This window comes from Schistocerca nitens, chromosome 4 (genome assembly GCF_023898315.1).
Source record: "Schistocerca nitens isolate TAMUIC-IGC-003100 chromosome 4, iqSchNite1.1, whole genome shotgun sequence".
In the NCBI taxonomy this organism is placed as follows: Eukaryota; Metazoa; Arthropoda; class Insecta; order Orthoptera; family Acrididae; genus Schistocerca; species Schistocerca nitens.
Window position 1 is genome coordinate 783,840,739 of NC_064617.1, and position 288,358 is coordinate 784,129,096.

The window sequence follows — 288,358 nt, forward strand, 5'->3', positions numbered from 1 at the left end:
CACACCATGATGCCGGGTGTTGGCCCTGTGTGCCTCGGTCGTATGCAGTCCTGACTGTGGCGCTCACCTGCACGGTGCCAAACACGCATATGACCATCATTGGCACCTAGGCAGAAGCGACTCTCATCGCTGAAGACGACACGTCTCCATTCGTCCCTCCATTCACGCCTGTCGCGACACAACTGGAGGCGGGCTGCACGATGTTGGGGCGTGAGCGGAAGACGGCCTAACGGTGTGCGGGACCGTAGCCCAGCTTCATGGAGACGGTTGCGAATGGTCCTCGCCGATACCCCAGGAGCAACAGTGTCCCTAATTTGCTGGGAAGTGGCGGTCCGGTCCCCTACGGCACTGCGTAGGATCCTACGGTCTTGGCGTGCATCCGTGCGTCGCTGCGGTCCGTTTCCAGGTCGACGGGCACGTGCACCTTCCGCCGACCACTGGCGACAACATCGATGTACTGTGGAGACCTCACGCCCCACGTGTTGAGCAATTTGGCGGTACGTCCACCCGGCCTCCCGCATGCCCACTATACGCCCTCGCTCAAAGTCCGTCAACTGCACATACGGTTCACGTCCACGCTGTCGCGGCATGCTACCAGTGTTAAAGACTGCGATGGAGCTCCGTATGCCACGGCAAACTGGCTGACACTGACGGCGGCGGTGCACAAATGCTGCGCAGCTAGCGCCATTCGACGGCCAACACCGCGGTTCCTGGTGTGTCCGCTGTGCCGTGCGTGTGATCATTGCTTGTACAGCCCTCTCGCAGTGTCCGGAGCACGTATGGTGGGTCTGACACACCGGTGTCAATGTGTTCTTTTTTCCATTTCCAGGAGTGTACATACAGAAACAGAATGAATGATGAACGTTTTTACAAGTATGACTGGTGTTCTGTGAATGGTTTCAGCCTCAATTTTAAAATGTTACAACTTATTCAGTTCTACACGTATAGAGGTACCACACCAACGGTAAGCGTAAGACGGGTGGGGACTTCAACATTCTTAGGTGTCCATATTGACGAGAAGTTAAAGTGGAAAAAGCACATTTTAGAACACCTAAAACATACGTAGTTCATCCACATTTGCCCTTAGAATCATTGCAAACTTTTGAGAGAAGCAAATTAGCAATTTGACGTATTTGGAATATTCTCGTTTAGTGATGGCATATGGAATAATATTCTGTGGTAACTCCTCTTTAAGAAATAAAATCTTCAGTGCTCAAAAATGTGCTGTAAGAATAATATGCAGTGTACACCTTCAGTCACCTAGTAGACCTCTTCTTAAGGAGTTGGCAATTCTGAGTACTGCTTCCGAATATGTTTATTCCGTTATGAAGTCCGTTGTAAATAATTCACTGCAGTTCAAAAGGAACGATTACGTACGTAACCACTACACCAGAAGTAAAAATGTCATCCATTACTCCGCATTATGGCTATCTTTAGCAGAAAAAGAGGTGCACGGTGCTGTAACATGTTTGGTTACTTACCTATCGACATAAAATGTCTGACAGAAAGCAAAGTAAAATTTGATAACGAACAGAAAAGGTTTCTTCTTGACAAATCCTTATATTTCGCGGAAGAATTTCTGTCATTTTGATGTGTAAAAGGTCTTGGGTGGGAATTACTGACTCACATCTGTTTATTAAAAAGTTATGAATGTTCAGCAACTAGCCGTATTTACTAATGAATTTGCGATGTGAATGTAAAATGAATCGTTTCAGATCATCATCGCGCAAAATGATCCTTGGAACATGAAAGGGACTGACTAACGTTTCTGGGAATCTGGAATAGAAAAAGACGTACAATCCTGAATTTCTATGTGGGCAACATTCCTCATTATATGAGTTAATTATCAAACTTTTCCCCTTTGCCCCTTGTAGCTTCCTCTTTGCAAGTGGGCAATGAATCCGTGCTACGAATCATAATCGTACCTCGAATAGCTCGCGAATGTCATGACACCAATGTACCTCTTGCGTATGCCGTCCTATGAAATATTCGGAAGGCTGTTGACGCCAACGGGGTCGCTGTCACGCACCGATCGCGTCCTCTGATTAGCTCGTTCTTCTGCCTCCTAATCGCGCAGTGAAGATCGCTGAGGGGGCCACCGGAATGTTGCCAACACGTTACCACCTCCTGCACGAAAATATTGGACCGGTTTTTAAACGGCTGAGGTTGAGACGTTTTGTGGCTTAGATCTTTCCATTCCTTTTGTTTATCGACTCTAGATAGACTCGTCACAAAATCGTAACTGATGCCAATGTAAATCAGACTACTGTTCTTTGTTCTAGTGGTTCCCGAAGTGGAAGATTTCTCTCAAGCAGGAAGGAATTCGGAGTAAAGCATTTGTTTCACACTTTCGGAGCTTTAAAAGTGGAGCAATCGCTGCACAAAATTAAGAAATACTGGCAACCCATAATCATTTTAATTGGGGCGGCGTTTGGAGGTCAGAATCGTGGTGCAGCGTAGTAGATACACGTTTCCTGCATTAATCTTGCGCTGTCTGAAATTCTTTTTACAACTTGCAGTGACAATGTAGAGTTGATACCTAATTGCCATAGAACTTTACTGGGTTATAACAGCTTGGTATGTTCGTGATGAGCAGTAGAAATTCTGAAAATACGGTATTGCTTAAATAAATACTTATGTAAGCACTGAAAGGATTATTTTTGCTTTATGTTGCCTAGATACATAAAACTGGTTTAGAATATTCTGATTCATAAAAATTACGAAGAAATTTATACAAGGTAGCCGCATATTTCATTTCATCGGCTTCTTAGTCTAGCAGTGTGTTCTTTCTCTCAAAATATTCAAGAAGATGCAGAACCGTACATAGATGGAAGGGGCATTCTCTCTCGATCCAAGATACCGTATCGGAAAGTTATATGTTATCCAACAGAATTAAAAGATCAGTTTTTCGAAACCCTGTTATTCTTTCCCATTCCGACGCAGAAGTTTGAAATTTGGCTGACAGATGCGTACAAACTTCCTCTGTAGCGGTGTTTTAAGGCTGGAACCTGTGATATCACCGTCGAGCTCGATGACACTTCGTACACCAAGGAGTCGACACGTGCAGAAAAAAAGCCAGAAGTCCGAAGTTCACGTGTCGTTAAAGATGCTTTAACGGCGTCACATTGGTATCAAAGTTGACCAAAGTTTTGCCCAACGCCACTTTGTACGTGTTACACAATTGGAAGGTCGTCACACTCCGTCTTAGCAAATTTTCACTTCACTTCTGTGCAATGGAGGTCGGAACGGCGACACCCACAATTACAATCACGTGATTTTCTTGAGGGTGGACGAGGAAAAGCTTTCAGGCACACCGTCGCTCAGAATCCACACGAAGAGGCATGACATGGTGGCATGAAGCCACCGCTTTCCTTGGGGCATTAATTCCCCTCACATTTCGCAGTCCAAAACGACCACGTTCAGGATTAGAAAGTATCAAACATCAACAAATGGAAGGGAGACCAATCAGATAGTTCGTAGTTTTCACCAAATTAACATTTAGTTAAGAAAAACATAATGATCAATTAAGTTCCAGATTATTAACAATCATGAAAACCATCAGAACTATAGTGGCATATAAGGCGACAAATTATTTAAATTTTCCAATATAAGCAAAAGGAAACAGTATTCAATAAACACAAAGAATCTGAGTAAGAATGAAATTTGAATCGTAATTTACAATATTCGTGAGTTAATCCCACCAAACTCCGCTGCCTACATCCCTGCCGGCAGTCGCTCAAACCAGGTATAACTCCAAGAAACAAGACAACTACTCATCTTTTGCTAGGTATGACAGGCAACGCGGCAAAGCGCTCCCGCGGCATTAACTTGACCTCAGGCGTTGGGGGAGGGGTGGGGGGGGGGGCGAAAGGGGGATGCCGCCAAGATAGCGGATCGGAAGTCACGGCTGCAAACACCATGGAAGACTCGCGTGTTCTGCAGTGAAATGTGAACATAGACCACACGCGAGGCAGTACTCTCAGACAATAACAGAATATACACTCACAAATGATGAGACTCGCTTTAGCAAGGTAAACACAAGTCCTAAACTTAGATAAATAGTTAAGTCTAAAGATAAATAAACTATGTATATATTCGTTACCACGCCTTTTCATCAGAACAGAAGATTGATAGAGATGATTGGAAAGGATATTCTCGTGCACAAATACTTACGCCTCTGTCTAGGTAAGATGATAAGCAAGTACATGTAACTGACAAGGTGCAGGTACAAACAAAGATGTTGCAGTTTAACCTTTAAGCAAGGGAGAAAATTTCTCTTAATAGTAGCCCTACGTAATTCAATTATGACCGAAACACATCAAAGCCGGTTAGAATAAACACGCTTTACTAAAACACGATTAGATCTCAAATTTATACACAGTACATGGTATAGTACCATGACATCGTCACCGGGTACAGTGCTACTTACAAGGTGTTACCACTTCATTATCCACAAAATCGCGCCCCAAGCGGGTGCACACAAGCGGTTTAACAATTAACAGAATCACATGGCTACAAAGAAGACACACTAACAACCATTGGACACTCTCAAGCTAAGGCACACTGTAGAACAAACAAATACATATTATTCACTGAAAACGACAAAATAATATTACGCCAGTTTTTGCTTTAAACCATAAAATCACAGAGACAGAACGTCCGTTGACAGTACGTTAGGGTGCAATCTGCCCGCCATGAATTATCCTTTTAAGTCCTATGCAAACAACAGAAGAAGGCCCTCGTCACCAGAGCTCCAAAGCACGACCTTCGTCACTTTATTGAGTTACTGCTCAACATTCGACAAGTCGCTACTCTATCCGGCTGGGTACTGGCGTTGTCGATCCCAAATCCGCTCAACCAAAGCCCGCTGGCAGGCACTGCTGCTGCAACCCTCCCCCTTCCGTCACGTGCGATTCACAACTCAAACGCCGCTCTGAGCCTCCACACCTGAGCCAGGAAAACCAAAAATAAGTCACAAGGGAGGTGACTATCGATACTGGTGCCAGCTGTAGTTAGGCCAGCAAACCGAGCAGTCATGGCATACGGATGACATTCTTGACAACCTTTGACACTGCTAACACCTCAGGACGTTTTAAACGTGTTCTAAGGATGTCTTGGGGATAAATTCCCATTGAACGTCATCGTACCCGTTTGGTGTGCAGAGCGACCGCAATTCTTGCTAGCTTTTACAGGCTGGATGAACTGCTGACCGTTATTTGTAAGTGATCCGAAGCAGTTAAGTGTGCTTAGGCTTCATCAGCCCTCCCGTTTCATTCTGACAAGACGTCTGAGAAAGGATAACTATCCCTTGCTGCATAGGATCACGCTCACATTTTGTCGAATGGTTATGAATGGTCTGTAGTAGCTACAAATTGTGCACAGAGCAAAAATTGCGGGAGCAACGCACTGCTCTTCAAAGGGAAGTGATCAGGTTCGCAGCAGCTCCGCAGTGTCCTTTAGAGAAGGGTTTAAACGGCCGAGGATGTCAGCAGTACCAAACACCGTCAAGAACGTCGTCCTGTTCATCAACGAACTTCGAATTGCCGTTTTCGACCACGAAATGCGCGCGAATCACCGACCCGTGGTAAGAGATAGTCTGAACGACGCCCTTTATGTCACCCTATGACACCGATTCGAATCGATTGTGAGCGATGTGTGTCTGAAAACCGCGTAACATTATCGCTGCGTGCCGCCATAACTCCATCGCAGAGACTTCAAAAGAAGGGGTGAGTTGTTGCTCACAGTGAATGTAGTGACCTTCCCATTTAGTGACACGCCCACTGTGGTGATCGACAGAACTGTGATGATATGTGGTGACAGTGTGACACTGTCTCACCTTACACTTCAGATGAGCTCTAGAGCTGTGGCATTTTTCTTTCACGTGTGTCGACTCCTTACTGTTTCAAGCGTCGTCGAGCCGAGGGATGGCGTCCCAGCGAGATCAGGCTTTTGGAACACTACAAAGGAAGGTTGCACGCACCTTTGAGCCAAATTTCAAATCTCTGATTTGCATTGGAAGACATTTATGGAGTTCTAAAGTAGTGATCTTTTATTTCTGTTGTGCATCGTATAACGATCAGATTTAGATATTGTAAGAAATTAAGCCCGCTGAAGAAAAATGACGCTGGAATGAGACTTACGGTTCAACAGTGATACTAACCTAGCGTCATTCGGTGATATATCAAAGGGAGTGTTTAAGAAAGCCTTCTTAGCTTTCATCCCTTCTGTCATAGGTTCTATGTATTCAGGCTTGGGTAAATTCTTTTATCTAATGTTTGTTACCGGATGCCCTTCTCAGCACAGTCATCACTTACCTGCAGGAGGTAAGTCGTGTGATCCACCTGTCTGTGAACAGTGTAACTTCGGCCTGTGTGTGTATCGTATTTTTTGAGGCGGAAAATGGGGACCCAACCAGCTTTTGCCGAAACGAGTGTGGGCATCCGCATAAAAATCAAATTCAGTTTGGCCAGTGCTACAATCGCGATCGTAAATCAACCGTGCATATTCGATCGTGGTCTGGATATACGAGTAGGTCGTAGGAACAAAAAAATGGTTCAAATGGCTCTGAGCACTATGGGACTTAACATCTATGGTCATCAGCCCCCTAGAACTTAGAACTACTTAAACCTAACTAACCTAAGGACATCACACAATACCCAGTCATCACGAGGCAGAGAAAATCCCTGACCCTGCCGGGAATCGAACCCGGGAACCCGGGCGTGGGAAGCGAAAACGCTACCGCACGACCACGATCTCCGGACTCGTAAGAACAGCCACAGTTATATTACTTCATTGCATCTGGTCGGAAACCGTGACATTTCCATGTTTCCTGTTGCAATTACATCATATATCACTTAGAACATGGCTAGTGCCGTCTATTACAATTTTCTCCCCGTTTTGTTTATAAAGAATGTCGATAACGCTTCTTGCAACGCACCATCATGTTCATGTTCATTATAGCGGAATTACTCCAACCTTAAGCCTTAGTTTGTCCTTAACAAGACAACTGTCGAAGCCATGACTGTGCTTCAAGACTTACACTTCCACACCACGTCGTGTACGGGAATAAAATATTGTTTGTTTTTCGAACACACACACTCATATTTATTGGTAATCAATATTTGTACTAATTCACAAAAACACCAGCGCAGAAACCACTTCGAATCTTAACCTCGTTAAGCCATGTTGGTTCATTTTACACCACAAATTGTAACTGTTCTTTTTGCTATCAGTTCCGCGTATTGGTGGTGCCTAGCCATTCGGTAGTTATCTGCCCCCGTGTCATCTTCTGCCGATGCAGTGATTTTGATGCGGTATTGTTACGGTGTAACAACTAAAACGGCTTCTGATACCAAATGTAACAGTTGTGATACTAAATGTGGCACTTCTGTCACTAAATGTAACTGGGTTTTCTCTTTTGATGCAAGTCAATTGTCAGGATGAGCATTCTAAAGCATTCTGTCAGGGTGAAAATATTAAATAAATTAACTTTTCTCTCTTAACAACATGTGGGCAGGGTGGGTTCTTCCTTGGCTCGGGTATGAGGTAGAATGAAACATCATTTTTACATAAGATAACTTTTATTGAAGATTTGTACAACTGTATCTTACGGGATGTTCTGGTTCGGAGAGCGGCAGCTGTGTCGTTTGTGAAGTCTTCTGCTGCGGCAGCGGCGGCGGCGGCGGCGGCGGCGTCTGATTACGCGTAGCGGTGTGTATCTCGTGTCGCTGTCTCGCCCAGTTGACTGGAGACGCGCAGCGCGAGGTGGCCCGTTTAATTATTGCGAGCGAAATCGTGCATCGGATGATATCTTGGGTGTCGCGTCCCAGTGTTTCTCTTCTCTAAGCGGCTGCGTGTGTTCTGCGTCGGCCAGCGGAGCGGTGCGGCGGGGGAAGGCCAGTGTGGCGGACTCGAACCACGGACTCCCGCTTGCCAGTCTTCGGCTGTCAGGTCTTCATCCCAGCTCACAGGTGACTACTGATGTGAGGCCGTCTCCTTCCCGTCCTCACGAGTCACCCGGGTATGTAAAAACCAGACTTCAAATACCTTTTAACTTCTGTCTTCTGGCGCCGCGGCTGCTGCTTGCTATTCCATTACAGCGGCGGACTTGGTGCGTCTGTGCATGATGCAGTCTCTTCTTGCATGACGGTCTTCAGCACCGAAACTGACGGAAAACTTCTTCGTCTTCTTCGTCTCTTCTCTCCGTCTCCGTCTTCGTCTCCGTCTCCGTCTTCATCTGACTTCATCTGTCTGGCCCACTGCGTCTCGCGTATTTATTCACTTCAGTTTACTGGAGGTGAACGACTTCACGGTCATTGCCTCGTCTGTCACGTTGAAAAGCTTCTCGAAGAATCTTCTTAACGTCGGTCGTTGGCTCTGGGAATGTAGGTGAGGGCTTTTGATCCCATGTGACGACTGAGAAACACGTGAGCCGGTCATTGCCTCTTCTGTCACGTTGAATAGCTTCTCGAAGAATCTTCTTTACGTCGGTCATTGGCTCTTGGGATGTAGGCGAGGGCCTTTGCTCACATACGACAACTGAGAAACACGTGAGCCGGTCGGGCGATGCCCTGACGGCTGAATCGACAGCGCCCGCTTATGTGGAAGTTGCTGACTTTATGGTCATTGTCTCTTCTGTTCTGCTGTTTTGCCCGCTGAATGCCAGTATGTAACTCTCTAAACTAAACCAAGTTTTTCATTTATATTCTAATTTCTAGTTCACTTTGATTTCACTGATTTATTTACTTAAGTACCACTCAACATTCCTCCACCCTTCGGAGAAATTCGCCCTCGAATTTACCACTCAACATTCCTCCACTCTTCACACGGCAAAAGCACTAACACAAGCAATGAAAACTCTCGACTTAGAATATTACACTCGCTTCACATTAAGTATGTGGAAAATACTTTATCACTTTACAAAAGCGCTGTACGGTCATGAATCACATAGTTCTTACATAAATCGTTGTAATAAGTGTAACAAATCTTGATGACAATGAATAAACAAGAATAGATTATTCACTTAGAAAATTACATAGCAACACCTGTTTAATCAACCCTATATGAATGCAAGAATATCTATTCTACAGTATTGTTTATTTTAACATGAGACTGTTTAATAAAGAATGAAGTACAATATACAAAATTAATACACTAGTGCTGAAAAGTAACTACTGAAGTACACCAGTTAAGAGTGTGGTATCCAGGTAACAGGGATTTGATGAAGTGGTATATTATTATTGGGCTTCTTTTTTCGTCTTAGATAAAAGAAAACTGTACAAAGTAGAAACACCAACACAAAGGTTCCAGATATACCCGTTCCTAGCATTATAATTTTAGTTTTGTGTTCACCTTTTAATTTTAAAACATGTTGCATCATAACATTGGCATCAATTTTGCCTTGCTGTGAGTTTATGAACATATCTAATGACTTCAGAAGGGAACTGTCAAGGGAGTCATTGAGGTAGGACAGGTTTTGTGTAGGAAATGCTTGCATGGCGTTTTCTGGCCAATAAATTAGAGGGAAGGATGAATTAACATTAGTTGTACCAGTGATTGTTGCGGGTAAATGAAAATTCGCTCCTGAGATGGAACATAACGTGCCGTTAATTATTAGCCCGCTTCCATGAAGTTCAAAATGTTGTAATGTTGTAGCTACACCGTTCTCGTAACATTGTGCAAAAATATCAGTTGGATTGCTGACTGCATATAACCAGTGATTTTCTACTTGCTCGAAAAAACATGATGTGGAAGTTAATATATCGCGTGGGCAATTGATGGCGTCAGATTGTTCGAAAAATAATTGAGATTCACAACTGTTGGCATGTAATTGGATTGCGCGAGATGGACATATAATAACTTGTTCGAATGTGCAACTATTTAATTCAGAAGTTGTCATTACCGTGCTCGTATTGGTGGTTTGGGAGATTAAAAATACTTGGTGTGTCCGGAACTGTACAAATTTATTTATTTTGCCCCACTTTACCGGAAATGAGTGTACTCTGTAACAGTCATATATACCCATTTTATCTGTAACCGGGAAAGATATACGAACTCGTATTCTTGCATTATCTGTGTCAACTAGTACTGTAGCTAAGTGGTAATACTGTGGTAAATGTTTCTTATCTGCAGGAAATATTAACTTTAGTGAATCTGGCAATTGTTTTTAAATTTTAACTAATAATGAGATGAATTTAACCGGCGATAGTAATGTGGGTGACAAATGTCCCTGTACTGCATAGTGGATGGCTTCCTTTAATTCCTCCGCTGCTAGCCGTGCATCTATCACTTGATCAGTGAGTAGCCTAAGCGATCTTGCTACTGCAAGTTTCTTATCCACAATATCGAGCCTTGTTTGTATGACCTTTAGGTCTTTATTCAGCGTAGCAGTAGTACCTAGAAGATAATCGTTTAATTCTTGGGTGAGGTTCCTGATGACCTTGGTATTAGTAAAAACTGTTTGCTCCAATCCGTTTAATCTTGTCGTGTGCCATTCTATAGTGCCTTTATTTAATTCCGCGGTACTCTCTATATTCTGTAATGAATTATTTAACTGATTAATATCTTCGTTATCCGCTGTACCGAAAATGGTCTTTAGTAGTTTACCTCCTGCGTCCACCCATCCACGTTTAGCTCGTTTAACGGTCTGCGGAAGTATATCTTGTAACTGACGCAACTGTCCTCTCAACTGTTCGTATGAGTAGTGTAATGTTTTAAATTCACTGGATATTTCTTCAAAAATCTCTGGTGAACTTGTCCTTTCATGTAGCGTATCAAATTCTAATTCAAGGTTCTTAAGTTCATTACGTAAGGCCCATAAATTATACTCTAATGAAATAGTCCACTTGTGATTGGTCAGAATTACAGTACCCTGTTTTACAAAACTTACACCACTCATCAACTGATTGATCTGTAGTCCGTTATTCGTATTAGTCAATAATGCAATTATGATGAGCAGTACAGTCACAATGTAGTTGTCCATTATGCTAGAGGCGTTACCTGAAAAAGCAAACAACATGGTTATGGACCTACCAACCTAGTGAAAACAAAAACAAAGAAAAGAAGGAATACATTGTTAACTACAAGATCTTCATGTTTCTACGTTCAAATTTTCTTTCTTAGAAAATAAACCATTATCATGTATTAATTATTTACATTTGTATATTATCCACAGTCTACTAAGATTCAACTAGGACATTCGCACCCTTGATCGAAGATTGTATGGTGCCATGTCTGTATGTTGTGCTGGCGTGGCCACTCTTTTTCCTTTACGGGAACTTCCTCCACCCTTCGGAAAGGCAGACACTATTGTGGAAGGAATTACATCTGGAGCGCCCTTAAAAGGTTTTAAACGACTTGCATGGACAATGGTAGTTCGGGTGGGCAGTTGAAATTTAACGTTGACTGGTGACGTGATCTCAATAATTTGATAAGGACCTCTGTAGTTTGTTACAAATTTCTTCGTTTTTCCTCTCGCAATATAAGGAGTTGAAAGCATAACCCACTGACCGATTTTGTAATTTGGATATTTACCTTGGGCATTACCTAATCTTTCCTGTCGTTCCAAAGCCTTTGTATTAGATTTTTGAACCTTTTTCCATACATCCTTCATCATTCGACTGAAATCTCTTACTGTTTCTCCGTCTTTTCCGTTTTTCTGCCTGATTACATCAAAAGGGGACGGCATTTTTCTCCCATAGACCACTTCATAAGGTGACATGCCAGTTGCTTCATGCGTTTTGGCGTTGTATACCGACACGATTATTGGTAAATACGTATCCCAATTAGAATGTTGTTCGTTAATATAATAACTAAGCATCTTGCCAATTGTCCGATGAACTCTTTCTGTGCGCCCGTTGCACTGAGGGTGTAACGGAGTTGTGCGTAATTTACGTATTTTTAGTAAGTGGCATAGCTGTTTCATTAGTTCAGACATAAAATTAGATCCCTGATCTGTGATAATAGCTTCAGGTACGCCAAATTTAAGTATCCAGTTGTTAACTAAAGCTTGGGCAACTGTATTTGCTTGCTGATCTGGGAGACTCACCATAGCTAGATAGCGTGAAAAGTGATCTATAATTGTAAGGACATACTTATTACCAGCAGGTGTTTTATGAAATGGCCCGTAGAGATCCACTCCGCAGATTTGATATGGACATGAAGCCTCGGGGAGCCTCTGTAAGGGTATTTTTGAACGAGAAAGTTCAGCTCGTTGTGCGCACGCAATGCAATTACGAACGTACTGCGCAACATCCTGCTTTCTGGTTTGCCACCAAAATCGCTCTGCTACACGTCTTTCGGTTGTCCGCTGTCCACCGTGTCCTGCAAGGATATGATCGTGGGCCTCTGCCATTATTTCTTGTCTAAGGTGTTGGGGAACAACAATTCGCGGTCCAAGTTTTGTTTTACGGCATAACACACCATCTTCAAAGCAAAATTGTTTTTGAGTTGCGTATTTTTTGCATTCTGTATCCTCATCTTGTGCCTTTCTCCAGTCCTCAGTATCTCGGCCTGTTGCTTCCAAAAGCGCTATTTTCCGACTTAGGCAATCTGCATTCGTGTGTTTTTTGCCTGGTTTATGGATAACTTCGAAATCCATTTCGGAAAGACATAGGGCCCAACGCGTGAGACGACTACATGGATCCTTTAATCCAAGCAACCATTTTAAAGCTGCGTGGTCTGTAATAACCTGGAATTTCCTACCATACAAGTAGCATTTAAAGTATTTGATACCATAAATAACACTTAACAATTCTTTCTCCGTTGTGGAATAATTTCTTTCTGCCGTTGTTAGTTGTCTCGAAGCGTAGGCTATGGGATGTTCCGCGCCATTAATATTCTGACTCAAAACAACTCCTACTGAATGACCACTTGCGTCACAGGATAAAATAAATTCCTTATTATAATCTGGGTAGGCTAATACTGGACTGTGTGTTAACTTATCTTTAAGGGTTTGAAATGCTGATTCACAATCTTCAGACCAATGAAATTTTGCACCCTTTTTTAATAATTGGGTTAAGGGTCGGGCAATTTCAGCAAAATTTTGAACATATTTCCGGTAATACGATGCGAGACCAATGAAACTTTGTACCTCCTTAACGCGTTGTGGTGTTGGGAAGTCCTTAACTGATGAAATTAATCGAGGATCTGTTTTAATTCCTTTTTCACTAATGACATGCCCTAGGTATGTAACCTCTGTCAATGCAAAAGTACATTTTTCCATATTTAATGTTAATTTAGCTTTTCTAAGTCTCTGAAAAACATTACGCAGACGCACAGCATGTTCATTAATGTCTTTGGAAAATACAATAATATCGTCTAGATATACACAACATTGCTGAGTTTTGAGTCCTCGCAATACTCCATCGAGCAGTCTTTGAAAAGTTGCTGGTGCATTTTTTAAACCGAAAGGCATTCTTTTAAATTGCCAATGGCCTCCAGGGGTAGAAAATGCTGTTTTATGCCTATCTTCAGGGGCAACTTCCAATTGATGATATCCGCTACGTAGATCGATTGTTGAAAAGTATTTACTGTTACCCAAACTGTCAATGATGTCTGTAATGTTTGGAAGAGGATAAACATCTGAGATAGTTTGTTTGTTAAGGTGTCTGCAGTCACAACAAAATCTATATCGTTTCGTACCGTCGGGAGACTTCTTTGGAATAATTACAATATTTGAATTATAAGGCGAATCAGAATATTCTATAATTCCATCTTTTAGATGCTGTTCTATAAATTCATCCAGTACTGGCTGTAAGTGATGCGCAACTCTATAAGGCTTCCTATAAACTGGGGGGGCTATTTCCTGTTGGGATCCTATGCTGTGTGATATCTGTTGCTGGCAGTGGACCTTCTGCATTAAATAAATCTTGAAACTCAACTAAAACTGCTTCTATCGTGTCTCTATCATTTCCTTTCAAATGCTCAATCTTCTGGCGTAATGCGGTTTTATAGGCGTCTGGTTTCTGACCATCGTTAATATCTGACCAAATGAAATCTTCTTCTTCAAAAGTACTGACTGTAGCTACTAATATTCCCTTATGCAACTCTTTGTCCTCCACTCCGAAATTGTCAATATGTAGCGGTACTTTTCTTTCTCCTTCAACGTCTTGAACCCGTACAACACTTCTACGTACAAAACAATGTGATACATCTAATTCCTCATTTTCCTCTAATGGCTCTATTAGACACACTGTATCTGTAGGTACTTCGGGGTCAACGGTCATCCAGACAAGTTTTCCTGAGCCAGATGGTATCTGATCCCGCGAATCAACCTTCAAGGACGTTGCACGCAGTGTAGTTGATTTCGCCTTCCGGTTAGGGAAATCTTGCGGCAGAGGGCCCTTTGCAGCGGTGTCACCTAGCTGAAACACTATTCCGCTAAGTTCTACAGTTTGCTGTCTGAGGTCGATTTTAGCGTGATGTTTATCCAGGAAATCCAACCCTAGGATCGCGTCGTACCCGTCAGTTACCTTTGTTACCACTTCTACATCTTCTTGAAATTGTACACCGTGAATATAGAAAATCAGTGATGTACATCCTAATGACTTCACTGTACCTCCTCCTACTCCACTCAATCTATACCTTGGAGGGTCATATTTCTTTTCTCCAATACATTCATTACTTACTATTGATACGTTTGCACCTGTATCCACTAGTATCCTTGCCTCCTTATCCTGTATGGTAGCAGATAACCAGCATTCCGCCTTCACATTCGCCTTAATGGCATGAAATTTTATTGGGAACGCCTGGCGGCGGCTCCGACATTCCCGTTTGAGTTTAACTGATTTCTATTTCCAAAAACTTTCTTAGACCTGCATTCCTTGAATGTGTGACCTATTCTTTGACAATTAGTACATTGAGGTTGTCTGCAGTTTTTTGCTATATGGCCCTGTCGATCGCACCTAAAACATCGTACTCCTGCTGAAAATACATTTCGCTTCTCCTTGTATCTGGTGGCAATGTCTATTTCTTCGAAAGCTGTCGCCACAGATACAGCTTCCGCTAAATTTTTAGGAAACTCTGCCCTGACACGACGGGACGTTTCAGGAGGCAACCCACGTAAAAATGTATCCAGAGCTCTATTTTCTGCCTCTTGTAAAATAACTTTATTTGCTTCATCACTAGTTGTCAACTGATAGGTGTTAATATTAACTTTTCTAATCCTATCTACAAAACTTTCTAACGACTTGTTTTGCCTCTGAGTGATAGTGTTTAACTGTTCCCTATAAAATCTACAGCTGTTCTGTTTTTGAAAATGTTTAAAGCAATCCTTTCTTCAATTCCTCAAATGTTGGAGCATTCCGTAATTCTTCATGGTATAAGATGTGTGCTTTAGCCTCTCCTAGCAATCTTAACTTTGTCATTTGTAAGAGCTGTTCATCTGACCATGATCCTAACTTTGCAGCCGCTACTAAATCATCAAAAAAGGCTGTTATGTCTTCGCCAGGGTTACCTGAAAAAGGAGTTACTAAGGCTGCTGCTGAGGAATCTAGGGTGGGAGGGATTGAACTGGTTTGCCTAACCTCACTCAACTGTTTAAATAATGCATTATTATCACTTTTAAGCTGTGCTATCTGATTAACTAAGCTCTGAATAGCTTCCTCAGTAGAAACCGCTTGTGGTGCTGACTCTGACTTTGTACGATTTCGTGTCATCATTTTACAACTATTAGTTACACAATCTTACCACACTGAATAAAAAAGATGTTTAAATATTTTCGACAAACCCTTAAAATCATGAGAGAAAATACACTTCTAAATAAAGAAAATATTACTACTGCTATGCAAACCTCTATCCTTTCACACATTAAACAATACTAACTGTGGACCTTCAGTGACTGTCATTCACACCTCATATTGAGCCAAGGGTTTTTTCTCTGACACCAAATGTAACAACTAAAACGGCTTCTGATACCAAATGTAACAGTTGTGATACTAAATGTGGCACTTTTGTCACTAAATGTAACTGGGTTTTCTCTTTTGATGCAAGTCAATTGTCAGGATGAGCATTCTAAAGCATTCTGTCAGGGTGAAAATATTAAATAAATTAACTTTTCTCTCTTAACAACATGTGGGCAGGGTGGGTTCTTCCTTGGCTCGGGTATGAGGTAGAATGAAACATCATTTTTACATAAGATAACTTTTATTGAAGATTTGTACAACTGTATCTTACGGGATGTTCTGGTTCGGAGAGCGGCAGCTGTGTCGTTTGTGAAGTCTTCTGCTGCGGCAGCGGCGGCGGCGGCGGCGGCGGCGTCTGATTACGCGTAGCGGTGTGTATCTCGTGTCGCTGTCTCGCCCAGTTGACTGGAGACGCGCAGCGCGAGGTGGCCCGTTTAATTATTGCGAGCGAAATCGTGCATCGGATGATATCTTGGGTGTCGCGTCCCAGTGTTTCTCTTCTCTAAGCGGCTGCGTGTGTTCTGCGTCGGCCAGCGGAGCGGTGCGGCGGGGGAAGGCCAGTGTGGCGGACTCGAACCACGGACTCCCGCTTGCCAGTCTTCGGCTGTCAGGTCTTCATCCCAGCTCACAGGTGACTACTGATGTGAGGCCGTCTCCTTCCCGTCCTCACGAGTCACCCGGGTATGTAAAAACCAGACTTCAAATACCTTTTAACTTCTGTCTTCTGGCGCCGCGGCTGCTGCTTGCTATTCCATTACAGCGGCGGACTTGGTGCGTCTGTGCATGATGCAGTCTCTTCTTGCATGACGGTCTTCAGCACCGAAACTGACGGAAAACTTCTTCGTCTTCTTCGTCTCTTCTCTCCGTCTCCGTCTTCGTCTCCGTCTCCGTCTTCATCTGACTTCATCTGTCTGGCCCACTGCGTCTCGCGTATTTATTCACTTCAGTTTACTGGAGGTGAACGACTTCACGGTCATTGCCTCGTCTGTCACGTTGAAAAGCTTCTCGAAGAATCTTCTTTACGTCGGTCATTGGCTCTTGGGATGTAGGCGAGGGCCTTTGCTCACATACGACAACTGAGAAACACGTGAGCCGGTCGGGCGATGCCCTGACGGCTGAATCGACAGCGCCCGCTTATGTGGAAGTTGCTGACTTCATGGTCATTGTCTCTTCTGTTCTGCTGTTTTGCCCGCTGAATGCCAGTATGTAACTCTCTAAACTAAACCAAGTTTTTCATTTATATTCTAATTTCTAGTTCACTTTGATTTCACTGATTTATTTACTTAAGTACCACTCAACAACGGCCTATGGATTTCTCCTACAGAACGTTACCTCAATACGTCTGCGCTAGTGTACTCTTTGAGACAACTACACAAATACGTAGTCCATTAGCATAGTTGAATTTATTAGAACACTTAAATAGAACACAGAACTCTGGTATGTAACTGAACACAAAATAACTTCCTGGAACAGGAAATTTCCGGCAACTAAGTCCGGCACTTGAAAATCTAATCCAAGTCTGATACATCCTCTTACACGTCCGGTCCGTATCCACCACAGTGTATACCGAGATAACCTCCTAGAGGTGCTCTACACTGGCCGTGGTTCCACGACAGCCACAGGAGGGAGCTCACTGCCTTCTTGGAGTGGGCTCAAACGGTGGACTTTCATCTACTCGCTGTAATTGCTGTGGGCTGAAAGTAGATTGACTATGGAGGCCAGACGGCACTGCTGATTCTATCACACAGACGACGACATTCAGCCTACATGACTGTGTGCCCCCAGCGTGATGAAAAGCTGCTTGCTCATTGGCTCTCGGGGTAACGTGATGCCCTCCGGCGGTTAATAAATGTCTACTGAAGGCGTGGCAGTGTAGTTCTGTCAGCTGTGGTGTCCTCCCAATATAACCGTTACTGTCAGTCTTGTCGAACGGCTGCAACTGCTCTTTATGCAACCGGTGGCACAGCGCCACACCCTGGATTGTGGCTCGACAGTCGCCGGAGGACGTAACAGGTATGGAGGTGAAACGGGTTATCATGCTGCTCTTTCGGCTATTGTGTGCTTCCCAAATATTGCAGCCGACGTCTCATTTGTAATCATGAGGCTGCGTACATACTGATACAGTCCTCTCTCTAAGGATTAACCACTTGCAATACCAAGCACCGAACCCGGATCCTCCTCATAGTTCCAAGCACGCTGAGCGTTTCGCTACTGAGATGGACCAGTCTTTTCAGATCACTTTCTTTTCATTAACACATCATTACCAACATACAGATGGTGATCCAAGAGGTGACACCATCTATAGACAATTGAAGTGTGTTATTCATTGAGAACATAAAATCTGAGGGCGGATCCATGACAGCACTCAACATTTGGCACGCTTTTAGCAACCATTGAAGCAACCAAGGATGCAAACCGCCCTAATTCATATTCCTTTCTGAGTAATTTCATCTTACTAATTTGATGCAGAACGCCATGAATTCGTCTCTTCTACCAGCCTCTTCACCCGAGAGTAGCCATTCAGCCGTAAGTCCTCAGTTACTTTTCTGTTATTTTCCATTCTTCCCTTACGATTTTTATGGCGCACAGCTCCCTGAGGTACCACGGAACTTGTTCTCTAATGTCTTAAAACATGTCTTGTCGTTGCTATTATCCTTTCACTTTCTCGTGTAGATGTTTCCCACACATCCTTCTTTTCCCGGTTGTGCGAAGAACTTTCTCATTTCTTATCTTATTAGTCTAATAAATTTTCAACGGTCGTACGTCTCAAATGCCACGAATTCTCGATCCAGGGTTTTTCACAATTCATGAATCACTGCTGTACAATGCTGTTCTCCAAATGTACATACGTAGTAGTTTCTTCTTCGTATTACCGCCGAAGTTTGATTTTAGGAGGATTCTCTTGTCCAGGAATGCTATCTTTGCCTGTGATAATCTGCTTTTTATGTCCTCGTTGCTTTGCCCATTCTGTCCCCTCCCTCCTTTTATGAAAACAGACTTCTTTAAATTCGGCTGCCTCTAGGTACACAATTTTGAAGCTGTCTTTTCTTCTGCTCCTCCTCGTTACCTTCTTCTCTTTGCGTTTCGCCGGCCGTGGTGGCCGAGCGGTTCTAGGCGCTCAGTCCGGAACCGCGCGACTGCTACGGTCGCAGGTTCGAATCCTGCCTCGGGCATGGATGTGTGTGATGTCCTTAGGTTAGTTAGGTTTAAGTAGTTCTAAGTTCTAGGGGACTGATGACCTTAGAAGTTAAGTCCCATAGCGCTCAGAGCCATTGAACCATTCTTTGCGTTCACTTTCAATCCATATTTTGTACTCATTAGACTGCCCGCCCGGCTAGCTGCTCTGTTTAACGCGCTGCTTTCCGAACTGGAAGGCGTGCCGGTCCCCGCCCGGTGGATCAGTGTAGAGGTCCGGTGTGCCGGCCAGCCTATGGATGGTTTTTTAAGGGAGTTTTCCATCTACCTCGGCGAATGCGGGCTGGTTCCCTTTATTCCGCCTCAGTTACACCATGTCGGCGATTGCTGCGCAAACACTATTTCCACATACGCGTCCACCCTAATTTCTCTACGACGCAAACATTGGATATTACACTCGTCTGGTATGAAACGTTCCCGGTGGGGGTGGGGGGTTCCACTGGGGGCCGAACCGCACAATAACCCTGGATTCGGTGTGAGGCGGCGGTGGGGTGGGTGGACCGCGGCGGCGACGAAGCCTCTGCGTCGTTTCTCAGTGCCCGGTTCAATACACGATACAATACACACACTCATTAGAATGTTCATTCCCTTCAAGGTGTCACGTAATTCTCCTTCACTCTCTCTGAGGATAGCAACGATATCGGTGGATCTTATTATTGACGACTTTTCATTTTTAAACTTGATCCCACTCTTGAACCTTTCTGTTACTTCAGTCATCACTTCTTCGAACTGTCTTAACACTCTTTAAAAAGAGCATTTCAGTCTTGGTCTTCGAGTCTTATTGCTCCATCCTCCTTCTTGTACACATAGTGTATTATCTGTCTTTCCCTATAGCTTGCTTCTTTTTCTCAGAATTTCAAACATCTTACATCTTTCTATGTTGTCGAACGCTTTTTGAGGTCGACAAATTGTATGAACGGCTATGGTGCCTTTCCGAAAGCCAAAGAGATCTGAATATTCTTTTACATTCCTTTTTATATTACTCTTGGTGGGAAATTGGATTCACGACCCCTTAAGCTTCTTGTGGCATAGTTCTTGCACTTATCTGACCCTGACATCATCGAGATTGCAATCGTTTCCAGACGCATTGCCCATTGCCCACAATGGTTTCGGAAACTACAAAGAAATCCCTAGAGCCTTACACGATCGCAAGTCTTCCAAAGCCCTATTAAACGCATAGTCTGATTCCCCTATGACTTTTACTCCCACTCCAATTTTGTTCCAGGTCAAGTCATTAGAAAATCAGTAGTTCATATCATACACAAATATTGGTCATGTTATCAAACGCTTAACTTAGCGTTATGTGGCTGGCAAAGTGCTGAACACTGGCAGGGAATACCCGTAAGCAAGACTTGTCGCAAAGTTGGTGGCACTTCAGTTAGAGGGGGAAGTCCTAACTGACTATTCCTGTGTCATCTTATATAGTATTTCACATTTATTTCTGGTTTGCAATTTATTCAGTAATTCTTCCGAGTGATTCTCTTTAACTTCAGACTACTCTTCATCATTATTAAATTACGGTTGGAGTCTATATCTGTTGTTTGATACTCTTTGCAATTGTATGTCTGATTTTGGCATTTTTGATCATGATGTAATCGAGCAGGAATCATCTTGTACTTACGTGCCTTGTGAATTTTTAATGTTGTATTTGCTATTAGTAGCCGAAATTTATTGGCGAAAAGTACTCTCCTCTTTGATTTCTAATACCTAGGCCATTTTTCCCCGTAATTATCCCTTCTATTCCTTCCCCTTCAACCGCATTCAAATCCACCATGGACATTAGATTTTCATCTACCTGTACATACTTTCAATAAAGTCATGTATCTTTTCTATATCGATTGTCCTGATTGGAGGTTTGAGGGACTTCTGCCGTTCACTTACGTAATAAAATGGGCCACCTACAGCCGTTCTTACGATGTTATTTATTATATGGCTACCAATTTCGGTGCTTCAGTGCACCATCGTCAGCCCTTAACTGACGCTGAGGGGTTAGCTAGAGTCGTGTATACGATTGGAGTTAACCCCCTCAACGTGTAAACGATTGGAGGTAACACATTCAGCGTCATTTAAGGCCTGGAGATGGTGCACTGAACCACAGAAACTGGTAGCCATATAATAAATAGCATCTTAAGGACCGCTGTAGGCGTTCCATTTTCCTAGATATACTGTTTGGTTCTCTTCATCTTCTGCTTGTGAAGTCTGCATACATAACTGAACTATTGTTGGCGCTGGCTTGTTCAATTGTGATGATAACAACCCTATCACCTGACCGCTCACAGTAACACACTCTCTGCCCTGATTTCCTATTCATAACGAATCCTACTGTCGCTATACCATTTTCTGATGCTGCTCGGCTTCTATGTGCCCCTTTATTGGCAGCTAGCAAATTCATGCCAACATTCATGCCAACTGTTCGCCTTGATTGTTCGCCATCTCCATTATAACGCTGGCGAGTGTCAATTAAGTCTCTGCTAGAGGATCTTAATCCACGGTGCAGTGTTTCCCACTGAGTTCTACAATTTTTCGGTCTCGTTGCCCTTAACTCAGTTGACAGTTCAATATAGTGAAGAGGGTTGGTTTTGTTCGAGTAGTCTGGAATACAATAAAAGCTTTGTCTCGTCTTAATGTATAGACACCTTTACTTCATTTTAACAACGACGCTACTGAAGAACAGAAACATCATCTTACTTCCGAGGCATGTTCGGTTAGTCACTAAGGGAAATTTTTCCGAACCGTTAACAAAATGAACTTGTAATGAGATTCATCTTAATATAAATTACACTCGATTTATCCTTATTTATTCTAAAAACGACTTTCCACGAGGATGTGACTAAACGTTAACCAGAAACGATGTGTGCCGCTTTAGGTAGTGCATATATGTTCTTTGTCCATGCTGACATACTTGTTGACAAAGTTAAGCTGGAAGGAAAAGTTGTATGTCACTAGTAGCGTTGTGCGTCGTTGTGCAATGACGCCTGCTATTCTGACGGACAAAGGGCCTCTTAAACTGTAAACAGCGTGTAACATTGTCGACATGGTAAACACGACCGCTGAAATGCCCAGCAGGACTTGTGTAGTAAAGAAGGATTTGCGTGGTCAGTGGCATCAAAGAACTTTTGTCATATACTGCCTTTGTTTTCAACACCAAAATTAAGTATAATCTCCAAGCGAATGCTTGCTAAACAAAGACAGGACTGCTAAAGGATTATCCGAAGTTGGTCATTTTAATATTATAAATGTAAGCTAATCACAGAGGAGCATTAAGTTAAATAATCTCAGACACTCGTGGAGTGTATTGCCTAACTGCCACATTTATTTTAGAAAGATTTGAGCTAAAATAAGAGGCTATATCTATCTGATAAAAGAATTACATCTACAAATACACGATCCAAACACAATGAAGAGGGACAACAGGACTTACATGGAGGCAGTGTGACTCTTTCCTGTTAGAGCAAAGTGGCGCTTAACGTCGGAAAGAAAATTTGTTTACAGTAGCGACTGCTAAATCCATGCAGAGGAAATTCTAGTTGGCTTAAAAGCCACTAACTAACAAATTTGGGATTACACCCAAGGAGGAAGTACATATTTTATATGGCTCAGAAACAATCTTTCATTAGATAGGCAAAAACAGTTACGTTATTAGAGTAATAGCGAAACTTTCTTAGCCATAGGGAAACGAAAGAAGTGAAGATTTGGGTTCATTCCCGTCAACGCAGAGGCAATTTGAAATGAGACAGAAACTCATCTTCAGGAAGGATGGTCTGAAATGGGACACGTCGATTTCAAAGTAGCCATCCCGGATTCACCTTGTAACGAACCAGCCGATTCTTCTTGTGATTGATTCTCCTTTGTATTTTACATGTCCCAATAGCGTGTAATCGAACGTTTTTAAAGTTACGTAACAGGGAAGGGAAGGCTTTAGTATAAGGAACATGACAATATTTAGCTGTACGACTCTCTAACATTGCTTAATATGTAAGTAATAATGTTCAAAATAATTTTTGTATCGTTCTGTTGTGTAGCGTTGACCGCGCTGCGAAAAGTGAATCCGTTTCACGGTCGGGTTTACCCCACCCCTCACAGGTATCGCTACCTGCCGGGACTGCGTTTCAAAAAATGAACCTTTGTCCCTTCCGCGATGACTACGTATCGCTTGTTAAAAAAATACAGCTTTTCTTCGTCCAGTAGAGCATTTTCTTTAGAAAAGCACTACATTGCACTGTTTTTACTGACAACAGTCTCTAACAACAGCTTTGACACGTGTTACCTAACATAATACTATTGTTGTCAAGGCTCCTATCCATGTTTTAAACTTCTCTCCAAAGCGAGCTGTGGATAATGGGGTTCGATTTTCAGGATTTGTACGCCGCACGAGTTATTACACACAACGCTTTACATGGTCTACCTGTATTTGGTTTTATCTGCACCTCTGTAGCAAACATCTTGCAGCTATGTAGCCTTACCTTATGATAGAGCCACTGAAATCAAACTATCTCTACGAAGACTTTTTTGGTCGACAGCTCTGAAGGAGCAATTTCAATGCTTTATTTATGTTCCTTTAAATGTGCCAGAAGTAAATTTACGTTCATGACTTTCATGGCAACAGTTTTACTTAGAAACAAGGTGGATGCACTGTAATATTCTTACATGACTTCATGGCTCCCATCTCTAATTTGAATAATTATGTAAATTTAATATTCTGATGAAGCAAATTTAAAGGTAAGAAATGTTATCAAATTGAACTTTACATGGACACATCAAAGCGATCACACTTGTTGTTTTTCAAATTACAAGTAAGCATTTTTTCTTGGAAGTTACTTAACACTGCAAGATTGTCGTATCATCAAAATTAATTATCCGCTGTCTTTAGCCCATATAGAGTGACAAGAACCTTACGTTTAACAAAATGACAGGGAACTTTGTATCGGTACATAACTTTCGGATAATGATTCTAACAAATACTTTTAACAAAACTGTATTAGAACTTTGGCAGACCATGGGGTTGAGAGTAACATTCGGATACACTGCTAAAAAGTGTTAATACGAAAATATCTTACCTATTTTGTTGGAGTCGTATCAGTGATGAAGCTGGTGCTTGCTGTATGAAAATTTGGATAGGATAATCAGGTCTCCAGTGATGAAATTAATTAATAACTACCACCCACTTGCAGTAGCCAAGTTAACTTCCCGCATCATCAGCTCCATATTCCATCATACAATACGAAATACTGAGACGATTTCAGAAACCGTATACCACTGCCACACCAAATATTAAGTACTTTCACTCCGAATTGTTATTTCTTAAGGATCACTTCATCAGACATGGTACGCCACGATACGTACACTGTCAATGCTCAACTGCATCTGCACTCGTTTTCCTTTCATTCCTCCCTTGCGGTGCTCGCACCAAGATCGACAAGGGGCTGGCGGTCGAAAACCCATAGTGAATTTTGTTCAAATGAATAACATATTCTAATACCTTTAGAATGTTTAATACCTTTATAGCTTACATTCATTTCCAGATTTTATTTTTCATAAAATTATTAACTGTTTAAAATGTACTCTTTCCTTTTAATGAACATTTATCACATTTTAGATTTTGACTTAGTTATAAATGTTTCCTTAACACTAACGTCTGATATCACGTCCATCATTTTAATCGGTCGATCTTCACTTTATTTTGTTTAAATAAATAAAATAAGCCGGCTGCTGGTGGCCGAGCGGTTCTGGCGCTACAGTCTGGAACCGCGCGACCGCTACGGTCGCAGGTTCGAATCCTGCCTCGGGCATGGATGTGTGTGTTGTCCTTAGGTTAGTTAGGTTTAAGTAGTTCTAAGTTCTAGGGGACTTATGACCTCAGCAGTTGAGTCCCATAGTGCTCAGAGCCATTTGAAATAAAATAATTTAGACATTTCAATTTGAATTTAGATGTGTCATCACAACCTGAAACGATTTAGAGAAACCACATTACTGACGACCGGGGGGAAAACTAATGTTTGTCAGGATGAAGGCCGAGGAACCTTTGGGGCGTCGCCGGACACAGTAAAAAAGACTTTGTTTTCTTTAGTTATTAGACTGTTCTGATGCTGGCCAGCACTAATTCCTGTCTTGTTTCTACTTCTTTCTCTCAAGATAGCACTTGCAGTTTATGTCCTCAATTTATTTGCTGTATACATCCAATTCCCTGTCTTCGAACACAGTTTTTAACCTCTACAGGTCCTTCTAGTAATGCGGATGTCATTTCCTGATGTCGTTACACATGTCCCTTCGTCTTATCTATATCATCTATTCCTTTCTTCACCGAATCTGCGGAGATTCCACGCATTGCTTACCTTATCAGTCCACCTAATTTGTAACATTGTTCTGTAGCACCTGTTCTCAAACGTTCCTATTATCTTCTGTTCCAGTAAACCCTAAGTCTGTGCTTCACTACCATTGAAGGCTGTGCTCCAACCGTATATTCTCATAGATTTCGTCCTAAAATTAAGGACTATGTTTTACACGAGTAGACTTCTCTTGGCGCGGAATGTTTTTTTTTTTTTTTCTTTTACAGTGCTAGTCTGATTCTCATGTCCTCCTTGCTACGTCCATCATTGGTTATTTTAATGCCTAGGTAGCAGGAATTCCTTAATTTCAGCTACTTCGTGACCATCAGGCGTGATATAAAGTATCTCGCTGTTCTCATTTATGCAACTTCGCATTACTTTCGCCTTTCTTAGATTTACTCTCAGTCTGTATTCTGTACTCATTAGACTGTTCATTCTATTCAACAGATCCTGCGATTAGTCCTCACTTTCAACGAGGGCAGTTATATCGTCAATGTATCTTATCAGATGGCATGCTATCACTTCGAATTTTAATCCCACACTTGACCCTTTCCTTTAAGTCTGTAGTGTGACGCAAAAATATAATTTCTGACTGCTACTACTCACATTGACTGCAAGTGGTTGGACTGACACACGTACTGGAAAGCAAAGGACGAGGTAGGTGTGGATTATTCACCAGTTTATTACGATTCTGCTCTTTACTGTGCCAGAGTCGCCAAAGAATGGTGAAAGTAAAAAGTTAAACGGATTTGTGAAACAGGGAACTGAAATGTAACCATTATCAACCAGACTCACTGACTGGAATTCTGTATATTAATATTTAGTGTGTATTAGCTGCCATAGAAGTATTTTTCCTCAAAGGGAACCTCAAGTACACATCTGTGGATGTTCAACCTTTTCATCACCCACAAGTGCCCCCACCTGTTGGACATCACTGTAAAATCAGCAACAAGTGAATGTATCTATGCCCAGCACCTTGTAACCGCCGGAATTTACGGAAGTTGTTACTTTGTTATACTCCACTATATAATTGAATGTTGTTATTGTTATTTTGCTTAGTAATTATTGATGTACCTAAGTATTTATTACAACGATGAATATTCCAAAATTACTCATTTTATTCCACAAAAAGAAACCAAATGTTCAAAGTGTATACCAAAAATCGCTACATGTATTTGTATAAATCATGCATCTGACATCATCAAAAAATCATCTAAGAGCATTAGAGCATAAAAATTTCCTGCGTCCAGAAAATAAACAGATGTGAAACGGTTAAATAACAGCTTCATGTCACAAGTTCCATTTCAAGATTCACACTGAAAAATAATATCGTCAACAGTAACTGAACGGCAACTACGAAAGAATGTGGTCATAAGCACTTCTTAAAGTAACATTTATGTCATCAAGTTCTCGAAATGCCCAGGGTCTACTGCAAAACACAATTTGCAATAGGTGACGCTAGGACTTCTGGACAGAGTCAAGAAATTCGTGTGAAATATCATTGTACATGCTACAAAAATGCCATCGCTTCTTTGGATCTTCTGCATACACTTTATATTTGAGTTCACCCCAAAGTATGGGATATAAAACAGAAGAACGTGCAGACTAACAGGTAACAGTTTCGCGTCCTATCCAGTGACCAGGATATTTCTTAGGGAACGGTTTTCTAGCCACAAGCAAATATTGAGCCAGGCACATATCGCACTGGTACCATATACAGCAATGTACATGAAGTCGTACTTCCTCTGGAAGAGCAGGTAGCACTTTCACCCGAAAACTTGAATAATGGAGCAGTAAGGTAGTTTCCATTATTCTTGTACTTAAAGTCCACAGCCTACTGGCTCCGATATTCAGTCCGCTTCAGACAGTGCGGATTCTGAGCGGATCGATAATACACCTTACTTACTTTCAGCTTTCCCTGATTTGTAAAGATAGCTTCATCGGTGAACATAATTATTTGAAGAAAGAACCTTTTGTCCTGATGCAGCATCAGAAGCGAGATACTGAAATCAAAGCGTCACCTGCTTTCCCGACAATTAATCATGGTTTCAGATTAAATTGATGGAAGATGTTTGCAGTCTAAGGCGCTGCAGTCATGGACTGTGCGGCTGGTCCCGGCGGAGGTTCGAGTCCTCCCTCGGGCTATGGTGTGTGTGTTTGTCCTTAAGGTAGTTTAGGTTAAGTAGTGTGTAAGCTTAGGGACTGTTGACCTTAGCATTTAAGTCCCGTAAGATTTCACACACATTTGAACATTGAAGATGTTTGCACACAACATACCACAATGCTTGGCTGTCTTTTTCCCGAGGCAGTAGCAGTTTCACTGGAGCTAACTTGCGCATCAAGTGGCATTTTTTTTTCATGCTGTATTGTGACTAGTTGCGCGTGCCATCTTATTACTTTACACAGGTCACATTGCTCTGCCGGCCGAAGTGGCCGTGCGGTTAAAGGCGCTGCAGCCTGGAACCGCAAGACCGCTACGGTCGCAGGTTCGAGTCCTGCCTTGGGCATGGATGTTTGTGATGTCCTTAGGTTAGTTAGGTTTAACTAGTTCTAAGTTCTAGGGGACTAATGACCTCAGCAGTTGAGTCCCATAGTGCTCAGAGCCATCTGAACCATTTGAACCACATTGCTCCATAGTACTCCACACATATCTCTTAACCAGTGATAACCACAGCGCAGTAAAATTGTGCTACGCAGTTGAGGCTATGGGCACTGTTATTCATGCAGCACCATGCGGATATCAGGTGGCGTGGAGTTCTTTTGTCAGCACCTTGGTGTTATCTTTTATTTACTTCCAGCAGTTACACTTATTTCTCAAAGAAAAATACAGGAGTTTGGAAGCAGGAAATTATTAATTTATGGTCTAATTTAAGAAGATAACAAAAGAAGACAGGAAAGAGTGGATATAGGTATATCTTCACCAACACAGCCAGGGCAAGGGGACTTGGTATTGAACTTCAAGTCCAGCGTCCCCATGTGGTGCTACCCATTTTAGTAACCATCGACATGAACATCCCTCTTGGGAAAACTCGTATTTTATGGTCCATCCGGGTCTAATCTATGTCGGTGTTGCTTGTTAGAGCGCAACGTGAGTTGACAATTACTACTATAGTATTTAGTAAACAAAGTGTGCATAGCTTTGGAACAATGTACTGCCTCAATATAATCTAATTTACTTATTTACTATTCCTACACGGTTGTAGGAGAAATAAGAAGCCACCACTTACCTAGTATTAATCTTGTAAAACCTTTTTTGTAGAATAAATCTAGAAATTCTTTAAGTAGTAGACCTAGTAATTTTGTATGATTCCATAATATGCATGATCTATTTCTGTTTTGTATTTCCACCGTTTGATTTTGCTTGCTTATTTTATAAAAAATTACGTTACTTTCATATTATTGCATTTACAATGTGTTCATTGGTTTAACTGCTAAACAATGTTGGGTACTGGTTTAAGGTGGATTGAAGTACAATATATATCCACTGCGTAGTATCTCAGTGACCTTACAATAACTATTTTTTAATGTTCCTTATTCCACGTCAGCGTGCAATAACCACAGACAGACGGAAGGTGGTAGCACCAGTGGTGGTTTTATACATATCAAATAAACTGAAATCAAAGAAACGAACACTCAGTGGAACTGCACGCCATCCCAAATTGAAAACTGTCTACTCGTCATTACTTCTACTTGTAAAATATTCATCGTATGTATTTGTCATCTTACCAATTTTACTGTCGCTGTAAAGTTACTCTGCAGTTATTAGATGAATCAGCCACATTGATGTGACAACAACTTACATTCGATATCAATGTGCAATAACCACTCACAGCGGGCAGGTAGCAGAACTAGCATATTCTGTCAGGGGGACGAGTAAAAGATTGTAGTCATTGGCTTTCGGGCCGTGATTGGAAGCATATCCGAAACGGCTAAGTTTGTAAACTGTTCGCGTTCCGCCATGCTTAAAGTATACCATGCACAGGTTAAAATCAACAGTCGACATCGCTACAACATCTGTTTATTGATCGTTTTCGGCTTGTGTTAATGCCATCCTCAGAATGTATGGGCCTCCTATGGCTGGTGTTTGCACTCCTCGATTTTTCACGTGATGCCACAATCGTACACCGCACCGTGTACTATCGTGGTACCAAGTGAAAAACCGAAAAACCGCCAACACCAGCCATAGGAGGCCCAGAAATTCTGATGATGGTTTTAACATAAGCCGAAACCGGTCAATAAAAAGATGTTGTTGTTATCTCGACTGTTGATTTTAACCTAAGTATAGCGCCAAATCGCAGCGCTCCGCATACAGTGTTGTCCAAGATTATGCCATGCATGGCAAAGTGGCGCTATCCAAAATCGCCGCTAAGGCAAATGTGTAGCACTATGGACCAAATATGACGGGGGTGACAGACGGCTGCGGAGATTTGTACAGGCGAATAGACGTACAACCGATCAACAACTGACCGCCCAGACGAACCAATGGACTATCAAGGGTATCTCCTCAACGACCGTTTAGCGAACGCAGCTGCATATAAGCCTTTGCAGCTGGCGCTCCAATGTGCGGGAATTGCGCCTGGTAAAATGTTGACGCGCAATCTCAACCGAGTGCAAGAGGAAATCGAGAAAGAAATAAACATAGATGCAGGAAATCGCTAACAATTCGTGGAAAGGCGCAGTGTATCTCAGTCTAAGGTCCCAGAAGATAAGAGGTTATTTGATACATTCTATGAACAATTCTGGAAACAATCGATTTGGTAAATTGGCTTTCCAGCACTATAATATTATAACGATCATAGGAATATTTTCTAGATAAGCTCATACATAATTACAGATATCATCAACACACGACAAACGAGGGTACCGTACACATTACTGTTAATGAAAATTATACTTGACGGTCGTACTCTTCCACAACTCGTAACTCGTTACTCAGATTATAGCTAGGTTGCACTTGGCACTAAAATAATTCAGTAAATTTATTTTATTCTTAATTAATTCTTAATTAATGTATAAAACATTTCTACATTTAATTATTCTTATAAAGCGGTAGACTTCTGAAGCCAACTATGTATTTGCTACTATGGAAATAAACAACACTTATTGACATCCTATAATTAGCGATACACCTGCTAACAAAGTTTAAACGTAGCCTTCCCTATTAAATTCTTTCGTAAGTAAATCTTTGCGTATTGGTTTATAATTGCAGACTGAAATTTTTTGACTGTCATTCCAATATTACTCCTCAAGTAATTATTCAAATAGTTAAGTTTGCGTCGTTAAACTTTGATAAAATACTTATTTGCTTTCTTCTTAAAGATTCGTCATTCATTTACATGTCGTTGACTTGAGCGTGCATTCTCCACTAAACTTTCAACCTCCATTTTTTCTACTTCCCTTTTGGAAGTTCAAAAATGAATTATTCCCCTTCACTTTACTTAAAATAGTGGGCAAAATGATAACGCGGAGACTTGGTTTTAATTTTAACGAAACAGAGTTTATTTTAGGTCTTTAAAATGGATGTTTACACAAGTTAATGTTGGTGTGAGCAAGTGACCACAAATCTATTCCCCACACTGACCGAAAGAGAAATTAAAAAAGGTACACACAACATAAAGCGCACGCGCCCCCACCACTTTTTCAGGGGACGAGAGAAAGCGCATTACCTGTTACAACGTGGCCAGAGTAGGTGTGGAATTAAGTGACCAGCTGTCTCAAAAAAAGACGTGGTTAAATATACAAGGCACTGACCTATCGTAGGGATTTACAATTAGCATACTTCGCTGCAAGAAATGCATTTAGCATGTATAAATTAAAAAAAAGGTAAAGCGCTGAACATAACTGGTTTCCTAACAAAACCTGTGTGGGAACTTATAAAGTTCGTAACAGAAGGAAGGTGTCAAGCAGCACAGGGTTCGAAAGAGGTCTGCTTGGAATGGAAGAGACTGTATGCAGGTTGCAAGAAGATAAAAAGGGAAAAAGAGGAAGATGTGACGGGTGCAGTAGACTACGGGATACATAACTAGGAAGTGGTGTGTTAGGAGCGATTAGTGGTCCTGCGATGATAATTTAAAGGAAATTGTGTCAATTGCTTGGACAGAGCGAACTGAAATAACACATCTGCTGAGAAAGTCGTTTTGGAAATATTGTTTTAAACGTTGTATTAGTGAGGCCCATGTTGAGGTTCTGCAGTATATGGTTCACAGTCTACAGTTATTATTCATTTTTAACGGCAGTATAAGTCCTATTTTGAGTCATCGTTGTTAAAATAACTTTGAAAGCAACAATGGAGACAGCTGTCACCCAGTCAACAATGCAACAAAATTTCGCGTGACTACTGCAGAGCTAATGGAATCCCTCAGCAGGAACGGAATCTTACCTCCATAACTGAAAGCAGACGACTTCATTAACAGACTGGATGTTAGGCATGAGAACAGTCTCGGAATGCGATAGGAATGCCATAGGAATCGGTACTAGGTCCACTCTTGTAACTTGCATAAATGATCTTCCAACACCTTTAAAGGAAATTAAAATTTTTTAATGTTTATCGCTGACGTAATCATACTAATCAAAGGTCCGATCTCAACATTAGCACGCACATCCCAGTTTCTGGCTCAAAAGCTCTACAAATTGGTCACACGTAGCAGTTAAAGTCTTTAATCTCACACTCACATTACGTGGTTTCAGACAGCCAATAATAACATATTAAGACCAGAAGTAGACCTTAATGGTTGCACACTTGATGATGCACAGTATTCCAACTAGACAGCAAGAATTGTAATCTACACGAGAATAAACTAAACAAAAAGCTCAGTTCAAACATATCCCTTTCTGTGCTGGCGACGATAAAATCCGCTATAATTGTAAAAATTATTTGTTATTAAAAAGGAAAGCACTATCCGGTTTCAGAGCAGATGTCTCATTTTCAGGTGTACACTAAAATGTGAGTCCACAAACGATGCATAACTAAGGTTATAACAGTTTAAAATACGTTAAAATAGTTCATCCCTGGAACATGGCATGCAAGAGAGTATGCTCTTCAATCCCAGGGCTGCCAGAAAGCGTCTCACAGAGGAAGACAACGATCCATGCTTAGGAACCGCCGCAGTTAGATCCGCTTGAAGACACATAGGCGGTCACATTTTAATATGCAGCTGAAGGTTGGAATATGTCTCGAAACTGGATAGTGCATTCCTTTTTGGTAATAATTTTTACAACTGTAGGGGATTTTATCATTGACAATGAATAACAGAAGTGGACGTCTCGTCTGAAAAAACCTGTGTCTTCTTGTGTTAAACTAAAGTCTAGAGTGTTGGCTTATTTTGGATATTTTCACTCCCTTTTGCCTTCTGAAATTTTTTGCGGTAGTGCGTGTAAAGCACGTAAAGTGTTTGTTCAACAGAAGCTAGTCGTAAAGATGTCATATAAAGTAGATTACCGTACATTCTACAGAAACCTTTTTGAAGATCATGAAATTGTATACTCTTTTCCCATTACATTTACTACTGAATTATTTTTGTTGCTTATACCTTAAAAATCAGTTCTAGTTAGTGATATAGAGAGTTACGATACAAGGCACAAAACATAACCTTTAGACTTTTCGTGCTTGTCCAAGTTTAGAATGAAGTTATATTCTCAGGCTGTATGGACTTCAACAAGCTCCTGCCTAACATGAAACAAGAAACTGGAAAAAATTTTCAGTTCAAAAGAAAATGAGTAAAATACCTAATTAGACCTCGTTCTATAAAATACGTGAATACCAGAATCAGAGACCACATAAACATAAGCGAGAACAGTAATTCTTCATATAGTGCACATCTACGAAACTACAGTCATAACATTTGCAGTAACGATGAATCTTTAAAGATACTGCATACAAGCAGAGTGGTGGACGCCTTAGAACAAATTGAAATTTATAGCGGCTTCGAAGAGTACCCACAATACATACTCAATGAACAAATCGGCCTCAGAAATAAAAGGGTTTTCGATTGTTCCAGACATTTGCTCTAATGTATTGTAAGGGCATACTTTTAGATGTACCAGCCTGTCATCATAAACACAGTTCACTCTAAACTGCAGTACATAAAAAGGAATAGTGACTAGCATCGATGACCAGTTTTTGTGTGATGTGCATATTACGTTGTTATATCTGCTTAACGTAAATCTATACGTCAAAGTCTTGTAAGCATATGGATGTCAACAAACTGATCAAAAATTGCATTTATGTATTGTAATTGTATTTACACTATTCTCATTATGTTGTACTGTGTTCGTAGACGCTTGAAAATGGCAAAATGACGAAAATGCAGTAGTTAAATAAAACTGTAACACTACGTTGACCTTGTATTCATGACGATTAACGTGTGAGGTTTATGCATTCGCATTGGTCAGGTCGCTTCTCAGACCTAAATCGGAATATCTGAGAAGCACTTACGGCCAGAGACATCGGCCCTTACTTCGTCGGCAACGTCTAATGCTGACCTATACAGTACATTAATGGGCGCATTTGCGTTGAGCCGCGGTGAATTGCTGTTTGGAAATATGGGAACCTCCATTATCGGATGGGCGCCACACACGGTAAGTGCTGGGGCATAAGTGGACGATTATTCGGTATACTTATGATTCATAAAACGTTCGTGTCAATGCTGCCATGTCTCATTCTGGTGTAAAAATTACTGACGTGCTTCATGTCATTTCATGGATTTGTAAGATCTTTGAACTGTATATCTACACGGAGGTCGTGTTAGGTAAGCTATTTACCTTAGATTTTCCCGGGACCGTTTAAAATATCAAAATTCTGTTTTCGCTGAGATGATTTTTGAGCACGTCATGACTCAACGATGCATAGCTTCCTTCAAAGCCATTTTAAATACAAAGATACCGATATAAAGTTCAATTGCAACTATAGTACTTTCTACTCCTTGTGTTGTAGGTCTCAAAGGGATGAGTTAGACGTCATTTCAATTTGATTAATAGTGCCGCAGTAATTACAATATTTGTGACTACAGATTCGAATCTTCTGAACACGAGCCCGACTGCTGCCTTACGCGGAAGTTTACGATCTCAAACACAACTAACAGAATACATCAATTAGGGTAAGGAAGAAAAGGAGTGCTACACAGTTGCATTGCCGGATTGCAAGTAGCACAGTGGAAATTGAATTTTCATTCAGTCCGTACCATTCACCAATGTCGAGTGCTCGTTGGTTTGAATAGTGAATGTCTTGCGCAAACCAAAGAGAAAAAAATATTCTGCTTCACTACGTAGAATCTTGAACCAACGTGAAAAGAACTGTTGAGGTTTTTGCGCAAATACACTGTCCAGTTACATTTAAGTGACCACATTTTGTAGATTGAACCGCTGCATAGTGTGCTGAAAGAGTCAGTGAGTTTCAGGAAGGTACCAACAGGAACGTGGCTCTACGTAGACTCCAGTGCCGTCACTATATACGCAAAGTTTTTCGGTTGAGGGTCCTCTGTGCGAAGAGCGCTATTGAGGAGGTTCCACAAACCTTCGATTGTGTTTTAATCCCTAGAGAATGGTGATCAGGGGAGTGCGATGAACTCGCCATGATGTTATTCGAACCACGCCCGTACTCTGCGAACTGTGTGACATTGCATTGTCCTGCTAATGGATGCCATCGTCCAAAGCAAGAAAAACTGCATGTGATGTGGACATAGACCCCAAGGAGAGATGCATACTTTCAGAACACCGAGACCACTCAGGGAATGCCGTGAAAAGATTCTACAGACCATAACGTTTCTCCTCTCCTCCACTGATGCAGGATGTTTGCTATCTGATATTTCAGACCGTACATGTGGATCATAAAACTGTGAAGAAGTAATTGAATTTGAAAACTATTACTTAAAAGTATGACCATTTATACGAGACGTATTTTGTGGGGTCTTTAATTAATTTTTGTGGCTTGTTTCGTTTGTTTATTGTTTAATAGCGTTCCAAGGAGTTTTATCCTACTCTTAGAAAGTTTTATGTTTTGATCGTAGTTCATGAGCATTGCTTTTCTCGACAATATGGTAGTAACAGAGTCAGTAATCCTAATTACTGCTTGTTCTTTGAATTAAATAGAGCTGTGTCTTCATAGAATGAGAAACTTTATTCTCAGGACTATCGACCCCTTTTCCTTGCTTATGTTTAATTCTGCTATTACTTGTTTTAGGAAGAAACGAGCTTCAAAGTGCTTTATGAGTATGTTTACGAAAGAACTAAATTTCCTATCTACACTGTTCATTTCACAAATTTCTCGGAAGCGGTTTTCCCGTAATGTCTCCCTAACAATTGTGATAGAGTCATTCTATGTGATTCTGGGGCACAATACGTTACTTATGTGATCTGCTTCTATGTGGTTAACAAATTTTATTATTAACATTCACCATCTGACCATCATGGTCGAATAAGCCTTCGATTATTGGTTTTATCTGAATCACCGCAGGTTGTTTTGCCTGAAACAACAGCTGTTCTGCTATGTCCTTAAACGATCGTGAGTAAGTTTAATGTAGAAAAGACCCAAAACTGGATTCTGAGAACTCTAGATGCCATCTGCCAGTACTACATGACACAAAATCAATGTTAAGGTCTCCACAAACGATAACTTACCTGTTCCATAAAAAAATGCCTTATTGAAACTGTTTGCAGCTTATTTATGAAGTTTAAGACCAGTCTGAGAGAAATAAAATTCGTCATGAAGCATAACAGGAGCAATTATGAGGTGCTGAAATTCACGAAATATTCGTTGCAAAAACCAGATCAAATGGAATTTGCGAGTAAAAGTCATCCGGCCTCATCAGGCGTTATTCTTACCATTAATATCTTCTACTATAAAAAAATGTCGATGTATTATTTAACAATATTTTTCAATCAAACCTCTATCTCATGGCGAGTGGAAAGCCCGCTCCGTTAGCAAGGAAGGGAGTGAAATGTTTAATGAATTGGGCTCACTTACGAAAGAAACTCGATTCATATCACCGTTTTTCATACTCACCTATCGTCTCCACTGTACCCTAAATCAAAAAGACGAATTACGAGACGCTTCTAACTAGAGCGTTTTTATCATCTACATTGACCTGTTAACGGACAGAGAGTTAAACCCTGAAGCCTGTTTCTCCTTTAAATTGGACAGCGCATATTCTGCAGACAACTGACATTAGAAATTACCAAACCAGTCGGAACTTCGGAAGTTACTAAGACGAAACCCATCGCATTTACTTGAAAACTACGTAGCGAATGTATTTTAACTAACGTAGGATGTAAATTGTTATATTATTCATATCACTAAGTTAAGTCTCGGTGAATGGATCAGGTGACAATGCCATATCACTATTATGTGCATTATGTTGCACTGGTTTTCTGACTTACAGCTAAATATAGGCTCTGTTAAACAAGAGATAAACGCGCATTTCGTAGCGACCAGAAAATAGGGACTGGCTGAAAGAGGTACTCATTCCAGAAGCCTTCGCGACGGCCTCTCTAACTTTGGAGCTCTGCGGCTCGGTGGAGGTGTTCATCATGTCACACGTCCCTCCTGTCCTCCGCGTCACCCACCAACGAACAATGCTCAAACACGCAACGAAATACCGAGCGCCGGCTGACATCCACAAAATCGTTAACTCTCCTGCGGTCGTTTCTCAGCAGTTCTCTCTTGGGTCGCAGGATTCATTTCCTCAGGTGTCAAACACTGTTTACTGTCTGAAATTGCCATGTCAGTCTCGTCGTTATGATTTACGTCATGACTGTCGCTCATCAATATGCAAGTGAGACTACAAGATTACCTTATAGGGCAGGAGGTTCTCTTTTATTCAGAAAGATTCATCGTTATTGTTCTCATACGACATGCTCTGTGAGGAAAATTCTGAAGAGGCAATACTTTCCGATGTTCGAAAATCACGTGTGCTTCTATTAACTTACTGTGAGAACTATGCTGAGCGTCGAAACGTGAGTTGAACAGCAAATACTGCCTTTATGCGGAAGTCTTCTTAATGACCTAGTATCAGGGCATCACATACGACCTTGTTTTAGTAAATACTAATAACGTTTGCGGATACCATACAATATTTTTTCGGAAAATCATTCGGCATGTCTGGGATCGGAATTTAGAATGTAAAACATCCGTAACAAAGATTTGTGTCTTTTAGTGTCAACGGAAAACTTTTTTCTTAAACACTTGTTATGCATACACATTACGGATTCATGGAATAAAACATAATTATTCAAAACAGTGACTGGTTGCAGTTTGTATAACTTATATACATTAAATACTTGTAATCTGATTTCATTCTATATCTTGTAAAATTTTCATTACGTATCGAAAATATTTTATATGTATACTGTGAAAGTCATCTGAACGCGCTCAAAGAAGGTTTTGTCAATATCTTACGCAATCTGAATTTTTATTGGGCAGTGTGACGGCATAACGGGAAAGAAAAAAAGTGCATTAGACACTAATACCTCTCTCCTTTACGGAATGGTCTTAAATATTGCCTGGAATTTCAGAAGATACGAGAATTTTCCCCTAAAGGAACGGTACCGGGTACGGGTTCCGCTAAACGTTGTGAACGATTCATTCTGGCAATACAAAGCTCGTCACGTTTGGCCACCACATGCGGCCGACAGACGGATCCACAGAACCTAAACTACGTCTGATTCCTGTAAACATGAAATGTAGGAAAGCGAAAGGTTGAATGGGAAATCGTGACGGCTAGCCGCACGGTGCATTATACTAATGCAATAGCGAAAGCTGAAGAGTTGTGTTCCACCGGCTCTCGGATTTAACTGCCTTCCATGAACGGTTGCCTTAGCCACTGCGGCCATCCGGACACGGCCTACCCCTGACTCATAGTTCCAACTTGTGGCACTGTGCAACGCGGCATCCCTCTCAAATTCTCGTTCCCGTAGAAGTTCGGACGATGTTTGTGCTTCCGCAATGAAAAAGTCGTCGAAGAGCTCTCTCTCGCAATTACTCAATCACAAAAAGTAATGTTCAAATGTGTGTGAATTTCTAAGGGACAAACTGCTTAGGTCATCGGTCCCCAGACTTAAACACTACTTAAATTAACCTGTGCTAAGAACAACACACACACCAATGCCCGAGGGAGGACTCGAACCGCCGGCGTGAGGGACCGCACAGTCCATGACATGACGCCTCAAACGGCGCGGCCAATCCACGCGGCACTACTCCATCTTACATTTCATGTTTACACGTATGTACCAGCCGTGTCATCACCTGTGATGCGTGTTCTGTCGGACTGTCATGCGATACTTAATCCACAAAACAGTTATTTCGCGATATACTCTAGTTACATGAATACCGACCATCATGAATGTCGACCTCCGGTCAGTCAATTACGACACTTATTCGAACATGAGTCGACTCTATCAAAAAACACCGATAACTCTTAGATTTCCAATATTGGGTGATTGCCGCATCATGTTGACATACCTGGGAAAACAGACTAGATTTTCTCTCCGGTCTGCTGTATTACTCAGCAGTTACACGATCGTTTCAGACACACTGTAATGTTCATGTATGAATTTATTACGTCAAAGTGACCTAATTACCACTGAAACGTCCCCTTAGAAAAATTATACAAGACTGTGCTTAAACTGCCACGTAGCGCTCTGTATGAAAATCACTGGCTGTGCTATGTGCAGTCTGTGGCTAGTTTGCATTGTTGTCTGCCATTGTAGTGTTGGGCAGCTGGATGTTATCAGCGCGTAGCGTTGCGCAGTTGGAGGTGAGCCGCCAGCAGTGGTGGATGTGGGGAGAGAAATGGCGGAGTTTGAAAATTGGTAAGACTGGATGTCATGAACTGCTATATATATTATGACTTTTGAACACTATTAAGGTAAATACATTGTTTGTTCTCTATCGAAATCTTTCATTTGCTAACTATGCCTATCAGTAGTTAGTACCTTCGGTAGTTTGAATCTTTTATTTAGCTGGCAGTAGTGGCGTTCGCTGTATTGCAGTAGTTTGAGTAACGAAGATTTTTGTGAGGTAAGTGATTTGTGAAACGTATAGGTTAATGTTAGCCAGGGCCATTGTTTAGCAGGGATTTTTGAAAGTCAGATTGCGTTGCGCTAAAAATATTGTGTGTCAGTTTAAGCACAGTCTTGTATAATTTTTCTAAGGAGACGTTTCATATGGCGACCCTGCAACAGCCTACTTACACCACTAATATTCACATTTCCGGTTTCATCGTATTATTGTTATTTTCAGATGTGTTAGTCTATATTTAAACAATTTTGCTATGACGTACAAATTAGTTATATAAGCACTGACCATCAAGAAAAATGTACATAATATATCAATATCGCAACGTACCATCTTGTGCTAAATGCAACTGAATTATTTTTAGGACGTACACTACAAAATTTTGATGACACTCGGTATGCATATAACCAGAGTCCATACAAAATCAAAAACTCTTCATGGATAAATTATCAAACCTGAAGATGGAAATAATATGCTGAAAGCGGCAACATAGTATTTATAGTTAATAGGTTGTCTCGACATTGTAAACTCTAATTGAAACGTCTATAAGGTCACATCCCCGTATTTGACACCATGTGAGTTCTTAAAATATAACGTTGTTCCAAAAATTTATAAAGGTGTTTGGCTGTTTTGTGTTCATGCATTCTCTTTATTTTGTCAAAACTATAGCATACGTTCTGTCTTAAGAGCCTGATGCAGATTGCGACATATTCAGTCTTGCTTGTATCACAAGATTATTTATAAAGCCATCTAGTTCAACATCTTTATTAGTGTACCATCATTCACTGATGATATTTTAAATTGCAAGTCGTCTGAGAAAAATGATGCCAACGTTCATACTACTCATTAAACTGACACGGAGGAACTGATTTCATTTTGAACAGTATTATGCCGAGGCAGTAAACAATTTTTAGTATCGGTGCACTGTGCTTCTCATATGCCTGATCGTTCTGTGTACTTGTCTTAGTGTTCAGTTCTTTCAAAACTCATCGTACCTTGTAAAATTTATTGCGGATTACAGATTCTCTATTGCTATGAAAACATTAGTCGGCAATCATGTAACATTACCAACAACAGCGTAGACTCTAGCGCTACCGCCGTAATTTAATTCAGGATTATTAACCTGTAAGTATATAGATGTTTCAGAAGACCGTCCGCAAATTTGCAGCGCCCAGGGTGACATAGTCGCAGATGGTAAGGATTATGGAAGGCCCGCCTTATTCATGAATTATGAAGCGCGGGGCTAGGAATTATGGTAATGTCCTATGAATAATTTAATGCAGCGTCTAAAGGAGGCGAGTCTGATGTTTTAAAGATGCCACCCTCAGGTGCCCGCGAAAGTGGGGCCAAACTCAATTTCTAGGGGATTGGGCGTCGGGCGAGTTGATCGGTGTTGTGGCATCTTGTCGAGGCCCTAATTGCCGCAGAAATTTCTGGCGCTATCGAGAGTTCTGCGGGATGCCCCAAGTCGGTTTGTCCTCGACTAGAGTTGGAGATTAAGTACGGCATATTGGTCTACTGTTATAATAAACACCGCTATGTGTACATTCGTAAATATATTGCCTGAAAAAGAAAAGTGAATCACCAGAGGACGAGGAGGAAACGAAATGAAACTTGGTGTATTGAAATGGTATGTGGAGTTATTTCAGTCTTTACGATATCGAGTCAAACTTACAAAAAACTCAGCACCCGGCCAGCATGCACGCGCTGTACGGACGGGAAAGGTGGCATAAAGCCTTGTACTCCTGTGGCAAGCTGGCCCGCAATCCTGGATAGTGGCACTGGGAAGGACTTCCGAGGTGATTCTACAAATGGTCTGCGGGGACAGATCCAGCGACTCTGTTTGCGATCGGAGTGCCTCAACATCACACAGTTATTTCACAGGTACACGTGCCATTTGTGGACGATCATTACCATGTTGAAAAATGGCACCACGATATTATCACATGAGACGTAATACATTTGAGCGTAGGATGTCGGTAACGTACGATTGTGTCGTCGGAGACCTCTCAATCGCTATCACCTGTGACGTAAACTCATACCCAATGGATCCTCACATCATGACGCCTGGAATACCACCGCTATACCTCTCCAAAACGTTAGAAGTGTAGGAACTTCCCCGAATCGACAAAATGTGACCTACAATTATCATCCCGGATAACGTGTGCTGTCAGTCTTCCATTATAATGCTGCCCATACCTACGCTTCTCAGACAGTTTTACTGTTGCAATGGATTATGCGTTACTAGTGGAAGGAGAAAGAGCCCTCTTATCTTGTAGAGTTCCTAAATTTAAATCGGACAGTAAATTAGCAGTTTTTAAACTATAGGAAAAGTGATACACTGTTACTAGGAAATATTTAGATACAGGGATTGACTGCAAAGTACTGCCTTCACCTTCGTAACTCTTCAACAGTTGTCAGCATTGGTATGCGGCAGGTATTGGCTTGTTCCGTAGCCCCTTCTGTACAGCTCCGGTTGGCGAGAAGCCTTAGCATTGAACGGTTGTGTTGTTACAGCATAAAGTACGGAACCCTGCACGGACGGTCGGTCAATGCGCTTTAAGCAACGTGCAGTCGTTGAATTATTGACAGCAGAAGGTGTCACCCCAAAGGACATTCAACAGAGAATGAAAGCAGTTTATAGTGATTGTATTGATGTGAGTGGTCTGCGTCGTCGGGGGAGTACGTTTAAAAGATGTTGAGGCAGGAACATCTGACCTGCGTGACAAAGAGTTGGACGTCCTGTGACAGCAGCCACCGAGTTTCACAAGCAAAATGTTCACAGATTTATTCAGGACAATCGTCGTATCACTCAAATAGAAGCTGCAAGCACAATCGGCATTTCACAAGAACGTCTGGGTGACATAATAGCTTTGTTTGGCTATCGGAAGATGTGTGCATGATAGGTACCCGGATGCTGACTCCTGAATTGAAAGCGCACAGACTTGAAATTTGCCAGGAACCCCTCTTGCGTACGAGAATGAAGGTGACGCCTTTCTCCATTCAATTGTGACAGGAGACGAAACGTGGGTACACAATTAAGACCAGGGGCCGAAACGTCAGCCTATAGAATATCGACACAAGGATTCGCCTCAGAAAAAGGAATTCAGGAAGAAGACCTCAGCTGGAAAAATCATGGCCACAGTGTTCTGGGACACAGATGGTGTTATCCATGTTGATTTCCTCTTCTTTGGGACCAAACTACTTAGGTCATCAGTCCATAAGCCAACGCACTACTTAAGCTAACTTAAACTTACTGACGTTATGGACAACACACACACCCATGCCCGAGAGAGGACTCGAACCTCCGACGGGGCGAGCCGCACGTTGATTTCCTTGATCGTAGAACAACAATAAATTCATCATTACATCACAACGCTGCGAACTCTGAAACGACATCTAACAAGGGTCGGAAAGGAAAAGGAAAATGTTTTCCTGCAGCATGACAATGCCAAACCACACACTTCACAGCAGACCTTCAGAGACTGAATCTTACCACCATACGGTACCCTCCGTACAGTCCAGCTTTAGCACCGTCTGACCTCCATCTGTTCCCGATAGTGAAAGACGATCTGCTGTGGCACCATTATGCTCCTGATAAAGACGTTGAGAGAAATGTGAGACTGATTGCAGATACCGATTGTCGACTTCCTCGGTGACGGCTTCAGAAAATTTGTTCATCGTTGGCAGAAATGTATCCAATTGGCTGGTGATTATGTGGAAAAGTGAACATTGGTAGATAACGATCACATTTCAAGGATTATTTCTGCGTTTGATGTATTAAAATATTCCCAGCCAAACCCAATTACCGAAGGTGGAGCCGTTACTTTTCCTTCAACCCTCGTACTACTCTTGCAAAAAGATCTTCCAGATATTTTGTCGTTCTGTAGTAGCAGATCAAAGAATTAGAAGGTTTAATTTTTAGCTCCAGAAAATATGTTTCCTAATTTCGCGTTTTCAGATTTCATAATTACGGGCTGTAAATAAACATTAAAATTTACTAATTTATTGACACAACATTTCTTCGCACCCAATGTTTGTTACAAAAGTAAGGAGTGCTGCATTACTCTTGGTCTCTGCAGACGTTTGAGCCGTGATGAAAAAAATGCTGTCTTCTTGATACAGAATTCGTATTTGAAAACTTTCCATGCGTTGTCATCGACAAATGTCTAAAGCTTATAATATCAGCGGAAGTAACCGAAGAACTTAATATAGACCTGTTTAGAGATATCCCGTCGTCTTCATATCAGATACTGAGTCTTTTAAGACGGTTTCATTAAGACTTGAATCGGCTGTCTGGTTCTTTCTTAGGAACAGCTTCCCTTTGGTAGTCCCAGATGTTGCAGTATGTCGGATGTATTAAATGAAGCTCATCCTGCAGTAAGTTTTCTTGAGGTCTATGGTCTATCTTTTACCTCTTAGCCGAGGACTGCTCCAAAGCCTTTTTTAAAATGAGATAGCCTCATCGCTACTGCTTTACATACTTCTTGTATTGGGTTTGAAGGTGGAAGTACAGGGGGTGGTCTGATTTCTAAAGTACAAAGCACTGTTTGTTGCATTCAGTTAACTGCAATCGATAATGGTCCCACTATGGCTTGTGGGGACTTATCATCATTTGCTGCAGAATGCCAAGGAAAAAAATTCGTAGATGACGAAACAAGGGGTAACAAGGATAGATCAACGTTTTGAAAGCATTTGCAGCCACTTAGATAGTTGCAGCATGCCTAACCCATCAATGGCCCAAACGCCTTTGTTTCTCAAACACTGGAAAGATGGTGTTTGGAACAAAATTAAGAATATCTGTTTGTACAAACTGACGCCAAAGTTCGAGTACCTAAAATAGTGCAACATATTACTATCTATTATTCGGGACCATTCCTTTCTTCTATTTAGGCACAACGTAACCCTTAAGTGAACTGTGGACGATGTGTTTTATTTATGAGATAATTAAGAGGATGCTTCAGACTACTGTCTCATATGAAATACATTGAAAGTATCTAACCAGGCTTGAGGAAGGACTTCAACTGAGGTCAGTAGAGAATGTTTATCTTGACCACAATGCAAAAATGTTTACAGAGAATGAAACGTTAACAGCACCAGCACCAAACTCACAAAGACGTATCTGAATGACTTCCGCGACCGCTTGTCCGAGCATGCTACGGAGTGCAGCACCAAGAAACGGTGATTTTCAGCTTTCCGGAATTAGAAAACCACTCAAAATACGGCCACTTTACCGTGTTCATACTAGTGAAAAACCGTGATTCGTCGCTGAAAAGATGACGAAATTCATCAGCTCTTCATGCATCCCGGGCACTCCAAATGATGGTATAGTACGACACACAATGATACATGGAGTGTATTACTTGTTTTCAGATGACAGGCGCACATGTGTGTGACTTAAGATGTGTTTCATGTACAGTAGGGCGACCGTTCCTTGTGGTAATCAGACGTGGTCGAGAAGAACCTTGACGAACAGTACGTCTGCCCTCTCGTTCCCCTGCAGTTTACCGTTGGGCCACGGTCACATACGAAAGTCCCATAAATGTGGATAATGCATGATTAAACTGGCCAGCCTAACGGACACTCACGGGTCACTTTCAAACTCTGTAAGTTGCTGAAACTCTGCCCTCCAGACGAGTACGCAGCATCTGTGTTTATTTCGCAGTGATTTCACACGATCTGACGCTGCTCACGGCTCTTGTGCACCCTACCAGCTCTATTAACAACACTAAAAACGACTACGAATAACATTAATGCACTCTGGTGGCTTTTCTGCCTGCCACAAAAAATTGTGACTGATCATTCACGGTTCGATACTGCAGTGCCTGTGTTATTCTGAATTACAACGCAAAGTTCCTTTGGACATGCAAGCATGTTCAAAACAACCGACATGATCGCAATTGCAAGTATGGACAACCATCAGCTCCATAATGGATCGACGACAGTGATAATTTGTGCCTGACCGGAACTCGAACCAGGATTTCCCGGTTATCGCGAGCAGTCGCCTTACCATTTGGCTATCTCTGCATGAATCACGGCCTGACCCAAACATCTTAAAGCCGTCAACCATGCATCCACAACCTGTATTGCCGGCCGCGGTGGTCTCGCGGTTCTAGGCGCTCAGTCCGGTACCGCGCCACTGCTACGGTCGCAGGTTCGAATCCTGCCTCGGGCATGGATGTGTGTGATGTCCTTAGGTTAGTTAGGTTTAAGTAGTTCTAAGTTCTAGGGGACTGATGACCACAGATGTTAAGTCCCATAGTGCTCCGAGCCATTTGAACCATTTGAACAACTTGTACTCGTACGTCCATTATGTTTATTCCCATACAGTTGAGACCTTTTTTACTTGAAAGTCACTTGCCCGGTGTCAGTGGATATATAAGGTACTCTCCCTGTGTTATTCTGAAACAGGATGCAAAGTTCCTCTGTACAGGCACGCTTGTCCATCATTTTAGCTCATTGTCCACAGATATATCGACTGTAAGGACATCATGCAAACAGGTTTGCTGTGACTGAATCAGAGAATTCTTATTCATTTCTCTGGCATAATATAAACACTATCAGCGGAAACAGACGGTTCTTGATCAGTGTTGGAGTAGAGGTGAATTCAACATACCGTTTGTCAACGTAAACCTAGTTGATACTTCCCGGAGTCGGCTGTGGAATTGTGCCTTCGTCATTCCACTCCCTCCTGCAGCCTGTTACAACCAAACGTATATTTCAGTTCCAACGATCTGGTTTAGGAGATATTGTCTATCATTACTTTCACACCTTTAAAGACTAAAACGCAAGTACGCATTTACTAGCTGCTCGTGAGAATGTTATTGTATGTTGTCCAGCCACAATAATGGGAACACTTGTCAAAACCCTGAATAATCGCCTTTGCAATCATGGACCACAGCGAGACGTGCAGGAAGAGAGCTAGCTACCGACAGGGATGTGGATCATTGCCAGCTCCACTGCCTTGGCCAGCTGCGGTAGGTTTCTCGATTGAGGATTCATGACGGCATCAAACCGATTAAGGTGACTCCGCAGATCACTGATTGGGTTCAAATCTGTGTGTCTGCTGGCCAGGGGCGTTCTGTAATCTCATCCAGGTTCTCCTCGAACCCCACACATGCAGGATATGTGTGACACTTTGCACTATCCTCCTGGTAGATACCATCATGTCGAAGAAAAACAAGCTGCATATACGGGTGGGCTTGGTCCCCAAGGAAAGATACACACTTGCGTTGATCCACTGCGGCTTTCAGAAATGCCGAAAACACACAGCCAATACCAGAAAACGATTCCACAATGACGTAGGCAGGGTGTTTGCTTGCAGATGTTTCACTACTTTCACGCCAAAAGCCTTCTCTCCAATGGAGCATAAAAAGAGATTCATCTTAAAAGGCCACTGTCGCCAGTCAGTTCACGTCAAGTTGCGGTACTGGCGTGCAGTTTCCAGCCTTCGTCGCCGATGAGCAGCAGTCAGCATGGATGCATGGACCAGGCGCTTGCTGCGGAGGCCGATACGTAGCAACGTTCGCTGATTGATCGTTTAAGAGACATAGTTCGTAGCCCCTCGGTTCATTTGGATGGTCAGTCACTTCAAATAGGCAGGTCTATTGGCCCTTACACATCTCCGCATCCGCCGTTAACTCACGTCATCTGTGGCCCATGGTGTACCCAGCTTGCCACGGCGCCAGTTTTTGATGGCGCCATTTTGCCATGCACGGTATGCTTCCGCTCTTGTCTCAATGGCCAATGATCACCCTCCCTTGGACGTCAGATAATTCTTTCCGTTTCCGCATTACAACAACGACTGCAATGTTTCCCTCGTCCCACGACACGCTTTATATTCCCTGCACTGCTTGAACTGCTACCTGTCAACTGTGAATGGCTATTGCACGTTGACGTCGAACACAGGTGGTGGTCACATTAAAGTAACTGGATGATGTTGTAACTACATAATAGCTTTATAGCGACAATGAAACCGCTAATATAAGTCTTCGGACATCCATATTTAAACTGGATGATGGTGGACATCAGCTAGTATAATTTTTTTATTGAAAATTAAACTCCACCAGCTCTATTTAAGATTTCATATTTATTTGGCTACTAGTTTCGACGTTGCGTCAACGTCATCTTCAGGCCCTATATAACACACCATACATAAAACAAACAATGTGAGACATGAGTAGTCTACGTGCTATTGAACTAATTAAATCCATTATAAACATATTATATAAAGGATGACTTCATTAAAAATAGTTACATTTCGTTCATTTTCATTAAGATTCAATTTATCTTGACATGAGCAATTTATATGGCATAAACAAGTAGAACTGCGGTTATATATATATATATATATATATATATATATATATATATATATATATATATATATATATATATATACCATACATTTGAATAAAGTGGGGACATATATAAGTCTTAGTCACAAACCGTTGCTCTTAGAGAGACAGTAATACAGGCACAGAACAGTTCTAAAATTGGTTGCAAGCGAATAATGATACCCGAAACACTTCTTTGTGTGCACACTTTAACTAATAGGAAGGAAAAAATGCATTGCCAATCAGACATATGTAAGGCATGATTCCATTGTTTATAAATAGTGAAAGGTGGGTGGGAAAACCAGTGCTATTTACACAAAACACGATGAATATTGTACAAAATAAGAAGCTGAAACTTTTCAAGTTGGGTTGACGTGCTGTTTCATTGTGTTTGTTTCTTTGATTTACAACGAATTATCAGCAATCTACATGTACAAAGAATAGACGTATTTTCAGTGACGTCAACTGTGTGTAGTCATTACAGTTTCGTAGACGTATAGGCTAACTGCTGTAATAATAGACAATTTTTCCACAGGCGCAGGCATGCTTATCTTCTTTCCCTGTGACTTCCAGGAAAAAAAGTAGACGGTACTATTAGCTCAGTAGTGACACAGAAGCAGTAGGCTACTCAGAGCAGTACTCGGCATCGAAGAGGCGTTTATACCGATTAGTTTGTGATAATTCCTTACACTTCTTCCATACATTATTTCTTACGTTCTTGAGCAGTGGCTTACACAAAATTTGAGTGCTGTTCCTGCAAACGGTTGCGAAGTTTCACTACCAATACTCAAAATGTTAAGTCATTGGCTTCTGTAGCGGTATTCCTAGTCGACTTTTTAATGTACGACAAAGAGTAAAATTGTACACTTAACTATCCCGTCACAAAAGCTCGAAAGGCGTGGATTGAATGATGCGAGTTCATTTTTTTATAATGACATGTTTTTACTTTTTTCTTTCTGTTTTCAAAGGCAAGCCAAACTGTAGCAGGACGTGGACTGTGAACCAGCGTCCCCCGCGTTCGGCACGTGACTGTAGGTTGGGCGACGTGCGGTTTGATTGCCTTCGCCCACCGCCAAATTGCGGTCACTTCTTCTGCCCGAAAGTCCGTAGCCGTCACGTAGTATCGATCCACGCTGTCACCGCCAGGTAGCACAGAACCGAAAATACCATGACGTTTCGCCACACCTGCAGTTACGACATCTCTTCATCAACATCAGAAGTTAGACAGTGATAAAATAATTCAACGTTCCAGCCAAGTTTTTATTGAAATTTACACTAATATTTATTGGTGCGGCATATTTTCTACTGCGTGCTGTCATCGTGAGGCTCCTAACTGTAATTTATACATAAATAATTTTTGTATTACTCACATCCGAGGACTGCGAAGGACTGTTTTTACTGGGTGTGTGTGCAGTGAGATTATGTTCCAAGACACGCTGTCCATGTCTGGAGAAGTTTGCTTATGTCAGTTTGCAGTATTTCGTGTGCTTAATGTTTAAATAATTTCAAAGATATTTTTATTTATATGTAGACGGAATATATACTTACGTGGCATACAGAGTAAAGAGCAAACGCACTATCAGTTCAAAATTTCGTTGTTTACAATGAGTGGCTAGCTCAGGGTAAAGATTCTGAGAGTGGAAGTGAGAAACACAGGTACAAAAAGATTTACGTTGCTTGAAACTTACTTCGGAAGTTATATAGCATATCATGGCATATTATGTAACGCCACCCTGGCTTAGGATGTGAATATTTCTGCCACTGAGTATGTGTCCATTGTGTCATGACTAAGCCACGTCCGTATATCAGTAATCTCACATCAACGTCGGCCTGTTCCTTGTACATGCCGGCTTTGAATATAGAGAATCAACTGGATAACGACTCAAAATATGGATAATGTTGTAGACCTTAGTGTAATCATGCCTTATTAATTTGGAAGCAAAATAAAACACAGAATTATCAGTTCCTTGTAGCAATGCTGTTAATAATAACTTTGGTTTCGTGTTGCTAAAGTGACAAGCTTGCGTTTACATTGGGAGAATTACATGGTTATAATCACAGACCAAAAGCTTAAATCCCTTTCTGAATACTGATTACTTCACTATGAACTTGAAAGATCGCCACTGCAAGGCGTTTTTATTTACCAGATCATTAAAACCTACTGAAATTTATCTATCGACAAAATGGAAGAAGCGATTTATATTTAACCTGATGGTTCAAATGGCTCTGAGCACTATGGGACTCAACTGCTGAGGTTATTAGTCCCCTAGAACTTAGAACTAGTTAAACCTAACTAACCTAAGGACATCACAAACATCCATGCCCGAGGCAGGATTCGAACCTGCGACCGTAGCGGTCTTGCGGTTCCAGACTGCAGCGCCTTTAACCGCACGGCCACTTCGGCCGGCATTTAACCTGAAAAATAACTTTTATAGCCAAGGCCGTATTAAATACTCTTTATTATTGACGACCTGTGTAGACAGTCGACACTGTCATCTTTCTATACTCAGAAACTTTTTCTTGTAAATCGCTTTTCATTGTGAGTTTATCACTTTGCTATTTCGTCACTATGGTGGAGAATATACAGCACGTTATACACAGATTTGTCAAAAGTAAAGTGGTACACAGATAAAATGGACCTTGAGCTAATGTGCGTGTTCACACATGTAGCGCTCCATTGAGGCTTGCTAGTGGAGTGCTTTGTCTGTGAACAGCCCCCGGCGGCATAAGGTCCTTTTTACCTGTGTACTATTTTACATTTGACAAACGTATAGTTAACGTGCTGTATATTTTCCACCACAATGAAAATATGGCACGAGTGAATAACTCATAATAGAACACAATTTACAACAAAAAAATTTGTAATCAAAAGATAAATTTCGACTACCGAAATCGGTGGCACTAATAAATATTAATTAAATTAGTTTTGGCTATAAAAAGTATTGTTGACAGTAAAAGGTAATTTTGTTATGTAAAGTAAACATATTTAAAGTCTTTCCTGCATTAGCGGAGAGTGGAGGAACTTTGCGCAGCGGGTAGAATGACGCACGGTAATATGTCTAACCGTGAGAGCTAGTATTATCTGATCGCCGCTGCCATCTCGTGCTCAGTTATACAAATAAGCACACAGAACGTGGGAATAGTTACTGTTTGTCAAATGGTTCAAATGGCTCTGAGCACTATGGGACTTAAAATCTGTGGTCATCAGTCCCCTAGAACTTAGAACTACTTAAACCTAACTAACCTAAGGACATCACACACATCCATGCCCGAGGCAGGATTCGAACCTGCGACCGTAGCGGTCGCGCGGTTCCAGAATGAAGCGCCTAGAACCGCTCGGCCACACCGGCCGGCGTTCTGTTTGTCCACAATAAGTTAACGATTAGCGCGGTGGCCGCCGGGAACAGCCCCGCTGGCACCACTGCCCGCTTCTCGCACTTACCACGAAGTCAGAGGGGACACTCGCGAAAATGTTGCCCACGGAAGTGACACTTCCGTTGGGTAAGAAACCACCTTATTTGTTGGCATATTCAGGCTCGAGAGTTTTACCTACAATTTTTATACTATTTATCTATGGGAAACAACGAAAAATGAAACTACATGAATTGGAATTTACAACTTACGACACTATGAATCGAAAGACAAGAACTCATTTTGGGAAACTGTTTGCACTTTGCCTTTATTTAACACAAAAAACAACTCCGCCCGAACAGGCCATGAAGGTCTAACAGAACCGACCGGCCGTCGTATCATTCTCAGACCACAGGCCTCACTGGATGCGGGTATGGAGGGACGTGTGGTCAGCACGCCGCTGTCGCGGAGGTATGTCAATTTACGAGACCGGAGCCGCTACTTCTCAATCAAATAGCGCCTCAGTCTGCCTCACGAGCGCTGAGTGCAACCCGCTTGCCAACAGCGTTCGCCAGACCGAATATTCACCCATCCAAGTGCTTGCTGAGCCCGAGAGCGCTTAACTTCGCTGATCTGATGGGAACCGGTTATACCACTGAGGCAAGGCCATTGTCATTTAGCCGGCCGAAGTGGCCGAGCGGTTCTAGGCGCTACAGTCTGGAACCGCGCGACCGCTACGGTCGCAGGTTCAAATCCTGCCTCGGGCATGGATGTGTGTGATGTCCTACGGTTAGTTAGGTTTAAGTAGTTCTAAGTTCTAGGGGACTGATGACCTCAGAAGTTAAGTCCCATAGTGCACAGAGCCATTTTTTTTATTTGTTTGGTCCCTTAAGAATTCACACCACATTTGTAATTTGATTCAAGATCAGCATCATCATCATATCATCATCATCATCATTACCACCACTATAGTTTGAGGGCGTCGCATTGATAACTTAATCCACGACCATATCCATTATTCCATCTCGTGCCCAATACTCTTGTTCCAGCTGCTGCACTTACCTGCAGTAACCTTGGCAGTCCTCTGGAGTAACTGAAATTAAGACAGCATTAACAATATTCTGCAGAGTCTTTTCTTCTAAGTGTTCAAATGGTTCAAATGGCTCTGAGAACTATGGGACTAAATTTCTGAGGTCATCAGTCCCCTAGAACTTAGAACTACTTAAACCTAACTAACCTAAAGACATCACACACATCCATGCCCGAGCAGGATTCGAACCTGCGACCGTAGCGGTTTCGCGGTTCTAGACTGTAGCGCCTAGAACCGCTCGGCCACTCCGGCCGGCTTTCTAAGTGTCGGCAATAACTTTCTGCCCTTGACAGTTGTATCGAATTTTGATCTCAGTTGTAGGGCGGTAAACGGACTGTTTTGTGGCCCCTGCTCCCAGCGATTTTATCCACGACGTACACTTTTACCGCTAATTTATTTTGCTATTTAGACAACAGCTCAGTCTTTGTCACGGAATCGTTGCAGTTTATTTGTCTCTCTCGTAACCAGTCTAACATCGTAATCCTGCGATCATATTTATTAGGCATTCTGTCGAACTTCCTGCTGTGGTATGGCGCATCGTCCATACAATCACAGAATTGGGTGGAATATAGGAACCACCGTATCTGCAAGCACCCCTTTGCTCTTCCGTCGACGTCCGGTAGTTTCTTGTACTTCAAGAAATTCGCAAGTTGATAGAGACAATTTCTTGCACCAATCTTCATGACAAACTAAAACTGTGTGCCACACTGGGTGGCCAGGTTCGACTCCCGGTCTGACACAAAGTTTTAATTTGTCGGGAAGTTTCAGATCGGCGCACAATCCGCTGTAGGATGAAAGTAAGTTCTACTTTCTTGCATCTTGCTGTAAGTACTTGCCGAATTTGTCATTTTCAGGAAGATTTTCTCAAACTTCTAGAAGTTGCATTCAGTACCGATTCAGTAATGTTAGTGTCGAAAATGAGAATGGCACAATGACATATGGGAAGAAACAAATCTACCATTGGAGCCCTTAAACACACAACTGGCACCACCAGTCAAGGAAATACGAAATGAGTTTTCCAACCAATGCGTTTCACCATAAAGAAAAGCAGAAAGGCCGTACATTGAGTGTTTAAATTTTACCTGATTTTTTAATGTTAGCGTACACATAAATGCATTATCTTAATGATAAAAGTAATAAATATTGCTTGCAAAAATCGAAGAGTAATTAAAAGGCGGACTCTAGGTGAGATACAGAGGCTCATTTTTCTTACCCATTATCGAATATCTGGTTATACAATAGACAAGAGACGTCGAAATTTGCAAATGACATCCTCAAAGTATTTAGTCTAAGTGAACTGCTCAGATTTTAGTTTATTGAACAGTGTTCCTTGGTAAAATAAGTATGTACTCCACTAACTTTCTTTTCTATTTTTTAATTTTTGTGTTTCGTCAAGATTTTTATTCATTAGTAACAATGCAACAACAGCAAAAAGGAACAACTGAACTTTTGCATAAAGTACTTGCAGAAAGTTCCTGCAATCAACTTCCCCAAGTGATTTGAACATGTAAATTTGAGTAAGATTTTGTTCTAACGTAAACACCTCATCGAGTGCTTACAGAAGTTACTTGACAGTAAACACAAGCCTTTCGCAATACTTCACGTCTACGGGCAACATGACGTTGGCAGCGCTCGGAGACAAATGAATATCTTTCAAGTGGTGCCGGTTCTCTCCTCTTCTGGCAGCACTAGCGCAATCCTCAAATTATCACGGCCAAACAGTACTTGCTAGTTGTCGGGGCAAGAAGTAAGAGCATATTTTGTTTTTGTTTTTTCTAATATTTTACCTCTACTTTCTAAATGGTTCCAATGGCTCTGAGCACTATGGGACTTAACATCTGAGGTCATCAGTCCCCTAGAACTTAGAACTATTTAAACCTAACCAACCTAAGGACATCACACACATCCATGCCCGAGGCAGGGTTCGAACCTGTGATCGTAGCGGTCGCGCGGTTCCAGACTGAAACACCTAGAACCGCTCGGCCACACCGGCAGGCCTACTTTCTAAGAGGGTAGCCATTTCTTGTCATGTTAACATACAGTTTTTGTTTCATGCCTATCTCTACACATTAACACCCACTGTTATACAGATATTATTTCTCCTAAGCAAAGCTCGAGTGTGGAACGGCATTAACCACGGTTGTTGAGGTAATTTGATGCACAGAGGCTGAGTGTGTCATTTTATCCCACTTCAGTTTCACACTAATTAAACTAGGTAGCTAAATAATATACGATAATGAATATTTAATGAAAGTCAATATACCGTACTGCATCACTTTTATAAGAATGGGTTAATATATTCTGATAGCGAGGACGTACACCGCTAAAACAGAGAGTACTTCTTGGACAGCGGGTGAATTTGGAAATGACAACCGTGCTGTTCATAATGGGACGCACAACGTACCAGACGCAATGATCTGTGCGTAATATGTGATGAATTCGGCAAAGTTGGTGCGGTACGGTACCGATGCATTTCTTATACTTTTCCGTGTCATTCTGAATGCAGTAGGTGGGACCGTCCTCAAAACAATAACTATGACTCCTGTCTGAAGAAGCGTTAGTTATTCCACATATATTCAAGGAACCAACTACTGAATATGCTTATACTCGACTCTTCTTCATTTTTGTCGCTATTTTATAAGGAAACTTTTGTTTTATATCTATTCTATGATTTGTAACGTTTATGTCTAAAGTAAGGTGTGATGTTTATGTCTAACTAAGAACAGTTATATCAAATTGTGGGCTGACTGCGTCCCTGATTACGTGTATCAGTATATTTAACTGCCCCTGTTTTGAACAATCTATCTACTAGCAAGAAAGCAATACCAGTAAGCTAATTAAAACCTGTGCGCAATAATGACAAATTAGGGGTAAGTACATTCAGATCTACGTGATTTTACTTCAGCTGGCCGTTGTGGAAGAGCGGTTCTAGGCGCTTGAGTCTGGAACCACGCGACCGCTACGGTCGCAGGTTCGAATCCTGCCTCGAGCATGGATGCGTGTGATTTCCTTAGGTTAGTTAGGTTTAAGTAGTTCTAAGTTCTAGGGGACTGATGACCTCAGCTGTTAAGTCCCATAGTGCTCAGAACCATTTGAACCATTTGATCTTACTTTGGCCCTGTGAATCTGAATAAGTACAAAGGTGGTTCCTGTGTGAAAACCCGTAAACTATGTAAAATAAATTTCTTACCCCGTATTGGTGTCGCCTTGGTATATTGTGTTAAGCTACATCATAAGGTCCCGAGTTCGAGTCTCCGTCCGTCACACAGTTTTAATTTGCCAGGAAGGTTTACATCATAAAAGTTATATCCACGCAAGCAAATGAACTTTACAAAAAAATACAATAAAAAATTTAGCGTTACACACATAAATGATCCCATTCAGATTCGTTCTACAGAAATATCGCATAAATACATGAATACTGATTACCATATTGTAGATAGATGTAACAATGTGTAGAGATATTCTTCATGAAAATTTCATAATAATATTTCTAAGATTTGGTTAATTAATGTTACTTCAAATCTTATTTCTTCCATAAACCATTAATACACAACACTGACATTATTACGCTAAATATTTGATACTAAGCGACTGCCCACTCCGGAGCATCGCAACAGGCAATGCCCGCCTCTGGGACTCTACCCCTGCAACTCGTGACCAAATGCTTACCACCGCGCGACCTAACATAAGCTCTTCGTTACACAAATGGTTCAAATGGCTCTTAGCACTATGGGACTTAACTTCTAAGGTCATCAGTCCCCTAGAACTTAGAACTAATTAAACCTAACTAACCTAAGGACATCACACACATCCATGCCCGAGGCAGGATTCGAACCTGCGACCGCAGCGGTCGCGCGGTTCCAGACTGAAACGCCTAGAACCGCTCGGCCACGCCGGGCGGCTCTTCGTTACACATACTCTGCCTTAGCGATAGCCGTCTCGCAGCGTTCTGTCACACAAAAGTATTTCTAATCGAAATATCGCTTATTCTCTTAGATAGTATGTTAAAATTTACAATTTTCATTATACGTACCTATTTCAAATTATTTAAGTTGATATTTTCGCTACTTTTTTCGTATGTTTAATAAACGTAATACTTAATACATATATTTGTATTGTAAGATGTGTGGAATTAAATATCTTATAAATCCCTTGCAGCAATTTACCACACTTACTGCCTCATTTTGCTCGGTATAGTGCTATGTTGTAAAAATTACAAGTTTTTCTAAAACGCATAACTGTACCCTTATGATTATAAAATATCGTACAACAAACACATAGGGCTAATGCTATACGAAAATTGGAGCCTCCATGTTATAATGGAATAAAGCTTAGGGTTCAAATGCCTTACGTGCCTCAAATTCCAAATTCCCCCACTTTCCCCTACACTTTAGATAATGATATTACCCAAGAGAAAAACGTTGGGGGCACACACACATGCATCTGTTGTACGCTCTCACACACTCGAAAATATAAAAATTAATAGTAAAGACATGCATTAATATACGAGAACGAAACAAAGTATTACATACTCTTAGAATGTAGGATGTTTAGTTTCATGATCAGTCAGATAAATTGTCTTTAACATACTCATTTCTCATGTGGTTTTAAATTTTAGTATTATATTTATTGCGTGAATATATGTTTATGGATTATAAACAGTTTTAGCAAAACACAATTTTGTTCTTTATTCGAAACATTTTTACTGCAGTTGAAGCATCATCAGTGGGCTTTTATTTTACGGCTGTTAAACATATTGAATGTTCTCTATTGTTTGTACAGATGTAAATACTAGTTTTTATATCGTAGGTACAGATTTCTGAAGAACACTCTGAAGAACACTTAAAATTATGTACTCATGCATTTTTACCACATGGTGTGGTTTTCCAACGGGAAAATGCTTTTGTAGAGCCCTTTTTCTTTCACAGTTTGTCATCTGCAACCGTATACAACTTAATGCAGACAAATTATTTAAACAAAAATTACGGTTTGGAAACTGGTATGGCTATGCCTGAAATTAATTATTTCTATGTGGAAGGGTGAGTGACTGTGTCTACTTAAATTATGTTTCACTTACGTTTCCTTTTACCCTCATCTTCTTCACTGTGAAGTTCTATATATTGAGCTGTCACTGACACTGTTTCACTGTTTACCTGCTGTAAAAACAAGATGGCGGGCAGTGGAAGAGTTGAGGCTGTAAAAACAAGACTGCGGACAGTGGAACAGTTGAAGGTGTTCCTGGCGGTTGTTTTGAATCTTTCAAAGGTGTTGTGCCGTTCTCTCTCTCTCTCTCTCTCTCTCTCTCTCTCTCTCTGTGTGTGTGTGTGTGTGTGTGTGTGTGTGTGTGTGTGTGTGTGTGTCGGACAGAGAGTAGGTCAGAGGATTTTTCATTATTATTATTACTATTATTATTAAGGAAAAAGGAGCTTCAACCTCGAGATTATTACTGCAACGATGAATATTTGTCTATTGCAGAAGAAGTTTGTGGCCTGTAATGTTGCTGGGAGTGGATTTCCTGTTTACCATGTCTTGCAAGGCTTAAGGTAACTCTTTCTCGACACCGTTACTTAACAGAAATTTATATTTTTAAGAGAAAAATTAGTAAAAGGACTTTATTATGGCCTTTAGAAGTGAGAACGTGGTTGATATATGCCCACCACAGTTTTGTACATTATAATGAAGTTAGCACGTAGCTGTAGGTAAGGGGTGCATTGGAATTAAACGGAAAAATCCACTGGAGAGCGTGCACCCATACATGTTACAGTAAACATAGAAGCACCACAGCGTTCGCCTGCAACAAGTCACTCGAAGAAGTATTTCATTAACAGTCGAACCGGAGAACCGAAGTGGAAAGCATGGAGTATGTAGCAAGTAAACGACGAAGCTGGCTCATGTTATGGAAAAATTACTTCCAGTTTGGCGCGGAGGCATTGTTGGAGAGAGACCGTTAGCAACTGCATAACCGATATGCTCTGCTAACGAGGTGTTAGCGGCTCTATAGCTACGCCGTTCAAATTCTCCCGTTGAGCAGGTCTGCCACCTTTTGGCTCTGAAATGGTGCCACAAGCAGCGGACGTGGATCGTACGCCGTACCCACGGCGTCATGCTGTCAGGAATCTCGCTATCTCTCGGGTTAACGACGAAACTGGCGTCCATTTTACCGCTTCAGGACTTACGAAGCTGCTTCCCAGCAACATTTCTGATAGTTTAGATAAATGTGTCATCGACATCGCACTTAATGAGTGAAAGTAAATATGGGGGACATTTTAGAGAGGCGACTAGCTGTTACAGCACTTTACAATTATTACGTTCTGTTGGCCGATTAAAGTTCAGTACACCAATGACGAGCCGTTTGTAACTGATAATTTCGCAGTAAAGGCTTTATTACACACCACCCGTTTACTCCTTCACTGCGCAGTAGAGTAGTAATTCTTACATTTTCTAATTTGTACAGTTTCGCTCTGTGCTTTGAAAGAGAGATGGCAGCCGCAGTGTCTAGCGCTGCATTTTTAAAGTAACACGGGGACTTCATGTCCGAATAATGTTCTTTGTTTTTATACTATGCCCGTTAGTGCTTTTTAAGTGCTTCTTATGTAGGATTTCCAGGGAGCCACAGCTTTACTTCAGAAACTCGGTGCCGTGGATTATATTCGTAATGCTAGCGGTTGTGTGCTAAAATATTTATAACAAATGTGTATGTACGTGTGAAAGACTTATCAAAGAATTATCTATGGTGCCAGTGTTCGCGATAAATTATGCAAAGTTTTTCTGTAATCACTGTACATTGCAAATGGGTATCGCGAGAGTAAAGTAAGTGATATTAGGACTTCGGGGAAATAGGAGAGAGAATGACTGATACAGGTACGAAGTTTTACGCCAAGCCTTCACGCTGACAAGTATGGTATACTTCCTTCAAAATTGTTGCCCTCTACAGTCCCTTCTAGTACCATAAATTATTGATTTATTTTGGTTTATCTACCAGTAACACTTTTACCTGTTGTATTAAATAAGGTAATCAATTAATGATTATTCATACGTACGTACAGTATACTTTTTGTACGTCTTTTGCCTTTTGTGGTGCGATAATTTCAGTGAGCTATGGTTTTAATGCCATTAATAGTCTGATCTACTGTAAGTCAGTATTTCTCCGCACGCGCATGCGCGCGACCACCAGCTGAGCTCGCTGCGTCGTTGCCCGCGGCGTCCAGTCACGACTCAGCGCCCACGGTCTGCTGGCCTGGCCCGTTGGTGTGGCCTATCGCCAAAACATTAGTAGAAGTGACGCAGTCTTATGACTATGTACCGTAGTACTAACATTTTAAGTCTGACAAGACCAGTTTCTGGCATGTTTTAATTTTATATTGTGACGTTTTTGAAGAAAGCTACATTATTATATTAGAAACCTAGGTAAAGTATATTTGCTTAGCAACTGGAGGCTAAAATTTAATACAATTACATTTTACAGAAGCTGACTCTGCTGAATCATGTTAAAAATATTCAAAAAAATCAAATTCTTTCTATTTCACTTCAGTGACTCCTACTACATCTAGAGGGAGCATTTGCATTTCCCTTTTCTGATCTTCTAGCTTTCGTAATAGGTTAAAACATCTGAAATTATATTCTCCGATTCGTTGAATATTGTTCCGTCTCGTTTATTCAATTTTTTTTCTCATGGTCACCTGTCCCCTCTCTGTTCCCTCCCGGAGATGCGAGTGAGGGACTAATGCGGAATCTGTTGCCAGTTTCATCTCACCTGCCCTGTGGATACGCATTATGCGTCTTAATGCAGCAGTTTCCATTGTCTTTTGCATCCTCTTGCCGTTTATCATTGCTGATTTTTCCGCCTCTTGGTGACAGTTTCCCACTCCAAGCGCAGACAGATTCACGAAGCTCCGTCTCCACATCGTATATTCCCTTCCTAGCTAATTGCAGACCGCCATTTAAGTTGAAGGCCTGTGAACGGTATATTAAGTGATAATGAAGTCACACGCTGTGTGCTTTTGAAAGCTGAAAATATCTTAATAAGAAGCGTGAACTGTTCATTCCATTGATTACGTGCTTCCTGACGATTAAACACACTAACGGACTAATGCAAAAAATGTTGGATAATCCAGATGCCAACCAAACCTTGTCATCAGGCATCTGCGTATTAGACCACTTACCATGCAACTGAGCTGCGGCTGCATTATCCTACAGCTGATGACATTTATATACGAGTACCTCTAACTGTTCCACATCACGAAATGAAGAGCCTTTACTAGGTCTGCAACACTGCGAATTACGTCGTGTAGTGTTCCTGGGTCTTTTTAGATGGTGCGGCCACCCATTAATGGTCGGAAACGCTTTACTCCTTCTACGACATTGACAATTACGAGTGCTCACTATTTTTGTAAGCACATCTCTAAACCACTTTATGAGATTCCCTCCTGCGAAACACGGAGATTATCTTCAGCCACGATCGTTTTTTTGTGCTGTCAAGTGTGCGTCGATTGAATGTTACCCCCCCTCCACCTTCCCCCCCCCCCGCCCCCCCTTACTCACCCCCACCCGCCCCCCCGCAAACCCAGCACGCCCCACCACGTTAATCGTACTTCACACAAATTATTTTCTTGTGGAGTTTCATTAAAATTCCGTGTTTGGGTCACTTTTACGGGCTTCTCGAGCACAGCATACAGCAGGAGTGTAGGTGGTAACCGAGTAACCTACGCCAGATATGTGCCACATAACCATCGGAAGTCAGGTGAAACCTGTCTGCCTGTAAGTTAAAAATACGTAATGTACGTTACTGAAAAGTGACACCAAACTCTGGCCTCTAATACTCATGAATAAATTCGGCATATACGTTGAAATGACAAAAATAATGAGTGAACTCCTAATATTATGTTGGACCTCCTTTTGCCCTTGCGTATGGCAGCAACTGGATCTGGAATGGACTCAACAAATCTTTGAAAGTTTCCTTCAAAAATGCGGAGCCCTTCTGCCTCTATAGCCGACTATAACGGCGAATTGGTTGCCGGTCAAGAATTTTGTGCCAGAAATCATCTCTCGATTGGGTCCCATAAATGTTCAATGAGATTTAAGTCGGAGGATCTGGTTGGCCAAATCATTCGCTTGAAGTTTCCAGAATGTAAGTGAAAACAGTCACGAACAATTGTGGCCCGGTGACATCTTTGGGAATATAATGTCCGTGAACGGGTGAAAATGATCTTCTAGTTGTCGAACGTAAGTCGAACGTAATTATTTCCTGTTAATTGTCGCTTCGCTTGGACTAGAGAACCCAGTCCATTCAAATAAACACAGGACCATATTATTAGGAAGCCACCACCAGCTTCCAAAACCTCGTTGATAATCTGTGTCCATGGGTTCGTGAGGTTTGAGCCACACTCGAACCCTAGAACACTATCATCAGCTCCACTTTTGTTTCCTGTCATCAGTCTTGTGCTGGTTTGGTGCGGCCCACCACGAATTTGTCTCCTGTGACTACCTTTCCAGAATAGCAATTGCAGTTCTTACCTAATGAAACAGGGTACCGTCTGACAGGGCTACGGTTACCCAGTCGTCTAGGGTCAAACCGATATGGTTACGAGCCCAGGGAGGAGCTGCAGGCGATATCGTGCTGTTGGGAAAGGAACTCGCATCTGTCGTCTGCAGCCATTGCCCTTCAACGGCAGAAAACGGACAAGCGTAGGGAAGCCAGTCTTATTAGTAGACCTGTTGCCTCTTCTAGCAGAACGCAGACTTTCGTTTACCTTCTCCAGATGGTTATCTATGTGATTATTCCAATTCAAGTCGTTCGTAATTGTAATTCCTAGGTATTTGGTTGAATTTACAGCCTCTAGATTTGTGTGATTTATCCTGTAACTTAAATTTAATGGATTCCTATTTGTACTCACTGTTATGGCCACACACATTTCATTTTTTGTCGTTAATTGATACTCTTTGTGTAGTGTTGCTAGAGGAGGCCGAAATAGACGCGTTTAAGCTCACGCAGACTGGCCTGAGGTCTGGAACAATTAAAGGAGTTGAGTCTAATAAATAAAGAACGTAGTGGCTTGAATACTTAACTTTAATCCATAATTGGTGTACATCACTCTTGACGGTACTCTAATAACAATCTCAACATAAACTGGTAATGGCGCCTTGCTAGGTCGTAGCAAATGACGTAGCTGAAGGCTATGCTAATTATCGTCTCGGCAAATGAGAGCGTATGTGTCAGTGTACCATCGCTAGCAAAGTCGGCTGCACAACTGGGGCGAGTGCTTGGACGTCTCTCTAGACCTGCCGTGTGGCGGCGCTCGGTCTGCAATCACTGACAGTGGCGACACGCGGGTCCGACGTATACTACCGGACCGCGGCCGATTTAAAGGCTACCACCTAGCAAGTGTGGTGTCTGGCGGTGACACCACACTTTGCGCCATCCAGATAACTTTTTTGAAGAATTTTGCAATTGATCTGATCTTCTGATCACTTTACTAGACGTCAAATTTCAGTATCATCTGCAAACAGTCTTAGATGGCTGCTCAGATGTCTCCGGAAACGATCGTATTGATTAGGAACGGAAGACAGGCTATAGCATTTCCTTGAGTAACGCCAGGTAGCACTTCAGTTCTATTCAATGGCTTTCCCTCAATTACTACGAACTTTGATGATGTTCATTCGCTTATACATTGAGGTCATAGTTTACTGAGGAAATCTGGTCGTGACTCACTGTAATATTCCTGTCTGTAGACATCTTGTCCCTTCTGTTAGCTTAAAAATAAAAATGTGTAGCGGTATCGTGGAGTAAAAGAGGTCTACTTTTACTCTTAGATCACTGCTGCATGCGATGTGATCATCAGCATCATAATGGATGCCACCCGTAAAAATGTACGTTACAGTCATTAACTCCAGTAGATACTAGCATTCACCATCACGTGGTCAAGCGAAATTTTAAATTTTGACGGATACATGTACATCCTCATCTTGTCAAAATACACCACATGACATTGAAATCATCAATATTATACAACGAATAAACATGAAAATTCCTTAGCCGCTAAGCAATGTATGTATTTTGCTTTAAAGTATTTTCATTCGCTATGGTGTTAAGTACGTTTCACACTCTTCGAAGTCGTATACAGTGTTTAAGTGTTAATGCGGTAAGTCACCCATAGAAACGCTTTGTTAACTATGAAGAATGAAATGTGAAAGTCACAAGCGGAGTAACATGTTTGACAAACCTATCATCAATCATCTGCTTAATGCCATAATTAAATTTAACTGCAGTGAGGAAACTGAACGCTGCTCTAATACGCTGGAGGTTCTGCAGAATTCACAGTACGCGAAGTTATTATCCTTGTTATGGTAGCTGCTTTGTAGCTCTTCCCACGTGGTCTCCTCGACAAACATTACACTTAGCTAAATAGCTTACGGCATGCTGCTTGCTCAGGAGCGACCCGAATATCACGAAGAGAAACCGTTGCAGTAGGATTATCTGCCTGCACAGTATGTGGCTATTAAGAATGGAAGGAAATTTGTGGACGTCTCTTGTGAAATTGTGATGCTGAGGGGCGTACGTGTAAGACTGATATAACAAAGAGATGTCTAGCAAATACTTAAATCCATTTACTTTCTACAGGACTGCTAACTGTGAAGTTACTTTACTGACTTATACACTGGTTCTCTATAAACGTCGTTAGAATGAAATGTAAACCACAATTCAACTACGGATTCAAATCAAAGATTTATTTTCCGTTATGTAACCTCTGTTGCTCCAGTGACCTAACGGAAAGTTCTTCGCTTAATCCCTGAAGAATCTCATAGGTATCTCAACCGCACGAGATGCAATTCCACCACTGAGCGATTTAAATGGATTTTCCTCTCCGTCAGCGCTTACCTCAATATAAGTTTAGGTATTCGTGCTGTGATGCATATTACAATCATTCGTAATGAAACAATTGGGGAAGACTGAATCCTATATTTCAATCTTCTCTCTCTCATATTCCATTTATATTTCATTATAGTCACTGAACGAATGAATATACGGTTCCGATCCGCTGACTGATTTTAAGTAAGCTCAGCTGTCCAAATTTTACTTTCGATTTCATGCTCTCCTTGATTTGGCTTCATAGTGTGAAAAAAAGATATTACTTAGCTTACATCTGTGATGAAACTCTCTAAGATGACTACTGAACTACGGTGAATCTTTTCCATACCTCACATCATTGCTCTTCACATAAAGATCAAAGGTGCACTGTATAACGCTTTTGAATTTTATCCATTTGTGCTTCACATCTTCCTTTCCAGGGCTGAATAACTGATGTTTACTCCGATACTCTGCAGTTTGTTTCCCGTCGCTTTTGGGAGGCGATAATACTTACGTACGTTTCTTAAAATTTCTTTTATAAAGTGTAAACATTGTCGCTTAACTGACTTGTGATCACTCATTCCCTTGTCTCTGTTGAACGTCTCGAAACGTTCCGGTCAGCTAGTTATTGCGATTTCTGAGTCATTGCCTTCTACAGTTAGTTCTTTAACTGTTTTAAGAGTTTAAATAGAAAACTGTGGAACCGTCTCATCCGAATCACTCTTACTTGCGCCACTTCTAATCATACGACATTCTATGACGGGCGAATTGAGGTCTACAGAAGTCTGATCAATCATGTCACTCGAAATAATCTCCAGGTTACCTATAAAGCAATTTTCTGCTACAAATCCTGAGGTAGGTAGTCAATGTAATCTTCCAGCTTTCATGCTGAACCCACCTATGATGCTTAACTTCACCCAGATTCTGTCACATTTAGAATATGTAATTACCACACTAGATAATACCGAGTTCTTCTCTCCTATAAATACACAGCCACCATTCGCGTATAGCCTTCCATCGCGATGTAGATATGTGTCTGATTTTTGGTTTTCACTGATATGTTTTCTGTTAGTAATACTGTCGGTGCTATTACCTTTAAAAGGAGGATTAACCCTGGGACCGTGCCATGAATGCTCCTACAGTTTACCAATCATTGTTCTTGAACGGCTCATGCACTTTGCAAACTTATTAATACGAATGAATGTTTAAAACTTAACTGCAGCACACAGACAAACAAGGAGGAATATACATCTGCTGAGAGGCGGCTTATGTTATACTTCAGACAAATGAAATGAGTCTCCGACTTCAGTTCCGACTAGAGAATAACCACCGAATTAAATTAATATTCACGTCGATGCGAAGGAGAGAGCAATTAGCTCAGATAACAAACAGACCACTAGCCGGGGAAATAAACCATCGTACTCCTGTTGCATAAGCCCGTACTTCGCAACGGAAGTTAAAGAAGGGCCTTTACATAACATCGCTTTTTACAGTTCCGTACCTCAACTGGTACAAACTGAACTCTTATAGGATTACTTTGTCAACACATTCGATTTTCTTAACCAAGAAGTCGAATGTAATTAAAACCTGTCGAAAACAGAAAACCAATATCGTTATCTTCCTAATACACAAAGTGAAATCAGTAAATCTGTATGTCCCACCCAAGTAAAGCCAATTGTGGTTTGGATTAGTAAAGACAATATTACAGCGCTCAATTCTGTCACTGCTGTAAACTTCAGCGGTTACTTCAGTCTGCAATCTGGAAAACATAATACCGACAAGTACTAGTTATCTGGCGCACTACGAAACTAATACCGCCATCTTTTGATTCTTTGGTGTACGACAACATAACTAAGGGAACACCCGAACTTCTTAGCTGCGCACTCTCGTAATACTTTAAATTACCGTGCATTTTTTTCTGTGAACAGATTTTGATGAAATAAAGCATGTAAGCTGCCTCAAGCTGAGCTGAGCTCAAGCTACCTGCGAAAACCCCCTATTAATTCGTTTAGTTGTTACGGAGACTGACATGTTCAAACAGACAAACAGACATAATATTTTACAGTTTTATTATTAGTATATGTTTGGGAAGACACCATGACCATTTTTTCAATGCGCATTAACTACTTGTCAGGATACAAAGTACCTAGACTGCCGGAAAATTCATCCAATGTGTGACGAAATGGGTTCGCCAGAACATGAAGTTAGAACTTTCTATTACCACTCGCGACTGATGCAGTTGTAATTTCGACAATTATTGGTTCCAGCAAGGTCTCGTGAAATCCTCGGTCTGAACGTTCAGTTTTATTATCAACCGCTGCTTGTAGAAGAAAAGTGTTGGTTGACATGATATTTATGGTTTTACAGTTGGTTTCTGAAACCTCTCAAGCTGAAGTTGACGTAAGTGCTATGTTCATTCCAGTCTTTGGTCTTCCTTCCAAGTGAGTCCTAATTTTCAACATATAGTGCTGAAGAGAGCGGAATAAAATGTAGTTCAACATCGGTCATATTCAGACGGAACTGAGGCAAGGGAATATAGACACTGAACTACGGAAATACGAACGCAGAAGAAGCCGAGATGAGGCTGGGAGCAGCTCGTCTGTTTCTGGTGTTTTATAGTTGAAGATAGTGCCGTCCTGCCAGACTGCTGGAATTTAATTCTCTTAATTGGAAGAGCCCGTGGAAGCCAAATTGCTTCCCCGACGCCCAGGGAATTGTCACCGTAAGGGGAGTCCCTCGAGGCAGCGGCAGCGACAATGCCCTAGGCGCTGACTGAGCAGCAGTGTGTATTCGTGACATTTTAACAAAGAAAGAGTGCACAATAGGCGAAGAGCAGGCTTCCACGAGGCACAGGATGAACGGCTACGGCTTCCTCTGCCGCTGCCGTATCGCTAACCGGTCGTCTGCGTCACCCTCAGCACAAACAAGAGGTATGCGGTAGGTGATTGGACAACTTGTTTGTGGAAGTTGTCGTGTTATCAAAACGACAGTGCCTCCACTTCGGCAGATTGCGCTGCTCTTCCGGTGCAGTGTACACCATTCCATTACAGTCACACTTTACGGGACAAATTCTACATGATGGAAAACAATGTTCATTTAAGCTAATCCACACTCAGGACGTTTTAAACACTAATTGTGCAAATGGTTATTATCAAACACTTTTGAAGTATCTGTTTATGCAGTCAAAATTTACACATATCTCTAGAACGTTCTCAGAGGAGCAGTGTCCGTCCCCGGTAGCTCAGATGGCTAGTCTGGCTTTAGCTGTCGCAGCGGTCGCACGCTCCTCAAGTTTGCTCCGTGAACGTTCAGTGTTTACGCGAGTGTTTTCGTGTTTCGTGATCGTTTATTGCCGTTTTACACGTGAATTAAGCGGTATAAACTGAGCATTTGGTCTTCGTTCGTGTCATCTTTCCACGTAGTGCCGTTGGGATTTCGGCGTTGTCCGAGATTTCTTCGCTGCAGAACACCATGGCAAACTCCGTGAGAAAAAACACCGTGATTTTCACCTTCGACAAGTACACCCGTCGAGTACAGCCCTCTGCACTTGAAATACACGACTGGATTACCGAGGTAATTGGCCTTCCTTCTGAATCTGTTCATACCATGCAGCTAGACTCTGATGAATACTGCATTTTTGTAAAGTTCAACGATTCCGTGAGTGTAGACCGCTTTCTGGCAAAATTTGCTTATGAAACGGAATTTATACACCGTGATGGTACTAAAAGTACTGTCAAACTCCGGAATTCCGAGTCTGTAGTTAGGAATGTTAGGGTTTTGAATATTCCCATAGAAGTAGACAATCCGAAAATTAAAGATGTCCTTTCAAAGTATGGGGTTGTCAGGCAAATAGTCAACGAAAGGTGGGCTTCGCATTTCAAGCTGCAGTGCTTTAACGGCATTCGCTCCGTGGAGATGGAAGTGAAGGCAAACATTCCCTCCCACATCTTTGTTGACGGGCATAAGGCGCATGTTATGTACTCAGGGCAAACCCCTACATGTCATGTATGTAACGAGTCTGGTCACGTCCGTCAGGACTGCCCTCGCCGTGTTTTTGTACTAACAAATAACCTTACGCAACGCCGGAAATTAACACTCAACGATTTGTTGCCAGCCAGTAATACAACAGAGCCGGCGGCTGTCGTGGATCCTGTTACTACCTCTGAAAATGTTGCACTTAATGTTAATGACTTTCCGTCATTAAAACCTGCATTAACTGCTGAAATTCCGTCCCGTGACAGCGAGATTCTCACTAAAAAGCGTCCTCTAGAGGACACTGAAAAAAATGTTGATGATGACTCTTCCTGTGAAACACCCGTTGCCAGGAGGCCAAAGCCCAGTCCTGAAGATCTGTTGGATGTGGAAAAAGGAGATGGAATGCAGGTCGATGTGGCTCCCACTTCCGCACAAGGACTTATACCGCCACGAACAGATAGTGACGCAGCTGGTAGTGACCTTTCACAGAAATGTGACCCTGAGCCTGAGGTCACGACTGAAATAACCGCATCAAGTGCACAGCCCATACAGTGCGGACAGTACGAGGAAGTACCAAGTAAACAACCTGCTGACTCCAGAGCCGAAGGAGGAAATAAACAAGCATCACCGCCTCGCCAGCAAGACAACACAACAGACACCACGCCGGAACCAAACATTGATGACTCGCAAGGCACGGCCGTTGCCCTATTTCGGATCCCAGGCTTTTTTGAAATTGTTAATGTTTCTACGGAAGCCAATATCGGTACAGCCATTCTTATAAGGGAAGGCATTCCGGTAACTGAAATCGAACGACTAGAATCAGGAAGAGCCATAGGCATAAAAATTTTCGATGTGACAGTGCTTAACCTTTACGCCCCATCAGGAAATTCGCACATACTGGATCGTGCGAAGTTTTTTCAAGATGAACTGATTTATTTATTGAGGAAAAATCCGTGTTCTCTTATACTAGGTGGAGATTTTAACTGTGTTTTAAACCAGAAAGATCAACAACCCAACTTCAACTACTCGCCACAGTTAAAAAAGTTAGTAAGTGATCTACACCTTAAGGATGTGTGGGAACTTCAGCACCCGACGTCAGTCGGGTTCACGTATATAACCAGCCACTCCCGCAGCAGACTAGATAGAATTTACGTGTCACCAAATTTGCAAAATTATTTATTACACTTTGAAACTATTCCCCTGTATTTTAGCGATCACAGTACACTTTTAACTTGCTTTAATTTAAGTGTACAGCTAACCCGTCGATTCAGAGGCCAATGGAATTTAAATATCTGTGTTTTAACTGACGAAGAACTGGAACAGGAAATAAGAGTAGCGGGGAATATATGCCTCCGCACAGTAGACAAGCACCCAACAGTCATTGACTGGTGGACTAGGAGGGCTAAACCAAGGCTGCGGAAAGTTGTCATGCAGTATAGTGCAGCGAGGCACAGGGAGTTGAGGAATACAATGGAGTTTTATTATAAAGTTTTAAGAGACTTATATCAACAGGCCCATGATGACGTAATTCGTCTGAATGATATCAAAAAAATAAAAGCCAAGTTGTTAAGCATTAAACGGCAACAGATGGAGGGACTCAAAATTAAATCGAAAGCCACATCAGTCGTAGCAGATGAAACAGCTTCTCTGTATCACTTGGTGCGGCATGCTAAAAACAGATGTCTAACTTTAATTGATGAAGTCCAGACGCATACTGGTACGAGGCTCACATGCCAGAAACAAATACTGGACGAAGTCCACAGGTACTACGAAACCTTATATGCCCCTACCACAGTGGAAGATGCAGCTTTCGAGGATTTTCTCACTATTTTAGGTCCACAATTGTCGGGAACAGACAACGCTGGCATCCTGTCACCTATTACTAAAGATGAAGTGCATGAGGCAGTGCGTAACTCACCTCTCAAAAAATCTCCGGGACTTGATGGCCTCCCTGTGGAGTTTTATGCCCGCTACTGGTCTATAATTGGGGACAAGATCACTTCCATGTCAAATGAGGTCCTGAACGGGAAACCGGTCCCTGCAGAGTTTAAGGAAAGTAAAATAGTACTGATTCCTAAGAGTAAAGGCAAAACCAACTTAAACAATTTTCGGCCGCTTTCGCTACTAAATTCTGATTACAAAATAATTTCGCGTATTATCAACAAAAGACTCTCTGCCTTTTCCAACAAAATATTGAGTCATCATCAATCTTGTTCTCCGACCAAAAAGATATTCGAAAGTCTATCTGCATACAGAGACGCCATTGCAATTACCTCAGTGACAAGTATAAAATGTGCGTTAATCTTTATAGACTTCAACAAAGCTTTTGACCGCTTTAGTCATAGATACCTCTTTGCGACGCTGTCAAGAATGGTTTTCCACCCCCAGCTTGTGAACATTCTAAGGAATATCGCAACAGGTATAAATGCGAAAATAGCAATCAATGGCCAAACATCTAAACCCATACAGATAAGGCGAGGGGTTCCACAGGGCAGTCCCTTATCTATGTTTTTATTTTCCGTATCTTTAGAGCCCTTCCTCCGCACTGTCCACGCAAGATTAACAGGCATAACATTGAGTGGTGAGACAACTGTCATACGAGCTTATGCTGATGACGTGGGCGTTGTAATAAGGAGTAAGGAGGAGACAGTTACACTGGAAAGAGAAATCCAAAGGTATTGTCTAGCGTTGGGAGCGACAGCAAATGAAAACAAAAGTCAAATATTGAATCTACGGGGCCTAGATCACCTTCGACTGGCATGGGCAAAACAAGACAAAAAACATAAAACTTTGGTAATAACCTTAGTGACATGTCCGATGAGGATGGCTGCTTTTAACTGGACGGAAACTAGGAGGAAAGTTCATGGTGCTGTAATGGAGAGCATCCATCGAACTATGGACCTGGTGCAAAAAGTCAGATTCATCAACTCCTGCGTTTTGTCTAAAGCATATTGCACTGCGTTGGTATTTCCAATCACGAAGCTAGTAGCGAATGGGATCACGTCCACTGTTACCAATTATTTATGGCGAGGATACATATTCAGGGTTGGTGCGACTACCGTTATATTGGATGTCAGGAACGGGGGCCTCGGTTTGGTGGATATTCGCAATAAAGCGTCTGCACTGTTCCTCAAACGGACTTTCCATATACTCAGAGAACTTCCACAATGTATAACCGCAAAGCTCTTTGAGGCTGTGACACCCCATAGCCTGCAAGCACCGATTGATGTACGAAGGATTAATGCCCGTCTGCAGTATGTGAGGAACTTTTTCCTCGAAGCAAGTTATCTTAGTGACGAAATCAGAAGCAACACACGTATCACAGCGCGCGACATCATACCTGAAAGGAAGTTAAATGAGGGTAGAAACAAAATTGAAACGAAATTCCCAAATTGTGACTGGAAATCTGTATGGCGGAACATCAACTATGCAGGGCTATCTACAGACGCTATTTCCGAATGGTACAAAACTGTTATTAATGTCATCAGCACCAACGAGAGACTATATGGGATCGGTTTAAACCAGACACACCTTTGTGGAAAATGCAGTCTGGTGGATAAACTCAGCCACAGATTCACCTGTGGTAGCAATGTGCATAACTGGAATTGGATCAGGCAACAAATCGCTTTTCTTACCAGATCCTCTACGGAATATATAACGCTATCGCTCCTCCTGAGACCAGACATGACATACTTTCCTAAATTAAAAACCAATGCCATTAGCTGGTTACTGGGAAAATATGTTAGTTATGTCATCCACACACTTGGGTCGGACAACGAGATAGAATTCCGCGTTTACATGAAGTGTGAAAATGCAAAAATCAGCACGTATCGCAACCACAAGAAGCACTACGGCAACATGCTGAAGATCATTTTTGAAAGAATGGGTGTTGGTTAAATATGTGGAACCACTACAACACCTTGAACGAGAACGAACAAAAGAAAATTAAAAGTCACTTGGTTTCTTATTATTATTTACTATTACCTTGCTTCCGGAACAATTTTTTTTTCAACACATTTTGTCCAAAATTACTCGTGTTCGACTTGCAAAGTATTTGTGTGATTCGAGACGAATTGTTAAGTTTTCTTAGTTTTTTTTTATCAGTGTTCAGTTTCTACTCAGAGAAGAGGTTTCTTTGTCTTTCTTACATCGGATAATGGAAATATTGTGTTAAGATTTCTGCACACTTAGTGCTATGACCCAACAGGGAACATGAAAAAGGGGTGGGAGGGGTTTGGGCCTCGACGCACTGGCAGTGCCGTGAACAGACCCCACTGCTAGTGCGGCGTGAACCACGCCCTGACCATCCTAAAAATACAAATAAATAAATAAAGAATAAATAAAAAATAAAAATAAAATAAAAGTGGTTAATAAAAATTGGATTGTTGGAAAAAAAGGATGGATTAAAAAAGTGGATAGAGAAAAAACAAAATAAAGATGGAAAAAAGTGGTAAAAAGGTGGAAAACCAAAATACAAAAAAAAAGTGTTCAGCGTGATAGAATGTCAATTGTAAGAGCCCGGATTCGATTCCCGCCTGGGTCGGAGATTTTTTCCGCTCAGAGATTGTATGTTGTGTTGTTCTAATCATCATCATCTCATTTCCAACGAGGCGCAAGTCGCCGAAGTGGCGTCAAATCGGAAGACTTGCACCCGGCTAACGATCTACCCGACGGGAGGCCCTAGTCACACGACATTTACATTTATTAGAGGAATTGTGCTACATAATTATTATTACTATTATTATGCTGTTATTGTTAATTATTAAGGAGTACTAAAACGATGAAAACTATTACGACTTCGTGACAAAATGGTAGATATCGAAATAGACGACAGAGGGATAGAGAAATAATTAAAATCGCTCAAAAGAGGAAATGCCACTGGACCTGATGGGATACCAGTTCGATTTTACACAGAGTACGAGAAGGAACTTGCCCCCCTTCTTGCAGCGGTGTACCATAGGTCTCTAGAAGAGCGTAGCGTTCCAAAGGATTGGAAAAGGGCACAGGTCATCTCCGTTTTCAAGAAGGGACGTCGAACAGATGTTCAGAACTATTGACCTATATCTCTAACGTCGATCAGTTGTAGAATTTTGAACACGTATTATGTTCGAGAATAATTACTTCTCTGGAGACAAGAAATCTACTCTGTAGGGATCAGCATGGGTTTCGAAAAAGACGATCGTGTGAAACCCAGGTCGCGCTATTCGTCCACGAGACTCAGAGGGCCATAGACACGGGTTCCCAGGTAGATGCCGTGTTTCTTAACTTCCGCAAGGCGTTCGATACAGTTCCCCGCAGTCGTTTAACGAACAAAGTAAGAGCATATGGACTATCAGACCAATTGTGTAATTGGATTGAAGAGTTCCTAGATAACAGAACGCAGCATGTCATTCTCAATGGAGAGAAGTCTTCCGAAGTAAGAGTTATTTCAGGTGTGCCGCAGGGGAGTGTCATAGGGTCGTTGCTATTCACAATATACATAAATGACCTTGTGAATGACATCGGAAGTTCACTGAGGCTTTTTGCGGATGATGCTGTGGTATATCGAGAGGTTGTAACGATGGAAAATTGTACTGAAATGCAGGAGGATCTGCAGCGAATTGACGCATGGTGCAGGGAATGGCAATTGAATCTCAATGTAGACAAGTGTAATGTGCTGCGAGTACATTGAAAGAAAGATCCCTTATCATTTAGCTAAAACATAGCAGGTCAGCAACTGGAAGCAGTTAATTCCATAAATAATCTGGGAGTACGCACTAGAAGGGATTTAAAATGGAATGATCATATAAAGTTGATCGTCGGTAAAGCAGATGCCAGACTGAGATTCATTGGAAGAATCCTAAGGAAATGCAATCCGAAAACAAAGGAAATAGGTTACAGTAAGCTTGTTCGCCCATTGCTTGAATACTGCTCAGCAGTGTGGGATCCGTACCAGATAGGATTGATAGAAGAGATATAGAAGATCCCACGGAGAGCAGTGCGCTACGTTACAGGATCATTTAGTAATCGCGAAAGCGTTACGGAGATGATAGATAAACTCCAGTGGACTCAGGAGAGACGCTCAGTAGCTCGATAAGGGCTTTTGTTGAAGTTTCGACAACATACCTTCACCGAGGAGTCAAGCAGTATATTGCTCCCTCCTACGTACATCTCACGAAGAGACCTTGAGGATTAAATCAAAAAGATTAGAGCCCACACAGAGGCACACCGACGATTCTTCTTTCCACGAACAATACGAGACAGGAATAGAAGGGAGAACCGATCGAGGTTCTCAAGGTACCCTCCGCCACACACCGTCAGGTGGCTTGCGAAGTATGGATGTTGATGTAGATGAAGAAAGCTAGAACACTTAATGTAAGGCAAACTACGTTTTACGGACGTCCATCCATCTTCATATCATATATAACTATTATACAGGCTGTGGAACATTATTTCGTGGTTTCAAAATGCAGTAAAACCCATTTCACAAATGACAATGTTTTGTATCTCTTTAATAGCGAAGGAACATATATAAACTTTTGTTTTACTCGTACATAGAACTGAAAATCGTATAAGGTAGGTAACGTCTCTATAGCCCACACACTGAATAAACCTATATCTGGCGGTTCTCTTGAACAGCATAGCAACGTCTATGTTGGCAATTTCTGGCCGCATGTTGGCCTTCAGATCATGTAGGATGCCTGGACGGTTCACATAAACTTGGAATTGCGGAAAACCACCCAAAAAATGGGAAGGGCCAAATTGGGGCAGAGGACTGGTCATTCCGAAAGTCACTTACATAGTGAAAAATAAAAGTATTTCTAATTCATTTAATGGGTTTTATCATGTTTTGAACCCAGGAAGTTATGTTGCTGCACCCTTTATAGTTATCACTAAAAAGTTTATGTCTACTGCATTTTGACTACTGCACATTTCAGATGCAAAATATCAATTCTGTTAGCTAACAAAGCACTCTTATTATATATATATATATATATATATATATATATATATATATATATATATATATATATTCTCTTTTTCTGATTTCTATACATGTCATGCACACATTAATACAGTTTGAACACGAACGTCACCGACAAAATTTCGGACGTAGTATCAGAATCACGCCCAAAATTTTGTCTTTACGTTTTTGAAGGCTTTGAACTGCCACCTGTAAAAACGGCACCTTTATAGTGTCATTTTGTTGTCTGTCGGGGGACGATGTTACTCGGGTTCGCAGCATACCCTAAGCTGCACGTGTCGCCTACGTGGTTCTAAATGAGTATCTACACTGGCGCCAAACAATCCCAGTGATCATCTGGTATGCATCAGATCATCATACACAATGTCGAAATGACAATGAAGATCAACGGCCTTTTTAAGGACCATTTCTACATAAAATTTGGTCCCAGTTTTAAAATGTGCCAATTGAACATTGAAGGTATGTAGAGGCAAACGCCAAATTCTACACAAGATACTAGATAAGAACAGAATTCGTTTGGTAGCCATCCAGGAAACTCATGTAGAAACTGAAGATCAGCTTCCCTCAAGAGGTAAATACGTAGATTTGATTTACTTGATGTTACATACAAAAAGTATTATGATGTAGCAACGTATATTTGGAAAGATATAAACCTACCAGACAACACGAAGGATGCTATTACTCCCAAGCAAGTACCAAATAACATTTTGACTACCTCTAGAATTCCTAAGATTCACTCATATACAGTTAAGGTCAATCTAGCCTGTAAACTTAAGTCAGACTACTCCAGACCATTCAGTAGTAAGTAAGTAACTCTGACAGAAATGAAAACGGCGAAGGCATCTGTCTTTGCGGAATCCATTAAAAATTCCTAATCCACAGTGGGGATTACGTAAGAAATTGGCTAACAACGTTCTTTACGGATATCCTCCAAACTGGCAACATAGCCCATGATTTGAAAAGAGCAAAAATCATAGCCATCGTAAAGCCAGGTAAGCCAAATGACCAACTGAAAAGCTACAGACCAATTGCGCTACTTAGCACACTATACAAACGTTTGGAAAGAATACTGTATAACAGAATCAGTAACAAAATTTTACAAGATCTACCTGCTGAAAAGGCAGGATTTTGCTCAAACCGTAGCTACACCAACCAGGCTCTCTTACTGACAACTATCATTGAAGCAGGATTCCAAAATAAAAACAAAAAGACTTCAACCGAGTTTATAGATCTAACAGTGGCCTACGATACAGTGCTGAGACTTATATTTCAGCTCGGTTAAGCAATCCACGCTTGCAACTTCTAATGGGTAATAAGAGGTGACCTCTAGTGAAGCTGAGTAAAGGCCTTCCTTAAGTACCAGTGCTAGCCCCTCTATTGTTTTCCCTATAAATCGCAGATATGTCTAAGACAACATCTAGTAAATTTGAGTATCCTTACGTCTGGGCTCTTGATGTGATCCACAAAGTCCTGGGCGTTACTGAATCTGTCTTGAATAAAGACCTACAAATTGTTGGCAAGAATTTAAGAACTGCAGTTAACAGCAAAGTGCTGCCAAAACAGAAGTCATCAGCTTCTTCCTTAAACAAAACGCTCGCAAACAAGGAAGTTAAGGTATATTTTAGGGGAAACAGCTATTGCACAACAAAAATTCACGTTGTCTGGGAGCCACTATTAACAGGACACTCAACTAAAGAGCACTTCCTGAAAACATCTTGCCGAAACTTTGTAGCAGTACATGGGGATAATCAGCTCCAACTATCTGCTCTTGGTCTGCTGTACCCTGTGGAAGAACACTGCGATTCGGTCTGGATCTACACCCTATAAACCCGACTCGTCGACACTCAGCTCAAACAATGCTATGTGCAATCACAAATACCTCAGCTTTCTGGCTGCATATTCTCAGCGATATAGCCCCACCATTTTTGCGCCGTGGAGCTGCTCTAAAGCGGGAGATAACAAAACTGGTTGGTGATCTTTACCTCTCTGTACACGAGTACATTCCTGTACTAAGTGGAAACACACTTCGCTCCCTTCATCCACCTCTACAGAGTGCAAAATCTCTGGTGGTCTATGGAGCAACAACAACCGGTGGATGGACAGAAATTTGTCAGAACAACGCTACTCCAGAACAGGTGAAGAATTTCTGCATCTCAACCATGCTTCCAGGGTTTGAAGAGCAGTGCAAGATTTGGACCTTATTTAATAGGATGAGGCCAAACAGTGGAAGATGTACTGTCTCAGTGTGCAATTGGGGATTAACAACATCTTGTAGCTGCGACTGTGGTGCCCAACGACTAACTGTTCAGCCCATCATGCGGAAGTACTCAAATCGATCCTGTCCTGTCGATCCAGGGGAGTTTCCGTTAGCAACTAACGTCTCAGTTGTGTATGTTCAGTAGTTGGACATAATTCTGTATCCGTCTTTTCCAACATGTTACCCACATTTTTCTGAGAATTGCAAATATGTTGCGTCTTATCTCCGGTAAGTCATAAATTGTAGAGCAGCTACTTTTCTCTAGCCCACAACAAGGTGCGTAATAGGAACTACTGCCACCATGTCCAGGTTTTTGACAAAGAGGGAGTGTCATAACGAAATATATTTTGTTTTTCAATAGTATATTCAAACAATACGCAAATTTAGGAGTCTTTTGCTGCAATACAAAGATTGATCCGATTAACAATCAGAAAGTAGCTGAAACTAATCTTGGGGTATACAACATCAAATTGTCTCCATCAGTCGGATATAATCTCAGGCTTGCCTAACCAGAGGCTTGGAACGACCTTCTCTTTCTGCCGAGGGGCGCTTGCTAGGTTCCAATACTTTTGGTAACTAAACTGACGATAAAGGTACTCTCGCCTTAGTTGCCTGCAGCTGTTCTTAGTAGTAGGTCAGCAGAGTTAAAAATGTTTAAATGTGTGTGAAATCTTATGCGACTTAACTGCTAAGGTCATCAGTCCCTAAGCTTACACACTATGTAACCTAAATTATCCTAAGGACAAACACATACACCCATGCCCCAGGGAGGACTCAAACCTCCGCCGGGACTGGCCGCACAGTCCATGACTGCAGCACCTATGACCGCTCGGCCAATCCCGCGCGGCCCGTGGAGTTCAGTAACGCATAAGTTGCCGTCATTCGTGTGTTTGTGCTTCCTTACTGCTCCCATTAGCAGCCATGGACCTTACAATTCCGGTCAGTAGTGTTTCGCACGAAAGGGATAGCAAACTCCATCATTTCAGTCGTGAACCATCGGAAATGCAACAGCTTGTATGTCGACTGGTAGGCGCGACAAAGCTACCCATCCTCTCGTGGTAGTGCTCTGCTGGATTCCCTTGTTGCCTCCTGCATCCCTTTACTTAATAATATGAAACCCCTACTAGAAGAGATGAGGTCCAATCCTGGTCACAGTCAAAAGAGCACAAAAATACCTGGTAATTATGAATCATAAGTCTGGCAGTCATTTTATTTCTACCATCCCACGATTGTTCTTTCGAAAGGCAACTGAAGGAAGCCACAACATTCAGGAAGCACAAATTTCCTACTGCAAAGTGATTTTACCATTTTCTTGCTTTTATCTGCCTTTAATATCTTTGGCGCTGTATGGGTGATATTCATCCGAAAGTGTATTAGTAAAACCACAGTCTCATAAATCCTATACAAAAGTGATCCATTGGTTGCCACTTTCTTGAATGATTATAAAAATTCGGAAGGGGTGTTGCCAGTACCTTCTGACTCTTTCTTTAGTAAGTGTGTTTAACTTTGCAAATCCTTTGTCTTCCAATTTGCATCTATTTCTTCTTCCACGAAGCCAGCAGACAATTCCTTCCCCTCGTACAAGCCTTTTATGTTTTCTGTCTATCGACTTCCTTACAAACGAATTTCTTCAGCACTCTCAACAATAACGCCCTGACTATTGATTTCACGAAAGGTTATTTGGACTTTTCAGTAGCCCGAATTAGTGTTCCTTGGTGAGTTGCTTCACTTTCTTCCTGCCGCCATTTCGCCTTAGAATGTGCGTTTCCCATAAGGAGAGCCCGCAGGGGAAAGATGGGGAGGGAGAGGGGAGGGTCAGAGGGGCCAGCTCCCTCTACTGAGAATTCAGTTTGTTTACGGGTAAGGTAAAGGTCTTGGGACCGCAATGGGTGGACTTTTATGACCTAAAATACCTGCAAAATTATCATTCAGATGATCTGGAAATACTCGATAAAATGAACTAGACTAATGAGAAACTTTATTGTAGATTGTATCTGATATTACAAAAGTTTAATTCATTTAAAGTCGCTGTATTTTTCTTTAATCAATTTGACTTGTAAAAGACGTAAACTATTGTATTGCGTCTCAAGAGATTTGCATCTGGACGGAACGTGGAACGCGATTTCCGGACCCATTGTGGAAAAAGTTTGATATTGAGGTTGTGAAACGTCCCCTTTGAACAATTATACATGACTGTGCTTAAACTGACACTATTTTTAGCGCAACGCAATCTGACTCTCAATAATACCTACAAAAGAATGGCCCTGACTAACATTAACCTATACCTTTCACAAATCACTTACCTCATCAAAAATCTTCGTTACTCGAACTACTGCAATACAGCGAGCGCCACTACTGCCAGCTAAATAAAAGATTCAAACTACTGAAAGCACTAACTACTGATAGGCATAGTTAGCAAATGAAAAATTTTGATAGAGAACAAACAATGTATTTACCTTAATAGTGTTGAAAAATCATAATATACATAGCAGTTCATGATATCCAGTATTACAAATTTCAAAACTCCGCCATCTCTATCCCCACATCCACCACTGCTGGCGGCTGACCTCCAACTGCGCAACGCTACGCGCTGTTAATATCCAGCTGCCCAACACTACAATGGCGAGTATTACAACAATGCCAACCAGCCACAGACTGCACACAGCACAGCCAGTGATTTTCATACAGAGCGCTACGTAACGTTGCCAATAAGAAAACATAAACAGGCTACTTACGTAGCCCCCATGCTCCCCACAAAAAATTTTACAAATTGTTTTGGGCAGTGGCCAATAATGATTTGATAAAGTTTTTCATAATTACAATAACAAAGAAATCAAAGGCACACACTTATTGATACAATGTTGGTCAAAAGCTAAAATTTTCTTACAGTCCATAAAGACAGTCCAGATTGTTCATCACAGTAAAATTGCAGTGTTTTTCTCAAAGTCTGAGCAGTAAAAGACAATGCACACGGAAGTAGTGGATTTCCATGCAGTCTTGAAGAAGTAGTGTTGTCATTCCAACGAAAAGACAGTGCTGACTCTTGACATGCAGACAGGTAATGGGCCACAACAGAGCAAACCCACCACAGAGTCAGTCGAAGTTTTGAAGAATATTGGTACGTAGAATTCACAGAGTAGACCCACAGTAGTCCTGGTAGAGATTACGGTATTGGTGGGCCACCAGAGGTGCAGACCCACTGCAGTCCTTGTAGAAATAATGGTAATGGTGGGCCATCAAAGATGCAGACCCACTGTAGTCCTTGTAGAGACAGCCAGCAGCCATCTGTTGCAACTGTGCAGGTGCACAATCAGCATCGAAGAGTCTTGCGGAGAATATAGCAAGTCAATAACCACCACTTGTGCACTTACAAAGTTTTTGAAATTGTCCTTAGAACCAGAAATGCTGTTATCTAGTCCCTTGCTGAATTATTAACACACGTGCAAACACTAACAGTCCCTACTTCTCACATATTGTCCATATACTATGACCAACAGAAATGTGTGCAGTGAAATGTAACTTACAAGTTAATTATATGATGAACTGGTGTCAATTACAATTTTACAACATGAGAATACAATAACAAAGGTACAAAATACATCATTAAAGAATATAACAATACAGATAACATTTGTAGTAAAACAGGCTTTACAAAAGAATAGAAATAAACATATACATCAGTGTTACAGGAATTATGACATAAGTAAATATATAAAAGATCAGAATAACTTTTGAAACATCAACTTTACACATAAGCATTAAAACAAAACAGAATAAATAATGTCTAAGTATATTTACAAGGTAAATAACATATTATTAATGCCAATTATTGTTGAGGATAACAGTATTCCTCATCATAGTGAATGTAGCTTAGTATTAGAAGAAGAAAAAATTCTATGAAACTACACAGAGACAGGAAGAAAACAAATACACAAGGGTACACAAACACATAGTGGGATAACACAAAAGGAAAGGACAGGGTTTGTTTTCAGTGTAACATTTGGTACTGCAGTCCAACCCAAAACTTCATTCCATAGATCTTTCGTCTTATTTCCACATTTGTTTCCACCAAAAAAATCCTATTCAAGCATGCTTTCTGTATATATATGTTCTCATATTTCTTACATGATTATTTATTTTCCATTATCTTACTTCATCATTTATTTCCAAGAAAATCCTACCTAAACCTTTTGTCCCTAAACCCTACTTTTTTGTTCATATCCTCTTTTAAATACTTTTTTTGCCAAACCATTTTCTTATAGCATCTCAATGTATTTCTTCCAATTCATCACAACTTGTTCTCTTATATGGCCTTCCCCATCTTAAGCTAACTTAAATCTACTGAGCTCAGATGCTAAACTAAGGGACGAGGCAATGCAGCAGCACAAGACAGTTAACACAAACAGCAATGACAAAAAAAAATGGAAATTGGCCAAGAAATTGCAATATTACAACTAATATAAGGCACTGTGCAGCAAACAAGAAAAATAAGTCCATAGTAAAACTGGCTTAACAGCATAATACAAAGTCAAATTCAGTAACATTACACCTGGCAAACAGCAGCAGCAAATGCAATAACTTATATCTAAACATGACAAGCTCAAGAATAAAAAAATTACAGTAAAGACAACAATGCAGATAAAGGAAATGTATAATTACATCTTAATGTCTATGTAATTAAAGTGGTACACCACAACTTATTCTACAAAATAAATTTCCAAGTACTTGAAAAGAAAATTATGAATGCAATTCCTGTGAAGGGAAATGTTTTTTTTTTTGTGCTCCTTCGTTTTTTTTTTAATTCCATCATATAGTTACTATTTAATGGATCTGTAGGCATAAAATATTTATATTAGTACATCTATTAAATTTTATTTTAACCAATGCTGCAGTGCAGCTAGAAACTAGATATTAAACAAATTGAGTAAATAAATACATAGAGCAAGACATATGGCATTTCTCTCAACTAGCAAGACAATAGCCGTGAAATGTTTCTCATCGTTTCATTAGGCATTTTAGTAAATATCATAAATTAAGAACTCCACAGTATAATGATATGTTTTCAAGTTTGAGCGTGTCGTATTTTCGATGCTTTCTACAAAGGAATGTCAATAGCGAGGATAATGGCCTCCCTTTTTTTTTCTACCTGTGCCTCTGAAAAGGCACACACTAATGGCTTTTTCTCCAGGCGTCTGACACAGCTGGGTGCCCACGACGCATTACGTGCAGGTGGTCACTTAACTTTCTTACGGAAATATTTACGACAGCAGTTTCCGCTACAGTGGCAGTGTCATATAAAAAATTTCACAGGTCGAGAATTTGCGTTGCAAATATGTAGATACAAAATCTTATGAATATAACAGTGTCCAAAAAATTTTCGCCGGCAGTGTGATATATTCACGCATTTACACACATTTCATAACTCTTAAAGTACGGTTCTTGGTTTCCAACATCCTTTTTCACAAGTCAGAGTCCCTAACCACTATTACTTACTCCTTACCTTATTACACATATAAATATTCGTCGACACTTCTTCAATATTTCATCATAACAGATACGTAGCATAATCAAATTCCTCATATAGCATCAGCTTATTGACCATAAACACACCTCAGCAGCATAATACACATCGTTGTCGTAAAAATAACATCATAACACCGCAGTCAAATCTCAAAAACGTCGTAGCTTTCTGCAATAACTTCAAAACCTAAAAAAATTCTCCACTCATTTAAATAGTGTCATCCACCTCAAACGTACTTTAAATATCATGACCCATACCAAATACATCATTCAAAGCTCTCATAGTATCACAATGATTCTGAAAAAATATGAAGAGTTCACAAAGTACTTACAAAATACAATTTAATAAATGTGAAGTTACCCAACTGTGTAATGGCGTAAACATGTGTCACTGATGTAGTAAAAAGAATGTTTGTCTCTCAGTTAAATGATCAGATAGCTGTGTAATTTATGTGTTAGAGAAATATGGTACCGAAGTGTAAAGTTGTATAAGCAAATACCATATTAGCTAGGGCTCCTTCTGTTTGCCACACACATGGTACACAAAGTAAGCGTGTACCACCCTGAGGATTAATGTAATTATACCCTCAGGTGTTACAGATTACAGCAGTGGAATGAAATGTATCACGGAAAACCTTTGCATCACTGTACTTGAAATATCTTTAAAAATAAATGATTTAAGTGCAACATTAATCACTCAAATACGTGTCCTGTAGCGCTAAATGTGCGTCTTGTTGCAACATAATCTCTGTGGTAGTGTCGTAGTTAAAGTCCTCTGAAAGCTAAGTTCTGCAGAAGTCAATGTACTTACCTCATGATAAATCTTCGTTACTCGAACTACTGCAATATAGTGAGCGCCTCCACTGCCAGCTAAATAAAAGGTTCAAACTACTGAAGGCACTAACTACTGATAGGCATAGTTAGCAAATGAAAGATTTTGATAGAGAACCAACAATGTATTTACCTTAATAGTGTTGAAAAATCATAATATACATAGCAGTTCATGATATCCAGTATCACAAATTTCAAAACTCCGCCATCTCTCTCCCCACATCCACCACTGCTGGCGGCTCGCCTCCAACCGCGCAACGCTACGCGCTGTTAACATCCAGCTGCCCAACACTACAATGGCGAGTATTACAACAATGCCAACCAGCCACAGACTGCACACAGCACAGCCAATGATTTTCATACAGAGCGCTACGTAACGTTGCCAATAAGAAAACATAAACAGCCTACTTACAGTTGATCCATAATGATGTGGGCAGGGATTATATTGACCACTAGAACATCTCTTCAAGACCTATTGCGTTGCACAACAATCAGCACTCTAGGTTCTCAAAAGTGAAAGTAGATCTTTTGTTGGACATACTCGTTAACAACAATAAGTCACGTGACAATGAAAATAAACAGATGAACCACCAACCCATTTCTAACATGTACGAATTGATTCTTGAGCAATATTTTTCAGTTTTTCTAGAGTCACGTTCATTGTTCGTTCTTGCTAGCAAGACGCGAATGAATTCCCATTAATGATAGTTATAAATCAAAATAACGTCATCTTTGACTAATTAAGTACAGTGACTAATTAAATACAGTACTGCACCAATATGATGAAAAATGAAAAATTAAATTTACATTCCCATAGTCGAATATTCGGGATTTTAGACACTGGTGTCCAAACTTGTGGCATCAAACCTCTAATTCCCCGAGCTGTGTATAATTCACCATATAATCATACAAACTGTCAACAGATGTCCATACGATCGTGTCCTGCTCTGAGGATGGCATTCTGGCCAACGGACAACCACGGCCAACGATGACGTTAGGACACCTATTAAACTGATATATTTTGCCAGGTACTCCCACATTCATAGTCGCAGTGTACACAGCCACAGACGGTGCAGTATGGCAAGTAGCTGACGCCTACCAGGCTCTGCGCTGGAGGGTCATACAAAGAATGGAGGCAGGGCAGTAGCAAACTGATGCTGCCCTATGGCTTAATGTGAATCGTTCTGTAGTTTTTCGGATGTGGCGACCGAAAACAGATATCGAAACTTTGTCCTGACGATCAGGGCGGGTCTGACTACGTGTAACATCAGAGAGAGAGAGAACTATTATTTGACTATAAGGGCACGACGGTACTGCCTTAGTATAGCACTGTAAGTGGCATCTGACGTATCAGCATCTACTGGACGTGTTGTAGCGAGGCAGAGTGGCCTTTATTGTCGGAGACCGGCTGTTTATGATGCGTCTACACAGAATAGAACGTCTAGAGTGGAGTTGTCAACATTCCACCTGGACAGTCGAACAGTGGAGCGATGTCCTCTTCACAGATGAGTCCCGATTTGGCCTCGACAGTGAGTCTCGACGGAATCGCATCTGGAGGAACGTGGAACATGATTTCGGACCCCAAAAATTGTGGAAAGAGACTAATATCGCAGTTGATTCCTAGCGGTGTGGGCAAGGATTATGTTGACCACTCCAACAGGTCTTCAAGAAATTGTACGGTTAAATAGGCAAGATTTAACTCTTGGCAGGTGTAGTGACGAGATATTATGATCCAAAGTGCAGTTCCTGAGATCTGCTGCGGGCCCAGACTTCATATTGCTGGACGATAACGTGCGACCTCACTGAGCACGCGTGGTTGATGTTTTCCTGGAAACGGAAGATACCCCACAGATCTCTCGATTTCAATCCCACAGAGCACGTCTGAGATGCACTAGGGACACGGATTGCATTATTTTAGTACCACCAACAACTCTCTAGGAAATTTTCCTTCATAGAAAAAAATTAGTCAGCTTCCGACTCTCGATGTCAATAGATGTGTACATTTTCATAATCCACAAATGGCAGTTGGTGAAGCAAAACAGTTGCACGTAAAACACCCTCGACAAAAGCTTACTGCTTCAAAATTCAGATGATTATTAATAACTCTCAGGCGCTAATTTAAAGTAGTATCATTGTGTTATATTTATTTTCATTTGCTGAAGAGATGTTGATTTGTCGGTAGAGGTAGGTACTCGTCTTCGTTGATACTAATGCCAACCTATGCCATCTAACTGTGGATGGAGCTCACAGAATAGTTGTTGCAAACAGCCTTCTTGTAATTTTATGTAAACTCTACTGCAAATAAACACCATACTAGACCATGAACGTCTGTATGGTGGTCTTCCACGGATCCCAGCTAGTCGTTACGTCGTCAGAGTGTTGTCGGCAGTTGAATGAAGTTATCTCTCAATTTTTCCACAGAAACGACGAGTCTTAAGGGAGAAGTTCTGCATAAATATGTTTTATTTATAACTTTGTGCGTTGTGAAGCGTAAACGCATAGTCCATAGAACAAAAAAAAACCTATAGTAATTAGTTATTGCACCGCATAGACGAATGAAAACCGATAATGAAGTGGAGGCAATAGAAACGTCTCTACCTGTGATGGGATATAACAGAACAGTGGTTAGTCACCCAAATATCGCTATTAAGAACACCAGTAATTCTAATGATAGAGAATTTATGGTCCTACCTAGTACTTCTATTGGCTTTAGGCATTTTCATGAGAGGGACAGTAGTCACCATGTCAGCGTTTCCGGAATTACGTTGAAAAAAGGTTGGTTAACGATTCCGTAATGCATAACATCTTATAGAATGCATTGCAGATAGACACTTATTATGATTTCAAGAATGGTTGTCGTCATATCCATTGCTTCCTTCGTCTAAAGCACTTTTAGAATCCATTGCAGTCAGACACTTATTATGATTTCAAGAATGGCTGTCATCATATCCATCGTTTCCTTCGTCTAAAGCAGTTAATGATGCACTTTGTAACTTGTGTGTACGTTTCCAGTCACACACAAAACATTGCCGTCTATATCGTGCATTCAAAACAGTCCATTCACCAGTTTGAAAATGTTTCATAAATCTGCAAAAATGGCTATCAATTCCAAATAGCATAAAGAGCCAGTTAAAAAGTCAACTAATTTTGTCAATGTTGTGACACAGAACTAAGGTTGCAGGAAAATTGGTAAATGAGAATCTTCGAAGTAAGGGCAAACTAATAACACTGCGTTGAAATCAACCTTTTCTTTCAATTTGTCTTGTGCATTACATGACTTTCCTTTAACAGGAAAAATAAATTCACGCTAGTTAGTTAGTTAGTTAGTTGCTATTTTTTATGATTTATTGCAGTTCAAGAAAGCAGTCAGGTTGCGAAATACTTATGAAAGATTTTGAAAGTGCACCTAAAAATGCTTTCAATATTTCTAAATTTCTCAAGAACCCAGAATTGTTGACTTGCCGCGTCCTCCAAAGTACAGAGAAATGGTTTGGTTAACATCATTAATAAATACGAAACATTCTCGATTTCGGCAGAATAAAATAACAGAACAGATCAGTTATATCAGCCCCCTCCCCCGGCCATCACAAAAACATACATAAATTCTTAATATTAGACACCCAAACAGTGGAAAGTATAATGTGTAAAACACAACGAATTCATCTAAAACTGACGGCAGACACTAGAGTGTCTTCCAATATGAGTACAGTATGTCATGTGAATCCACCCTTGCATAACTGCCTTATTTTAATTCACGGAAATGCATCTCAATTTTATTCATCTCGTATCTATGACTTCGTTGTTTCTTCAGTGTGACCATGTATGAAGCTTTTTCCGTTTCGCATTCACATCATTGTTACACACCGGGGCACGACGTTAACTATCCAGGCATGATTGACATGATATGAAAGCAGAGAAATGGCTGTTAATTAGTGACTGATGATTGTGACTTAGTGATGGTTTGGATTAGACGAGATCCGTGCAAATGATAAGGCAATGGAAATGAGTGGTCTCAATCCTTTAGCAGCAACAAGAGCCGCCTGTGTACATGGGCTTCAATCCTGTAGTATGTTCTGCGGTTCAGGATGCGAAGGTTCCGAGACTCATGTCAGGGAAGATGAAAGATAGCTTCTCATAGTTTTTGATCGCTGCTGGGTGTGTGCGTCTGGTGGTACGGGGGAGAGGGGGGGGGGGTAGTAGTCAGATGAAGTAAGGAGCGTGTAAAATTCGCTGCAAGGCTAAGTTCTTTAGCAGTTCTGCACCTTGCGTGAGGCAGCGTAGGCCACTCGACACAATAGTAGCTCAAAGTGGGGTGATATCACTTGGATCAGTCATTCGCCGTTATTGCACAACGTAATTGTAGAACACTATTGTTTCATGCGTTAAACGAAGCTTTGACTGCAGTGAAAGTTAATTTGATTAGCTTTATTGAGTTGAATGTAATGACCTGTTTTTTTCGAATTTTTAAAACAAATCCAATTGCATTCACCGCGTGGGAAGTAAATATTGCGCAAAACAAGACTTTAAAGTCTGTATGCTTGCAGTGAAACAAAATATCAGCGAATGCAAACTTTATGATTGTTGCTGACCATGTTTAATTCGTTGTACGGTTCCGTTGTCCTGGCGTTACCAAAAAACGTAAGTTGCCCTCGGTTTTTGTTTTTTGCGTGTCTCAGACAATCGTTAATATGCTGTACTGCTATTTAATTGTGATAAAATGGTGCTATTGCTGTAAGGCAGTGTTTTCTTTTCTTTTTGTGTCTCTGAAAAATAATATGAAAGAAAACAATTATTAATCTGTTACGTAATAACATACGTCAAAAGTAAGCACAGTTTTACTGCACGTCCCTCTCCACAAATCGATACATTTACTGTCGATTGTGTTCTGTTTTCGACTGCCGACGTGGTCAGTACAGTTGTGGCACTACAGCAGCGTGGCTATTTGTAGCGTTTTCCTGCTGCAAGACGTTTTCTGTAGCAGGTTTGAACTATTCCTGTTTTTGTAGTATCAGATATTTTAATTGTAACAGGCTTCCCCACATTTACATGTTTGTCTTTACACTTTCACGAATCCTTGTGATTTCCATGTGTAATTTATACGTCAGTACTGTGAGACAAACAAGAAACATGCTTCCTCTCACGTCTCCCAATTCTCGGCGTTCATCTTCGTCCTCATCTGCTCCGTACGTTCCAACGGCTAACTGGTCTGAAAGCAACTGTGAGATCTGTGCTACGTATTATCCTAAATGTTGTGCATGAACGAGAACACGTGAGAGTTTCGACATAAATCGATTAGAAATGCGATGTTGAAACTTGTGGTAGTAGTTGAAAAGAGCAAAATATGGGAAACTTTATCCACACGAAATTTTTGGTGGCAGGGAAAAAAATAAAAGAGAGAGTAGGGTTTGTGACAAGAACTACTTAGAATAACGTAAATGGCGGGAGAACGTAAAATATGGGAATATTAAGTCAGGTTTATTATAGTCATTCTTACCGTGTTTATGACTGAGGTACTAAACCACCACTTTAGATACCAATACGGTATGATGATGAGTAGATAACAGACACTCAAAATATGTAAATAACTTGTGTGGGGAAAATATTTTGCCTTGCAGGGGCCGATAATTCAGTTTTATTTTATTTCTCAACTAGCTGATTACCTGGTGTTGCCTAGGAATGTGTTTATTCCAATTTTCTGTTATTCCATCTCCTCTTTCTCCTGTGTCCCTCCATCTCCTCCTCCCCCTCTGTGCATCTGCTCCTCTCCCTCTATCAGGCTACTCATTTCCCGTTAATCTCCTCCTCGCCCACTCTAAATCAGTCTCCTTGCCCCCTCGATCTTCTCCACACCCTCTCTCAGTCCGTTACCTCCTTTCCCCTACCTTTATCCATCTCACTTTCCTGTCTCTATCTCTGTCTCTCTGTTCAGATTCTCTAGCATCTCTCTGTCCAACTCGTCCTCCCTCCCTCTCTCTGTCGATCCCTCTCTCCTCTCGCTTTCTGTCCATCTCTACTTCTTTCCTTTCTCTGTCCATCTCCTCCTCACTCCTTGCTCTATCCATATCCTCTTGTTCCCTTTCAGTCTATTTTCTCCTTCCTCTATCTGTGTCCATTTTATCCTTTATCTTCAGTGTCACTCTCCTCTTATCCCGTACCCATTCTCTAATCACGTTATCACCCATATTTCTTAGCTCCACATTCTTTTTTCCAGATAATAAGTGGTATGTGTACAAAGCTTGATTGACATCGTTCAAGAAATTTAGGAGGAGTTCCTTTGCCCATGTATGCAGATCTCAAATTCCACATACTTAAATCTAACATATTTCACAGATATTTTACACATTTCGTACCTGTATCTGAGGCGAATTTCGCCCTGAAATTTCCTTTTCAGGCAGCACAAAGTTTAAGATCTTTTATCTCCTGAACTATGTAAGCCAACTTTTATTTTCCCATACCTCCAGCCTTTCTCCAAGTGTACCTTCTTCACTTCTGTTTCTAAAACTACTGCCTACTACCGAGGCAGAAATTCATCCGTTTAATAAAACGCCACCACACAAGCAGGTACATGTAGGAGCATTTCATAAGAATGAGCTGCCTCAACGATGGATCGACCGTAGTGGGCATTACGGCACTGACCACCAAAGTCGCACGATACCACAGTATGTGCTTGTTCAGAGGCAGTTTACCAAAGATTCCGTCTGTTTCTCGTATGTCCAGTGGAGAGCGCATGATCATTTATTAAAGGCAAAGGGAAACTTTGATCCTAATTGTAATTCTCAATGTAACCGCAGCTTGTATTAAGATGCGAATAAGAGACTTTTTTTTTTCTGTGTCATCGGTCTTCTAAGTGGTTTGATGTGGCCCACCACTAATTCCTCTCCTGTGCCAACATCTTCATTTTAGAGTAGCAATTGTGACCTATGTCCCCGATTATTTGCTGGATGTATTCCAGTATCTGTCTTCCTCTACAGTTTTTGTCCTCTACACCTCCCTCTGGTACCATGGAAGTCATTCCCTGAGGTCTTAACAGATGTCCTATCTTCCTGTCTCTTTTTCCTTGTTAGTGTTTTTCACGCATTCCTTTTCTCTCCGATTCTGCGTCGACCCTCCTCATTCCTTACCTTATTAGTTCATCTAATTTTCACATTTTCATGTAGGCCACATCTCAAATGCTTCGATTGTTTTCTGTTCCCTGTTTCCTATAGAATGCTGTGCTCCAGACATACATTCCCAGAAATGTTTTCCTATAATTAAGGCCCACGTTTGATACTAGTAGACGTCTACTGGCCAGTAATGCCCATTTGGCCAGTGCTAGCCTGGCTCTGATATCCTCCTTGCTACAACCGTCATTGGTATTTTACTGCCTAGGTAACAGTGTTCCTTAACTTCATCAAGTTTATGATCATCATTCCTGATATATAGTTTCTCGCTGTTCTCATTTCTGCCCCTTCTCATTACTTTGGTCTTTATTTTCAATCTCTTCTCGATCTCTGCTCTCTATGCATATTCTGTACTGATTAGATTGTTCATTCCATTCAGCATATCATGTAATTCTTCTTCAATTTCTCTCAGGATAGCTATGTCATCAGCAAATCGTATCACTAATCCTTTCACCTTGAATTTTAATTCCAGTCCTGAAACTTTCTTTTATTTCCGTTATTTCTTCTCCGATGTACAGATTGAACAGCAGGGGGGGGGGGGGAGATTACATCCCTGTCTTACACCAACTTTTAATCTGAGCGCTTCGTTCTTGGCCGTCCACTCTTATTAATCCCTCTTGGCTCTTGTACACATTGTATATTACATTTCTCTTCCTATAGCTTACCCTTATCTCTCTCAGAATTTCGAATATCTGGCACCATTTTACATTGTGGAACGCTTTTTACTGGTCGACAAAGCCAATGAACGTGAGAGCTCATTTTCCTTTCTCTTCTTCGCTTCCTGTTGCTATGGCTGATATTACTCCTGTTTATGCCTTGGTTCATTCTTCTATTCTTGTTACTGTAGTCTTAATTGCATTATCAACGGCAACGTCTGAATTGCCTCTCGGGTGCTTTTACCTTTTCTAAACCCAACCTGTTCCTCATTTAGCACATCATCAATTTTCTTTTCCATTCTTCTGTGTATTATCCTTTTTAGTAAGGTGTATACATGAGCTTTTAAGCTGCTTGAGAGACAGTTCTCGTACTTGTCAGCACTTGCAGTCTTTGAAATTGTGTGGATCCTATTTTTCCGAAAGTCAGATGGTGTATCGCAAGACTCATTCGTTCTATACACCAACGTGAAGAGGCGTTTTGTTTCCACTGCCCCTATGATTTTAAAAATTCTGATGGAATGTTATCTACGCCTTCTGCCTTATTTAATCTCAAATCCTCCAAAGCTCTCTTAAATTCTGATTTGAATACTGGATTCCGTTTTTCTTCTAATTTAACTACTGTTTCTTCTTCTATCACATCAGACAAATCTTATCCCTCATAGGGGGCCTTCAGTGTACTCTTTCCACCTATCCACACTCTCTGCATTTAACGGTGGGATTCCTTATGCACACGTCATGCTACCGCACGTGCTTTTAATGTCATCCAAGGTTGTTTTGACTTTCCTATGTGCTGAATCAGTCCTTTCTTTTTCGACTTCTCCACATTTTTCATGCAGTCATTACGTCTTACCTTCCTGTACTTCCTGTTTATTTCATTCCTCCTCCTTATGCCTCTATCTATAGGCTTAGAGAATTTCAAGCGTGTATCCTCATCCCTTAGTACTTGCGTATCCCACTTCTTCGCGTAGTGATACTTCCTTACTAATTTCTTGAACTTCAGCCTGCTTTTCATCACTACTATATTGTGATCTGAGTGAATATCTGCTCCTGCGCACCTCTTACAATCCACTCTCTGATTTCGGGCATGGATGTGTGTGATGTCCTTAGGTTAGTTAGGTTTAAGTAGTTCTAAGTTCTAGAGGACTGATGACCTCAGAAGTTAAGTCCCATAGTGCTCAGAGCCATTTGAACCATTGGAACCTCCTGTGATTTTCGGACAGAGTATTCTCTATTACTAGCTGAAATTTATTAATGAACTCATTCAGTCTTTCGCCTTTCTTATTCTTTTTTCCAAGCGAATATTCTTCTGTAACTTTACTTCTAATCTTTCCCCTACAACTGCATTCCATTCCTCCATGACTATTAGATTTCCGTCTCCCTTTACGTACTGTATTACCCTTTCAATATCCTGATATGTTTCCTCTATATCTTCATCTTCAGCTTACGATGTCATCATGTATACCTGAACTATCGTTGTCGGTGTTGGTCTGCTATCGATTCTGATAACAACAACACTATTACTGAACTGTTCATTGTAACACTCTTTGCCCTACCTTCCTACTCTCATTGAATCCTACTCCCTTTATGTCATTTCCTGCTACTGCTGATATTACTCTGTTCTCATCTGACCAGAAATCCTCTTCTTTCCATTTCAATTCACTGACGCCTGCTATATCTAGATGGAGCTTCTGCATTTTCCTTTCCAGATTTTGTAGCTTCCTTACCACTGTCAAGATTCTGACATACCACGCCCCACCCGTAGAACGTTATCTTCTCGTTGATTTTTCAGTATTTTTCTCATGGTACTCCCCACCGCTACTTCCCGCCCACCCCCACCTTTGCTGTCCCTTCTCGTTGATTTTTCAGTATTTTTCTCATGGTACTCCCCACCCCCACTTCCCGCCCACCCCCACCTTTGCTGTCCCTTCCGATTGGGGACTATTCCAGAATCATCTGCCAATGCAGAGATCATCACGACAATTTTTGAATTACAGGCCACATGTCCTGTGGATACAAATTATGTGTCTTTCATGCAGTGGTTTCCATTGCCTTCTGCATCCTCATGCCTTTAATCATTGCTGATTCTTCCCACATTAGGTAGAGTTTCCCACCTCAAGGACAAGAGAGTGCCCCCAACCTCTGTCCACTCATCTTCCCTGTGTTGACAGGGCCATTGGAAGAATAAGGTTGGCTCCTTATGCCGGAAGTATTCGGCCGCCAATGCCGATAACTGATAACATTTAAGAGATGGCACGCATCGAATCCGGGCTCGAGGACGTTTTGACCCCTAATCAAAGATGCTACACATTTTGCAATAAAAACATGTGAAAAAATTAATTATGATAATAAAACAATAATAAAAGGAGAAAGGAAAAAGACCGAGACGATATATATATAGTTTTTATACAGATTCTAAAAGCAGGAAGACAACAAATCAGGTTATATTCTAAATCGGAAACTATATTCGAATATGATTCCAAGGATTGTATACGCTCTTGTGTATATATACTACATCTATACACAGTTTACAATAGAAGTGGAGCGACACTGAGTCAAAACACTAAACAAAACGAGCTGGTAAACTAGGAGATAAAAAACCGAAGCAAATTAGATGGGAAACATATATAAAAAGGAAAACACCTATCATCAGAAAAATGAAATTAAGCAACACCTTGCCGACGGAAAACAATATTCAGCATGTTGGCGAAGAGGTCTCGATGTCAAGGCATTCGCAAGCATGTCCAATAGGGCGTGATCATGTACTGCATGAAGTTCATGTGATCTTCCCCCTCGCCTTCCACACCACAATGAACGAAGTGTCCCAGTAAGCACATATGCGTTTTCGACAGTGGAAAGAAGGAAGAATTGGGTCGCAGTTTGATGTCTGTAGTGTATAAAGCCTCAGGAGATCGAGTAAATAAGGCCAATTGTGTCCTAATGCAAAACCAATATGTCATATAACCTCCAAAAGTAAAGCGGTATCGTATCGTATCTGTAGACGTACAACGACTTCATAAATCCGCGTCGCTGAGCCGAATAAGGAAATGTCACTCGTTCGTTGGAATCAAGTTATTTTCTACCTTATACGAAGAGGACGCTACGCGCATCGCAATATCGGAAGACTGATATTGCACCAAACTGTCGCCCAGTTTGTTTGCGGCGATCCTCCTTCAACGAGGTTCAGGCAGGAGACTACTTTCCAACGAGTCTGTAGGAATTTCACGGTGAGGACGTGTCTCCATAAAATATTAGCCCGTAAATATCTCACCCACCGCAAGATAGAAGTTACGAATGTGTTTTAACTTACAATTTATACGACCAGCATCAATAGGAGCTTCAAGACTAGCAGGATGGACGCAGAGAAATAAACGAAACGTGAATGTATGAGTTTCTTGAGTTATCATCAAAACAGTACATCGCACATATAGCATCTGCGTCTTCCTTCGTATGTCAGCCAGGCCCAACCCCCTAAAGAAACGAAGCTTCGTAACCACTTCATACCGTAAGCGAAGGTATGTCGTTTCCATAGGAAACTACCAGAAAGTTGCTGTTGTTTCCTCGCCATCATCGAGGGAAGTGGATAAGCTTGGGCCACGTAAGAAGGTTTGCTTGGAACATACGTATCCAGTATTCGGATTTTCTGGAACAGAGAAAGAGAACGTCTTTCGTGTTCTAGTATTGCTCCCTGATTTTTTTCCGTAACAGAATTCCAGTTGAGCGTCGCCATTTTCAATTTACAAAGACCAGTGATGATACCGCGAGACGTATGCCTATCCACCATAGTAGCCCATGGAACAACGGCTGAAAAAAATGGTTCAAATGGCTCTGAGCACTATGGGACTCAACTGCTGAGGTCATTAGTCCCCTAGAACTTAGAACTAGTTAAACCTAACTAACCTAAGGACATCACAAACATCCATGCCCGAGACAGGATTCGAACCTGCGACCGTAGCGGTCTTGCGGTTCCAGGCTGCAGCGCCTTTAACCGCACGGCCACTTCGGCCGGCGGAACAACGGCGTCATAAAATCTCGCAAAGTAATAAGCCTGCATTTAAAATCATTTTACCTAAACTCAGACAATAATTATCTATTACAGCCTTCAGTCGAAGTATCACCGCAGAATTTCGGAGTAGAACCATCACTTCATCCGCGTATGCACGAACAGCAATAGTCCTTACGGAAAGCGTCCAACCTGTCAGCTGGGATGCTATCATCAGAAGTAGGAGCTCCAGAGACAACACAAACAAAGTCATCGACAGCGGGCTTCCTTGAGGCACTTCCGGGCGGATATTTATCGGGTGCGCCAGTTGGCCATTAACAACTACCGAGGCTGAAATACCCGTAAACAGATTTGAGAGCACTTACTGTGTGTCAACAGTAAAACCAACTGCCTCCAGAACCCGAAACAAAGAGTCTTGATGATCAAATGCCTTACCTAAGTCTAGGAACGCAAAGGCACAAGGGACGGACGTTACAGCAGCAACCTAACAGACCAGTTGACAGAATATGCTCTAGCAATTCGAGCGCCATCCGAACGTAGAGAGACCATGTATTTTAAAAAACAAATGTTAAATTAGTTTCATGTATACTCCTGAAGATGCAGTAAGATAATTGTGAAACCGGTTGTATGTGATCCCGTACTAAATGAACTACTAAAGCCAATGCGGCTACCGAAACGCTTTTTACACTTTAACAGCTTTTAAAGAAATTTTAAAATATTTTAGTAATATTTTCACCATATATATCCTATAAAATGACTCGTTCCAAGTCATTTTGATAAGAGAATCGTTCGACCGGCGTTGCCTGGTGAAACGTTGTTGTGATGCCTCGTTTAAGGAGGAGAAATACGTACGATCACGTGTCCGACTTTGATAAAGGTCGGATTGTTGCCCATCGCGATTGCGGTTTATCGTATAGTGACAAAGTTGCTCGCGTTGGTCGAGATACAATCACAGTTAGCATAATATGGAATCGGTTGGTTCAGGATGGTAATAAGGAACGCCGTGCTGGATCCCAACGGCCTCGTATCACTAGCAGTAGAGATGACAGGCATTTTATCCGCATGGCTGTAACGGATTGTGCAGCCACGTCTCGATCCCTGAGTCAACAGATGGGGACGTTTGCAAGACAACAACTATCTGCACGAACAGTTCGACGACGTTTGCAGCAGCATGGACTATCAGCTCGGAGACCATGGCTGCGGTTACCCTTGACGCTGCATCACAGACAGGATGGTGTACTCAACTACGAACCTGGGTGCACGAATGGCAAAACGTCATGTTTTCGGATGAATCCAGATTCTGTTTACAGCATCATGATGGTCGCATCCGTATTTGGCGACATCGCGGTGAACGCACATTGGAAGCGTGTATTCGTCATCGTCATACTGGCGTATCACCCGGCGTGATGGTATGGGGTGCCAATGGTAACACGTCTCGGTCACCTGTTGTTCCAATTGACAGCACTTTGAACAGTGGACGTTACATTTCAGATGTGTTACGAGTCATGGCTCTACTATTCATTCGATCCCTGCGAAACCCTACATTTTAGCAGGATAATGCACGACGGCATGTTGCAGGTCCTGTACGGGTCTTTCTGGATGCAGAATATGTTCGACTGCTGCCCTGGCCAGCACATTTTCCAGATCTCTCACCAATTGAAAACGTCTGGTCAATGGTGGCCGAGCAACTGACTCATCACAATACGCCAGTCACTTCTCTTGATAAACTGTGTTATTGTTTGACTCAATGCCTAGGTGTATCAAGGCCGTTATTAGGGCCAGAGGTGGTTGTTCTGGGTACTGATTGTTTCGGATCTATGCACCCAAATTGCGTGAAAATGTAATCAGATGTCAGTTTTGGTACAACATATTTGTCCAATGAATAGCCATTTATTATCTGCATTTCTTCTTGGTGTAGCAATTTTAATGGCCAGTAGTGTAGCATACAAACAGAAAACCTAGTGCAAATCATTCTTGGATTTGAGTCGAGAAGACATCTGTATAGTTTGTTGCAGAATCTGCATATGATGTTGATTACACACTCATCTTCTTTCCGCAGACTATTTCACTTTCTAGCTGCACTCCATGGTTCACTGGACTTGGAAATGGAGTTATGAAACATTGAAATTAGTTAGACAGCGTCATAAATAAGGGTAGTGGAGTCCAATTTTGAAAGCACATTTATGTTATTTCTAGGTGTGATCATTAATGATTGGTTTGTCAATGAACAGAAAGTCCTTTTCAGAGCTTAGGGTGTGCATATATATAGGTTATTAGGGGTATACACTGATCAGCCAGAACATTCTGACCACCTATTTAATAGCCAGTATGTTCACTTTTGGCAGGGGTAACAACGGTGACGCATCGTGGCATGGAAGCCATGAGACCTTGGTATGTCGCTGGAAGAAGTTGGCATCACATCTGCACACACAAGTCACCAAATACCCCTTAATTCCAGTGAGGGGGGCTATGAATTCTAACACCTAGATGTATTCGATTGAGTTCAGATCTGGCTGTGTGGGGGGTGGGGAGGGGGGGGGGGGAGGGCTAGTACATCAATTGGAATTCGCCACTGTTCTTCTCTAAACACTCCATCAAACTTCTGGCCTTGTGAATTTCCACATTATCTTGTTGAAACATGCCACTGCCTTCAGGAAAAGTGATCGTCATGAATGGGTTAGCGTGGTCTGTAACCAGTGTACCATACTCCTTGGCTGTCATCATGCCTTGCACGAGCTCCACTGGACCCATGGGTGCCCACCTGAATACATCCTAGAGCATAATGGAGCTAACGCCCAGTCTGTCTCCTCCTGCAGTGCATTAGTCAACGAGCTGTTCCCTTGGAAGACGAAGCAGTCGCGCACTACCATCGGCGTGATGAAGAAGGTATTGGGATTCATCGGACCATGCAACGCTCTGCCACGGCGTGAACGTCCGGTGCCGATGGTCACGTGCCTATTTCACTCGTAGCTGCCGATGCTATGGTGTTAACATTGGCAACAGCATGGGTCGTCCGCCGTGGATCATCGTTGGGAGTGTTCTGTGCTCTGTGTGCTCAGACATTCTTGTACTCTGCCCGGCATTAATGTCTGATCTTAGTTCCGCCACAGTTCACCACCTGACGTGTTTTACGAGTCCGTCCAGCGTACGACGTCCGACATCTGCATAGAGGGGTGGCCGCCCAACCCCCCGATGTCCAGGAGTGATTTAACCTTTATTCCGCCACATGTTGAAGACACTCACCACATCATTCCTCGAACACTTGTTAGCCGTGCAGCTTCCAAAATGCTCGTGGCAAGCCTCTCGTCCGCCACAATCCACCCTCAATCAAACTCTGATACGTTACGCTGTTTCCCCATTCTACTTTTGTATAGCACGCTCATTCATACTACATGCATCGTATGTGTGACTGACTAGCGGTTATTCCTCCCCAGGTGACGCTATCATTGCTGCACGGGTATATATCGACAGTAGGTTGGTGAAGGCAATGTTCTGGCTGATCAGTGTAAGTCCAGATATTGTGATCATTTGTACCTTAATTTGTACCCACTTTGGTGTTATAGTTGTTGTTTTTTTTTTTTCGGCATCTAACAGCCTTCCCATAAGCACGCCACATAATTTTTCAACTTGATTTTTCCTGCACGGCTGTAGCTGCATCAGTAAATGGATCACCTTTGTCAGAACATACTGACTCTTTTGCATCCGCAAATCAACATAAACATTAATGGCTTGCCCTTGCCGCATCCACTTGAACGTACAAACCAACCTAAGAGCATACGACCATACAACCTGTAATTATTAGTCTACAAAGGAAGTAAATACTGATGTAAGATTGTTAAGTAAATGTCCTCAGCCACTAATAAAAGTTTCTGGACTTATACCCATAAAGACTGTTTGTTTTTGTTGTGGTCTTCAGTCCAGAGACTGGTTTGATGCAGCTCTCCCTGCTACCCTATCCTGTGCAAGCCTGTTTATCTCCCATTACCTACTGCCACCTACATCCTTCTGAAACTGCTTAGTGTATTCATCTCTTCGATTTATACCCTCCACGCTCCCCTCCAATACTAAATTGGTGATCCTTGATGCCTCAGAACATGTCCTTCCATCCAATCCCTTCTTCTTGTCAAGTTGTGCCAACACTTCTCTTCTCCCCAATTCTATTCAATACCTCCACATGTGATCTACCCATCTAATCTTCAGCATTCCTCTGTAGCACCACATTTCGAAAGCTTCTATTATCTTCTTGTTCAAACTATTTATTGTCCATGTTTCAGTTCTATACATGGCTACACTCCATGCAAAAACTTTCAGAAATCAAAATAACGAAATGGAAAATGGGAAAAAAGACCTGAAAGATTGATGAATACTGTAGGTGAGTGATTTGCTCTATACCGTCACCGCCATCGTCTACACGAACAGAGATAATGTAAGAAATTGTATCAGCAATTCATCCTGGCGGTTGGCACCCGATAATCAATCGTTTCCCGAGAAAGTTTCCCACGGGGTGTGCAGCCAAACCAACCAGATATATAACGTTCCTGTCGACCACAGGCTGGAAGAATAATGCTTGGTAATTTTTCTTCATTAACTGCAGCTGCGCGTTAGACACAAAGCGAGATGGCCGTTCCATTTCGGCGGATGAACTGAACCAGGCGGTCTATAGGGTGAGTGCAGACCTTGGCGGAGCAACCCCAGTGGTCCCCTCTCCGTCTCCCGCCAAGCGCAGAGCGCGGACAGAGGACGGTGCGACAGGCAGGCAATCCGTCAGGTGGAGAGGAGGTGAGTGGAGTGGAGTGGAGGTCCGGCTCATTTCCGCGGCTGCGCGCTGCTCGTCACGGCCCGCCGCGGGCTGCCGCAGTTCGCCGGGTGGTGCGAGCACAGGCGCTGCTGACAGCTGCCGATATCCCAGCGCCGCGCCGCGCCGCGCCGCGCGGGCCTGCCTACCTGCCGCCCTGATATATAGCGGGCGAGCAAAGCGATCCTGCGGCTGCGGTGGCCGCTGCGGTTGTCCCAGATTAATCAGCTGCACGCACTGCAGCTCAGACCGAGTTGAAAACGATGGTTGCCAAACGACTTTTGTCTGACGTATCTATAAAATTTATCGCTTTCCTCAACTTATCGCCGTCTCTTCAGCCCTCTTAACGCAGGATGTTCAAACGACGTCCATGGCGTAATTTCACATCTTAGAGCTTCCCCCAAGCGTAATTTGCAGAATCAGACAAGGCAGACTTTGCTTTGTCGAGACGAATGTGGCCAACGAGATGCAGGATCGTTATCTAAATGTCTATCCATTACTCTTCGTCTCTGATGATAAGATACCTTGGAAGACGCAAAACTAGATTATGTCCTTTGCGGTTCTCATATTACCCAACTCATTAGATGACATTTGATCTATATTTCTAACATCACTAGGGGGAAATGGCAACCAAACGACTATTCAAGTTGGTCTGTAAAATCTATGAGTCTGACGACGTAGCATAAGACAATCGGAAAAATATCGTCTGCACAATTCCGAAGATAGCAAGAGCAGACAGATGTGAATACTATTGTACGATCACCTTAACATCTGATGTACCCAAGCTTTTGACAAGAATAATTGACAAAAGAATGGAAAAGAAAACTGAAAATCTGTAGCTTAACATCTCCTGTATGTAATCTGCTGACAAGAGTAATATACAAAAGAAAGGAAAAGAAAGCTGAAGATCTGTTAGAAGACGATCATTTTCGTTTTACAAAGGGAAAGGCACCAGAGGAGCAGTTATGATCATGGTAATGGGAGCAAGACTGAAGGAAAATCAGGACAGGCTCGCAGGATATATCGATGACTAACGAACATTCGAAAATGTAAAATAATGCAAAAGTGCAAAAATTGGCAAACGATGACAAATACTACTAAAAAAGAAATGAGACAAGTGACAGTGCATTCTTTAAAGGTAAGAGATTGGGTCAGCAGATAGTTTAAAAACTGCATTTTATTTGCCTTCTGTTCACATTATCCCAGCATTAGCCGAAACTGATCGGTGATGGGAGGAAACAAATGGGAAAAGAGAGACAAAGATTCATACATACGTTCAAACATAAATTTTGAAATAATTTTATTTTTAGATGTATACTTTTCATTCACCTGTCCTTGAAATGATATTCGTTATTTACCTCTCAATATCTTGCCAAATCTAGTCATGGCTCATGTGTAACCGACAAGGCTGAAAAGCACGCAGAAGAATGTCAAATCCGAGAATCAGAGACATGTAATAGTCGGATGTCTCACATTAAGTGATACCACCTGAGTACCGGATAATGAGTGAAAACATTAATTTAGTTTATATGGAGCCACAAAATAGCTTCATTCGACTGAAAAAACCGACTTACCGGAAAAACATTCGGATGGCCAGTCGGTTGTTCTAACCAGTAGGTATTCCAGGCCTCACCATTTTCAAAGATAACGCAGGACTCTTGTGCATTATGCTGCCGAACTGCTTTGACTATGCTCTCCTTGTTTTCTTCTTTATGTCCTTTTTAAGTGTTTCTGCAATGAGAGACTTCCTGCAGTAAAACAGGAACTAGAGATACAGCAATGTTCTGCCTATTGTAGACAGGCTGCTAGTTTCTTACGGTATTCTTGACTCACTTGGTAAAACGGCAGTTAGAGTAAAGATGAAAAGAGAAATGTTTACTGATATGGTATTAAGACCTTTGGCTGCTGTGTTCTTCAGTCTGAAGACTGCTTTGATGCAGCGCTTTGTGCCACTCTGTCCTGTGTGAGTCTTTTCATCTCTGAGTGACTGCTGCAACCTACATCCTTCTCAGTCTGCTTATTGTATTCATCTCTTCGTCTTCTTCTACGCCTTTTACCCCCAGACTTCCCACGAATGCTAAGCTGGTGATCCATTGATGTCTCAGAATGTCTCCTACCAACCAACCCTTTCTTTTGGTCAAGTTTTTCCAGAAATTTCTTGTGTCCCCATTTCTATTCAATACCTCCTTATTAGTTACGTGAAGTTCCCAGATAATGTTCAATATTGTTCTATACAATCACATTTCGAAAGCTTCTATTCCCTTTTTGTCTAAACTGTTTATCGTTCATGTTTCACTTTCATTCATGACTACGCTCCAAAAAAATACATTCAGAAAAGACTTCCCCACATTAAAATCTATATTCGATATTAACGAATTTCAGTTCTTAAGAAACGCTTTTTTTGCCATCGGGAATCTACAGTTTGTATCCTCTCTACTTCGGCCATCATCAGTTATTTAGATGCCCAAACAAGAAAACTCATGTACTAATTTAAGTGTCTCGTTTTCTAATCTAATTATCCCAGCATCAACTCATTCAATCATACTATATTCCAATATTCATGTTTTGCATTTGTTTATGTTCATCTTACATCCTTATTTACAGTCAATATCCATTCGGTTCAACTGCTCTTCTAGGTCCTTTGCTGTCTCTGACAGAATTACGATGTCATCGGCAGTCTTCAAAGTCTTTCTTTCTTTTCCCTGAACTTTAATGCCTACTACAAATTTTTCGTTGGTTTCCTTTACTGCTTGTTCAATTCACGGACTGAATAACATCTGGGATAGGCTACAACCGTGTCTCACTACATTCTCTACCACTGCTTCATTTTCTTGATCCTCGACTCTTATAACTGGACCCTGGTTTCTGTGTAAGTTGTAAACCGCCTTTCGTGTTATGTGTTTTACCACTGCACCTTCAGAATAGAAAAGAGAGCATTATAGTAAACGTTGTCAAAAGCTTTCCCTAAATCTAAAATTGCTATACACCTTCCTGTAACCGATCTCCTAAGGTATGTCATAGGGTCAGTGTTTCCTCGAGAGTTCCTGCACTTCTTTGGAATCCAAACTGATCTTCCCCGAGGTCGGCGTCTACAAGCTTTTCCATTCCCCTACAAGGAATTCGTGTTAGTATTTTGATACCATGACTTATTAAAGTGGTCGGTCAGTAATTTTCACAACTGACAGTAAGGCTAGCCGCAGCTGAAGAAAAACATTGTATGATGAAAAATAATTTTACTAATTATTTTTATATTGTAAAATTACCGCTCTGTATATCAATAGTCTGAAAAACCACATTTATTTCTTGCTTAAGGTAAGTGCTCAGAATAGACATCCGACTGTAATGAAAATTAAAAACACAAATTCATGCACTGAGAGAAAGTTGGTTGTCCCAACCAAACTGCTGTCAATCCGCACAATTGGCGTTGCTACCTCCAAAAACAGTAAAGCCACTCTCGGTTATACATTATGCTGGACGAGTAGTTCTAAAAGCCGAACTACCGTCTGGAACAGAAACCAAATCTGTTGGGAATTTTCAAAATAATCGATTACCGTCAGCTTTTTGCGAAGACAACCCAAAAACTGCGGGAATTAAAAGCTCAGTCAGTAAACAGCTTTCTAGTTTGGCCATTGTGATACCAACTAGTTTCTCAGCCACTTTATTATTGTGTATTCTTTCTGAGACAACATTATGCAAAAGAAAACTAAAAGATCAATAAAGGAAATAAACATTTATCTGTTTTTCTGGGGAAAGGTATTTAGTAATATTGGTCATTTCAATTATACTTGTGTAGAAAGAACACTTCTCTGTAGTTAAGCACTGATATTTCTGATTTGAACCGACTTTACCCAGAACATGTTCGTGATGTTACTGCCCCACTTTGGAATAGCTGCACTAATTTTTGCGAGAGCTGCTCTCGCAAGGTTGATACGGCTCCTTTCCGTCGTGGTGGAGCAGTCACGTTGTTATTTGGGGGAGTAGCTCTCACGTAAGTAGGACAGTCGCGCTAAGACGTAAGTACGTTATTGTAACCGCAGATAGCACAGATACTCTGCGAATGTTCTCTGAGTGTGTACATATTTCCTCAAATGTACTGTGAGGTTATTGAGTGGGTGCAAATACTCAACATACCCACACAAAATTTCGGCGCCGCTAGTAGACTTCATTTGACCTGGAATGACTTCTTTGCAAGCGGTACATTCTTGCCAATGGTTCGTCTTTCATCTTTTATTTTGCTCCCATGGCAGTAGAATTCTTTCATTCCTCCAGTTCGTCCTCTTCGTGATCCCCAATTTTAATGTTAACTTTATCGCAGCTCCCATTTCTGCTACTCCTCATTATTCTTCGATTTACTCTCACTACACTCATTGTTCATTCTGGTCAACAGATAGTGCAGTTCTACTTTACTTTCATCTTACTGTCGATATTCTCTCCCATCAATTTTAATCACACTCCTCATCTTCCTTTTCTTTCCGTCATTGTTCTCGGTGTATAGGCTGAGCAATAAGAGTAGAATACAGTACCGTCTTAAACCGTTTCTAATCCGAGCGCTTCGCACTCGGTCTTCCTTTCTTATTTTCCCCCGCTAGGTTCTTGCATTTATTGTAAAATACCCGTCCTTCCCTCCTACTTCAATACACTTTCCTGACAAATTACATCTAGCACCATTTACATTGCCTAAACATTTTTTCTAGTACGACAACTTCAGTGAGAGTTTCTTGCTTTTTCTTCTTTCTGTTATCAAGTGCAACATCAGAACTGCTTCTTTGGCATATATTAAGTATCATGATCTCATGTATAACACTTGTTGGCTTCTTATCCAACAAGCATTTGAAAACCTCTTCAGTTAATATATAGTGTTTCGTTGCACATAAATTCCTAAAAATACCAGTCATCTTTTTCTCATTATCACCGATATGTTTCCTGTGTCTCGACAGATTTCATCGTTACTTTGCTACTTCCAGTGTTCCATAGTTTTTCGTGGGAGTAGTACTTTCGTAATTTATCTAAATTACAGTTTATTGCCCGACATTCGTTTGCATATATACGTATTGGATTCTCTACTACTCTGTAATCCCTTATTCCGCACTCCTCGAAAGTCACGTTTTTAAAAAAGAAAGGTCTTTATTTATACCACATGCCCTTCTCATTTCATGTACCTTTTCTTGTGCAGCAGTAACTTGAAAGCTTTTTCTGGGATTATCTCCCAAAGGTATTCTATTTTGACATTATCTATTTTCAGAAATTTCTGTGCATTTTTAACGTTGATTAGGAAATTTATTTTTCTGCAGAAATTCTTAATGTAGCTGTACTGGCTACTTCTTCTATGAGGTTACTTTGTGTTAGAGTAGATGCCATATTTTCAGAAACTATAACCAAGTAAATTGCAGAAACCAGAAAGTTTATTCCAGTACTGTTGTTTTCTCTTCAGAACCTTCAAAATCGTGTTGGTTGAATCTTTACTCATTCCAAATTCTCACTGTTTTATCTACAACACAAAAAGAATAATTTTTGGGAATAGTCGACTATTATTTCGAAAGGCTGAGGTATTTCTTCTATAAATTTGCGTTTAGATACTGTGTCTTTGAATGTTGTCTTTGAATGTTTCGTGAAACAGATTTCCTAATTTACACTCTACACCATATTCTAGGTTATAAGAATTATGACTTTACGAATTTCTCATGATTTGGATTCCATTGTGGAAGATTCATCATGACGTCACTTATGTGCTTGTTATATGCTTTGATGTATAGGCGGCTCACCTAGAGCAGCTTCTGAACTCCCTATAGTGCACTACGTGTGCCAACACAATGACGCCCAATAAGGCCTGTAACTCGTCTACAGATAATTTATTTTTCGATGTTTGTCCCTCATTTATTGCCTGAACAGATTGTCCTTTTTGTTTCACTTTTTTGCAAGCGCATACTCCTGCTGAATCACATGCCCTAACATCTCAATAATACGTAAAAAAAGAATAGTCTTCTTCTGTGTTGTATTTTGTCAGTGAGCTACTGACCGTTAGTTCTCCTTATATAACAACGTGACGATTCCTCTTCTGTTGATCGCCCTTCTGCAATTACAGTACCGTCACTAGAAATCTCGATGTCCACAGCACAGGTGCTGTAATATTATTTCTATCACTTATCAGGTTGTGGAACCAAACATGGATAAGGGTCGTGTACAGTGTCTGAAACGGATTAATTATGTGTATTTTCATCAGTTTATTTTTCGAAATCCTCAGGATCGCTAGGTTGTGGAAACAGCAACTCCAGTTCTTTCGGCGTATGCTTCTTTGCATGAATTTGTTTCTTCGACATTTTTGCTACAAAAGGTAATGAATAATCGTGATGCGATCAACAAAAGATAAATTAATTTTTAAAACTGTTTTTGGTATCGATATTCAGATTTACAAAAAACTAATTGTGTAACAATCCTACAAGTCTGTTTAACGCAAATAAAGAAGTGAACTGATGTAAGTCACAATAATAGTATTATGTCGACAGCAAATAACATGGATAACTATTAACGGCTCAAGAGTATTTAAAACTGACCACCGATTTGTAGCAGGTACTCTGAATTTGGTCACAATTCTGCCAACAAACAGGTATTTCGAATTCCAAAAGAATTCGGCGGCACCCTTTAAAAGAATTAACTTCGCCAATTAAGTGATGCGTTTTTGGGAAATCATACCTTGCTCGGTACCAGCTTCAGGTGATGACGCATTCCCTTACAACCACGAAGGGTGATTAAAAAAATTTTCTTTTCTGTTTTCTTGCATTATCACCTTATCACCTGCCAAGCAGCCTCGAGCACTCGTCATAGAAATTACCCTTCAGCTGGATTCCTGTAACGTATACTGATGAAGTTTTTTGGGTGGAAGCTGAAATTATCGTTCAAAATTTCGCAACGCAATCCACTACGCGGGAGATTTGAACAGAAACTGACTACGGTGGCTTTGGCTTACGAAAATACATAACGCACGATTTTTTCGTGTAGACAACATTACTTGGCAATGCTTCTGAGCGAATTTGAAATATCGTTTATACAAACTGGAAACATTAGGGACCACATAAAGATTCGTGGACAAAATACATTTTGCTTTAATTTATGTGTTTATTCCTTGAAGTATACAATATTTTGGGTTTTAGCAGTAGGCTAGCCAGGCATATGTTTGGGAATGTATTCCGTATTATCATACATACCATGTAGTGCATGTCAAATAATACAAAAATCTTTGCGCATTGATGAAAACGACTTAAAAGAAAACGTACAAATCAAGCGTGCATATTAGAAACAACCCCCCATGAACCATGGACCTTGCCGTTGGTGGGGAGGCTTGCGTGCCTCAGCGATACAGATAGCCGTACCGTAGGTACAACCACAACGGAGGGGTATCTGTTGAGAGGCCAGACAAACGCGTGGTTCCTGAAGAGGGGCAGCAGCCTTTTCAGTAGTCGCAAGGGCAACAGTCTGGATGATTGACTGATCTGGCCTTGTAACAATAACCAAAACGGCCTTGCTGTGCTGGTACTGCGAACTGCTGAAAGCAAGGGGAAACTACGGCCGTAATTTTTCCCGAGGGCATGCAGCTTTTACTGTATGATTAAATGATGATGGCGTCCTCTTGGGTAAAATATTCCAGAGGTAAAATAGTCTCCCATTCGGATCTCCGGGCGGGGACTAATCAAGAGGATGTCGTTATCAGGAGAAAGAAAACTGGCGTTCTACGGATCGGAGCGTGGAATGTCGGATCCCTTAATCGGGCAGGTAGGTTAAGAAATTTAAAAAGGGAAATGGATAGGTTAAAGTTAGATATAGTGGGAATTAGTGAAGTTCGGTGGCAGGAGGAACAAGACTTCTGGTCAGGTGACTACAGGGTTATCAACACAAAGTCAAATAGGGGTAATGCAGGAGTAGGTTTAATAATGAATAGGAAAATAGGAATGCGGGTAAGCTACTACAAAAGCATAGTGAACGCATTATTGTGGCCAAGATAGATACGAAGCCTACACCTACTACAGTAGTACAAGTTTATATGCCAATTAGCTCTGCAGATGACGAACAAATTGAAGAAATGTATGATGAAATAAAAGAAATTATTCAGATAGTGAAGGGAGACGAAAATTTAATAGTCATGGGCGACTGGAATTCGAGTGTAGGAAAAGGGAGAGAAGGAAACGTAGTAGGTGAATATGGATTGGGGCTAAGAAATGAAAGAGGAAGCCGCCTGGCAGAATTTTGCACAGAGCACAACCAAATCTTAGCTAACACTTGGTTTAAGAATCATGATAGAAGGTCGTATACATGGAAGAACCCTGGAGATGCTAAAAGGTGTCAGATAGATTATATAATGGTAAGACAGAGATTCAGGAACCAGGTTTTAAATTGTAAGACATTTCCAGGGGCAGATGTGGACTCTGACCACAATCTATTGGTTATGACCTGTAGATTAAAACTGAAGAAAGTGCAAAATGGAGGCAATTTAAGGAGATGGGACCTGGATAAACTGACTAAACCAGAGGTTGTACAGAGTTTCAGGGAGAGCATAAGGGAACAATTGACAGGAATGGGGGAAAGAAATACAGTAGAAGAGGAATGGGTAGCTTTGAGGGATGAAGTAGTGAAGGCAGCAGAGGATCAATTAGGTAAAAAGACGAGGGCTAGTAGAAATCCTTGGGTAACAGAAGAAATATTGAATTTAATTGATGAAAGGAGAAATATAAAAATGCAGTAAATGAAGCAGGCAAAAAGGAATACAAACGTCTCAAAAATGAGATCGACAGGAAGTGCAAAATGGCTAAGCAGGGATGGCTAGAGGACAAATGTAAGGATGTAGAGGCGTTTCTCACTAGGGGTAAGATAGATACTGCCTACAGGAAAATTAAAGAGACCTTTGGAGATAAGAGAACCACTTGTATGAACATCAAGAGCTCAGATGGAAACCCAGTTCTAAGCAAAGAAGGGAAAGCAGAAAGGTGGAAAGTATATAGAGGGTCTATACAAGGGCGATGTACTTTAGGACAATATTATGGAAATGGAAGAGGATGTAGATGAAGATGAAATGGGAGATACGATACTGCGTGAAGAGTTTGACAGAGCACTGAAAGACCTGAGTCGAAACAAGGCCCCCGGAGTAGACAACATTCCATTGGAACTACTGACGGCCTTGGGAGAGCCAGTCCTGACAAAACTCTACCATCTGGTGAGCAAGATGTATGAAACAGGTGAAATACCCTCAGACTTCAAGAAGAATATAATAATTCCAATCCTAAAGAAAGCAGGTGTTGACAGATGTGAAAATTACCGGACAATCAGTTTATAAGCCACAGCTGCAAAATACTAACACGAATTCTTTACAGACGAATGGAAAAACTAGTAGAAGCCGGCCTCGGGGAAGATCAGTTTGGATCCGTAGAAATACTGGAACACGTGAGGCAATACTGACCTTACGACTTACCTTAGAAGAAAGATTAAGGAAAGGCAAACCTACGCTTCTAGCATTTGTAGACTTAGAGAAAACTTTTGACAGTGTTGACTGGAATACTCTCTTTCAAATTCTAAAGGTGGCATGGGTAAAATACAGGGAGCCAAAGGCTATTTACAATTTGTACAGAAACCAGATGGCAGTTATAAGAGTCGAGGGGCATGAAAGGGAAGCAGTGGTTGGGAAGGGAGTGAGACAGGGTTGTATCCTCTCCCCGATGTTATTCAATCTGTATATTGAGCAAGCAGTAAAGGAAACAAAAGAAAAATTCGGAGTAGGTATTAAAATCCATGGAGAAGAAATAAAAACTTTGAGGTTCGCCGATGACATTGTAATTCTGTCAGAGACAGCAAAGGACTTGGAAGAGCAGTTGAACGGAATGGATGGTGTCTTGAAGGGAGGATATAAGATGAACAAAAGCAAAACGAGGATAATGGAATGTAGTCGAATTAAGTCGGGTGATGTTGAGGGTATTAGATTAGGAAATGAGACACTAAATGTAGTAAAGGAGTTTTGCTATTTGGGGAGCAAAATAACTGATGATGGTCGAAGTAGAGAGGATATAAAATGTAGACTGGCAATGGCAAGGAAAGCGTTTCTGAAGAAGAGAAATTTGTTAACATCGAGTATAGATTTAAGTGTCAGGAAGTCATTTCTGAAAGTATTTGTATGGAGTGTAGCCATGTATGGAAGTGAAACATGGACGGTAAATAGTTTGGACAAGAAGAGAATAGAAGCTTTCGAAATGTGGTGCTACAGAAGAATGCTGAAGATTAGATGGGTAGATCACATAACTAATGAGGAAGTATTGAATAGGATTGGGGACAAGAGAAGTTTGTGGCACAACTTGACCAGAAGAAGGGATCGGTTGGTAGGACATGTTCTGAGGCATCAAGGGATCACCAATTTAGTATTGGAGGGCATCGTGGAGGGTAAAAATCGTAGAGGGAGACCAAGAGATGAATACACTAAGCAGATTCAGAAGGATGTAGGTTGCAGTAGGTACTGGGAGATGAAGAAGCTTGCACAGGATAGAGTAGCATGGAGAGCTGCATCAAACCAGTCTCCGGACTGAAGACCACAACAACAACAACATTAGAAACAACAGAATAGGTATTCAGTACAATAAGAAAATTACTGTAAAATGACTCCTGAAATTTGAAGATTCGTCATTATATGATGAAACGTTACTTACGAACTGCCTAATTCTCTGAATTCAATCATTTACATTGAAAGGGGTCATCTTTAAACACAGGAGACTAAATTAATGTCCCGTGCCATATTATTCCATATTACTCCGTTTGTATGTGAAAGTTGATCTCAGGATTTACTGTACGCATCTTGATAAGGTTTTCACTGATAGACTGATTCAAAGGAAGGTTTGTGTATGTTATTTATAATTACATTAATGAGAAGTGTGTAAGCCATGTATTGTTATTCATTCTCTATTTCATGGAAAGTGGTGGGATGAACTGGTCAGCGACAGAGGAGGTCGTATCTGGTGAGGAAAAGAAGTAAACAGGCGTCACAACTCCAGACAGGAGCGATGCTTAAGCTGAAACTATACATATCTGTACAAAAACAAATCAGTAAGGATTTTACATCACCCCTTTGTTGCAGAACTCTTAACAAAGAAATCAAAAACTAGCTCAAAGAAATGCGTGTTATAATGTGTCCAGATCACAAAATAAAAAAAATGAAATAGATAAATAAATAAAAATAAAGAAAATAACTAAAAAACCACTTGTATAACGACATTATCGTCTGTTTGCCTTGTTGCACGGTGTTGGAGACATTCTATATTACCAGCGTGTCCCCAACTACCTTGTCTGCGTTTATAGGGATACAAACAACACCCGACGCCAATCCAGGGGCGTCCGTTCTGTATAAATTCTTGACCATCAGTAACGGAGGCCGTGGTGTTGTGGTGTACGATGTGGTACTTGCCATAGTCATTGGGTATGCAGATTCGCAAAATGCAATTTTCTCGTAACAGTTTTCTGTCGTACATGACATCCTGTAGCCTCTTCACCGGAAATAGTTCTGGAGAACTCAGCCCACTGTTGACTCAAAAGCCGAAGATGTTGACCATTCTGTGCTCGTGTCGAACGTGGACGGCCTGTGTAGTGTAATTGCTAAACGCTACCTGTCAGCTGAAAGCGATTCTATGTCCTCTACACATCGCTTTGACTGCTGTACGCACATGGTACAGTTTCCTGGTTGACAACTCTTCTGCGAGTACAGTGATGATGTGGATCTGATCACTGGCCACGACTGCACTACATGGAGTCATAGATGTTTACGCTGCTGCTCCACAGACGTCTGTAACGCATCCCGATTGGTGCGTTACATCATTTAGCTGAAATACTGCAATCCATTCGAGTGCCGCGTAAGTAGCACTCATGGTAACTGTGCGTATTTACATACAACGCCAGGGATGACTTTCCGATCAGTACAGGAACAGTCACATTAGCAACACACCAGCACGACATATGAGGGCGATGCAAAACTTTTGTTGATTTATGTACTATAGATTAAAGCCCCCCCCCCCCCCCCGCTGCGTTTTGCTGTGTATGCTAATTTTAATCTCACGAACTACTGCAGGGATTTAGATACTGTTTCCACTAATCGATACTGATTTACGAAGAAAGTATGTGTACCGCTAATCAGTAATACTGTTTCACAGACCAATGTTACGAATCCCGTGAGTAGAAGACACTAGTAATGAAAAAATACTGCTGATTTCGAATCAGAAACGAGAGTGGACGATTACCATCAAATGAAAGCAATTTCGTAGACGCTGTATATACAGTAATTTATTTCGTAAAATAAAATTATATGAAATGTCTGGTTACATGTTAGAAGGCATCCAAATTTTCAAGATTTCTTTTAAAGGAATTCAATTGCAAACCTTCTACCTGTTTACGATGTTGGTCAGAACAGGATGGCATGTTTTCTGTTTTGTTTGGAGTATTGTTTATCTGTCCTGATAATTTCATCTGCAAGAACTGGCAGCTCTCTTCAGCAAAACATTATTTAAAAAAATAGTATGAAGCGTCCATGAGTTATATCATACTTTACAGTGATATTCGAGCTCTGTTTCCTGACGTATCGGCTTCATAGCAGAACTATCGTTGTATCGACATACATGTTATTACAAATGCAACAATATGGTTTAATGAAAGGGGGCGTCAGAGTGAATACGTTGTAGACGAAACGAACTTACCTCCTGATAAGAGTGTCGGCTTAAGCAACGAATATATATATATATATATATATATATATATATATATATATATATATATATATATATATATATTCCTTGCTGAAGCCCGACACTATTATAAGTTTGTGTGTGTGTAAAGCTTTGGACGAAAGTGAATTTATAAACATAAACAAATAAACATACAGATCATTTTACCAATCATCAGTATCACCAACTTTTAACATTCACATAGGGGCCTACTCTTTGTATATGACACGTCGTTATACAGCCACCAAGTGCTACTCATTAGGGTCTGATTGCTCTGGGTAATTATATGCCATACAAGGTACTCCGAACTACCAACACATGTAACAAGTCACAATGAAGTTCGTATGTTCACCACTGACCTGTTTCATTCTCTATACCACACACAATTTCGATATTAAATATATCAGAGGAGGAGTAAAGTTTTTAATAAAAATGGATATTAATAGCAACATTTTTGTGGTAGTTGATACAAGAAATGTCGTTTGATATTACGGTTAGATTTTTTTGTAAATCCTCCACATTATATTCGTCGTTTACGAACTCATTCGCTTCAGAGAAAAATGTTTCATGGGTTCTCAGTCCTTAAAACGTTGAGAAACTGAAGCAAATGCCACACATTCGGTAGTAATGGCTCACAGTGAGGTATTCGTGAAGTGTTAACGATGATCTTCCTCATCATCTGGACAATGGGACAGGCGGTCTGCAAGAGGGAATCCCCCCCGGCATAAGAAAGAAATGTTTTATCACCAGCCAAAATGTAAAATAATACTGTACATAAAATGTGTCCACAATCTATGCCAAACGCGTTTGATTATTTTCCTCGTCATTCCTTGTCACACAAAGAAAAGAACAAAATCACGTGTTCTCGAGGGACGATGTATGAACATAAGGGCAAAGGAAAAATAGTTGTTTCTAGTCAGTTGGTCAGTACTTTTGAGGTCCACCACTTACATACATGTAATGGTGTGGTCACCGTCACTCCTCATAAGATGGATTAGGAATTAGCGGCTTCCTACCTCAGTCTTTATCAATACTGATTTCATGGTCTACCACTGTCCCCACCTACATTGAGAATATTATGGAATGATCTCCCTGAGTTGCTATTCATATCTTTCTTTTTCTTTCGAACGCGATTGTCTCCATTTTTCTATGTAGTTACCCTCTTATTAACAGCTTCTAAATTCAAATCACAACTTGAGCCTGTATTCCTGCGCCGATACCAACTTGGCAAGCCCTCCACCTTTGTCAATAAGCTATTTCCTGTAATCTTCCCTTTCTTCGATCAACTTTCTTTCCAGTAACACAACAGTGATGTCGCCAAAGCCTCATAAATTTTCATATTTGTTCCTTGCATTAAGTTACAATCAACTTTTCCGTTTATTTTGTCACACGTTGCTAGAAATGTGTAGAGCTCTTTGCTAGTATCATAATGACACTTTTCTTCGAAGTCTAAATATTGAAAATGTTGCATGTGTTTCATCATTTTGTTATTAGTGCTATCTCTGAATGTGCTTGGATCTACCTTCAAAGGCCATAAATTTTGTCCTGTGTCACGTTTATTTTAATATTGTGGGATAGTCTTAGCGATAGGATAGTGCTGGATGAAATCGTCTCAACATTCTGTGCTGTAACTTTATTGTCTGCTAAGCATCCTCGTCATAAATAACTATCGAAGTAATTCGTTAAACAGGTGTAAGGTTTGAAGTAATCGATAATGATGCAGACCGATCGAACAACCAGTGCTTACTTAGACGGGGAAGATTTGCGACCCAACTGTGGGCTTAGTATGCTGATGCTGTGATGGTACCAAGATTCTGGGTGGAATTATAGCTCTGCATGGGCCGGATATATCATCGGTTCACGTTGGACGTCTTGTCAACGTTCCTTCATGTCCCGTCAGTCACTGTCACCGATATCGGAAATGGTGGTATTCGCATTATCCATAAACGAGACGATCGCAATATCCGTAAGACGAAGTAGAGTATCACTAAAATGTCACATCAAAGGATTGACGACCAAAACGTGTAAGTAGACTGTTTAGGGTTTTATGTTGGTAACGCCACGTAGCGCTCTGCATGAAAATTACTGACTGTGCTGTGTGCAGTCTGTGGCTGGTTTGTATTGTTGGAATATTTGCTATTGTAGTGTTGGGCAGTTGGAGGTGAGCCGCCAGCAGTGGTGGATGTGGGGATAGAGATGGCAGAGCTTGGAGAGCGGACGATCTAGACGTGTGTCCGTCAGAAAAATGAAATTTGTAAGACTGGTTGTCATGAACTGTATTATATTGTTAGTCAAGGCCATTCTTTTTTAGGGATTATTGAAAGTCAGACTGCGTTGCGCTAAAAATATTGTGTGTCAGTTTAGTGTTGATTAGACTAAGTAAAGAAAGAAATGTCTGAGGACGTTCATTTTTGCTCAGCTGTTTGAAAATCAAATAACGTAGAGGTTTACCAGCACAGTAAGTTTTCTAAAGGGACGTTTCAAATATCTATATGGATTTTAAGATAACATTTTGCAGGATTGGTTCTTATGTGAGTAGATTTAGTTGTGCTGTTGGTTGTTAAATGTTATTATGTTGCTTATATATCACGTGAAGACTTACATTCGTCATATATGAATGTAATATATTTCTCGGAATTATTTATTTCTGGAAAGAGAGGCCCAACACATGGGAGAAGATATTCATTTAGAATTCTCAATACAAGTATGAAGGGAATGTCAGTGTTAATAAAGAAACTTGGACACAAACAAACATGATATTTTTATGCGAATATTGTCTCAACAATAAATAGTAACCTACAGTTATTCGACATTTTTTGCTTTGAAATCAGAAAGGAATCCATAGGCACTGGGCAGGATAAAATGATGAAATTATGAAATGGTTTGTAAATTTTACGATAAATGTTTTACAAAAGAAATAGAATTAGATATTGTGATGTCTTAATATGTCTTTAATAAGTTTTTGCCTTCTTTCAGTTCACCACAGTATCTGGATTACGAACGTTTTCAAGGATATTCATCATGACCATTTCCAGCGCAGTTAATAAACACGGTTTGGTCACTGCCATTTCCTTAAAGCTGAGGCTAAATCCCGACGTTTGTATGTGAAAGGGTCAGTCATAAACGCTCATTCACTCTTCAGTATAGTGCAGTGCAATGTGAACTGGGGTTCACATTCCGCTAGCATGTATTACCTGCCATTTCATGGGAATTTGCGGTACCAGGACGTCTGAATCCATTACCGTCCAGTACGAGTCGATATTAATGCACAAGCAGATACGGAGGATCACTTCGTTATGTGTTGTTACAATTGGATTTCACTATGTGAAGAGGAGTGTATGAGCCTGTGAAGGGAGTAAGGAACACTATCCCTTTGGATAGTGAACATGACTAAACACGTTACTGTCTATGAGACTGAAAGATAAGTACTGACGTGAATAGTTGTGTATACGAATTTATACGATCTGTCCTAGTCTGATGTTGTGTATAAATATGCAATTGTGAAAGGACAAATATGTTTTGGGATGTTTCATTTGTTCAGCAGCACCCCCAAATCTAACTACAATTTACGTTGTAACAAAGAAAATGAACTGTCGAAAAATTAATACGGACTGTATAAACAGTCTCAGTAAACATTTCAAGATAATTATTTGTTATGAGTAGCGAATATGAAGTGTATTTTTTAGGACAGTTTGTGTTCAGGAGGCTGCCGTATCATGAATTTTGAGTATAACGTGCTATAACGAATTCAAATTACGTATTTCTGCTGTTCGTAAGTAGAAATACATTAAGTAATATAGCCATAGGTGGTGCAACATATGATAAATTGTAGTGAATATCTTTTATTGATGCAGAAGGTAGTAATTTCTTATGAACATGCATTCAATCCTAAATTCGAATTCACTCTGAAAACTTGGCCATCTTTCTGACCACAGTGTGACAATTCTTTTTTTTAATTTCTTTTATTAGGTTGTCGAGGAACGAGTAGCCCGCTGAGCCGGTACAATTCTTTTCAACAACGTCTCTACGTATTTGTAATAAGCTAGAGTTTTTTCGGCATTATGTCATTTTCACTAACACTCAGTTTATTTCTAGTTTTAATGGTTTATTCGTTTAACGCCATTAACTACTATACCACAGCCTCTCGTGCATCTAGGAATTACACTATCTCTTGTCACAAACGCATGGCGCTTACCAAAAAGAAGAAAAGTTTAATGTTTAGGCAACGAAGAAGTCACACACACAGCTTACTAAATACATACAATATGAACCATACGTCCCATACTTTAACTACATTTGTAACATTACAGTTCACTTGATCCACAGTTAAAGTAACTAATATATTTGGATTGCTTCCCAACTGAAACTGTAGCTATGAAATTAAACCTCATGTTTTGTTAAAAACGTCTCTATCGCTGTATATAGATAGAGAAACGTTAAGAGCTGTCGTGTCAATTACACAATTCTAGCTTGAATTTTTCATAGAATTGCACAAATAATGCGGGGATGATGGCTGAAAAATGGAATTCACTTACGTATAAAATGATATTAATTTCCTTGCTTACCAATTTGTAACCCCACAGCACTTAACTTTAGAGTTTTATCACACTCATCCCTCAAAATTGCTGTTAACCCAAAAATGTTTTCGATACTGAATAACAGCAGACAAATCGTTGTGACGCCCTGTGTTACATACGTCAATGTGAAGCACAGTACACGTAGTTCGAAAACGGATGTGGCTGGAATAAGAAAGGAAATAAAATAAACAATTGACTGGTGGTTTGCTTTATTACTATAGAGAAGAAGAAAATTTGAAAGAAGGTGTCACTGACATTATAGTTGCATCAGTGAGAGTAAATTTAGCACTTGGTCTGTTTGCGATGAAACGAACGATTTACTCACTGCCCCAGATAATAGCTACATTAACTTTTAACTCGTAGCCTTCTTGTCATGTTGTCTGAAATTGTTCCGCTTCATAAAACGAATACACTTTCAATACTGTTCCGTTTCGTCAAGTTTTATTAAAATGGTTTGCTACTTATATTACATTTTTACTATTACTTTGAAAACATTTCTGCTTTTAAAATGCTTTATCGGAAAAAAATTGCAGTAGCGGTATTCTCGCAGTTCATTCCGCGTGCTGCACGTGGTTCTGGCCTTTCCCGCTGGTGGCAGCACCTTCCTCAGTTCTCCGGCAATGCGAAATGCGAACGAAACTGATGCATCCGTAACCATATTATGACTTTTTAGCGTATGCTTTCTGTTGATGTTGCTTAGTATGTATGTGTGCCTTTGGATTTATTCAGAAGGCAAATATAATTTTGAAAGGAGGACATAACGCTAAAAAACACTGATTAAAGCAAACCCTCACTCGGGTATTTTAAATTTCACTGCTGCAAGATGATGTCAAATTCTGTATAAACTGATCTGTGATGTCAACCATTTTAGGTCATTCTTTTAGAGCACAGAATAATTCGTGCACTTCAGTCTTACGAAGTTTATATACAGACTGCTCTAACAACCGAGCAATAAACCATACAATGTAACCTGTTGTATCACTGACACTACAGATTTTTGTCGGTAGTTTTAGTCATTTCCATCTCGGGCTAGTGATGAATGGAATGGATAACAGAAAGGTTAACGTAGTCGCAATGTTCATTCTCAAAAATTTTCCGTCAACTGCACCCTAAAAATAATACTAAACGCCAGATTTGTACGATATGCTCATGTTGTCAAATAGCAATTTAAATAGTTTGGCACTGTTTTCGAACTTAAGGCTTCTTTGGAGAACAACAAAATCATGTTGCAGCCCAACAGTCAGTCTCCACTTAACTAAATGTAGGAAATATAAGAGAAAGATCTACTTACAAATCTGAAGGTTGTTTTGAGCACGTCATGTTTTACTAGGCCCGGTCCTACATGGGATTTTACGTCCTTGAAATGCTCCGATCTTTGAAGTAACATACCAAGCAAGTAATAGGGGGACGAACAGTTTAAAGCCACGACGAAATAAATCTCGGGTGAACAGCCTGGTGTGAGTGTAGAAAGGAAATACTATTTCTGCAATCGACCTTGTTGCCATCAACTGCACACCTGATGACAGCAACACGGTCGATTGCCGAAATATTATATCCTTTATACTTTCAAACTAGGCTGTTCACCCGAGTTTTATTTCTTCACGAAATACGCGTGGAGAAATTAAAGAATCACACCAGTTTAATGGAGATAAGCAATTTGGTGTAGCTAATTTATCTTTCAAATTTTAAAATCATTAGCAGAGTTGAAAGAAGAAGTGAGTGAAATAAAAGTTCTTTAACAGACCGGGGGGTACACCACACATCTTAGTATCTGTAGTGTGCTATTTACCCATTTACGGTCGACTGCCACATCATTTAGAAAAGTGAGCGCATTTTTCACACCTTATTATTCAAAATATTGTTAAATGACCTTCTCGTTCACTTAGAAGAATGGCCATGGGTGAAAACTTAACTCGCGACCTTAAGATTAAAAGACCCACTAGGTTACTAGCTCCTCATATAAACTACTGGCCACTGCTACACCACGAATATGACGTGCTACAGACGCGGAATTTAACCGACAGGAAGAAGATGCTGAGATATTAGCTTTTCAGAGCATTCACATACGGTTGGCGCCGGTGGCGACACCTACAACTTGCTGACATGAGGAAAGTTTGCAACCGATTTCTCATACACAAACAGCAGTTGACCGGCGTTGCATGGTGAAACGTTGTTGTGATGCCTCGTTTAAGGAGCAGAAATGCGTACCATCACGTTTCAGACTTTGATAAAGCTCGGATTGTGGCCTATCGCGATTGCGGTTTATCGTATCGTGACAATGCTGCTCGCGATGGTCGAGATCCAATCACAGTTAGCAGAATATGGAATCGGTTGGTTCAGGAGGGTAATAAGGAACGCCGTGCTGGATCCCAACGGCCTCGTATCACTAGCAGTCGAGATGACCGTCATCTTATCCGCATGGCTGTAACGGATCGTGCAGCCACGTCTCGATCCCTGAGTCAACAGATGGGGACGTTTGCAAGACAACAACCATCTGCACGAACAGTTCGACGACGTTTGCAGCAGCATGCAGTATCAGCTCGGGGACCATGGCTGCGGTTACCCTTGACGCTGCATCACAGACAGGAGCGCCTGGATAGTGTACTCAACTACGAACCTCGGTGATTGAATGGCAAAACGTCATTTTTTCGGATGAATCCAGGTTCTGTTTACAGTATCATGATGGTCGCATCCGTGTTTGGCGGCATCGCGGTGAACGCACATTGGAAGCGTGTATTCGTCATCGTCATACTGGCGTATCACCCGGCGTGATGGTATGGGGTGCCACTGGTAACACGTCTCGGTCACCTGTTGTTCGCATTGACGGCACTTTGGACAGTGGACGTTTCCTTTCAGATGTGTTACACGCCGTGGCTCTACCCTTCATTCGATCCCTCCGAAACCCTACATTTCAGCAGGATAATGCACGACGGCATGTTGCAGGTCCTGTACGGGTCTTTCTGTATAGAGAAAATGTTCGACTGCTGCCCTGGCCAGCACATTCTCCAGATCTCTCAACAACTGAAAACGTCTGGTCAATGGTGGCCGAGCAACTGACTCGTCACAATACGCCAGTCACTTCTCTTGATGAACTGTGGTATCGTGTTGAAACTGCATGGGCAGCTTTACCTGTACACGCCATCCAAGCTCTGTTTGACTCAATGCCCAGGTGTATCAAGGCCGTTATTAGTGCCAGAGGTGATTCTTCTGGGTACTGATTTCTAAGGATCTATGCACCCAAATTGCATGAAAATGTTATCAGATGTCAGTTCTAGTATAATATATTTGTGCAATGAATACCCGTTTATCATCTGCATTTCTTCTTGTTGTAGCAATTTTAATGGCCAGTAGTGTACATCCATACGACGTGGTACTATGATTCGGCCACTGTGGATTCTTCGTCAGAAAAAAAAAAAAATACAAATTCCTGAGCAGGTAACCAAATTTAGATTTTCACCCCAGGCAAATACTTCGTTAATTCCTTCTATAAAAGTATAGCCAATTCCTCTTGCAACCTTGTATTTATAAATATACACAACGAAATCCTTCTACAGTTCGTTGTGGCGGATCTTTCATAACGATATTAGCAACTTTCTGGCCTTTAGCATTCAAGTCTCCAACGAGGGGAAAAATGTATATATACATCTGTACGTGCTCTAATCTCCCTCACCCTGTCACACGATGGTGGTAGCAAAGTTCTCCCACAATCTTCCACACATTACGGTTCCTTAAGTTTACCCAAAAGAACTTCATGGCGGAAATACCGATTCACGACAGACCTTGCCTTTTTAATTCCCATACCTTTCTTGTTAGACTCTTTTATGAACATTAACCACCTATCACAATTTTAGCAGCGATTTCTTTTACCGTCTCATAAGAGCTGAAAATTCTCGAGCAATACTCAGATTTGCCTCTTGTTGTCTCTTGTTGTATGATCCCCTTTACAGATGCAGCGCGCGTCATTATAGTAAATGTTTTACCCTCCTCACATGTTCATGCCATCTCATATGTGTTCTTAGTACCATCACTAAATACTTAATCAATGTAATGTTCTCCAGATGTTCGCCGTATCCTGCAAGTGGATACTATCGAGGTCTTCTTATTTTTAGTAGCGTAGTATTTTATCAAAATCTTTTGACATTTCTGTCTTTGGGGCCAAGATTCGTTCCTTAGTTTTTCTGAGGTTGTAGTTATTGAGGCATGACGTAAGAATAGATGGGGTGAGCGGCAGGCAACAGAAGCTACAGTCAGTACCAATTCCGTGAGACATTTCGCAAATTTAGTAGGCGGGTAATTTGACTGGTTGCCGCCATAGGAGCCAGTGCACAAAACTTCCAATGCTTGATATAATGTAATTCATATTTAACTATCAGTCATAATTAATTCTCACTAGCAACCCTTAATTGACTTGTTTAAGGTCTCACTCTTCTGACAATTTTTATCAGTGTTTAAGATCTAGAATGTTCGCTGCATGAAATTGTATTAAAAAGCAGCAACTGTGTGTGCAACGCTGAGAACAACAGTGTAACAGTGTGTATCGTTCTTGAGAATGTGTTTCCTACAAGACTTAATGTAATAGGATTTGGATTGATCTTAATGAGAGCTGTAAAACGAGTGATTTTGTAGATGCACGTATGCATAACGTCTTATTAGCAGATTACGGTTTTATCTGCTTCGTGTGATGTGAGTGAAAAGAAAAGCTCTTGGCAACCAAATTTAATACTTAACAGATTATTTAGAGGAATTGAGAGCCTTAGCATCTCACCAATTATGTTACACCCTCACTTCGAGAAAAATGATCTCGCAACCCCAGCACCATGTCTGCACTGGGACAACGACGTCTAAGGAAGTTCTCAGCTTAGTGGAATGTAAAAAAATGTCGGTGTTCTACCCCGAAGGGGCAGATCACAACTTGGCCTGTCACACGTCTAGCATTTCCACTACAAATGGAAAGAGTTACATGACATTTGTGGTAACACTGAGGAAGGAAACCAAAGGGAAAATTAATGCGGAGAATTAGTGTTGATTTGGAAACAAGCTATTATCCTCCAATTCGGTCGTTAATTCAGTTAACTTGACGGGAGCTCCATATTACCGGTCACTTTAATCACATCCGATTGTCAATCAGCTTCTCTTCTCTACATCGCACAATCCTTTTCCCTCACTGTACACCGCAACACTGAGCTGCAATTCATTTCACCAACTGGAAATTTTGATCACATCTATCTATAAGATCTTACGATCGACCAACGGAAGTATTGTCTGTGTAGACAACAATATCGCTAGCAAATCATGTGGTAATTTTGTTGGCCTTCTTTGACAGATCGTTAATGCATATGAGAACGTTAATGATCCCATTACTCTTCATGGTGGCGCAGCCGGTGTTATTTTCATATCTGTGAACATTCGAAGCTGAGCAGAGCGTAATGAATCTGTCGGAAATTCATCGAGTACATTGCCCACCTGTGACGATAATCAATATGATTCTCATTAAACCCAGAGAGTTCTCCGTTCATAATTAGCTCAAGATCGATCAAGTATTGCTCTTTAACCCTTTTGCACACTTTACTATTCGTCCTGAAGAGACAGTCGGTATTTCGGTGTATCTACTTACATTTTGTTAAGGGGGAACGTATGAGAAAATACAAGCGTACGTATATGTTTATGTAAATTTTACTGTCTGGGAGATAATAGAACCAAATATTGCACATGTTGTCATTATGTTACTGTCTATAACTTGGATGTTTTTCAATCTTATTGACAAATAATTTGAACAGGACGTTGCTATATAGTCTTAGAACACGTACTATCTCGAGGGAAATATTTTCTCAAAGATTTGTTCAATTATCACTTTCAGAATGTGTTTAGTCATTCTGAGTGACTAGATAAACAAATAGGAGCACCAGTTTTTTAACATCAGTTTTAGAAATCTGTAATTTTCATTTAAATTTTTGTGTGTGATACATAGCAATTGTAGCTTCACAAAAATTTAAATAACTTCAATACTAACTCACTTTGAAAAATTTTGTACCGCGGGAAGTTGTGGTACAGTATACACAAAGTCTCTAGCAAATTTCACTTTGTATCTTAAACATCTCAGCAGAAAATGTTCCCTGTACTGTGACAAACTGAAACTGCAGGAAAAACAGAAAAATAGCTTTATTAGGGCTTATGTTAGCTATAACCATACATTTGGTCTGTCTGGTCTGCAAGCAGCTCTTTTCTTTTTGCCAGATCTTTCTGGAGTGCCCTTTTGGCAATATCGTTCACTTGCATTTCAGAACTGTCAATGTTCACATTATCAGCCTTTTTCTGTAGGATTTAACTGAATCAAACTGATTCAAATCTTAGTCTGATAAACGTCCTGATTCTTCCAGTATTACCATCATTGAACATCAGTCAAGGATCATATGAGGAAAGTGTAACATTAGTAGATGAGGAAAATGTCTTCGGATGTCTCCTCTAAATGAGGATTTTTAAGCTTTCATTGGTGTCTTACGTTCCACTATGTGTGCATCGCTTAATAAATGGGCTCACAGCCTTCTATACTTCACAGATATCTTCCCTCAAGGCAGGAATTAATAAAATGTCGCAAACAGGGACAGAGTAATGTAAAGAAGAGGGTGTGGCACTGCGCATTGGTTGAAATGAGATGGATTTTACATCATTTGCAAAGCGAATTAAACTTTGAAAATTTGGAAATAATATTTCTGACATTCTGAAAAAACTGTTTTGATCAATTTTACATACATTTCCCCTTAACGCTCAGAATGGCTTCAGAACAGTTCCGTAGTAGGTTTCGATCAGCTGTTACGCAACCGAAAGTGTCTTCCGTTTTTTACCTCCAAAAAACGCAATACTGCGAGACATTGTTTCAATTTGTACACACATAAGAAAGAGATTACAACAAAACCCTTATGCTCGCATCTAAGTTTGTTCAGTTAATAACAAGGCAACCGAAGTTGTACCGTAGTAAGAGACTACAATCGACTTCCTAAAGGGCGGGTCACAATACCCGTTTAGTCATAATGATATAGGTTACAGTTTTGTGGCTCTTTAAGTAGCTTCATTCTTGCATTTCTCACAACAAGGCTTTTTTGTCTCTAACAGGCTTCAATCACTCGATTTAAAATCTAAAGTTACTTCGTTCGCGGACCCAGGATTTCTGTAGACGTTATAGATTTGGACAGTGGAAGCCATATTTTACTGATTACCTTGCGTCACTCATATATTTCGATAGGTCTCTACAACATTTAGTATATTTAACTATATGGAACTAATAATAGCAGCGAATTTTAGGTTATTTCGCTGTGTAAAACTACAGACAAGTTTCGGAAAACGGGCTGAAGGTACGTATGAGCTTCGAAACTGAACCTATAGCACGATGAGTGTGAATTTCACGCATGTCACGTGACAATGAAATATGAAGTGACACGTAACGGACAGTCCGGTAGCGAGTTAAGTGGCTCTTTGAAAATTACGGGGACGCGACTGGAAAATCCTGGCTGCGAACGCACTTAGCGATCAATCAGAGCCTCGTGGCCTTTGTAACAGCCGCACCGGGGTTTCGTAGCTGGTCCGCAATTCTTCAGCGAGATAATTTAAATTCCACTAACCTCAGGAGCTCTGGGCGCACCAAGGAATGCTGGAGTTCGTAGCCTTTCCTTCTTATTGTTCACCGTAACTTGAAAATACGTTTTTGTTTTTATTTGTCTTTTGCACAAATCAGTTTGCCGTAAGCTGTTCGTATGTAGCCTTACTTATCACATACAGGCTTAAAGTTCTCTGTCATTATTCAGGCATATTCGTTCATGAAACATGTCACACCTTTCACAATGTTATCTCTCACTCCGAAACTATCCTCTACGTTCATTAAATGAAAATCCAAACCAAACACCAGTCAACAGATACTGGCCCTAGTAAAAAGCTTTAACTACTATAAAAATCATTCTGTCTATGCATAATCCTATGTGTGTGTGTACGTATGTACGTTCTAAATCTCCACTTAAACGCAGCGCCGATTTCAACGAAACATATATCACCTATCTGGAAAAGAGGCATACAGATGTAAGAAACACTTTCTCCCAATCAAATATAATGTCATCCACAAAACTTCATATCATCTGGAATAACATAAAAGGCCATTATTCCACTCAATGTGAGACAGAATAGGTGGGATGCCAGTGAGCGAACAAGATTAAATAAAAGCTGTCAGTCATTCAAGGTATAGCTATGAATAATGAATATGATACAAAAACGGTCAGAAAATTATGCTCAAAGAAAACAATCAAAATCAAACAGTTTCAGATGGTGATATCACACTAGAGAAGGAAAATATATAAAAAAAATGTCTATATATGCACTGCTACGATATTGACGGACTGTCTCAGACAAAGTATCATGTATTTTGAAGAACACTAATATTCAGATAGACTTCCAGAATAATAATTTTTGGTGACTAATATCATCTACAAATAGTTCCATACCTTTCTCGCAGTCAAAGATATACAGCATTAAAATTTTTACCTGTGACAAATTTTACATCAGAGAAACTGGAGGAAACTTTAAGATACAGTGAAGAGAAAACTAATGTTAAATGAGAACAACTCGTGCATTTAGCATCATATTTAACGGGACATTGATTGTACACTTCAGGTTTTATGTTAAGTCGGCAACGACAGGTGATGAATAAACGTGAAAAAAATTAAGATTTACAATAATTTACGTAAACATCAAACAGTGTTCCCAAAGAACAAACACAGCTAAAGACAAAAGATTTTTAGGAACTTTTTCAGATTCTCCAAAACTGTGGGTCCCGGATAGTGTCCTGTGATTTACGGTCTGACTCAGTCATGTGACAGTTGTTTTGTTTTTTAGATCCCGTCCACTGTGCATTAGACTAACGACACGTGCAGATCTATGGAAATCAAACACAGAAGTCTACGTTATTGTATTACGCTATCTTGTTTTCATAAATCTCATGCACCTCTACATTCTTCTCTCAGAGTACTTTAACATTCGAAGCGTTACTTACGTTTTTTATATTATCTTTCCTATTATATTGTATCTTTTCATTTTTGTAACACCATTAATTTGGGTTCTTTCGGTCGAAAGTATTCGCCTGGTGAATAACTTGTATGAAATGTTTAATTTTATGCTAATGCCAGCAATACCTCTATTTAATTTCTTAACAAATTTATTAATAACGGCTAAACTGTATAAGATGATTTCTGTTGTACTGTTAACAAATATTTACGGCCCGTATTTATTGATGCCATCTGATGATGTAGCATATATCATCTACAACACTGCTTACATACTGACCTGTTAGTATTATTACTTTTACTCTTATTCCACTGTTATAGTTTTATCTTAATTGTATTCTGCACTGGAATAATGTTACTTTCTATAATTCAGAAAATATTGCCTTGCGTGCACTGAATTGTCGGTGTTATTCCACATTAGACAATAGAAAGATGCATTGTGCTACCGTTACCAAGTATCTGTTAATATAATCCCAAACACTTTGTTTAACACTAGAGTCATGTGTATAAGCTCACTCGTACTTTGATACTGTTTACCATATTATTTTGGACACAGATATATATATATATATATATATATATATATATATATATATATATATATATATATATATATATATATATAACGCTTATTAAAACTGAAAAGAATATACTCTGACGGAAAAGAATCGCAGCACCGAAGAAGTTGTGCTTCGTTAACGAAAGTTGGTAGGCCCGTTACTACATCTGAAGAATGATGTGGAATCTAATTTCATTACAGTCGGATGAGAGTGGCGCTAGAAGCGTCACTATGAGGATGGAAATCAGGTAATACCCTTTATAGCGGTCGTGAACGTTGTTACCTTCCAGATTGGACGTGGTGAATTCATATTCGTACAAAATAACTTCAGTGTGACAAATACGACATTAGTAACACCTGACTGAGTTTGAACGAGGTCGTGTAATAGGTCTAGGTGAAGTTGGCACGAAAGTAACCACTGTTCATGATTACTGGCAGCCATGGCCGCGAAAAGACAGGGCTGCAGAAGGCCACGTGGCACTACCGAGAGAGAAGACCATAGTGTTCGGTGTATGGCTCTGGCACATAGTACTGTATCTGCAGCAGCAATATGAGCAGCAGTTTCCATCAAAGTAACACAACGAACTGTTTCAAATAGTTTACTTCACGGGCAACTCCGAGCCAGACACCCTGTAGCTCGCATTCTACTGAGCCAAAACCACCGCCATTTGCAACTTCTGTGGTGTCGTCCGAGAGCTCACCCCGAAGGCGGAGTAGAGGTCTGTTGCATTTCCAGAGTGATGGTTTTGCCATCATGCCAGTGATGGCCGTGTGTTGGTTAGAAGGCCACTTGAGTGCCTGCAGGCAAACTGTGCGCGTGCTAGACATACTGCATCCACATATGAACTTATGGTCTGCGGTGCAATTTCATCTGAGGACAGGAACATGGTTATCCCACTGTCTCTCACTCTGGTGATTCGATTGCTGAGCTGCCATTCGTCAACAGCATTTCAAGTGGTGTTTTTCAACAAGGTAACTCTCGCCCACATATCGCTGTTGTAGCCCAACATGTTCAACAAAGTGTCGATATGTTGCCTTGGCCTGCTAAATCACCAGATCTGTCTCCATTCGAGAAAATACGCTACATGATCAGTCGATACTTTCAGCGTAGTCCACTCACAGCATTAACATTCCGTGACCAAGTGCAACAGGCATGAACTCCACACCACAAACTGACATCCGTCACCTGTACAACAAAATGGATGCACGTTTGCAAATGTGATCGCTTAAATATGTAACATAAATAAATGTCTTCTCGAAATTTCATTACTCTATACTAAATATTTTTTGGTGTTGCGATTTTTTTCGTCAGTGTATGTTACAAACACTCATGTTCCGTTAATGAATTTAGTCCTGACGCTTGTATAAAACGGTTGCAAATATTAGTGCTGAAATATAACACCAGGCCGGCCGGAGTGGCCGTTCGGTTCTAGGCGCTACAGTCTGGAGCCGAGCGACCGCTACGGTCGCAGGTTCGAATCCTGTCTCGGGCATGGATGTGTGTGATGTCCTTAGGTTAGTTAGGTTTAATCAGTTCTAAGTTCTAGGCGACTGATGACCTCACAAGTTAAGTCGCATAGTGCTCAGAGCATTTTGAACCATTTTGTAACACCAGTTCGTAAAGATTAATATGTACTCCCATAATCAGTGTAATTGTTAGTACAATACACTAGAAGTACTTTGAAATTGTGTAATAATGTAAAATCCCTTGTATTGACCCTCTATGTGACAGTTGCAATTATCCCGCGCACACTCATACTCTTGAGATAGGACGATATTGCCGCTGCTTGCGGGTGGTTTTTGTAGTTATTCATCACGACGTTTTCTTCTTCTTGTTACTGCACATAAGGGTTGTTTTAGTAGTCTGTTAATGCCTCAGTTCTCTCAACCACTCTAATTCCACATACTTTATACACTGGTTTGCAAATATTAGGACGGAAGCCAATTCCGCACGACGTGTCACTGCCAAATAACAAAACTCGATCAAACTCGAACTGCTCATAGAAGGAACTGCTACAGAATAGTACAGTACAGTACAAAAGGTAACTGAAAGAAATACGCAATGAGACAATAATTCGCCGACACTTACGATGGTCCCCTGGGTATTACAAAAGGCGGGGAATGATACACAATAGGGTGTACGGTCACTACGGACGGAATTGCATGCCCTGCAACGAGCTTTCCTGTCTGCCATATGATTGGTAAGGCGTTCCTGTGCTAGGCCACCAACGGCCTTGACAGGTGATAGATGCTCGTCGATGCATGTGGACGTCTCCCCAACAGATCCCACATCGTTCGATGGGTTTTAAGTCGGAGAATGAGTAGGCTAGTCGATTCGATGAAGGATCTCTCGTTCCAAGAACTCCTCCACCAGCATTGTCGGAAGCAGTTGCCAACCGTCATCCATAAAAATTAACTCAGAGCCGGAACACTACAGAGAAACGCAGGGGCGAAAGCACCCCCGAAGGAAACACGTATAGGGAAGGAGGAAAGTGTCACAATACGTTGACCGGTGCATGTGCTGCTTTCAAAAGTTTGAAAATCAGCGGGCCCATCTGCTCCGTTCAAATGGTTCAAATGGCTCTGAGCACTATGGGACTCAACTGCTGAGATCATTAGTCCCCTAGAACTTAGAACTAGTTAAACCTAACTAACCTAAGGACATCACAAACATCCATGCCCGAGGCAGGATTCGAACCTGCGATCGTAGCGGTCTTGCGGTTCCAGACTGCAGCGCCTTTAACCGCACGGCCACTTTGGCCGGCCATCTGCTCCGTAACCTGATTAATAATCACCTCTCCAACTTAGACTACCAAGTCATTTAAAATTTCAGCTGAACCATAAAGTGTGCAATCAGCTGAAACAAACACCACTGTTTTTGAATTTAATAAATAATTCTTCACTTCATTTCCAAACGGTGATGAAAGGTTATTTCTTTCTGTGAGCTGAGTCAGCTGGCTGACTACGAGAACGTGAGGGCTGCAGGGGTAGAATCGCAAACGTATCATAAAACTGTTCCTTCGCTGAAAGCCTGAGTCACTGGCAGATATGCACTGCGCGATTGCCCCTCTTTGGGAAGGCCACGGCGTCGCAGTATCGGTAACCGCAGGAAGCAGTGGGCTAAACCCCGCAAATTATACACTGTCATTGAAAGACATAGTGAAAAGAAAACTTCCTAGAAGGATAGGAATCGGCAAGGAGATGACGAACAGGAAATAGTGTGAGAGGAATACTTAAGTTTCGTACGCGACCGAGAATTGTCTCACCAACATTAATTTTTTAGCGAGGAAGAAACCTCGCGAGTGGGTATGTGCAGCCTCTGTCACTGACCGAAATGTGAAACCATAACAGAGTGGAATAGAGTTTCTGGTATTTGCCCCCACTTTTAAGAGTGAAATGTGTATTACTGGTAAACCACAGCACATTGTTTAAGAGGAGGGAGATTCCTTGAATTTTTATGAATTTCTCAGTGAATAGAACTCCGAATGTCCACTTTAATAAGCTTACGAAGACCCGATGCTGGTTGAACCAGCAATATTTTTAGCAAGACACTAGATGAACACTTTTTTCTAGAACTCTAGAGACGAAACACGTCGTCTTCGTCTTCAGTTTGGCTGAAAGTCATTTTGAGATTCTGTGTCAAGGCCACGTAGAGATCGTGGGGCCGAACTTTTAATTATCAGATACCACTACAGCCATACTCTCCGTTTAAGTTTTATAACGATGGTAAGGATGTGCCACATTCGCGCACGTGGCTCAGTTGTTTCGAGTTAGAGTTTTGTTTTTCTGGATTAGTTCACAAATTCATCTAGCTGAACTCAAAATCACTTATTTGTCAGAGAATCGTATTGGTGTTCATATGTACTTTTCTTGATCTTTCTTTTAATCCGTTAACTAGTTAAGCAATAATTTACATGATCATACCAAGTTTATGACATTATTAGCGTTCCTTTGCAATGACATCCCCCCTCCCCTCTTTTCCAAGGTATTATCGTATACATACAATAGTCCTTTTAAACCATTGATCGTTCAATATGGTTCAAACCGCTCTGAGCACTATGGGACTTAACTTCTAAGGTCATCAGTCCCCTAGAACTTAGAACTAATTAAACCTAACTAACCTAAGGACATCACACACATCCATGCCCGAGGCAGGATTCGAACCTGCGACCGTAGCGGTCGCGCGGTTCCAGACTGTAGCGCCTTTAACCGCTTGGCCACGATCGATCAATAATTACTAGTATTATCTCTCCAATATTTAGAGTCCAGCCCATGCCCATGCAACATACAGTACTTTATTTGACGTTTACGTTTGATGAAACCCTTCTTCATTATTTCTAAGCCAGCTGCTGTACGGATATTTTGTGTTTAATCGGACCATCTCTGCTCAAGTACAATCGTTCTGTAGTATTCATTGAGCAACATTGTTTTAATGTGCAGTTGAGTGGGTTTTTATCTTAATAGCATCACAGAGGTATGCTAAAAGCTGAACTCTACACTCACAAATTTTACACTGCATAACACAAAAGGGGCACGAAAACGGCCGTGTTCAACATTGTTCCTACGTGCATTACACGTTGCCGCCTCTCCCCCTATGAGGGTACATTGAGCATTGTGGTAAAAGATCGTTTTGGTGGTCCTGGTGCGTGGATAGGAACAACACTCTATGAACAATTGACCTCCGAATCTTTGAACCCAGGTCACTCAACATTCAAGATTATTGTTCCACTGTGCTCCTTACCCATTTGCGGGGTGTTTTCAGGGTTGCATTCAGTCCTGGCTACATTTTTGTGGATGACAATGCACGGCCGCCTCGAACAGCGCTGTTCCTGGAGTTCACGAAAGGAGTTGATATTCAGCGAATGGACTGGCCTGCTCGTTCACCTGACTTAAATCCCATTGACAACGTGTAAGACGCGTTGGGAGTACGTGCTACTGCAAGTCCACATGCACCAATGATCACCCAGCAGTTACCAGCCGCGCTGGTAGAGAAATGCATAGAGAGTTCCTCAGCAACTTTGCGCCCAGCGTGGTAATCATTCGCAGTACATGGACAGTCGGCCACGGTGAACACACAGTCCATTGGTAACCACGTCTCGTCTGTTGCAACGTCCAGGGAACCATCATGAACCACAGCGGCTTCAGTGTGATAGTTGTCTTTGAATAAAAGTGCATTGTCAGCTGTTCTCATTGCCTATTTCTTTCAGTGAGCATTTGTACTATGCTGTAGCAGTTCTTTCTGTCTGTGGTCGAAGTTTCATCGAGCTATGTTACTTGACAGCGAAACATCGTGCGAAAGTACTGTCGTTCATAAGCTATTTACATCAATTACACTGACGGCCGTGCTCTGCACAGTTAAAAATAGCACTCAAATTTTATATGGCAAGACGAGAACTAAGAATTTACGTCCGTTGTAGGATATTACAATTGTCAGCAAAATAATACTTACTGGATGAATGTATGGTTCTTACGTTATACCTTTCTTTCTACTTTGGTGACCTGTTTACATTTATAGATGCACTTGAAAATGGACCGCACTATGAACTAGTAGCGGTGAATAGAGTACAATTTTGCAGCCCGGTAGAATTATGTTTTTCTAAAAATCTTATTAAACTGTCCTCAGTATTGATTTATCAGCCACCTCAGCGTCCTAGAAAACTGTAACACGGTCAAAAGAATTCGGCATAAAAGAATTTTGTGCGTGTATGACCGTGTAAAGGTGTTTCAGTCCTTGTACAGCTAATGTCAGGATGATGAGGAATTCTAAGGAAGCAAATTTCTGACTAATTCTGGATCTAATGGAACTTCATGCAATCGATGTTGAATGAATACGTCTGTATCACTATTGTGCCTGTGTTAGGGTGGTACATCTGTGAAGTTCCAAGTTTTAACCCTCGAAATACTATTGGTGGGTGGAGGAGGGAGGGCTCTTACCCCTGAGTTTTGAATCTATCGTAATACACGATGTAGTTAATATTTTAAAACTTTGTAAAAATATTTACTGTTTTAGCGATGTCTTATATCACTTTAAGTTATTATTTTAAAATTTACGGTATAATTTCAACCAAACATTTAAGTCTTTGTAACAGATGTGATTTTTCATAACAAATACCATATTCATTTTTTTTTAGATTCAAGGCCATTCTTACGCATCTGTATATGTCTACAAAGCATGTTTCGAATAAACGTCAATGACAGTTAACGAAAATTGTATTTCTGATTTGTTTGTGATTCGGTTGAAACGCTACAGTAGTTTCCGCTCTATAAGCAGCAGGTTTCGCTGCTCGCTGGCATCGGGAAATAGAAACAGAGGCGGCTCCGCAGCCAATTTTATTACACGACGCGGCCGGCCGCGGGTGCAACAGAACCCATGTGGACGGGTGGAAAGAAATGTGTCAGGCTTCATAATACGTATTTATATGCGTCGTGTATTATGCATTTCTTTTACGTGGATGTGAATCTGCACATGAACTTTCCTAATCCTCCTCACACCTTTCCGTAAAGCGTGGCCAAATCTTTTTTGGGAAGTAGTTCTGTAGTATAGTAGTGCCGACCTTACTTCAGGCTAGGTGATCGGAGAGACATCACAGGCAGGTAAAAGTCAAAGACTTTCCAGTGTCACAAGATTTGGGGTGGAGAGGTTGGTCACGGCCAAGTGGTTCGACCACCCTCTCCACCGGGGCCCAGGAAGACCTCCGGGTGCCCGCCATATTCTAGGGGTGTTGCAGAAGACGGGTAAGTGAGCAGACGTGCCCTCAGTGCGTCTGTCTCAATGTTCACGCATGGAAGAGAGGTATTTGAATATTTGTACTAATTCTTTTATTTCCAGCTTCAGATTGTGTAAGGTAATGAATGTGGTCGTTTAATTCCGGAAATTTGACCCCCTGTGTTAAAGTATCTGGTCCCCAGTTTGCCCGTTATCCTCCTCACATAGTGAATGTCCTATGTAAAATATTGGTAGGCTTTGGTGGTATACATTTGTCGAACGCAAATCCGTCTTCCCCGTAGAAATGTGCGTGCAGATTAGTATATAATATACCCGAGCTATAAGTTGTAGAATTGTAATATCTGTAAACTGAAACAATTGCTCCTATCGCTGTAAAGTCGGATGATAATATTTAAAATAAATAGGTAATCAACTGTCATCAATCTTTAACATACCTTAAAAATCACAAAGAAGTCAAGTTAAAGGAATTTCTTTAAAATAAAAGCTATAGAATGCAGGGACCCACACATCAGCATGTGAGCCCTCAAGCCCCTTGCCTAGTATGGTACAGAAAGGTCACGCTCTCCAGGTAGCGCTCTCAAGCTCCTCTCCCCAGTTATCCGTTGCGCAATTTTGATTCAGGGCTTGACGACATCAACTTTCATCTGGCGTCCGTAGGCAAGGAGGTAAGACGGTAAACTTTCACGGTGTACACATTACCAAAAATGCGTTTCTATTGGTAAGACTGTGTTAAAAGTTATTTTTGAATCGTGGTTCTTATTTACACATCAGTTCTTGTTAAAAAAGTATGTCGATAAAAAATTTAATAACAATTAATGAACTTCTTCATTTTTTTCATGGTAGGCTTAAAATACACCCCCTTGGTAGTCCACGTTACGAAATTGCGTTGGCACTACAAGGGTTACATGTGAAGTCAACGCACTACCATATCATTTTACCGCGCTGGGAATGGTTTCCGTTCACGAAACGAAGGGACGACCACATGGTTCATGACTATTGGCAAGCGTTACACGAAATCAAGTCCCTCCTCGGTATTTGGCAACAGTTGCGGGGGGGAGTCGCGGAGAAATACTGGGCGCTCATTGCGCCGGATCCGGCTTCTGCTTCGTATTTCGCTACGAGCGGTCGGTCGTTACGGCCGTAATGAACGGCAGTCCTCACGTCACGTAGCGTCGCAATCACTGCTCGCGGCGGCTGCCGACCGCGGACCGGGCCCCCCACTCCGTCCGATTGCCGCGCCGCCTCCCGCTGCCTCGTTACAGTCAACCGCCTTGCCGGGGCAGCCGTTAAGCGACCGATCGCGGTTTGAAGCCAACCCTGCCAGAGGCGGTGCACCCAATTGACTAGTGGGAAGAAGAACCGCAAGTTCAAAACCATCTTTGACACGAAAGGCAGTAAGCAAAACTTTTCCAGTAATTCGTTCCCATTACCTTGCAGGCTGTTGTCGAAAATCATGTTCCATACCGTTATCGTGTAGGAAAATATAATGTTCGTTGACATTGTCAACCAGGTATAACACCCCCCTGCTCCCAGGGATATGCGAAATTAGAAGTTAACTATGACCGTGAATTATGAATTTTCACCCGTGTCGAGATAAGGCATCAGAATCCGAAGTAAATAATGATTATTCCGCGGGAAACAGGAGACGTTATAACTTGATCCTTATTGAATGAGAAATTTCATTCAATAACGATCGGTAAATGAAATAATGGAAATAATTTAGAAATAAATTTTGCCAGTGGAAATTTTGCCCTAAGAAATGATTAAGATGTAAAAGCAATTAAAAAATTGGTCGCCAGCTCAACTGATGAGCGACAGTACTGTTAACTACGTGAATAATTGTGTCAAAAATAAAGTTTACCTGTTTGTAGCGCAGCAGGTGAAACGGGAACTTTTACGTAAGTGCTGTGTGAGGCTCAGTAGTCATATAAAATAATGTCATATCGATATAACTACAATTAAACATTAATGGTTAACTTTCAGTAAGTACTTTGATACTTATTTTGCTCATAATTTGTCAGCTAAGTTCAATGCTGACAACATAAATAATTATCTATCGAAATTTTGAATAATGGACAGTCATTCTGTCTTTAAAATTACGTACTTTTCACAGTTTAATTTACTGATAATGAAATATGTTGCCAGTAGTTGATTAATTATGTTTTGAATGATGTTGTTGTTGTGGACTTCAGTCCTGAGGCTGGTTTGATGCAGCTCTCCATGCTACTCTATCCTGTGCAAGCTTCTTCATCTCCCAGTACCTACTGCAACCTACACCCTTTTCAATCTGCTTAGTGTATTCATCTCTCGGTCTCCCTCTACGATTTTTACCCTCCACGCTGCCCTCCAATACTAAATTGGTGATTCCTTGATGCCTCAGAACATGTCCTACCAACCGATCCCTTCTTCTAGTCAAGTTGTGCCACTAACTTCTCTTCTCTCCAATTCTATTCAATACCTCCTCATTAGTTAAATGATCTACCCATCTAATCTTCAGCATTCTTGTAATAATTCATTAATTGGGCGATTGTCAGGTCGAATAAGCTTTATAGTTTCATGAAATATCATTGAACTAACTTCAGCTGAATATGGATTGAAATAAATCTTCATAATCCAATTTATTACTTCAGTCTATTGTTAAGTTACTACGGTTGGCGTGAGCTTATTAAATGCAACAATTAACTACGATAACCAATCGATCAAAATAGTCTGAAATTTACTCTTCACCGTATATGCAAATAATTTGATAGTTAACATATTTTCTCTTGATAATTGCGTGACACATTCGGTTCAATAAGATAAGGATCAGAAGGAATCTACTTGGTGTTATTGTCGGGTGGAATGTAACAGCAACACTTCGATTATAAAGTGCTTGTTGTTAATTGTTCAACTTCACAGAAAAGAACAGTCACTGGCAAACCTTCTACAATTTTATCCTACGAAAATTACGTAGATCTTACTTCCCTCGTTGTCGAAGGATCGACGGAAGTCCACGGCGGCGACACAATGTGGCAGCGGGCTTTTACTGTTGCGACTTGGACCCACAATGCGCTCCACATTTAAGCCCTCCCCCATTAATCCATAATAACTTACCCTTCCATGCTTCCAGATATGCCGACCATTATTTCCCGTCGTACTTAGATCCACACACTAGCCGTTAGATGTAACACAGCTAGGACTAGCAGCACTCGACTGTACTTCTTACTCCGAGCACGGCGTCACTGCTACTACTACACGCTGGCGCGCTCCGGCGCCCAGCGGCTCGACAAAACAATCTCTCTGACTTCAACGTTAACTAAATATTCCCTGACTTGAGCCGGTGTCAAATATTACATAATTTAAACATAGTATTTACAATACATATTTACACTAGACAATACATCCTATACAAACAGTTTCACGTGTTAAGTAAGCGAAAAAATTCATAGCAAGGACTGAGTTGTAGCGTCACACAGGGGATACGTGATCTGTCGTAAACTTCTATGTTGGGGACTGAAAATACGTGATGAAACATTCTTTATTTGGAATGATTACCAATTTCGGCTAACAATACGGCTATTTACAGAATATATATTTTTTGTGTGTTCTAACACACAACTCCTAACGCCACGTAGCTGTCTTCGCCTCAAGCAGTGTCAAAATCTAGTGGGACTGAGTCCGCCTTTCACTACATTACCGGTTACGCATCTGTATACGATGAATATGCCGAATGTTGCGTTTCTTCCACGTTGTGACAGACATCAGCTGTCATGCTACTCACATACCACATACTCTACGTCTTACGTCAAACGCCTTTATTAATACGATATACAATGAAGTGAGGTAAGTCATCCCATACCACCTAACATCGTGTCTGACCTCCTTTTGCCGGGCGTAGTGCAGGAAATCGAGTTGGTATCGATTAAGAAGGTCTTTGAAAGTCCTGCAGAAATACTGAATCATACTGTCTTTACAGCTATCAATTACTGCGAAAGTGTTCCCGGTAGAAGATGTTGTGTGCCAACTGATCTCTCCATTACGTTCTATAAATGTTGTTGTTGTGGTCTTTAGTCCAGAGACTGGTTTCATGCAGTTCCCCATGCTCTCCATGCTAATCTATCCTGTGCAAGCTTCTTCGTCTACCAGTACCTACTGCAACCTACATCCTTCTGTAGTTGTTTAGTGTATTAAGCTCTTGGTCTCCTTCTACGATTTTTACCCTCCACGCTACCCTCCAATGCTAAAATTGTGATCCCTTCATGCCTCAGAACATGTCCTACCAACCGGTCCCTTCTATTCAATACCTCCTCATTAGTTATGTGATCTACCCATCTAATCTTCAGCGTTCTTCTGTAGCACCACATTAGAAAAGCTTCAAATCTCTTCATGTCCAAACTATTTATCGTCCATGTTTCACTTCCATACATGGCTACACTCCATACAAATACTTTCAGAAACGACTTCCTGACAAAACTATACTCGATGTTAACAAATTTCTCTTCTTCAGAAACGCTTTCCTTCCCATTGCCAGTCTACATTTTATATCTTCTCTACTTTGACCATCATCAGTTATTTTGCTCCCCAAATAGCAAAACTCCTTTACTACTTTAAGTGTCTCATTTCCTAATCTAATTCCCTCAGCATCACACGACGTAATTCGACTACAATCCATTATCCTCGTTTTGTATTTGTTGTTGTTCAACTTATATCCTTGTTTCAAGACACTTTCCATTCCGTTCAACTGCTCTTACAAGTCCTTTGCTGCCTCTGACAGAATTACAGTGTCATCGGGGAACTTCAACGTTTTTATTTTTCTCCATGGATTTTTATACCTAATCCGAATTTTTCTTTTTGTTTCCTATACTGCTTCCTCAATATACAAATCGAATAACATCGGGGAGAGGCTACAACCCTGTCTCACTCCCTTCCCAACCACTGCTTCCCTTTCCTGCCCCTCGACTTTTATAACTGCCATCTGGTTTCTGTACAAATTGTAAATAGCCTTTCGCTCCCTGTATTTTATCCCTACCACCTTTAAAATTTGAAAGAGAGTATTCCAGTCAACACTGTAAAAAGCTGTCTCTAAGTCAACAAATGCTAGAGACGTATGTTTGGCTTTCCTTAATCTTTCTTCTAAGATAAGTCGAAGGGTCAATATTGCCTCACGTGTTGCGATATTTCTACGGAATCCAAACTGATATTCCCCGAGGTCGGCTTCCACCAGTTCTTCCATTCGTCTCTAAAGAATTCGTGTTAATATTTTCCAGCTGTGACTTATTAAACTGATTTTTCGGTAATTTTCACACCTGTCAACACCTGCTTTCTTTGGGATTGGAATTATTATTTTCTTCTTGATGTCTGAGGGTATTTCGCCTGTCTCATACATCTTGCTCACCAGATGGTAGAGTTTTGTCGAGACTAGCTATCCCAAGACCGTCAGTCGTTCTAATGGAATGTTGTCTACTCCGGGTCCTTGTGCTCTATCAATCTCTTTACACAGTATCCTATCTCCCATTTCATCTACATCTACATACCGTTCCATTTGAATAATATTGTCCTCAAGTACATCGCCCTTGTATAGACCCTCTATATACTCCTTCTACTTTTCTGCTTTCCCTTCTTTGCTTAGAACAGGGTTTCCATCTGAGCTCTTGATATTCACACAAGTGGTTCTCTTCTCTGCAAAGCTCTCTTTAATTTTCCTGTAGGCAGTATCTATCTTACCCCTCGTGAGATAAGCCTCTACATCCTTACATTTGTCCTCTAGCCATTCCTTCTTAGCCATTTTGCTCTTCCTGTCTGTCTCATTTTTGAGACGTTTGTATTCCTCTTTGCCAACTTCATTTACTGCATTTTTATATGTTCTCCTTTCATCAATTAAATTCAATATTTCTTCTGCTACCCAAGGATTTCTACTAGACCTCGTCTTTTTGTCTACTTGATCCTCTGCTACCTTCACTACTTCATGCCTCAAAGCTATCCATTCTTCTTCTACTGTATTCTTTCCCCCATTTCTGTCATTTGTTCCCTTATGCTCTCCCTGAAACTCTGTACAACCTCTGGTTTAGTCAGTTTATCCAGGTCCCATCTCCTTAAATTCCCACCTTTTTGCAGTTTCTTCAGTTTTTATCTACAGTTCATAACCAATAGATTGTGGTCTGAGTCCACATCTGCCCCTGGAAATGTCTTACAATTTAAAACCTGGTTCCTAAATCTGTGTCTTACCATTATATAATCTATCTGATGCCTTGTGGTATCACCAGGATTTTTTCATGTATACAACCTTCTTTTATGGTTCTTAAACCAAGTGTTAGCTATGATTGAGTTATTCTCTGTGCAAAATTCTACCAGACGGCTTCCTCTTTCATTTCTTACCCTCAATCGATATTCACCTACTATGTTTCCATCCCTCCCTTTTCCTACTCTAGAATTCCAGTCACCCATGACTATTAAATTTTCTTCCCCCTTCACTACTTGAATAATTTCTTTTATCTCATCATACATTTCATCAGTGTCTTCATCATCTCTTCTATAAATACTCGGTCGGATTTCTGTCGGCCTATCTGGGTGGCCAGATAATTCACTCGAATTGTCCTGAATGTATTTCAAAGGAAAGGTGTACAACTGTGGACCGGTGTCGTGGCGCATTGTCATCCCATAAAAATTCCATCGTTGTTTGGCAACAGGAAGTCCAGTCAATGATCAGATCATTTGGACAAGATGGCTCGGTCCATTCCATGTAAAATCTGACAGACACCATTATACCATTATAGAGATATCACAAGCTTGCACAATGCTTTGTTGACAAACGAGGTTCCTCTAACCTTACCATCAGCTCATACCAACCGAAATCCGACCTCTTCAAAACGGGCCACGGTTTTCATCGTCTAGAATACAGCCGATGTGGCGACGAGCCATGGAGAGGCACTGCAGGCGTCGTGCTGTTAGAAGAGGCACTTGCGTCGGTCGTATGGTGCCATAGCCCAATAACGCCAAATTTCGCCGCACTGTCCCAACGGATACGTTCTTCGTACGTCCCACATTAATTTCTGTAGTTATTTCAACCAGCCGTCGTTGTCTGCTAACACTGACAACTCTACTCAAACGCTGCTGCTCTCGGTCGTTAAGTGAAGGCCGTCGGCCACTGCATTGCCCGTGGTGAGAGGTAACGCCTGAAATTTGGTATCCTCGGCTCAAACTTGACAGTGTTGATCTCGGAGTACTGAATTTCGAAACGATTTTCGAAATGATATAATCCACGCGTGTAGCTCCTACTACTGTGTTCAAAGACAGTTAATTGCGCTAGTGCTGCCATAGTCACGTCGCACACCTCTTCACATGATCATCAAGTAAAAATGACTATTCCGCCAGTGCATTGCTATTTTATGCCTTGTTACTCGATGATACCTCCATCTGTATATGCGCATATCGCTATCAAATGGTTCAAATGGCTCTGAGTACTATGGGACTTAACTTCTGAGGTTATTAGTCCCCTAGAACTTAGAACTATTTAAACCTGACTAACCTAAGGACATCACACACACCCATGCTCGAGGCAGTATTCGAACCAGCGACCGTAGAGGCCACGCGGTTCCAGACTGCAACGTCTAAAACCGCTCGGCCACCCCTGCCGGCCATATCGCTATCCCACGACTTCTGTCACCTTAGTGTATTTGTAAAAAATTTTGTTGTACGCACAGTCTTCTTGTTCCAAGGGGTTGAGTCTTTGCAATATTGAGCATGGTAACCTAGGTAGTGAGAATCACAAAAGATTAAATTTTTCTCATTGTCACCGAGAGCCATTAGCTACTTTCTCATATGTGATATCGGTCAGGAAAAGGAAAAACTTATTCTCATTTTATGTTTTTCACACATTTCATTTTCAGAGGAGAAAGAAAAAATAAAGTACAGGTTAAATAAGGTGTGAAAACAATGAAACAATATAATAATGTAAACAAGAGTCAAGTAAGGGGAGGTTTGGAAATGGAGTCCAACCAACGGAATGGTTTCAGCCTTCATATCAGTCGCAGGTCGGGCATTTCACTGTTAATACTTCAGAACTAACGATCTTAAGTCCTGGGAGCGGGATGTGCTAAGTAAAAAAAAGGAGGGGGCATGATTAGTGCATGTGCATTCTGACTTTTAGTAGACAGGGGAAGCGAGAAGTAAAGGAACGGTAGTTCACTAAGTGAAAGTTACTTTCCTGGAGCAGTTTATCTGGAATATTTAGTTTATGAACTACATATGCCTAATGCAGTCGTCACATTCCCAGTGTAAGCAAGAAAAGAAGGTAAGAATCGTTCCGTTGGTGCCGCTTCGACTGATTAAAATTAAAACATTATGGCGAAGAAATACACTTCGTCATTGTTAAATACATGGCAGTCCTAGTAAACCAATAGTACAACAGCTAGTGACATTAAGTAAACGCAGTTTGAGGCTCTAACATTATTCCTGAAGAACCAGCTTCCGTAGCCGACGTAGTTAACATATCATTGCACTGTGTAGATCTAATATAATTAAATTTTCCTCGAGACATTTGAGACTCAACTTTATGTACTATTATGGTGTATGCTGAAGTTTCTGTTGGGGAGGGCAGTGGACTAGTATAGTCCGTGCAGGTAAATTAGCTATAGTGCTGTAGTGGTGTAATGGCTAGCATTCCTGCGCCTACCAAGCAAGGAGATGTAGATACAAATGCTGACCATGGCACGAATTTGAATTCATTTCTCCAGCTTCCGTCATTATCGTAGATAAAGATGAGACTCAAATGCCTCGAGGAATATTTAATTATGTCAGATCTATTGATCGCCTACATCCAAGATACATGCAGGATTTCCCCATTACATACAACATTGGGGTACTACTACAATACTGGAGAGCCTCGGCGACAGTGACAATATAAGAAGAAAATAAGCTGAAGACGTGAATTGAAGTTTGTGTTAGGGAAGGCACTGGAGTAGGGCAGTCTGTGCAGGCATATTAGTCGTAGTACTTTGATGGTGTAGTGGGTAGCATAACTGCCTCCTAGCCAAGAAGACTGAAGTTCAAGTTCTGCACATGGAACAAACTTTAACTTATTTCTTCAGCTTCCTTCATTACAGTACATTATTGCACTGGCCTCGGAAGTGAGCCGGTTCGCATCCACGTCGTGGATGAAATTTTGACTACCAGTTTTTGGCCGACAAGGAGAGGGGAGGTGATGTAAAAATCACGTCTTCCATCCAATGCCCTCGATTAAATTCTAAAGCTCTCCATACTGTCTCGTAAAGTTAGTGAATGTTATACCATTGACGGTGATTCGTCCATCATATAGGGGTGATAAGCTCGGCGAACCCTTCGTGATGTTCGAAAAAAAGTAGCCAATGTATCGGCACCGAGATTCATATTCTCCCATTTCCCATGATCGTCATGCAACCCAAATATAGCACTACAGTACATACACCTCTATTACATCTACCTATACTCAAAACACACATTCGACTAGGCTCTCCAGGTGTCGAGCTTCAGATACACGTCTCCGACTTTTCACGGTCGTATCCGGTCAAATATACACATGACCGGCCTATATGGTTTTTTGTTAACCTTTTCAGCTGTGAATAGAGAAGGCAAAGTTAAAACCCGTTCGAAGTTAATTATGTAAGAGCGAGGGATAAGGAGGAGTAAGGAGAATACGGAGACAGATCATAAGGATGTATACAGACATATCAACCAATGGTACTGTTATATCTGGGACCTAGGTTTTTAATCGTAAGCCGAACGAGCCCAAGACATAGTGTCACAGTCATGCTATGAGCAGAGCATGCGAGACAAAGTATCAGGGCGTAATCAAAAGTAACGCCTCCCAATTTATTATGTGATAACTGTTAAAGCTGTTTAATAAAACAAATGTTATTATCATTCTACATATTTATTCCTCTTTCTACCTATTAATTTCTCAATACAGTCACCTTAGTAACTAACACATTTCTGTAATAATTGGTTGTAGCTCCTTCGTAATTTGCGTTGAGAAGTATCTTTTTTTAACTCATGATGGTGAGTAGATTCAGAGACGTGTCCATTTTCAAACCATCCGTATCGTAAGTGTGACAAATAGAGGCGACAGCCTATGTGCAAATCTGCCTCAGCAGTGATGCCCAAAGCAGTACTACGGCCGACACAACAACAGTAGATACACCACATACGTCGGAAGTTAGAGAACCCGTATTTCACCTGCAGCATGCTGCAAGTTCGTGAACACAATTTCCCAGCGAGGAACCACTTTCTGCAAACATCCTTGTAGACAGAACAACCACAGCTATGAATAATCATCTTGGATATTAATAGAACGCTTCAGTTGTATTTAGTCTTTTATTTATATGCCACCGCGGTTTCATGGCACTACAAGCCATGTCTTCGGGTTGCCACTTAACTGAAACATTAGAACTAAAATACTCGAAACTGTCACCCAACATTCGTTCTCCGTGAAAACCAAACACCGCAAAGAGGCGGTACGCCAGTGAATAAAACAGCCGGTTGCATGGGTTCCTATACAACGCAATCACCTCTTCCGCCACCGCGTATAGAGAGGAGAAGCAGCCGCATCCACTGTACTTAACGGGATTAATACATTAGCGTTCCGACTTTCAGCGGTCTTCTATTTGTATCTTCATCTGAAGATGTGGCTTCTATTGCCATAAAACCAGTACTGATCTAAAAATAAAGGACTAAATACAGCTGGAGAGGTCTAGTAATGCCCACGAAGAGACCTGTTTATTGATTCCGTCAGTGCAGTATGTTTGTCTTGTTGACGGAGCCACAACCTTGTCCCTGCTTTCACCGCTTCATCACTATCGAAGTGAAATACTCAGAGCTGTTCTTTAAGTTTTGGAAATAGATGAAAATAGGTTTGGGGCAAGTCGGTACCATATGGAGGATGATCGGTGACAGTGAACACAAGGCGTCGTAATGTTGTAGACTGGCAGTGCTCCTGAGTGGTCCGGCATTGACATGCCGAAGGAGAGGGCGCTCCATATCTGGACGAACTCTTCCAATTCGAAATTGGATTACATCACGCTGTTTCTCACGCCCAGATATAGTTATACATGGCCATATTGTGCGCTATAATTCGGAACTCTCCAGCGTCAGAGGGCCGCAACTGTGTAGACACGAAGAATTACAGTGGTAGAATATTAATAACGGTTGTTTTATGTATAAAGTTTTAAGAGACTTCACATAAAAATTACTCCTCAGCACGAACTCGTACAGTATGCCAATCAGTCGGTGTCAACCTGTTCCTCCTCCGTCACTCTAACGCGACGCTCCCACCCGCACCTACCCGCGTTGAGCCTTGCAATGGCGAAAGACCGTCTACCCTGAGTCATCCTATTTCGTTGTTGCTTTTTGTAAGTGGAATTGAAATGGCCAGATTTATTGAATGTCTTTTCGTTATCTGTCCTAGAACAGTACCTAGCTCCTAGTTTTGTTCGCCGAAGAACTTGTAGTATTTTCTGTTCTTTTCTTTTTCATCCGACATTGGCCAACTGTGGACCGCGTAAAACTTTAGGCTTTTTGGCCTTTCTTTCCCCTCTTCAGAGAACCCTTTCCGTCTGTCACTTTTTTTCTGCCTCACCTCCATGGAAACGGAATGTGTTGACCTCCTCGTTAGTGGTTTATCTTCGAATGCTTTTATGTTTTCGACATTGCTTCTGAATTCCTCTCTCTTTGATCACCTCTAGTGTAATTCTAGTTTCTTGTGAGCCTCTTTTGACCACTTCTACCCACTTGAAAGTGGACTTTAATGATGTGAGTCAACTGAGGTTGTTTTTGCTCAGTTTGTGTTCGTCTTTTGGCCGGCCGCGGTGGCCGTGCGGTTCTGGCGCTGCAGTCCGGAACCGCGGGACTGCTACGGTCGCAGGTTCGAATCCTGCCTCGGGCATGAGTGTGTGTGATGTCCTTAGGTTAGTTAGGTTTAAGTAGTTCTAAGTTCTAGGGGACTTATGACCTAAGATGTTGAGTCCCATAGTGCTCAGAGCCATTTGAACCATTTTTTGTGTTCCTCTTTTCTTGCTAGGTGTCCACAAAGCTTCAACGTCGTTTCTGCACGGATTCCGTTAATGTTTCGATGTATTTGTAGCGCTTCTCGTGTTTCCCGTTTCTTCCAATTTCCATCAAGAGCCACCTGAGGTCCCAAAATTTTCCTGAGAATCTTCCTTTCCCTTGTTTCATGTTCTTCCAACTGTTCATTTCTCTTTCGAATAAGACGCACAGAAGTACAGAGTGAATCTAGTTTTATAACTGAGCTATAGTGACTGACTTTGAGCTTTTAGAATATCAAAGTTTCTTGTTCTTGTTCCGTATTAGCATGTAGGAAATGTCTAATTTTCTGGATCTTCCTTTGACTATCTCTTTATCCACTCCAATAGGCACGATCCATCCTCCTACGTATTGCAATTTATCTTTCGTTTTAATCCTTCCGTATTTTACCCCCAAATACTTCTGTTTTGGTGTCTGTCTCGTTTTTTTCATATGAGGCTTTAAAACTCGTTTTTTCAGGGGTGCATGCGACATCTCTAGCATTATTTGCGCACCTTTCCGGTTTCTGGCTAAAAGGGCTGAGCAACCAATAAAAGCTAAATACATGATTTACAGGTAGCTTCCTTTCTTCCGAAGGTGTCTTCCACTTATTCCTACCAACTTCAGAGTTTCTTTCCTGGTTCTCATTATTTTCTCCAGGACTGTAATGAAGACATTTAGGATAACTCGTTTCCTTCCCTGACCCCTGCCGAGCTCTGTGGCCGAGCGCTTCTAGGCGCTTCTGTCCGGAACCGCGCTGCTGCTACGGTCGCATGTTCGAATCTGCCTCGGGCATGGATGTATGTGATGTCCTCAGGTTAGTTAGGCTTAAGTAGTTCTAAGTCTAGAGGACTGTTAAGTCCAATAGCGCTTAGAGCCATTTGAACAAATTGAAACCTGACCCCTATCTTTATTTTAAGGGGCACAGAGATTTCTGCAAAAACCTTAACGTTCGAGATGTGTCCGTCATGGTTTACTTGTTTCATTTCCGAATCCCCCTAAAGCATTAGATACGGTTTGTCTGTCAACTGAATCGTATGATTTTTTGAAGTCAACAAAAATTACTCTGTTTTCTGATTTCTTGTTGCTCTAATCTTCAGAAAGCTCCTGAGGTTGAATATAAGTTCCACGAATGATCGGCCTTTTCGGATACCAACTTGATATTCTGCATAATTTGGATTATTTTGACATAAGATTACCGTAGTAAGAAGACCCAACAATTAAGAAGACTGAGAGTTTACTTACTATTATAGCTCCCAACTTTAACGCCGTTTACTGATAATTTTATATGTTAAGCGCGTTTCAAGTTGAACTCGGAAAAATTAACTGTAATTAGTTATCAATAATCGATACAAAATACCCATCTTTGCTAGCTCTACTTAAAAAGGTATTCCGGCTTTAAGGGTGAAATTCCTGGATGCATATCGTGGCGAGTGTGGCTTTTGTATTTTTGGACTAGCAGTCCTACATATGACCCAGCTCTCCCACATCGGCTGGGATTGTAGACTGAATCAGCCCCGTACGATTTCACAAGATAACTCTGCTGTATGGCATTTTAATTTTTTTATTCCGAGAGAAACAGTGCGCTATTTAATGAAATAACGTTTTTGGAACGTTATCATGTCCGCCACGGTTGCAATATCGACGTAATAACAATCATGAGCACATCACAATACACACCAGTCTTACTGCCGTATTCCTGTCGAGTGCATTCTCCTTCGCAGCCCTATGTCCCATTAGCTGAACAGTCAGTGCGTTGGAATGCCACGCATGGGGGCCCGGGTTCGATTCCCGGCGGGGGTGGGAGATTTTCTCCTATCAAGGATTGGGTGTTGTGCTGACCTCATCCTCATTTTTCCCCATTGTCGACGCGCAAGTCGTCAAATGTGGCGTCGCACTCAATAAGACTTGCATTTGGCGGCCGAACTTCCCGCCTGGGAACTCTCGGCCACTGACACCATACGATCATTCCTTTCCAGCAGGCTTCACGTTTGCTGCACAGTGTAACAGCATTGCACGAGGGCATGATACATTTTCCAAGACACTGTCATATATGTTGGTCGCGCTACCTAGAAAACACAAATGGTTGTGATTTGCACACTGTATAGTAGAACACTACCCACATATGTGTGACAGGTTGGTGAAGACATGCATTTACCGTATGCTGCAGCAGAATGTATTGCCCGGAGACCCAGAAAGAGTCAAAGAAAACTTAAGGAACAGGTGTCATTCGAAGTGGAAGAAATTCATAGATTAGGATAGAAACCTGAGGCAAATTCGATCACTCAAACCGTAATGAGCTGCCCGTGTTCTCGACGAAGAGAACAGAGTTACAGGGAACCGTCTGCGAGAAGATTCGTGAATAACGTCCGCCAATCTGCCCATGAAAAGAGAGTTTGAAAAATATAGCGTGGAAAGTATTGCGGGAAGAACGATCTTCCTACCAACACGTGTAAGCTTTGGGGTCGTGATTCCTGAACACAGAGTGTTATGTTGTGACGTACGCTCCGAGACTTCCGGTTACCAAATTATACAGCTGAACGGCTATTTTTCAAACGGCAAAAATATCAAAAGCTCATTTTTGACAACGAGGCTCTTATTTCAAAGGGCCTAGTATTAGATTCTCTGCAGTCCGCACTATTTTAAACCTGAAAATACGGGACAATGTTTTTTGGAGATTTTCGCACTACTTTTAGAACAAGGGCTTGTGTCACTTGATACGATGCGGAGTTTGTAGCTCAGTGAAATGTCATCAAAGACCTTGGTATCTCAATGCCAACAATTTCACTGTATGTAGCTACAGGTTTAAGTCCATGATAAATATAACACTGCATTATAATGATATAAGTGTTTGTCTATATATACGTACTGTCTATAGCTAGTGGTTTAAACCAATAATAACTATAGCTCTGCTTTATAATGATATCAATCAATCAAATCGGCGATCGAGGACCCTGTGGATAATGAACCGACCTCACAATGCTCCTCCATAAACGACGACCTTGTGCACTTTGGATCGTAGTTGGCAGAGGTCTTTCTGTAGCTCATCCTCCCATTGCTTCCTGGGTCATCAGATTGGTCGGGTACCATCACGTTTTCTCTTAAGTACGGCTTTTGCCCGAGAGGTGTCTGGTTTCCTAGCAACGTGGCCTGCCAAACTTATTCTCCACGCTTTCAGTTTTAGAACAATGTTCGGTTACCTCATCAGCTCATACAATTCTTTTTTTTTCTACGTCTCCACGAGCTTCCTTCCTGGACAACTCCAAAGTTTCTTCTCATAATTTTTCTTTCGGAGACCAACAAGTTTTCTTCATCCTGCTTTTTTGTGCTTAAATTTTCTGTCCCATACAACAATACTGACACTATCACGTCATTGTATGCTTTAAGTTTTTCACTTAATTGACAGATTCTTAGATGACATTACCTGCTTTATACTGAAATAAGTTTTAGCCCCGTTCACAATATGTTGGTTTATTTCCTGTTTCAAATTATTTAGCCTGTTGAACCATGTAGCAAGGTATTTAAAATTTTCCGCTTCAGCAAATTTCCAAATACCTACCTGTAATGGGATGTCATTAGGGATTTCTCTTGATACCTCCATTACCTCGGTCATTTCCGCATTAATTCGTAACCCGATCTTACTAGCAATTTGCGCTAGGTCCTCTACAGTTCCTGTCATCTCTTCCTCTGATTCTGATAGAACTACGATGTCGTCAGCATAACCAAATAAATCTGTCCTACGTCATCCCCTTGTTTCCTCTTTTCACTTGATTTCTCTAGAACCAGATTAAATATCAGTGGTGAAATAAGATCACCTTGTCTCACATCCGTTCTGATATGGAATTCCTCGGACAGCTCCCTTTGGTATTTGACTTTGAGTATTGTCTCCGCTGTGTACACCTTGACCATGTTTATTAACTTCATTGGTATACCAAGCTCTCTCAGAATGTTGTTGCTTAATCTGTGGATCCTGTCATAAGCCTTTCATAAGTCCACGAACGTCACCAAAAACCGATGGTTGAATTCCCAGCAATTTTCCCGGATTTGCCTGATGGTGAAAATTTGATCGATGATCGACCTAAGATTTCGTTCTTCTTTCCTTCATCAGTTACATCCGCTTAACTTTGTTTTTAACCTTTATGAACATGTCGTGAATTTACAGCAGTCGCGATGTTTGATTTCCTTTGCGGTAAATCGCTGCGCCTTTGTCTGTATGATAAACGAAAAGGCTCATAAGTTTACTGATAACTTTTTGGCTCTATTTTAGTGTCTGTTATGCTTCGTTATCTTTCGGTTTATTGTTTTAAGTATGAATGCTACACGTTTAACGAAACCATAGGGGAGGGGGGAGGGGCTACATTGTAATTAAATTTTATGTCCTTACAAACCGCAAATAATATAAGATACGAAGGAACAGATATAGAGGGAAACACATACAGACGTCATCTGTTTTGCCCACATACAATGGAAAGACAGAGTGATTTATTTCGTGCTATGAGAAAAAGTGATAGCACTGTTTATTTATATCCGACATAAACTGTTCCATTTTTATTTTGTTTGTTTAAGCATTCTACGACAATAATTAGTCGTGGTGAGTTTGAGAGTTTATTGGTTTAATGCGGCCCGTCATCAATTTCTTTCCTGAGCCAACCATTTCATCTTAGAGCATCAATTGCATCCTACGTCCACAGTTATTTACTGCACATAAGGAGATCTCTGTCTTCCTAAGCAGTTTTACCTCCCACAGCTCCCGTTAGTACCATGGAAGTTTGTCCCTAAAGTAACAACACATGTCTTACGCTTATGTCGCACCTTCTTGTCATTGGTTTCCGTATATTCCTTCGTTCACCGATTTTGCAGAAAACTTCATCGTTTATTATACTATCAGTCCTCCTAATTTTCAATATTCTTTTGCAGCACAACATCTTAAACGCTTCGCTTCTCTTCTTTTCCTATTTCTCCGCAGTCCGTGTTTTACTACCATACAGTTCTGTGCTCCAAACATACATTTCCAAAAAGTTCTATCTTAAAATGACCTACGTTACTGGTACCCATCATTTGGACCGGAATCTCATTTTTACGTAACCCTTCCTTCGTCCGTCGTATGTTACTTTGCTTCCAGAGTTGCAGAATTCGTTCACATCATCTATCTCATGGTCACCAATTTTGATGTGAAGTTTATTCTCTAACCTCATTTCTGGTTCTCCGCATTGAATCGGTTTAGTCTTAGTCGATATTCTGAAATAATTAGACCGTTCATTCCATTCTGGTGATTGTTTTATTCCTCTTCACATTCACTGACAATAGTAGTCTTATCATCAAATATTATCATTCATATCATTTCACTCTGTATTTTTCGAAACGATTCAAATGGCTCTAAGCACTGCTGGACTTAACATCTGAGGTGATCAGCCGCCTAGACTTAGAACTACTTAAACCTAACTAACATAAGGACATCACACACATCCATGTCCGAGGGAGAATTAGAACCTGCGACCGTAGCAGCAGCGCGGTTCTGGACTGAAGCACCTAGAACCGCCCGGCCACAGTGGCCGGCCTCTTTATTTTTATCCCAATCTATAACCGTTCCTTTAATTTCCGTTATCGCTTGTTCGACGTATAAATTAAAGTGCAGAGGTATAGGAATGCGTCCCTACCTTATGCCACTCTATTAAGAGCATTTAATCCTTGGCTTTCCATTCTTGTTATTTCTTCTTGGTCCGAGATAAATTAAGATTTTCCATTCAACAATATACTTATTCAAATATTTATTCATTGCTTTATAATACTCGTATTCCTTAGCGCCATATGCGAAGATAAGCAGGAGCTGTACTTGTATTTTGATTAGAGTTTTCTGTTGTATTCTGATCAATATTTACGTAATGGAGCTGACAGAAGCCTTAAATCCTATTTACAGACATAAAAATTCTCTAGAGAATTGTGGTTATAGTGTGAGGTAAAAATTCAGAATGAATTGATATCAACGATATGATGTGACATAGGGGTTAAGGCGTGAGAGCTATGCGCTCGAGACACCGTCCTAGTATTGGTAAACAGCTTGTTTCACGTCCGCCTCTCGCTATCCACATTAAAGTTACCCGCAGTTCACATTAATATCTTTGGGAAAATGTTACGAAACATGAGCAGTTTAGATATCATTTCCATCGTTTAGAGTATTATTCCGTGCGTAAATCAACTTCTTAAATCTCTGATCTCTGTCACTATGTGGTAAACGTAATTTTTGATCAAATAAGCTTATACTACATACACTCCTGGAAATTGAAATAAGAACACCGTGAATTCATTGTCCCAGGAAGGGGAAACTTTATTGACACATTCCTGGGGTCAGATACATCACATGATCACACTGACAGAACCACAGGCACATACACACAGGCAACAGAGCATGCACAATGTCGGCACTAGTACAGTGTATATCCACCTTTCGCAGCAATGCAGGCTGCTATTCTCCCATGGAGACGATCGTAGAGATGCTGGATGTAGTCCTGTGGAACGGCTTGCCATGCCATTTCCACCTGGCGCCTCAGTTGGACCAGCGTTCGTGCTGGACGTGCAGACCGCGTGAGACGACGCTTCATCCAGTCCCAAACATGCTCAATGGGGGACACATCCGGAGATCTTGCTGGCCAGGGTAGTTGACTTACACCTTCTAGAGCACGTTGGGTGGCACGGGATACATGCGGACGTGCATTGTCCTGTTGGAACAGCAAGTTCCCTTGCCGGTCTAGGAATGGTAGAACGATGGGTTCGATGACGGTTTGGATGTACCGTGCACTATTCAGTGTCCCCTCGACGATCACCAGTGGTGTACGGCCAGTGTAGGAGATCGCTCCCCACACCATGATGCCAGGTGTTGGCCCTGTGTGCCACGGTCGTATGCAGTCCTGATTGTGGCGCTCACCTGCACGGCGCCAAACACGCATACGACCATCATTGGCACCAAGGCAGAAGCGACTCTCATCGCTGAAGACGACACGTCTCCATTCGTCCCTCCATTCACGCCTGTCGCGACACCACTGGAGGCGGGCTGCACGATGTTGGGGCGTGAGCGGAAGACGGCCTAACGGTGTGCGGGACCGTAGCCCAGCTTCATGGAAACGGTTGCGAATGGTCCTCGCCGATACCCCAGGAGCAACAGTGTCCCTAATTTGCTGGGAAGTGGCGGTGCGGTCCCCTACGGCACTGCGTAGGATCCTACGGTCTTGGCGTGCATCCGTGCGTCGCTGCGGTCCGGTCCCAGGTCGACGGGCACGTGCACCTTCCGCCGACCACTGGCGACAACATCGATGTACTGTGGAGACCTCACGCTCCACGTGTTGAGCAATTCGGCGGTACGTCCACCCGGCCTCCCGCATGCCCACTATACGCCCTCGCTCAAAGTCCGTCAACTGCACATACGGTTCACGTCCACGCTGTCGCGGCATGCTACCAGTGTTAAAGACTGCGATGGAGCTCCGTATGCCACGGCAAACTGGCTGACACTGACGGCGGCGGTGCACAAATGCTGCGCAGCTAGCGCCATTCGACGGCCAACACCGCGGTTCCTGGTGTGTCCGCTGTGCCGTGCGTGTGATCATTGCTTGTACAGCCCTCTCGCAGTGTCCGGAGCAAGTATGGTGGGTCTGACACACCGGTGTCAATGTGTTCTTTTTTCCATTTCCAGGAGAGTATGTGAAATGTTTTTAAACAGTTATATTTAAATAAGCGCTTTGAGTGATGTAATGAGCGAGGCAAGTATGAATAAATCAACGTAAGTTGACCTCAAAAAGTTTAAAAATGTTGTTCGTCATTCGTTCGGTAACTTTGTCACTGTTTCTCCCGATATATTTCACATATTTCCACACACAGTTCACGGAATACTAAACCTAGCATCTAACTAACACTTAACAGGAACATACAATTCACCTCACTGAAGAACAAATTTAAATTATGTATTAGACGATTTGGACCTGAAGATGGACTCAAAGGGTTCGAAATGATTCGCGTAATTTACTAATACACGGAGAAACCTATGACTGAAGGTGTTTTTATTCAAACGTCCTGTGCTTTGAGTATTGTTACGTTCACAGCCACAAAATGAGGATAAAGTTAAGAAAAGAGTTACCATATGACTCTGTTCTCTAAGTCTACAGCCCGTGGTATTGTGATTAGCGTTAATGAGCCTTGATCTCGGAGTGCCGGTTTCGATTCCCGGGCGGATCGGAGATCTTTCCCGCTCGATATTGGCTTGTCCTCATTATTTCGTCTTCATAAATTTGCAAGTTGCCGAAGTGGCGTCAAATAAAAGAACTTTCACCAGGCGTCCGATTTCCGCAGAAAAGGACTCCCGGCCAAATACGCCATACACGCATTATATTTTTTGTACCCTAGTTCCAATTACCTTCATGAAGATGCACAGCACATTTATGAGATTACAATGTAAGCGCCTCACATCCCCATCACATACGTCCTGTGATGCTACGTATTACCACTGTAAATCATTTGCTGCAATCGCCCCAGAATAAAGAGATACTTGTGTTGCCATATGTCTATAGTTGACCCTGACAGTTGGAGCTGGCTGGGCCCAGCAGATTGGCGTGCCCCTCTTTACCATCACCTTACACGACTTTGTCAAAGTCCCCCTAAAACACTTCATTGTTGTCACAGCTCCATTGACGGCTGTTGTTTTCGCCTGCAGCTGTTAGTGCTTGGCAGCTGAAAGACAGCAAAAGCGCAGTTACCTGTCAGGCATCGTCTTCCGTCAGCTCGAATATAGGTTCCACGAACCTATTGCAATTGCTATTACGAATTAATGCGCACATACAAAAGTTCATCGATGTCATAATGCGTACTTTTCAGTAGTAAGTTTCTGTCTGCATAACACGTGATTATAGTTCTAGCAGTCTTCGTCCGTCGCCCTGGAATGGTCTACACAGCCCCGAGGCAAGCCCATTCATTTCGCATTCCTCTCTCCCTCTTCCCACCCTGCCTTTCTTCTCCCTCTTGGTCCGAATTATCTTTCCCTCTCTCGTAATTTTTTCACAAGTTCTGTCCCCTTCCACGACTTCGAAACTCTTAATTTCTCCGTTGAAAGATTGAAAAGAAGAAGCATTGTCCATAAAGAAGAATTGCTATGGAGGAATCTGCTTTAAACTTCTGTGTATCATTCAAAAGAAAATGTGAGTTAAACCAGAAGGAGTGAACCGCACACGAAGTACTGGTTTCACTTTTAACAATACCACTGAAATATGATATTTCAATTGTCGCCAGTGGAGGCAGCCTGACGACAAAAGGGGTTCCAACAAATACACTGATTTTTCAATACGGATAAAGTTTCATTCTTTCACCACTAGTAGCTTATCTCAAGGTAGACAATAAATAAAATTACCATTTACGAGGCTACACAACACTTACAGCTCAAATTGTGAGGAATATATTACCTGTATCCGTAACTACAGGGTGGCTTTTTTAACCTGAGACAACTAAATATCTCGATAAAAACGCATCGTAGAAAACAATACTGCACGTGAAAAAGTAATACTTCTAAAGGGATCATCTGTCCGTGATACAACTGCCCACCTGCTAACCACTCCTCCTGCGTCGATGTTCTATATTCAATTGGGAACCACCGCCATCCACTTTTATTGTTTCATCTTATTCGACGCCAAAAAATACATTCTATTTACCCAAAGTATTGTTTTTCATTCACGGCAGATGTGTCGACAAATATGTAGCGTGCCTGTTTTTTGCAAATAAGAAGCGACTATTTTGCTCTACATATCGTTCACTGTGCAAATGTCAACTATTGTACTCTAATGTTGATACTGATGTTAAAACGCTACACTACCTATAAGATAGATAGAAATTGGAGTTTCTGGAAAATAAGCTACTTGTATGGTAACGTAGTTTTTTGTTCCTCATGGGGTTGATTGTGTTGAGTCCCCTAAACATTGGAATGCTTGATTTCGATTGCCTCCTCCGAACCCCGTGATCAGGGTGGCTGATTTCGATGTGTGTTCCCAACCAAACACTCCCGCGTCGACATCTGTGTGCCTACCGGCGACATACAAACCACTACCACTGTAATAAGCTGAAATGTCCAAGAAGTTATAGTGACAGGCGTACCTGGATGCTGACCAAAGTGAAGCCCACCAATGGTGAGAGGCAAGGGGACTCACCAAAATCAAGCTCCCAAATGGTGAGACCAAGAGGGTTCACCGATATCAAGCACCTCCATGTCCACAGAGCTCTATTACATCCACAGCGATGTTCCTTGCATCGCGCTACAGGTAGTTTCTAACCAGATGTTGAAAGCAAAACACTACTGTAGAGCACCAACAAAACTGCAACATTAAATATCGAACGTAAGTAGCAACCGTTAGAACATAAAGGTTCACATTTACATCGTAAATGGAACTTAGAATCAAATACATCGGTTCTTATTTGCAAAAACAGGCACACTTGATATTCGTCGATTACAGCACCATATACCACCAATGGAAAAAAAAATGGTCTGAGTAAGCCGAACGCATTTTTGGCGTAGAATCCAAAAGTGCAGTAAAAGTGGGTGGTTCCCATTGGAAAATTCGAAGTTGAACCCACCTACTTAGGAGATGGTAGCCAGTTGTATCACAGACCAATGTCCTTTTCAATCATATACACTTTCCTCCTAGAATACTTTTTTCGTGTGGTGCTTCATTTTAGAAATACGACGTGTGATCAAAAAGTAACGTCAACTTTGAAGTTCGCTGGTATTATACATCCGATCCTCAAAATTGTTTTTAAATTTTGTTGGTGCACATGTTCTTAATGTATGTTTTCAATTTCAACTGTTTCGAATATTTAGTTTGTTGTAACTATCTTAATATATTGTACTTGTTTTCGTGTGTTTGGCAGATTAGTACTTACAAAGTGGCTCAAGGAATTCACGTTATATTATGCGTGATAACTGGAACACAGCAGAGCCCCCCATTCAAAATCTTGACCGTGGACGCTGGAGAATCGACTAAGAGTCATTCAAGATTTTAAGAGTGATTTGAGCGCTTGAAACAGGTTCGAGGAGACGTTGAGGAAGATGACAACTCTGGACGCCCTAGCACGTCAATTAGTGACGACAATGTTGAAGGAGCAAAGAAAATTGATCTGGAAAATCGCCGAATGACCATTTTGATTCATGGCAAGCAATCGTTTTGGATTTTTCGTGCTTGAAACGTGAATCAACGAAGTTTGTTACAAAATTGTAAAATTTAGGCCAAGAACGACGTTGCGTAGACATCGCTCAGGAATTGCTCAATAAAGTCGACAACGCTCCAGAACTTCTAAAGCAGGTTACAGCAGGTGACGGAACATGGGTACACGGGATGACGTCGAAACCATGGCCCAGTCGTCTCAATGGAAACTGCAAGAAGAACCTAGAACGAAAATATCCGACAAGGTTCATCTCGCTGTTTCCTTTGATCAGAGTGGGACACTGAATCGTGAGTTCCTGCCTTGTGGTCGTGCGGTCAATAAGGAATACTACGTGCAAGCTAGGCGCCGTCTGGTTGAAGCAATCTGAAGGAAATGACCAGGATCGTGGCAAAACCACAGGTAGAAACTACATCACCATATTGCTCCTACTCACATCTCAATCCTTGCTCGTGATTTTTTCGCAAAAAACAAACCCATTATGTTGCCTCATCCATCGCCTTCGCCGTATATGGCTTGCTGCGACTTCTTTCTATTCCCGAGGCTGAAGAGAACTGTGAAAGGCCTTCGTTCTGTCACCTCTGATGAGATAAAAACGGAATTTTTGAAGGAGCTGAACATCATAACGAGACGTGAATTCGAGAAGTGCTTCCAAGATTCGACAAAGCGCTGGCAAAAGTGTGTTATATCTGAGGGGATTACTCTGAAAGGGTCAACGTTAATGTTGATGAATAAATACAGAATCTTTAACAAAAACAAAACTTCCCCTTACTTTTTGATCATACCTAGAATTTAGCTGTCTCAAGATTAAACAAACACCATGTATATGTATAAATTTCTCTCAAATCCTTACTATGTAGGATATGTTTAACAACATAGATAAGAGAGGGATATGACAAGTTTCTGGAGGTTTGTGTAGAATTTGTGGTTTCAGGATACTACAAGTGTATGTTCAATTTTTCCCGTACCGTTGATTGTAGTCTGTCTATATTAAAACACAAAACGAAAGTGTACAATATTTATACCACCATTTTATGAATGTGATGACATGTCGATCTCATTGTACGAAGACATAATGCAATAAGTTAAACAGAACATTAAGTTTATCTTTCTTGTTCAGATGTTCCTTAAATGTTCCTTCAACATTCCAACGTCTAAGATGTTAAGGCCGAGACGTCATTTACAAAAAGGAAGTGATACTCGACCACCGAGCTGAATCTTCCGGTCTTGCACCTGAGTTGATCTTAAGTGTGCCGGAAACGAAGGGACCTGTAAACCTGGAATGGGATATCAACTCATCTCGTTCGGCGTGTAGTTGTTTTACCGTAACGCAAACTTTGCGTATTGAGGTGAATGAAGATTGTGTTGAGTGAGAAAAAGAATGTGCGATGTACCTAATGTAACTGTTCTGTATCTGTACTCTTTCTCTGTGGGAGATGTGAAAATGGAATATTAATGTGATACCAATCAGGTACAAGTGCTGTGGTAATGCTTTTTATGTGCTCCTGTACTACCAATAAACTACCTGCAGTCACAGCATCCCGCAATGTAAACAAGAAGCCAGAAACGAGAATTTATACAAATATTGCTCCATCCTCATTTTTATTTCGGTTAATGTTTGCTGACATTAAAAAACAATTAAAGTTACGTGAGATTAGTTTCAAATATTGAATATGCAGCAGTATTTAAGCTCTTTTATCGTAATTTCACATTCACCCTATTTAAAAATTTACATGCCACGTATTTTATCCTTTGCAAAGCATTGTGCAGCATTTGAAGTTTGTGGCACTGCACATTGAGAATTTCTATCCCGGACACAATGACACCGTCACAAATGATGGAGAAGCTTCAAATTCGACAATATGGATCAAAGTTCGCCACGGCCTTCAGTTGTCTTCAAAATAAATCGCAAGAACTTTGGAACTGGAAGACCAAAAGCATACCTTAAATCCATTCTTATAAAATATAAGTCAGGGCTTTCGATTATTCTACGACCTCGGACCGTGGAGCCGTTAGCATTTTTGTGTAAGAAAATATTACATACCTCCGTGAATAATTTATAGTTATTAAAAAAAAACAAGTACGTGAAACGTGCTTTCGTCCACTTCAAATAAACGATACTGAAGACATTTATAACTGTCTTGCTTAATTGAAAACAATTGATTATTTGTATTTTAGGCTCCTTGTGCTTTTCTGGTTGTGTATGATTCAGCTGTTTAGAGAATGGATGGGGAACAACTGTCTTTTCTCTATATAGCAATGAGAAGACCTTGTGCATTCATTAACCATTTTGTTGTCAGTTACATATACAGAACTGGCCTCAGCGTTGTTCAGGGATATTTTGTATTTTTGTGTAAGGGGTGGATCCTTAGTGATTTTGTCGATGGTCTTCAGGTATATATGTCATGATCTGGTGCAAGCTATATGCTAACGAAGTACAGTATCTTATCAAAAGTGCCCGAACACTTATTTTATTTTTTAGTCATCTGTCTTCTGATTGGTTTTATGCGAGCAACATTAACTGCAATCCTGCGCCAAACTCTCCATCTCAGAATAACACTTGCATCATATGCCCTCAGTTATTTGTAGGATATATCCGTCTTCCTCCACAGCTCCCTCTTGTACAATGGAAGTTATTTCCTGATGTCTTAGCACATGTCCTGTCATCATGTTCCTTCTTCTTGTCAGTGATTCACTATCGTACAATACCGTGCTCCAAAGGTACTTTCTCAGAAATCTCTTCTCATGATTGGTACTACTACCCATCCTACACTTGGTATGCTACCACGACTACTCAGGGTAGAACTGTAAAAGTACGGGTACAAAATTTGTTTAAAAGAAGCAAAAGGAGTGAATGCCTCTCCAACCATCGAGATCGCACCGTGATAGAGAGCTGTAGCCGACGGCTTCTGCGCTACATTATAGCCATCACTTCCTACAGGGTCAGTTCGCCGCTACGGCTGCCACTGACGCATCAGCACCACTCGGTCCAGTATGTGTGTTGACACCACTACGCCTGCCACTTGGCATCTGAGGAGATGATACCGCCCCAGCCAACGGCCACACCAGAGATAAGAGAATTACGTAAGGTAGCTGCTTCACTTCGTTGCGTTTTTGTTATGCGTGTTGGTTTTCCGTTTGCTATGGGTTTATTTAGCGATTGTCATATTTTATTTGTAGTTCACTGTTTCTGGTTGACTCTACATGTTGTCATTTTGTCATTTCAGGGTAGTGACTGGATTTGTGAACGCTAGACAATAAAGTGACAAGAGGAGATATCGGAAAATTTCAGACATACTCTTCTGTTTGAGTTCAGCAGAGGGTAAGAGCAGTGGGGACCGACAGAAACATTTGCGCCGTGTACGGGGATAATTCTATCTGAGAGACAATGGCAAGAAAATGGTTTTCTCGTTTTAAGGAGGATGGTTTTGACCTTAGTGATGCTTTGCGTTCAGGAGCAGGAGGAGATTTCCGGTTAACGTCCCTTCGACAACGAGGTCATTACAGACGGACTACAAGCTCGGATTAGGGAATGATGGGAAGGAAATAGGCCGTGCCCTTTCAAAGGAACCGTCCCGGCATTTGCCTGAAGCGATTTAGGGAATTCTCCGAAAACCTAAATCTGGATGGCTGGACGCTTGTTTGAGCCGTAGGCCTTACGAATGAGAGTCCAGTATGCTAATCACTTCGCCACCTCGCTGGGCCCACGTTCAGGTTGACATTCAGAGTTTGATGAAGATCGTTTAAAGGCATTCACGTCAGTATACTCGAGAATTAGCAAATGTGATGAACTGTGATCGTTCTACCATCGAGCAACAATTGCATAAAGTGGGGGAAGTTCAAAAATAGGCGAGTGGCCATACGTGCCTTTTAGCTGGCTCGTGAATAACACCGACTATTCCTATCCTGTATCGTTAGTAGTGACGAAGAATGGTGTCTTTATGCTAACACAAACAAAAAAGTAACCCCCACTACAAACAACTGCGTGCATTCACGAAAGATAATGTTATGCATCTGGTGGAACAGCGAGTGCTAGGAATTCATTCTCCGAGGTGTAACCTTCACTACTGATATCTGTTGTCAGAAACTGAGACCTCTTGCACACGCAGTCCAATAACAAAGAGCAGAAAGACTGCGTGAAATGATGCTGTTTCACGATAACGCCTACCTGCATTCCGCTAGGCTGACAAAATATACCATACAGGAGTTTCGTTTGGAAGTCATTCCGCACCCACCATATTCACCTGATCTCGAGCCCTTATATTTTCACCTTTTCCGCTCTCTATCGAACAACTTTCGAAGAACTTTCTTTCCGGGTTAAAATGTGCTCCGAACATGTCTCGACGAGATCTTGGCCTCAAAACCGTATGATTTCTACAGCCATGGAAATGAAAAGTTAACCCATAGTTATAAATGATGGAGGCGAATATGTCATTGATGACATTGATAGCCTCTGTTATGAGTATCTGTTGTGTTTATTAAACTTTCTGAAAAATAATATGAGCTTACGCACCAATCCAATATATTCCTTTCCAGGGAGGCAAGGCAACACTGGAGGTAGAGACAGAGGGGCCCTTTCCTGGTGCCACCACTCACATATGCACAGGCGAGAAAATTGGGGAAAATTGTGACTATTCTACAGAATTGCCCCAATATTGTGAACGGTAATGACAGGTCGTCTTCTATTAGAGTTGTTAGAGAAAATACTATTGAGCCCAACACTCCGCCGCAAGTTGCAAAAACCAAATTGAAAATATCACACGTCAACAGCAGTGTCGGGCGGCTATTGTCTTTTTAGGATCTAAATCATATCAATCAAGACATTCATCCCAATTTTTAAGTCAGTCGTTTTTCCTAAAGAAGTGAGGGAGGGGAGGCGGCATATTTTGGCTCTAAATTATGGTGACTGAGATTGGATTTACATAATCATAAGTGGCAGCCAGTGTAGGTCGTATATTATGGTCATCAAGATTATTCTAAAAACAATTGGCCATGATGAATACAGCTAATAGCAAAAGTGAACCGTTTTTATACTTTAAGTTCGTAATTTATATTGTTTGTTTACGTAAGGGAACTAGACCAAGTGGTCAATTCGTTTTCATATGGAGAACAGTGGGCTCATTGTTGCACAACACTCCCGGCCTCACTGTTATACAGGGCTGTTAAAAATGGTTTGCTGTAAACAATCATTTCTTCGGTAAGATGGCTGACGTTATATGTGGTAGACTATAAATATACTAATGAGAGTATTACGGAACTAATTTGTTTATTTCATAGATTGACTGACCTGAGACTCGTACTTGGTACGATTTGGCTATAGCTGATATTTATCTCTTTATTTGACAATCTGTCCTCGTCCTTTACTTTTTTAATAAACAATGCAGGAAAAATTTCATAGCACTCTACATACTTCATTTCATTACTACCATGAAGTTTGGATTATTTTCAGCGCTAGTAACTATCGTAAGTAAACAGTACTTAGAAAAAAAGGTAAAACTTTCTGCACTAGTTTGTAAGTAGGAAAAACTCGTGAAGGTCCCAAACGTCCTTTTCGGTGAAATCTTTGATTTTTTCCTGCTAGCTGCTGCCGCTAACAACGAAAGTTTAGTTCACGGATGGCCGGCTGCTTTCATCGATTCGAGGAGCAGCAGCAGCGAGGCGTGCCACGGCGCACCGGGAGATCGCGATTACTTCCGCCGCCACTGGGGTTGCCTTCCCGTGCCCCTCAGGTATCTTCCTGCAGTCATTTTCCAGTGATTTGCTTCAGCCTCCTTACCACATGAAAATTACACCGATAAAGACGCGAGACTTCGTGCGTCACTCAGCAGGAAACTCAGACGTCACAGCAGAAGTCAGATATTGCTCTACAACATAACTATCGCCCCTAATTGATAATAGAAATCGTACGATATGAAAACTGATTTACATAAATTTTGATCGTCTAACTCAGGAGTATCGGTAATTAGGTCCCAGCCTGGGACTTAATTTAGGCTTCTTGTACTTCCCCAAGTAGACTGAGGTGAATGCCAGGATTGATCATTTTGAAAGGCCACGGCACTGCCCTACTAGAACTTTCTCTTTTGTACTTTCCCTCTCTCGCTCTATCTCGCTCTCCATCGTTCGCTAGCTCTAAATCGCATTTGTTACTAGCCAGCCGGTGTGGCCGAGCAGTTCTAGGCGCTTCAGTCTGGAACCGTGCGACACAGGTTGGAATCCTGCCTCGGGCATGGATGTGTGTGATGTCCTTAGGATAGTAGCTTTAAGTATTTCTACGTTTTAGGGGACTGATGACTTCAGATATTAAGTCCCATAGTACTCAGAACCATTTGAGCAATTGTTACTATTTTTTTCTTTATTGTATTTCGATTCCCCACAGAGGAGGGGGGAGGGGGCCGGGCTGGCATCAGTGTAATACGCCACTCTGCAGCCTACAGATAAGTTAAAACACATAATGAGGGGACATAACAATAAAAGGAGGTGATAAAAAGGTGAATGTTTGAAACTCGTACATGGCGAAAAAGTTGTGGAGAAAACGTAAAAAACAAAGAGGTCAGTGATGTTGATTAAAACACTGAGGAAACAGGCACAATTAAAAAACATGGTGACAGTCTGGTTTCTGTTTGCAGTACTTTAAAAAGAGGACGCATAACACTGAACACTCACGGAAAACACTGCACAAGAGAGTACAATGGCATTTGGGTATGGGTGGGGGGGGGGGGAGGACCCAGACATATGTAGGGGGGAAAAGGGAGGGAGCTGATGGAGGGAGAGGGCACAGAAAGGCGGGGGGCGGGGAGCAGGGAGGACGAAAAAGGAGTGGGGAAGACAGTTGAGGGGAAAGAGAAAGGACTATGTTGGGGGAGAATGGAGTCAAGGAGCGGGCAGGTATGGAGAAAACAGGATGGAAGGGGGGGCGGGGGAGACAGAGGGAGGTAGGGGGAGTTGAGGATCGTAGTTGATAGGAGCGATAAATGGAGGTAGAGAGGGCATCATCTGGGATGGGGAGTTGATGCAATCCACCTCAGGAAAGGAGATGAAGGGGTAGGGGTGGAGGGTAGGGGGTACACAACACTGAAGGCTCAGCAGCTGGCAGGGGTTGGAGAGGAGAGGAGGAACCAGGGGATGAGGGGGATCAAGTCGGGGAAGGTGTAGAGGACGCGGACATGTTCAAGGAAAAGAGGCAGATGGGGGAAAGGATTCAGGTCATAGAGGATCCGCGTGGAGGACGGGAGGTGTATACGGAAGGCGAGGATGAGTGCATGCCGCCCGAGGATCTGAAGGGACGTATAGAATTTGTGTGTGTGTGTGGGGGGGGGGGGGGCGGAGCGGATATCCAGGTGGGTTGTTTCTATACAGGGTGAGGCATTTAAAACTGACTGTCGGAATGGTTGGCGAAATGACCGTCGGATTAAAAAAAGTGGTAATAAACGTTATTCACTTCGGAGAGGACATCCATTAACATAACACTCGACGCCAGCACCACTCCTGGGGCCAGGAGGAAATATGAAACCCTATTTTTTTTATTGCAGCTTTAGATTCTCCTTCAAAAATATGTAACTTTTGTATGAAACATTTCTTTTGTTTCATGATAGATAGCTCTGTAATCGGCAAATATGGAAATGAGGTGACAATCGTTGCAAAACGGTACTATCTCAAACAAGTACACATCCGATTAAAACAATCGACGTACTTTTTTGATAATGCTGTCACGTGACGCCTTCCACAATCGAATGAAGTACAGACCGTGATCGTGCGCTCAGTCCGTGGTCAGATTGTGCATGTTACTTCAGTGATTCGGACTGTACACATCTCGTCGCAATAACTCCACAAAGCTAACGATTGCAGATACAGTCAATATCATTACCACGTCCTTTAAGAGTCATAGTAATGTTGACGGAGCTCCTCAAAGGTTGCTACTTTATTCCTCGATAGGAATGTTCCATCTGCAACGGCTTCTCGCAGTACTGTCCACCTGTTTACTGAAAAGAGAAGTGTTAATCCTAGAGAAAGAGTCCGACCTCGGCCTGTGACAAACGAAAATAACACAGAGAATGTTTTAGCTCCGTTTGTTGCAAATCCTCACATTAGTTCTCGGCAAACTGCCGAGCTTCGGGAATTTTGCAAAGAAGTGTTCTACGCAAACTGCATGCACACAAATAGCATCCATTTCATTCATCATTGCATCAAGGACTGCATGGTGACGATTTTCACAATCGCATGAATTTCTGAAACTGGTTACAGGAAGAACTAGTTGTCAATAAGAATTTCATTTCACAGATACTTCTCTCGAATGAATCGAATTTTACGATTTTGGTCAAGTAAATCGATATAATATGCATTATTGGTCAGTGGAGAATCCCCACTTTGTAAGGAAAGTTGAACATCAACGCCCATGGAGTGTCAACGTTTGGTGCAGTACTTTAGGTGAGCAGGTAATTGGCCCATACTGCATAGAAGGTAATCTGACATTGTGGGTAATGTTTTACCCATACTAATAAATTATGTTCAACTTCAAACGAGACAGAATATGTGGTTGCTACACGATGGATGCCCAGCGCATTACTCACGACTAGCTAGAGAAGTTTTGAATCGAAGCTATGAGGGTCGATGAATTGGAAGAGAAGGTCCTCAAACGTGTCCAGCACGTTTACCCAATTTGACTTCTGCCGATTTTTTCCTGTGGGGATGACTAAAAGAGAGAGTTTACGTGGATGTACCAACAACCCCGAAGATTTTCGGCAGTGAATTCGCAATGAATTTGCAAACGTTAATGCAGAGACACTAATACATGTCGAATTGACATCTTGACTCAAAGTCGCAGTGTGCTTTAGAAACAATGGACAACGTATCGAACATTTGCTGCACTGAAACACTTGTTAGAGGCAAGGGGACTCATAGTATTCAAGCACCGCGAGATAGTGAGAGGCAAGGGGCTCACAGTAAACAAACCCCCAGAGATAGTGAGATGCAAGGGGACTCACAGAATCAAGCACCATGGGATAGTGAGAGGCAAGGGGACTCACCAAAATCTAGCACCCAAGGGGAACACACTACTACGACCACGTCGTTGTTCCTGGATAAAGCTAAGTGAAGTCTAAGAATGCATTTGAGGTTAGACGATGTCACATGATAGCGTTTTCCCAAATATCAAATTATTTGCTTTGATTTTGCTAATCGGGTGTTTTTCTGGTATCTTACCGTTTTTCAACAATTGTCACCCCATATTCGTGTGTGCCGATTACAGCGCCATCTATCATGAAACGAAAGAAACGTTTCATACAAAAGTTACACGCTTTTTCACGGAGAATCCAATCTGCAATAAAAATAAGGGTTTCTGTTTACGATTTCTGAGTCATCTCCCCTCCCGTCGACGGGGTGGTGTAGGGAGGTCGAGCTTTATGTTAATGGATGTCCCTCTTCAAGGTGAACAACGTTTATTATCACTTTGTTCTTAATCGGATGCGTATTTTGCCAAATATTCTGGAAAATAGTTTTAAATCCTCACCTTGTATACGAAGACAAGCCAGTTTCCTCTCTCATGAAATAATAGACTTTATATGCAAGAAAGTCATCGAATTTAATCATTATACATATAAATAAATGCTCATTCCCATACACCAGGCTTCATCTGTGTGTGTGTGTGTGTGTGTGTGTGTGTGTGTGTTCAAATGGCTCTGAGCACTATGGGACTTAACTACTGTGGTCATCAGTCCCCTAGAACTTAGAACTACTTAAACCTAACTAACCTAAGGACATCACACACATCCATGCCCGAGGCAGGATTCGAACCTGCGACCGTAGCGGTCTCGCGGTTCCAGACTCTAGCGCCTAGAAACGCTCGGCCACTCCGGCCGGCTGTGTGTGTGTGCTTATGCGTAGGTGTATGTACGAGGGGGGGGGGGAGGGGGCGGGTCATATTGTGCCAGAATGAAATGAAAGTAGTAGCCAACCCCTTCTTTTGTCTAAGAATTTTGGCGAGATTTTAGTCGGCTGCAACGCAAATTTAGGTACTGTAATTTCCCTCCCAAAAATTTTCAATTGTGATTTTCTCTGCCTCACAAAGAGTTCGGCTTATATTTTGCAGATCTACATCCACTTCTACATTTATATTCTGCGAATCACAGTGAACTGAATGGCACAGGTTGGTTCGGATATGTCCGAGTGAACGGACACCTTATGTGCTCTTTCGACCATTCAAATACTTTAATCTGTAAACTTGGTAAAAACTGGTTTGTACTGTGTGCTGGCACGCTGGTGCACTTGCTATCGGTCTGATATGTGATCATTTACCTAGTAATATAGACAATTATGTGACATACAATATTACTTGTGTCGTTAGGGTTAGTTGATTCAGAGGATGGGACCAAACAACTAGGTCATCGGTCCCGTAGAATTAGGGAAGGACTGGGAACAATGGCGGACGCGCCGTTCCAAATGAAACATCCGGGCATTAGTCTGAAGTGATTTAGGGAAACCACGGAAAACCGAAATGAAGATGCCCGGACACGCCTTTGAACCGTCGTCCTCCCGAACACGAGTAATGTGTGTTAACCATTGCGCTACCTCGCTCGGTATATCGTTAGGGAATGGTTCAAATGACTCTGAGCACTATGGAACTTAACTTCTGAGATCATCAGTCCCCTAGAACTTAGAACTACTTAAACCTAACCAACCTAAGGAGATCACACACATCCATGCCCAAGGCAGGATTCGAACCTGCGACCGAGTGGTCGCGCGGTTCCAGACTGTAGCGCCTAAAACTGCTCGGCCACCTCGGCCGGCGTTGGGGAATGTGCAAGACACACATTGCTCTGAAAAACTTATAAACGAGGCAGATAAAGTAACATAACACTCCAGAAACTCTGTGGAAATGGTCTAGGGGTAGCGTCTGTGATTAATAATCAAAACGTCCTCGATTCCGATTTCGAAACCTGCCACCACTTAAATTATGATTAACAACCAGCATTGGCAGCCGAAGGCTTCCGGGATAAGACGTTACCCTCATTCTTCCAACGACCTTGTGAAAGAGAACGGAAGAGCGGACAGAGTTTCAGGGCACTCTCTTGTCATTGGGGTGGAAACTGCACCTGAAGGCGGAAGAATCAGCAATGATCAATGGCACGGACATGAAGAAGCAATGGGAACCACTGCATTAAAGACACATAACGTATATCCACAGGACACGTCCCCTGTAACTGAAAAAGTGTCATGTTGTCTCCATTGGCAAAAGATTCCGGAATAATCCCCTAATCGGATACCCTAGAGGGAACTGCTAACGGGGAGGTGACCATGAGAAAAAGATTCAATAACTATCGAAAGCCTAACATCCCACGTGTTGCAGCGTGGAATGTCAGAAGTTTCAGCGCGATAGGGGACCTAGGACATCTGAAAACGGAAATGAAAAGGCTCAACTTAGATATGATAGCAGTTAGTGAAGTGAAAGGCTCGGCAAAGACAGCGATATTTCAGGTATACATGCAGCTCTCACAAGCTGAAGAGGAAGAGACAGAGAAAGTATATGAGGATATTGAAAGGGTAATGGTAAAGGGAGATGAAAATCTCATCGTAATGGGGGACTGGTATACAGTTGTAGGAGAAGGACTAGAAGAAATGTTCACTAGAGAATACGGGTTTGGCACAAGGAATGAGAAAGGAGAAGACTAGCTGACTTCTGTGCTACATTTCAGTTAGTAATATCGAATAGTCTGTTCAAGAATCACAACAGGAGAAGGTATCTTGTAAAAGGTCATAAGATACGGGAAGATTTCAGTTAGATTACATCATGGCCATACAGTGATTCCGAAACCAGACACTGGATCGCAAGGCGCACCAAGGAGCTGATATAGACCCAGATCACAATGTAATAGTGACGAGGAGTAGGGTGAAGGTTAAGGGATTAGTTAGGAAGAAGCAATACGCAAAGACGTGCGATACAGAAGTGCTAAGGGAAATGAGATCCGCTCGAATTTCTCTAACGCTATGGATACAGCAACAAGGAATAACTCGGGAGGTAGGAAGGTTGAAGAGGAATGCACATCTCACAAAACGGAAATCACAGAAGTTGTAAAGAAAAACATAGGCGCAAAGAAGGTAACGGTGAAGAAACCAAGGATAACAGAAGAAATACTTCAGTTGATCGATGAAAGAAGAATGCACAAAAATGTTCAGGGAAAATCAAGAATACAGAAATACAAGTAGCTGAATAATTAAATAATTAGGAAGTGCAATGAAGCTAAGGCGAAATGACTGCACGATAAATGTAAAGAAACTGAGAAGGAGATGATTGTCGGAAGGACTGACTCAGCTAATAAGATAGTCAAAATAATCTTCGGTGAAATTAGAAGCAAGGGTGGTAACATTAAGAGTGCAACGGGAATTTGACTGTTAAATACAGAGGAGAGAGAGGATAGTGAGAAGTGTACACTAAAGGCCTCTATGAGGGAGAAGATTTCTCGGATGTGATGGAGGAAAAAAACAAGAGTCCATTTTCAAGAGAAGGGCAATCGATTATTAAAATCAAAATTTAAGTGAGCTTTGGAGTAATTAAGATCAAATAAGGCAGTAGTAATAGATAACATACCGGCAGAATCTCTAAACTCATTGGGGGGAAGCGGCAACAAAACGACTATTCACGCTGGTGTGTAGAACGTATGAGTCTGTCGACAAAATACCATCCACCCAGTTCCGAACACGACAATAGCTGACAAGCGCGAGAATTATCGCATAAATAGCTTAACAGTTCATGCATCAATATTACATACAAGAATAAAATACATAAAAATGGAAGAGAAAGCTGAGAATGTGTTAGGTGACGATCAATTTGGCTTTAGGGAAGGTAAAGGCACCAGAGAGGCTATTCTGACGTTGCAGTTGATAATGGAAGCAAGACTAAAGAAAAATCTAGAGATGTTCATAGGATTTGTCGACCTGGAGAAAGCACTCGACAGTGTCAAATGGTGTAAGATGTTCGAAATTCTGAGAAAAATAGGGGTAAGCCCTAGGGAGGCAAGGGTAATATACAACATGTAGAAGAGCTAAGAGGGAATAATAAGAGTGGACAACCAAGAAGCGCTCCGATTAAAAAGACAGGGATGCAGAGTTTGGCCCCTACTGTTCAACCTACACATCGAAGAAGCTATGATGGAAATACAAGGAAGTTATAGGAGTGGAATTAAAATTCAAGATGAAAGGATATCAATGATACGATTCGCTGATGTCATTATTATCCTGAATGAAAGTGAAAAAAAAAATTAAATGATGTCCCGATAGTAATGAACAGTGTAATAAGTACACAATATGGATTGAATGTAAATCTAAGAAAGTCGAAAATAATGAGAAATAGCAGAAATGAGATCAGCAAGAAACTTGTCATGATTGATGTTCAGGAAGTAGATGAAGGTAAGTAACTCAGCTACCTTGGTAGAAAGTAACTAACGACGGACGCAGCAAGGAGGGCGTGAAAGGCAGACAAGCACCAGCAAAAAGAGCATTCGTGACCAAGGGAATTCTATTAGTATCATACATAGGTCTGGACTTGAGGAAGAAATATATTGAATGTATGTTTGGAGCACAGCATTATATGGTAGCGAAACATGGACTGAGGGAAAACCGGAACAGAAGAGGGTCGAAGCATTTGAGATGTGATGTCACAGACTAATTTTGAAAAGTAGGTCGACTGATAAGGTAAGGAAAGGTGGTTATGCGCAGAATCGGAGAGGAAAGAAATGTGTCGAAAACACTGACAAGGTAAAGGTACGGGACATGGTGGTAGGACATCTTATAATACGTGAGTGAGTAACTTCCATGGTACTAGGGGGAGCAGTAGATGGCAAAAACTGTAGGACAATTGAGGACATAGGTTTCAACTGCTACTCTGGGATGAAGAGGTTGACAGAGGAGATGAATCCGTGGGGCGCCGCATCAAACTAGTCAAAAGGCAGAAGAGTTAAAAGAAAGAAAGAGAGAGAGAAAGAAAGAAAGAACTGTAGTGAATGAAAGTGCAAGTGCCTGAGGTCTCGCAGTCGTAAGGCTGGCCCCGCAACATGAGACAACTGAAGGAACAGTGTGCACCGAGTTACAAGATGTTACTTCTCTCTTGAGCTGTAGCGTTAGCTGTTCTATGCGCTTCATCCAGGGACAGTTTCGTAAATATATCTGGCTGTAGTGCTTAACATGTCAGCAGTACTGCCTAGTAGTCTACTTCATAGGGTCAAGCTGACGTCCATTGCCTGGCTGGCAGCGGCTGGGCTGGAGTAAAACATTTCGAATGACGAAATTTTTCGTGGTACATCAGAGCTCTAGGAGACATGAGATTATGTAAGACACACTGCGTAGATATAATTTCCTCAGAATTTCTAAAACTGGTGGAAGAAGTGGTAGCAAAAGGTTGGTGTATCGAAGCTACGATACTGCTGCTCCCGGCACAGGTGGAGCCGTTCACCAATGTTGAATCAGTGTTAACCTGCGTTTTTTAAGTCAGTCCACCTACTGAAATGATCCGTCCGGAGTGGCAGCGCGGTTTGAGGCGCCTTGTCACGAACTGCGAGGCCCCTCCCACCAGAGGTTCGAGTCCCCCCTCGGCCATGGATGTGTGTGTTGTTCTTAGCATAAGTTAGGTTAAGTTAGTTTAAGTAGTGACAAGTCTAGGGACCGATGGACTCAGCAATTCGGTCCTTAGAAATTCCCACACGTTTGAACATTTTTTACCGAAATGAATCAGAGACGAATGCTCTCAGTCACATATGTTCTGCTAAATACTGGTTAGATTGCTTCTGTTTGTCATACATTATGTGCCTCAGTGGAATATTCCCTCCGTCTTATTTGACCTAGTCCTGTCAGTTTCTTGGCGCCTGCTCTGGTGCGTGTGTGCTTGCTGGTTGCCTAAATGACAGGTGGCCCCCAGTTTAAACTGACGTTATCTTCTTCAAATATCCTTTTAGCTGTCCTATTTGTCATGTACTCATTCGAGGTAAGACACGAATACCATCTTCAAGTAATTCTATAACTGAACTGACTGTTATTTGAATTTTTAAATCGTCTGAGATCACGACAGTATCATACACACAACGCTGAAGATAGCAACGGCAGATTGGTCCGAAACCTATCACACAATCAGCCAAATTGCTCATGGTTCCAAGCAGGTGATAAAAATAATCTGCAGACGAATGGAAAGGAAAGCAAAAGATCTGCTAGATATCAATCAGTTTGGCTTTATGCTATGTAAAGGCATGAGAGACACAGTCGCCACGTTCTTATTGATAGTCGAAGCAAGGCTGGAGAAAAATCAAGACATGCTCATAGGATTCGTCAAACTTGAAAAAATGATCTACTGTGTAAAATGTAGCAAGATGTTAGAAATTCTGGGAACAATGGGAGTACACTATAGTGAATGAAAGATAATACACAGTACGCACAACTACAACGAGGGAACTATTCGTTTGCTATGACACAATCCAGTGTTTCACTCTGCGAGGATTTTTGTGTTTTGATCGTATGTTTGTCCAATGGATAACGGATATCGGACAGCAATTTATAGAAAACTAAACAGGCTTTACTTTGGGGATAATGAAAGTATAAAAGTTCATACGACAGAAACAATAAACCGTCGCCAGCCTACTTAAGTATATTAATTTGAAACATTTGTTCAAGGAAATTGAACAATATTAGTTTTAGTGACTTTGATTAAGGTTCCCTTTGAGTAGTACACTTGATACACACGACTACAGGGCCATCTGAGATGTGGGTAGCAGTAGTTGCCACTAATGCACAAACCAGTTACCATAGAAAACAAGATTGTACTCCACTCATAATAATAACAGTTACGATCACAATCATTATGTAACTCAGTACTGAGGTCTTACCGCAGGAAACAATGAACTAAATTTCGGCATGAGAGGAGTTCTGACTTAACTGACAAATAAATACGACAAATAAAATTAAATAATACTACATATAGTCTTTTCATACTCCCATTTATACAAAAGTATCAGATTTGTTTAGTAGCAATAAATATGCCTATTACCTTTTTGATATGCGAAGAATATAGTGGAGACCCATCAGCTGTTACTGTCTAAGTAGGCTAATCTATGATTCTTTCAGAAGCAAAAGTGAATTACAAAAAAATAATTCTTAGCCCCACTTGGAATAATTTAGGTTTTCATCCTTTAAAGCAAATCACTCAACACTGAGCTCGATTAATCAAAAAAAAGAAAAGTAAAAAAAAATCGTTCATGTTAGCAATAAAGACTAAATTACGTTTGAAATAAGTTTAATTTAAGCGTATTTTTCCTCTTCTATGAAGCAGGTGTTTTAGAGAGTAACATTTACACTCTCTGGCACTGAATGTTTGCATATTTAATACGCAGAAACAAATCACTAGTTAGTTAGAAACAGGATACTCGGATTTCTGCACACTTAAAAGGGAATCCTGCTTCGGTTCATGATTAGGATAAAGTTAGGGTTCAAAACACGGGTTTATAGCACTTTGATTATTATTGAAAACACTCATACAAATTTACTGGTCCATGCTACAATACATATCTGCGTGCCTGAAGTCGGTAGAGCTGTGGCGAAGTAGTGGTGGCAAGCGACATGGCGGCTAACTGTACTCACGGCTGTTGATCTTGAACGCTCTTTACAGTTTCTTATTGGCGATGGATTTTTGTCGTGTTAGAGCCATTCCGTATTGCCTACAGCACTATGCAACAGTAAAATCCACATCCGAGGCTATTTTCCATGCAAAACGGTTTCCAAATGTTTCCCTTGGCATCCACGACGTTTACCGTGCAACGGCTAGCCACGGACTGCGTACCATACCCACCATGGAACCACCCAGATCAACCGCCAAAACCAACTTTTACGTCGCGCCAAGCCACTTCCGTTGCGGAGGGACTTCCCTACAGCTCTTACCTTCCACAATGTTGTTGTTGTTGTTGTGGTCTTCAGTCCAGGGACTGGTTTGATGCAGCTCTCCATGCTACTCTATCCTGTGCAAGCTTCTTCATCTCCAAGTACCTCCTGCAACCTACATCCTTCTGAATCTGTTTAGTGAATTTATCTCTTGGTCTCCCTCCACGATTTTTACCGTCCACGCTGCCCTCCAATACATGTTAACAAAGAACAAACACTTCATAATCGCAGATACAAAGTTACACAAAATAAATCTATTTCTAATCGATATTGGTTCAACAGTGGGATTCAAATTCAGGGTGAAAGGCTTTCAAAGACAAGATTCATTGATAACATTGCTATCGTCATTCAATGTGAAGAAAAATTTGAGGGCCCTCTGGATGAAACAAGCAGTCCACTGAGTACGGAATATGGATTGAGAGTAAACCGAAAACAGACAAAGGGGATGGCATTTAGTAGAGATGAGAATAGAGAGAATCTTAGCATCAAAATTGATTGTCAAAAAGCAGACGCATTGAAGGAGTTCGGCTACTTTGGAAGCAATCTCACCTGTGATGGATGAAGCAAGGACATCTATTAAATAAGCAGAGAAGCACAGGTATAGATGGCATTCCCAACCAAGAGGAATCTACTGTTACCAAACATACGCTATATTTTGAGAAATAAGTTTCTCAGAATGTACACTTTGAGCACAGCATTCTATAGTAGTGAATCATGAAAGGTTGAGAAACCATAACAGAAGAGAATAGAAACATTTTAGATGTGGTGGTACAGAAGAAAGTTGAAAATTTGGTCGATTGATAAGATGAAGGATGAGATACTTCTCCGCAGAGTCGCAAAGAAAGGAAGATATGGAAAACATTGAAAAGAAGAAGGGACAGCGATTATCGGGGAATGTGTTACGACACCTGTGAATAACCTCTGTGGTACTAGAGGGATTTGTAGTGTATGAAATTTGTAGGGGGTGACAGAGATTTGAATTTGTAGCGGGCTCCATCAGACAGATAAGACTGCATGGGACACATCTGGATAGCAGTGAGGACTAAGGCGCGTACTTCTAGAACACGGAGAGATGTGCCATTCCCAGTTTTAATCCAACTCACAGGTCTATGGTGACGGCTGGTGAACAAACCAGTCAGGGTGTGATTTTTAGATGTTTTTTTAAGTATCCTACTAAGCTGAAAGTTGATCTACTGCACTGAGAGCAGTGTCAGAACAAGAAATTTATTAATTGACTGACCGCTGTTCCTGCGCGGGAAGATTATAATTATCAGAAGCAGCTGCTAAAGATCGGTGCATGAGATTCCCTCTTTCTACCCTCTGGATACCTAGCCAGAGTAAGAGTAGCGATTGCTAGTTGCATTGGTCGATTTATAGTTTATGAATTCCATAAGCGTTGGCTCCTAGCCTCAGCTTTTAAACAGGTTGTAGCAGGGGCGAATTCCTTACGGTGGAGGGACGCATCAGTCACGGGAGTACGACGCGTCAGCGCCCACCGATCGCCCTGTAGGGGGTGCTCGCCGCGGCGCGCCGTGGGGTGCCCTCCGTGACAATAGCGGCGAATAGCGCTTTATGTGTGGGTGGTCGTACCAAGGATGAATAGGAAATCCTCTGGCGACGCTTTGACGATCCTCCAGACCGTAGTCAAGCATTCTCCGTATTCACTAACAACGGGAACATTCCCTCCAGCTTCGTCCGTTTCCGCCAGGGGATGGAATGGCAAAACACATAATGTTTCCCCAAACGGGCATTCAGACACGTCTCTACTTAGATAATGGAAGGAAAAATTGTCTTTGTATTTCCGACGCAACGTGTTTTTCTAAGACAAGAGTGAATTACACTGCCAAGTTGGTGTCAGCCTTTGTGCGACACAAACAAGCGCGCTCTCCCTCATACTGTATCGGCTTTATTTCTCTGGTCTTAACTGGCAATTTTCCATCCAGTTTTACTTGGAGGAGGTGGGAGGGGAGGGGGTATATCATAATTTCTGCTTCCCACCACTTTATCTAGCAGACATAAAATACTAACGGTGATGGTAGGAAAACTACAATATCTCACTAATCCAATAGGCACAACATTTACTGTTGCTACGCAAACGACCAACATACGCTTTTCTCAGAGAGAACCGAAATCGAACTGAGACAGTAAGTGTAGTTTTGGAAGAGTAAAGACTTCAGCTTTGGGTGCGAAGGCCACAGGTGCAAGACTTTGACGAGAGATACATGGTTAGCTCAATCAGGGGAAAGTTTCCAGAATGAATTTTCACTCTGCAGCTGAGTGCGCGCTGATATGAAAATTTTCCTGTCAGATTGAAACTGTGCTGGTTGGAGACTCGAACTCACGATCTTTGCCCATAAAATCTTCAGCATTTTTCTTTCAGTAGCACCATATATAGATAGTACTGTTCTTATGAAATTTCCACATTTTGTTGATCAACGACCAGCAGCCCTTTTATTTCCTGATGATTTTATTACAAATCTGGCAGAGTTGCAGTACATAATTTTGGCGACTAGTATTAAACCGACTGGTTCATCCGCAAGCCTGAAAATGCCTGATCTTAATGTCAGCCATCTGAAATTGGCAATACGTTCATCAGACTCTGATTGTAAATAAACGTCACAATATACATCTTCTCACTGTACAAGTCATAATATGGCTTTCATGGAGCTTTCCATGTCTTGGAGGTCAGCAGTTTGGCCGGCATCGAATGCCCCGCTGTCGCACGACTTGCCCGTCGGCTGTCACGCCGTAGGTCAGCATGCCGTCAGACGACACTCGAATCACCTTCTGGCATCTACGTCACGTCACATTTCGGGCTATGATATTGTGTACCTACACAATTGACAAATGAATCTATATCGTTCCAGAGATGTATCCTAGTCTCAAACATCCATGATGTATAAATACAGACTGATGTGACGAATCAAAATTGGCGCCAAGGTCGGGATTCGAATCCTGGTCTCCTACTCACTAGGTAGATGCGCTCACCACTACACCAGACTGGTACAGTGGCCTAGAAAAACTGTATAGACTATACCAATACACCTCCTTTCCTAATTCGAATTGCCACTGACGCCTCGGCACACCTGCTATTCCTCCAAAGCCCGAACAGCATTGCAGAGGCTCCCAAACTGTATTGGAGAAACACCTGAGAATCGAACGAAACGGGAGATCCTGCCTGAAACCCAGGCAAAGCAATTGAAACTGTACGATTCTAGAGATATTTTCAAGTCTCAAACGTCTATGACGTGTATGTGCAGACTGAAGTGATGGACAGAAAATTGTATCGGGTTTCGAAACCAGGTCTCCTGCTCGCTAAGCATGTGCGCTAGCCACCAAGCCTGGGTTTGTGACAGGATCTTTGAGGCAGGATCCCCCGTTCAGTTCGATGCAGATTGGTTGATTTGGGGGAGGGGACCAAACAGCAAGGTAGTCGGTCCCATCGGACTAGGGAAGGAATTCGGGCAGTGTGCTAAACTCTTCGACACCTCGCTCGGTTTCGATGCTAAGGTGCTGTTCCTATACGGTTCGAGATCCACTGAAGGTGCTGTTCCTATACGGTTCGAGATCCACTGAAATGCTGTTCGAATTTTGTAGGAATAGAAAGTGGGCTGAAGCGTGCATGGAAATTTGTATTGAGGAGGGATGCGGGCTAGGGTACTCCGTGCAGCTATGCAGAGCTACTGTGCCAGGGTGTCTTAGTGGTCAGTGCATATGCCAACTGGGCAGGAGACCCAGATTCGGAAAAAATGGCTCTGAATTCTATGGGACTTAACATCTGAGGTCATCAGTCCGCTGGAACTTAGAACTACTTAAAAACTAACCTAAGGACATCACACACATCCATTTCCGAAGCAGGATTCGAACCTGCGACCGTAGCAGTCGCGCGGTTCCGGACTGAAGAGCCTAGAATCGCTCGACCACCGCGCCGGCCCCAGATTCGAATCACGGCCTTGGCAAAATTTTCCATTCGTCGCGTTAGTCTGCAAACATACATCATATAGAACTATATATATGGTGACTGTTCTTTCCATAATGTCCGCAAGAACAGACACCATATTTACGAAGCTATGCAAATATTTTAATATGTTATTGTACAAATAAAACTAAAGAAAATAGTTCACATAAACATAGGTCCGCTAATGGTTAGTTATGGAGTTGCTGCTAGTAAAATATTTTGCCTGAAACTTAGCAACTTCGCTAATATGAATCCATCACAATATTCTACGAGGTTAAACTAAAGCACGATTTCCATTTATTTTATTGTTATTGGTCTGGAGAATGCAATAAAACATATCACAGACGTGTATCTGCAGTAGTTTTTCAGAAAATCCAGAGAAGAAGAGACGTAATTTCCTAAGATTTTTAATTTATTAACTACTTGGCCCAATTCCAGATAATTGCACAAACTTCTAGATAATGTAATTTTGGAACAATGATGGTAATAACGTTAACTGAAACTGTATGAATGTGTCAGATAATCTGCTTTTATTGATACCATAGCAGAATTGAATACATGTTAAACTGAAAAAAAACGAAGCAAGTGTCTGAACAATGTACATACAAGTTCACAATACATTCACAATAAATTTTCAAAAACGTCTCCGTCGAGTTCAATGAATTTAGCAGCATGTGTTTGAACAGATTTTGTTGCTCGTTTAAGTTTCACAAGGTTGTTCTTAATTTCGTCTATTGCATTTATATTGCGAGCAAGTAATACCTTAAGTGTTTGACTTTGTCCTCATAAACTATGTTTTTCATCCATCTAAATACACAAAAGTCCATTGATGTGTAATCGGGCAATGTGGGTGGCCACAGACGTGTAGCACCACGACCTATCCATTTCTGGGGAAAATGTTTGTTTAAATGATTATTCACGTGTGATATGGTAATATGAAAAGCAGACTATCTGACACATTCATACAGTTTCAACTAACGTTACTACCATTTTCAAAATTGTATTCTCTACAACTTCTGTTGAAAACTTTGTGCTTGCATTCTATGACTTCAATTAGTTGCTGGATGTGTTCCAAATTTTTTTCTTTATCTACAGTTTTAATCTTATACAGCTCCTTCTAATACCATAAAACTTATTCTCTGATGTCTTAACAATGTCCTATCAAGCTGAGATTTTATCTAGTGAGTGTTTTCCATATTTTCGTTTCTTCACTGATTCTCCAGAGAACCTCCTCATTCAATACCTTATCAGTCCACCCAATTTTCAACATGCTTCTGTATCACCACATCTCGATTCTCTTCTTTTCCGATTTTCCCACAGTCCATGTTTCACAGCCTTACAATGCCGTGCCGGCCAGAGTGGTCGAGCGGTTCTGGGTGCTACAGTCTGAAACCGCGCGACCGCTACGGTTGCAGGTTCGAATCCTCCCTTGGGCATGGATGTGAGTGATGCCCTTAGGTTAGTTAGGTTTAAGTAGTTCTAAGTTCTACGGGACTGATGGCCTCAGAAGTTAAGTCCCATAGTTCTCAGAGCCATACAATGCCGTGCTCCAACCGTACAGTTTCAGCAATTTCTTCCTTACATTAAGACCAATTTTAATACTAGGAAGCCTCTCTCGGTCAGGAATGCCGTTTCTCCAAAAGATAGTCTGCTCATTGCTCCATCGGTCATGGATTATTTTGATGCCTCGGTATCAGAATTCCTTAACTTCGTCTACTTCGTGATCCCCAGTCCTGATACTGAAGTTCTCAATGCTCACATTCGTGCTGGTTTTCATTTCTTTCGTCTTTCTTCGATTTACTCTCAGTCCATATTCTACACTCATTAGCTTGTTCATTCCATTCAGCAGGTCCTGTAATTCTTCTTCACATTGATTGAGGATAGAATTTTATTTCCGCTTTTGAAACTTTCTTTCTCTTCCTTCATTGTTGCTTCGACGTATAGACTGCACATTAGGGGAGAAACACAATATCTCTGTCCTACATAATTTTTAATCCACTTGCTGCTTTCTTTGTCCTGCATTCTTATTTTACCCTATTGGCTCTCATGTATTTGCATATTATCCGTATTTCCCTAAAGGTGACTCCTATTTTTCCTGAATTTCGGACGTTTTTGTGAAGTCAATAAATCCAGTAAATGCGTTTTGGTTTTTCTTGAGTCCAGCTTCCATTATCAATGACCAAGGCAGAACGGCCTCTCGTGTGCCTTTACCATCCCTAAAGCTAAATCGACAGTCCCCCAACAGACCTTCAACTTTGTTTATCATTTTTCTGTATGTTATTCTGGTCGGTAGTTTGGATGCATGAGGTGTTAAAATGGTTGTCGATAATTCTCCACTTGTCGGCTCTTGCAGTCTTCAAAATTGTGTGGATGATAGTTTTAAGAAAGTCAGATCGTATATTGCCAGACTCGTGCATTGTACACACCAACGGGTATAGAAGTTTTTTTCACTTCCGCCCATGATTTTAGAATGTCTCGTGGAATGTGTCTGTCTCTTCTGCCATATTCGTTCTTCTCCTTGTGGTCTTTTAATTCTGATTCTGTCACTGGATCCTCTACCTCTTGTCTGCCGACCTGTGTTTCTTCTTCCGACACGTCATCCGACAAAACCACCGCTTCACAGAAATCTTTAATGTAGTCTTTAAGCTTACCCACTATAGCCTGTGCATCTGACTCTTAATGCCACCACCCTTACTTTGAACTTCACCGAAGGTTATTTCGACTTCCCTATATGCTGAATCCTTGCGATAATCATTACGTTTTCAATTTATTAAAACTTCCATACAGCCACTTCGGTTGAACTTGCCTGCAATTCCTATTTATTTCATTCCTAAGTGATTTATATTTCTGTATCCTGAATCTCCGTGAATGTTTTATACTTTCTTCTTTCATGTTTCAACCCAAGTATTTCTTCTGTTACCTACGGTTTCCATGAAGTTATCTTCTTTGTGCCAAAGTTTTTTTTCTTCCTACTTCTGTGGCTGCCCTTCTCAAATGAACTACTGTGCTGTAGCCTCAGAGAGCGTCAAGCGTTTCTCTTAATTCCTTAGTAATTCCGTATCCCACTTCTTTGCGTACAGATTCTACTTCCCTAGTCTCTTAAACTTCATCACTACTATATTGTGATCTGAGTTAATTTCTGCTCCTGGGTACGCCATACAATCCGCTATCTATCTCATTTAAAAATCTCTGCCTGACCATGATGTAATTTAACTAATATCTCCTTGAACCTCGAGGCCTACTCGAAGTACACCCCCTTCTCTTATGATTGTTGAACAGAGTATTCGCTATTGCCAGAACTCAATTACAGAACTCAATTGCAGAACTCCGTTACTCTTTCTCCTCTTTCAACCCTAGTACCAAGCCCATATTCTGCAGTAGCCCTTTTTTCTTCACTCTCCCCTACAACAGCAATCCAATCTCTCATGACCAGTAGATTTTCATCTCCCTGTACATAGTGAATTATCCGTTGAATTGCCTCATATTCAACTTGCGATGTCGGGATGTTGTTGGTGTTGGTTTGTTGTCGATTGTGATATGAACCGCTCTGTTACTGAACTCACGGTATACAATTTTCAGTTGCTGTGGATATTGTTATCATTTGATCACAAATCCTTCTATTCTTTCCCTTTTACTTCACAGAACCTCCACTATATCTAGATATGTCTTGTCTATACACATTACATGTCATCAGTGCAGTGGTTTGCATTGCCTTCTGCTTCTGTTGATCATTGATGATTCTTCCGCCTTCTTCTACAGGCAGTTTCTCACCCCAAGGGCAAGAGAGTGCCCTAAAACTCTGTCAGCTCCTCCACTTTTTCTGAATGAGACTGACTTATTTTGGCGGGACATTACAGCCGCCACTGTTGACGATTCTGATTGAAGATTTAAGCGGTGGCGGGACTCAACTCCAGGATCGATTATGTCTTCATTCTTAATCGAAGATGCACCCTTAGGTCACAAGTGCTGTATAATTAATAGATACTAAATATAATTGGGGAAAAATTAATTTGCAGCACAGTTTGACTTAAAGAAGGGATAGGTTGTTAGGACACGTTCTGAGACATCAAGGGATCACCTGTTTTCCATGGGATGGAAGAATGTGTCTGTGTGTTTTGGGGAGGGGGGGGAGGAGGGAGAAGGGGGAAGGGGGAGGACTTGTAGAGGGAGATGTAGCGTTGCTCTTGGGGGACGAAAATAAAAACAATTTTTACCTTTTTTTTTAATGTCAAAAAAGTGAAGATTTTGGTGGGCCACTTGGCAACAGAATCAGGGGTTGATTACACTATTATAATAACATACGTTGAGCATTAAATACCTGAATAAGAGCAGCATATTGATATATATTAGAGATCGTTCGAAAGAAACATTATCATTTCTGTGCATTTTTATAGTCGCGATGTAGTCATACCCGGATCAACACTAAGGGACCAGAAAACTTATAAACTTTAAAAGAAATGCAACACTACACAAAAAGTTGGTTCAGAAATAATAGGAAAACGATAATGTTCCTTCTGCCTCATGCTGCGTTCGGCCCATCACCGTGATCGTAATTTCTGGTGATGAAGTAACACAAAATAATTATAATTCAAGTAAATGAGGAAATGGAAATCATCAAGGTTAATTTACTAAAATAAGCACACTTATCTGTAACACACCTTTTTTTTAATGCAACGTACCTTTTCATATTAAATTACAATAGATGACCATTGTGGTTAAATACTTCATACATAACAGTCAAAATGTCCTCTTGATGGTGTCTGTTCGTAATCAGTTACAAGAAACTACATGTTTTCTGATTGAAAAAAAAATAACATTTAGCATATTCACTCAATATTTTCACATAGAATATAAAATACAGTTGCGGAACGCAGCAAGTCCTTGTCCGCCTTTCATAGAATACAAACAGTAAAAGGTGAGGCGCCAAAAGCCTCATTTTTCTTGAAACAACAGAATTCTTTTTTATACCATTAATCGATACATGTACATAGAGATTTACAGGCACCGCGCAAGAATGGCAAAGATAAAGAATAATATACTCTGTCGCTGCTATGCGATGGTTCATTTCTTTTACTTTACAATTGTTCGATAACTTTAGTCCATCAGGCATTTACTATTGAGCGTATATTAATGTCTGTGAGGCGAAAATTACTAATATTACAGAGACCAAAAGATGCTGAATACAGTAAGCTGGTCGAAAAGAATACAAGATGTATTAATTATTCGGAGATGAAGGGGCTAGCACAGGAAGAAGTAGCGAGGAGAGTTGCGTCAAAGCAGTCTTCGTGCTTAATACCACAACAACAACAACAACAATAATGACAAAAGCAACTACAAGTAACGAGGAAAGGTATACGAATTGCACAGCAGGTATTTTTTACAGCGAACATACTTCTTATTGCCTCTGTTAGCATGATAGACCGTTAAGACCCGCTTAAGACCCAATAATCATACGAAATAACTTTGTAGAACTTTCTTTTTAATACTGTCACGTCCATTACTAGCAATAGAGAAAAAATACTATTGCGATATGCTTCGAAACAGTCTTTCTAGGAACTGCCTCAAAGACGTATTAAAAGTGTGAGTGACACAAATATTTCATTTGTACTTGACTGCAGCAACTTGGCGGTATTTATAACAATTACACCTAGGATTGTCGATTATGATCCGCAACAGGAACTAACAGATGGAATTTGTTTTCAAAACAACTAACGATTTTCACCGTTTTAATAAACCTGAAGAGCAGTCATTATTATTCTAATTCCGAAACCCAGTCCGAGTACGATACTGAGTCTAAGGTTAAAATTTTTACCGTCACATTCTCAACGAATATGGCTCAAGTAGGATTCAGATATGATTATTGCCAAACCTAACTTAATAGGAACATGCATAAACTTCTGAGAGTACAGAAATAGTAGCACCATCAGTGATCATGCAACAGAGCGACACCTCCCCATCAGTCGTTTACATTAAGAGTGCTATACAGTCAAGAAATCGATTCCCGATGAAGAATTAATCAACTAAATATAAAAATTGGAATCTCATGAATGGTGAGTTCTAAGCGAGAGGATAGGAATATCCAACTTTATATGATTACTGATTTGAATTAAGTCATAGGGTAACTCAATTAGGATTAACGCTACGAAGTGACATTAAGTGTTGTAAAATGAAAATTCATTGACAAATTAGCTACAATATGTTGACATTTCCGTCCACCACGCTGATTTTGATGTTTCTCGGATTCCCTATGTCACATAAATCGAAAGCTGGAATAGTCCCAGGCAATTTTCCTGCTCCAAAATTATCTGTCATTATCGTCTTCTTTCTTTCCCTAAATACACTGCTTCACACAAGATGTGAAGCATCCAGAGAACGTGGCCTGATGTCATTGTAGATATGTACACCGACGGTGCAATTCTGCGTGACACCAGGCTGACTAGTGTTGTTTCCAGACCTAGTAGTGTATGTAAGGAATGTGAACAGCGTCAGATGTTGAGTGATCGCTGTAAAGGCTGCGGAGACGTGGCGTGCTAGTGTGATATCAGCACCTGACATAGTTTAAATGGGCCTCGTTGATGGTCTCCTTTGGCTGGTTAGTCGAATTGGGCAGTATCCAGATTCGTGGGGTATTCTAATGGGAGCGTGCTTGATTGTTGGAGTGCATGGAAACCGAGAGGTGAGGCATACTCGTCGTCAAGATTCAGGTGGGCCACGTCTACCAAAAGGGAGGGTAGCTGTATTTTGCACCAGGCGGATCGTAGCCATTTCACATACGCTCCTGTCATTCCAGAACGAGTAATGGACTCTCTGGAGCATTCTGTGCCATCACGCACCAATGGTGGGGGACTAAAAGCAGTCGGAGTATAGAAGTAGCGTACCATGTGTAGACTGTCGTTAACACCAGAATACAAAAGACTCCTTTTGTGATTGTGCCGTCACTGGGGACCATGGACTGCCTTCGGCGATAAATTGCCCTTCTGCGCTTTCTCTGAAGACAAATGTCGACAAATAATGCGGTGATATAGGGAGAGCTACCGTTCCTCCAAACTTTTGCAGAGACGCAGCGGTGTTATTCGTGGCGTCATGCGTAGCCATCAGGTATGACTTCAGGTCCGCCTTGTAATAGCTGAGACAACTCTCAGGTCACAAGGGTACTCCACGGACGTGTGGCATCGTCATATGTTACATCTTGTACAATAGTGTTGTTTTTCATCATTACAGTGTTCATCTACGCACGGTGCATGTGTCTATTAACTGTCTGCGAGATCCTGGGGTACTCCTATGGCCAGCAAGACGACCCAATAGAACATATGTGGAATAGTCCAGGATGTCTAGTCCGTCTCGTTAGACACTGGACTCGCATTTGGGAGGACGACGGTTCAATCCTGATTTAGGTTTTCCATGATTTCCCTAAATCGCTCCAAGCAAATTCCGGGATGGTTACTTTCAAAGGGCACGGCCGACTTCCTTCCCCATCGCGGGATATCAAGGGCCAGTTACAACAGCTGTGGACCTGCTTGCCTCAGGAGAGGATGTAACGGTTTTATGACATCCATCACCACCGTATCACTGTTTGCATCCAGGCCAGATGGCATAAAGATAAATGGCCTTACACTGCCATGGTCTTCCTAAATTTCGTTCGATTTTCTGATCATTGCAATAACATTACGTACCCTTTCAACCCGTTTCAACCAGTTTCATATCGTTTCCTCCTCCATTTCTGGGTACTTCACCTGTAGGTCAGATACTGTAGTTTGTGGCATAAAAGAGAGTAGGAGAGCCCTGTATGGAAAAGAATGTTAAAAGTAGTAGTGCAGCCCTGTGGGAAGCTCTACACAAGACTACGTCCCCCATTCGACGCTTGCTTAGGAATGTTACCAAATAATGAAAGAATAAATCGAATGAATGATGAGATAAGGTGGTCTAATTACAAGTAACTGAGTATGAGTAACGGAGGGACTATTAGGTTAGAGCTTATAAATGTCGGCTAAGGACATTCAGAATTTAAACCAAAATCTTAAGTGTGACAAATAAAGAAAATATTCATACATAGAAACACATTTATTGTGAAACATAAAATGCGTGTAGTAGTTAAACAGAAAATTTATAAAGGACCACTTTTTGTCACTAAATATGTTCATTGTTAGTTGGAACCTCGTTCTATGTTGACATTTTAGAGCATTATTCAAAGGTTTGTTAGAAATAAATGACTTACAGTCAAAAAGTATCTTGTGCATATGGCCATGTCTGTGCCTGTAGCACTCACAGATGATTGTTAGCTATAAAAATCACAATATAAAATAAAATGTACAGTAGCACATTTGCTTACATTACCTTGGCATGTTCCATTCATTGATGATCCGCCTTAGATGGAGCAACTGCAAGCAAAGTCCGTCGAAACCGTTTGTTGAAAATATAGAAATATTTGTGAGGTCTTTCTTTCAGAAAGTTTTTTGTCAACTAAAACACATTACTCGTTCTCATTTCTCAACATGACAAAATTTGTTTATAAAGGCCACATAGGTATACGTTTTAAAACCTACTTCAGCCCAGTTTGGGGAGACCCTGTCTTATATTAGACCTTCAGTTTCCTAAATTGAACTGTGATCTAAAAGATATCATTGGCCACACTGTAGCACAGTCTTGATATGATCACTAAGAAGAAAAATGAAAATACCTTTGTAACTCAAAAAATCTAAGTTTATTCGCCAGAAAAATAATTATTCTCCTTTGGCCCTAATTTAGGTACTCTTGATGCGCCCACTCCCGTTGCTTCATGCATTTATTCACGTCTTTCTTCGACATTGCCTTGAAGCAGAAGTCTTTAATGTTTTTCGGCTTCTTCTTGTATAGAAACGGAAGTCCAAACTGTATAGTCTACTGTTCTGTCTCTCTACTTCAGTGTAGGCAGCTGAGATATTTCCTTTGCCTTTATGTAGGATTCAGATCTTGGAGATCTTTCATACTCACGATAAGGGGCATTGTTGTCAGTAGACTCTCCAGGATAAAGTTCTTAGAGCCGCTGTTGCTGCAGCTTCCGCCGTAATTCCTGCAGCAACTTCCGCTGAAACCCTAGTTGAGGTTCCTGCCGAAACTGCCGGTGAATCTGCTACCGCAAAGAAGCTGTCATCAAAATATTCCTGTTAACAAACAAGTACTTCGACACCAGTTTACAGCACTGCCTGCTGCAGCAGCTCACCCATATGAATTGCGGAGCATTCCACTTACCTGAAACTGAATTATAGACTGGGTACGATGTTCTCTCACCCGAGTGTAACAAGACTGATTGCAGGCAGAGAGAGATAGAGAGAGATAGGCTAAAAAAAGACCGCATCAAAAGGCTGTTGTTAGTGGGTACAGTGCACAAAAGGAGAGACCATATTGACCTCGTTATCTTTTGCGAAGTTATTTGTGGTAAAGTTCTTAGCATGTATAGTGTGCCCGTCCAGAATTACCAAAATATTGTTGCCTTTTGTCGGTTTTACAGTTGCTGTAAGGTATTCGAGCTGCAGCACAAAAATCTCACTTGTGAGTCAGCCAATTCCGGAGCATGCAAATTCAGTTGCTGGAGGTCCTGAGAGCTCCAATCTAAACCGGAACCTGTTAAATTAAAGCACGGGTGGCCAAATCATCCCTGCAGCAATCATACAACAAAATGCCGTAGTGTTGCTTCTTCTTTCATCACTAGCTATCGCAACAACTTGGTATTTTCCCCTCTATGCTAATATTTTTTGAGGTTTATGACGTGGAGAGAGCAGTTGGATCTCGTATAGCAACCAATTTATTTTTACTATCAATTTTATGTTGTATGTGAAAAATTTACAATTTTCTCCTTGCAAAATACACGACCTCTGGTGATAGAGTTTGCTGCAGTCTGCCCTAGTGATGTATCAAGGTAATGGAAATAAATTAGTGATATCACTTGTCGCCAGCCGTAATTATCTCCTGGTTGTATCTGTGGATAAACTGTTCGCTTCCTCTACTGTAAATGCAGGGCGTCGAGGGTCATGCTTCGTTAGTCCAAAACATCTTCCTTCCACAGTTAATAGGTGATCTTCCAAGAATTTTCCTACTGCTTCAGGAAGATTAATACTCTCCCAATACGTCTTTTCAAAGTGGATTACCATAAACTACAGGCTTGAGCTGCAGAATTCAAACCCATATCACCATTTCTGTAGCCCGGTAAGGCTCTTTCTATCACCTACTCCTTCCATTTACCGTTTTGGCATTATGGCATTATGTATAAAGCCTAGGAAGACTATAAATAGAATAAATTTCATTGAATACGAAACTGAAGCTACAGATTCAATACTGATAGTAATAATTTATTTCAGTATTATTTAGGAACGAGCCAAGTTTTGTTTGAATTTATTTTCTTAAATTAGAGCACTCTAAATAAGGAGTCCGATTTAGGAAAATACTGGCAGCCCAACAAAAGACAACACTTAACTTTTATTTCCACCAAAGACATAAAGCTAACAAAGTTAAATTTAGTACTGTCACATTTAGGCACTGTTTAAAAATCGTAAAGTGCAACTTATCCAACATGGGGAGTACTCCGTCTTAGAAGAAGAGACGAAAAGTTACGTATTACAGCCACTTAAAGTAAAAACACATGTAACGGAACAGCGTAGGCTCATAGCGTTGTGCAGCTTACCTCTCGTAACTAAGAGAGAGTAAGCTTCGGCGTAACGCCGCTAGGGGGTTTGCAACATTCCTACCCAAATGGTCCTGCTCAGTCCAGTTCAACAAGAGTCCAATGGAAGGTGATATACTTCTACACAGATACCATCATGCGTCTGAGAGCCTGTAAAATGTGCATCACTTATTTTGTTTCACATTAGTAACAGGAAGAGACTTAAAATGTCACACATTGTTTTCCTATGCTATCTACTGAAAGGGAAGTGAAATGACACGACGTACTTCCGCTCGGTGAATATATGCAGGAAGGAGTGTTTGCTTTACTTCGAATCACACGTGCACATGGATTTTTGTGTCCCGATATACACTCCCGGAAATGGAAAAAAGAACACATTGACACCGGTGTGTCAGACCCACCATACTTGCTCCGGACACTGCGAGAGGGCTGTACAAGCAATGATCACACGCACGGCACAGCGGACACACCAGGAACCGCGGTGTTGGCCGTCGAATGGCGCTAGCTGCGCAGCATTTGTGCACCGCCGCCGTCAGTGTCAGCCATTTGCCGTGGCATACGGAGCTCCATCGCAATCTTTAACACTGGTAGCATGCCGCGACAGCGTGGACGTGAACCGTATGTGCAGTTGACGGACTTTGAGCGAGGGCGTATAGTGGGCATGCGGGAGGCCGGGTGGACGTACCGCCGAATTGCTCAACACGTGGGGCGTGAGGTCTCCACAGTACATCCATGTTGTCGCCAGTGGTCGGCGGAAGGTGCACGTGCCCGTCGACCTGGGACCGGGCCGCAGCGACGCACGGATGCACGCCAAGACCGTAGGATCCTACGCAGTGCCGTAGGGGACCGCACCGCCACTTCCCAGCAAATTAGGGACACCGTTGCTCCTGGGGTATCGGCGAGGACCATTCGCAACCGTCTCCATGAAGCTGGGCTACGGTCCCGCACACCGTTAGGCCGTCTTCCGCCTCCAGTGGTGTCGCGACAGACGTGAATGGAGGGACGAATGGAGACGTGTCGTCTTCAGCGATGAGAGTCGCTTCTGCCTTGGTGCCAATGATGGTCGTATGCGTGTTTGGCGCCGTGCAGGTGAGCGCCACAATCAGGACTGCATACGACCGAGGCACACAGGGCCAACACCCGGCATCATGGTGTGGGGAGCGATCTCCTACACTGGCCGTACACCACTGGTGATCGTCGAGGGGACACTGAATAGTGCACGGTACATCCAAACCGTCATCGAACCCATCCTTCTACCATTCCTAGACCGGCAAGGGAACTTGCTGTTCCAACAGGACAATGCACGTCCGCATGTATCCCGTGCCACCCAACGTGCTCTAGAAGGTGTAAGTCAACTACCCTGGCCAGCAAGATCTCCGGATCTGTCCCCCATTGAGCATGTTTGGGACTGGATGAAGCGTCGTCTCACGCGGTCTGCACGTCCAGCACGAACGCTGGTCCAACTGAGGCGCCAGGTGGAAATGGCATGGCAAGCCGCTCCACAGGACTACATCCAGCATCTCTACGATCGTCTCCATGGGAGAATAGCAGCCTGCATTGCTGCGAAAGGTGGATATACACTGTACTAGTGCCGACATTGCGCATGCTCTGTTGCCTGTGTCTATGTGCCTGTGGTTCTGTCAGTGTGATCATGTGATGTATCTGACCCCAGGAATGTGTCAATAAAGTTTCCCCTTCCCGGGACACTGAATTCACGGTGTTCTTATTTCAATTTCCAGGAGTGTATTAGTACAGTGCGAGATTACAATTCTGAGCCGAGTAATCGTTCTTTTCTAAATATCATCACAGTCTGTGGCTTTAGTAAACAACACTGTACTCGTAAATACCATTAGGAAAACTATACTCATTGTGCGTAGCACTTCACTAATACTGCCAGATATTTTTGCATCTATTTTTGTGAATGGAAACTGAAGAGAAGTGAACTGCTGTTATTTACAATAGTGTGTGTCTGTGTTGGAATGCTTAACAATACAAGCGGTGTAATTACAGAAACGCTATCAGATAAAAAGAATGACTAGCCAAAACTAAAACCGTATAATCATACAATGAAGGATTTCACGACCGATTTGTTCCAGCTGCCGAGAATTCTTCCGGGTTGTAAGGCCGTGGTCCATACAACTTTTCTATCTCTGTCGTTTCGTCCAAAGCTACGTTGGACATCTTCGGAGGTGATCCTGGTTGTGCTGAGTCTTGCCGACCGACGTGTCGGACGTCGAAGAGCAGCCTAAATACCGTGGAAAGTGGGCGTGGTGTGGATTTCACTTGGTAGCAGATATAAAACTTGTCAAGGATAAAATATAAATATCGATCAAAGCACGTGAAAGATAAAAACTTCTCATCGGTTCTGTAGCGCCACTGTCTAAGTTTTATGCACTATGGCAAACTATTATCCACGGCTGCAAAGAGAAGCCATTGCAATATGTAAACATGGGGAAGCAGAGGATCAAGTAGGTAAAAAGACGAGGGCTAGCAGAAATCCTTGGGTAACAGAAGCAGTATTGAATTTAATTGATGAAAGATGAAAATATAAAATTGCAGTAACTGAAGCAGGCAAAAATGAATACAAACGTCTCAAAAATGAGATCGACAGGAAGTGCAAAATGGCTAAGCAGGGATGGCTAGAGGACAAATGTAAGGGTGTGGAGGCTTATCTCACTAGGGATAAGATAAATACTGCCTACAGGAAAATTAAAGAGACCTTTGGAGAAAAGAGAACCACTTGTATGAATATCAAGAGCTCAGATGGAAACCCAGTTCTAAGTAAAGAATGGAAAGCAGAAAGGTGGAAGGAGTATAAACAGAGTCTACACAAGGGCGATATACTTCAGGACAATTTTATGGAAATGGAAGAGGATGTAGATGAAGATGAAATGGCAGATATGATACTGCGTGAAGAGTTTGACAAAGCACTGAAAGACCTGAGTCGAAGCAAGGCCCAGGAGTAGACAACATTCCATTAGAATTACTGACAGCCTTGGGAGAGCCAGTCCTTACAAAACTCTACCATCTAGTGAGCAAGATGTACAAGACAGGTGAAATACCATCAGACTTCAAGAAGAATATAATAATTTCAACCCCGAAGAAAGCAGGTGTTGACAGATGTGAAAATTAGTGAACTATCTGTTTAATAAGCCGCAGCTGCAAAGTACTAACGGGAATTCTTTACATTCGAATGGAAAAACTGGTAGAAGCGTACCTCGGGGAAGATCAGTTTGGATTCCGTAGAAATATTGGAACACGTGAGGCAATACTGACTTTACGACTTGTGTTAGAAAATAGATTAAGGAAAGGCAAACCTACGTTTCTAGCATTTGTAGACTTAGAGAAAGCTTTTGACAATGTTGACTGGAATACTCTCTTTCAAATTCTGAAGGTGGCAGGGTCAAAATACATGGAGCGAGAGGCTATTTACAATTTGTACAGAAACAAGATGACAGTTATAAGTCGACGGACATGAAAGGGAAGCAGTGTTTGGGAAGGGAGTGAGACATGGTTGTAGCCTTTCCCTGATGTTATTCAAACTGTATATTCAGCAAGCAGTAAAGAAAACAAAAGAAAAATTCGGAGTAGGTATTAAAATCCATGGAGATGAAATAAAAACTTTGAGGTTCGCCGAAGACTTTGTGATTCTGTCAGAGACAGCAAAGGACTTGGAAGAGCAGTTGAACGGAATGGACAGTGTCTTGAAAGGAGGATATAAGATGAACATCAACAAAAGCAAAACGATGATAATGGAATCAGGTGATGCTGAGGGAATTGGATTAGGAAATGAGACGCTTAGGGTAGTAAAGGAGTTTTGCTAGTTGGGGAGCAAAATAATTGATGATGGTCGTAGTACAGAGGATATAAAATGTAGACTGGCAATGGCAAGGAAAGCGTTTCTGAAGAAGAGAAATTTGTTAACATCGAGTATAGATTTAAGTGTCAGGAAGTCGTTTCTGAAAGTATTTGTATGGAGTGTGGCCTTGTATGGAAGTGAAACATGGACGATAACTACTTTGGACAAGAAGAGAATAGAAGCTTTCGAAATGTGGTGCTACAGAAGATTAGATGGGTAGATCATATAACTAATGAGGAGGTATTGAATAGAATTGGGGAGAAGAGGAGTATGTGGCACAACTTGACTTGAAGAAGGATCGGTTGGTAGGACATGTTCTGAGGCATCAAGGGATCACCAATTTAGTACTGGAGGGCAGCGTGGAGGATAAAAATCATAGAGGGAGACCAAGAGATGAATACACTAAACAGATTCAGAAGGATGTTGGTAGCAGTAAGTACTGGGAGATGAAGTAGCTTGCACAGGATAGAGTAGCAAGGAGAGCTGCATCAAACCAGTCTCAGGACTGAAGACCACAACAACAACAACTGGGATAATTTTAACAGAAAAGAGGAAGCTTTATATGTACAGTGGCGCTACAGAATCGTTGAGAAGTTTTTATCTTTGACGTACTGCGATCGATAGTTATATTTTATCCTTGACAAGGTTTATCTCTGCTATCACGCGAAATCCAGACCACCCCCACTTTCCACGGTATTTTGGCCGCTCTTCGACGTAAGACTCGTCAGTCGGCAGGACTCAGCACAACCTGGAGCACCTCCGAAGATGTGCAACGTAGATTTGGACGAACCGTCAGGGATAGTAAAGTTCCATGGACCACAGCCACACAACCCGGAAAAATTCTCGGCAGCTAAAACCGCATAACTCAATTTTTAATTAACAAAGTAATTAGAGAACCCAGACTGTAAATTAATATGTTGTCACGTGGAACTGTGTTGTTCGGTATAGTGAGTACTGCTGCAATGCGTCACGTCTTAATAAGTGACTTGTAATTCCAACACACAAAATTAATTGAATGAAAAAGCAGCTTAAAATTACGATTTACAATTTTATAGTATGAATCACAAAAATCTCTAAAAGTGCCCTGTACCACTGCACTGTGAAAATAAAACCGGCTGCATAATAAATCAAATCTGATCTTTACTTTGGTAGTACTGGGCTGATAATGATTTTTGAAAACAAAGCAAACTAGAATGTTCTAACTGTAACCTAACTGTAGTGTAAAAGTGGCCCTACCAAATTTACCTGTGGCAACGGAGATTTGATACTACTCGAAGTGAGGAACATAAAATATGCATAGCAGCAGCAATCAAGCCAAAAACAAGGAAAAACCTTGCGCAAGTGCAATGCGAGGACGTGCGACTATTCTAATCATCTAATGTTTCGTTGACTGTATACCGCAAAGTGCATTGGGGCGACACAAAATGATCAGAAAAATGACATTCTATCATGATAAGACGGTGCTTTTCTATGAACTTGCTACATGACCGAAGGAACATTAACTTTTAAAAAACAGCGGTGCCGAAATTGAAACTCATTGCCCGTCTGTTTCATTCATCTTTGCAAAAAACTTATCTCTTATAACAAATTTCGCTGTGCCGAAATTGCTAGCAATCCCAGAGAATAGAAGAAAAAGAACATTACTTATTCTCGTTTGAACAATAAACCCGACTGACCCAAACCTACGAAGAGCGATTCGACTAAGAACTTCCATCATTCACACACATCGTAATTACACGCAAGCTAGCAATGCAGCACGACTTTATCTCAAAAAAATTTTCACTTGTTAAAATAATGTTTACAAAATCATAATTCACAATTCATCCCTCTCTGTGTCTTTATCTCTGTGCTCTGGAACATATTGCCATCCACTCAGTAGCATTGCAAACACGAGATTCTCTCCCTAGAGCAGCTCAGAAACCCTGCTGTAACGACAGTAATACTGACAACCAAAGATCTCTGTGCTTGTACTCAGAACTCCTATGGCGTAACATATCGACTAGTGAAAACTACTGTTCCAAAAATATTTACTATACAAAAATGAAATTTGATGTAACCAATGAAGATATGGAGGTCGTACCACTTTCCTTGAATACCACTAATTAACTAGACACCTTACTATTAGATATGTAGTTGTTCCTGTCCGCCGGCCGAAGTGGCCGTGCGGTTAAAGGCGCTGCAGTCTGGAACCGCAAGACCGCTACGGTCGCAGGTTCGAATCCTGCCTCGGGCATGGATGTTTGTGATGTCCTTAGGTTAGTTAGGTTTAACTAGTTCTAAGTTCTAGGGGACTAATGACCACAGCAGTTGAGTCCCATAGTGCTCAGAGCCATTTGAACCATTTGTTCCTGTCCGACAACAGTCCATGCATTACCGTGACGAGTGTGCAACGCTTACACCACTGCGTGACTGCTACAGGACTAGCCCTCTACGAAGCATCTCGAAACGTCTTCCTCGAGTCAACTGTTTGCACCGAGCATGATCGTTCAAAAATGGTTCAAATGGCGCTGAGCACTATGGGACTTAACATCTGTGGTCATCAGTCCCCTAGAACTTAGAACTACTTAAACCTAACTAACCTAAGGACATCACACACATCCATGCCCGAGGCAGGATTCGAACCTGCGACCGTAGCAGTCGCGCGGTTCCGGACTGCGCGCCTAGAACAGCTAGACCACCGCGGCCGGCGAGCATGATCGTCCTGCATTCGTTTTTCACTACTAATAGTAAATGTAAATGCGTAATAATTGGCACTGTTTTCACAAGGGCTACTGTAGGTGCAATAAACTTGTCAGTCCTGCACCCTACTACCGTGCTTACGGTAAAATGCAGCAATAAAAGAAAGCTTACTTTGATGGACATGCGCACTAAGTATTAAATAATCCATGCATTCGAATCATAAATTAATTTCCACTCGGTTGTTAAAAAAAGGAAAAAATTATAGATGAAATTCAAACACTTGTCCTACCGTGCCACAAGCTTGTGTGTCACTTCTTCACAGAACGGTGCCTCCTGTCGCTTCAGCCAGCTGTTGACACCATCACAGATCTCATCGTCGGTCTCGAAGCGCCGAGTAGCCAACAAGGGCTTCATCTTATGGAAATGAAAGTCTCTAGGTGCCAAGTAAGGACTCTAGATAGAATGTTGAAAAATCTCCCAGTAAAAAGTGTGAGTTTTTCCTTTTCAGAATGGGTTTACGCATTGTCGTAAAGGAGAACAATTCATTTGGGAATCATTCTGAGCCATTTGTTTGGGATTGACCTTTGAAGTTTCGTAAGAGTCTAAAAACAAACTGTTTGATGTCATAGTTTTCTCACGAGTTAATCTCAGAAAGCTCTTTGTGATCCCCAAAAATTGTAACCGTCACTTCGCAGTTTGACAGGGTAGTTTGAATATCTTCCTTTTTTTATTGGTTCAATGAATACGCAACCACTTTTCGTACTGTTCCTTACTTTGAGTTGACGAAACGCACCGGTGCCTCGTCTCCAGTTACGACGCTCTTCAGAAATGCCTCCTCTTGTTCACGGTAGCGCTGAAGGTCAACCAAGGCTCGAACTATTCTTTCAATTCTGTGAACATCGCTTAGATGATCCGGTACCCACCATGCACAAACCTTATGGTAACTTAAACTCTCTATTAAAAAGGTTTCTTCTTGAAATCTGAGGAAGACCTTCAGAAAGCAGGAGCTGTGAAACGATTCCCCCACGCACAATTTTGCCAAGAAGTTGTAAAAGTTCATCAGCTCAATCTGAATGACTCCCTCGACGACTTGATTGACACTCTCCTTTCCCACCAGGCGGAGATTTTGTGCATCACTCCCACACAATACCGTCACTAATAACCCCAATGCCATCCACACAACACAATCGAGGCTGAATCTTGGCGGCATTGACTTATGCATGCGAGAAGTGAATAACAGACTAATGCGAAACCATCCATTCAATCACTTGCTATTAGACACAGACAAACAGAACACAGAGCTGATTGACACATAAATCAATGTTGTGTATAAATATCTCCTTTACAATCACATAGCGCCAAGAAGCTACAAGCATTTGCATATTTTCAATATCCAATCGGACGTTAATTTGTGAGTAGCTTTGGTATTGTGGCTACAAATAGCTTACCGGTCTTTCCTAGAGTCTCGTTAGTCGCTCAGAACATATGCATCTTAGCAGATATTACTGTGCTACAATTTTTGTCGGAGCCATACACTTTGCAGCACACTAGGAACATATTGGTACACATCGTAACATTGTCAACAATGTTGCTACACTGGAACACAACTACCCAACCATGAAGAGAACAAAGAACAGTATATAGACACAGCAAATCTCCGGGAAGGCCTTAGATACTGTCCTTACACACACCCTATACTGTAGACATACAAACTGCATCATTATATAGGACATTAATTACACTCCTGGAAATTGAAATAAGAACACCGTGAATTCAGTGTCCCAGGAAGGGGAAACTTTATTGACACATTCCTGGGGTCAGATACATCACATGATCACACTGACAGAACCACAGGCACATAGACACAGGCAACAGAGCATGCGCAATGTCGGCACTAGTACAGTGTATATCCACCTTTCGCAGCAATGCAGGCTGCTATTCTCCCATGGAGACGATCGTAGAGATGCTGGATGTAGTCCTGTGGAGCGGCTTGCCATGCCATTTCCACCTGGCGCCTCAGTTGGACCAGCGTTCGTGCTGGACGTGCAGACCGCGTGAGACGACGCTTCATCCAGTCCCAAACATGCTCAATGGGGGACAGATCCGGAGATCTTGCTGGCCAGGGTAGTTGACTTACACCTTCTAGAGCACGTTGGGTGGCACGGGATACATGCGGACGTGCATTGTCCTGTTGGAACAGCAAGTTCCCTTGCCGGTCTAGGAATGGTAGAAGGATGGGTTCGATGACGGTTTGGATGCACCGTGCACTATTCAGTGTCCCCTCGACGATCACCAGTGGTGTACGGCCAGTGTAGGAGATCGCTCCCCACACCATGATGCCGGGTGTTGGCCCTGTGTGCCTCGGTCGTATGCAGTCCTGATTGTGGCGCTCACCTGCACGGCGCCAAACACGCATACGACCATCATTGGCACCAAGGCAGAAGCGACTCTCATCGCTGAAGACGACACGTCTCCATTCGTCCCTCCATTCACGCCTGTCGCGACACCACTGGAGGCGGGCTGCACGATGTTGGGGCGTGAGCGGAAGACGACCTAACGGTGTGCGGGACCGTAGCCCAGCTTCATGGAGACGGTTGCGAATGGTCCTCGCCGATACCCCAGGAGCAACGGTGTCCCTAATTTGCTGGGAAGTGGCGGTGCGGTCCCCTACGGCACTGCGTAGGATCCTACGGTCTTGGCGTGCATCCGTGCATCGCTGCGGTCCGGTCCCAGGTCGACGGGCACGTGCACCTTCCGCCGACCAATGGCGACAACATCGATGTACTGTGGAGACCTCACGCTCCACGTGTTGAGCAATTCGGCGGTACGTCTACCCGGCCTCCCGCATGCCCACTATACGCCCTCGCTCAAAGTCCGTCAACTGCACATACGGTTCACGTCCACGCTGTCGCGGCATGCTACCAGTGTTAAAGACTGCGATGGAGCTCCGTATGCCACGGCAAACTGGCTGACACTGACGGCGGCGGTGCACAAATGCTGCGCAGCTAGCGCCATTCGACGGCCAACACCGCGGTTCCTGGTGTGTCCGCTGTGCCGTGCGTGTGATCATTGCTTGTACAGCCCTCTCGCAGTGTCCGGAGCAAGTATTGTGGGTCTGACACACCGGTTTCAATGTGTTCTTTTTTCCATTTCCAGGAGTGTACGTCTCGATGATACTTCGAAGCCCCTCAGGGCCAAAACTACGCATGTAGAGAGGTTTCCACTTGAAAAACACTGCTAAGTAATGCCAGTGTTTCATCTTTATGCCCTGTACACATTCTCACGTTCATAATAAATCATAGAATTAACGTAAGAAACCCTCGTTTCGTAAAAACTTCCTGCGAATCATCTGCTGATTCGAAGACCTCTCTGTAACAGGAGTACTGGAAGCACCGAGGCAGCTGATCAGGACCTCATTGTGCACTTGGCGGAGCAGACAATTAGGGGTTGCTTCCAGTCGAGCGAGTAGTGATCGAGCGCTACCGGCAGGATCCGTTTACTGTTACCGCAGACCAGGAAACGAGCAGCACCCGACTTTACTTGGGCTCCGAACTGACGCATCATACGCCCTGTTCACTGCACAGAGAATACGCGTAACCGTCGAATGCTGTCTGCATCGTGGCCACTGTATTTGACACCAGCCACTCAGCGAATAGCGTTCGCTTGAAATACAGTGTGATACTGTCACAATGCCTTTTATGTGATTGAATTCATTATTTAGTGATGGTGTGACAGCTTGTGAAGTGCGTGTGTCAAAAGTGCTAACAATTATGGACTGTGTATAATGAAAGGATACTGTCGAAGTTACGTGATCAAATTGTACTTGAAGTCACACCACGTCCGGATTATACTGGCTACTTTGTTTTTCAGGAAAGTTCAAAGCAAGTTGGAAGTATTTAACCAATTTTGCGAAACAACGGAAAACCTAAATCTGGATTGCCGGACGGGGAACTAAGGCACCGTTCACCCGAATCCTGCGCCTTACACATCACCATTTCATTAGGTGGTTGGTCAACGAGTTATGTATGTGGCTGGATATTATGTGACTTTTCTGTCCGCGCCAAAAAAAAAAAAAAAAAAAAAAAAAAAAAAAAAAAACTAACTTTTTAATAGCGGGTACAGATACAAGGAATGGTAAATCTAGGTCAATACAAAAGAGCAGCATAGTGTGAGAAAAACCAATCCATAGTACAAGTTACAGTACCAAGGTAACATGTAAAAATCCGTAGAATACTCCAAGAGTCCGTCTTGAAAGCCGGCCGGGGTGACCCAGCGGTTCTAGGCGCTTATGTCTGGAACCGCGCGACCGCTACGATCGCAGGTTAAAGTCCTTCCTCGGGCATGGATGCGTGTGGAGTCCTTAGGTTGGTTAGGTTTAAGTAGTTCTAATTTGTAGGGGACTGATGATTACAGAAGTTAAATCCCATAGTGCTCAGAGCCATTTTGAACCGTCGTGAGAGTTTGCTAACAAGCGTAACGAGAGGGTACTGTAACTGGAGATATTACCTTATACCATAATTATTAATAAAGTGTGATTCCTCGCTTTAGTAATCGGGGAGCGTACATCGCGAACCGGGGCTGAAGGATGCAATAGTTTGAAAAAATTCGAAAACATAGTGCCGCACTGCCCGCTGAGCGCCTAGCGAGTCGGTGATGCAACCCGCACGACTTGGCTACGCGCCAGATCGACGCACCCGGATTCGCGTACTGCGGGTATTACTACAGTACGCGTACGAGGTAACTCCCGCCTGCTAGTGCCTGCACAGTCTAATTCCGTTATCAGCGCGTTACGTAATCAAGGTCACTCATCTCCTATATAAGCGGGCAGTGCACGCCAGCGGAACCATTCCGCTGTGAGCTTTATCTGCAACAGCATTGAAGCACTATGCCTCGTCGACCTGTGTATCGTCAACGCCGGCACACATGCCTGTTTATAAACGTATTATTAGCCTCGAGAATAAACTTGGAGGAAATGGAACAGCCCAAGTGATTATATTAAATGGAGCTGTATTCTTCCGTGGCTGCAGGGTTAATTTTACTCTGGACGTCGCTACTGGAAGTTGTGGCAGTGGTTGGTTTACCCTAGCCATCGTTCTTCGTGAAAACGCCTCGCTTCCTGGGCCTGAATCTTTCGCCGATCGAGATGCCATCGCCTACAAGACGTGGCATTGTGGTATTGATCCGAAGACCCAAAGTAGACCTAGTTTTGTTTATAGTAACATGCCATTTACATTGTATACACGCTTTCCACAACTTTAAGAACAGTTTCGAGGACTTCACTTTTACAGTGATGAAGCGGTGCAAGAAGAGGGGAAGTAGTAGCCCGTCAACAAAGAAGAATGAAGATACAGAATATTAACACCGTTTGCTTTATTGAAAACGCCTTAATAATTGTCACATAAATACGCTGCTAGAACTGTCACATAAATAATTCGGATGCATTACTTTTCAGCACGCCCTCGTACGTATGTCGTGTACGCGAAATAACACGATCAGACGATTCTGATGATACAAATTTCTCAACTTACTAAAGATATTTGATTAAGGAAGGTAATCTTCACAAAGGTCATGATAACACGTGACCTACAGGTTAGTGAAATATATTAAACAATGGAAAATTACTGCATAGTAACCTCGGCTATATCCAAAGGAAAAGGAATGTACTTTTTTTGAAGCAATGCAAGTGTTAAATTTTTCACCATTGAGTGAAGCGCTCTTCGGACAAGGTTATCAGCGACATAATAGCAAAACAGGAAAAGCTAAATAAAGCACATCTGACGCACAGAGATCAGTGCCACCCTTGTAAAGTGGGAGATAGCTTGGCACACAATGCAAGGACACTGGAAGTAATTGTTATGGGCACAAAATAAGTTAACTGTGATACAAAGAAGAAATATGTCCAACATTCAAATACAGATGGTGTTAAAAACAGAAGGCAATGTGTATTCTACCACAAAAATTATATAATAAATATATTAAAAAGAATATGTTACATTTCGCAATTATAAAGGGCAAAGAAATTGTTGTGGATTGGCAGGAAGGCCAACCCACGAATCTTAGAGGAAGCCGAAAGGCACGCGTTTAAGCTCACGCAGGCTGGCGTGAGGTCTGGAATGGGACAAGGAATTTAGCACTTAGAAAAACGGAGGTAACTAGTGGAATACTTAACTTTAATCCATTAATGTTGAACGTAGCTCTCGTCTGTACATTATTTACAATATCAATAGTAACTGAACATGGCGCCTTGCTAGGTCGTAGCAAATGACGTAGCTGAAGGCTATGCTAACTATCGTCTCGGCAAATGAGAGCGTATTTTGTCAGTGAACCATCGCTAGCAAAGTCGGTTGTACAACTGGGGCGAGTGCTAGGAAGTCTCTCTAGACCTGCCGTGTGGCGGCGCTCGGTCTGCAATCACTGATAGTGGCGACACGCGGGTCCGACGTATACTAACGGACCGCGGCCGATATAAAGGCTACCACCTAGCAAGTGTGGTGTCTGGCGGTGACACCACAGAAATATTCACTAGAGACTTTCGAACGCATTCGAATAATTACAACCGTCGACGAAACACAAAATTAAATCCAAAAACTTGTAAACGCTCTTTGTTCTGAAGGATGTTCCGGGTACCGCTCTCGGACGATGGATCATCCAAACGTGTTTTCTCGAAATTGTTATGGAGATTCGGTTTGCAGTTCGTTCAGAGTATCATCTTGGCATAAGAAACATCAGCATCTTATTGCTTGGACGTTCCAGGAGGAAGGTGGGTAATGAAAGGCGCTCCATAGAAAATTTAAAAAAAAATTCTGTATATTTGGGACTGCAAACCAGTGCACACTTTCGATCATTCAGGTACGTTCAATAACCCAGTTAGGATTTCTGTCGGGGCCAAAAAGGTAGCGGACCGTATCGCCTCGTATTTAATTCACATCGTTAGTTTCTGTTGCAGGGTGATGAATCACGTCTGGGAATAAATGCATCTGGAAAATGATTTGAGAAGGTGTCCGCCGGGTAAGGAAAGCCAAGGTACGTTGCGCGAGCCGCCAGACGTCATACGATGGACCACGTGAGAGTCGGTGGGTGTCTGTGTCGGCCACATCCCAGTGAACAAATAGGGGTGTGTCAGCTTGACAGATGCGGAGCAAACGAAATTGGTTGACCTCTTTACCATTGACGCTGATATGCCGGGCGGATTGGACGGTGGTGTCGAGAAAGCCTGCACACACCTATTTCCACATGCGTGCCATAAGATTTGGATGGTCTAGCGGTTCTGGCGCTGCAGTCCGGAACCCCGGGACTGCTACGGTCGCAGGTTCGAATCCTGCCTCGGGCATGGGTGTGTGTGATGTCCTTAGGTTAGTTAGGTTTAAGTAGTTCTAAGTTCTAGGGGACTTATGACCTAAGATGTTTAGTCCCATAGTGCTCAGAGCCATTTGAACCATTTTTTTGATTTGGGGAAACTTGTGTTCGATGAGTTTGGGGGAGGGGGGAGGGGGGAGGGGGGAGGGGGGGGAGAGGCGATGCATCGAGCACAGTCTTCGTCTGGAAAATTCGTGGGAGTGGTAGGGACTGAAGGAAGTAATTTTTAATTGCAGAAAGATGTGACGAAGGTGGTAAAAAGGGAGTCGGTCTGCTATCAGGAATGGGGCTAATACGGAGACTGGCTCATACTCAGGTACCTCACTCGCACACTGTGATGCACCTCGGCAGATCTGTGTCTGCAGGAACCCGGAAACGTACTCTCTTCTGACAATGCCCCACTCTCGCTGCGTAATGGTCTTTGCTCGGGCCAAGACGTGTAAGTTACTTTTTGAACTCACTACGTATCTAATAACCAATTAATATAACGACCACTTGTTTGAATTTTGCTGTCTCGATCAACTGGCAGATTATTTGCTGCAGCAGCTCCAAAGCCATATAACATCATATTCTTTTCCGCTCGTATGTATGTTATTGCCAACAATTAATTTAAATAATGCTACAGTTCCGTCCTGAGGCACTACCTGTTGTGACAATACTAGTATAGTCGATAAAAAATAGTTACTGCAAGAAAATATCAAAGAATTACAGTGATACATAGGGTAACCTAAATAATTGTGTCTACAAAATTATATGTTTTCTTAGCTGAGTTTGCAGCTGGACTGCAAAATCCTGGAAAATATTCTAAATCCCGTTATTTGTATTCCACAGACAAACGAATTTTACTTTGAGCTTGAATTCTGAAGCCATGATGGGTTTTTCTTTCCTTTTTGAAACTACCTCGTGATTGGTATATATTTGCAGCTCTTATCAAGGGAATGTGTCTGGAATGTGATGTCCATATTTTCTGCTCCACGCCATGCATTTATTGTGACTTCAGGGAGAATTTACAGGCGATCAAGCGCAAGGAAACTCGCAATGCCGGGCAAATAACACTTCCGAAAATCATTTCACAGCGTAGTAAAGTCTGCCAAACTACAGTTACGGTGTTCCAATTCCATGGTTTATCCTCAGCAGTGGACTGACTACTGATGTGAAACTCCCAGGAGGATAAGAACAGTGTATTGGACTGAGACTTAAACTGGAGACCTTTGCCTTTAGCGTGAAAGTGTTGTACTGTCTGAGCAAACCAAGCTTGACCGACGACCCGTCCTCAAAGCTTTGTTCACTACAATACCACGTCTTGGAAGGTAGCAGATAAGGTATGACGGAAGTAAAGCAGTGACGGCGGATTGTGCGTCGTGCTTCGGTTGCCCGCGTTAGGCAAGGGTCACGAGTTCGAGTCTCGGTCTGACACACAGTTTCAATACCTGCCAGGAAGTTTCATTTTCATATCTGTAATCATAATGAAGCACTGATACTTGCCACATTTCAAAGTGAAGTTGATGCACAATGCATAAACATATTCAACTGTTGTCATTTCACATCTTCACATGCTTGCTATTATTTATACCAGTTTTGAAAAACCACTACAACGCTTTCGTAGGAGAAGCATTATGGTAGGTTGTATGCACTTAGTTCCTCCGCCATAAAAAAAAAAAAAACAGAAAAGGCAAAGTGGAAAAAATTTAGTCGTTCCTCTCAGTCATCTGCTCGAGGCCTTTGCAATTTTCTGAAACCTGGCAGCAAGTAGTTACCCCAAAGGACCGCCACTGACCACATGTTTTATGTAACCGCTATCCCGTCGAACGAGTCTATCATAAAGATAGTGCGCCTGGAAACGACCATATCAGAAAAGGCGAAGCTTTATAGCTGTTCAAATACTACTGTCGTAGATACCTATGGGAAGAGGCTGAATGGTGGTGGAACCATGGGTAGCTGCAAACTCCCTCGCGTTTCTTGGACCTCCACATAAGTTTCTCAGTTAATTTGCGATTCTGTAGAAAGTGATATAGGTGACGTACAGAATACTGGTCATGCCTTCCCAACGGAGGCTGTGTTAATTAATCCTTTCTAGATGGGCCTGAATAGCTCTTGAGCACAGGTCCACAGCCACAGACGTAATATATCCTGAATTATGTGTCGTACAGTGAAATAATTTAGCAGGGACATTCAGTAGTATATGAGGATACTGTCTACAAATTGTGTTGTGAATAGAGTAGGCATTAATGAAGTAATAATTAAGACATCATACCTATGAGACTCGGGCTCCGACTCGAAAGCGGTAACATGATCTTTTCTTGGATTATCTTAGTGAATCGGCGCACAAGGTTACCCTAACACGTATTCTGTGAAGCTCTTGTAGATGACGTCCGCAAAACAGATATGGTAGCGCCTGGAATTCTTCAGAAAAAGACAATCAGGTGACCTGTGATCTAATAAATCCTGTGGAAGGTTGGAGAAATGAGGCCCACGATGTCATTATGGTGCGTTTAGTTCCAAACACGGTAAAATAGTAACAGTTGGGTATTATGAAATGATTGCTTGCACAAAGTTCAATGAGCATGTTATAACCGAATATTATATATGAATAGTATTTGACTACCATCTATCAACGACTGTTCAATATGAACAGCCTTAAAGTAAATATATCTTACCACCGAAATGTCGAGCTTGGCGCGCAGACGAAATCTCCAGCTTCAATCTTAACACTTCATAGCCCATTGTATAGTGTAAGTTAAAAGTATTAATTTGTTTATTTATTTTACGGGTTTATTATGGTGAATCCCTGATGATACGTAGGCTCCTACTATTTCCATTTATGTCGAAAGAGGACTTCAATCATTAATATTTTTAAAAAAACACTAGTAATTCCCCAAAATCTTTACTGTCGGGTACGATCTTTTCTCAAGCGAAGCGCTGCTATCACCAGCGCCTCCTTGCGTCATGTGGTCTGGTTGTTACCTTTGTCACCGTGGAGACTGTCTTCATGATCACTACCAGCTTATTCCGCTGCATTGCCTAATGCAGTGAATTGTATTCGGCTATCTTCCGAGTTTCAGTAAACGTAAAAATTGGAAAAATATGTACCCCTCAAGGTATGGGACGCCTCACATAGGTGACAACTCGTTGGACGTGAACGCCTCTTCACAGGACGTGGATGAGGTGGCTTGACTGGTTTATAAAACGGGACAGGCGGTGATCTGTGTCAGATGTGACGGCCAGAACTAAGCCAGTCCAAGGCACTGATGTTTTGGAGCACTCCGTTCTGCACACTCTGTCAACATGGGGCTCCGCCACATACTACCCCTATGTGTTCCCACGGTGACTAAATGACATTGTCAGCCTGCCTCCGTGGCCGAGCGGTTCTAAGCTCTTCAGTCCGGAACCGCGCTGCTGCTACGGTCGCAGGTTCGAATCATGCCTCGGGGATGGATGTGTACGACGTCCTTAGGTTAGTTAAGTTTAAGTAGTTCTAAGTCTAGGGGAGTGATGACCTCAGAAGTTGAGTCCCATAGTGCTCAGAGCCATTTGAACCCTTTGAACGAAAAGTAGTCATAGGACAATGTTGAGTTAAAAATTGAAGGAATATATAGTGCTTGGAGCTATTTTCTGTCACATTGTCAGATAAAACTGTAGTAGCCACACGATTACTGAGACTGTACTGTGGGTCAATGGAATCGTTTCGTCCAGTCGGATGAACCACTTTTTGTGTTACACGTGGTCAGTGGTTATGTCTGGGAACACCACCATTCAGGCGTAAGGGTTTTGGAAATATGCACCGCGCCATGGCCGTTGACTGCAGCTCGAAAGGTTCAGTATTATGCTACGAGGGACATTAACCTAGGCGTCCGTGGAACACGCCTGCCACCTGCATTACTTCACACTTGCAACACAACGACTGCACCTTCTGGAAGGATAACACAGTCGACTTGAAAACTTACGCAGTTTCGTGTATAGGGGCCTTAAGAAGGTGCCAATGAGGCACTGAAAATGACAGTTCAATTATATTACTCTCTTCACGTTTACTGTATAAAGGAGCCATCTAACAACGCAAAGAAAAAAAAGGAAGAATTCGTTCTTTTAAACCTCTTAATGTGCTGCAACAAGTAGTGGTTTGTTCCGTTCTATCAGTTTTGATATGGTGTACCATCTCCTGAGTACTAAACACTCAGCAGCCACAGTACTTACTTCGTACAGAGTCTGATTGCTTTATTACGTCTTTCCTGTGACAGTGAAGCACACAGCTCTCTCTCACTCTCTTTTTTTTAAGTCTGTGTGCATCGAATTTTCGACAGGTTTCTTTGCTGGTTTTAAGTTCAGAGCAAGGTTCATGTGACCTAACAATATAGCGTAGTTTCAAGCCACCATAATCGCCACTCTCACCGGTTTATGTATGAATAAGTACAATATAATTTGCACTGCAGGCTGTAACTTGGCTTGCAAAATACAGATGTAGGTGTAGATGTTGCTTACTGGGTCACAGAAACGCTTTCGTAAATGTGACTTTTCCTTTTTTGATACTTTAGCCCCAATCTGCTTGATTAAACTCTTCTTGTTTTCCTGTCGTATTTTCTGGATACTACTTGTCGGGCAACGTGTTAGAGTGTCGCGCTGTTAGCCGGTGTGATGTTTCGATAAACTAATTTGTTGGGCGAGCGCCATTCTCAACCTTTCATATTTCATCGATTTCACGAAATGGATGCATTAAAGACATAACAAGGTCCTAACTAGTTCACAGTTATTTTATTAATGTGCTGTTTTCATTTGGTCTGTCACCTAAATACAAGAATAGACCTAATGTTGCTCACAAACGGGCTTGAATATAGCATTTAACATTTTAAAGTAATTTAAAATGTGTTAGTATAACTAAGCATTATGATGTGTAAGGGGGGGGGGGCGATATACATAAAAGAATGATAATCATTTTTAAATAGAAACAAAAAAAGAAGTTCTATATTCTATCATTTGACCTTCCGGCGCACAGACATAACGTTCATCAGGAAACCAGAAAGTACATGTTATTGGTCTCCTCTACCATGCTGGACTGCTGGAGCGTAAATTTTGCAATTTATAATTCTGGTCTACACTCCTATGCAACACTATACTATACAGCACTACACTGTACTACGCTACTGTACTTGGAATCACAACCATGCCAGATTGGCCTCCGGAGTGCTGATCCAAAGTTCAGGATTCAAAGATGCTGCGCTGTTGTGCAACCCAAGGTGTATGGAATGGGAGATAGCTGTGAGTGTCTCAGGAAATACTTGCTGGTCCTCCCTGTGATTCGTCTCCTCTATGCTTCCGGAAGGATGTTGCCGGTGGATGTCCTGCAGTGGTGTGTCTCATTAGCATGATGTATGGCCTCTTTCTGCCTGTATCTTAATCAAATGTAGGATATTCAACTTTCTTTCGTGCTACTATTTAACTGCCTTTGGTGTAAATGCGTCATTATTCGCCATAGAATTATTCTTGGGATTTATCAGCTTCTGTATTTTCGTTACAATTTGTGATGCAACTGAACAACTTCTACATGTGGTAGTACTCTGAGATATAAAATGAAGTAGTGGAAATGCATGAATATGTACTTGTAAGTACGCTATCACACAGAATAAAAGTTTACACATGGAACGTTACAATGTGTAAATTTCCAAATACTTTTGATCAATGTGTGAATTAGTGGCATGCTCGAATGAGTATTTCGGTAGATCACTTCCAAAGAAAATGAGATAGTTCCGAAAGCACATACTATGTTTCAAGTCAGTTATTCGCTGGCTCAGAGGTACGTACCTTCATTTCAGAATCCTCTTGTTCGTGTAGTCTGCAATTCAACTACAAATTTAAATGTTTTATTTACTTTCTGCTGTGATTTTACGTGGCATAGTTGATGAGTTTAGACTACTTCTCATTTTATCTAACAAAGTGTCCCTGAAGTTTATCATCACAAATATCTTAAAAAGTGTATTCTGTAACACTCATGAGCGTAATAATAATAATAATAATAATAATGGCACTTATTATTATTATTATTATTATTTCTTTCCTTTCTCAGACCTTAGGTCTGGTTTGAAATGAAAGTGACGCGGACCTTGATCAAGCGTGACTTCCTTTTAACTGTACGGTATATGTTACATTGCGTTTAGGAACTTTCGGGTAATTGAACATGTATCAATAATTACGAATTTCTGTAGTTGTATATATATGTTTGGATGTAGCTGTATTGCGTTGATGTACTGGTGGATATTGTGTGGTATGACTCCTGTAGTTGATAGTATAATTGGTATAATGTCAACTTTATCCTGAGCCACATGTCCTTGACTTCCTCAGCCAGTTGGATGTATTTTTCAATTTTTTCTCCTGTTTTCTTTTGTATATTTGTTGTATTGGGTATGGATATTTCGATTAGTTGTGTTAATTTCTTTTTTTTATTGGTGAGTATGATGTCAGGTTTGTTATGTGGCGTTGTTTTATCTGTTATAATGGTTCTGTTCCACAATAATTTGTATTCATCATTCTCCAGTACATTTTGTGGTGCATACTTGTATGTGGGAACGTGTTGTTTTATAAGTTTATGTTGTAAGGCAAGCTGTTGATGAATTATTTTTGCAACATTGTCATGTCTTCTGGGGTATTCTGTATTTGCTAGTATTGTACATCCGCTTGTGATGTGATCTACTGTTTGTATTTGTTGTTTGCAAAGTCTGCATTTATCTGTTGTGGTATTGGGATCTCTAATAATATGCTTGCTGTAATACCTGGTGTTTATTGTTTGATCCTGTATTGCCATCATGAATCCTTCCGTCTCACTGTATATATTGCCTTTTCTTAGCCATGTGTTGGATGCGTCTTGACCGATGTGTGGCTGTGTTAGATGATACGGGTGCTTGGCATGTAGTGTTTTCTTTTTCCAATTTACTTTCTTCGTATCTGTTGATGTTATGTGATCTAAAGGGCTGTAGAAGTGGTTATGAAATTGCAGTGGTGTAGCAGATGTATTTATATGAGTGATTGCTTTTTGTATTTTGCTGATTTCTGCTCGTTCTATAAAGAATTTTCTTAAATTGTCTACCTGTCCATAATGTAGGTTTTTTATGTCGATAAATCCCCTTCCTCCTTCCTTTCTGCTTAATGTGAATCTTTCTATTGCTGAATGTGTGTGATGTATTCTATATTTGTGGCATTGTGATCGTGTAAGTGTATTGAGTGCTTCTAGGTCTGTGTTACTCCATTTCACTACTCCAAATGAGTAGGTCAATATTGGTATAGCATAGGTATTTATAGCTTTTGTCTCGTTTCTTGCTGTCAATTCTGTTTTCAGTATTTTTGTTAGTCTTTGTCTATATTTTTCTTTTAGTTCTTCTTTAATATTTGTATTATCTATTCCTATTTTTTGTCTGTATCCTAGATATTTATAGGCATGTGTTTTTTCCATTGCTTCTATGCAGTCACTGTGGTTATCCAATATGTAATCTTCTTGTTTAGTGTGTTTTCCCTTGAATATGCTATTTTTCTTACATTTGTCAGTTCCAAAAGCCATATTTATATCATTGCTGAATACTTCTGTTATCTTTAGTAATTGGTTGAGTTGTTGATTTGTTGCTGCCAGTAGTTTTAGATCATCCATGTATAGCAAATGTGTGATTTTGTGTGGGTATGTTCCAGTGATATTGTATCCATAATTTGTATTATTTAGCATGTTGGATAGTGGGTTCAGAGCAAGGCAGAACCAGAAAGGACTTAATGAATCTCCTTGGTATATTCCACGCTTAATCTGTATTGGCTGTGATGTGATATTATTTGAATTTGTTTGGATATTAAGTGTGGTTTTCCAATTTTTCATTACTATGTTTAGGAACTGTATCAATTTAGGATCTACTTTGTATATTTCCAATATTTGTAGTAACCATGAGTGGGGTACACTATCAAAAGCTTTTTGGTAATCAATGTATGCGTAGTGTAGCGACCTTTGTTTAGTTTTAGCTTGATATGTCACCTCTGCATCTATTATCAGTTGCACTTTACATCCTCGTGCTCCTTTGCAACAGCCTTTTTGTTCTTCATTTATAATTTTGTTCTGTGTTGTATGTGTCATTAATTTCTGTGTAATGACTGAAGTTAATATTTTGTATATTGTTGGTAGGCATGTTATGGGGCGATATTTAGCTGGGTTTGGTGTGTCTGCTTGATCTTTAGGTTTCAGATAAGTTTTTCCATGTGTAAGTGTATCAGGGAATGTGTATGGGTCTGCAATGTAACTGTTAAATAATTTAGTTAGATGTGAATGTGTTGAGGTGAACTTCTTTAGCCAGAAATTTGCTATTTTATCTTTTCCATTATTATTATTATTCTTTACTTTCTCAGACGTTAAGTCTGGTTAAAAATGAAAAGTGACGCGGACCTTGATCAGGCGTCACTTCCTTTTAACTGTATGGTATGTGCTATATTGCATTTAGGAACTTTCGGGTAATTGAACATGTATCAATAATTACTGATTTCTGTAGTTGTATATATACGTTTGGATGTAGCTCTATTGCATTGATGTACTGGTGGATATTGTGTGGTATGACTCCTGTAGTTGATAGTATAATTGGTATGATGTCAACTTTATCCTGATGCCACATGTCTTTGACTTCCTCAGCCAGTTGGATGTATTTTTCAATTTTTTCTCCTGTTTTCTTTTATTATTATTATTATTATTATTATTATTATTATCGTTACATAATCAGATTACAAACCATGATCATAAAAAATTTTCTCCATCCCAAATAATATCTGAAACAGCATAGAATCTTACAGGACGACGTTTTGAAATGTAGTCCTCTAAGCAAGAAACATTATGGACAACAAAGTTAACAGCTACCACCTACAAAATCTAGAGGTTGGCAAAGCTGAACAATAAAAGACGGCTAAATGAGGAAAAAAAGTGTGGAAATAGTCGACTAACCTTAAATTATATGGAAAAAGCAGTTTGATAACGTAATTCAAAAATGTCCGTACAGCAGATGAAACCATGAATACTGTAGTATAAAATAAATTTCTGGTGTCACAGAATTTACATCACCTTCCATCAAGTTACAAGCAGTAGCTATGCCATCAGTAGTCTGGAAATTTGTAAAATTTGTAGAGTGAGAGAGAGAGAGAGAGAGAGAGAGAGAGAAACAAAGTGACAGTGCTAGCAGAAAACGTACACAAAAGGAAAAATGGAAACAGGAACAGTTACGAAAAAACTGAGAAGAGGCATGACGGAGTTGGAACAAATATAATGCTATTGGTATGCATAGCTACACATATACACAATACAGGACACTCATCAGGAAAAGTAGAGCAAAGTGTCATGAAATGGATTTGTTAGAAGAACTGTAGATTTATACACATTACAGAAAATAAAAAGACAAAATGCCAAACGAAAAGCCTAAAAGTGAATAGGTGAAATTCTCCAGATTCTTCGACAATAGCCGGCCGAAGTGGCCGTGCGGTTCTAGGCGCTGCAGTCTGGAACCGCGAGACCGCTGCGGTCGCAGGTTCGAATCCTGCCTCGGGCATGGATGTGTGTGATGTCCTTAGGTTAGTTAGGTTTAAGTAGTTATAAGTTCTAGGGGACTGATGACCTCAGCAGTTAAGTCCCATAGTGCTCAGAGCCATTTTAACCATTTTCTTCGACAATACACTAAAATAAAAGTAGTAACATATACAAATAAACACCATTGTAATATAGATGTAAGCAAGTGCATATTGTTAAGAGAAATACCCCCTGTAGAAAAGCATATCTGTGGAGAACCTGTAACATTCTATGTCAAGTACCATATTTGTAACTGTTTATGTAAGTTATTCTCGATGTGTACTGCGGAATGTGCACTGAAATTGCGAGTGATGTTAGCATGTATGAGTGTGTGCAAAAATGGATAATAAGAAAACTGTAAGTACAAGTCCTTCCATATTACGCCACTAATTACATATAAAAATCGATAACCAAATAAAAATTGCGCTTATTTTATAAATATTGCAGTAAAGTCAACAAAACAAACCAGAACCTCTCATATTGAAACCATTACGTAAGATATATAAAGATACAGACTCTTGAAAATGGGAATCGTTTCCCAAAACGCGTAGTGTATGACATAAATAAAAGAAAATCGTGAATGGTAGCAGAAAATTATTTACAAACAAACACACTGATTTTACAATCGCAGGCTCTCAAGAAAACCATTTACAATGGACAAAATCAACGTTTATGTAGTTCATGAAGACTGCTTGCTGTGTTTACTGAGCCAAACCGGATGACCAGTATTTAAGTTACATTAGGATGGCAATATCAGAACAGGGAAAACGAACCTGTCGTCTGGAAACCTATGAACAACATATAACCTCGAACGTAGATAGTCTTATAGAATACATATTACCCAGTAAGTTAGAGCTTTCATGAGAAAACTAAATGTCACTGATATATCTTACACAGACACACAACTAGGTGTGAGATGGTGATGAATATTTCTTGCTCTGAGTTCACGAATGCAATGTCTTCAGTGCCCATTACTATAAGAGACTTCTGGAATTCCTAATTTTTCCCACTGTGCATCAGTCTACATGAGTGTATTCTGGTCGTTTAGTCACCTGTATGCAATTTGTCATTTCCAGTGAAACAGACCATTTATTACATTCGTCTTACTTTGTAGCTCAGAATACGAACAAGACACATCTTCCCAAAATTTAAGTTTTGGTGAAAACAAAGCACCTCATGCTTTAAAAGAGTGCCAGGGCTCAAAAATATTGTAAAGCTAATGCCAGCGTTGATGGAGATATATTGTCTCTCTTTTTGTGAGGGTAATGCTACGCGTCGTAGCGACGGGCTGCCTGTCGATGAACTTGAAACACATAAATCAATATTACAACCAATACGTCCCGACCAGGCAAACTGATTTATGGAGCGCGAAAAAGCGCAAATGGAATGGAGCTCTTGGCTGCGTTCGTCGGTCTCCGTCCTTTTCTTCTACTTTGCATATGATGACATGTGACACGGTGTCGGATATTTTTAAGGCTCTATTCAACCACGAGAGGAAGGCACCAGCTTCACATGGCTGCGCGCTTTTTATTTCGAGCAGAATGTTTAACTGTATACATCTTTTTGTGTTAACTGCCATAGACAAAATTATTAATTACACGATGCTTTCTCAAAGCCATTTTTAATGAAACTAGATTCTGTATTATAGAATAAGGATCCGATAGTCATCAACTCAGACATATGGAGATCATATGCAAACCTCCATAAAGTTGTGTTTAAATGCTGAACTTATCTTGTAAAGAGCACTGAGGTGAAAAAAGTCTTCGGATGCCTTCTGTGTCGGAGCTGTCTTCCGACGTAGTGCAGGAACTTGACGTGGCATGGTCTTAACAACTCGTTGGAATTTCCTTGCAGAAATACTTAGCCCTGCTGCCTCTAAAGCTGTCCACAATTGCGAAAGTGTAGCCGATGCAGGATTTTGTGCGCGAACTGACATCTCGATTATGTCCCATGGATGTTCGATGACGGGCAGTCTGGTTGCCCAAATAATTCGCTCTAACTTTCCAAAATGTTCTTCAGACCAACTGGGAAAACCTGTGGCCCAGTGAAATGACGTGGTTTATTTGGCAACGTAAGGTCCATGAATGGCTGCAGATGGTCTCCAAGTAGTCGAACATAACCAATGCCAGTCAATGATCTGTTCAGCCGGACCAGAGGACCCAATCCATTCCATGGATGTTCGATGTCGGGCAGTCTGGTTGCCCAAATAATTCGCTAGAACTTTCCAAAATGTTCTTCAGACCAACCGGGAAAACCTGTGGCCCAGTGAAATGACGTGGTTTATTTGGCAACGTAAGGTCCATGAATGGCTGCAGATGGTCTCCAAGTAGTCGAACATAACCAATGCCAGTCAATGATCTGTTCAGCCGGACCAGAGGACCCAATCCATTCCGTTTAGAAACAGTCCACGCCATTATGGAGCCACCGCCAGTTTTCATAGTGCCTTGACGATAGCTTGGGTCCATGGCTTCGTGGGATCTGTGCCACACTCGAACCCTATCATCGCCTCTTATCAACCGAAATCGGGGCTCATATGACCAGAACAAGGTTTTCCAAATCTAGGATCCAACAGATACCGTCACGAGCTGGGGACAGGCGCCGCAGGTGATGTCATGCTGTTAGCAAAGGCATTCCGCGTAGGTCGCCTGTTGCCATGGTCCATTAACGCCAAATTTTGCCACATTATCCTAATGCACACGTTCGTCGTATGGTGCAGATTGATTTCTGCAGTTCTTTCACGCAACACTGCTGGTCTCTTAGCAATTAGCACTGAATACTCTACATGAAACGCTGTTGGTCTCTGTCGTTAAGCGAAGGGAGTCGGCCTCTGCGTTCGCGCTGGTGAGAGGTCATGCCTAAAGTTTTGTATCGTCGCCACGCTTTTGACACTGTGGATCTCGGAATATTGAACTGCCGAACGATTTTCGAATCTGAATGTCTCACATGTCTAGCTCCAGCAACCGTTACCCATACAAAGTCTGTAAATTCTCGACGTGCGGCAATAATCACGTCGGAAACATGTTCACATTAACAACCTGATTACAAATGGCAGCTCCGCCCCTTTTATATCTTGTGTACGTGACAATACTGCATTTGTGCATATCGCAAACCCGTGACTTTTGTCAACATAGTGTAAATCTTCGCAGGCTGCAAAGAATTTTTCTTACTCACAATGGGTATTTATTTTTTCTTCAGGAGGCATTACATTACCAGATTCTAGAGCAAGATTCTGGGAACAATATCTAAAGCTGTACGTCAGTAATTTGTTTACAGTGTATAGCGTATTCCATCAAGATTTAAGTTCAGATTCATATTCGACGTAAAGTATACCAAGATCATTTTTTGATGCAAATCTTAAGTTGTGTGGTACATAAAAAGAATTATGTATCCCTCTTGTAATCTTCTCGAGAAGCTTAAATTATTAATTAGTATGTCGTTCATTAACAGATAATTTATCCATTTGCGGCTGGGAAACGTAGAGGCTTAAGGCACTGCTACCAACAGACTGCTACAGATCAGAATTATACAATCGACGAGCATTGTAGGCTCGATAAGAACGTATGGGCCCTTTCATCGTTTTCTGCGTTGCACCTCGTCGTCAAATGGCAACGCATTAAATGTAATGGGAGCGGCTACATTTTCCAGTCATTATTAGAAAAATGTGGGCTTACTAGGTGCCTAACTGATGCTGCTAAGTTCTTCTGGAAGATAATGACTACGAAGTCCCCTTTTTAATAAAGTATTATATTACGAAGGTAATGCAGTTCTTTCGTTTTTTTTTTCTTTGTAGGTTATCACTCTTTTGCACGAGAACTGAAATGTGGCTCGCTGTTTATTTATATAGGTATTTGTATAGTTTACGATTTCGTCAGTAAAATAAACGTCAACTATTTTAAAAGAAAACACTAACTTCATTATTTATACCCATCACTTTTCTCTTCGGCTCTGATAGAATTTGCACAGTGGCTTTTCTGTTGTTTTTGATGTTTTAGCTCACTCGCTTTTACACCTACTTGAAACATTGTCTTCTCAATAAAGAGCCCTCGTACATCTGCTGTCTCTTCGGGATCATCACCATCCTCACCTTCAAGTTCCGATTCACTGCCATGGTCCTATTCAGTGTTTCCATCACTCAATTCTTTACTTTCCTCCATGTCTGAAAAGTCAGGATCGACTTTATCAACAGCTTCTTCGAGCAGTTTGCCAATTTCTTCTTCTGATACACCTTTTAAACTGGTACAAAACATCAGACAAATGAATTCATATGTCAGTGTAATCAAAGCAACATTAAATGTGCATCTATAAAAGCTAAAAAAACGGGTAAGTATATTTAACTTTTTAGTACACTTTCCTCTGGACCTTGACTACTGGAGCAAAGCTTGCAACAATCACACCAGCTGGCTCGCGTTTTACTTTTTACGACATTCGATACGTCGCTGCTTACAATTCAGAAAGGAAACCGAGAAAGCAACCAAATGAACTGATACCACTTAATCATTGTCAGGGAAACAACAACAATGGAATACATGTCAGCAATGGCGCTGTAGCTCAAGGTTAAGGCATCGAGAAGGCATAAAAACTGCTGCTCTTGTACTGTTTAGACCAGCGCACCCACTCGAGAGTTAATCAAAATTTAAACGATGGCATTTTTCGAATCCAGGACCGAGGACGTTTTAGTTAACTACTCAATTTCTCAATGCTTGAAATAAGGAAAACATCTTTCTTTTTAATTAGCTTTTCCTTTTTTAAATTTTTATGTTTCTAGTTTCGGTTGCTTAGGGCCACAGTCAGCTACAAGTTGGAGGAGACAAGGTGCCCAGGAATGTAACTCCATCTTCTGGTCGAGTATGAGGCTACGACTGTTCAATGTTCAATGAAAACAATACCAATCTCCGTTATGTAGGTTTATTTCTAGGCAACCAGTTTCGACGTTACACTACTATGTCCATCGGTGGCCTGTGACTTGCGCAGTGTACCCCTGAAAACATCCTCAGTGTGAAAGGTTCTATTAACGTAATTCCCCACTCAAGTGTGAGGTCGCGCGGAACGTACACGGCGATAGGATCGTAGTCCAGGGCAGCCCCATCATCGGCACGGTAGACCCGGCAATAATGTTCGACATTACAAGGATAATAAGAAACCTTAGGTGTCAAGTTGAGTGCTGACACCTACGTTTTCTGATTATCTGCGTATCCGGTTATGCTGGCCACTGATGCGATATACACTCCTGGAAATGGAAAAAAGAACACATTGACACCGGTGTGTCAGGCCCACCATACTTGCTCCGGACACTGCGAGAGGGCTGTACAAGCAATGATCACACGCACGGCACAGCGGACACACCAGGAACCGCGGTGTTGGCCGTCGAATGGCGCTAGCTGCGCAGCATTTGTGCACCGCCGCCGTCAGTGTCAGCCAGTTTGCCGTGGCATACGGAGCTCCATCGCAGTCATTAACACTGGTAGCATGCCGCGACAGCCTGGACGTGAACCGTATGTGCAGTTGACGGACTTTGAGCGAGGGCGTATAGTGGGCATGCGGGAGGCCGGGTGGACGTACCGCCGAATTGCTCAACACGTAGGGCGTGAGGTCTCCACAGTACATCGATGTTGTCGCCAGTGGTCGGCGGAAGGTGCACGTGCCCGTCGACCTGGGACCGGACCGCAGCGATGCACGGATGCGCGCCAAGACCGTAGGATCCTACGCAGTGCCGTAGGGGACCGCACCGCCACTTCCCAGCAAATTAGGGACACTGTTGCTCCTGGGGTATCGGCGAGGACCATTCGCAACCGTCTCCATGAAGCTGGGCTACGGTCCCGCACACCGTTAGGCCGTCTTCCGCTCACGCCCCAACATCGTGCAGCCCGCCTCCAGTGGTGTCGCGACAGGCGTGAATGGAGGGACGAATGGAGACGTGTCGTCTTCAGCGATTAGAGTCGCTTCTGCCTTGGTGCCAATGATGGTCGTATGCGTGTTTGGCGCCGTGCAGGTGAGCGCCACAATCAGGACTGCATACGACCGAGGCACACAGGGCCAACACCCGACATCATGGTGTGGGGAGCGACCTCCTACACTGGCCGTACACCACTGGTGATCGTCGAGGGGACACTGAATAGAGCACGGTACATCCAAACCGTCATCGAACCCATCGTTCTACCATTCCTAGACCGGCAAGGGAACTTGCTGTTCCAACAGGACAATGCACGTCCGCATGTATCCCGTGCCACCCAACGTGCTCTAGAAGGTGTAAGTCAACTACCCTGGCCAGCAAGATCTCCGGATGTGTCCCCCATTGAGCATGTTTGGGACTGGATGAAGCGTCGTCTCACGCGGTCTGCACGTCCAGCACGAACGCTGGTCCAACTGAGGCGCCAGGTGGAAATGGCATGGCAAGCCGTTCCACAGGACTACATCCAGCATCTCTACGATCGTCTCCATGGGAGAATAGCAGCCTGCATTGCTGCGAAAGGTGGATATACACTGTACTAGTGCCGACATTGTGCATGCTCTGTTGCCTGTGTCTATGTGCCTGTGGTTCTGTCAGTGTGATCATGTGATGTATCTGACCCCAGGAATGTGTCAATAAAGTTTCCCCTTCCTGGGACAATGAATTCACGGTGTTCTTATTTCAATTTCCAGGAGTGTATTTAGCGATCCTATCAACCTCTTCCGCATCAACAACAGCCTGAAGATGGCGCATTGATGCGCCGAATCTAGTTGCAACAAAGAAATAATATCATTAGGGTGACTGTAGGCGTATTATTGTCAAACAATAGTAAACGGCCGTCGTCTCAAAGACCTCCTGCCAAAAGGATGGACATACAAAACTTTTGCCGATGATTTGTTGCAAAAACTGCCAATCCTTTCTTTTTGTCTCTTCAGTTTTGTTTACGGATGATGCAACTTGGGAATAACAAATTTCCAGAACCAGCACATAAGCGACAACCTTAACCCATATACTACAGTACAGGCTACAAATCAACATCAGTTTAAGATTACTGTGTGGGCTGCAATTATAGGTGACTGTCTGGTGGGGGCCCTACGTTCTCCCAGCACGTCCTACGGGTATTATCTACATTGATTTTATTCAGAACTCCCTCCTAGAAATATAAGAATTCCACTGCAAGTAAGAACATACATGTGGTTTACGCATGATAGAGCTATAGCAGATTTCAGTATCGGTTTTCGAGATGCATCTGCTGTTATCTGCTATGACAGATAGGTAGCAGAGGGCGAGTTCTTCCATGGTCTGCACCTTCCCCCACCCTCAGTCCTTGGGATTATTATCTATGGGGCCACCTTAAACAATTGGTCTTTGCAGCAGAACACCCGGATCGGAAAACTCTTCATCGGCTTGTTATGGAAGCATCCGAAACCATTAGAAACCGCCAGGGAGTATTTGAAAGTCTGAGACATTCTATGATTTGACGAGAATATGGATGTTTAGAAGCAAGAGACCGACATTTCGAACATTCATTACCAGTTTATGTGTTCATGAGCTCCAATCACCTAAATTGTAAACTTTCATTAACGACTCGAGAACGGACATACGTTTATAGGGAAATTGTTCCTAGTTTTCATGTAAGGAACTTGTGCCCAAAGTCTGTAAATGTATTATTGGAACGCGCTGAATATGCGGTCACACAAACATCTACACCAATGTCCCGCATACCGTATTTACATTGGTTGTAAACAGGTTAGTTACATCATAATACGCTCTCATAGTTACTATGCAGCAGATATCATTCATGACTCCTGAGAAATTTCCTGATGTGCGCTGCTTACATTGTTTACGCTGTATGAAAAGTGATGACACCCAGTCAACTAACTTTGTTCTCAGTATTTCATGCATAAATTTATGCAGCGTTTTGTAAACAAAATTGCCGCAACGCCACACAAGTCTACATCTACATCTTCATCCATACTCCGCAAGCCACCTGACGGTGTGTGGCGGAGGGTACTTGAGTACCTCTATCGGTTCTCCCTCCTATTCCAGTCTCGTATTGTTCGTGGAAAGATGGATTGTCGGTATGCCTCTGTGTGGGCTCTAATCTCTCTGATTTTATCCTCATGGTCTCTTCGCGATACATACGTAGGAGGGAGCAATATACTGCTTGACTCCTCGGTGAAGGTATGTTTTCGAAACTTCAACAAAAGCCCGTACCGAGCTACTAACCGTCTCTCCTGCAGAGTGTTCCACTGGAGTTTATCTATCATCTCCGTAACGCTTTCGTGATTACCAAATGATCCTGTAACGAAGCGCTCTGCTCTCCGTTGGATCTTCTCTATCCCTTCTATCAACCCTATCTGGCACGAATCCCACACTGCCGAGCAGTATTCAAGCAATGGGCGAACAAGCTTACTGTAACCTACTTCCTTTGTTTAGGATTGAATTTCCTTAGGATTATTCCAATGAATCTCAATCTGGCATTGGCTTTACCAACTATCAACTTCATATGATCATTCCATTTTAAATCACTCCTAATGCGTACTCCCAGATAATTTATGGAGTTAACTGCTTCCAGTTGCTGACCTGCTATATTGTAGCTAAATGATAAGGGATCTTTCTTTCTACGTATTCGCAGCACATTACACTTGTCTACATTGAGATTCAATTGTCATTCCCTGCACCATGCGTCAATTCGCTGCAGATCCTCCTGCATTTCAGTACAATTTTCCAATGTTACAACCTCTCGATATACCACAGCATCATCCGCAAAAAGCCTCAGTGAACTTCCGATGTCGTCCACAAGGTCATTTATGTATATTGTGAATAGCAACGGTCCTACGACACTCCCCTGCGGCACACCTGAAATCACTCTTACTTCGGAAGACTTCTCTCCATTGAGAATGCCATGCTGCGTTCTGTTATCTAGGAACCCTTCAATCCAATCACACAATTGGTCTGATAGTCCATATGCTCTTACTTTGTTCATTAAACGACAGTGGGGAACTGTATCGAACGCCTTGCGGAAGTCAAGAAACACGGCATCTACCTGTGAACCCGTGTCTATGGCCCTCTGTCGTCTATTTCGATATCTACCATTTTGTCATCTGTGCGACAATCTAGAGAAGGAACTACAGTGCAGTCTTCCTCTGTGAAACAGCTTTGGAAAAAGACATGTAGTATTTCGGCCTTTAGTCTGTCATCCTCTGTTTCAGTACCATTTTGGTCACAGAGCGTCTGGACATTTTGTTTTGATCCACCTACCGCTTTTACACAAGACCAAAATTTCTTAGGATTTTCTGCCAAGTCAGTACATAGAACTTTACTTTCAAATTCATTGAACGCATCTTGCTTAGCCCTCCTCACGCTACATTTCGCTTCGCATAATTTTTGCTTGTCTGCAAGGCTTTGGCTATGTTTATGTTTGCTGTGAAGCTCCCTTTGCTTCCGCAGCAGTGTTCTAACTCGGTTGTTGTACCACGGTGGCTCTTTTCCATCTCTTACGATCTTGCTTGGCACATACTCATCTAACGCATATTTCTACGATGGTTTTAAACTTTGTCCACTGGTCCTCAACACTATCTGTACTTGAGACAAAACTTTTGTGTTGAGCCGTCAGGTACTCTGTAATCTGCTTTTTGTCACTTTTGCTAAACAGAAAAGTCTTCCTACCTTTTTTAATGTTTCTATTTACGGCTGAAATCATCGATGCAGTAACCGATTTATGATCGCTAATTCCCTGTTCTGCGTTAACTGTTTGAAATAATTCGGGTCTGTTTGTCACTAGAAGGTCTAATATGTTATCGCCACGAGTCGGTTCTCTGTTTAACTGCTCAAGGTAGTTTTCAGATAAAGCACTTAAAAAAATTTCACTGGATTCTATGTCCCTGCCACCCGTTATGAACGTTTGAGTCTCCCAGTCTATATCCGGCAAATTAAAATCTCCACCCAGAACTATAATATGGTGGGGAAACCTACTCGAAATATTTTCCAAGTTATCCTTCAGGTGCTCAGCCACAACTACTGCTGAGCCAGGAGGCCTATAGAGACATCCAACTACCATGTCTGAGCCTGCTTTAACCGTGACCATCACCCAAATTATTTCACATTTCGGATCTCCGTCAATTTCCTTCGATACTAATGCACATCTTATCGCTATGAACACGCCTCCCCCTTCACTGTACAGCCTGTCTCTGCGGTATACATTCCAATCTGAGTTTAGGATTTCATTACTGTTTACGTCTGTTTTCAGCCAACTTTCTGTCCCTAGTACTATATGGGCATTGTGACCGTTTATTATTGAGAGCAGTTCAGGGACCTTTCTATACACGCTCCTGCAGTTTACTATTAGCACACTAATATTGTTATTCCCTGTTGCATTTTGCCTACTCCTACCTTGCAGCGTCTCAGGAGGCGTGCACTCCACACGTACTCCGCTACCCTTGTAGCCGCTTCCTGCGTGTAGTGCACGCCTGATCTATTCAGGGGGACCCTACATTTCTCCACCCGATAGCAGAGGTCGAGAAATTTGCACCCAAGATCTCCGCAGAATCGTCTGAGCCTCTGGTTTAAGCCTTCTACTAGGCTCAAAACCAGAGGACCGCGATCGGTTCTGGGAACGATACTACAAACAGTTAGCTCAGATTCCACCCCGCGAGCGAGGGTTTCCGCCTTCACCAATTCCGCCAACCGCCTGTATGAACTGAGGATGACCTCTTAACCCAGACGGCAGGAGTCATAGGTGCCGACATGAGCAACAATTTGCAGTCGGGTGCACCCAGTGCTCTCTATCGCCGCCGGCAGGGCCTCCTCCACATCTCGGATGACACCCTCCGGCAAGCAGACAGAGTGAAAACTGGCCTTCTTCCCCGACCTTTCCGCTATTTCCCTAAGTCAACCGGCCATAGATAGTTTTTGCTACCCTTTCGAAGCCGGGGCAGGTTACCAGATGTATAAATTGTTAACTCTTAATATATTTACCCCTATTGTCATTGGGATATGCACTACCATTCTTCTTTTGGTTTAGATATTTGAAACACACTACACACGGACCTTGTACCTCCTTCCGCAGTTTGCACGCCATGGACTAAATCAAATTAAACATTTGAACTGCACGACCGACACCTCTTGTGTCAGTATTGTCACTCATTTATCCTCCTCCCTGTCAATAAATTCTACGACGTGACTTTCGCGAAGGCCTTTTCGTCTGTCACTTAGGGTGTATTTACTGTGAGGGAACAGTGCGCACTGCTTTGAAACTGGAACGTGACTATAGGTCGCCACCTGATCTACTTCACTCCTACCACACCCCGGTTTCCAGCTCACTTGTGGAATAGATACAAACGTCATTTATCTGTCCCTCATTGATTGTACTTTTATTTTAAATGTCCCCGTAATTGCATAGTATTTGATACTAGACGTAATAGCTGCAATAATCTGCGCGTAGAATGATAGAATTTAAATTCACCCAGTCGCTATAAACAGATCTTGGTATTTTGTCAGTTAACAAGTATGTATTGAGCTGTAAAGTCCTGAAAGGCCTGCGTTAGTTGTAAGTGTAATACGACGTCGGAAGAGTAATAATCGGGTAGTTTCCATGGGAAATAGCTAAATATACTGCGTAGAATGAGTGCAGAACAACTGTTAAAAATATCATTCGATTTACTTCGAATTTTCCGCATTATCCGGATGTAGTCGAGATAAAAGTGTTTCCACTTTTAGTACACCACAGTCGAGTAAGCTCATCTCCGGCCATATGTTACTGTGTTTCTTCAATGGCAGTGGTTCCCGATCATTTCGAGATATTTATCCATGAGTGTCATCAGATACTAGGTAGTCATACTCCATCACCCTCCCCACACCCTCTTCCCACCCCTGCCCCAAAAACAACTTCTTCCTCCCTCTGGTCTCAATGGTAGAACTTAATTCTTCTTCCCTCTGGTCTCAATAGTAGATCCTAACTAAACCTTTGAACCGAAACGGATTTTTTAACAGGGAAACGAATTTTAATTTTTAAAACGACGAAAGACAGATGCTAATAGTTCTTGTAAGTGTTCGAACCTCGCCATCGCTTAAATTTTGAATAAAAATCGTCACCTGTGGCTGCTGAATACATCTGGAAAAATAAGTTACACACTTATCTGTCAATATATTCGTCAAATAGGGAGGAGGAGTGGACAGTGATTCAAGGCACTCTTTTACCCTTGATGTGGGAAACTGACTCGAAAAGGCTAAAGAATCAGCAATGATCGTCGGCATGAGTATGCAGAGGGCAATGGAAACGACTGAATTAAAGACATATAATTTGTGTACACAATACATGTGATTTGTAACTGTAAAATTATCGCAATGATCCCTCCTTTGGAAAAGAGTCCGGTCTAGCCTATAAAGGGATCATTGACTGAATAACAAAGGAAAAGTAACGTCCTACGATTCAAGGCGTCGAATGTCAGAAGTCTGAACACGGTAGGAAATCTGTAATGGAAAATGCAGGAGCGTATCTAGTTGGGTTAGTGAAGCGAAATGGAAAGAAGGCAAGAATATCTAGTCAGACGAGCTTAGGATACTATCAAAAGCAGCAGAAAATGGAATAACAGGATTAGAATTCATTAAAAACAGTAAGGTGGGGCAGAGAGTAAGCTCCGTGATACAGTTGTTCTCATCAGAGTCGACATAAAGCCAACACCGACAACAACAGTTCAGGTATACATGCCAACGTCGCAAGCTGAAGATAAAGAGATAGAGAAAGTACATGTAGATACTGAACAGGTAATTCAGTATGTAAAAGAAGATGAAAATCTGATAGTCATGCGGAATTGGAATGCAGTTTAAGAGGAGGGAGTAGAAATGGTTAAGGAGAATGTGACTTTGGTTGCAAGAATGAGAGAGCAGAAAGATTAACTGAGTTCTGCAATAAATGTCAACTAGCAATAGAGAACACTCTGTTCAGTATCACAAGAGGTATACATTTAAAATGCTGGGAGATACGGAAAGACACCACTTTGATTACATCATGACCAGGCAGAGATTCCGAAATCGGATATTGGACTGCAAGGCTACCATGGAGCAGATATAGACTCAGATAACAATTTAATGATGGCGAAGAGTACACCGAAGTTTAAGAGGTTAGTCTGGAAGAATCAATGCGCAAATAAATTGTATAGAGAAGTAGTAAGGAATGAACAGATACCCTCGTAGTTCTCTCAGGCTATAGATGTTGCGACAATGAATGGCGTAGTAGGGTGCTAAGTTGAAGGGGTATAAATTAAAAAGGGAAATCACGCAAGCTGGAATGAGAAACATAGGTAGAGGGAAGCGAACAGTGAAGGAGCTATGGGTAAAAGATAAAATATTTCAGTTGATATACGAAAGAAGTAAGTATAAAAATAGGCTGGGAGGTTTAGGAATACGGAAGTGAAAGTTGCTTTGGAACGAAACAAATGGGAAGAGCGGGAAGCAAAATAAAATAAAACAAAAAATTTCTTGATGGACAGAGCAAGGAGGACATCAAGATTATGTCAGCTCTGGGAAAGAGGCAATTCCTGGCCAAGAGAAGTATACTAACGTCTAACATAGGTTTAGTTTGGGGAAAAAATTTCTGAGGGTTTACGTTTGGGGGATAGCACTGTATGGTAGTGAAACACAGACTACGCAAAAAACTGGAGCAGAAGATAATCGAGGCATTTAAGTTTTGATGCTCCAAAAGAAGAATTCCCATTGCTCCCTTAATGTTACCACCCTTGCTTTTAATGTCACCGAAGGCTATTTTGACTTGCATACGCATATATACTGATTCTGTCCTTCCGACAATAATTTCTTTTTCATGTCTTCACATTTTTCCTGCAGCCATTTCGACTTAGCTTCCCTGCACTTCCTATTTATTTCTGTATTCCTGAGTTTCCCGGAACATTTTAGTACTTCCTCGTTTCATAAATCAAATGAAGTATATCTTCTGTTACCTATGGTTTCATCGCTGTTACCTTCTTAATAACTATGTTTACCCTTCCAGCTTCTGTGATGGCCCATTTAGAGATTTCCGTTCCTCTTCAACTGTATTGCCTACTGAGATATTCCTTATTGCTGTATCTATAGCCATAGATAACTTCAAGCGTATCTCGTCATTACTTAGTGCTTCCGTATCCCACTTCTTTTCGTACTGATTCTTCCTGACTAATGTCTTAAACTTCAGCCTACTCTTCGTCACTACTTTATTTTGGTCTGAGTATATATATGCTCCTGGGTACGCCTTACAGTCCAGTATCTGATCTCTGAATCTCTGTCTGCCCATGATGTAATCTAAATGACATCTTGCCGTATCACCCGGCCTTTTCCAAGTATATCTCCTCCTCTTGTGATTCTTGAACAGCGTATTCGCTATTACTAGCTGAAACTTGTTACAGAACTCAATTAGCCTTTCTCCTCTCTCATTCCTTTTCCCAAGTCCATATTTTCCAGTAACCTTTTCTTCTATTCCTTCCCCTACAACTGCATTCCAGTCTCCCATGACTATTGGATTTTCACCCCCATTACATACTGTATTACCCTTCCAATATCCTCAAACACTTTCTGTATCTCTTCATCTTCAGCTTGCGACGTCGGCATATACGTAAACTATCGTTGTAGGTATCGGTTTGCTGTCGATTCTGATGAGAACGACTCTGTCACTGAATTGTTCACAGAAACACACTCTCTGCTCTACCTTCCTATTCATAAAGAATTCTATTCCTGTTATACCAATTTCTGCTGCTGTTGATAATGCCCTATAATCATCTGACCAGAAATCCTTGTCTTCTTTCCACTTCACTGACCGCTACTATATCTAGACTCACAATTTGCTTTTCCGTTTTCAGATTTTCTAGTTTCCCTACCACGTTCAAGCTTCTGACATTCCACGCCCCGACTCGTAGAACGTTAGTCTTCCGTTGATTATTCAATCTTTCTGCCTGCAAAACTATTTGATTGCTGGATTCCTTACTTTTCAGCTGCCATAATTTGGCTGCCAATGCTTTAGATATGACTACCGGAAATACTACTGTAACTACCAGCAACAATAACGTGTAGGCCTTACAATATCGCAGTAGCCATTATACAGTTACCGTTGTGTTGAGCTGTAAATTTGTTTGGTTATTTGTTGCGAAGTGAAAAATCAAGCGATGTATTGTCCTTTGGTGGAACTATCTTCAACCTGGAGAAGGAATTTTCATTGCACATATTAACATCCATGAAATATATTTAAGCTTATGACATGTATATGTCACAGTCTTACTATTATCGATGCATGGTATAAAGTGTCAAATATGTGTGTAGCGGGTGATGGACCATGTGAGAAATAACATGTTCATGCATTCGTTTCACAAACTGTAACCTCCACCCTACTGTGCCAAGTGTAATGTCATTATTTAACCCTTTGAGCCTTTGGCTACATTAACTTTTACTGTGTTTAGCGGCAACAGAAGTGTTTTTTGCCAGTGAGAACGTGATGTACACGTTTGTGAATGTTCAGCCTTTTCATCATGCGAAATTGCTGACAACCTTTCGGCAACGCTATGAAGCATCAGCAGAGTCAGTGCAGCCGTGCGCAGTAGCTCGTGACAGTGATCAGCAGCTAGAAACCACCAGAATACGCAGATGTTTTTGTTTCGCTATTTTCCACTCTATAATTGAATTTTGTTGTTCTGCATGGTAAATATTGTACGATCATTTTGCTATTTATTACAATAGAGAATATTTCGCAATTAACTATGTTAGTCCTTAAAATGAAGCCAATTGAACAAAGTATGTTTGAAAACATGTAAATATTTTTGTATAACTCTTGCATCTAAAATCATAAAAAATCACCTAAGAGCGTTGGCAAATAAATAAAAATTTTCTTTCCTCCAGAAAAAAAATCGGGTCTGATAGGGTTAAAAGTATAGTTATTGGTTAAAAAAAATCTGTGTTACAATCTCACTAAATACTGTTTGGCTTAATGATCTTCTAAAATTAGTTTAGTTAAGCGACCGGAACACATCGAATAATTCCATTTCCATCCCTCGAGTAGTTTCATTTTACCCCTCAGGGAGTAATTACTCCCATGTTGGAACGACTGTTCTCTGTAATCAGCTGATCAGGGGGCTCTCGCATGAAGTAGTACAGATTTCAGGCAGAGCACAAGAACATACCTCCCAATTACTTCCAACGAATTAGCGTACAGTGATATGACTTGCCACGAAGTACGGACACAGCTAACGTCAACAACCTGTCGCGGCTGAACGACTCATTAGCAACGACTTAGCGTAATAGCTCGCATGCTTCAATACTGTTTATGCAATGTATTCAACGTGTAACTTTCTACACCTAGGAAATTCAGTTGTCACCATTTAGATTCGCAGTGAAAAATGTGAAATAACACGTCTTCGGATCACCGTCTACAAATAAAACGAACACACGCTATTTATACAGGGTGGTCCTTTGGCCGGGCGAAATATCTCACGAAATAAGTGTCAAACGAAAAAACTACAAACAAGGAAACTCGTCTAGCTTGAAGGGGGAAACCAGATGGCGCTATGGTTGGCCCGCTAGATGGCGCTGCCATAGGTCAAACGGACACCAACTGCGTTATTTTATATAGGGAACACTATTTTTTATTACATATTCGTGTAGTAAGTAAAGAAATACGAATGTTTTAGTTGGACCCCTGTTTTCGCTTTGTGATATATGGCGCTACAATAGTCACAAACATGTGGCTCACTATTTTAGACGAACAGTTGGTAACAGGTAGGTTTTTTAAATTAAAATACAGAACGTAGGTACGTTTGAACATTTTACTTCGGTTGTTCCAATGTGATACATGTACCTTTGTGAACTTATCATTTCTGAGAACGCATGCTGTTAGAGCGTGATTACCTGTAAATACCACATTAATGCAATCAATGCTCAAAATGATGTCCGTCAGTCTCAATACATTTGGCAATACGTGTAACGACATTCCTCTCTACAGCGAGTAGTTCGCCTTCCGTAATGATCGCACATCCATTGGCAATGCACTGACGCATGTTGTCAGGCGTTGTCGGTGGATCACGATAGCAAATATCCTTCAACTTTCCCCACAGAAAGAAATTCGGGGACGACCAATCCACCTGTCATGAAATATGCTATTCAATACCGCTTCAACCGCACGTGAGCTATGTTGCCGGACATCCATCATGTTGGAAGTACATCCCCAATCTGTCATGCAGTGAAACATCTTGTAGTAATATCGGTAGAACATTACGTAGGAAATCAGCATACATTGCACGATTTAGATTGCCATCGGTAAAATGGGGGCCAATTATCCTTCCTCCCATAATGCTGCACCATACATTAACCCGCCAAGTTCGCTGATGTTCCACTTCTCGCAGCCATCGTGGATTTTCCATTGCCCAATAGTGCATATTATGCCGGTTTACGTTACCGCTGTTTGTGAATGATGCTTCGTCGCTAAGTAGAACACGTGCACAAAATGTGTCATCGACCCGTAATTTCGTTTGCGCCCAGTGGCAGAACTGTACATGACGTTCAAAGTCGTCGCCTTGCAATTCCTGGTGCATAGAAATATGGTGCGGGTGCAATCGATGTTGATGTAGCATTGTCAACACCAACGTTTTTGAAATTCCCGACTCTCGCGCAATTTGTCTGCTACTGATGTGCGGATTAGCCGTGACAGCAGCTAAAACACCTACTTGGGCATCATCATTTCTTGCAGGCCGTGGTTGACGTTTCACATGTAGCTGAACACTTCCTGTTTTACTAAATAACGTAACTATCCGGCGAACGGTTCGGACACTTGGATGATGTCGTCCAGGATACCCAGCAGCGTATATAGCACACGCCCGTTCGGCAGTTTGATCACAATAGCCATACATCAACACGATATCGACCTTTTCCGCAATTGGTAAACGGTCCATTTTAACACGGGTAATGTATCACGAAGCAAATACCGTCCGTACTGGCGGAATGTTACGTGATACCACGTACTTATACGTTTGTGACTATTACAGTGGCATCTATCACAAAGCGAAAACAGTGGTCCAACTAAAACATTCATATTTCTTTACGTACTACACGACTATGTAATAAAAATGGGGGTTCCTATTTTACAAAACGCAGTTCATATGCGTTTGACTTATGGCAGCGCCATCTAGCGGGCCAAACATAGCTCCATCTGGTTTCCCCCTTCAAGCTAGACGAGTTTCGTTCTTTGTAGTTTTTTCGTTTGAGGCGTATTTCGTGAGATATTGGCCCGGTCACTATCAATGGACCACCATATATATAAATAAGGATATTATTAAATGAATAAAATCAGCTTATGGTAATATTGGTATAATAATAGTCTTTCAATTGGACATACCGCCAACAGCTTTCGTATCTAACGCACCACAGTAATCCTGCTGGGGAAAGGATACCTACGGTTAAATGTGGAATACGAAAAACGTGTTAATATAGATATATATACAGGTTTATAGAAACTGTAAAACATATTTATGGAATACTTGGCAGCTTTCTGATCGGTTTCCTTGTTGGGCTTTGAAGAGAACTCTGCTTTTGCCACCACCATGCACTAGGGCTCCGTAACGGCGAAGGACGATAAGATGGTGTTGACATTTAAGTATAGTTTTCTGGGGCACGCCATAAACGCGACAGCTATAAATGCCTGGGCGAATGGAGAGCACAAACTACGTCACGAGTGTAAAGTGGCTCTCACAATTCCCCGGGCGCGGACTGCAGTCGAGGAAACGCCGCACCTGTTCCAGTTCGTGAGTTGTCTGCAGTAAATCATGTCGCTCGCTGATACGGCACTAGTACCTATCATATATCACATACTGGCGTCGTCCGTTGTAATGTGCCCCTAGACAGAGAAATTACTGTCTGACAGGGCGAGAAGAGGAACTGCTTTCATACAAGGGATGATTATGTGCATGAAAATAAACAACCCTATGGAAGAAAGTGAAAATAATAAATACTCTGTTTTTCTCTACGAACGTATATATCAAACGTAGCCTCTATATTCCAATACATTTGAGTGGGTCGCTTTCTTGTCTGATTGTTTGGTACAAATTTTGCATTTTATTTTAAACTAGCTTACTCATTAGGGAGAGACTTGGAACTTTCTGCACAGCACAGAACTGGATGGCACTGCAGAATTAACTCGCTTTCATGTCTGATGTGTTGCGGTAGTTATTTTGTGTGCCACTGCTATTTTCACGTTTTTCTGTTTGACTTACAAATATTTCGTGGTAAGAGCGATTGCTGGTAAGTCCTTCTGTGACATCGATTCTCTCTCTCATTTTATCTACGTCTTTACCTTAGATAATCGTAGGAGGAAGCAATGGATTGGTTGACTCAGGTAAAGATAAACTGAAATAATCTTGAAATTTACCACATGTCTCTGTTGTAATCTCACATAAATGTTTAAAATCTGTTGAAAAATTTGAAACACACAAGAATATAACACAGAAAATAAATATTTGAATAGAAAAGGTATTAAAGTACGCCATTTTTAAAGCGGACTAAAAGTATACCGTAATTTCTGCTAACCCCGTATAGATTACTGACACCATACAGATACACCTGTAAATTTGTGCTTGTGAATTTTTAATAGCTATGAAAATACTTGCAGAATTTAAAACGAAAACCGTGGGCTACACGTAATAGATAACAGCAAGGTGGTGAACTATTCATGCATCGCCGGCCGGAGTGGCCGTGCGGTTCGCTACAGTCTGTAGCCGAGCAACCGCTCCGGTCGCAGGTTCGAATCCTGCCTCGGGCATGGATGTGTGTGATGTCCTTAGGTTAGTTAGGTTTAATTAGTTCTAAGTTCTAGGCGACTGATGACCTCAGTAGTTAAGTCGCATAGTGCTCAGAACCATTTGAACCACTTTGTTTATTGGTTCAAATGGCTCTGAGCACTATGGGACTCAACTGCTGAGGTCATTAGTCCCCTAGAACTTAGAACTAGTTAAACCTAACTAACCTAAGGACATCACAAACATCCATGCCCGAGGCAGGATTCGAACCTGCGACCGTAGCGGTCTTGCGGTTCTAGACTGCAGCGCCTTTAACCGCACGGCCACTTCGGCCGGCACTTTGTTTATTCATGCATCAGTTAACATGCCCCCCCCCCCCCCCCATTCACCCACGCCATGGTTTACGTTTTAAATTTTACAAGTATTTTCATCGCTATTACAAATTCACAGGCACAGTGAGGTTACGAATCTGTATGGGGTTAGAAGAAGATACTTTATAGTTTTTAGTCCAGTTTAAAGACGTATTATATTAAAAATCTATTTAAATAATTATTTCGTATCTCGAAACTTCCTGACAGATTAAAACTGTGTGCCCGACCGAGACTCGAACTCGGGACCTTTGCATTTCGCGGGCAAGTGCTCTACCATTTGAGCTACCGAAGCACGACTCAGGCCCGGTCCTCACAGCTTTATTTCTGCTAGTATCTCGTCTCCTACCTTCCAAACTTTACAGAAGCTCTCCTGCGAACATTGCAGAACTAGCACTCTTGAAAGAAAGGATACTGCGGAGACATGGCTTAGCCACAGCCTGGGGGATGTTTCCAGAATGAGATTTTCACTCTGTGGCTAAGCCATGTCTCCGCAGTATCCTTTCTTTCAGGAGTGCTGGTTCTGCAAGGATCGCAGGAGAGCTTCTGTAAAGTTTGGAAGGTAGGAGACGAGATACTGGCAGAAGTAAAACTGTGAGGACCGGCCGTGAGTCGTGCTTCGGTGGCTCAGATGGTAGATCACTTGCCCGCGAAAGGCAATGGTCCCGAGTTCGTGTCTCGGTCGGGCATACAGTTTTAATCTGCCAGGAAGTTTCATATCAGCGCACACTCCGCTGCAGAGTGAAAATCTCATTCTGGATTTCGTATCTCCGTTATAGAGATATTGTCAGATGAATGCATTTCCATAAAATCAGTTTATGTTAATATTGGTATAATAATAGTCTTTCAATTGGACACATCTTCGACAACTTTTGTATCTCTAACGCACCACAGTAATTCTGCTGCGGGAAGGAGACCTTCGGTTAAATGTGGATTACGAACAACGTGTCACTCCCGGTAAATATTCATATTATTGAGAGAGTGAAGGCAGACAAATATTGCTCGTCCTATCGGGATTCTACCTTCCAGTTTCCAGGCTCGCGCTTTTCCATTCCACGACCATGCCCCATACATAAACAGTCTTTCATCTGCGTGACAGCTGAGTTAAGCTATATCTGTGTTCCTCTGGTCATAATGGCGACTTTTCGCTATGCTATAAACGAGTCAGTTGCAGCCGCCACAATAAAGACATTGTGCATCAAGGAGAAGGTTGTCGTTGAAATTATGAGAGCCTGTGTTCGAAGAAGATAATGGGAAAATATTACTTCCTCCCACATACACGTCGTGAAATGACCAGGCCGAAAAAGAAAGGAAAAAAACCAGAGAATTAGAGCCCATACAAAAGTTTGCCTATAGTCGTAATTCCCAAGCACCAGTCGCAAGTGGAACGGGGAAGGATGTACATGACGGTGGTACCACAGATCCCCCCAAACTTCGTCCATAGCCGAATGGCTGCCGGCACGGTTATCCAGCGTGTTTGTGTAATACACTTTCTAACTGAAAAAATTTAGCAACATGCTGTCGATCTAAATATTTGTCCTAAGGTATAACTTTTTTCTACATTAATTGTTTCATTCTCAACTATATTCAATCTCTCTCTCTCTCTCTCTCTCTCTCTCTCTCTCTCTCTCTGAAATCACACAGTGTTGGTGGGTCCGTTTCCTATACAGTCACAGTCCGTTTGTGCACATAATGACTAACAGAAAAGTGTATAATATAATGAATGTGTAAGCGACATATGCTGCGACTGGCGCTAATTGTGTACTTCGTACCTAGGAAATTTCCTTCAGCTTCACGTACTGGAATCCTGGAATTGAAGATGGTCCTTGACTGAAGCAGATTGTCTAGAATCCTTTCAATGCTTTAAATGTGCTCTCTGTATTCGGTGCTGAGGACGGCTTTTGTTATGACTGTACAGCTCGCCAAATTTTGATGCCTGTGCTGAGAGACGGCGTTCCGGCCGATGTGATTTACTTACCATCCGTCATTTCGAAAACTATTTGGTGATAATATTTGATTTTTGTTCATCTTACAGTCTGAAGTCTTCACTCATTAATGAAATGAATTTCTTTTTCCTGTCCGCCTTAATTACAACGCTGCATCAAATTAAGTACGGCATTGCACGAAATTTAAAGAGTCGGCAGAGGTAAGAACGTATTACGTAAACTTTGCGTATGGTTGATTTTCGGTCAGACGTTACGGGGAATGAAATCTAGGTAAGATACCGAAATTTTATTTAAAACTGAGAATAGAACAACAGCTCATTTACTTCTCGAGTTACTGGGTTCTATACGCGATGGATGGTAGCGCTCGAAGGACCGATGCACGTATTTGCACATGGCGAATCATGTGGTCATAAATATGGTCATATCTCGTACAAGATTCAAAATATCGAAACGAAGATTTTTGCAAATATTGAGATAGGTACGCTGTATGATAAGTATTCGAACCTCTTTATATTCAGCGGAATATGTAAATATCTCGTCTGTAGCCGTCAGAGGTGGGCAGCTCAAGACGCATACAAACGTCCATAGCACTGTAGTAAAATCCAATCGCCGTTCGCGTACACATCCACGGCACCATGGAGACGGCGTAGGAGGACGTGTATACGCGTATACAGAAGCGAAAGGCTTAAATGTAGAAAAAAGCGAGGTAGCTTCTGGTGGTTCATAATTACATTCTCTTCATACGGTGCCCTCCAAGAAACTGAAGCACACAGAAGAGATGGTTGCATGTCAAAGTAACTTTGTATATTTGTTCACCATAATCAGGCCTTAAATAATTCGAGTAGAAATTATCTGTGACAGCTAGAGTGGCCATCAGAGCACACTAGTGCTGTTCGTATTCAGTGTTGTTGCGGGCCTGGTAATAGCGTCAGATGTTGAGTGACGACTGTGAAGGGCACTGAGACGACGCGTATTCATGTGATAGAGCATCATTAGCATCCGACACAGTCTGGAAGGGGCTTCATTGTGGTCTGCATTTGGCTGACTGTTCGAATCTCGCAATATCACATTTGATAGGGCATTCGGAGGTGACAATGGCTCGATGTTGGACTTCATGAGGTCGTGAGGGCTGGCATATTAGTCATCAAGTTCTACCAGATTAGTCTCATCACGACAACGGAGGAGGAGGTCGTTGTGGCCGAGCGGGTCTAGGAGCTTCCGTCCGGAACCGCGCCACTGGTACTGTCGCAGTTTCAAATCCTGCCTCGGGCATGGATGTGTGTGGTGTCCTTAGGTTAGTTAGTTCTAAGTAGTTCTAAGTCTAGGAGACTGATGACCTCAGATGTAAAGTCCCACAGTGCTTAGAGCCATTTGAACCATTTCACAACGGAGGCTCACAGTAGTGTACGCCAAGCACAGACACCTTCATTTATAAATTTGTAATCCGGGAAGAGGTAATGGAGTTTCTGTAACATTCTTTGTCATTATACACAATTCGTTGGAAACCAGCAACTACTGGGCTAGAGAAGTACTGCCCCACATGTAGGCTGCCGCTACCCCCACAACACAGATAGCTGTGTATGGAGTTGTGCCGTGACTGAGAAGCATGTACTGCTCATGAATGGCGTCGCACAGTGTACAGCGGTATCTAATATCACTATACTGTTGTACCACACATGGTCATCGTCAGTGAGTATGGTGGGAAGAGGTCCCATTCTTCCAATGATTTGGAGAGAGACAGAGGAATACTGGTGTGGTGAGCTATCGGGTATGAGTTCAGGTCACAGCTGGTAGTGACTGAGGGAACTCTGATTGCGCAACCTACAGCACATATAGCCTACATCCTCACTTGTTACCCCTCATGCGAAAACATCGTGGCGTCATTTTGGCAATAGGGCAAAGCTCACCAACCCATGCCACATGTCTCTGTGAACTGTCGGTGTGATACTTATGTACTCTGGTGGGCAGCAAGATCTCTAGATGGGTCCGCGATAGAACATGTGCAGGACCTGCTAGGTTGCAACCCAAAGCTCGTATCCAGCATATCAAGGGACCATTTGCAACAGTGGTTCAAATGGCTCTGAGCACTATGGGACTTAACATCTCAGGTCATTAGTCCCCAAGAACTTAGAACTACTTAAACCTAACTAACCTAAGGACATCACACACACCCATGCCCGAGGCAGGATTCGAACCTGCGACCATAGCGGTCGCGCGGTTCCAGAGTGAAGCGCCTAGAACCGCTCGGCCACCAGCGGCCGGCTTTCACTGTCGAATCAGGAGAGAGGAAGAGGAATGTCATACTGATGAGTTAGTTTATATAACTAAGTTCTTTGTAAATTTCACATTAGTTTGCAGTCACGGAAAAAACATCCCTATAGTTCTGAACGCATGAAGTTTCGTTTTATTTCTTCTCGTCCTCTTCTGAGAGCTTCACTTTCTTTATCAAGGAGTGTACATTGAAGCCATGCAGTGGCATAACAGAAAAAGTAATGGGGAGTGCTATGAGTAATGTAAATATCTCCATCTAGCACATTGTTTATTGGCGTCACTGTGCTTTATTAAAGGTGATAGACTGTTGATGCAAACTTCATTAAGGGAATATAGTGACCCTCAGGCTGAATAAAATTATTTGCACCTTTGTTTGTGCCAAGGGGCGTTTAGGGTCTTCTCTCATCTTCTGTTGACGTAATACATTGATATCTTCACCAAAATTACGTTTTTTCCTTCTGCATTTTAACTTTCCAGCTTTCCTGGTTCAAATGGCTCTGAACACTATGGGACTTAACTTCTGAGGTCATCAGTCCCCTAGAACTTAGAACTACGTAAACCTAAAAAGGACATCACACACATACATGCCCGAGGCAGGATTCGAATCTGCGACCGTAGCGGTGGCGCGGTTCCAGACTGTAGCGCCTAGAACCGCTGGGCCACTCCGGCCCTCCAGCTTTCCTGTACAAAATAGCCACTCCTGTAGCTGCCATCAAATGAACATTTCGGGAAACAAGGTGTCAAACTAAATTGTAGCGTTGCTTAGGGCACGTGGAACCTTTAAATTGTAGTCGAAAAAGACGTTTTGAATATACACTACTGGTCAAATGTTTTCGATCACCTACAATTATGGTTTCTAATAAAATTTGGTTTACAGGAATTCCGCAACCTAACGTCGTGGGATAAGATAATAAGCCGCTTCAGTGTTAAAGTGTTTTATTGGTCCAATCACGACGGATTTAGGGCGATTATAAGCCCACCTTCAGGTGAACAAGAACCGTGGTATGTTTGGCCGCCGCACTGTGGACAGGAGGCTGCGGGCAGGTGAGAGCCGCACTTGCAGCCGAGATATGGTAACCTTTTTCGTCTACTTCGAGGAGGAGAGTCAGTGTGTGACGCCATCTGTGAAGCATGGTAGAGGGTCTGTTATGGTGCTCAGATATTTTTCGGGTGGTAAAATCGGTGAGCTAGTGAGAATTAAAGGAACATTTAATAAGGAAGGATATCATAGAATACTGATCAATAACGCAATTCCATCTGGCAAGAGCTTTACGGTCTTGGATTTGTTCTGAAGCAGGACAATAATGACAAACAGACTTTTATATTGTGCAGAAGTTAGGTCAGTAGAAAAGAGTAATGTAACTGAATAATAGGATTTTGCCAAGTAATCCACCTTTTTTTAATCCCGTGGAACTCTTATGGGATTAACTTGACAGTAGGGTCAGAAAACTGAGGTCACCTAATGTGTAACACCTGGTGTAACAACAACAACGCTGTACTATTGTACATATAATAATTTTTTCTTCTGATTTTCGATAGATTAGTATAATCGATGTTCTGATTTCATTTCTTTTTTGTTTCATGCCATTATGTTAATTAAAACTGTAAACAATTTTCAGTGTGAATATTAATGTTTATGTCAAATTTCAAGCAATATTATAACAGAATTGAAGTGTAACCAATGTTGAAACTATTGTAAGATGTTAAAATTGTAATTGTGCGCCTGGTCCATACGTAGGCAATGTTTTAGGATATGTAGAATGCAAAACCTCGGGTGAATACCGTGTCTATAGGGGAGCGGTAAAAAGGTGAATGGCAGGCGAGCGCGGGAAAATGCACACGGGCGCTGCACGGCATAACGGGATCAGCAGTGGTAGTCGGAGATGGGCATCGGTCTGAGAAACACGTTCTGGATCGAGAAGGCTCTCCTGGAAAACGTGATTTCTTTGAGCCTCGTATGTGCCATTTCCGACGCCTATGCAGCATGGCAGTATTCCATAGGCACTAAACGGAAAAGTATTGCGACGCTAAGAAGAAGCAAAGTGCCGATACATCAATAGCCATTGCTGTGATTGTATGTGTGCTCTGTTCCTCGCCATCTCGCTGCCTGCCCACCGCCTTACCGATACAAACAGGTTGAAATCTTTAGTACTGCATTCGTGTGGACCAGTGTTACTTTTGTTACATACTGTTCAATAACAACTTAAATTTTACCAGAACTGTCCTATCAGTTAATTATCCTCACAACTAACCTAGACAGGGTCCTTTCCACATGTTGTGCAGTCCGAGTGTCCCGAAATGAAGATTTAAAGTTTATGTTAATAATAATTACCTGCAGACCTATCTATGTTAGAATGATGTTTAAAGAACTTTGTTGTTAATGAATATATAGGTAAATAACATAGGTCTGACAAAGTTGGAAGATAATGTTGAAATTGGTTTAGTAATGAAGTTTAATTAATTTGAGACAAAAATAATGGTAGTTAAATGAGCAGGAAATGAGACAAAAAGAGTAGTAACTCATATATTGGAGATCTTGAGTGCTTAATGATTTCAATAATCAAAATTTCAATACAGTGATCATAACAGTTTCAGGGTTCCCCCCCCCCTTTTTCTTTTCTATTCATTTGAATTCTGAAGGGTACTGAACTGATTTGACCAGCAAAGTTAAACTCAATATAAAACCAAAATTTATTAGTGTTTTACCTTTTTCAAAATTACATTGTATGTGTGTTTCGAAAGTGCTATTTCTAGGGTAACCTATGCCCGATTTTAATCAGATCGATAGACAGTACGAAGTTTGTAGTAAACATTATAGTGTAATTTTGTGTATTTATGGCTTGTCCATATTTGTACAAAAAGTGAAATTATTAGTTCAGTAGATTTTCTGGTTCTAAAATTTACCATATTATGCAGTTTTATTACGGGTTGTTTTGCATGCACGTACACCAAATTGTACAGGAAAGAAACTCTGTTAATGCCTATTTAGGCTGGCGACCGTATTATTAACAATTTGGTAGCATCTGCTGTGTTGTTTCTTGTCCATCGTAACGTGTGGTTGCACTCCGGAATTGCTTGACGTATCATTATTATTACTGAGTGGGTGTAAGTCTGATTTTGCCTCCATTCAGATACACGCGGTCAAAATCTATACAGAAATCCTTTCTCTTAAGGTGAAGCCCGTCAACTTACCACAGTACAGGCTTTAAGGAGTATCGTGTGCACTAGCGCAGCGTTTACACTGGGGACTTAATTAAAGACGTGTTGGACTGCAACATCTCCAAAATCACTACAAAATCTTATCTCCAAAATGCCAAGAGTCTCTGCAGCTGTTCTAAGAGACAGGGTGGATCATTTCAAGAGGCTAAAATCTAATCGATATTCTACTGTAATTAATGATGGGGAGAGAAAATTTTTATTTTGTTGCACTACTTCCTTTGTACATTGAAATAAACCATACACTTTGTGTCATGGGCGACTGAAAACTTTTACTGTTACATTATAATTGCATTACGGCAATTGGAAATGCGCAAAACTCGAAATTCATCACGGCATAAATAACACCAACTAAGAAAGGGCTGTTTTATTAATTTCTTAAAGCACTTTAATGACGGAGATAGATACTTCCTCCCACACCCTTTCCGGTGCATTATTTCGTGAGAGAAAACCTTTGGCTTTTCAACAAAAGAATGTGAAAGAGCTGGAAACAAGTATGACAGACACATTGGGAGGGGATCTTTGTAGGGATACAGTTGTGTTTAACGTATGTAGCGATGTCCCACGTTTCGCCAGAGGTGAAATCCATACAATAAACTTATGCATGCTATGGAAGAATATTTGACTGATACTGAATACAGATGGTAGGCTGCATATTCTGGATGAAATAACTCCAAAGCCCTGCCAACAGGCACTACAATTAACTTTATAATCCTGATGAATTGTTAGGGACGTAGCAAAAATTTGTATAATATCGTCGTTGGTTTCTTTAGCTCACCTACTCGCTATGCATTGATGTAGTATAAAATGACGGGATTCTGGGGCTTATACTTTTGTAGTACCTGAAACTATCCTCCTGCTCATTAATATCTTGCTAAACGCTAAACATGCACTTATTAACCAAAACTTTATCACCACTGCCCACTTCGAGGTTGAATGTCTCCTGTTGTTGCGGGCACGTGACGCACTAAGGAAAGAATGTAAGTGGAAGACAGACGAATGGGCAGTCATTTAGCGAAGATACAGGCAGAAAATGGGGAAATGTACTGATATTATCGGTTCTGCCAAGGGCACATTGTTCTGGCCCTGCGGCTTGAAACGAGAACCTCTGAAACGGCGAAGCTGCTGTCATGAGCACCTATAGGAAGTGGTTGAAGGATGGTGGAACAACGCGTGGACCCTAGTGTACTGGACGTCTACGTCTTATCACAAAATGTGCAGCCCCGGGGATCCCCCACTGTGTAATTCAGGGTAGGCGGCGATTTGTGGCAGGTCTGACGACAGAGTGCAATGCTGGTGCCGGCACAAGTGTTTCGGAGCACCTTATTCAAATGTCATTGTTGAATATGGAGCTCCTCACGACGCGTTTCTGGCATCATCAGTTATGATTGCAGTGGGCACAGCATCACTGAGTTTTCAGCATGGATTAATAGAAAAGTGTCGCCTGTCTAGTAAATCGTGTGTCTTGTGACACCAAGTCGACTGGCTGGGTCCTCACACACCGTAATCCAGGAGAATGGCTGCTTGAAACGTGCACCGTGTCGAGGATGCAGGCCGGTGAGAGCAGAATTATGCTGTGGGGTGCACTGAGTTGGGCTTCTGTTGGACTTACGTTAGTACTCGAGGAGACCATAACAGCAGTGAACTACGTGAACGTTATTGCAGACCACCTGCATCTCTTTATGAAGTCTCCCCTAATGGCGATGACATCTTCCAGCAGGATAAATTAACGCGAGACCAGTCCAGAATCGTGCTGCACTGGTTTGAGGAGCATGATGGTGCAATCAAATTGATGTCTTCGCCAGCAAATGCCCTTGATCTGTATCCAGTGGGACACATATAGGACACCAGCTGCGCTATCCACAATCACCGGCCCGTAAGCTGCGGGATTTTAGTGACCTCTTAGTAGAAATCTGGTGCTACATACTTCTGGACATGTAGACACCATACCAAGTAGAACCGCTGCAGTACAGTGTTTGAAGAGTGGACCAACACGCTATTAAACAGTTGGCTCATAGATATGCTCATCTACCAAAATAGAGAACTGTGTTTCCATTTGAAAATTTGGAATAATACATACATTATATCTCTTCGTTTACACATAGAAGTAAAATTGTCTCTATTGTAATAACAATAGGGTACACTTCAGTTTCGAAAAATCAAATATGATACTAGCTTAAAATTTTTCTCGTCCTGCATATAGATCCCACTAACCTCAGTTGCATGATATTGTCGTCACTTTACAATGTTACGTATAAGACAGCTGCGAATTTGAGAAGAAATTATTACTTTATTGGCTTTTTCTGATATTGTAATAAAGACATACAAAACTATCATAGTAAGTTAAAGTGTACTACGAACAATTATTCCTACTTTTGCACCGAATATTGCGACCGACACAACATCACAACTCCTTTTAATATTTTAACTGATATATCGAACTGGGAAGGAAGACAAATTATGGTACAACTTGTTTGAAAGCAGCAATAGCTTCAGACGACGCATTATGAGGCATCAGCGAATGGTTAATTTTGTAAGGGCGGGGTGTGTGTCATGTTAAATCTGTAAAGGGATACCAAATGTGTACTACAGTATGTGTATTCAAAGGGATGTATCTTATTGCGGGCCATACAATTTCGAATACTTTTATTTTTCTCAAATTGCAGTACTGGGGTAAAAATGACAACTAGAAATATAAATAAACAAGAAAATGAAAGTATCAAATCAGTTTATGTCTTTCGGTCGAGCATGGGCTGCACATTTTAGGAAATTTGCAAAATATCAAATTTTAGGAGAGTTTTTAAAATTTTATTACTTTCTACCGTCTAAATGAAATAGCTCACACTGTTACATATTAGAACATGGAAAGTACTGGTAAAGTATTATTAGAATTCGTCTCGCATTATCTCCAAAGTTAATGAAGACACGAAAAAATTAGTAGAAAGTTAGGTTACTATTAAATGATGAAACTATTAATAACTTACATGTTATTTTCTAATTTATATCATTTGGGTAACATAAAATTATTTTAGAACCTCACTTGTATTGTTAATCAGTAATTCTTCCAATTTTAAATATATTGAAAAAAAGTATTACTTTTTGAGAAAGAATAGTCTAGGCAAATGTCGTAGCACCTGTACGTTCTACTGCCTGTTCTCACCTGAATGTACCTGGAAATCTCATACGTGATTCTCCTTTTCTTCCTTGTATGTATGATTAGTGGTACGCCTGCTGATACTGCTCCAATTGGATTCTCCTGAAATAAACCTGCTGTCTGTGATATACTAATAGGATTCCTTTCTACAGGGGAGCACTTTCCAGACTTTCGCCTCTAACAAGCCCTTTAACAGAAGTTTAACATATTTTGTTACTCCTTTCGAAATGTTACAATTTATTTACGCAGCAGCCTTTTTCTGAAATTCCAAAAATTACTCCGAAAATTAAGATTTTTTTCCAGAAAAGAAAAAAATTTTCCAAGGTTCAACACAATCATGTACATGGCACCAAATATTCTATTTAAATTTAACAATGTTACAGTAGAATTTTTAGGTCAACACTATACTTAACGGTCCAAATGTTACATTACTGATTTTCTCAACAGTAATAATCAGTAAGCGAAATCAAATTAAGAAGGATTAGGCCATTATGAAAATCCAGTTCCAAGTAAAAATATTTTTAGTTGGAAGCTATTGGCAGCAGAAGCAAATTGTCAATTTTGAGACAGGGAAAACTGTTAATACATAAAGAAATTCGGTTCATTTTCAAATATAACGTGTTCCATAGCAGAACATCTTGCTTCCGTTTCAAGGTACAAAATGCTGCACGAGTGACGAATAGTTCTTAACCACCCACACATTATGTAAGTAGTTTTAAAATTATACAGAATTTTGCACACCGTAAAAGTCTGTAACTGAAGAATTAACAATACCTGCTAAACAGTTTTAATATATTATACAACAGATTCTTACAGAAATGAAATTAATCTGTAGCTTACAAAACACACGTTTGACCGACTTTCGAGTTTTGTTCATCAGTCTGGGACCATTACCAAGTACGACTGACGTAAGAGCTAGAGAAGATTCAACGGTGAGCAGCACATATCGTCACTGGATCGCTTAGGAAGTACGAGACGTTACGGAGATCCTCAAGGACCTCCAGTTGCAGCCGCCACAATAAAGACATTGTGCATCAAGGAGAAGGTTGTTGTTGAAATTATGAGAGCCTGTGTTCGAAGAAGATAACGGGAAAATATTACTTCCTCCCACATACACGTCGTGAAATGACCAGGCCGAAAAAGAAAGAAAAAAAAAGCAGAGAATTAGAGCCCATACAAAAGTTTGCCTATAGTCGTAATTCCCAAGCACCAGTCGCAAGTGGACCGGAGAAGGATGTAGATGACGGTGGTACCACAGATCCCCCCAAACTTCGTCCATAGCCGAATGGCTGCCGACACGGTGATCCAGCGTGTTTGGTTACAGTACAGGCTGCCCTCTGAAAAAAAAGAGAAGAAAAAAAAACAGGGAAGTTCTCAATCAATAATTTGAAAAATTCGTACTACATCTACACAAAAAGCTAACGAAAACCGGGCGAAGAAACAGTTCGAAACCAACACGACTCTCCCGATTTATCGAGGTCTCGTATGACATCTACTTAGGCCTTGTGAGGACATATAGGGAGCTACTTGTATAAAGAGGCAGCGGCATCATCAGAACTCATCTACTAGCAAAAACGGCTGGAGATTGGTGACATGCTGATCACTTGTCACTCCTCGTACTGCCTTGTAGGCAGCAGTTGACAAGTAGGAACACGCCTGAGGCCTAAAACGTGTCAGGTACTTCCATTTTACCAGAGGTACGCACTCAAGGTGACATGTGGAGTGTACATTATAGCTGTTACAAGAAACACGCACTGCATTTCAAAGAACCTTCCTCCTGAAATTACACGAACCACTTTTAGAATGAGGGGAGTAACGTACTACTTTGTCGCCCCGAAATGGCGCTTAAATTAGAGAATATTGGTCTCAAACAGAGCGATTCTGACAATTTTTCTACTTGTGCAGAATAGGGAAGGGGTGAAATGGTGCGGTTTCACAACTTTATGTAACCTCCACAACAGACAGTACAGTGATGTGTTTGTGTACTTATTTTGAACACGAAATCGATAGCAGGGTTTTATACTGTTTTCAGGTGGTGGAATTACCACTCAGTCACTTCAGTTAAGGAATTAAGAATGTCATCCGTAATGTTACGTACATATACGAGGTGATGCAGTACAACTAAGCGCCATTACGCAACAGGTAGGTACACCAATCAATTCTAGGTAGTAACTGATTACCATAGGACACGTACTGGCGTTTATATGCTAATGCCTGTTACAGATGTTACCCGAAAAGAAAACGAAGAATAATGGCTCAAATGGCTCTGAGCACTACGGGACTTAACATCTGAGGTCATCAGTCCCCTAGAACTTAGAACTACTTAAACCTAACTAACCTAAGGACATCACACACATCCATGCCCGAGGCAGGATTCGAACCTGCGACCGTAGTGGTCGCACGGTTCAGACTGAAGCGTATAGAACCGCTCTGCCACGACGGCCGGCAAATGAAGAAGACTTTCATGGAAGTGGCATCAGGATGTTATAAGTAAAACAGTCGTATACGGTATGACTATACAAACTGTTGACTCTTCGCGCACGGCGTTTAATTATATTTTCAGAAAGAAAGATGCAAGGTGAAAGCCTTAAACACGAAGTAGAAATGAAGAGATCTGTTAAGTGATAAACAAACCGTAGATATGTGGTTCGGGTATATTGAATGGTATAAAAATTCTGAAGACAGTAAGAAGAACAATGCAAGTCTGATACGCAAGATACAGAAGTGTACCTGAAGGTTATAAATTGCAGCCAGTCGTTTGTGGGCAACGAAGTCAGTAATGATCCACGTCGAAGCTCTGCAGATACTAAAGTAATTAACGAAGATAATCAGCATCAACAGACGATCACATTTCCAGAAAGGTGTCATCACACCACGTGGAGGCAATTACCTTTATCAGGTAGTGCTCCCAGATTGCAAACATTGGCGTAGAATTGAGAAAGACGTTCCACAATTGCTAGTCCACTGCACAGAAACATACGTAAGGAAAACGTGGAGCAAGGGAACTATGCTGACAAGGGAAGTTGAGAGATATTCAGTGTTAAATGCACTGATATTCCTTGAATTAAGGAGGCACTAAACAAATAATTAGGGAAACAAACAGTTAACAAGTGAAGAGAGTCTGTTTCATAAAGTGTGAAAAGCGATGGGATAAGAGTACCGATGATGTCCAGTACAAAGAATAAGAAGAAAGAAAAAGAACATGATGATCTGTGTCCTTGCATTCGAAGTGTTGCAGTATTTTAATAATGACAACATCCTTAACCTGGAGTGTTATCTGGATTTTGCAACTGTTACTTAAGAATTTGATTACAACAGAAATACTGCTCGTCAATAAGGGAATACTTTTCAAACACTAAAACAGAAAATGTCATCATTACTAAACAAAAAAATTACGTTTGTCTCGAGATCTATAGTGGTGCGACCGTCATATTAGCATTCTGCGGAAAATAACAACTGTACAACGTAAATATATTATTGGCTCTATGTATAAGTCATAGTCTAGGTATAATGGTCATCTACAAATAATGAAACAACCGACATCACACAGTCGAATCAACAAATACTTAAACTGTGTAAGCGTATAGAAACATAGGGGAGATTATTTGCGGCTCACTGTAGTTAAATAGGTGTCTGTGTAGCTAAAAATCGCACCCCTGTGTTCAAACAGAGTAATACAGCATCGGCAGGTAGGGAAAACTTAACGATAGTGCAAGTAGAAACACGAGTTTTGCGATCAGTCTACTCTGGATTTAAGTAGTAGTATGTAAAGTGTATAGAAGGTGCAAACGAGGTTATTTTTCTTTACTGCCAGTTACAAAGTACGTGGCAACAAATGAAATAGGAGGTTGTTTTGCTAAGACGAAGAGCTCTTCTAAGGTGACCGTGTTGGGATCTCGGTTTAGCACTTCTGATTCAGGATATCCATTATCTTTATTAAACACCGCAGGAAAATTTTAGATTGATAGTTCGGAGGTCATGGCTGGTTTCCTAAGTCATCCTTCTGCAATCTGAATTACGTATCTGCCTATAAAGGTCTTGTCGTCGAAAAGTCGTTATTATTTCCTCTTAAAATACGTTGTTACCGCAAAAAGAAATTTTTCTCTTTTCTTGTCATGGGATTTGGTATATGCATTTGCTCCCAGGAGACATGCTTTTGCTTCCCTATTGTAACTGGAGAAAACATCTTTGAGAGGCGTGCTTAACTCCTTTCAACTTGTGCGATAGTATGCCATTTCGAGGAGAATTATACAGTTCTGGGAAGTACTTACCTGTGTGAGATGAGCCGTACTTCAGGCGTATAGCTCCTTACAGTCTCACCTGTTGGGAACCTTATCTCGCGAACAGCAATCCACGATGTTTCTCTGTAATTTCTGCTGGCTGCGGTAGCACGTCTTGGAATGTCTTCAGAATGCGGGAGATAAGCGAAGTTACCGTGACAGAGAGAGAGAGATAGAAAGTGGGGGGGGGGGGGGGGGACGCCTGTAGTGGTTTCCCGTGTGTATGTGTATGTGTGTGTGTGACAGGGGGAGAGATATCCCCGGCACGTGCTGGAAGGGGGGTGGGGGGGGGGGTGGCCTGTGTCCCCAGGGCGTGCCCCGGCTTACTGGCTTAGCCCCGCCGCTCACGAGATCAGGAGAGTCAGAAGCAGCGTTCGCCGTTGGCCATACCCGTGGAATTCTTCCCTCACGTGCGTCTTCCTCTCTCTGTCTGAACGTAGCACAAACAAGAACACACAGACGAGCTTAGTCACTCACACACAACACACACACAGACACCGAACACATAGGGTGATTGAGCTGCAGTTACCGCTCGGTTCTATGCAATCCGCACGCCTTCAGATACTAATTTCAAGATTTTCGTATTCTCTCACTCACTACGCGCAAACTATAAGTCCTACAGAAAAATAAGCGGGACCTTTCCCTGGGAAATTATATGTAATTAAATTTTGTACCAAGTTCCGTTTTCGCTGGAGGTCGTAGTTTTCGAGGTTTTCAAGAAAAACACATAAACGTAACCTTCAAATGCGTTTTTCTTGAATAATTCGAAGACAATGGTCCCCAGAGAAGACGTATCCTAATGCAAAATTTAAGCACATTAAATTTCGTACAAAAAGCTTCTGTTCATTTTTTTCTGTATGACTAATAGTTTGCTCGTATCGGGAGAGAGTGAATACGAAAATCTTGCACGTGTTGTCTGAAGGCGTTGCAGGATGCATAAACCCAAAAAGGTAGGGGCGGCTGAAACACCCTACTTATAGCTGATGGCACAGGCTTAGTAACCGATAAAGAGTAAAAAGAAATAGTCAAACCAATAAGCAACAATAATAAATCCAACCACTTACTCCCTTCTTTAAATCTCTAAGGCATACATATATTCCTTCAATTTTTAACTCAACATTGTCCCATGACTACTTTTCGTTCAATGGGCTCAAATGGCTCTAAGCACTATGGGACTCAACTTCTGAGGTCACCAGTCCCCTAGAACATAGAACTACTTAAACCTAACTAACCTAAGGACATCACACACACCCATGCCCGAGGCAGGATTCGAACCTGCGACCGTAGCGCTACTTTTCGTGCTGTGTGTGCTAGTGGAATATTGAATTTACGCAACTTAAAAACCCTATTCGACTTTCCAGGGTAGTTGCAGTGGCGTTCAACTTCAGCTTACTTTTCAGGTCACGTTCTGGTCACGTCAGGGTAGTTCGTTACTTCCATGAGTACACACTGATTGAGTAACCCAAGAGCCCCTTAAACAGCAGTTTGGTCTCGTTTGAAAAGGAGGCCAGACACTGCCACCCACTGATTCTGTTGAGCTTCAGCCTACTAGTTACGCACTACGCAAAACTGATACCTGTGGAAAGAGTTATGATACTACGGTTCCTTCCTGTGAGAAATCGAGATTAATAGTGCGACGCTCGATCCATTTCGGATCAGGTGCGATCGCTAGAACAATTGAAAATAATGTTAATATCTTTAAAGAGTTGTTCTGCACCAAGAAAACATATCTTACACATAATTTAACGATTCCATCTCTTCCAAATTGTTGTGCATGATGATCTATGGCCCAAATTTGTGAGTTGTTTTCTAGTGATTCCGACTAACATGCCAAAAATGGTGATAACAGGCTACCCACAGGGCGCGTATTCTTCTTGTAAGTGGAACATTGAAATGATCACAAAAGATTGAACCTTAAACCAAAAATTAGCTATACTGTTCCGTTATGAAAGTATTGCCTACGTTGTTGAACGCGAATTTTTACATGAGAACGCTATTAACTTATGAACTTACAGAAAATGTCTCATTTGAAAACAGTTTCAACAAAAAGGAGTACAGCTGTAGCAGATATTTATCATCAATGACCTCTTACAGCTTTTATGCGATACGTTTTTGAACTGTTCACTTAATATCAATATAAATTATAATGAGATAGTTTTGCTTGTTCCTGGTTTGTACCACTTATTTTATAATTATCTTACTTCAGTATTCTGCTATAAGTATACAAAGCCTGTACACATTACAAAAAAGTGGTACGTAGCAATCAACCTGTCGAAACCATACTGTCTTGACTCTCTACAACCTTCTTATACATTATTAAAAACGAATCTACTCCACCAAAATGAGACACATGGCATCTAAACAGAGAAAAATTTTAATTTGACATTTTACAGACCTACACCAATTAGGCGCTATGTAGAAGTAGTTGTTTTTGTCATTATCAGTCTAAACACTAGTTTGATAAATCTCTCCACGCCATGCGATTGCCTTTCACCTCTATATCACTACTAAAACGTCAGGTCTTGGTCTCCCGCTATAATTTTAGCCAATCGCTCCCCTCCACTACCAAATTATTTTTACTGCGCAGATATGAATGTGACATATTAACCTAAACATCTTTTTAGCGTAGTTATGCCACAAAGCTCTTTCGATTCTACAACTGCATCTATAAACTGCAAGCCACGTTATGGTGAAAGCGGAAGGCAAAATAACACAGCCATTTCTCCACTTCTCTTTTTCTCGTCATGGTGAATGGTGAAACGTACGAAGGAAGATGCTTCTCGAGACCTTCTGGACCGTATTTTCTAGGAATTTCAGCCGGAAACCTCTCTTGCTGCATCTCTAACTGGTGATTTTGACAATCTCCATAATCCCCTTTACTAAACAAACCTATGACCCCATTCTTTGATAGCTTTTTTCTGTCTCCTCTATTAATACAACATGGTAAATATTCCAGATCAATGAGCTGTTCTCAATAATCAGTCCATAATTAGTGTGTAAGACACATCTTCCGCGGGCGGATTACATTTCTTAGGATTCCTCTAATAACCGTCAGTCATGCAACTGTGATTCCCACAAGTACTTTTATTTGGTTGATGTCATACATGCTCGTTCCTGAGAATTACTCGAGATATTTCATCTTTTATAAAGTTAGCGATATAGCAAACGATCTCTAATGTATATCGTCGCGTATTTATGCGCAATAACTTATATTCAAGAGCTGAAAGTGTCTGCACCAATAATCAATCCTCTACAAGTATCCCTACGAGGACGTGCTAAAAGGTAACACCTCCGAATTTTTTATGTGAAAACTTATAAAGGTTTCTAAATAAAAGAAACATTATTGACTTCAACATCTTTATTATTCATGTACACATATTTCCAGCCCACTGCCGCTAGAGGGCTCCGAATTGCAGCGTATATTATGAAGGTGTGTGACGTAACTATGTGAGTGAGTGGGAAACATCGTGCTTCATCTAATTTCGAATTCGAAGAGCTCGTCCACACATGGAGCACCTTACACTTCAGCATGACAACGCCGAGCCACATCCGAGTGCTGCGCCTTCTCCAGCAATCCGACATCTTGGATTCACTGTCATCGATCATCGCGCATACTGTCCCGACTTGGCCAGAATTGACTTTGTTCTCTTTCCAGAACTGGTGTCGTGGTTGCAAAGATGGATCTCGCCAGGGACGTCGGCAGTGAAATTCCCCTTCATGCAGCCTATTGCGCACAGTTTGAGTCATAACACGACGTACTGTGGCTGCACGAAAAGCATTATTCAACATGGTGGCGTTGCTGTCAAGGCGCCTTCGAGCTATAATCCACTGCAGTAGTAGCGCTTGCGCAGCCTGATCGAGACATGCCATCGACAGTTGCTGCCTCTCTGTATCCCCTCCATGTCCGAACAACATCACTTTGGTTCACTCCGAGACGCCTGAGCACTTGTTGAGAGCCCTTCCTGGCACAAAGTAACAATGCGTACATGGTTGAACTAGAGGCAACGCGAGCCGTGTACCTCCTTCCTGGTGGAATGACTGGAACTGATCGGCTGTCGGACCCCCTCCGTCTAATAGGCGCTGCTCATACATGGTTGTTTACATCTTGGGGCAAGGTTTAGTGACATCTCTGAATGAACAATCAGTCAACGTCTATCTTCAGGAGTCCTGGGAACCGGAGTAATGCAAAACTTTTTTTTGATGTGTGTATGTTGCATAACACTTATGTATCACTTTCATTACGCTTACATTAAAATAACCATATCTTGTTCTAGATAGTGTGAATCTATATGAATTTAAGTGGCACATACTTCAACTTTTTAAGAGGGCAACGATAATCCAAATGGATGCATGGGCACGGCTTGAAGCCAAGTAATTACTTTAATCACTAACTTCACTGCAATGGCATGCCGTTATTTAAAACCGTTTAACATACTAAATACCAATGAATGTTTTTCCGCGTTCACACAGCCTCCGTAGAGTATTACGAAGGTGTAAGAATTTTGTCGTTGGTTGGTCATTTCCCCAAGTTCGTTGAATCATTTCTCGATTCCTGTCCGTGTCCACTTTCCCAGGTGGTGGATAAATTTCACTGTAATAATTTCTTCCTCCACTATTAGCGACCTCGGTCGTCTTCCTATATTTGAGAATACAGCTTAGTCATGGAGCCGAACGCCATTCAGCAGCCGAAAGGGCGACAGAACGAGCCGATGTCGATATTTCGTCGAAACTGACGGCTCGCTTTTTCGTTTGTTTCGCGTAACATTTCACTCTGTGTAAATGAAAGTGCTTGACAGATGTCTCGCAAAATAGCCTCGAGGCACATTTTCGTGAGGCAATTCTCGCGCAGTACAAACGCACCATCATCGGGTTCAGGAACCTTCCCACTTAGATTATTGACTAATTTCTACATTTCCCAATTTGACGTACGTTTTGTGATTGAACCGTATTATGATCTTTAGCAACATCGTTGCTGAACACCTGTACAGATGATTTAGACGCGATTACTGACATTACGAGAGATAAAATGTACATAGCTTCTTTCTGATCAATTATAAAAGTTTAACTTCATTAAAGTTTCTCACACTGCTATTTATACGCCTATTTCGGATTTGTACAGTTTTTGTTTGTCAACAAGATCCTGGTTCTGTTTCCATAGCGATTTTATAAAGTTGCTGTTGAAGTACGGGAGGTCATTCCCGTTCCTCAATATCTTAGTCGCCACATGTATGTCTAGGGCATATTGTAGAATGTTTTTAAAATTCATTTATTTGTGCTCCACCTCTTCGTTCCCATAGGTGAATACTCAGATACTCCGCATTTGTTTCCTGTCACCACCACTGAGTATCTTTTTTTTTTTTTTTTTTAATTTCGTATGATTGCAGTTAATGATGTCATAACAGCCATATTTTCACTGCCACACTCATTCGTAAAGCTAGAGACTTTAAGTAAGTAGACTGAGCCGTGGTAAAAATTACTGTTTTGAAGAGCACGCCGCAGCGCGTAGTGTGAAGCAGTTGCCCTCCGTTTCTGGCGTCGCTGTGGCATTCGCAGCTTTGGTGTCTTCCTCTGGTGGGAAAGGGGAATGGTTGCCGGTTCACGTGCATTTAAGGGGCGCCATGAGCTCGCGTGGGGCAGTCAGTGTCTGTCGTCCGGAGTGCTAGTATGTGTTACGCCGCCAGTCTCCTCGAGTTTGTTCAGGCGATGGTTATTGGCCGTTGGATCGATCGGTTGGTTGGTCGTGCACTGGGACACAAGATGACTTGTCCGTCTTGAGCGACGGCGCATGTGAGGTCCCCACGTGAGTCCAGTGGGCAGCGCCGTATAGCGAGGCGTAGTGGCTTTGCGGCCGACACGATAGCACCAGGAGTCAATCCACAACATCGGTCTAGCCGGCGCGAGCTGCGACGCCGTGAGACGGGAGATCGGCGTGCCTTCCTGCGTCCGTTGGAGCGGCTGGCAGCGGACGGTTCGGGAGAGCGTTTTGGGGGTGCTGCGCCAGGTCTTCGCCAGACATCGCAGATTATTAGAGGTTAAGTGAATCGTGATATGTTGTTTCATTTACCTGTTAAATTCTACTTGTTTTCTTGGTCAGTCTCTCGTTCCCAGCTTGCTCGTCTGTCTCCTGTCCGCATTTATTAGGCAGTTAGTGTCTGTCTGTCTGTCTGTCGGTCTGCCGTACGTTAATAGCTGCCTCTGTCATGTTTGTCGGATTCAGTGTTAACGAATTTATTACTTTAAGTGTAACGGCCAAATTCCTGAATTATGTTTTTATCTTGCGTATTATCTTGAGAGGCGATATATGTGTAATGTAGAGCATGTTTGGCGAACCTTGTATATTTTATGTAAGACTGCATTTCATGAGTTTTTATTTAAATGGTTATTTTAGTATATAAAGTTGCTACCCTTTCACCATAAGAGCTTTGTTTAAAAAAAAAAAGTTGTACCTTCGGTGGCAAGTCAGTCTTCTAATGTTAGTGTTTTGTACCATTTCCATCCCTACTACGGGGTGCATAATGTGCTTGTGTGAGTTGTAAAAATTTTTAGTTCAAAGTCATCTGGTGTGTTGCAGATTTGCACCAGTGTAGTCTTTCAGAGTTTGTTGTGAGAGGTCGTCACTACGGCCGTGTCAAAAGGGGGCGGCAAGGTTCTCAGCCCGAAAGCTCATACAGTCAAAAATTTGTTCTTTCCGCCTCTGAATAAATTGTAACTTGATATTTAGAGGGTGCTTTCTGATTATAGTTTTAAATCTGTTTAAAAAAAGGCTTTTAGGAATAAAACTTCCATTTGTTGTAAGAAATTTGATTTGTTTTCATCAGTGAACCACTGGCAACTACTCCCACGCACACATAGTGTGATTAAATGTGTTAGTGTTCTTGATGAATCGCTAGTAAATAAAGTGAATTCTTAAGAAAAGGCTTCGAAAGTAAATTCACGGGTTCATAGATACGAAGCCTAGGACTTATTAAACTGACGATTGAGTAGTAGAAACACGTGTCAACAATTTCCTTTTGTACTTTTGGAATTATTGCCTCCATATTAGAGTCTGACGGTATATAGTCTTTCTTATATATTCCTTCTATCAAACTGCACAGTTTTCTTTTCATATGTCCTCGAAACGGCCTCGGTTAATGTAGGGCATTTCTGCTCAAGCCATTCCTGCTTTGACATTTTGCACTTCCGGTGAGATGCTTTTTTAGACAAGAGGACTTTATTTAGCCTCAGTTCTTCTTTCATCAATTAAATTCTAAATCTGGTTTTTATTCAAGGTTTTCTAACATGCTTTCCCTTTTTGCCTAGTTATTCTTCTGCTGCCTTCTCTTTTCATCTCTCAATGCTACTGACTCATATTTGACTGTATTTCTTCCTACTATTTAAGTGAGTCAATCCACACAACTCACACTGCATTTCTCGTAAATCTCTCTTTCATTTTGTCCGTCTCCTTAACATCCTACATATCTGCATTTCTTCCAATTTTCAGTGCTCGCACCATAACTAATATATTGCCCTCGGATTTTTTTATTCACTTTAATATATGGTTTTTAAATATCTCTTATCGCTGTATAGTATATCCGAAACTTTCCAGTATTTCCTGGGCTCCTCAACATGTGTATATGATTCATAAACTGTGACCTGGAAATGCCAGCTTAATACAAACGTTTTTGAAGTTCTGTCATTTTGTCCTGAATGGTCCTGAATGGTCCATTACACGATCTAGTCATATTAAAGTCACCAACGCCCATGTTAATCTTCAACGAGCAATGACCACTGACGAACGACGGGTGCCAGTATTGGCAGTGGAGGATATACAGCATAAAGTTAATCGGGAGGGGGCAGGGGTGCACCGAAAATAATGCGGTCGTTATCATAATGCGGAAACGAAGCGATTTATCTGACCTCCAAGATTCCATTATCATTGGCTTTCGGGCCCTTAGTGGAAGTATTTCTGAAACGGCAAAGTTTGTAAACTATTCGCGTGCCGCCATGGTTAAAGTATGTAGTGCAATGCAAAATGGCGTAACCCAAAGCCTCCGCGAAAGCGACTCTCGTGCACCATGAGCAATACATACAAAGGTGAACGACGGCTGTGGTGACGTGCGCGGGATAGTAAAAAAAAAAAAAAAAAAAAGTTCAAATGGCTCTGAGCACTATGGGACTTAACATCTGTGGTCATCAGTCTCCTAGAACTTAGAACTGCTTAAACCTAACTAACCTAAGGAGATCACACACACCCATGCAAGAGGCAGGATTCGAACCTGCAACCGTAACGGTCACGCGGTTCCAGACTGAAGCGCCTAGCACCGCACGGCCACACCGGCCGGCGCGGGCTAGTAAACGTGCAGCCATTAAGCAGCTGTCTGTCCAGATGATACTGTGTACTACCAGCAGTGTCTCCTCAACGACCTTTCACCGAATGGCCTCTGCAGCAGGAGCTCCTTGTTCATGCACCCAAGCTGACTCCTGCTCATCGACAACGAAGGCTGGTTTGGACGGTGGAGTCTACTGAGCAGCGACACGTAACTTTTTCAGATGAGTCACATATGGTGCTCCATCGGACAGATGACAATTCTCGTATACGGCATTAAACGTCTGAAAGCAAACATGCTGCAACAGCCGTCGGAAGCGCTATGGTCTGGGTGGCACTGTCATTCTGGGAAGCACAAATGATCAACCCAAGCGTGCATCTCTTCTTGGGGCCCATGCCCCCACCCCCCTACATGCAACAGTTTTCTCCTCGACGCAATGTCACCTACCAGCAGGACAATGCAACGTGTCAAACAGCCTGCAATGTACGTGCGTGGTTCGAAGAGCACCAGGGTTACTTTACACGGGACCGCATCGACCGGGCTGTTCGGGCCTCAATCGAGGATCCTAGGGCAGCTGTCCACGGCACTGGAGTCGGCAAGGCGCCTCAACACTATCGGTGTGTTCCAGGACCTCAGTGACTGTCTGACTGCACCTCCAACGCTGCAAAAATTGGCTATTCGTGTCAAATTAATGTGGCTGGAGGATATATATACAATGACGATAGCTGTCGGTTGTCGACTGGTATGAAACAGAATTTCAAGAAAGAAAAGACAGTATTTATCTACTCCGAGGACTTACGCCATACCTTCGAATGAAGTATACCGACCTGTACGATGATGGCAACTAGTTTCTGGAATCATACGAGTTTTACGATCGTGATAAAAATTCTACAGTTGGGCGTTCCTCGTTCATCTATCCTATTACGAATATTACACGTTTAATAATGCTCCATAGTGTCTGCACTAATGATGCAGATCTACAAAAGCTTACCAATAATGTCGCGACCCGAGAGAATCCTATTGTTTACCTAAAATGCCGTAAACCTGCTATGACGATCTCTAGATCAAATCTCAAAATTTTTGGATTCTAAACTGTTAAACATTAATCTAGAAAGATACATAATACTGTAGCAATTATCATGTGAAAGTTTGCAGCCAACACACACAATCTCTTTCTGACAGAATAACCTTATTGTTATTTCATCCTCAACAGTTTAGACATGGGATGGCTACTGTAATTTAACAGTTTAAGAGAATGAGTCAGATCAGTGGCACTTAAAACGGTTATCAAATTACATTAAATGCTTTTATTCGGAGATGTATTTTTATTTATTTCATGGTGTGCAGTCTGATAAAAAGGAAGCCTGGATTTCCGTTACTGGTCGTTTTAAATGTGACATGATTTTAAATGTGTTTGTGTTTGAGCAGATATATTGTCTTCAATTGACAAAAAATCACTTGCCATTTAAACTCGGGGACAAAATTTTTTGAAAAAAAACTGTAATTGCCTGACATTGTCAAAAATAGAGCGATCTCTTTGTCAGGGTAAAAAAAAGTTTTCAAAATATAAATTTTATTGCCCAGATCGAAGTTGATTCACAACCTCCTTACCAGTTTCAGCAAGTTTTATTACCGTTTTCATATATCCGATGATCTGAAAATGGCAATATAACTCTGCTGGAACTATTAATCTGAATACATAGTAATTGCGATCTTGGCACTAAATCTGTTCATTTGAATTAAATGTGGTCAAAATAAAAAGGAAAAATCTGTTCTCGAGACAGGCATTCAATAAATACCTCAGAAGATACGATATGAGACGCTAAAGATTCTGGGTACATCTAGAACTTACGGACTTTCGGCAGCCAGTGGTAAGGACTCCGTCCCACAAATAATAATGATAATATTAACGATGACAGCTTTTTTTTAATTAGACAAAATATGTAGGCTTCTTAAAGGGAAATTTCTCTCTTAATTCAACAACTTACCCCTTCAAAAAAACAATATGTCGAGATCTTTCAACAGAAAAATACTGCGGGAGGTTGATGAGAGTACCACACAGTCTTATCACCTGGAGAGTGCATTAATTCCTATTTCTTTCTCACACTATTTCAATTGGCACTATACTACGCTACGAGAGAACAAAACAGATTGACTGGGGGCAGATTGTCAAGGAGAGCAGACAAAATAAAACAAACCACTGTCCATGGTTTCGTTTGTTAAATAACTTAAAGCTACACGTAGAACGAAATTCATATTCTAGCCTTAGGTGGAGACAGCATAGCTTTTGGATTTCACATTCACACTTGCACCTGAATGTATCCTTTTCAGTTCTAAGAGTTCCGATTACTGAGGAACATTTGTCGGGAGAACACCTTAACTGTTCAACTGCAACTGTTGAGACTATCGTATTCATTTCGTTGCACTCACGAATTTGTTTCTGCAGTGCACAGAAGGAGATGAATGATAACATGCAGGGTCTGCATATATCCGAAATCGTTATACATTCACTACCTTGAATGCAATAAAAACGGAGTCAATCTCCTGCATGTAACTCGATTATAACGGATCTGGTCTGTACATAAAGTAAATATTGACAAAAGTGGCTGTGAAAATATATAAAAGTAAACATACATCCAAATAAAACAAAGGATAAGGAACCGACGCTAACTCAGATGTAACAACAGAAACTGCTACTTCTCCAGAGCATAAGTAACAAGGTGCTTTGCAGGTTGTTTAGAGAAGGTGAATAGATTATCTCAGCGCAACGATCTCATCACGTTTCTTGTATGAAAACGGAAGTGTTCATTTAAGCACACATCTGGAAGTAGGACACAGGCAGCGGATGTTACAAGGTGCTTCAGTGTTCGTTCTGCTATGGTCAGAAAGTAATCATTTTTAACGAAAGTCTTGTCACTATATTACAAAGAGGACCAACAATGATTATTATTGACACACCGGTGTAACTGCATGAAGAAACAGCCGGGTCATTTCTACTCATATGAGAGCAGCTCTAAGACTTACGCCGGTTGGATGTAATGTTAGACCCCTAAGCCACAAGTCTTACATTTAAGAATGCATTGTTTTGGATTGGCCATCCAGCACGAAAAGAAATAACAGAAATCGTTCAGCAACACTCTTAAACTTCTGTACGCAATGCAGTGGAGTAGACCATCATTTAAAGCGTTTAGCTGTAGTGTAATGTACTCTAACCTTATTTCTGGCATACTGTCGGATATATAATAAAGTCTAATCCGAGGTATAGAGACGAAAGATACAAATGTCTCCACATCGCTGCATAATACACTCCTGGAAATTGAAATAAGAACACCGTGCATTCATTGTCCCAGGAAGGGGAAACTTTATTCACACATTCCTGGGGTCAGATAAATCACATGATCACACTGACAGAACCACAGGCACATAGACACAGGCAAAAGAGCATGCACAATGTCGGCACTAGTACAGTGTATATCCACCTTTCGCAGCAATGCAGGCTGCTATTCTCCCATGGAGACGATCGTAGAGATGCTGGATGTAGTCCTGTGGAACGGCTTGCCATGCCATTTCCACCTGGCGCCTCAGTTGGACCAGCGTTCGTGCTGGACGTGCAGACCGCGTGAGACGACGCTTCATCCAGTCCCAAACATGCTCAATGGGGGACAGATCCGGAGATCTTGCTGGCCAGGGTAGTCGACTTACACCTTCTAGAGCACGTTGGGTGGCACGGGATACATGCGGACGTGCATTGTCCTGTTGGAACAGCAAGTTCCCTTGCCGGTCTAGGAATGGTAGAACGATGGGTTCGATGACGGTTTGGATGTACCGTGCACTATTCAGTGTCCCCTCGACGATCACCAGTGGTGTACGGCCGGTGTAGGAGATAGCTCCCCACACCATGATGCCGGATGTTGGCCCTGTGTGCCTCGGTCGTATGCAGTCCTGATTGTGGCGCTCACCTGCACAGCGCCAAACACGCATACGACCATCATTGGCACCAAGGCAGAAGCGACTCTCATCGCTGAAGACGACACGTCTCCATTCGTCCCTCCATTCACGCCTGTCGCGACACCACTGGAGGCGGGCTGCACGATGTTGGGGCGTGAGCGGAAGACGGCCTAACGGTGTGCGGGACCGTAGCCCAGCTTCATGGAGACGGTTGCGAATGGTCCTCGCCGATACCCCAGGAGCAACAGTGTCCCTAATTTGCTGGGAAGTGGCGGTGCGGTCCCCTACGGCACTGCGTAGGATCCTACGGTCTTGGCGTGCATCCGTGCGTCGCTGCGGTCCGGTCCCAGGTCGACGGGCACGTGCACCTTCCGCCGACCACTGGCGACAACATCGATGTACTGTGGAGACCTCACGCCCCACGTGTTGAGCAATTCGGCGGTACGTCCACCCGGCCTCCCGCATGCCCACTATACGCCCTCGCTCAAAGTCCGTCAACTGCACATACGGTTCACGTCCACGCTGTCGCGGCATGCTACCAGTGTTAAAGACTGCGATGGAGCTCCGTATGCCACGGCAAAGTGGCTGACACTGACGGCGGCGGTGCACAAATGCTGCGCAGCTAGCGCCATTCGACGGCCAACACCGCGGTTCCTGGTGTGTCCGCTGTGCCGTGCGTGTGATCATTGCTTGTACAGCCCTCTCGCAGTGTCCGGAGCAAGTATGGTGGGTCTGACACACCGGTGTCAATGTGTTCTTTTTTCCATTTCCAGGAGTGTATTTATACAGTGTAGTGAGTTAATAGCAGTCATAGTGATTCGGGGTACTAGAAACTTAAGGGTTATTTCTAATTTTTCAAAATGGTCTGAGCACTATGGGACCTAACTTCTGAGGTCATCAGTCCCCTAGAAATTAGAACTACTTAAACCTATCTAACCTAAGGACATCACACACATCCATGCCCGAGGCTGGATTCTAACCTGCAACCGTAGCGAACGCGCGGTTCCAGACTGAAGCGCCTAGAACCTCACGGCCACTCCGGACGGCTCTAATATTTTTAAAATGTTTCTTACTTTAGTATTTTCATAAGAATGTAATGTTTTAGAATTCCTTGCACTGATATGAATATCACTTAACAAAACTTTGGAAAAATAAAGTCCAGAGAGAATGCAGATGCAGGTCAATAACGCTTACAGAAAATCATAGAATAAACAAAGTCATTTCGTACTTAGGAGGACACTTGATAACATTCAAAATATGAACAGTATGTACATCATGGGAGTGAGATTACGAAGTTAAGATGTTGGTTTCTTTGTCTACCTCTACATACGTACTCTGACAACCACCGTTAAGTTCACGATACAGAGTATTTAACGTTGTAAAATATATTAAATTTTCTTCCCATGCCACACGCGCATGTACTGCGGGAAGAATACTTAAACGCCTCTGTAGAGGCTAAGTCAAATTTTGTCTTCGAGAACCGTACAGGAGCAGTACATAGAAAGCTGAGGTATATTCCCATGGTGTTCTTGTAATACTGTTCGCCTGTGAAACAATATGCTGCCGGCCGCGGTGGCCGTGCGGTTCTGGCGCTGCAGTCCGGAACCGCGGGACTGCTACGGTCGCAGGTTCGAATCCTGCCTCGGGCATGGGTGTGTGTGATGTCCTTAGGTTAGTTAGGTTTAAGTAGTTCTAAGTTCTAGGGGATTTATGACCTAAGATGTTGAGTCCGATAGTGCTCAGAGCCATTTGAACCATTTTTTTGAACAATATGCTAATATTTTTTAACGGCAGTGGAAAGCTCTTGAAAATATGAATATGGTGATACAATGATTGTTAATTTGGAGTTCAAACTTGTCGCAAAAGTGTCCCAGTGAGTTTTTCCTCACAGGCTCTGTTATTCTTTCAAGTCACCTACTACTCCTATGTCTCCATAAAAGCTGTTTTCTTAAACGTGAGAACACATGCACGTGGGCAGCAGTTTTCGTAAGCTTCTTCTGATAGCCAGGACGTTACCATATTGTTCTGCGTATAACAATCGTAACTGTACCTGTATCAACTTCGTATACAGTAGGGTCACTACAAGATACATATAATCTTAGTATTCTAGGCAGTTTTTCTTGCTTTATATAACGAAAGTTCCTGGTATGAGAGCTCGATTTGACAGTGTTTTCGTGGCAGTAGCTTATTGCAGCCGCATTTTCTTTTATTTGCGCACATTTTTTGTACAGTTATGCTGAAGGTTTCAGTGCTAACATTAACGAACGTGTGTTACTGTATTTGACTCTAAGGCAGCTTTTGAATGCCGTGAAAACAGTAAATTTTCCATTTCAATAATCCATATTTTGTTAGCTCTGTTGATAACGAACTGCGAATACCGTATTAAGTATGGATGACAAAGTATATGGCCCTCTGCGTACCATCATATGCACCGTAATCTACTTCTCATGTCCTTTAAGGTTTAGGTCATAAAAAGGACGTTACATCTCAAATTGAAGAGAAAACAATGCAAATAACAATTAAGTCACTGGACCAACTTGTATTTCCTACATCTCAATAAAACTACTGGATATACTGCAAAGTGTTAACGCGTTTCTGTGTTCTTTGAGGTCTTACTATAAATAATAATTAGTGCAATAATGCTGCATCTCCGCCATCACGGAATGAATATCTGAATAATTAGTAGGAAACAAACTTTTAAGTGCCTGCACAATGTTGTCGTTAAATTTCTGGTTCGCGGTAATTACAGTGAAAATTGTGATTTTGTCAACTCGCAAAGTACCTTCACAAAAATATTTTGCTTTTGTAGATGACAATAAGAACTACTAAGAGTAATAAACTAATAATTAGGGAAAATACTCCAATAGAAAACACGTGTTATGGTAGTAACTTCCAGTCGCAAATTAGGTTGTAAAACGTCTTTCCGTTTTCAGTTGTGCATCTCGCGAACTCCTAGCGATCAGAGGGATGGTACTTCCCTAAGACGGCCGAGATAGAAAGCAGGAACGGCCGAGAGAGCTGTCTAGTTTGACTCCCGGAACGGAAAGGCTGGCTGACGGAGTCGTTTACCAACTGGTGCTAGTGGCTAGAGAGTAAACGCTCCGAGTGCTCTTGTACTTTGCGGGAATAGGGTCGGCATAGCGGTGAGATCGTTTGTGACGTTATGTGCTGAATGTCTTTTGCTTTAATCTGTCCTGGAGTTCTGCGTAGCGCACTGTTTCAAACACAGCATCTCAACGTTAACGTTGATGCATCTGTTTTGAGTGTAGCCGAACTTCCATGAGAGCTGTACTCCGCTGAATCAAGCACGGAATGCTAATGACCCTTCGTGTTACTTGTACAAGGGGCTTAGCACGGAGCTCGTAAGCGGTGATACTCGGAATTGGTAACAGTTACTACGAACGCAGATAGCGATATAGTACGAAGGATAAATATGAATCGCAACGTGGTACAGTTTTCATCCGAATCAGTGACTGTCAGCTCTCTGATTACCATAGAAAATACAGCTTTCACTAGAAAAAAGTGCCAATAGAATTCGTTTCTTTGGAGATATTTATGATAGAATAGCCTAACGCACTTTTCGTTACATGTAGTACAATAGTACTGTATTTTGGGCACTGACACGAGTTTTGTATAGAACATTACTTTACGCTACTATTTTATATAAAAAAACGCAGGTTGCACAATATTCTTTATTATCTGAAGAACGACTCGTTTCGCATGGATAGGGCTTCGTCAGGTTATGTTAGGAAAATCAGAAATTTTCCATCAAAATGCATTAGATATCATTTCTTTTTGACACATCCTTTTTAGCAGAGAATTTCTGGTTTTTTAACATAAACTGATGAAGCCCTATCTGGACGAAACGCGTCATTCTTTACTTAATAAAAACACAGTGGAACCTACGACTGGTTTTGTAAATAGTAGCGTATAATAATGTTGTAGAGAGAATTTAGTTAAGTACTTAACACACAGGACTATTCCACTACATATATCATTTACTAAGCCAGCGTAAAAACAAAAATTGTAAAATACTTTCTTCCTTATCCTTATTCAGATCAACTGAGGACGCCCCCAAATTGGCGTGAAACCAGCCGCGGGTTCAATAGAAAGCTTTCTACAGTTCGAGTGATGTTTCTTGCCTTGTTAAAAAATCTAAACTGGTAGCACCCGTTGCCCGGAATTAAAAGTAATACATACATGAGCGATGTTGTTGTCATTGTGGGTATTGAGAGGTGGTTTCTCTGTTAAACATACTTACAGTTTTGAATCACAGAGGTAGCGGAGAAATTTTTATGCAAATCTTATTATAATTATTTTAAGCATTCACTTTAAGCAAGGATTTTGTTGTTGGTAATTGAATGTTACGAATGGTTGTATCGCTGTTAGTTATCTTCAGGAAATTGTTTCAAGGTTGTCCACTAACTTCGCTGTTTAAGTTTTACCTCCGAGATGGGAGTGATGTATTAAGCTGTTATGTACACTCCTGGAAATGGAAAAAAGAACACACTGACAACGGTGTGTCAGACCCACCATACTTGCTCCGGACACTGCGAGAGGGCTGTACAAGCAATGATCACACGCACGGCACAGCGGACACACCAGGAACCGCGGTGTTGGCCGTCGAATGGCGCTAGCTGCGCAGCATTTGTGCACCGCCGCCGTCAGTGTCAGCCACTTTGCCGTGGCATACGGAGCTCCATCGCAGTCTTTAACACTGGTAGCATGCCGCGACAGCGTGGACGTGAACCGTATGTGCAGTTGACGGACTTTGAGCGAGGGCGTATAGTGGGCATGCGGGAGGCCGGGTGGACGTACCGCCGAATTGCTCAACACGTGGGGCGTGAGGTCTCCACAGTACATCGATGTTGTCGCCAGTGGTCGGCGGAAGGTGCACGTGCCCGTCGACCTGGGACCGGACCGCAGCGACGCACGGATGCACGCCAAGACCGTAGGATCCTACGCAGTGCCGTAGGGGACCGCACCGCCACTTCCCAGCAAATTAGGGACACTGTTGCTCCTGGGGTATCGGCGAGGACCATTCGCAACCGTCTCCATGAAGCTGGGCTACGGTCCCGCACACCGTTAGGCCGTCTTCCGCTCACGCCCCAACATCGTGCAGCCCGCCTCCAGTGGTGTCGCGACAGGCGTGAATGGAGGGACGAATGGAGACGTGTCGTCTTCAGCGATGAGAGTCGCTTCTGCCTTGGTGCCAATGATGGTCGTATGCGTGTTTGGCGCCGTGCAGGTGAGCGCCACAATCAGGACTGCATACGACCGAGGCACACAGGGCCAACACCCAGCATCATGGTGTGGGGAGCGATCTCCTACACTGGCCGTACACCACTGGTGATCGTCGAGGGGACACTGAATAGTGCACGGTACATCCAAACCGTCATCGAACCCATCGTTCTACCATTCCTAGACCGGCAAGGGAACTTGCTGTTCCAACAGGACAATGCACGTCCGCATGTATCCCGTGCCACCCAACGTGCTCTAGAAGGTGTAAGTCAACTACCCTGGCCAGCAAGATCTCCGGATGTGTCCCCCATTGAGCATGTTTGGGACTGGATGAAGCGTCGTCTCACGCGGTCTGCACGTCCAGCACGAACGCTGGTCCAACTGAGGCGCCAGGTGGAAATGGCATGGCAAGCCGTTCCACAGGACTACATCCAGCGTCTCTACGATCGTCTCCATGGGAGAATAGCAGCCTGCATTGCTGCGAAAGGTGGATATACACTGTACTAGTGCCGACATTGTGCATGCTCTGTTGCCTGTGTCTATGTGCCTGTGGTTCTGTCAGTGTGATCATGTGATGTATCTGACCCCAGGAATGTGTGAATAAAGTTTCCCCTTCCTGGGACAATGAATTCACGGTGTTCTTATTTCAATTTCCAGGAGTGTATATTACATGCCTGAGAACATGGTAGGGATTGGCACTGTATGCTTATATCTTGATCTAATTCTATAGTGACTTATTCTTCAGATGAGCAGAGAATCGCTTCTACACAATATTTTGGTTGCTCTTCAGCAAGTACTACATGTATTTAGCTACCTTTAAGCTGCGGAGTAACTTTCACGTCCGAGTTTTATCTAGTAGTAATTTTATAAAGTTAACCTGTGTATTGAGTATAAGAATTCTTATTTATTTTTGAATCTTAGAATTTTGTAACAGTTAATGAATGCTGAACAGTCATTCTGCTCCTTATTTAGCCAACTAGAGTCCAGTTAGTTGATACCGTCACTGTAGGATATTTGACATGTGGACGGACTCACAACCTCACCTGTGCTTGTTTCGTCACCATCGATCGAAATTGAAACTTTGGCTGTTTTTCCGTTGTTTGGATTGCTTCCCTACAACTACTCCAGCGTGCTGGAAGTCAGACAGTAAAATAAGAAAACAATGATACAGCACGTATATGTGGTAACATGTTTCAGCAAAGGGAGTAACATAATTGTTTTGTGGCTTTCATAAATCAACGGAACCAATGTACGTGCAGAGGTTTCCGTGGTGAGAGTGAGCCAACGTGGACGTTTTCTGGATGTAGAGCTGCTTCATGCCGTACAATAACCCTTGTAAAAGGGGTAAAACCGACGTTCTGGCCACTAGTGCAGTGACTTTCCTACTAATTTACTGATGGAGAGAATATATCTCGACCAGTAAATCCACAGGAACGTCACTTTAACTGTGGTGAAACGTAGATTTTATTTAGCTGTGCTTGAAGAGAAACACCTATCCCTCTAAAACCTATTTACAACGCTCCAAGAGGCACTATCAAACGAACCTCTTAGGAAGATAATTCAGCCCTCCTGGCTATAGATCCCGTACTCAGTGTGAAGACAATATCAGACTAACTATAGTGCACAAAGATGTATTTAAGCTGTAATTCTTTCGGTGCTCCATACACGAATGGGAAGGGCGGAAACCCTAAAACATAGTACAATGCAGAGTACCCTCTCTAGCTCGCACTTTATATCGGTTGGCAGAGCATATATGTTGATGTAGACAAATCTCTTGTTACCCTATCCTAATGTGATACGAACCAGTTTTTGTAATCTTTGAACTCCATTTTTCATTAATTGTGTTCCAGCATTAATCCCAATATGGTAAAAATGATATTTCTTCGCTTAAATTATATGTGAAAGTGTCATCCATATCTGGTTCGTACTGATTTAAGATATCGTTTCTACCGAAAATCTACCGTTTGGCACACTTTCATGGAAACGTTTGTATATAATAATAGCACAATTCAATGGATTCATTAATGATAAGAAGGTCACATGAACGTTCGATAGTACACAATGCGTATTATTTCAACAATAACATTCTTTTGTATTAACTTCACATGGTTGGGATTCTCAGTCATATAATATTTCTTAAAAGACATCATAGTCGCCGTTGACTGTATGCGATATTTGTTATTACTATTGCAATTTCGGCCCTATGTTCATTTTCAAATAACACTGCAAAATTTACATTCTGTCAAAATATAAAACTATCTGACTTGAGTACATGTCGTCGTCAAAATGCAGCCCTTTGACTGTGAGAGTCCCACAAGATCCGATGAGTACGACACTTATGACATCGTAATGTGTTGTTAAATATGTACTGAACAGTCTAACAATCTAGCACACATACTAGTTCAGGTGCACTGAAGTGTCGTACTCATCCGATCTTGTGGGACTCTCACAGTCAAAAGGCGGCATTTTAACGACGACATGTACCCATGTGAGATAGTCTTATATTCTGACAGAATGTAGCTTTTGCAGTATTACTTGAAAATGGACGTAGGGCCAAAATTGCAATAGTAATAATCAATGTTTTATACAGTCAACGGCGACTATGGTGTCTTTTAAGAAATTCTTTCGTATGTCTTTGGCTGTGTATGAATATTTTCAAATTCCGGCATCGTAACTCAGATATCGTCGTTACAAGTTTTCATTCAGTAATGGCTCGATTTTTGCGCTAATTAACACCTGACACTGCTTGGAAATCTAGGCACAAGGAAACTGAAGGTCTCCCCTGCAAAGCAAGATCAGGCTTCTGCTGTGTTTGGATACACTAAATAATACAAAATACCTACTAGTACATACATGAGGTGTCACTTTGTGTATGTGTGTGTGTGTGTGTGTGTGTGTGTGTGTGTGCGTATGTATGTGTGTGTGTGTGAGGGGTGGGGGGTTGTGTGTGTGGTTGCGTGCGCGCGAGTGTGCGCCAGCGTAAGCGCGCGTGGGCGGGCGTGGGCGCTACAAACAGCTAGTCAGGCGTTCAAAACATGCGCTGTGACAGCATCCCTTCAGCACATGCTAAGGCCGTACCTGTGGTCTGGTGACTCACGAATACCAGTCTGTAGCTCAGAAGCGGTAGTCGACCGTCGGAATTCCTTTTATGTAGAACACACCGCCATTCTTAACGTTCCACACCCAAAAAGGCGATCCTCAGCCATCCCATACGAAAAAATCTTTACAACGGGATTTTCCGGTTACGTGAACATGGTAACTGCTAACAACATAATCAGCTTTCCTGTTATACGTGACATGGCAGTGTTACGTAAAGTGCAAGGGTGTGCTGAAAAGTAATGCCTCCAAATTTTGTACTCTCTTCCCATTATCGGTAGCGGCATTACTTGTAACATATATTACTCGGCCAGCGTTCCCGCTTCACTGCCACAAGTGGCAACCGTGGCCACTAGTGTGTTCCGAACTGTAGCGTGTCAAATGGCGTGTGTGTAACGAACTGTGACGGTGCCCTATGAATAGCGTGGCGTAAAGGAGTTACAAACATTGGGAAGAGTTTGTTCACACATTGAACACCCTCTCCTTCAGCACGATAATGCCTGACCACACACGAGTGCTGCAAAATCTGCAGCAGTGTGACACCTTGGGTTCGCCGTATTCCATCATCGTCTATACGGTGCCGACATCCAAGTTTCATCTGCTTCCAAAACTTAAAGAAAACCATAGAGGACTTCATCTCGATAATGATGAAGCGGTGCAAACGGAGGTGAGGTGGGGCCGTCCAAATGTCAAATAGTCTACAGTGACGATGTAAACAAACTGGTCTCTCATTGGGAGAAATTGGGTCGTCGCCAGGGTGACTATGTTGAGAAATAAATATGTAGACATGACGAATAAAGATGTTGAATGTTAATACAGTTCATTGTATTTAAAAAGCTTTCAAATTTTTCCACGCCAAAATTTCGGAATCATTACCTTTCAGCACGCAGTCATACAGAGACGACTACTGCAATAAAAACGTATTTGAAGTATTATATTTCTTATTTAATGCTACAGTTCACTCAACTACGTGTACTGTCTCTAGCTACAGACTCACATAACACGTAAAGAAAGTACTAATTACAGTTGAAACCGTGTCAACCATATGCCATTTTGTACATAGACACTGAGCGAAGTGAATACACAATTTCCCCCGAAAATAAATACTATTCACTACGAAAGCTCCTGTATTCTTTTCAAAAAATTCCTTTTTTCTAGTTATATCAAATTTTTGCTGATGCCCTTTGCAGGTGGCTGAGCTCCACAGTAGAGTTGAACATCTGTGCAGTCGCGTTCATTCAGGAAAAGGACGGTTAGAAATCGGATGTCGGAGATTTAGCACAGGAACTGGATTGGCACAGCTGGTGACGATAATCGCACACTACGAATGTCGTCGGCTAGGTCGCAAGCCTCTGTGGACAGACGATATGTCTTAGTGTTGAGGCGATCGTTCTGTCCGACAATCGTATTAGTGTAGGCGGTGCCCCTTAATGCTGTCTGAGGCGACTAGATTCTCTCACGGCGTTTCGGCGCTGGGCTGTTGTGTCACCTTTCTTTTCCCTCTATTGCGTCATCAATGACATTATAAATACAGTGTAAGCAAGGAAAGATAATGCGAAGAAATTTACACTACCGAAGGAGCTCACGATATCTCACGAATAATCATGAAAACCATAGCTTTTTAGCTGTTCACCAAGGACTATCTAATTTCCGTGAATATTCTAAAAATGACTGTGATGGGAAATCTAAAATATACCACATGATATGTTCTGAGCCTATAACCGTCTAATGTCCTTAACTTCCTTAAGAGTGAAACTGTAATGGAAGTTTAATAATAAGAATGTTGTATGTAATACTATGGGCGTGACGGCTGTTTCATGGAAGAGTTTTAGTGCGGTTGCACAACCAACGGTCCACCTCCTATGGGATTCAGAAATTCGCGAGTAGGTGGCTTATGGGCGGGGGTCGTTGCCGAGTGTCGAGCAGGAAGACGGGAGTTCGGGTCTCACGGAAAGCGTCTCCGGATGAGTGGCGGTTAAAGCAGGTTTTCAAGAGAAGCGGAGCATCCGGCTTCGCATCTTGGTCCGAGTCAAATTTTCAACTCTTGTCGTTCCATTGTCACATAAATAAAAGCGTCCTCCGTCCCGGGTTCGAAATCCACCACCGCTTGTATTTTGATTAGTAATCAGCATTGGCTGCCGAAGACTTCCGGCATAAAATATCCTCATTCTGCCATGGACCTGGCTAAAAATGGCAGCTAAGCGGATAGAGGTTCGGGGCACTCTCTTGTCCTTGGTGCGGGAAACTGCCCTTAAAGGCGGAAGAATCAGCAAAGATCAACGGCATGAGGATGCAGAAGGCAATGGAAACCACGGAATTAAAGACAAATAATGTGTATCCACAGGACATGTGGCCTGTAATTGGAAAAGTGTCATATTATCTCTACATTCGCAAAATATTCCAGAATATTTCCCCCTTCTGATCTCTGTGGGGTCTCTTTTGGGGTAACTCAACATTTAGACAAAATGTATTCACTGCTCCAATCCAAGTGGTTGGAATAATTTGTGGGGATCCTAGTCACACATCTTGTAGGCATCTTTTTAAAAGATTGGGAATTCTTACAACAGCCTCACAGTACATTTACTCACTAATGAAATTTGTTCTCAACAACATGGACCAGTTTAAGAACAACAGCGACATTCATGATCATAATACCAGAAAAAAGAAAGACTTACACTATCCTTTACACAACCTATCTTTTGCACAGAGAGGGGTAAAATAAGCTGCTATAAAAATTTTACACAAATTATCAGATGAAATAAAATGTCTGACAGACAGCAGTAATAGCTTCAATAATAAATTGAAATCATATCTCCTTGACAACTCCTTCTATACCTTAGAGGAATTCTTGAATAGGAATAAATAAATCTGTAAATATAGTATATGCGTTTTGTGCCATTTAAAGAGAATGGCGTAAATAATAGAAATATTAATTTTTAACTCCGTATTGTAATATATATAGTTTCATATGTGCATTTCTTGTGCACTTGACACGTTCCACATCATAACGGCTACCGTACCGTCCGATTGATCAGTGGAACACGCAACCAGCTAACTAACTAACTAACTAACTGCGTTGATTATGTGGAGTCGAGGAAGTGTTTTGATCAAAAATGCTAGATTGCGTCAGCTAGGGGAGGACTGATCTTTTTGATTATAGTCTCATGCGTAATGGAATCACGTTTGATTAGCTATTTTCTCATAAGGAGCTTCCTTTTCTGTTGCACTGTTTACTTTCACTATATTGGTTCCGTTTCTGTCATTTAGGTTTTCTGTCAGTCGAACTCCGAAAGCTATGGGGGCGAACGCTGTAGGAAGGGAAGATTGGAAAGCTACTAGACATAGAAAAATATGTTATCTGCATTTTCGGTCAGAGGACGTCAACCGAACATCAGAGTTTCATCAGTCTCTGTTAACGAAAATGTTGGATTACGAAAGGAACCTTTTCGCATCACATATTTCTGTACTTGGTTATGCGTCACGTGTAACAGCAGAAGTAATATTGAGGCCAAATGCTTCATATTATTACTATACCAAATATGTATTTAAGGCAGATAAGTCTTAAAATGCTATCTTGACACTACGTTACTCACAAAAGCAATGTAACGTATGTTACTTAAAACAACTGTTATGTACACACGACAGAAATGAAAAACAAGAAGCAATCGTAAACAGCAGTCTGGTAATGTTTTAAGGCATCTAACATGACGACACCGGCTTCAAAGCAACGTGAAGGCTGTAGTGTCAACTCGCATTATTAACAGTATTCCTCCACGGTTTTAATGCCTGTAGATTCGGCGCTGCCTGGATCATTCATTGTCTGTGCATCTGAGCTGCGTGCTGTTAGCAATGATGATGACTTTACTATCTGCATGTCGAGCGCCAGCTGTCCGAAAGTGCCGGTAAAAGATGCTCTTATTTCGTTTCTTGTCTAATTACAACGTGGCTGCCAGGAACTGTCACGAGAACGAAAAATGAGTGTACTTTTCGATTCTGCCCCCATATAAACCTTTTACATGGCATCTAGTTACATATAAAAATGAAGAAGAGTGTCAGATGTTTGTCTGTTTGTAATTCATACAAATCTAAAGTTGTATTCCGATCTTCATTAAATTTTGCACGCTTTACCTTCAAAACAAGAGGAAGATCACTGTCTACATAATATTTCGTAATTTGACTTGAAACTTGTATATATGTAATGTGCAGACGACAAAGGTTGTTACCATAAGCCTAAAAGTTCTTGGCCGATTTAATCCAAAATTCTACTTTCAGATGAAATAATGAAGAAAATTAATGAAAAATTAAATGCCTAAGAAGTCTAATATATTGTGTAAACTGACTTTAATTCTTACCGCAAAAATAAATTACATAGCCGCTTTGGAATTGTACCAGCAGAGCTCGAGAACTTGACAGAGACATGATTGAAAAGCCTTATTTTTTGATTTGTTGCCATTATTACACATGAAATATATCCTGAAAGATATTTTAGCCAATTCTCAAAGTTTTTTGTTGTTAAAGTCCACAGTGCCACATAAACGCTAAGACAGGTGATGGATATAACACAAACAAAAGTCACTACCTTGCGGGTCGATCAGAAGATCGAAAGAACCCGAATTTGCCGAACTGTGACGAAAACTGTTCGAACGGGTCGAGTTGTTCTGAAACACAGCCCACGTTGAAACAGTGAAAACTAATCTTAAACAACAGAATGTGAATTCTCCAAAACCGCAACGAGATACTTACCACAAAATGTTGCGAATGGCGCAACTCACCATTTACTCATCCAAGTCAGGGCGTATTCATTCGTCGCATTGCATTGACACCAAGTGATGGAAAGACACCCTTCGATTTAAAACGACTGCAGTTTCCCATGAGGCTTACATTTGCTACGATTATCAACAAGGCACAGGGCTAATCTCTTTGTGTAGCAGATATTAAACATGACGGCAAAGCCGGCTACGGCAGCTAGTGCAGATACAATATTAAAAGCTAGAAGTAAATAAGATATTCTTTACCACATACAGGCCAGCGGAAACTTTTTACTAACTACAGCGTGTTGAGCTATGCAAATGACAAGAATCTGCAGGCATACTGCGAAGTCAGAGACGTACATGTAAGTAGTACAGAGATCACTGGTTGGCATATGTAATTTTGTTCTTTTTCATACCTTAATTCACAAACCTTGCTCTATCTTGCTTTGTTCAAGGTACTGATAGAATATATATATATAAAAAAACACATTAGAAACTTAATCGCACATTGTCAGAGGCTCGTTATTCATTTTCAGAGGAAAATGAAATGAAACTAAAATTTTAGCATTATAGTTAATTATGTCAAGGGAAAGTATGGCTTAACAGTTCTGAATGCTCATTTCATTAATAGTCCTACGCTACGGTTCAAACTAAGCCAAATGGTTAAGGCGGCGCTCGAATGCAGTGTAAAGTGAACTAAATTTTATTCTAGGTCTCGAGAACAAAGAAAAGGTAAAGCAATGAAAACCTTTAAATATGAACAAGATCTGGTTTCTGGTTACTTTCAAACTGGAGCGTGTAAATATAGAGCAATATATTTAAGGAACAGAAACTATTAATTAGGACAGTTCTCTCTACATTTCATACCTAAAGTTGTGTGCCAACATTAATGGTCATACCTTAATGTTTGTGCGATTACCCTGAAATGTTTGTTATGTACAGATTACAGACGTGTGATTTCGTAGCGTTCATTCCAATTTACAAACAGCCCACTGTAAACCTTTCAGCCTGTACCCACTCTTCTGTCTACCATTGAATTAGATCTTTAAGTAATTCTACAGTTAAAAAAGTCACTTTTCAAACTACAACGTATTTTAAATTTTCATAGAAGTATAGATATGTTGCTCGAGGGATTTCAGCGAAAAGTTATCTTACTGAACTAGAAAATCCATACGGTGTAGCTTAGTTTTATCAGCTGATCGTTGGATATTGACTTTTGTATGGGTCGGCCTCAGCTGGGTGCCAGTCTGTGGAAGCCGTTGTCATCGTCTAAGACACTTCAGTTGAATTATATGATGGATCTGTGCCAACACGTACCACTTAATTCTTCTACTACGTGATACACTCGTATATAAGAACTAAGTTGCTTTCACCAGGACACTGAAAGTTAAATCTTCATATTACATGCTAATTAAGTTTTCACATAAACTGAAGTCAGTGAATCTCATGTGAGTGGTTCCATAACAACTTTGTCTTTGATCTCGAGACTCGTAACAGCTTCTTAATTAATATTTATCTTCCTTTCCAAACGTACTGAAATAGCACAAGGAATAATGGTACTTGTGGGTATTTTCCTTATTTGTGGTCCCTGCTATACAGTGCAGGTCTTCTCGAGGTACTCGTAGAAACGAGGAAACGAAAAGAGACAGATTTAAAATAACAAACAAGCTTCTCCACGTCTTCTCCCGGAAAGCTTCTTTATTCGCTTACCTCTACTAAATGAGATTCTCCCGTCCGCAACTTATGTATAATTCATCGCGTCTTTGCGCAATATTCCTCATAACAATTTTTATGCCTTTTACTTGCTTTTCATTCTTCACATTAAACGGAAAGCTTGTTTGTGTAGTGGGATGAAGAGAATGAAACAACAAAGTTTTATACGAAATACCGACGAGGCGCATCTGTGTTTGAGCATGCATATGCTCTGTCTGTCTCTCTCTCTCTCTCTCTCTCTCTCCCTCTCTCTCCCTCTCTCTCTCTCTCTCTCTCTCTCCCTCTCTCCCTCTCTCTCACACACACACATACAAGCTCACGCACGCACACACACACACACACACACACACACACACACACACACACACACACATACGCGCGCGCGTAGATGGACGAGGGAGAGACAGGGTATCAGGACAAAGTTTCACATTGGGAATCTCTGAGAGCTGGCCTTACGCAGCATTTATACTTTCTGATTACATCGATGAGCCAAAACATCATGACCATCTGTTTAGTAGCGAATGTGTTCCACTTTTCAAACACAGTACAAGAAGGATCCTGCTTGACATGGATTCCGGATGTATCTGGCACCAAATCTCTACGCACAGATCAAACAATTCAAGCAAGACACAGGATCGTGGTTTACGGGGATGCAGCTATCGCCCATGTTGTGTTCTACTGGGTATAGATCAGGCACATTTGCTACCCAGTACATCAATGTGAGTTCACTATAACGCCCCTCAAACCACTGTTGCGCGACTGTGGCCATGCAACACAGACAATTACAGTGCATAAAATGTCATCCACGTAGGGGGAGACTTCAAGCATGAAGCTAGGCGGGAGATCCGCAGCAATGTTCACATAGCTCACCGCTTTTAATTCCTTCAATTACCACCACAGTCACACATGGAAGCCCAACACTATGTACCCATAGCATAATTCCGCCCTCAGTGTCCTGCATTTGTGGCACGTTGCACGTTTCGTGCAGACGTTCGCCTGGATGGCGGCATTTAAGAAAACAAACATCGGTCTGACGTAACAAGAAACGCCATTCTTCCGACAGGCGAAGCGTTCCTATTCATTCACGGTGAAAACTCAGTGATGCTGTGCTCAATGCAATCATAGCTGATGACGTCATTGGGTCAACAGAGGAACACGTAGGGGACGTGTGATGTGGTACTCCATGTTCAACAACGGTCTTTGAACAGTGTGCTATGAAACACTTGTCTTGCACTCTGTCGTCAGATACACCCCAGATCGCTGCCTATCCGGGATCGCACAGCGGGGTATCTTACATCTGCGCACAGTCAGGTTAAGGAGTCATGCCTCCATATTGCTGACAAGAATAATATACAGAATAGTGGAAAAGAAAATTGAGGATGTGTTAGATGACGAACAGTGTGGCTTTAGAAAAGGTACCAGAGAGGCAATCCTGACGTTGTGGCTGATAATCTAAGCAAAACTGAAGGAAAACCAAGACACTTTCATAGGATATGTCGACCTGGAAAAAGCATTGTACAATGAAAAATGGAGCAATATGTTCGAAATGATGGGAAAAATAGTTGTACTCCATAGGGAGAAATGGATAATATACAAAATGTACAGGGGAAAAGAGGGAATACTAGGAGTGGACGACCAAAAGCGAAGTGCTCGGATTGAAAACGGAGTAACACGGGGATGTAGTTTTTCGCCCCTACTGTTCAGTCTCTACATCTAAAAAGCAATAATGTAAATAAGAAAGGATTTGGAGTGGAACTAAAATACAAGGTTAAAGGATGTCAATGATACGATTCACTGATGTCGTTGTTGTCCTGAAGAAGAATTACAGGAACAGCTGAATGTAATGAACAATCTAATGAATAGAGAATATGGATTGAGATTATATCGAAGAAAGTCGAAAGTAGCGAGAAATAGCAGAAATGAGAACAGCGATAAATTTAACATCAGGATTGATAGTCACAAAGGAGACGAAGTCAAGGAATTCTGCTACCTAGGCAGCAAAATAACCAATGATTGACGGAACAGGGAGGACATCAAAAGCAGACTAGCACTGGAAACGAGTGCATTCCTGGCCAAGAGAAGTCTACTAGTATGAAACGTAGCCCTTAATTTGAGGAAGAAATTATTTAGGGTCAACTGCCACTTTTTACACCACTCAAATATCTTTTCTAAAACGTTTTGCAGTTTTTTTTTAATCCTCTGATGACTTTATTAGTCGATAAACGACAGCGCCAATGCAAACAACCTAAGACAGCTGCTCAGATTGTCTCCCAAATCTCTTATATAGATAAGGAACAGCAAAGAGCCTATAACACTACCTTGGGGAACGCCAGAAATCACTTCTATTTTACTCGATGACTTTCCGTCAGTTACTACGAACTGCGACCTTACTGATAGCAAGTCACAAATCCAGTCACATAACTGAGACGATATTCCATAAGTACGCAATTTCACTATAAACCGCTAGTGTGGTACAGTGTCAAAAGCCTTCTGGAAATCCAGAAATACGGAATCAATCTGAAATCCCTTGTCATTAGCATTCAACACTTCATGCGAATAAAGAGCTAGTTGTGTTTCACAGGAACGATGTTTTCTAAACCCATGTTGACTATGAGTCAATAGACAGCTTCTTTGAGTTAATTCATAATGTCCGAACACAGTATATGTTTCACAATAGTGCTGCATCTCTACGCTAAAGATATGGACCTGTCATTAAGTGGATTACTCCTACTAAATCCCTTGAATATTGGTGTGACCTGTGCAACTTTCCAGTCTTTGGGTACGGATCTTTCGTCGAGCAAACGGTTGTATATGATTGTAAAGTATGGAGCCAATGCATCATCCTAATCTGAAAGGAACCTAATTGGCATACAGTCTGGACCAGAAGACTTGATTTTATTAAGTGATTTAAGTTGTTTCACTACTCCGAGGATATTTACTTCTACGTTACTTATGTCGGCAGCTGTTCTTGAGTCGAATTCTGGAATATTTCGTCGTCTTATTTTGTGAAGGCATTTAGGAATGCTGTGTTTAGTAACTCATCTGTGGCGGCACTGTTTTCGACAGTATCTCCATTGCTATCGCGCAGAGAAGGCATTGATTGTTTCTTGCCGCTATCATTCTTCACATACGACCAGAATCTCTTTGGATTTTCTGCACGGTTTCGAGACAAACTTTCGTTGTGGAAACTGTTATAAGCATCTCGCATTGAAGTCCGCGCTAAATTTCGAGCTTCTGTAAAAATCGACAATCTGGGGATTTTGCGTCTGTTTGAATTTGGCATGTTTGTTTCGTTGTTTCTGCAAAAGTGTTCTGACCCGTTTTGTGTACCAAGTAGGATCAGCTCCGTCGTTTGTAAATTTATTTGGTATAATCTCTCAATTGCTGCCGATACTGGTCTACACTTATATCATTTAATTTGAAGGATTGGAGATTGTCTCTCAGGAAGGCGTCAAGTGAATTTTTATGTGCTTTTCTAAATAGGTACATTTTTCGTTTATTTTTGGAGGATTTGGGGGTTACAATATTCAGTCTCGCTATAACCACCCTGTGTTAACTAATCCCTGTATACGTTTTGATGCTCGTTACTAACTCAGGATTATTTGTTGTTACGAGATCAAGTGCGTTTTCACAACCGTTTACTATACGCGTGGGCTCATGAATTAAATGCTCGAAATAAATATCAGTGAATGCGCTTAGCACAATTTCGGATGATGTTTTATGCGTAACTCTGTAATTAAACATGCATTTCCACCAACATATCGATGGTAAATTAAAGTCACCATCAACTATAATCGTATGAGTCGGGTACGTGTTTGAAATCAAACTCAAGTTTTCTTTGAATCTTTCAGCAACTGTATCATCTGCATTGGGAGGTCGGTAAAAGGATCCGGTTACTTTATTCCGGTTGCCAACAATGACCTCTGCCCAGATCAACTCACAGGAACTATCTACTTCAATTTCGTTACGAGATAAACTACTTCTAACAGCCACAAACACGCCACCGCCAACCATGTTTAGCCTATCCTTTCGGAAAACCATTAGGCTCTTCGCAAAAATTTCGGCTAAGCTTACTCCGGCTTTAGCCAGCTTTAGGTGCCTATAATGATTTGAGCATCAGTGCTTTCTGTTAGCACTTGGTGCTCTGGTACTTTCCCAACACAACTACGACAATTTGCAGCTGTTACACCGATGGTCCTCGTAACTACGTTCTTCCTGTGTTCGGCCTTCACCCTTTGTGGCTGAAGCACTTCTTGTGTTTTCGAGAGACCATCTAACCTAAAAAGCCGCCCAGTCGACGCCACACAGCCCCTGCTACCCGTGTAGCCGCCTCCTCCGTATAGTGGACACCTGATCTATTCAGCGGAATCCGAAACCCGACCACCCTTTGGCGCAAGTCGAGGAATCTGCAGCCTACACGGTCGCAAAACCGTCTGAGCCTCTGATTCAGACCCTCCACTCGGCTCTGTACCAGAGGTCCGCAATCGGTTCTATCGGCTATGCTGCAGATGTTCAGCTCTGCTTTCATATTGCAAGCAAGACTGGCAGCCTTTACCACTTCTGTTAGCCGCTCGAAACCAGAGAGAATTTCTTCTGATCCAAATTGACACACATAATTGGTACCGACGTGAGCAACCACCTGCAGTTGGCTCCACCCTGTGTTCTTCATGGCATTCGGAAGGGCCCGTTCCACATCTGGAATGACTCAACCCGGTATGCACACGGAGTGCACATTGGTTTTCTTTCCCTTCTTGGCAGCCATGTCCCTAAGGGACCCCATAACGCTCCTTACGTTGGAGCTCCCAACTACCAATAATCCCACCCTCTTGCAGGCTGAGAGGTTTCCACAGAAACAGGACAGGCGACAGCGTCAGCCACAGACATCACCTGGAATCTTTGTTTGCCAAACAGAGGTGGCATTACGTGCGGCCGCCTGGAAATTCTTTCTCCGCCTGTTACACCCTGGGGCGACCTCCCACTCGACCACAGGTGAGGGGTCAACCTCAGTGCGAGCATTAACTGTCCACCGGTGAGGACCGATTGGAGGACTCTGCCGTGCTGGACGTCCGTTAGATTCCCACGGCGTGCCCACAACAACAGTGGTGCCCATTAGCTGCAGCCTCAAGCTATGTAACCGAAGCCATCACAGCCTGACGTTTAGAGCGAAGTGTCACCAACTCGGCTCGCATCCGCACACAACAATCGCAATCCCTGTCCATATTAAAGACTGTTGAATACAAGGAGCCTGAACATCTTGCCCTGATATTCTGCCCTGCAGACGTAATTACCTTATTTTATTGGAAACAGCCACTTAATTATATCATTCAAGTTTTGTACAGCGTGAGCTTTTTGTGCAACATATTGTGCAAGTTTAACACCTATCTGCCACGCTGACGACAGTGAAAACAGGATATAATATATAAAACAAACCAGAGAGAATCAATATAAATACGTCCTTCACAGGTAAAAACAAACATAGAAATACAATGTGGGTTGAGGGAGAGACTGATAAGTATAAAATCAGACTTACCTGTGACAACTTTATGCATTTCATCAGCTTAGGGCTCACGAGGACTGTATTAATAGCTATTATAACCCACCGAATACCGTTTCAGACTCCTGAATATTCATGTCGATAGTTACACTATCATGAATCACATTTTATACCATTATGTTATACGTCACTCCCACCCCGTCTGAAAAACTTTTAGAGTCCAAAGGAAGCACCGAGGAGGTTATTCAACAATGCTTTCGTCATAGAAAGCTACTATGCTTTTCAGAAATAGCCTATGTCACAAAACACTGTAGTTTAAACGTTTCCTCTTTTTGCTTCACCAGTAAACACGTCCTCCGGTAGGTACCAATGTAATTGTATATTCACCATGTTTCCAGTTACGGGAAGTCCAATATTTGTGCGCTTTGTGATACTCAACAGCCTTCTAGCCACTCACGTTTAAAACACACGGTCCTGTCACATTAATGTGACCACCGCTTTTGATCGACGTATACTTACAATAAGCACACACAGACAGCCGGTAGCAACACCGACAGGGGAGGGTAAACGAAGCGTGTCGAAGGGAAGAGGAAAAAGAGTGTATTCTTTGTCGTAATACGGAAACGAAGCAATTTATCTGACTTCCAGAAGAACATGTGTTTTTTCTTTCGGGCCAAGGGTGCAATTATTTCCGAAACGGCTTAGTTTGTAAACTGTTCGCGTGCCGCAGCGGTTAAAATATACCGTGCACAGCCAAGTGGTGCTATCCAAAATCGGTGCGAGGTTACTTTGGTATAACACGGGCCATAGAGTCAAGGGTGAACGACGGCGGTGGTTGTGTGTGCGGGCGAAGTAGGCTTGCAGCTATTGGGCAACTGACTGCCCAGTTGAATCAAGGAGCTACTAACAGTGTCTCCCCAACGAGTGTTCTGTGAACGTTGCGTATACCTCTCCGCAACAGGGGTCTATTTCATGTAATCAGTGGTGATCGCTGTTCATCGTCGACGAAGACTGGGATTTGCACGTCAATACTGTAACTGAACGTTCACTGCGTGACGATTGATGAATTTTTCAGAAAAATCACTTTCTACGCTCCATCTGACGGATGGCCGTTGACGCGTATGATGTGAAACATCTGAAAGCAAAGAAGGAGGGTGCCTATGGTCTAGAGAATGTTTTCATGGCATTACCTCGGTGATCTCGTCATTCTGGAAGGCACAATGGACCAACACGAGTATGCATCTCTCCTTAAGGATGATGTCCAGTACTACACGCAGTTTTTATCGGCGCTACAGCTTTTTCAAGCAGGACAATGCAACGTGTAACACAGCTCTCAGTGTACGTGCGTAGCTCAAACAGCACCAGGATGAGTTTACCGTACTCCCCTCGCCACCAAGCTTCCCGGCTTTCAAATCAATCAAGAATCTGTGGGACCATCTCGATCGGATTGTTTACGCCAAGGATCCTCAACTGACGAACACAGCGTAGCTGACCATGACAGCCGAATCAGCACAACTCCACATCCCTGTCAGCACCTTCCAGAAGCTCACTGACTCTCATCTTGAATTCTCGCTGCGATTCGAGCTGAAAAATATGGTTATTTGAGCTTTTGTCAGAGAGTCACATTAGTATGACTGAATGGTCTAACAGCTCTATCATAAACGTTTTGTCTGCTCATTGACACAGCACAGTACGCGCGTAATACGCCCAGTAATCACTTACGTGTCTGTGGTATTCATATTAATGGTAGCTACCCTTCATTATTTCCTTCTGTGTTTAGCTGTGCGAGTGTATTTCCTTTCCCAACAGTAATCAAATTGTGATGCTGTCATAACACTGCATTTCCGATTGTTATAGTGGAAACACTAAGAGAACGCGCACAATTATCCACTACTGGAAACGATAAAGGTCTCGAGGCTCATATACGCAGGGAGCATCTACAGATATAACACTGTCTGGGAGATTAAATTTTTGTGCAATATCTGGACATTTATTCTGTGGACAGTGATCTACCAACTGAGTTATCTACTCACAGCCCAGTCTCATAGCTTTACGTCCGCCAGTACCAATATATCACCTCCCAAACTCCACAAAAGGGCTTCTAAACACCTTGTTGGGCTAGCACTGCTGGAAAGAAGGAAGTTAAGGGGAAATGGCGTAGGCATGTACTAGGGGATTTTTTTCCAGAATTCACGTCTTACTGGCCGGCCGCTGTGGGCGAGCGTTCTAGGCGCTTCAGTCCGGAACCGCGCTGCTGCTTCGGTCGCAGGTTAGAATCCTGCCTCTGGCATGGATGTGTGATGTCCTACGGTTAGTTAGGTTTAAGTAGTTCTCAGTCTAGGGGACTGATGACCTCAGTTGTTAAGTCTCATAGTGTTTAGAGCCATTTGAACCATTTCACCTCTTACTGTGTAGCGTAGTGTGCATTGCTTCATTAAAACTTCTCGCCAGATGAAAACTGTAAACTGGATCGGGACTCGATCGTGGAATCTCGTCAGTTGCCGGCGAGACTTATCACAGATCTTCATGTAGAGGAAGAGACGAAACGTTAGCCTAGCGCATTGAAAATACCTCAGAAAACAAGATCTCGGCGTGAGAAGCATTAAGATATTTTATTAATGTTTCCCTGCATTTTCCCCTACCTTTGCACTCCACAAACCATTGCGCTGTAGTGTTGGTTACGGAGACGACTCACTGCCGTTCCTCCACTTCATCATGTCGTCATTTCACCACAGTATAATGCACTTTTAAAGCCACTATTTTGGAAAATTCTGATAATACAACTTTTCCTGATTTTACCTTTATTTATGTAGAGGCAACTGTCTTTTTTTTTCTAAGAGTGATCCCTTAGCGACGCATAGGGCTTTCCTTTCCAAAATTAGAAGGAATTCTGAATACTGAACCTGGCAAAGAAGCCACGCTTGTCCCTCAGCCATTCAGAATCCGGAACCTGTTCATCAGGATTTCCCTGCCAACAGATGATGGGTCACAGGGTATATTTCCTGATCACCAGAAATCCTATGCTAAATACTAGAGTAGCCTGTGAGACAACATTGTATGCCAATCACCACAGTCTCTCTCTCTCTCTCTGTCTCTCTCTCTCTCTCTCAATCTCTCGCTCTAATGGTCATCCACAAGACCAACGCGATACACGTTCATTCCATTCGTCTGAAGTGAGGACATACATGTTTCCTGCAATATGGCTAAGAAGTGGATATTACAAGAAGACCACATCAATAGCAAGAAGTATAAAACAGATATCCCTAAGAAGTTTAGGTCTTACGTTAAATCAGTTAACAGATCGATAACATTTGTCACTCTGAGACCATAATGGCAGTGAAATGGGGGATGACACAGAGGAGGCCAGTATACTAAACATTCGTTTCCAAGAATGTTTCACAGAGGAAGATCAGTAGTTCCTCCTTCAATTCGTCACACTAACGGCAAAATAAATGACCACAGGATGAAACGCAACTCTCATCGGTCAACAGTAGAGAGGCTAAAGGGTCTGACGGGTTATTAGGTCGATTCTGCATAGAGTATCCGAAATAACCGGATCCTCTTCTAGCAGCAGTGTCTATAGAGGAGCGACGCTTTGCTAATTATTGTATTAAAGCACAGGTCATTCCAGTTTTCAAGATATGGCCTCAGTCGCACAAAACTCTAGACCTGTATCTCCTACGACGGTCTTTTGTAGAACTTCGGAATACATTTTAAGCTTGCGTGTTATGACATTTCTGGAGCAGAAGATCTCCTCTGCAAGGATCAACATAGGTTCCGAAAGAAAAGATCGTGTGAAACCCAGCCCGCTCTATTTTTGCACGTTACCTAGAAAGCAGCCGGTACAGGCGTACAGGCAGATGTCGTGTTAGTTCATTTCCAGGTGAGTTCGGCACAGATCCGCGCTGCCGCCTAGTGAGCAAAGTACCAGCGTACGGAATGTAAAGCAAATGTGTGACTGACTGGGAGAGTTTATAGGAAACAGAACAGAGACTGTCATTCTGAACGGACAGACGCCCTCACACGTAAAAGTAACTACGGGTGTGCCCTAGGGAGTGTTATAGGGCCATTGCTTTCCACAATATATATAAATATAAATGAACTACCAGATAACATCGGTATATCCATGAAACTTTTCGGGATTTTATACTGTTATATACAGAAAAATAGCAACGCTAGAAAATTGTAGCACGATGCTGGAAATCCTGCAGAGAATCAAGGTTTGGTGCAGACACTACCAACTGATTCTCAACACAAACAAATGTAGCTTACCGCGAACACATAGGCACAAAAAACCTTTATTGTGTGGTAACAAGACTGTAGAACAATCACTGGAAGCAGCTGTTTTCGTTGTGGTCTTCAGTCCGAAAACTGGTTTGATGCAGCTCTCCATGCTACTCTATCCTGTGCAAGCCTCTTCATCTCCGAGTACCTACTGCACCCTACATCCTTCTGACTCTGCTTACTCTGTTCATTTCTTCATCTTTACCCCCCCCCTGCACCTTCCTCTGTTACTAAATTGGTGATCCCTTGATGTCTCACAATCTGTCCTATCAACAGATCCCTACTTCTAGTCAGGTTGTGCCACAGATTTCTTTTCTCCTCAATTCTATTCAATATCTTCCCATTAGTTACGTGATTTACCCATCTAACCTTCACCATTGTTCTATAGCACCACATTTCAAAAGCCTCTATTCTCTTCTTGTCTAAACTATGTGTAGTCTATGTTCTATTTCCATACATGGATACTGTCCACACAAATACTTTTAGAAAAGAAATTCTGATACTTAAACCTCTGTTCGTTCTTAACAAATTTCTCTACTTCAAAAACTCTTGTCTTGCCAATGCCAGTGTACATTTTATATCCTCTCTAATTCGACCATCGTCAGATACTTTTCTGCACAAATAACAAAGCTCATCTACTACTTTAAGTGTCTCATTTCCTAATCTAATTTGCTCAGCATCACCTGATTAAATTCGACTAAATTCGTTATCGTTGTTTTGCTTTTGTTGAGGTTCATCTGATATCGTCCTATCAAGAGACTGTCCATTCCGTTCAACTTCTCTTCCAAGTCCTTTGCTGTCTCCGACATAAATACAATGTCAGTGGCAAACCGCCAAGTTTTTATTTCTTCTCCTTGGTCTGTAATTACCACTTCAAATGTTTCTTTGGTTTCTTTCACTGCTTGCTCAATAAACATGTTGAACAACATTGGGGATAAGCTACAACACTGCCTTTCTCAACCAAATCTCTCCTTTCATTCCCCTCGACTCTTCTAACTGGCACCTGATTTCTGTAATAATAGTAAATAGCCTTTCGCATCATGTATTTTACCCCTGCTTCCTTTTGAATTTCAAATAAAGGGTATCAGTAAACATTGTGATAAGCTTATTGTAGCTCTAAAAATGCAATAAACGTACATTTGCCTTTCTGTAACCTATCTTCTATGAAAAGCTGTAAGGTGCTCCTACATTTCTCTGAAAAACAAACTTTCGACTTAGGTCATTCAGTGGTCTGTCAAATTCTTCACGCAGTATCATATCTCCATCTTTCATCTTCATCTTCTTCCATTTCATCAATATTGCCCTTAAGTACATCTACCTTGTAAGCATCTCCTTCCACAAAAAATCTGATAGTAGGCGTACGGAGCGATTTGAAGTGGAATGACCACGTAAAATTAATCATAGTTAACGTCGATGTCAGACTGAGACTCATAGGAAGAATCACCAGGAAATTAAGGCGACGAACAAAGAAAAAAAAGCACTCTGTCTTCATGCCACAAGTGGCCCTCGGGACCATCCGACCGCCGTGTCGTCCTCAGGTGAGGATACCGATAGGAGGGGCGTGTGGTCAGCACACCGCTCTCCCGCTCGTTATGATGGTTTTCTTTGACCGGAGCCGCTACTATTCGGTCGAGCAGCTCCTCAATTGGCATCACGAGGCTGAGTGCACCCCGAAAAATGGCATCACCGCATGGCGGCCCGGACGGTCACCCACCCAAGTGCCGGCCACGCCCGACAGATCTTAACTTCGGTGATATGACGGGAACCGGTGTGTCCACTGCGGCAAGGCCGTTGCCGACGAACAAAGGCAGTAGATTACAAAACACTCGTTCGACGGTGTGGGATCCTCACCAGACATGATTGAGAAAGAAGGTAACAGAGAAAGTCCAAAGAAGAGCAGCACGCTTTAGGTTCATCTAGTTAAGTGCAGAAACGTCACAGAGACGTCCAGACAACGCCAATGGCAGACGCTGCAAGAGAAGCTGTCTACATCACGGTAAGGTCTACTGTTAATGATGAGAGAGTGTATGTTTGTAGAAGAGTCAACCAATATATTCTTTCTCCTAGGTATATCTCACAGATAGGTCATGGAGATAAAATTAGAGCTATTTGAGTCCACTCGGAGGCTTAGCAGCAACTGTTGTTTCCCTGAACCTTACTGGACTGCAACGGGAAAAGTGGTAAGTGATAGTGGTAGACGAACACGCCGTAAGGTGGCTTACGGAGTGTGAATGTAGATGTAGAAATATTCGCAAGTAATTTACGTCTATAGAGACTAATGTAAGAATCTGGAGGAAATGAAATGAAATAACTTGCATGAAACAGAAAATTTATTATCAGTGTGTCATTTGGCTTACGGAGGTGAAACATGGACTTTTAATGCGAAAATTATTTTAGAACTAAGCGTTGATCAGAGAGAAATGGAGACCTAAGGTCGAAGATATAGTTTTCAGGACACTCAGCGTCATGGTCATCAGCGCCCTTGAAGAACATGAAATAAATTATTAGTGGTGGGAAAGTTATTCCTCGTAAATGATCTATTTGAGACAGTGGCCCGCGAACACGCAGTAGAGTCTTGAAAGGCTATCACAATAAAAACAGTGATTGCTTCTGTAGTTCACTCATAACATATAATAAAACGATGATTAGCTGCGAAGGTGTTAAAATTTATTCTATGGGACATGTGGCTAGCTAACCAAATACATAAATGGAGAAAGAGCTAGACACTATGAAAACAAGGAAATGTTGATCATAGTATGTCCATTTATTTCAAAAGCGCTTAGACCAAACCTAGGTTACAGTTTCAAGATCTATGTTAGAGAGAAATGACTGGAATTATCAAGCTGAAGATACGACAGGACAGAAATTAAACTAGATTGGATGACGTAATTGCGACCGTACTTAAAACAAGAGTGAGTAGGCTGGACTTGTGACCAAGCAAATGAATGATCGATAGGCTACGGATGCTCTTTGAAAGCGAAAATAATTACGAAGAAGATGACGTAACGTTAATTGGGTAGAGGAAGTTAGAAATCACGCAGGACCAGCATGACTGCACGAATGCAGCAGCGGATCTCAGCTAGAGGATGCTGATGATCTGTCACTGATAAAATTACTGTTTTTCGTATCTTTTCACTACAATGACTTTTACGAAGAGACGAGTAAACTACCGCTGTTCTGCATAATGATGTGCAACTGAAATAAATTCCGATTATTTAATGTTGTTAGTGTAGTAGCCTGGATACCTACTTTGTAAACATTCTTGAAGTTAAGGTCTTCAGTGGCACATCGTCAAAACCTCGACTTTGATCAGATTAACAAACCGCAGGTGTCGACTGCATATGTGGCACCGAGAAAAAATTCATTCTCGTGTGCAACTCAAATTATATTTGTATTTTGTAACTAGAGATGTCTGTAATATTCTAAACGGTATTTATTGGTTTATTTGTTTTAAGAGATATATTCGCACCATGCATGTTCAGGATGCTTGTCTGGAAAAATTTTATGAAACTTCTTAGTTGAGAAAATCATTTTTTTCGGATGTACACAATCCAAAACATGTCGTAGTCTTTTTCACGCCGAATCATTCGTGCGGTACTAGATATTTGGAAAAAAGCAATGTTACCAATAAAATTCATTTGTTTCCTCTTAAATCAGGAAAACAGCTAGCGCTGCCTGTGTAAATGGCCGAATTTCTTGAGAAACAAACTGTATAAAGACAAAATTTACAACAGATTCCTTTATTTATGAATTAACCAACAGCATTTTCACAGGGAGTTACGTACAGTACTAGCGTTACACCAATTTACCAAAGTGAACAGTGTAGCATGAGCAAATTAATAAAAACTGTCAGGACAAGCTCCAAACGACAATTAGCTCACATTGTGGAAAAGCGCTTGAGATTCCTTCACTCTGTTTAATGGAGAACCATCATTAGCCTGAATTCTCGTGAACTCCCAAATGAGGGCGTTGTAATCTTTTTGTTTTCATATTTTCAATTAGTAATTTTTTAATCAACGCTGTGTCTTTCAGTAGCAAAATGTATCCTATGCCTCTATTTTACTGGACTCACTTACCACAAAGAAGTACTTTTCATAATTAAGCGTTCACCATAATTCGATAAAATGAAACATATGGCCTACTTTCACGTTAAGCATGGAAGAAAGTTTTATGGGTGCGCGAATCTGATGACAATGTTGAAAAAAGTCCTCTGGTAGATTTTCAGGCTTTACATGTCATCCCCATTTACTTAATCCCAAGTATCAGAAAAAAAATTACTTTCATTTGTGTATTGAAATCAATAATGTGTAATAATACACATAATATAATAAATAATCAGAGTGCCTAAAAATAAAGTTACGATATAAATACTGACATATATTGCGCCCTACCGTTCCATATCGAACATAAGAAGGTTAAAATGTGTTATATCACTACCAAATACCTTAACGACTGATGAGTGCCGAGCTCGCTTCGTCAGCGTTACCTGGTGTAACTAAATTAACTGCTTCCTCAGACGACGAGGG